The sequence below is a fragment of the Salmo trutta genome, chromosome 22 (genome assembly GCF_901001165.1).
Source record: "Salmo trutta chromosome 22, fSalTru1.1, whole genome shotgun sequence".
NCBI classification, from domain to species: domain Eukaryota; kingdom Metazoa; phylum Chordata; class Actinopteri; order Salmoniformes; family Salmonidae; genus Salmo; species Salmo trutta.
The window spans coordinates 10,110,432-10,398,789 of NC_042978.1; the positions used below are offsets into that span (position 1 = coordinate 10,110,432).

Consider the following 288,358-nt stretch of genomic DNA (forward strand, 5'->3'; position numbering starts at 1 on the left):
ACATCCAATTTACCAATAGTGCAATGTATTGCAGTGGTCTGAAGCATATTCCTCCCTTTTGTCTTTATATTTAGCCAAACAAAAATGTCAAGGAATTAAGTATATCCAGTGGTGGCCCGTCATTCAGGGCAGGTGGGGCAGAGCCCCACACTTTTAGGTAAAAGTTTTTAGCAAAACATTTTTTTTTGGGGGGGGGGGGGGTTTGCCTGTTTTGCATGTGATTTTGGCATTAATACGTGTAAATATCAGTTTGTAAACAATGTAAAAATACAATTTAAAAAAATCATTGAGTTAATAAAGCCGCATACAAACATGGTCTATTTTTTACTTTCTTGAATAAGGCAGCCAGTATTGGCTCAGTGTTTTGTCACTCATGGGGATCCTATGTCACTGCCACATTTTTAGGTTGCAACTGTAACCCCGGTTCTCTGATAGTATGAGTGAGGTATTTCACTTACGGGATACGCCCCCAGCGTATTCGTCAGAAGCCTTTATTACACTACCGCAGCCATGATTGGCTGGACGTCGAGACATGTGCGTCTGGGAAGGGTGTCCCACCTACCCTATAAAAGGCCCAACGCAGCGTCTCGGAGTCATTCAAAAATAAGCCACACCTCTTCCTCGCTCATGCAAGGAGGGTGGTCTGGTGAAATACCTCACTCATACTATCAGAGAACCTGGGTAACAGTCGTAACCTAAAGTTCTCTTTCAAGAATTTGTTTCGGGAATTTCACTTTTGGGATATACTGACTCCCGTATTGCCAGACAAGCTGATCCTGACGACCGACTGCCCTGTGCGATATATATATCACACAAATGGGCTTTTCCACTCAGAAGATCCTACACGTAAAACAATATGCGCCAGGGTTGGTGCAGTGACATTGAGCCTATAAAACTCGCTGCTGAACAAATATTTTGGATAGCTATGCCCTTTCATCAAGCCCAGGACGTAGCCATTCATCTAGTGCAGGTATTCCCAAACTGGAATACGCGCAATGGGGTACGCGCAATGCCGTCGGGGTACGCCAAATAAAAATGTGATTCACAAAACAAAATATACATATAATAAAATAAATGTCTTCACATTTTCAAACAGTGCATTTATATTTTCCAATGGGGCTATACATTTGGGTGAGGTTTGTTCTCGCCTGAGTAGCCTCGTTTCACTGCCAAAAATAATATTAAATCATGTAGTGTTCAACTATATAACAACACAATGTCAAATACAGGAAGCCTAGTCAAATAATTAACATCCAATCACATTAACCGCTACTCTCTTGTGGGAGACCTTCACTCTTGTGCAGACATTTAGAAACGAAACATGACAATTGAAAAATAAGCCACAGGAGTTTTTTGAGCGAGAATAAAGATGACTTTCGAGTAGTAAGACATGTATAAAAGCCACAGATACCATTAATAAGAAGGAGCTAGAAGCGCCTTATATGGTGAGCTACCGAGTGGCTAGGACAGGCAACCCCCATACTATTGTGGAGGATTTAATTATTCCTGCTGCCGCGGATATGGCTGGGACAATGCTGGGGGAAAAGACCAAAAAAACTGTACAGACATCAAACAACACTGTTTCACGACGCATCAGTGACATGGCAGGAGATGTTTTGAAACAATTACTGCTTCGCATACAAGCCAGTGAATTATATGCGTTACAGCTGGATGAGTCAACAGACGTGGCGGGCCTGGCACAGCTCTTGCTATATGTCCGTTACGTTTATGGGGGTCAATTAAGGAAGACATCCTCTTCTGCAAAACACTGGAAACCAGGGCAACATGAGATAATATTTTTAAAGTACTGGACAGCTTTGTGACATCAAATGGACTTTGGTGGTCAAGATGTGTTGGTATCTGTACTAATGGCGCAAAAACCATGACAGGGAGACATAGTGGAGTGGTAACGCGTGTGCAAGCAGTTGCTCCTGACGCCACTTGGGTCCACTGCAACATCCACCGAGAGGCTCTAGCTGCCAAGGGAATGCCTGACAGCTTGAAAGACATTTTGGACACTACAGTGAAAATGATTAACTTTGTTAAAGCAAGGCCCCAAAACTCTTGTGTATTTTCTGCATTATGCAATGATATGGGCAGCGACCATGTAACGCTTTTACAACATACAGAAAGAAGAGCGCTGGTTATCAAGGGGCAAAGTATTGACACGTTTTTTTTTATTGAGACAAGCTTAAACTTTTCTTTACTGACCATAATTTTCACTTCTCTGACCGCTTGCATGATGACGAGTTTCTCACACGACTCGCCTATCTGGATGATGTTTTTTCTCGCCCGAATGATCTGAATCTAGGATTACAGGGACTCTCTACAAATATAGTCAATGTGCTGGACAAAATTGAGGTTATGATTCAGAAGTTGGAGTTCTTCTCTGTCTGCATTAACAAGGACAACCCACAGGTCTTTCCATCGTTGTATGTTTTTTTTTGTGTGCAAATGAACTCAAGCTTACTGACAATGTCAAATGTGATTATAGTGAAGCACCTGAGTGAGCTGGGTGCGCAATTACGCAGATACTTTCCCGAAACGGACGACACAAACAACTGGATTCGTTATTCCTGTAATGCCCTGCCTCCAGTCCACTTACCGATAGATATCTGAACAAGAGAGCCTCATCGAAATTGCAACAAGGGGTTCCGTGAAAATTGAATTTAATCAGAAGCCACTGCCAGATTTCTGCGCAGGGCTGCGCTCAGTTGTTAGGACACTGATGCCCTTTGCAACCACGTACCTATGTGAGAGTGGATTCTCAGCCCTCACTAGCATGACAACTAAATACAGGCACAGACTGTGTGTGGAAAATGATTTAAGACTGAGACTCTCTCCAATACAACCCAACATTGCAGAGTTATTTTTGATGAAAAAATAAGGTTTTATATGTAAGATGGCTAAATAAAGAGCAAAATTATTGATTATTATTATATTATTATCTGTGCCCTGGTCCTATAAGACCTCTTTGCCACTTCCCACGAGCCAGGTTGTGACAACTCACACTCATTCTTATGTTTAATAAATGTATCGTATATAGTGTGTGTGGCAGGCTTGCAATGATGCCAAAAAACAACATTTGAAAGTGCACTGACCCTGGTGCTAGAGGGGGTATGCAGCTGGAGATTGAATGTTTGAAGGGGTACGGGACTATAAAAAGTTTGGGAACCACTGATCTAGTGGAATGGGCCGGTAGGCCTGCAGCAGATGGAAGACCCTTATCTGTGTAGGCCAAAGCAATAACCCCCACTATCCAGTGGGGAAAGACGCTGTTTAGTGAGCGCGTCACCTGTGTGAGGTTTCGCCCAGGAAACAAACAACTGATCACATTTCCTAAATCCCTTAGTCCTGTCCATGTAGATGCGCAGAGCGCATACTGGGCACAACATATGCAACCGTTGATGTTCCGGAGAGGAAAACGGTGGGGGATAAAAAGTTACCAGCTCAAGGAGAAGACGCATCAAAGAAGGGTTAATAATCTTAGGGGTAAAGGAGGGGTTAAGCCGCAATGATACCCTATTGTTACCGGGTGCAAATTGTGCGCATGACGAGTGCACCGAGAGTATGAGAATGTCACTTACACGCTTGGCGGAGGACAATGCTAGTAATAGCGTGGTCTTAAATGAAAGCATCTTCAGCTCCACCTGACCCAGGTGCTCAAAAGGCTATTGGCATAGAGCATCCAAAATGGTTGATTAATCCCATGACGGGGCAAGCTGTTTGGACACCGGACACAAGCGAAGTGCACCCTTCATAAAACGGGCGACAAGGGGGGGTTGCGTGTCGTGCTCCCAAAACCCACATGACAAGCCTAAGTAGCTGCTAGACATACCTTAATAGTAGAAAAAGCCTTTCCTTTTTCTAGTAATTCCTGTAGAAACGACAGGATTCCTGGGACAGAGCACTGGAATGGCAAAGGTCTGTGATTTAGCGCACCATTCCTCAAACACTTTCCATTTACAATTATAAAGTGACCTGGTGGATGAGGCTCTAGCACTGAATAGTCAAAATGACATTTTGGGGAAGCCTGGCAGTGTTCAAGCTGAACCATTCATGGGCCAGGCTCAGAGTGCCAACCGTTCCGGGTTATGATGGAAAATCTCCCTTAGCGCCTGGCATAGTAGGTCCCGACACAGGGGAAAGAGCCACGGATGACCGCATAGTACTTGAGTGATCTCTGCTATCCTGCCAATGTGGCGCTATTAGTATGAGCAATAGCCCCTTCTCCCGCACCCTGGCTAGGGTGGGGGAAATCAGGGCTAGTGGGGGGAATGCATACAGGAGGACGCGTGGCTACTCGTGCGCCAACTCCCATCTGTGCATCCCGATCCCTCAGGGAAAAGAACAGTGGACACTGAATATTCTCCATTGATGCATAAAGATCCACTGCTGGAATGCCGAAGTGCATCCAAACCTGATTGGCTACCTCCAGGTGAAGCTTCCACTCTCCGTATAGTGGATTCCCCCTGGAAAGTAAATCTGCCCCCATATTCAGTACTCCCGGTACATGAGTAGCTCTCAGTGACTGGAGATGCGCTCTGTTCCACACAATCAGTCTGTGTGACAGTGTGTGTAAGTGAGGGGATCTCAGTCCCCCTTGTCTGTCCTGACTATAACATGACGACCCTCCAGAAATGGGAGGAACGACTTTAATGCCAGAACGGAGATGGGGTCCCCACACCCCGTTGACTGTTCTGCCCTCGTGGGTCGCATCCCTTGAATCAGGGCGGGGTGACAGCGAATTGTAGTCTGTACCCCCTGTCTATTGTGCCCTGTACCCAGTTTGACACTGCGCATGCCTGCCAATTCTCTCTCCGCTCCGAGGGCTGACTGGGCTTTCCCCCATAGATGGTTTAGCAGCACCCTCCGTCAGGGGGAGGGTGTATGAAAGTCCGCAATGCACTGTGCATGTCCGGCTGGCTCGTAGCGGGAGCACGCTTATGTGGCCTGTCACGACAAAAAGAGCGGTAGTTCCCTCTGGTGGCATTATAGAGAGGCACCCTGTTTGTTTTGATTTTGTGAGAAACAACATGTCTGACTGCGCCCTTGGCCTGTAGCCTGGTTGCGCTAGTGTGAAATTTTTTATTTATATAAAAAAAATTTTTTTAAATCACCCCTTTTTTCTCCCCAATTTCGTGGTATCCAATTGGTAGTAGTTACAGTCTTGTCTCATCGCTGCAACTCCCGTACGGACTCGGGAGAGGCGAAGGTCGAGAGCCATGCGTCCTCCAAAACACAACCCAACCAAGCCGCACTGCTTCTTGACACAGTGACCATCCAACCCAGAAGCCAGCCGCACCAATGTGTTGGAGGAAACACCGTACACCTGGCGACCGTGTCAGCGTGCACTGCGCCCGGCCCGCCACAGGAGTCACTAGTGCGCAATGAGACAAGGATATCCCTGCCGGCCAAACCCTCCCTAACCCGGACGACGCTGGGCCAATTGTGCGCCGCCCCATGAGCCTCCCGGTCGCGGCCGGCTGCGACAGAGCCTGGGCTCAAACACAGAATCTCTAGTGGCACAGCTAGCACTGCAATGCAGTGCCTTAGACTACTGCGCCACTCTGGAGGCCAGTGTGAACATTTTTAATGTGAACTGACACTGGGTGGGGTTAGGGGCAGGCTGGCCCCTTAGTGCCATGGGTGGGAAGGAACGCTTCTTAGACCAGGGGCCCTTAGGGTCCAAGGTTCTCTGCTGCCCTGGGTTCGCAGCCTGGGGGGATGGGGGTCTGGGGATCTTAAAGTTTGGGGGAGGTCAACCTGCTGCAGCCTGGGTAAAGGTGTGGCGAGGCACAGGCTTGTGTCTTCCTGTGCAGACAGACACTCCCTCTTTTTCTCCTCGCACCGTTACATCTCGACGGTGGGACCGAAAAGGCCTTTAGGATCTACTGGAGCATCCAGGATCTTCAGCTTCTCACTATCAGACACCGTGGATAGGTTGAGACATCGAGCCCTCTCCTGGGATATCATGAGCCCCATTGCTCTTCCTGGCGCCTGGACAGTGGCCTTGAGCAGACACAGGTTGAGTTCTGTGGCAATAAATATCTCATCCCATAAACCCGGCTCCGGTGTGACCGCTAGCTCCTCCTGTAGCTCAGCTTGGTATGCCGAGAGCATCAAGGCGGTACTGAGAGCCCTCACCGCTGTGGTGACCGACCTGTAGACCTTCTCTGTCACAGACAACTGGAAGCGCTCGTACTTGGTTGGTAAGGTGGGGCCAGTGGAGGTCATGGAGGACTTCTGGCTGGGGTGTAGATGGAAAGCCACCAGGGGTTCGATGGGGGGCATGTGGGCAAGCATAATCCCTGTCATGTTAACACAGTTCTACACCGACCCACCCTGGACAGGGTTCATTGAGGAGAAAGGTGTACTTCAGGTACGGCTAAGATGTAGTAATTTCCTGGCTGCCCGTTTAGCTTTGGGTAGCCTCTTACCTTCGTAGTGGGGTGTGGTGGTCTCTCCCTGGCCCAGTAGCAATCACCAGTTTATTTGCAGCGCGTTTAAACATGTCCTGCAGATTCACACAAAGAGAGCTGGTGGGGATAGTACCCCACCTGCGTGACCGGTTTGGGATTCCCCAGCAGGAGGCTTGGTGGCCTGGCTTGAGGGGATGAAGGAGTCTTAGTCTCCCTCCGATGATTCTGAAAGGAGGCTGTCGGAAAACCCTGTGGAGTAGTTGATGTCTCCACTCAGGAAGCCCAGCAAGGGGGTCGCGAGGTCATTGCTGGAGTCTTCCAACAGCGGGGCAATGGTGTCGAGCTGATCGCCCCAGCTAGCGCTAGCCGTCGCCTCAGCTAGCGATATCCATCGCCTCTGGTGAGCCATCGCGGATGCTGGCCCCCATGTCAGGGTCCTGTTGACTCAGGCTAGCTTGGTGTGCTAGCCTGCGACGGAGGCTCTTCACAGTGAAGAAAGCACAGTGTGGACAGGAGCCGGGAGAGTCTAATGCTTCCTGTGTATGTTGCAGCCCAAGGCAAGCGGAGCACACAGAGTGGGTGACCTTGGCAGATATCTTGTTTCCACAGGAGCAGATTCGTGCCGGGAGCTACTCCTCGTTTGGGGTGGCAGATGCTTTTGTCGCCATAGCTTGGATGTTATGTTTTTAGTTGTCAGAAAAAAACTAGCGTGGTAGGTTAGTACGATAGCTAGCGATTAGTGGGTTATCTCCAACGGTGGCTCTCGGTGTGATAGCCGAATACCGTTTCTGAAGGACAGGTTAGAAAAGATAGCTTGGTGTAGCTAGTAAAAACCTTTCTTGCCAAAGCAACAACAACAAAAAGCTAGCTAGCATGGTGACTAGCTTTTCCAGCATCTAGTGACTGTTTGGAAAGAGCTAACTTGGTTGTGAATGACTTAGCTGTGTCACAGCTGTACCAGTTTCTCCCTTGAATAATCCTCCTTTAGCTATGGTGAAGGAAAAGAAAATTGTCACCACTGCACAGTCCCGAGAATAGTGCCCGGTGAGCGAGTTGTATGCTCACGTCTGTGGACAGTTGAGCTATTTCTGGAAAATGCAGTTGTGTCGAGGTAAGCTTTCTGATGAAGTGAGAAGAAGATTTTGAATGACTCAGAGACGCTGCGTTGGGCCTTTTATAGGGTAGGAGGGACACCCTTCCCAGGCATGGCTGGTATAGTGTAATAAAGGCTTCTGACGAATACGCTGGGGGCGTATCCCATAAGTGAAACACCGAAACGAATACCTGAAAGAGAACTAAGGGTACAGCTCGAAAATTCATGCCCCTTGGGTGCTGCCATAGAGTTACATTAGAAGTGCCCATCCAAGAAGGCTCAAGTTCATTGGCCACAGATAAAATTACATCAAATCACATTATATCTTCAGTAGCTTTGATTGGACTGATCATGTCAACATCATACTTTCAAAATCTTAGCTAGCAGTCATCATCATGAATGAAGTCGACAATCTACTGGCAAAGCCTTTTTAATCCTTGTCATATACAGAGAAATAATGAAGATAAATTATAGATAAAACGTATCGGTTCTCATCGGCCATTGGATATAAACATTACACAACAAGTTGGATATCGCAAATTCAACAATGAGTGGTTTGGATGGAATCAGTGGCTAACTGCAAGCATTGCAAAGCAATCACTAGCCTGCTATTCAGTGGAGTGGGTGTGTGTGGTCTCAATTCTGGGTTTAAGGGTCTCTTTTCCAAGCTTAAAATTATAAACATTCTACATTGGCCATGCTATCAATACAGCATGATTTCTGCCGCGCTCAAAACAACCGTTAACTCAGAACTGGGAAATCTGACTTCAATGAGTTCAAGACAACTGGGAACTCTGGGGAAAAAACGAGCTCCGACTGGGACATTACGTTCTGAATGGTCATCTAACTCAAAATTGTAAGTCGGGAACTTGAACCTCTTTCTAGAGCTACGACCTGAAGATCACTGACGTCATCATGATTCCACCTTGTTTTTTTCAGAGTTCCCATTTGTCTTGAAATCACCATAAATCCAGATAATGGCGCACGAAGGACTGCTGCGACACCTTCCTGTTCAAGTGAGCACAGCACAACAAGGTGAGTCCAAAAATGTATTGTACGCTGCTGCATAAATGATGTAATATGCCAGGGAGATATGTATACTGTGGCTAAGAAAGTAATACTAAGTGTATGTTGTGTAGTAAGCTGTTAGTAGCCCATGTGCCTCACCCTAATAATTTTGTCTATTTTCCCATCTTAATTTCGCCTACTTTTCTGACTTGGTGCACATGTAGCCTATAACCTGTTTTAGAGAAATGTAATCATCGAATATTGTAAGAGCTTTCAATATCTGCTTATATGCCCCCTTTATTTATCCAAAGGTTCTGACTTGGTGTACAGGGAGAACACTGTAAGAATGGCCCATGTTCTGAATTATGTCGCTGTACATTTCAAAAGTGCTAAACAAATAGTTATATTGACTACGTCCGTCCTAGCTCGCACATTGTCTTAATCAAAATCGGAGTCAAATCGGAGGGCCTACTGTCTGGACCTCTGGCAGTCTCTATGGGGGTACCACAGGGTTCAATTCTTGGGCCAACTCTTTTCTCTGTATACATAAATGATGTCGCTCTTGCTGCTGGTGAATCTCTGATCCACCTCTACGCAGATGACACCATTCTGTATACTTCTGGCCCTTCTTTGGACACTGTGTTAACAACCCTCCAGACGAGCTTCAATGCCATTCAACTCTCCTTCCGTGGCCTCCAACTGCTCCTAAACACAAGTAAAACTAAATGCATACTCTTCAACCGATCGCTGCCTGCACCTGCCCGCCCATCCAGCATAACTTCTCTGGACGGTTCTAACTTAGAATTTGTGGACAACTACAAATACCTAGGTGTCTGGTTAGACTGTAAACTCTCCTTCCAGACTCACATCAATCATCTCCAATCCAAAGTGAAATCTAGAATTGGCTTCCTATTTCGCAACAAAGCATCCTTCACTCATGCTGCCAAACATACCCTCGTAAAACTGACCATCCTACCAATCCTCGACTTCGGCGATGTCATTTACAAAATAGCCTCCAATACCCTACTCAACAAGCTGGATGCAGTCTATCACAGTGCCATCCGTTTTGTCACCAAAGCCCCATATACAACCCACCACTGCTCTCGTTGGCTGGCCTTCACTTCATAATCGTTGCCAAACACATTGGCTCCAGGTCATCTACAAGACCCTGCTAGGTAAAGTCCCCCCTTATCTCCGCTCACTGGTCACCATAGCAGCACCCACCTGTAGCACGCGCTCCAGCAGGTATATCTCTCTGGTCACCCCTAAAGCCAACTCCTCCTTTGGTCGTCTCTCCTTCCAGTTCTCTGCTGCCAACGACTGGAACGAACTACAAAAATCTCTGAAATTGGAAACACTTATCTCCCTCACTAGCTTTAAGCACCAGCTGTCAGAGCAGCTCACAGATCACTGCACCTGTACATAGCCCATCTATAATTTAGCCCAAACTACTACCTCTTCCCCTACTGTATTTATTTATTTTGCTCCTTTGCACCATATTATTTATATTTGAACTTTGAACTTTCCTCAAACTACAAATCTACCATTCCATTGTTTTTCTTGCTATACTTTATTTATTTTGCCACCATGGCATTTTTTTTTTGCTCTTACCTCCCTTATCTCACATCATTTGCTCACATTGTATATAGTCTTATTTTTTTTTTTCTACTGTATTATTGACTGTATGTTGTTTACTCCATGTGTAACTCTGTGTTGTTGTATGTTGTCGAACTGCTTTGCTTTATCTTGGCCAGGTCGCAATTGTAAATGAGAACTTGTTCTCAACTTGCCTACCTGGTTAAATAAAGGTGAAATAAAAAAATAAAAAAAATAACAGATTGCCTTTGATCCGCTTGTCGTCCCATTATGCCATAGTTTGTACAGCTCAATTGTCAGTAGAAACCACATTTGTTTAAGCAAGTCAGCCATATCAGCTGTTTTTTTTAAAGGCAGTAAATGAGGTTGAATTGACTGTTTTGCTGCCAAACAAGGCTCCGCTGACAGCCAGGTGTAGCTGTGGTAAGGTGTTGGGACTGCTGTTGGGATAGCTTTATGTAGGCCCTAACAGTTTGTCACCGTTATAGTGCAATTAATATATTGTGGTTTTGCTGGCATGCATCCCCAACATTTTTGTTGTTTGCCCCACCAAGATTTACATGCTAAAATCGCCACTGAGTTCATCACACCACCACCTTTGACCATCCGAATGAAAAGGGTGCAATAAAACCAAGACTACGGGCTCGCTCTCGTGCCTTGCGCCTGGAGCAGTGACTGCGCCGTGAACGTGCATGGAACCGGTGGGCTCGCGGAGGAGCTGTACCTCACACCTATGTGAAGCTAGCCACAATAGTGGCATGTACGGTTCGCCCTCAAAATAAAAGTCACCAATTGAAAGTGATTTAAAACTGATACAAATAGTGTAAGTGGAAATGCCATATTTGGACTAGATAATGCTAAACAAGGTCAGAATACTGTTATATAAATTCAACAAAAAACTATAATTTGTTAATTTGGACAACTGCAAATACCTAGGTGTCTGGCTAGACTGTAAACTCTCCTTCCAGACTCACATCAAACATCTCCAATCCAAAGTTAAACCTAGAATTGGCTTCCTATTTCGCAACAAAGCATCCTTCACTCATGCTGCCAAACATACCCTCGTAAAACTGACCATCCTACCGATCCTCGACTTCGGCGATGTCATTTACAAAATAGCCTCCAGTACCCTACTCAAGAAATTGTATGCAGTCTATCACAGTGCCATCCGTTTTGTCACCAAAGCCCCATATACTACCCACCACTGCAACCTGTACACTCTCGTTGGCTGGCCTTTGCTTCATACTCATCGCCAAACCCACTGGCTCCAGGTCATCTACAAGACTCTGCTAGGTAAAGTCCACCCTTATTATCTCAGATCGCTGGTCACCATAGCAGCACCCACCCGTAGCACGTGCTCCAGCACGTATATCTCACTGGTCACCCCCAAAGCCAATTCCTCCTTTGGCCGCCTCTCCTTCCAGTTCTCTGCTGCCAATGACTGGAACGAACTACAAAAATCTCTGAAACTGGAAACACTTATCTCCCTCACTAGTTTTAAGCACCACCTGTCAGAGCAGCTCACAGATTACTGCACCTGTACATAGCCCATCTATAATTATCCCAAACAACTACCTCTTCCCCTACTGTATGTATTTATTTTGCTCCTTTGCACCCCAGTATTTCTACTTTGCACATTCATTCACTGCAAATCTACCATTCCAGTGTTTTACTTGCTATATTGTAATTAATTCGCCACCATGTTAATTTATTTATTTAGCTCCTTTGCACCCCAGTATTTCTACTTTGCACATTCATCCACTACAAATCTACCATTCCAGTGTTTTAATTGCTATATTGTATTTACTTCGCCACCATGGCCTATTTATTGCCTTTACCTCCCTTTTCTCATCTAATTTGCTCACATTATATATAGACTTATTTTTCTACTGTATTATTGACTGTATGTTTGTTTTACTCCACGTGTAACTCTGTGTTGTTGTATGTTGTCGAACTGCTTTGCTTTATCTTGGCCAGGTCGCAGTTGTAAATGAAAACTTGTTCTCAACTTGCCTACCTGGTTAAATAAAGGTGAAATAAAATTAAATGTAACACCAGAAACGTAGAAATCTGTTGAAATTGCACTGTGGATGTATTACACTCCAGAATTGCATTGGGGAATACTTAAATGCACTGCACAGCCTAACTAACCTATGGATGTTGCACCCATGAAATGGAGCATCAACCTACTTAGTGACACTAACAGAACCAATAGACTGACTGGAATTGTGTTCTGTGAGTGTCATTAAGTAGGCTATCTAACATCCATAGGCTAGGCTATACCTAAGCAATAAGGCCTGAGGAGGTGTGGTATATGGCCAATATACCATGGCTAAGGGCTGTTCTTGTTGCGGAGGGCCTGGACACAGCCCTTAGCCGTGGTATATTGGCCATATATCACAAACCCGAGAGGAGCCTTATTGGTATTATAAATTGGTTAGAAACATAATTAGAGCAGTGAAACTAAACGTTTTGTCATACCCGTGGTTACAGTCTGATATACCATGGCTTTCAGCCAAATCAGAAATCAAGGCTCAAACCTCACCGTTTAAACAGTGCAACATGAATGCCTAATACTAATGTGGAAAACAGTAAGCCGGTTTTTCATTTTCAAATAGTCACAGAAGATGAGGTCTTATCTGCACTATCTGCTATAGATTCTAAGAAATCATTAGGCGCTGACAGTCTGGATCCATATTTACTCAAGTGTGCGGAATCTATTATTGCTAGTGCAGTGACGCATATCTTTAATCAAACATCTGTCGTTGGAAAGATTCCTAAATCTTGGAAAACAGCTTTTGTTTCACCACTCCTCGAGGGAGGTGATGGTAGTGAATTGGATAATTATCGGCCCATCTCTAAGCTCTCCTGTTTGTTTAAAATTCTAGAGTCATTGGTGAATAGGCAACTACAATCTTTTTTAACTGTTAACAATACTCTTTCTAGTAATCAATCTGGCTTCAGACCTAAACACAGTACTATTACGGCCACTGTACGTGTTGTAAATGATATTACTAATGCCCTAGATAATAGAAAGTACTGTGCCGCCTTGTTCATAGATTTGTCTAAAGCTTTTGACACTGTAGACCATGCGATACTTTTGTGTACGCTGTCGTCAATAGGACTGGGATTGGATGCCTGTCGTTGGTTTCATGACTCTCTAAAGGATAGAAGTCAGGCTGTTAGAGTCGACGGCATCCAGTCGGAGCCATTGGAGTTGGTTAAAGGGGTCCCACAAGGTTCTATACTTGGTCCATTACTGTTCACTCTCTACATAAACAATATCGGTGATGAGATAAGAAAGTGTCAAATTCATTTATATGCTGATGACACTGTCATGTACTCTATCGCTAAAACGACTGACCAAGCATTATCACTATTGGAGACAGATTTTAAGATATTACAAGGGTCTTTTATACAGCTGAAACTTGTTTTAAATGCAAAGAAAACACATTTCATGATTTTTAATAGGTTCAAAAAGTTGGTTGAAAATACACTTGCACTTACGAGCTTAGATGGTTCTCGAATTAATCAGGTCTCTGCATATAAATACTTAGTTTATTATCCAACCATATCCCTAACTTTTAAAATGCATATTGACGAACTTTGTAAACGGCTAAAAATCAAGCTAGGCTTCCTCTATAGAAACAGGACATGTTTGTCCTTTACAAATAGAAGACAAATTGTGCATGCTACTTTTATGTCTGTTATAGATTATGGGGAAATCATCTACATGCATGCTACAGCATCAACACTTAAATCGCTGGATGCTACTTATCATTGAGCACTTAGGTTTATTACGGGTGCTAGCTACAGAACTCACCACTGTGTTTTATATCAAAATGTGGGTTGGACTTCGTTGTCCATGAGACGAGAACAACATGCTCTCGTGTTTGTCTATAAAGCACTTCTGAATAAACTACCTTCTTATTTATCATCACTCATCAATATTAGAATTCCTAAAACCAGCTCTCAAGCATGGATTACACACTTGAGGCCCATGCGATTTCCACAGAGTTGGGTATGGCTGCCTTTTCCTGTTACACTCCTTGCCCATGGAATAGCCTGCAGACTAAACTTAAGACTCTTGTCCCCCTTGCTGATTTTAAATATTTATTGGAGGATTTTTATTTTTGTATTGCTTGTAACTGTTTTGGGTAATGCAAGTTCTTGTGCTGTTAGGGGAATACCCTATGTGTAAATGTAATAATCTGCTGTTGTATTTTTTGGTGTTATCTGTGATCATTTTGTTTGTCTTGTTTAGTTTTTTAATCATTGTACCTAAACTGTATGTGTAAACATGTATACGCAGGGCCCAGCTGTAAAAGAGACCTTGGTCTCAGTCTGTGTTCCTTGTTGAAATAAAGGTATAATACTTATAATACACCCAATAGACTGACTGGAAAGGTGATTTCCCACAGTCAAAGTCCTGCAATAAAAGCTAAGACGCTAATATGTGTGTAAACTCACAGTTGTGCTATGCGAGTGTCACTGAGTAGGCTGATACACCATTTCATGGGTGCAATAACCATAGGTTAGGCTGTTCAGTGCATATACTATAAGTATGCCCCAATACAATTCTGAAGTCTAATACATCTACTGTGCGATTTCAACTGATTCTTACTTTTGTGTCAAGTGAACTAATTATTGTATTTTGTTGAATTTATATAACATCCGGACGTTGTTTAGCATTATGTAGTCCAAATATGGCATGATTCCACTATTTGTATCCGTTTGAATCACTTTCAAATGTGGACTTTTATTTTTAAGGCAAATCGCTAATCCTTATCGTGGTTAGCGTCACAGTGCTTGTCTTGCTGCTGCAACTTGACAGCTACTCCTCCGGAGGCGGTCACTCTAAACAAGTAAGTTGTTATCTACCTTCTTAAGACATTTATCTTCGACAATTGCGTGTGATGAAAATGGCAATTTGATATTCTTACTGACATTTTAGTTGTGACTTTGTTTTTACTTTATTTCTTGCGCGAGTATTCACCACTTAAATTTGGTGGTGCTGTTTTGAGTCATTCGCAGGCTAGCTAGCGTTAGCCAAACCATTAGCATGGCTAGCTAGTTCTTTATACCTCCTCCGTGGCTAGCACAGATAGCCAGCAGGCGCGTCCTGTTGCCCAGTATGTGTGCTTTTACAAATTACTCTAACGTTAGTTCTGTTGTGACTGCCCTGGTTTTACATTCACGGTGCATTATATCTTAAGTGTTAAACTGTCATTTTCGCTAATACATCAAAATGTAACGTCGCTAGCTTGCAACCTCACAATTGTGGCATGCTTTTCTACGAAGTACTTGCTAGCTAACTGGCCAGTTTATTAGTTTTGAGAGGCAAGCTAGCTAGTTATCTAACTTAGTATAGACGCTAACGTTAGCTTTAGCGCCTATTGATGAAGGTGTCTTACTCCCGGGGGACGTTTGTGTCCCCCACGCTTGCTCTAAACGTTGACATGCATCGCTTAAGGTACGGGTTTGGAAACATAAGCAACGTAGATGGCTATCTTTTAATATCTGCGAGAAATCATAAGAGGTTAATTAAATTACTACACCTTTTATAGGGTTAGTGTTCCCACACGGCAATATCTTCATGTAACAGCCCTTGTTTACAGAAGACCGAGCTGACCACCTGTGTTATCTATGTGTTCGAATAATCATACTAACCGTACTATTTGAGACCTAAATTGAGTATATAGTATGCTTATTGGTCATAGTATGGATATAGTTAGTATGCCGAAAGTTCCCGGATGTCGTACTACATTAGCCAAAATACAAAGTATACAAGCAGTGGACCATATTTCTGTGCTTTTAGGGCCCATAATGCAATTCTTCAAAAAAATAGGCGTGGCTTCACATTGTTTTCAGATTTGAAGAAATTCAGGAAAATATACTGCCGAAGTCCGACAGTGAATAGTAATTCATTGCTTTAACTAATTATGACACATGTTAAGAAAATGTTGTGCAATGTAATGGCTTTTCAAGTAATTTACCTTACACATTATGTTGGCTGACAATGTATTAGTGGCCAAGTAACGTTAGGTAGCTGGCTAACATACCGGTACATAATGCAGTAATGATATACTATGCGGTTCGTAAGGATAGCGTAGCTAACGAACCGCATAGTATATCATTACTGCGTTATGTACCGGTATGTTAGGTAGCTGGCTAACGTTACTTGGCCAGTAATACATCGAACTTGCCAGTATATTAGCTATATGCTCTCTAACTACCCAACGTTTATTGACTTGACTATTCCCGTCATTCTTAGTTGAACTAAGAAGTTGAATTTACGAACACACAGGTGTGTTCTTAAATTCACTCTGGTTATCTACTATGATTTCAGAGCACTCTTGTCTGAGAGTAGGTGTGCCAGAACACAGAATAACTGATGTATTTATGAACACTCAACACCAGTTGAATATGGCTGGTGTCTGTAAAACGGTGTCAAAAAAGCGTAATTAAATTGTTGCCAGTAGCACAGTTACAGTCACCAACACTCTGGATAACATGAAAACAGCCTAACCAGCTCTGCTATGGCGAGTAAAATGGTCAGAGTGAGGTGTTCTCTCATTTGTGTCTGGAAGTAGCTAGCAAGTTAGCCAGTTGGCTTGTGACTGCCTGGCAGTGTGCGCTTTGAACGCTCCGAGACCGAAACGGTCTGAATTTACAAACGAACAATCTGAAAATGTTCTGAATTTAGGAACGCCCAGAGCGCACTCTGGCATTCCAGATTGAATTTAATAACACACCCGAAGTCATAAAATGTCTAGCTAGTAATTTGCTATGCTAACAAGCTAGCAGAGGTTGCATAGCAACAGCATTAACTTCCGGTAGACAGGCGAAGCGCAAGTACGCTCAACTGAAAGGATTGCGTTAATTTACAGTAATAGTATGTAGTATATGCTCATTAGGTATGTAGTATACAGTATGTTAGTATGGGTATTCAAACAGAACTTATATCTTGCTCAGAACACCTGTGTGTAACATTAAGCATATCTGGGGAGGAAGTGTACTTCGTCATCTGGAGGCACACACAGAATATGCATCTGTGTAAATCTGCTACAGTAGCTAGCTAAGTGTATGTTTTTGTATTTGTAAGATTCTTTCTCGCCGATATGAAAGATAAGGGGCTTATGTTTCGAAAACCGTTTCTCAAGCAATGATTGACGTTCCTAAATGTTAAAACGCAGTCGGAATTGTAGTTCACATGCAGCCAACCGTGGGCGAAACAGCCGAAAACCTCTACTGAGAAGGGTTTTCTTGAGCTGGTAGGGTACATTAGTTTGCCAACATCATTGTACTCAAGGTAACTAGCTAGCTAACGTTAGATATGAACTACAGTATATTTCCTCATGTTATAGCTAGCTTGTCCTGCACTATATGTGACACTGTTTGTGAGGGGATTGTAGAGGTGGGGAAAGTGTAAAACCTGACCAACACATAACCATTGACTAACTTAATAGCAAGCTATTTGCAGCAATTTGCTTTTCAACTGCTTCAACTCAAGAGTTGGACCATATCATCCATTCATGTGAAAGTTGACGTATGCCTCAGCTATCAGGCTTATTATAAGTTGGTGTGAAATTGATCCTGGTCTATCAGGCCTAGTGTGAAATGAACAAACTGGACACCCGATGTTGACTACTGGTATGCTAAAAAGTTTGGATTTTGTCCACACCTATACTTAGCTTAGTTTCACTGAAACTTCTAGACATTGATTGTAACGTTCTACATTGTCCGTCTGTCTGTTGGTAGCTAGCTCACGGGAGGAGAGTGGTCATTTGCGTTAACTCTAGTTAGCTACTTAATTCTAACTGCATGCAGAGACATACAAATGGTATAAATGAGTTTGTCTGACTCTGGGGAAGTAGATAAAGGGCTTCATTGCCAACATCTTGAAGCATCCTTTTATGTGTTAAACACATTTGCAAAGTGCCTCTCTCACACACACAGACAAACAACTCAAGTTTAGGCTTAAATAACATCACTTTGGTCAAGGAATATAGTATAAAGTCATGAGCAAAGACTGAACAATGTTGTGCAAACTAGCTTAAAAGTTATTATTAGGGAGGTCTCAACATTATGTAGCCTAACCTAAAACTAAAAATGGTACCCTAATATTCGGCTATTTATACGTTTTTTTTTTTAATTAATTTTTTTATTTCACCTTTATTTAACAAGGTAGGCTAGTTGAGAACAAGTTCTCATTTACAACTGCGACCTGGCCAAGATAAAGCAAAGCAGTGTGACAAAAACAACAACACTGAGTTACACATGGCGTAAACAATAAACAAGCCAATAACACAAACAAGTCAATGACACAGGTGAAAAAAAGAAAGTCTATATACAGTGTGTGCAAAAGGCGTGAGGAGGTAGGCAATAAATAGGCCATAGGAGCGAATAATTACAATTTAGCAGATTAACACTGGAGTGATAAATGAGCATATGATGATGTGCAAGTAGAGATACTGGTGTGCAAAAGAGCAGAAAAGTAAATAAAATAAAAACAGTGAGAATGAGGTAGGTAGATTTGGCGGGCAATTTACAGATGGACTATGTACAGCTGCAGCGATCAGTTAGCAGCTCAGGTAGCTGATGTTTAAAGTTGTTGAGGGAAATAAGTCTCCAATTACATAGGCCTAACAGAAGTAGTTTGATATTCTTTGGAAGCAAAAACGCTGCTTGGAGAAAAGCCTCATGCAGGGCTCAAATGCTTACTCAGTCTGTCTAACCTCTTCCTTTCCTTCTGAGGTTTCTGTTTCTCACCCTGTTTTCTAGCTTGAAGATGCTCTCTTAGTCAACTGGTGTCAGGCAGGCCATGCAGAAGTGACAGGCCTGTGTGTATCCCACTTCACTGCAACTTATTTCCCAGAGGCAGGAAAGTTGCTGTCACCAGTTGCTGTAACCAAGCAGCAAGCCTCGCTCTCCACAGGAACTCAGGATGATGTCATAGCCCCAGGCTGTAGGGCTTTAGACAGACTTTACCCATCCATAGATCAAGCTGATCCTAACTGTTACAAGCCTGTTTCTATTTTGCCCTGTTTATCAACATTGTTGGAAGAAATTGTCAATAATCAAATGACTGGCTTTATTGATGTCTATAGTATTCTCTTGGGTATGCAATCTGGTTTCCGCTCAGGTTATGGATGTGTCACTGCAACCTTAGGTCCTCAATGATGTCACCATTGCCCTTGATTCTAAGCAATATTGTGCTGCTATTTTTATTGACTTGGCTAAAGCTTTTGATATTGTAGACCATTCCATTCTTGTGGGCCAACTAAGGAGTATTGGGGTCTTTGGCCTGGTTTGCTAACTACCTCTCTCAGAGTGCATTGTATAAAGTCAGAACATCTGCTGTCTCAGCTACTGCCTATCACCAAGGGAGTACCCCAAGGCTCGATCCTAGGCCCCACATGCTTCTCAATTTACATCAACATAGCTCAGGCAGCGGGAAGCTGTCATCCATTTATACACATACATGTTATTCAATCATTGCACCCACACTGCTCGCGCACATGTGCGCCAACGAGTGTCTGCGTTGCCAAGCGCTAAAATAGAAGTCAGTTCTATTTTAGTGCAAGTGCAAGTCCTGCCTCTCCCATCTCCTCATTGGTTTATATAAGCAGATACTCATGAACTGAGTTCGGTCGGTCGTCGTGGCAATACTATGAAAATTTGATGCCAATCGCCATATAAAGTCCAAAGAAGAAAAAGCCTGGAAAGAGGAGAGATGACTAGAAACCATTCGGTTGATCTTTTTATGTGTGGATTAATTGTCAGAGTAGAGGACCTTGTGCATTTCAGCTAAAATAATAACTCAACATTTATATCCCAGGACAAATTAGCTAGCAACAGCAAGCTAGCTAAATAGGACAAATTAGCTAGCTAAATTGCCATAAATGTTTAATGCTTTTTGACCTGTCCCCAAATTAATATAATTGGTTCAGAGTTTCCGATATTTCAACGTGCATGTCGTGTGGAGGGGACAAAATCAATTTGCGCACAATGGCGTCCGGTTTGGGTATGGTATTAGTGTTCAATAAGCTTTCTCTACCCTTAACCTTGCTCTGAACACCTCCAAAACAAAGGTCATGTGGTTTGGTAAGACGAATGCCCCTCTTCCCACAGGTATTATTACTACCCCTGAGGGTTTAGAGCTTGAGGTAGTAACCTCGTACAAGTACTTGAGAGCATGGCTAGACGGTGCACTGTCCTTCTCTCAGCGCATATCAAAGCTGCAGGCTAAAGTTTAATCTAGACTTGGTTTCCTCTATCGTAATCGCTCCTCTTTCACCCCAGCTGCCAAACTAACCCTGATTCAGATGCCCATCCTACCCATTCTAGATTACGGAGACATCATTTATAGATCGGCAGGTAAAGGTGCTTTCGAGCGGCTAGATGTTCTGTACCATTCTGACATCATATTTGCCACCAATGTTCCTTATAGGCCACATCACTGCACTCTATACTCCTCTGTAAACTGGTCTTTTCTGTTTACCCGTCACAAGACCCACTGGTTGATGCTTATTTATAAAACCCTCTTCGGCCTCACTCCCTCCTATCTGAGATATCTTCTTCTGCCCTCATCCTCCACATACAACACCCATTTTACCAGTCACATTCTGATAAAGATCCCCAAAGCACACACATCCCTGGGTCGCTCCACTTTTCAGTTCGCTGCAGCTAGCGACTGGAACGAGCTGCAACAAACACTCAAACTGGACAGTTTTATCTCAATCTCTTCATTTAAAGACTCAATCATGGACACTTACTGACAGTTGTAGCTGCTTTGTGTGATGTATTGTTGTCTCCACCTTCTTGCCCTTTGTGCTGTTGTCTGTGCCCAATAATGTTTGTACCATGTTTTGTGCTGTTTTAGGTCTCTCTTTATGTAGTGTTGTCTTTCTTGTTGTGATGAGTGTTTTGTCCTATATTTTATTTACTTATTTTTAATCCCAGGCCCCCGTCCCTGCAGGAGGCCTTTTGCCTTTTGGTAGGCTGTCATTGTAAATAAGAATTTGTTCTTAACTGACTTGCCTTAGATTCCTTTATTTATCTCTCTATCTCTCTATATCTCTCTCTCACAAACAAACAAACAAACAAACAAACGGATGAAGATGCAAGTCCAATGAAAGTTGTTGCCCCACCTAAAATGATTTATACTTGCCTTGAGTAACCTAGATGGATCAGCTCAATCGTTTTAGACGGAAGCCGAATAAAACCACCCAGGGGCCAAATTCCGCCCGCTGGCCGCCAGTTAGGGAACTCTTGGGTATGGTATTATTTTGCTCTGATAACCAAAACCGAGTGAAATGTTTAGGCTAGATGACTAATTTTTGTATAATTTGTCCCTGTACTTGCAACTATGGCTGCCTAGTTTTGTTAGTCATGTGCATTTGAAGCGTGGGCTGTCATTGGATGATCTAGCTTACCTAATGTTCAACACTTAGCCTAATGGGTGTAATGTATGATTAACCGATGAACGTTTTGGGTTTAGAGCTTCTTGTCTTATTGGGGCAGTACAAGGAGGCAGTTTCACCTGTAAGGCAGAAACTAAAGGGAAACCTCTGCCCACACAACCAGTTAGACTAGTTAAATGGCTCAAGTGTTGTCTTATGTGGTAAGGTCTATTGATGTCAATTGTTTTCACCACTCCCTAAGTATAGGCCTAAACTGTAGTGAACGATGTAAGATGGGTAGTTGGCCTACTGTAGCATATGCTAGGTCTGGATTTTACCACTACTGTGTGTGCAGTAATGAATGTGTGGGTGAACATGTGAAGCTGTTAGTTCAGGTAACCACAGACAGACACGTTTAAAACTAGGCCTACAGAGGAAGCCAACTGTCTAAAGACGAGCCTAATATCATCAGGGCACTATGCAGACTTTCTTTACAAGGAGCACCTGTGTACCTAAGTAGAAACATTTTAAGCGCACAAAAATACATTTGGGACCACAATGAAAGATAGTTGAGGTTATAAAGCTAGAACACATCATTTTTCTAGGTGCACTGGTACTCCTAAATTAACATCCCATAACGCGCAGAAAAAATATTAAGGTGTGTAGTATGTGAGTAAAATGGTCACACTGTAGAGCCCTGCACATACAATCCTGTCTTTTTAAAATTGTGTAAGTGAGTAGCCTTGACAGATCATGTACAAGTGAATTGTTTGCTAAAGCTTCCAGGGAAAAATGTAGGACTAGCAGTGCCAAAACCCTTTCACTTTCTATACTTACGCTCAGCATAACAAGGGCAACACAGTCACAGATAAGAGGCAGGCCTACAGGTTCAATTGCTTGCAACTGTTCCTAATGTTCTATAAGAGTAAATCGAGTTGTCCTAACCTGTCACACTGCTGTAACAGTTGAGCACTGAATACCTACAGCATTTTGATATAGGTTAGACCTACTCAAATCTTTTTAAAATCTCGGTACTTTAATTGCGTATAACTGGGAACGTTCGTCCTTCTACCCCTCTGCAGTTTGTAATGGATGTAATTGAATGAGTGTGATGGGAGCACATGACTCAGTGGTGTGTGTGTGTGTGTGTGTGTGTGTGTGCTCGCTCTTTCACCAGTAAGGGTTAAGGACCCACTGTCTTCACATAGGCTAGCCTATTCTACGTGTTACACTTGGGTTGGCCTAGGTGGCTACTGGCTAGCAAACTTGTTAGCAAACCAGCAACCAAGTAGCTTCACTCTACCAGGCTAATAACAACTCCTGGCTGTCGCTGTGTCTGCTGAATTTCAAGGTAAATATGTCTTCAGAAGAAGGTCTTTGTACTAGAACAGCACTGCAACTCGCGCAACACGCACCGTAACAGGTCTTTGAGTTGAACAACCAGCCTAAGGTCACGACTACAGCGTGAGACCATGGCTCGTAGTCTTGATAAGCTTCGTATGAGATAAAACATGTTTTATACATTAGGCTGTGTAAGGTTTCGGTTCAGCATTTCTCTAAAAGCCTATTCCTGCCTGGTCTTTGGGATTACTGTAAAGCAAGTTACAGACTTGAAATAGCATTTTACTCCATCAGTGCACTGTCTCTCGGCAGCTTATTCAGATCATAACTCTTGTGGGCGATACAACTGACGCTCAGCCAAAACCTTGGTCAACCGAAACCGGTTTGATTTGATCAAGATGTGAGTGTCAGGGTAAACAACAAGGCTATCACAAGCTATGTTTATCCTACAGCTCTTGTAAGAGCAGAAAAAAACGATGCAGTCCTCAAACAGGAGTCATCATCCTCTACATCTTCAAAACAAAGTGAAGAGCCAAGGCCTGTTTTTGTTAAACTGATAGGCTTACTTCAGTGAGTTTTGAGGTCAGAAAACGTTAGGACTAATTGTAATTTGTCTGCTGAATCGACGATATCCATTTCAGATATAGGGCTTTGAGGGACTGAAATGTCAGGCCTGGGCACTCTGTCAGCTTAGGCAGGATGCCCTCCTCTCCAGTTTTAAATTAGGCCTTTCCCTAGGTGACTGTTGATTTGTGGGATGACTTGTGAAATTGGCCCGTTCACTTTTAATATGATTCAGTGAGTCTCGTTTGATCTGTATTTCTAGCATCTTGGTTAGTCCTGTAAGGTAATAATTGGCAATTCATTTGATAATGCTTCTTCACTAGATACTGTCATGATGTGACAAACTGGAAGGTTACTTTCTTCTTAAATGTGTAATGTTAGACCTATGTAGGCTAGGCCTAGGCTATATGCTTTCTATACCATAATTACAATCTAACTGTACTGAAATGCATGTGTTGTGTGTTTCATCCAGGGCTGCAGCAGCAGGACGCTGAGCAGAAGGGCACTGTGAGGCGAAGCAGAGGACAGAGGGGCAGAGCGCTGGCCCCTGGGGCTCCTGGCTAACCATGGACGACACCTCCTCTCTGGGCAAAGTGAGCGGCTCCACTGAATCCGTGGCCACCGTCACCAGCGAGGAGTTTGTGCTGGTGCAGCCGTCTGCCGGAGGATCCCCCTCGGGCTCAGAGGGCAAGCCCAGACTCAAGGTGGGCCTCCGCCACAACACTCACACCCTTATCTATTCATTTGATCAGTCACACAGACAAAACATGCACGCACACACATGTAATTATAACAAACTGATTACTTCTATTGATTATTCCTATATAATTAATTGCTCTACTAGAAAGCAACTGTCTCTTCTGAAAGCCAGGCTAGTTCACACACTATTTTTATTTAATTGTTATTTAACCTTTATTTAACTAGGCAAGTCAGTTAAGAACAAATTCCTATCTACAACGACGGCCTACCAAAAGGCCTCCTGCGGGGACGGGGGCCTGGGATTAAAATAAATAAATACAATATATAAATATAGGACCAAACACACATCACAACAAGAGAGACAACACAACACTACATAAAGAGAGACCTAAGACAACAACATAGCATGGCAGCAACATAACAACTACATGGTAGCAACACAACATGGTAGCAGGACAAAACATGGTACAAACATTATTGGGCACAGACAACAGCACAAAGGTCAAGAAGGTAGAGACAACAATACATCACACCAAGCAGCCACAACTGTCAGTAAGAGTGTCCATGATGGAGTCTTTGAATGAAGAGATTGAGATAAAACTGTCCAGTTTGAGTGTTTGTTGCAGCTCGTTCCAGTCGCTAGCTGCAGCGTATTGAAAAGAGGAACGACCCAGGGATGTGTTTGCTTTGGGGACCTTTAACAGAATGTGACTGGCAGAATGTGTGTTGTATGTTGAGGATGAGGGCAGCAGTAGATATCTCAGATAGGAGGGAGTGAGGCCTAAGAGGGTTTTATTAATAAGCATCAACCAGTGGGTCTTGCGACGGGTATACAGAGATGACCAGTTTACAGAGGAGTATAGAGTGCAGTGATGTCCTATAAGGAGCATTGGTGGAAAATCTGATGGCCGAATGGTAAAGAACATCTAGCCGCTCGCGAGCACCCTTACCTGCCGATCTATAAATGATGTCTCCGTAATCTAGAATGGGTAGGATGGGCATCTGAATCAGGGTTAGTTTGGCAGCTGGGGTGAAAGAGGAGCGAATACGAAAGAGGAAACCAAGTCTAGATTTAACTTTAGCCTGCAGCTTTGATATGTACTGAGAGAAGGACAGTGCACTGTCTAGCCATACTCCCAAGTACTTGTACGAGGTGACTACCTCAAGCTCTAAACCCTCAGGGGTAGTAATCACACTTGTGGGGCATTCTTCTTACCAAACCACATGACCTTTGTTTTGGAGGTGTTCAGAACAAGGTTAAGGGTAGAGAAAGCTTGTTGGACACTAAGAAAGCATTGTTGTAGAGCATTTAGCACAACATCCAGAGAGGGGCCAGCTGAGTATAAGACTGTAGCATCTGCATATAAATGGATGAGAGAGCTTCCTACTGCCTGAGCTATGTTGTTGATGTAAATTGAGAAGAGCGTGGGGCCTAGGATTGAGCCTTGGGGTACTCCCTTGGTGACAGGCAGTGGCTGAGACCGCAGATTACACTACACACGGTTTCACCTCTCAATCCCTTACTTTCCTCAGATGTCCTGCAATGGGAACGAACAGCTGGAGAGAGCCATGGAGGAGGTGCTGGATGACGACGTGGTGAAAGAGGAGATTAGTGGAGGAGCAGCAGCAGAGGAGAGAACAGAGACTTTTCAGGAGTCATTGACCTCCACAGCCCCCGGTCCACAGACACGACCCCAGGGCTTTGCGCTGGACCCCACACCTGCAGGTACTGTCGGCACTACACCTCTCACCACTTAGGGCAATGAATCAGTCTGTGATCTATGGAAAGTTAACGCATGAGCATCTCAATGTACAGAATCAGACACACCATATCAAAACATCTATATAGATTGTTAAAAAAACATTTTATATCTCATATATGTTACTCTGGGTCTTCCTTTCCTGTGGCGGTCGTCATGAGAGCTAGTTTCATCATAGCTCTCATTGATGGTTTTTGTGAAGATGGAGCCGGAGGGGATGGCTGCCGTTTTATTAGCTCTTAACCAACTGTGCTATTTTGTTATTTTTTTCGCGTTGTTCGTAACTTGTTTTGTACATAATGTTGCTGCTACCGTCTATTATGACCAAAAAGATTTTCTGAACATCAGAACTGTGATTACTCACCTCAAATTGGACAAAGTGTTTCTTTAATGAGTCGTAATGGAAGGATATACTCCAAACACCCGAACAGGCCCTCATCCCCGTCATTCACTGGAGAAGGAAACAGAGATTTCACAGGAAGAGATCAGGGTTCCTTGTGAGGATCAGGCGATGAGTGGCTAATCTGCCTTTGCCCTCCGTACTGCTAGCTGACGTTCAATCGCTGGAAAATAAATGGGACAAACTGAAACCACGTATATCCTACCAACGGAACATTTAAAAACTGTAATATCTTATGTTTCACCGAGTCGTGGCTGAACAACGACATTAAGAACATACAGCTGGCGGGTTATACACTCTATCGGCAGGATAGAACAGCAGCCTCTGGTAAGACACGGGCGGGGGCCTATGCATATTTATAAACAACAACTGGTGCACGATATCTAAGCAAGTCTCGAGGTTTTGCTCACCTGAGGTCGTGTGGTCTACAGCTTATCATGAGATACTCTATTTACCTAGAGTTTTCATCTGTATTTTTCGTAGCTGTCTACAAACCACCACAGACCGGTGCTGGCACTAAAACCGCACACTAAATGAGCTGTATACCGCCATAAGCAAACAGGAAAATGGTCATCCAGAGGCGGCGCTCCTAGCGGCCGGGGGCTTTAATGCAGGGTAACTTAAATCAGTTTTACCTGATTTCTGTCAGCATGTTAGGAAAATAACTCTAGACCACCTTTACTCCACACACAGAGACGCGTACAAAGCTCTCCCTCGCCCTCCATTTGGCAAATCTGACCATAATTCTATCCTCCTAATTCCTGCTTACAAGCTAAAATTAAAGCAGGAAGCACCACAGACTCGGTCTTTAAAAAAGTGGTCAGATGAAGCAAATGCTAAACTACAGGACTGTTTTGCTAGCACAGCCTGGAATATGTTCCGGGATTCTTCCGATGGCGTTGAGTACATCAGTCACTGGCTTCATTAAGTGCATTGATGACGTCGTCTCCACTTTGATTGTACATACATACTCCAACCAGAAGCCATGGATTACAGTCAACATTCGCGCTGAGCTAAAGGGTAGAGCTGCCGCTTTCAAGGAGCAGGACTCTAACCCGGAAGCTTATAAGAAATCCTGCTATGCCCTCAGACGAACCATCAAACAGGCAAAGCGTCAATACAGGACTAAGATCGAAATGTACTAGACACTACATCCAGTCCCCTCCTGTACACCATCACCATCATTACATTTGCCGATGGCACAACATTGGTAGGCCTGATCACCGACGAAGAAGAGACAGCCTATAGGGAGGAGGTCAGAGACCTGGCTGTGTGGTGCAAGGACAATAACCTCTCCCTCAACGTGATCAAGACAAAGGAGATGATTGTGGACTACAGGAAAGGAGTACCGAGCACACCCCCATTCTCATCGACGGGGCTGTAGTGGAGCAGGTTGAGAGCTTCAAGTTCCTTGGCGTCCACATCACCAACAAACTAACATGGTCCAAGCACACCAAGACAGTTGGGAAGAGGGCTTGACAAAACCTATTCCCCCTCAGGAAACTAAAAAGATTTGGCATGGGTCCTCAGATCCTCAAAAGGTTTTACAGCTGCACCATCGAGAGCATCCTGACGGGTTGCATCACTGCCTGGTATGGCAACTGCTCGGCCTCGACCGCAAGCACTACAGAGGGTAGTGCGTACGGCCCAGTACATCACTGGGGCCAAGCTTCCTGCCATCCAAGACCTCTATACCAGGCAGGGTGTCAGAGGAAGGCCCTAAAAATTGTGAAGGACTCCAGCCACCCTAGTCATAGACTGTTCTCTCTGCTACCGCACGAAAAGCAGTACTGGAGTGCCAACGCTAGGTCCAAGAAGCTCCAAAACAGCTTCTACCCCCAAGCCATAAGACTCCTGAACAGCTAATCAAATGGCTACCCAGACTATTTGCATTGCTCCCCCCCTTCCTCTTCTACGCTGCTACTACTCTGTTATTATCTATGCATTGTCACTTTAATAACTCTACCTACATGTACATATTACCTCGACACCGGTACCCCCACACATTGAGTCTGTACTGGTACCCCCTGTATATAGCCCCGCTTTTGTTATTTACTGCTGCTCTTTAATTATTTGTTTTTCTTATCTTGTATTTTTTTCTTATTTTAATTGGCACACCAGTTAATCGAAATGCATTCCAGGTGACTACCTCATGAAGCTGATTAAGAGAATGCCAAGAGTGTGCAACGCTGTCATCAAGGCAAAGGGTGGCTACTTTGAAGAATCTCAAATATAAAGTATATTTTGATTTGTTTCACACTTATTTGGATACTACACGATTCCATATACGTTATTTCATAGTTTTGTCTTCACTAATATTCTACAACATAGAAAATAGTAAAAGGAAAAAACCTTGAATGAGTAGTTGGTCAAAATTTTGACTGGTGCTGTGTGTGTATATAGGCTTTTGCTGGTTGCTCTGGCGACCTCAATGTAGAATAACATTTTATCATGGCTACATGATTTGAAGAATAGTTTCACATGCTTTATGTGCAGTAGGTGAAATCAGTAGAAAATATACACAATGTCATCCTATCATCAATTGTTACTGAGTAGTATCATAGTGTACTGTACTGGCCAAACAGACAAGTAGAGGTCAACGTGCACTGGTACTGTATGTCACAGGGCTGGCTAACCAAAACACAGCTCATCTACAGCATCAGGCTACAAAATACAGTTGCATTGTCATGATGATGCATGTCATGTATTTATCTATTTGAGAACAAATTCTCTTCTTCAGTCCAACCTGGTGGTGTGCAAGTCAGCAGTGCACTTCCAGGTGCTGCTTTTCTGTCCTCATTGTTTCACATCCTGTTGTTGAGTGAGAAAGCACAGGTTAGACATGACTTCCTCTTTCCGCAAGTGGCTTCCTCAGCTACAGAGGACTTGCATTGCGGTTTGTCCTCTGTACAAAAGTACTTTATTTTAGTTTTCACTGTTATTTTGTTAAATTAACATTTTACATACATGGTACTTTTAAACACAGTATGACATAACATAAATATAGTTTTTTGATATACACATTAAACATTATATTAGATGTGACAGATTGGGGGAGTAGTGGCCATATATGTAAAATCAAATTTCATGGCGTTCAATCTGTAAAGATTTCTGTTCCCAAGAAATTTGAGCTCCTGGTTGTAGATGTGTCCATAAACCAGATAACACATTTATTTGTTGCTGGGATTTACTGCCCCCCTGCTGCCATGGCGGGTGCTATTGGTGTTACAGCTGAGTGTTTTAAAGCCTTTTCTGTCCTCAGATTGTGTCATTTCAGGGGATTTGAATCTGGGATTGGTTATCCCTGGCCTCAGATCAATTTAAGCTCCTTAAATGTAGATTTGCGTGTAAATAGACCTACCCAACAGTAACTGGTATTCATGTGTAATTACATGATTCTGACATGCCAAAACTTGGTATATTTGGAAAGAAGACTTCTGGGAGATTATGAGGAAATAATCAGAAGATGGATAGGAGTTAGTTCACAAGATCAAGCACACACAAAATAACCTTTTTTTATTTATTTTGAAAGTCATCTTTCATTGACCAGATATAAGTGAATTATTGATGACTGGAGTTGGAAACGCATCAGATGGCTTCCACAACATGTGAACAATATCAGGAAAAAAAATTGAATTGATAGACCTAACAACTAGAAATGGGCAGATGTTTTAGTAAGTGATGTCAGGTGTGGTCACGATGTTTCCAAGTGTCCCTAAACCTCTCCAAAGTGGCATATGTCTGCAAATTAGATAATTCCAGTGCTATTACATATTTTCAATCCCTAAATGCTATTAAGTTTAAAAACACAATTTCTACCATATCAACCTTACTAAAACATTGTGGTGGTGTTATGGGGTAGGTAACCCATGGTTAGAGCATTGGGTCTGTAACCAAAAGGTTGCTAGATTGAATCCCGAACTGACAAGGTAAAAATCTGTCGTTCTGCCCCTGAACAAGGCAGTTAACCCACTGTCCTAGGCCGTCGTTGTAAATAAGAATTTGTTCTTAACTGACTTGCCTAGTAAAATAAAAAATCCAGGGTACATTCAAGTGTCGTTTCAACTTCTCCAAAGTGTCAGAATGTGGTAATTGCACTGTTTTTGCAAACTGGATGTGCCTATTGTTCACTATATAAACTACATTTCTACAACACCAACTCCTCTCAAACATTGTGGTGGTGTCGGGGGACATGCAGGGGATATCCAAGTGTTTTTTCAACCTCCAAAGTGCCTGGACGTTTAGCCTAGGCATATCCAATGTATTGGTCCCCTGTTTAAAAGCAACATATTCATACACTACCGTTCAAAAGTTTGGGGGCCACTTAGAAATGTCCTTGTTAAAATAACATCAAATTGATCAGAAGTACACTGTAGACATTGTTAATGTTGTAATTGACTTGTAGCTGGAAACAGAAGATTTTTTTTAATGGAATATCTACATAGGTGTACAGAGGCCCATTATCAGCAACCATCACTCCTGTGTTCCAATGGCACGTTGTGCTAGCTAGTCCAAGTTTATCATTTTAAAAGGCTAATTGATCATTGGAAAATCCTTTTGCAATTATGTTAGCACAGCTGAAAACTGTTGTACTGATTTAAAGAATCAATAAAACTGGCTTTTTAGACTAGTTGAGTATCTGGAGCATCAGCATTTGTGGGTTTGATTACAGGCTCAAAATGGCCAGAAACGTAGGACTTTCTTCTGAAACTCGTCAGTCTATTCTTGAGCTGAGAAATTAAGGCTATTCCATGTGAGAAATTGCCAAGAAACTGAAGATCTCGTACAACGCTGTGTACTCCTCCCTTCACAGAACAGCGCAAACTGTCTCTAACCAGAATAGAAAGAGGAGTGGGAGGCCCCGGTGCACAGCTGAGCAAGAGGACAAGTACATTATAGTTTCTAGTTTGAGAAACAGACACCTCACAAGTCCTCAACTGGCAGCTTCATTAAATAGTACCTGCAAAACACCAGTCTCAATGTCATCAGTGAAGAGGCAATTCCAGATGCTGGCCTTCTAGGCAGAGTTCCTCTGTCCAGTGTCTGTTTTCTTTTGCCCATCTTAATCTTTTTTTATTTTTATTGGCAAGTCTGTGATTTGGCTTTTTCTTTGCAACTCTGCCTAGAAGTCCAGCATCCCGGAGTCGCCTCTTCACTGTTGACTTTGAGACTGGTGTTTTGCACTATATTTCTGATCAATTTGATGTTCTTTTAATGGTCAAAAAAATTTGCTTTTCTTTCAAAGACAAGGACATTTCTAAGTGACCCCAAAAAGTGCGTGGGTGCGTGTGTGTGTGTGTGTGTGTGTATGCTTGTGTGCATGCATACAAAAATGTCTTATCAAACACAAACTTGGTTACACATGTGTCCTTCACTAAAAAAGTTGCAAAAATAGAAACAAGCTGACCTATTTACAAATGGTGTTGGTTTTACATCCCAGGTGTAGATGATTTAGATTTCACTTTCACCTCAGCTTGTGCACCTCGTGATTAGTCTTTGAAGCAGTCCCTCTCTGCCAGGAAACAAAAAGCAAACTGGCATTTCAGACAGAAGTTCTGCCATTCACCCCCCCCTGTGTTTTGTGCAATGCTTGCAGTTCTTCCTTCTGTCTTTTGGCTTGTGTGTTGGATAGTGGCGCTCACCTTGAGTGGGGGGGTCTTGTGACTGTTGTGAGGTTGCTTTGGGCCCCCAATTCAGCCATTTCCAACACCAGCTGCTCTTGGAAGGCCAACTGGGAGAGAGGGGTTTGACCTTTTGCTTTGACCATCTGCTTGTGGGGAATTAAAACAACATTTACTGTAGCAATGTCCACAAAGTGGTGAAAGTCTTATACCACTTCCTGATCTTGTGGAGGACCTGGTAGTAGCCTGGTAGTAGCCTATCTCAAGCATCAGATAGGTCGATTACCCCCCCCCCCCCCCCCCCCCACCCCCATGCAGGCATTGTAGTCCTTCACAGAAACAGGAATTGGGCCATTCTTCCTTTTTCACCCTCCTTGAGACATGGTTGTTATTGAATGCCTCATGATGTGTGGTGAGAATGGTTACTTCCCTAGTGTCCCTACACGTTGTGTAAAATACCATTCTCATATCACTGTTTTATTCAATTCAATCTAATAGGTTCCCCAAATATGGGGACACTACATTTAAGAGTATATGCATTGATTTTAATCTGACTCAATTGAAATCAAAACCCACATGGCGAAATGTGAAAAACCCTGTTACCTCATCATTGTTTGATTTTAATTCTTAATAATAACCCCCATAAATGTTTGTCTAGTGAAGTATTTGCATTTGATCTCAGTGGTTCTCCTCAAGGGTTTTTACATGACATGTGATTTAGCTTCTGTCTCCTGTGTTCCTTACCCTAGCAAAATGATCCTCTGTATTTATTCCTCTGGCAGATAACACACCCCTTTTAAACAATTCAGAGTCCAAGATGGATCTAACCCTTGGTTTTCTTCTGAGTAGTCTGAGCTTATTCAGATGAGAAATAAGCCCTGGGCCAAAGCAAGGAAAACTGACTGTAGTGGACTTGAAATATTTTAGACAATTGAGAAACAGATATCTCGATTTAAGAAAGCTAAATCAAGCTACTTTTGAAGCTCCATCTTTGGTCATCCTTCTAAATGTGAATTAAGTTGCAGCTGGTCCTGCTCTTCATTGTAATCAGAGGGCTAATATTAATACTACCCATGCCAGTCTCTCTTGGTTTAGTGTTGAGGAGACTGACTGCGTCACTTTTTTATAAGAAACGTGTTGGAAATTCAATTGTTTGCGTTGTCATCTTACACATAGCACTAACACACACACACACACACACACACACACTTACCCCACCAGACATGCCACCAGGGGTCTTTTCACAGTCCCCAGGTCCAGAACAAATTCAAGGAAATGTACAGTATTATACAGAGCCATGAGTGCATGGAAGTCCCTTCCATCTTATATAGCGCAAGTGAACAGCAAACCTGGTTTATTAAAAAAATAAACCAACTCCTCACAGTACAACGCCTCTCCCCCATGTGACCTACTTGTTGTGTGTATGTACTGACATGTACAGTGCATTTGGAAATTATTCAGACCCCTTGACTTCTTCCACATTTTGTTACATCATAGCCTTATTCTAAAATAGATTTTTTTTCAGTGATCAATCTGCACACACTACCCCATATTGACAAAGCAAAAAACAGTTTTTTATTTTTACATTTTTGCAAATGTATTAAAAATTGAAATCACAGTCTTCTTGGATATGACGCTACAAGCTTGGCACACCTGTATTTGGGGAGTTTTTCCCATTCTTCCCTGCAGATTCTCTCAAGCTCTGTCAAGTTGGATGGGGAGTGTTGCTGCACAGCTCTTTTTGGGTCTCTCCAGAGATGTTCGATCGGGTTCAAGTCCAGGCTTTTGCTGGGCCTCTCAAGGACATTCAGAGACTTGTCCAAAGCCACTTCTGTGTTGTCTTGACTGTGTGCTTAGTGTTGTTGCCCTGTTGGAAGGTGAACCTTCACCCCAGTCTGATGCCTTGAGCACTCTGGAGTAGGATCTCTCTGTACTTTGCTCCGTTAATCTTTCTATCAATCCTGACTAGTCTTTCAGTCCTTGCCGATGGGGAAAAACATCCCCACAGCATGTTGTTGCTGCCACCACCATGCTTCACCGTAGGGATGATGCCAGGTTGCCTCCAGACGTGACGCTTGGCATTCAGGCCAAAGAGTTCAATCTTGGTTTCATCAGACCACAGATTCTTGTTTCTCATGGCCTGAGAGTCCTTTAGGTGCCTTTTGGCAAGCTCCATGCAGGCTGTCGTGCCTTTTACTGAGGAGTGGCTTCCGTCTGACCACTCTACCATAGATGGTTGTCCTTCTGGAAGGTTCTCCCATCTCCAAAGAGGAACACTGGAGCTCTGTCAGTGACCACTGGGTTCTTTGTTACTTCCCTGACCAAGGACCTTCTCCCCGATTGCTCGGTTTGGCCAGCTCTAGGAAGAGTCTTGGTGGTTCCAAACTTCTTCCATTTAAGAATGATGGAGGCCACTGTGTTCTTGGGGACCTTCAATGCTGCAGAAATGTTTTTGGTACCCTTCCCCAGATCTGTGCCTCAACACAGTTCTGTCTCGGGGCTCTACGGACAATTCCTTTAACCTCATGGCTTGGTTTTTACTCTGCCATGCACTGTCAACTGTGGGACCTTGCGTAGACAGGTGTGTGCCTTTCCAAATCATGTCCAATCAATTGAATTTACCACAGGTGGACTCCAATCAAGGTGTAGAAACATCTGATCAATGGAAACAGGATGCACCTGAGCTCAATTTCGAGTCTCATAGCAAAGTGTCTGAATACTTATGTAAATAAGGTATTTCTGTTTTTAAATATTGTTAAATTGGCAAACATTTCTAAAAACCTATTTTTGCTTTGTCATTGTGGGGTATTGTGTGTAGATTGATGAGGGGAAAAAAATATTTAAAACATTTTTCAATAAGGCTGTAATGTAACAACGTGGACAAAGGGAAGGGGTCTGAATACTTTCCAAATGCACTGTATGTAATTCAGGGCTCATCTGTAAAAGACACCTTGGTCTCAGTATTATCCCTGATAAAATAAAAGTGAAATACGGTATACATGATATGTAGTGTTTTTTATTTTGGTCATAACTGTGACATCATGAGCTTTAATCCCAGGACTCAGCCACACTCAGCCCATCCCACTGATCTTCTGAGACCACCCTCTCTTGATTTCCATTTTCCTCTGTACTAGTTTAGCATTAAACTTTCCATCAAATTACTCTTATCATCAAAGGCTAAATTATAATAGCATCAAATAATCATTTTGTAAATTCAGGTACCATTTTTACACAGGATTAGGCAACCCATTTATTCCACAGAGCTACCCTTGTCTACCCTATCATTCTAAACAATAAGTAACCTTTGACCTATTGTCTGTCTGCCCCCTCAGTGGAGTCAGTGTGTCCTCCCGCAGGGCAGGGCAGTCCTCCAGTCCAGGAGGAGGACAGTGTTCAGTTCAGTAAGCTGTCCTACCTGGGCTGCACGTGGGTGAAGGCCCCTCGCAGCGAGCCCGAGGCCCTGAGAGCCATGACCACGCTGCGGGCAGAGAGTGCCATCCCAATTCCCATCACCCTCCATGTGCCCAATGTACCCGAGGGCTGCGTCAGGTCAGTCATATAGAGACTATACTATGTGAAGTGTGTGTGTGTGTGGTCACTGTGGGTAGAGCGTAGCAACTCTGTCATGTTCCGCCCTTTGTGCTCAACATGTGTCAGATCAGTCATATATGCACCAATATTCTACACCACTGCAGTGTATATATGAATGTGTTCTATTTTTTTTAGCTCTGGGGCATTTTTTTCCTGAAATAACATAGACCTAAACTAAAGCCTTCAAGAACATGTACTTGCAACTAGGCTTGGGTGGTATCCAGATTTTCATATCGTTATACCGTCCTTTCATCCCGGGATTCATGGTATTACCGACATAGCACACAAGGGGTGCTAAAAATGCGAGGAAAGACTATTAGACCCCTTATTACAAGAATGCTAATAAGATTTGAGCAAACTAATAGTGAAACGTTAATGAGCGAAAACAAACACAACTAATTGCAAAGACAGGCAAATCCAAACATGGCTAGTTGCTGCCAAATGTCATTTTCGATGAGTGTGGACATTTACAAGCAGAAGTGAATGAGAGAAATTGTGCAAATAAACAAAGTTGTGATGCATGCTTTTCTGAAGGAAGAGCTTGTGTTCCTGGAACGGAGGGGAGAAGAACAGAAGAGGGGGAAAAAACACTAGTAGGAAGCACAGTTGAAAAAAAGGCAACTGTACAGAACTCTTCCAGAGCTTTTTGACTGCTAGCAGAAAGCCATTTATAAGATATCTGAGGGCAAACATTTAGTAGTGAATTGCAAACAAGTGTAACTTTATCACCTCATGTGCGCTGCACAACAGAGACTCACCGACAGATATTGAACGCTATGGACTTGCCAGCTCCTGCTTTCTCCCGTTGTGCTATTTACAAACAAACGTGACTGGCTCAACTGTTCTGAGGAACTACGGTAAGCTTCATAATGGAAAATAATAAAAAAATGTAACCTTTTTAATAAACTAGGTAAGTCAGTTAAGCACAAACTCTTTCTTACAATGACGGCCAAACCCGGACGACGCTGGGCCAATTGTGCGCCGCCCTATGGGACTCCCAATCATGCAGCCTGGATTTGAACCAGGGACTGCAGTGTTGCCTCTTGCACTGAGATGCAATGCCTTAGACCGCTGCGCCACTCGGGTGCCCCAAAAAGTCTCCTAACGTATTGCACAAGTTGACTGCAGGTATTAACTTAAGTAGCTACAAATATTAAAATATATATTTATTTATTTATTTATTATTATTTTTTTCCCCCTCCACAATTTTGTGATATCCAATTGGTAGTTAGTCTTGTCCCATCGCTGCAACTCCTGTACGGACTCGGGAGAGGCAAAGGTCGAGAGCCATGCGTCCTCTGAAACACGACCCTGCCAAGCCGCACTGCTTCTTGACACACTGCTCGCTTAACCCGGAAGCCAGCCGCACCAATGTTTTGGAGGAAACACTGTACAACTGGAGATCGAAGTCAACTTGCAGGCCCCGGCCGCCACAGGCGTCGCTAGAGCGAGTTGGGACAAGGAAATCCCAGCCGGCCAAACCCTCCCCTAACCCGGACGACGCTGGGACAATTGTGTGCCGCCTCATGGGTCTTCCGGTCACGGCCATCAGTGACACAACCTAGGAACAAACCCGGAGCTGTAGTGACGCCTCAAGTACTGCGCCACTCGGTAGGCCCCAAATAAATAGATTTGACGGTATTGAAAACCCATCCGTGGCTTTTTCCAAATACCCCGGGATACGGTATATACAGTATACTGCCCAAGCCTACTTGCAACATGTACTTGCTATTGTGTGTATAACTCCTGTCCAAGTATATGCAACAAGTAGGCTAAACCTTTACTCATCTGAAATATTGCACCTACAACCAGATTGTCTTAATTGAAGCAAAATACTGAATAGGCGCTTCCTGGCAGTTTCTTTTAGACGTGAGCACCTGCTCTCTGGTTAAAGTATTTTGAGGAATATTTAAACACAGACCCAACCACCACACAAGCCTGTAGTTAACCATGGGAAAAAAGATAGATGACCACATGAACTATGAAAAGAAACTTGAATATGTACAGTAATGGATATTTCTCTATACCTAAGCTTTCAGGTTTACAGAAAGAGGAAATTAAATAATGTGGTTATGAAATCCCTTTCTTATTGCTTTTTTTATTTATTTTACCGTTATTTTACCAGGTAAGTTGACTGAGAACACATTCTCATTTACAGCAACGACCTGGGGAATAGTTTCAGGGGAGAGGAGGGGGATGAATGAGCCAATTGTAAGCTGGGGATGATTAGACAGCCGTGATGGTATGAGTGCCAGATTGGGAATTTAGCCAGGACACCGGGGTTAACACCCCTACTCTTACGATAAGTGCAATGGGATCTTTAATGACCTCAGAGAGTCAGGACACCCGCTTAACGTCCCATCCGAAAGACGGCACCCTACACAGGGCAGTGTCCCCAATCACTGCCCTGGGGCATTGGGATATTTTTTAGACCAGAGGAAAGAGTGCCTCCTACTGGCCCTCCAATACCACTTCCAGCAGCATCTGGTCTCCCATCCAGGGACTGACCAGGACCAACCCTGCTTAGCATCAGAAGCAAGCCAGCAGTTGGATGCAGGGTGGTATGCTGCTGGCCAGATGAGAAGCTGGCACGTCGTTTGTGTGAAATAACATGACTGTTGATAGTTGAAATAAAAACACTAACGTCGGGCCTCCTGAGTGGCGCAGCGGTCTAAGGCATTGCATCGCAATGCTAGAGGCGTCACTACAGACCCGGGTTCGATCCCAGGCTGTGTCGCAGCAGGGCCGAGACCCATAAGGCGGCCCACAATTGGCCCAGCGTCGTCCAGGTTAGGTTAGGGGAGGGTTTGGCCGGCCGGGATTCCCTTGTCCCGGCTCTCGACCTCGGCTTCTCCCGAGTCCTTACAGGAGTTGCAGCCATGGGACAGGACTGTAACTACCAATTGGGGAGAAAAAGGTGTAAAAAGTACACTAACGTCAACTTGTATGAGTCTTAGGGGGCTTAGGCCTAACTAAACAACTTCTAACTCCTACCGTACACACTTATGGAGAGCTCAGAGATTTGGATTGATCAAAAAATGTTTTTATGTGGGGACTATCCCTGATAAAGAAAAGCAGTAGCACTCAGATCATTGTCAAAATGTCAACCCTGTAATGTCACTATATTAAGCACATTCTTTTTCTAAGATCTATAGTTATGATTGTTGTTGCAAGGCACATTTCAATAGGATTTGCCAGGCTTAATGACTTGGAAGTCGTCTCCCCTGCCTCAGGATCGTGGACCAGGCATCGGGCACGGAGATCGCTTCTTTCCCCATCTACAAGGTGCTGTTCTGCTCCCGGGGTCGCGAGGGCTCCATCGAGAGCGACTGCTTCTCCTTCACTGAAAGCTACCGTAGCTCTGAGGATTTTCAGATCCACGTCTTCTCCTGCCATATCAAGGAAGCTGTGAGTCACTATTCTATTTATTGTCTGGATAATCATTATTGGTACAGGGAGCAATATACAGTAATGGTGTAAACATACACTTTATTTGGAGGTAGTCAAGATGACGACTATGAGGTAGTCAGGTAAAGGTGATCCGTTTGGCATTCCCTCTCTTTACTAAAGTATGCCTCTTAATTAGGAAAGTACTCGACTCAAAAGTTAATGAATTAACTGAAACATTATGTATGCAACTGCATGTTATGGCAAATACTAGATCGAGAAGTAAAGACAAACAAACACAGCGATAAACACAGTGAAACAAGGCGACCAAGTAGCTGACGACTCGACTAAAGTAAGTTTGGAGACACTACTAACAGAAATTCACTGGCAATGAGAAACTGTCTAAGCAGATGAAGAAAATATCCAATGATGGGTCATAAATCTATAATGACGATGCAGACTTCTTTGAAAACATTTTATAATAATCAAGTGAGTCTCCCAAGATACAAATAACTCTATTAGAATGTTACAGGACTACAATACAGTTTTAAGTATGTCAGTGGACGGTGAAGGCAATCATACTACCAACTATCACTATCTGGCGTTCAGAGATAACGAATACTATGGACACGTTGGAATTGATTAATATTAGTATTCATAAATAACTGGTAAATATCAATGCCTATAATGCACGTTTGAACAAACGTTAACGCTACTTCACTACAATGTTACCTTTATCAGGCCCGTTACAGCATGTTGCATAACATCGTCATGAACTCCAATTCAACTGTTGTACAAAATGGGCACATAAATAGTCTACTAATAATGAGTTAATTATCATAAAACTCAACAGGATTCAACTTGTCTCTAATTATTCACTGAGGAACACTCCACAGTAGATGTGTTGCCATTTTTATCAGTTAAACCACCTCAAGTGGCAGTTTAGAATTTATCTCCAATCTAAGTTTATATATTTTTTTTATTCATTGAGCAACAGGCTTAAAATTAATCTAGAAAGGAAGTGAAAAATAAAATTAGATTTAGAGGAAGGATTTAATTAAACTAGGTTTAACATTTGGTGCAACAAGATTAATAGATAAACCTTGATTTAACCCAGTTTAAGAGTTAATCCATAAATGTAGATTCATTCTAAACTACCACTTGAGGTGGTTTAACTGATAGAATGGCAGCATATCTACTGTGGAGAGACCAAAACAAGTTCCTCAGAGAATAGAGACCGGTTGAATCCTGTTGAGTTTTAGCATAATTAACTGTTATTAGTAGGCTATTTATGTGCCCATGTTGTACAACAATTGAATTGGAGTTCATAATAGAAAGAGGAGGAAGGGAAGCGCTACTAAGGTACACAATAGTAAATTGTGAAAATTCAACTCCAAGCTAGGCGTATCAGAACGTCTAGAACCTTTCTAGGTGTTCTGATACTTCTAGCTTGAGTTGAATTTTTTGATTACATATCTACAGTATTTCACTATATAATGTGTATAGTATTGCTTACTAGGTGTGTCCAATACATTTTGTAACCACTCCCTCTTCAAATTAGGGCTAATTGGGAAAAGCTGTTCAAAAGAGGACATTGTATTATTTCTTTGTACTCCCTGACGAACGCCATGCAGCCGAAACGCGTCGGATTTTAAAACTTTGTTTCTGTTGAACATGCCATACAAATAAAGGCATTTTAATTAATTATATGAAGAGTGTCTTGGTCCTCCTTTCTTTTTGGACATCATGATATGCCCAGCCTTGGTACGAATGATGTTATGCAACATGCTGTAACAGGCCTGGTAACAGTAACATTGCAGTGAAGTAGCATTAACCTTTGTTTTAACGTGCATTATAGGTATTGATATTTACCAGTTATTTATGTTTACTAAATATTGGTGGGTCAAGTTGTCCGTCGTCTTCATAGGGGTTATGGAGAGAGGCAAACTGCTGGGGAATCATCTCGTATATCTTCTGGGTGATAGGATCAATTCCCTTGGACGGAGGCCCCCCTGTCGGCTCCGGTCTGAAATAGCCCCCGCCTCTCCTCTGCCTCATCCTTTTTGGCTTTCGCTTTAAAAAAATTCCAGCACGCTTTCATCCGATTTGAGTCCCTCTTCTCTTTTAATCCGTGTTGATCCATTGCATTTGTCGCATAAAATGGCCCAGGTGTCTTCCTGCTTTTTGACAGTCGTGTTGTCTGTCTCGTTATCCTCCAGTACATTACTAAATTCCTCCATCAGCTCCGACAATAGTTTTTTTTCATAAGCGGAGAAATGTGAACTTCTTTGACGTGCCATGATCCGGTGGCAAGCGGACAAACAAAAAACGGCTAAATAACGTTAAGTAATGACAATAATAAATAATATTGTACGCTAGCTAGCTTGGTTTATAAACTAGCTAACTAATTCGTTTTCTGTCTAGTACTGGCAAATAATGGATTTTATTTCAAATCAGCCAACCCATGAGAACCTTTCATGATGGAGTTGCAGTAGTTCTAACGTTACATTGTTATTATTTTATCAAGGAACAGCAACTTTGTGGCCTCATTTGTCCAGTAGGCTAGCTACTTCGTTTTCAACTCACGAAATACCTCATGTTGGTGTAACATTTACATTTTAGTCATTTAGCAGACGCTCTTATCCAGAGCGACTTACAGTAGAGTGCATACATTTTATTACATTTTTAAATACTGGTCCCCCGTGGGAATCGAACCCACAACCCTGGCGTTGCAAGCGCCATGCTCTACCAACTGAGCTACAGTGGGATGTAACATGTCACTAATCATAGTTTAAAACCGTTAGTCATAGATTTACTGATCCAGATTTAAAATGAAGTGGTTCAGCACATCTCTAATTATAAACATAGATTTACAAAACATAGATTAGCTCTAATCCTAGATTAATTTAAACCATGTTGGTGCAACCCACCCATACTAAAATGATTGCAAAAGGAAATGGCAAAATGGCATTTATACTGGGAAAGATGGGTTAAACTGTGGACATCGGAGGGTTGGAGTTAAGAGTGAATGGTGCATTGGCCGCTGTGGGTGAAAATCCTGCACTTGAATACAGAGGCAATTAGGAATATGTATAATTATTTAACTACAGGTACCGTAGATGTGAGCGAAATACTATAGATGTAAGTAGAAGTATTGTTGTCGGTTAGTTTACTCCAAGTAGGGTAGGGGGAAAAAGTATAGAAGGAATAAAAAGACAAAACAAAATAAACAAGGGGGATTAGAAATGATGCAAACAATTAAATTGATTGATTGTATGTTCTATCTGCAATATTAAAGCTGATCTACCATACACTTGATTTTATTTGAAATAATCAAGGATCAATCGTCTGTCTTTCTACCAGCCTTTAAAGTACTGGTAGATAGCCAGGGTACGGTGCTATAAGACTAGTGTGAGTGAAGAGCTTCAGTGAAAAGACAACCTTCCATTCTAACTGACTTTAAAGTACAATTCTATTTTCTCTTTTCCCCTCCTCTCCCCCTCTTCCTACAGGTGAGCCGGATCCTGTACAGTTTCTCCACAGCGTTCCGCCGCTCCTCCAAGCCAGCCCCTGACGTGAGGGACTCGGCCCTGCCCCTCTCCCCCGACAGTGACCTCTTCAGCTTCATAGTCTCACTGGAGGTGCGGGAGGACGACAGCAAGGGAAACTATAGGTCAGCATGAAGCCTCTAAACGCGCTTACACACACACTTATGCATGCTATGGGGTGAAAGCACTCACTCGCACTCACTCACTCACTTTTACAGACCTTTAAGCCAACAACTTACTTTTTGTGTCTGTCTTCATCTTCCCCCATTCTCCTCTCCTCAGCCCAGTTCCCAAGGACCGGGACAAGTTCTACTTCAAGCTGCGGCAGGGCGTGCAGAAGAAGGTGGTGGTCACGGTCCAGCAGATGAGCAACCAAGAGCTGGGCATTGAGAGGTGAGGGGCTGCTGCCTACTTGATCCTTCTTTAAGGCCTTCTGAGCTGCATACACTAGACAGCACCACTGTCCTATATTGTAACATGCTGTTCTTGTTATGCACAAGAACACACAACCCCTCTGGGTCATATTGGTAAGCATAAGAGGGAGACCGTGGTAAAGCTTGACGTAAGGAAAGATTATACAATAGACCCCAAAATATTTTTAGTATGATTTTAGTTTGAATGTCTTTTTCAGTCATCGGAAATTAAACAATGAAGTTCAGCTAACACATAGTCATTAGAGAATTGCGCAGCGAAGAACCAGAAGAGCGAGTGTCCTCATTTCACCCTATGCTAGTCTAGGATAAAGTCATTGTGATATATGTTTACAGTTGTAGACTGTGCAGCAGTTTAGCTTCCTTGATTGACATGAAGGAAGCTGTTACTGTTCGGTCTGTTTTGTGTCTTCTGAAAGGCATTTAATGACTTAGTTACAGTTCATTTGGAAAGTATTCAGACCCCTTGACTTTTTCCACATTTTGTTACATAACAGCCTTATTCTGAAATGGATTAAATTGCTTTTTTTCCCTCCTCAATCTACACACAATACCCAATAATGACAAAGCAAAAACAGTTGTTTTTTTCCCACATTTTTGCTAATGTATTACAAATAATAAAAAAACTCACATTCACCTCTCACTGTATTTAGCAGAGGTTCTTATTCAGAGTGACTGACTTACAGTAGTGAGTGCATACATTTTTGTACATTTTCGTACTTGTCCCCCGTGGGATTCTAACCCGCAACCGTGGCGTTGCGTGCTCTACCAACTGAGCCACACGGGACCAGGCAGAAGCATTACATCCTATTTTTAGTTTCAACCGTCTTTTTTATGTTCATATCTCCTTTAAGCAGTGACGGTGTGTCATGCTGCCTACTCGTTTTGCCCAAGTAGCTTACCTTAACATCAACACACAATTTTTGTTAAGTCAGTTGCTATAAATCACATTTTATTTGTCACGTGTCATAAAGAACGTGTAAAACTAACAGTGGAATGCTTACTAATGGGCCCTTCCCAGTAATGCAGAGAGAAAGAGAAATAGTAGAAAAATTGAACAATTGTAACACAAGGAATAAATTAACAATGAGAATTGATAACTTTTGAGAATTGATAACTAAGTCGATGTGCAGGGGTACGAGGTAATATGTTCACTGAACAAAAATGTAAAGGCAATATGTAAATGTTTGTTTCATGAGCTGAAATAAAAGATCCCAGAAATGTTCCATACGCACAAAAAGCTTATTTCTCTCAAATATTGTGCACAAATTTATTTACATCCCTTTTGGTGAGCATTTCTTTGCCAAGATAATCCGTCCACCTGACAGGTGTGGCATATCAAGAGGCTGATTAAACAGCATGATTATTACACAGGTGCACCTTGTGCTAGGGACAATAAAAGGCCACTCTAAAATGTGCAGTTTTGTCACACAACACAATGCCACAGATATCTCAAGTTTTGAAGGAGCGCGCAGTTGGCATGCTGACTGCAGGAATGTCCACCAGAGCTATTGGCATAGAATTTGATGTTAATTTCACTACCATAAGCCGCTTCCAACGTTGTTTTAGAGAATTTGGCAGAATGTCTAACTGGCCTCACAACCGCAGACCACGTGTATGTCATCGTGTGGGAGAGCGGTTTGCTGATGTTAACGTTGTGAACAGAGTTCCCCGTGGTGGTGGGATTATGGTATGGGCAGACATAAGCTATGGACAACAAACACAATTGCATTTTATCGATGGCAATTTGAACGCACAGAAATGCCGTAACTAGATCTTGAGGCCCTTTTTTTGGTTATATATATAATTATATATATTTTTTTTAATTTTTTTTACTGTCTGTGACCAACAGATGCATATCTGTATTCCCAGTCATGTGAAATCCATCAATTAGGGCCTAATGAATTGATTTCAATTGACTGGCTACCTCATATGAACTTGCAAGATCGAATCCCCGAGCTGACGAGGTAAAAATGTGTTGTTCTGCCCCTGAACAAGGCAGTTAATCCACTGTTCCTAGGCCGTCATTGTAAATAAGAATTTGTTCTTAACCGACTTTACTAGTTAAATAAAGGTTAAAAAAAAAATGGTTGCGTGTTTGTTCAGTATACATATAAGTAGGAATTAAGTGACTAGGCAAAATGATAGACAAATAACAGTAACAGCAGTGCATGTAATGAGACAAATGCAGATAGTTAATCAATAGCTACTCACTAACTATTTAGCGGTCTTATGGCTTGGGGGTAGAAGCTGTTCGGGGTCCTGTTGGTTCCAGACTTTAGACTTAGTGCATCGGTATGGCTTGCCATGTAGTAGCTGAGAGAACAGTCTGACTTGGGTGGCTGGAGTCTTTGACAATTTTTAGGGCCTTCCTCTGACACCGCCTGGTCTAGAAGTCCTGGATTGCAGTGATGTACTGGGCCGTACGCACTACCCTCTGTAGTGCCTTGCGTCGGATGCCAAGCAGATGCCTTACCAAGCGGTGGTGCAGCCAGTCAAGATGCTTTCAATGGTGTAGCTGTAGAACTTCTTGAGGATCTGAGGGCCCATGACAAATCTTTTCAGCTTCCTGAGGGGGAAGAGGCGTGGTCGTGCCCTCTTCACATATGTGTTGGTGTGTATGGACCATGATAGGTCCTTAGTGATGTGGACACCGAGTTACTTGAAGGTCTCGACCTGCTCTACTACGGCCCTGTCGACGTGGCTGGAGGCGTGCTCGGACCTCCGTTTCCTGTAGTCCACGATCAGCTCCTTTGTCTTGCTGACGTTGAGGGAGAGGTTCCTGTCCGGGCACCACACTGCCAGGTCTCTGACGACCTCCCTGTAGGCTCATCATCTTCGTGAAACGTAATGATGGTGTTGGAGTCGTGCACGGCCATGCAGTCGTGGGTGAACAGGGAGTACAGGAGGGGACTAGGCACGCTCCCATGAGTGGCCCCCGTGTTGAGGGTAGCGTGGCAGATGTGTCATTGCCTACCCTCACCACCTGGGGGCGACCCGTCAGGAAGTCCAGGATCCAGTTGCAGAGGGAGGTGTTCAATCCCAGGGTCCTGAGTTTAGTGATGAGCTTGGAGGGCACTATGGTGTTGAATGTTGAGCTGAAGTCTATGAACAGCATTCTCACATAGGCTTTCCTTTTGTCCAAGTGGGAAAGGGCAGTGTGGAGTGCAGTAGAGATTGCATCATCTGTGGATTCCGTTATGCGAATTGGTGTGGGTTCAGGGTGTCTGGGATGATGGCGTTGATGTGAGCCATCACCAGTGTTTCAAAGCATTTCATGGCTACATGAGTGCTACGGGCGATAGTCCTTTAGACAGGTTACCATGGCATTCTTGGGCGCTATGGTGGTCTGTTAGACTTGGTCAGGGAGAGGTTGGAAATGTCAGTGAAGGCACTTGCCAGCTGGTCAGCGCATGCTCTGAGTACTTGTCCTGTAATCCGTCTGGCCCTGAAGCCTTGTGAATAATTCTTTGTTTTTGTTTTAATTTAACCTTTATTTAACTAGGCAAGTCAGATAATAACACATTCTTATTTACAATGACGGCCTACACTGGCCAAACCCGGACGACGCTGGGCCAATTTGTGCGCCGCCCTATGAGACTCTCAATCATGGCCGGTTGTGATGGTCTGGATTCGATCCAGGGTGTCTGTAGTGATGCCTCAAGCACTCGGGAGTCCAATAATAGTAGCTTGCATGAGTAAGTCATGCCTTCTTACATCAGTAATGTCATGTGTAGGAAAGTTCTAGGTCAACCTTACGAAGGAGGGGGGGAAATCAAAGCTCTTCAGATGAGTATCTTTGTTCTGTGGAAGCATAATAAATGGTTTATATTCTTATGAAGTAGTGATTCTCAGCGCAACCACTTGATGGCGCACCTATCATAAGAAACAGGCATATAGTGGCCTCTGTTTCCAAGTGATATTGGCACTGCTTTGCTGTAGTTCAATTTGGATTCTTTGAATGTATAAATAGACCCATGCATGTTCACCCACACCAGCATTCGACTAGAGTCTACAGAATTCAGAATTGGGTCACTGTAACAAATATATAGCTGTAGCTTTGCTAATGCCACGCTGATGGAGATTTTTTGTATTATTGGATTTTATTCAATTATGAGTCTCTCAGCAAAAACCATTTGTCTTTTATAATGAATCCAAATTCTGCCAAAACCCAAACTTTGGGTTTTATGAAAGGTGAGTTGCAGTGTCCCCTTGATCCATTGGCCCCGACCTGTGTTCCTCTCCCTCAGGTGTTTTGGGATGTTGCTGAGCCCAGGGCAGAAGGTTCGGAACAGTGACATGCATCTTCTAGACATGGTGAGCAGCAATCACGATGGTTTCCTTTATTCACATAACCAGGTTACAGAACAGCACCTCCCATTTCTATGTACTGACCTATCACTATGAGACTAGTTATTTAGTCTTTTGTTGACTTTAGTGTACTCTTTATTGGACAGGTTAAACAGAGTTGAATTGAAAATCGATTCTTTGGCTTTTGATTAGAATTGCTTTGCCGTTTGAGGCCTGTTGACTGTGATTGTATGTCATTTCCCTGTTTGTGCCTATGTGAAGGAGTCCATGGGAAAGAGCTCGGATGGGAAGTCGTATGTGATCACGGGCACATGGAACCCCAACATGGCTGCCTTCCAGGTGCTGAATGAAGACACACCTAAAGGTGAGAACCATCCCTCAACCCTGTCACCAGCCTATCTTACTTACGCATGCCATTGTCAACCAGCCTGACACACTAGCATACTGAAGCATGTCACTGCCAACCAGCTTAGCTGTCGCATTCATAGCTGGCCAGACAGTTTCTTATGATTTTATGATTCTTTCATCAATTTTAATGGACATCTGCCTAATAAGCAGAAAACAACACAAATTAAAGCTCCTATACGATTATAGTGTTTATCTTACTATTTTCATCTGAGGAGATGGATGGCTGAGATGGAAAATTAAAGCCTCATTTCTGATATTGACAGGGGGAAGGCACTTATTTGCTTCTTTTGTTTTTCCGCTATAGACCCTGCAAACAGTAATGAGTCGTTAGGATGTCCTGGGACGTCACAAAATGGTCGCCTTAAGTCGTCACGATGTTGTAATGGTTCCCTGGAGGTTTTGTGTAGGTCCTGGAGATGTCCCCGAGGACGTTTTTAGGAGTTCCTTCAGATGTTGTCTAATGGTCCCCTGGAGGTTTTGTCTAGTTCTCGTCGCGTGATGGTCCCAAGGGAATGTTCTCTAGGGACCTTTGTGTAGTTCCCTTCAAGTTCCCAGGACATCACTGAGGACCATGTCGGGACCTTTTTTAGAATGTTTTCAGGACCATCATGCCACGTCCTAATGATTAGTAAAATTAACGTCCTGATATGGTCCTCAGTGATGTCCTGGGAACGTACGTGGAACTAGACAAGGGTCCCCTGGAGAACGTTCCCTTGGGACCAACACTCGACTTTCTTAGAATGTTCTCAGAACGTCAGTGGGATAACGTCGCACCGAAACCCTTAAGGAACCTAATGGGAACGTCACAATGTCCTCAGGACGTCCCCTGTTTGCTGGGGAAAGCCTATTAGATTAGCAACATTGTGGTTGTGCTCTAGGATTGGTTTAGAGCGCTAGCAGCGTTCAACCTCAGTGGTTAACAGGGTCAGAGACCGAGGAAAGGGTATGTGGAAGACTTTACCGGTGCTGAGCTTTTCATTTGTGCAAATTGTAGCTAATGGTCCTGTCCATGTGGTCCCAGACTCGACCTATATAGCTAGCACCTTTATTTGTAATTATTCTTTTTTTGTACTCAACCAACACAGGATATTTCTTTGAAAGGCATTTCAAGTGACTTACTTTGAACAGTCACAAAATAGTCAGCGACTCTAACATTTGATACCAGCTATTCCCTACAAGGGCCTGCAAAATAAATGATATATGCCCCAAATCAAATTTGCTGTCTGAAAACATGGGTGGTTTGGACACCTTTTTCATATATCAGGTCCCAGTGTAATGCACAGTAAGACGCTGCCAAGCGCTGCAAGTGCAAGACCTTGCCTCACTGAACTCATTATATCAAACAAATTAGCAGCACTGCAGAGTTGCTGACTCGGAAGTCAGGAAAGTTTGACTTAAACCTATATGGCAGCTTGTCAAAGCAACCTAGCTCAGGGGAGTTAGGTAGTCTAAACTACAAAGCCACGATTCCTCCACCAAGAAAACAGACCATTCATGTAAATGTTTCCACACTAGTAGAAAAGGAAATAGGTATTTGTGATAACTGGCTTGCAGAACATGCATGTAAACATTGGATATTACTGTGTTTGTGTAAATAAAAAACCAGAGCCAGAACATTTAGTAATAATCCGTATAGATTTTAACTGATATATTGTAGCTAATGGTTTTTGAAATATGAAGCTATATGCACTGGGAGACTTCCACAAAACATGAACATAATTTGTTACTTATACAAAACAGCCTTCTACCATAGACTCAAGACTTTGATTCTACACTATTAAACCACACAGCTTACTTCATGTCAAAACTGGGAGAGACAAGACTTCTAAAAACAACGGCCCGAGCGGTCTCAACTAAACGAATCCTTCTTTGTTGTTGTCAGTGATTTGGCACGCAGGGAAAGTAGTCCTGTGGTATCGGAAGCTTGAAGGGATGCCGTTTCCTAAAACATCTTTCTTTCTAAACCAACATGCTATGCTTGACTTTTATCGTAATTGGAATCTATTTTTAGGCCATTCTTTACAAGGCAGTTTTGTAGACCCCCCCCGGTTAATTACAATAATAAAACCTTTTCACTGTGAAATGGGTTATTTTTCCCTCCGTTTCATAGCTCGGCGATCGCTATCTGTGTGTTTTATTTTTCTCCCAATCCGTTTTTTTTCAACCCCAAAAATTGGATGTGGCAAGATCTGTTACCCCGGACGTCACTTTTTCACTTGGATGAAGCTGGTGGTACTAGAGGACAGCTTAGATTTATGCTGCACTACATTGCGATATATCACACACAGCTTGTCTCATGCTGTGACTTGGAATGCAGTTTCCTTAGATTCTAAATAATTCGTAGATATTTAAAGATGCTGAGTTTCTTGGCTGTAGTAATATGATTCTAGTTTTAAATTGGTCCGTTGTCTCTTTCTCTGGGAAGGGTGAGGTAAGAGAATAGGTGTGCTGCTGTTGCTAGTTTGACAGCTGGTGGTAGTGGTGGAATCCAAACCCTCTGAGGAGTACACGTTTGGTCTACCTAATTAAAACAGCAGGCAATATATTTTCTCTGCGTTCTATAAACATACAATTAAATCAAGCTAATAGCCTACCATTTCACTTTATCCACTTAAAGTGTGTCAACCCGCAACGCCCACTTTAACCCAGACTGATACAGTATACATTCTGGAACTGCTGTTGGCACTACAAACACCCCCTCCAGTGTGTGACCTTGTCCTCTCTGTGGTGGTCTCTCTCCAGATAAGCAGGTGTACATGACCGTTGCGGTGGACCTGGTGGTGACTGAGGTGGTGGAGCCGGTGCGCTTTCTGCTGGAGACTCTGGTGCGCGTCTACCCGGCCAATGAGCGCTTCTGGTACTTTAGCCGCAAGGCCTTTAGCGAGACCTTCTACCTCAAACTCAAACAGGTAAATAAATGGCCAGTTAATAAATATCTCAACCTTTACCTCCATCACACACACAATAAATATCCCAACCTTTACCTCCATCGCACACGTAATAAATATCCCTACCTTTACCTCCATCGCACACGTAATAAATATCCCAACCTTTACCTCCATCGCACACGTAATAAATATCCCTACCTTTACCTCCATCGCACACGTAATAAATATCCCTACCTTTACCTCCATCGCACACGTAATAAATATCCCTACCTTTACCTCCATCGCACACGTAATAAATATCCCAACCTTTACCTCCATCGCACACGTAATAAATATCCCAACCTTTACCTCCATCGCACACGTAATAAATATCCCAACCTTTACCTCCATCGCACACGTAATAAATATCCCAACCTTTACCTCCATCGCACACGTAATAAATATCCCAACCTTTACCTCCATCGCACACGTAATAAATATCCCAACCTTTACCTCCATCGCACACGTAATAAATATCCCAACCTTTACCTCCATCGCACACGTAATAAATATCCCTACCTTTACCTCCATCGCACACGTAATAAATATCCCAACCTTTACCTCCATCGCACACGTAATAAATATCCCAACCTTTACCTCCATCGCACACGTAATAAATATCCCAACCTTTACCTCCATCGCACACGTAATAAATATCCCAACCTTTACCTCCATCGCACACGTAATAAATATCCCAACCTTTACCTCCATCGCACACGTAATAAATATCCCAACCTTTACCTCCATCGCACACGTAATAAATATCCCAACCTTTACCTCCATCGCACACGTAATAAATATCCCAACCTTTACCTCCATCGCACACGTAATAAATATCCCAACCTTTACCTCCATCGCACACGTAATAAATATCCCAACCTTTACCTCCATCGCACACGTAATAAATATCCCAACCTTTACCTCCATCGCACACGTAATAAATATCCCAACCTTTACCTCCATCGCACACGTAATAAATATCCCAACCTTTACCTCCATCGCACACGTAATAAATATCCCAACCTTTACCTCCATCGCACACGTAATAAATATCCCAACCTTTACCTCCATCGCACACGTAATAAATATCCCAACCTTTACCTCCATCGCACACGTAATAAATATCATATCCCAACCTTTACCTCCATCGCACACGTAATAAATATCCCAACCTTTACCTCCATCGCACACGTAATAAATATCCCAACCTTTACCTCCATCGCACACGTAATAAATATCCCAACCTTTACCTCATCGCACACGTAATAAATATCCCAACCTTTACCTCCATCGCACACGTAATAAATATCCCAACCTTTACCTCCATCGCACACGTAATAAATATCCCAACCTTTACCTCCATCGCACACGTAATAAATATCCCAACCTTTACCTCCATCGCACACGTAATAATATCCCAACCTTTACCTCCATCGCACACGTAATAAATATCCCAACCTTTACCTCCATCGCACACGTAATAAATATCCCAACCTTTACCTCCATCGCACACGTAATAAATATCCCTACCTTTACCTCCATCGCACACGTAATAAATATCCCTACCTTTACCTCATCAGGACAATACAAAAGAGGATTTTGGTTCTTTATAGGAGGTATGTTGTATGTTCTGCTTACCAGCCCTCTAAATGTTAAAGCAATAGGGCTAACGCTTCCTTACAACCAAAGTGGAGGTATCTGTCCTATTGTTTTCTTCTCTGTAGTCCTCAATGTTAAGTGAGCATTAGGTGACCCTGGGAAGACACAGGAAACAAAGCCACTTAGAAGTAGTGACTAGTGATACCTTTATTAAGTCCATTTATTAAAGTGGCCAGTAATTTGAGTCTGTATGTTGGCAGCAGGCACTCTGTTAGTGGTGGCTGTTTAACAGTCTGATGGACTTGAGATAGAAGCTGTTTTGCAGTCTCTCGGTCCCAGCTTTGATGCACCTGTACTGACCTCGCCTTCTGGATGGTAGCGGGGTGAGCAGGCAGTGGCTCGGGTGGTTGTTGTCCTTGATGATCTTTTTGGCCTTCCTGTGACATCTAGTGGTGTAGGTGTCCTGGAGAGCAGGTAGTTTGCCCCCGGTGATGCGTTGTGCAGACCGCACTGCCCCCTGGAGAGCCTTGTGGTTGAGGGCGGTGCAGTTGTCGTACCAGGCGGTGATACAGCCCGTCAGGATGCTCTCGATTCTGCATCTGTAAAAGTTTGTGCTTTAGGTGACAAGCCAAATTTCTTCAGCCTCCTGAGGTTATTAACCACACTGTCTGTGTGGGTGGACCATTTCAGTTTATCCGTGATGTGTATGCTGAGGAACTTAAAACTTTCCACCTTCTCCACTACTGTCCTGTTGATGTGGCGAAATGTGCTCCCTCAGCTGTTTCCTGAAGTCCACGATCATGTCATTTGTTTCGTTGACGTTGCGTGAGAGGTTATTTTCTTGACACCACACTCCGAGGGCCCTCACCTCCTCCCTGTAGGCTGTCTCGTCGTTGTTGGTAATCAAGTCTACCACTGTTGTGTCATCTGCAAACTTGATGATTGAGTTGGAAGCGTGCATGGCCACGCAGTCATTGGTGGACAGGGAGTACAGGAGAGGGCTGAGAACGCACCCTTGTGGGGCCCCAGTGTTGAGGATGGAGATGTTGTTTCCTAACTTCACCACCTGGGGCAGTCCGTCAGGAAGTCCAGGACCCAGTTGCACATTGCGGGGTCGAGCCCCAGGGTCTCGAGCTTAATGACCAGTTTGGAGGGTACTATGGTATTAAATGCTGAGCTGAAGTCAACGAACAGCATTTTTACATAGGTATTCCTCTTGTTCAGATGGGATAGGGCAGTGTGATGGCGATTGCATCGTCTGTGGACCTATTGGGGCGGTAAGGAAATTGGAGTGGGTCTAGGGTATCAGGTAGGACGGAGGTGATATGATCCTTAACCAGCCTCTCAAAGCACTTCATGATGACAGAAGTGAGTGCAATGGGGTGATAGTCATTTAGTTCAGTTACCTTAGCTTTCTTGGGAACAGGAACAATGGTGGCCATCTTGAAGCATGTGGGGACAACAGACTGGGATAGGGATTGATTGAATATGTCCGTAAACACACCAGCCAGCTGGTCTGCGCATGCTCTGAGGACGTGGCTAGGGATTCCGTCCTTACCGACATGAGGTGCATGAAAATGTAGCCAAACTTTAATGAGACTAATTACATATATACTGTACCTCCGGAAAATATTTTGTTACATTACAGGCTTATTCTAAAATGCTATTTTTTTTTAATCATCAGCAATCTAGACAAAATACACCATAATGACAAAGCGAAAGCAGGTTTTTAGAATTGTTTTCAAATATATTAAAAATAAATTAAAAATCCCTTATTTCCATAAGTATTCAGTCCCTTTGCGATGAGACACGAAATTGAGCTCAGGTGCATCCTGTTTCTATTGATCATCTTTGATGTTTCTACAACTTGATTTCTGTATAGCACTTTGTGACATCGGCTGATGTAAAAAGGGCTTTATAAATGTGATTGATTGGACATGATTTTCATGTCAGAACAAAAACCAAGCCATGAGGTCGAAGGAATTGTCCGTAGAGCTCCAAGACAGAATTGTGTCGAGGCACAGATCTGGGGAAGGGTACCAAAACATTTCTGCAGCATTGAAGGTGTCCCAGGAACACAGTGCCCTCCATTATTCTTAAATGGAAGAAGTTTGGAACCACCAAGACTCTTCCTAGAGCTGGCCGCCCGGCCAAACTGAGCAATCGGGAGAGTAGGGTCTTGGTCAGGGAGGTGACCAAGAACTCGATGGTCACTGACCGAGCTCCAGAGTTCCTCTTTGGAGATAGAGCCATCCAGAAGGACAACCATCTTTGCAGCACTCCACCAATCAGGCCTTTATGGTAGACTGGCCAGATGGAAGCCACCCCTCAGTAAAAGGCACATGACAGCCCACTTGGAGTTTGCCAAAAGGCACCTAAAGACTCTCAGACCATGAGCAACAAGATTCTCTGGTTGATGAAACCAAGATTGAACTATTTGGCCTGAATGCCAAGCGTCACATCTGGAGGAAACCAGGCACAATCCCTACAGTGAAGCATGGCGGTGGCAGCGTCATGCAATGGGGATGTTATTCAGGGACTGGGAGACTAGTCAGGATCGAGGCAAAGATGAACGGAGCAAAGTACAGAGATCCTTGATGAAAACCTGCTCCAGAGCGCTCAGGACTTCAGGCTGGGGCGAAGGTTCACCTTCCAACAGGACAACGACCCTAAGCACACAGCCAAGACGACGCAGGAGTGACTTCGGGACAAGTCTCAGAATGTCCTTGAGTGGCCCAGCCAGAGCCTGGACTTGAACCTGATCGAACATCTCTGGAGAGACCTGAAAATGGCTGTGCAGCGACGCTCCCCATCCAACCTGACAGAGCTTGAGAGAATCTGCGGAGAAGAATGGGAGAAGCTCCCCAAATACAGGTGTGCCAAGATTGTAGCGTCATATCCAAGAAGACTCGGCTGTAATTGCTGCAAAAGGTACTTCAACAAAGTACTGAGTAAAGGGTCTGAGTACTTATGTGAATGTGATAGTTCCGTAAAAAAAACATCTCCAAAAACCTGTTTTTGCTTTGTCGTTATGGGGTATTGTATATAGATTGATAAAAAAATCATCAATGTTAGAATAAGGTTGTAATGTGACAAAGTGGAAGGTCAAAGGGTCTGAATACTTTCCCGAAGGCACTGTGTATATACAGTACCAGTCAACAGTTTGGACACACCTACTCATTCAAGTTTTTTTTTTTTTTACTATTTTCTACATTGTAGAAGGTGAAGACCTCAAAAGTATGAAATGACACATATGGAATCATGTAGTGACCAACAAAGTGTTATACAAATTATATTTTAGATTCTTCAAAGTAGCCACCCTTTTCGTTGATGACAGCTTTGCACACTCTTGGCATTCTCTCAACCAACTTCATGTGGTAGTCACCTGGAATGCATTTCAATGAACAGGTGTGCCTTAACTTAATTTGTGGAATTAATTTCCTTCTTAATGCGTTTGAGCCAATCAGTTGTGTTGTGACCAGGTAGGGGTGGTATACAGAAGAAAGCACTATTTGGTAAAATACCAAGTCCATATTATGTCAAGAACAGACAGCTCAAATGAGCAAAGAGAAATGACAGTACATTATTACTTAAAGACATGAAGGTCAGTCAATGTGAACATTTCAACAACTTTGAAAGTTTCTTCAAGTGCCGTCGCAAATACTTATCAAGCGCTATGATGAAACTGGCTCTCATGAGGACCGCCACTGGAAAGGAAGACCCAGAGTTACCTCTGCTGCAGAGAACAAGTTCATTAGAGTTACCAGCCTCAGAAATTTCAGCCCAAATAAATGCTTCACAGAGTTGAAATAACAGACATCAACTGTTCAGAGGAGACTGTGTGAGTCAGGCCTTCATGGTTGAATTGCTACAAAGAAATCCCTACTAAAGGATACCAATGAGAAGAAGAGACTTGCTTGGGCCAAGAAACACGAGAAATTGACATTTAGACCTGTGGAAATCTGTCAAATTTTGAGATTTTTGGTTCCAACCGCCATGTCTTTGTGAGACGCAGAGTAGGTGAACAGATGATCTCTGCATGTGTGGTTCCCACCGTGAAGCATAGAGGAGGAGGTGTGATGGTGTGGGGGTGCTTTGCTGGTGACTCTGTCTGTGACTTATTTAGAATTCAGGGCACACTTAACCAGCATGACTACCACAGCATTCTGCAGCAATACGCCAGTCCCACTAAGCCCAAACCAGATGGGTTATCATTTGTTTTTCAACAGGACAATGACCCAACACACCTCCAGGCTATTTGGGCTAGTAAGGGCTATTTGACGAAGGAGAGTGATGGAGCCTCCACAATCACCTGACCTCAACCAAATTGAGATGGTTTGGGATGAGTTGGACCCCAGAGTGAAGGAAAAGCAGCCAACAAGTGCTCAGCATATATGGGAACTCCTTCAAGACTGTTGGAAAAGCATTCCAGGTGAAGCTGGTTGAGAGAATGCCAAGAGTGTGCAAAGCTGTCATCAAGGCAAAGGGGGGCTACTTTGAGGAATCTCAAATATAGAATATATTTTGATTTAACTTTTTTTTGTTTACTACATGATTCCATGTGTTATTTCATAGTTTTGATGTCTTCACTATTATTCTACAATGTAGAAAATAGTACAAATAAAGAAAAGCACTTGGATGAGTAGGGGTGTCCGAACTTTTGACTAGCGTTGTATATAGAAGTAGTCACCCTTTTTTTTTAGGGATGCACTACGGCCACACAAGGGGGCATCGATGGCCATGACCGTCAATTCCGTCGGGATATTCGAGGCCTGCACACATCCACACTCAATCCATTTTACCCGTGCCCCCCTCCCCCCTCCAATTAAAATGCATGAGAGCGACGTTATTCTCGACGCATTCAATTACCACGCCCAGCACACAAGTGCATCCCCATCCTGTCCGGTCCTTCCGCAGGTATTTAGAAAACCAAAACAAGCCCCTAAGTCAGTAACATAAGCCCCTTGCCTCCTTGTTTGAAAGGGAATTTTCCTCTCCACTCCAGGCTTTGAATGCATCCCAAATTGCAGCCTAGTCCCTATATAGTGCACTACTTTTGACCAGGGCCTTGGTCGAAAGAAGTGCACTATATAGGGACTAGTTTGTAATTTTGGACATTACCTTTGTATCATTGGGAGCCCTAATACGAGGCAGCCACTCATTATCGCACTGTAGTAATTAGGGCTCTGCCTGTGTGCCTCTCTCTCTATAGTTAGCTCATCAGCAGGCAGCAAAGAATGGCGGCTGCTGTAGTTAAAAGTTAATTAAAAGATAGCCATTCTAGTGTTTACACAAGATTCTAATCCCAGCCACTAGCTCCAGTATTATTTGAGTACGATTTGTATTTGTTCCGGGGGCCTCTCATTAAGGCGTTGAGGAATTAGAGGAGCCATTGTCGTCGCCCTCTCTGAGCATATTTTGCGCCTTGGCTCACGAGGAGATAGAAAGGGTTTGGTGATTTGTTAGTGGAGGATCCTACCCAAGGTCTAAGTGGTATTATTGCGAAGCTTATTGTGACCCCCTTATTTGTACTACCTAAACCTTAGTAAATGCCAATGTTCTCATATGTCATGTATGACTGTTGATAGCACTAGCCAGCTATGGTAATGCATTGCCTAAAAAATGTGTTAGATGTATAGTCTTCAATGATGGCCCTTGTGCTAAAATGTTAGCTTGGATCCAGATGTGCTCACAGAGCAAGGGCTACATATATAGTCCTTATATAGGGCCCTTGCGTTAGTGTTGTCATGGATCCATCTCTCACCACAAGTGCTGAGACCAAACAACCCCAGTAGCAACAACAGTGTTACAAAACCCCCAATGTGCAATGTGACAGAGCCCAACTTTAGAAGTGACCTGCATAGGCGAGTGAGCCCAATCGCTCTGTGCTCTGATTGCAGCAGGCTCCCTGTGAACCCTATTACCAGACACTCTGGCCAAAAGACGTCTGGTACGATCCTTGGCGCTCTCTGCCGCCGCTCAATTTAATTTCCTCCTGTACGTGTAATTATATTTTTCCGTGGTTCCCCTCGGGTGGTGGCAAAAGGTGATGCTGGCTTTAGACAGATTTTGTTTCAAAGGGAGGCACTCTGAAAATATTTGAGGATACCCAAAGAGAGACTTTCGCAACAGCTCTCACTCTGAACAAATTTGTATTTTTTTCAGCGTGTAGAATTGACTCGTCAATGCTGCTGCAGTAGTAATAAGCTATGTTTAACTTTGTTTCTTGGTGCTGTGTCAAAATGAATCCTCCCACTGTATTATATCTGCACTGTGTGTGTGTGTGTGTGTGTGTGTGTGTATAGGGTAGTGAGAAGGGTGGCCAGGGTGATGCCATGTTGGAGGTGGTGAGCCTGCAGAGGGAGACTGAGAGGAGCAACGGGGGACGTGGCCGTCTGGCCTCTCCGGCTGAGGAAGAGGAGCCTGAGGAAGGTATTGAACTCTCCCTCTCGCTCTCTGTTTTCATCCTCATTTCATCATCGTATCTGTCTCTCTCTTACCTCTCGCTCCATCCATATACGTTGCCCTGAAGACTAACTAAGAGTGCATTGTTGTTTTGTTGGCTAGCCTTTCAGTCACCTTCCAAGGTCAACATGAGAACTTGCACACCTCTCCAGGTAAAATGCCTTGGCACATTGAATTCCATCCGCCTCAGTCACACGGACGACATAATTGTATTACCTAATGTCGCTTGATTGAAAAATACACTGTCTACCGCTGTAATGCTGAAAAACTTGCTATGTTCAATTTCAAAGAAAAATGACCTGCGTCTCGGAGCTTACTTAGATTGCTTTTAGAAAGTGTGTACAAGGTGAGAAAAAAAAAAAAAAAATAGATTGCTTTGGCACAAATAGCTTGTTGGAGGAGCATTTGTTTTATTTATATATTTTGGGCAATTGTTTCTCCTCGGTGGCGGGAACACCTCATACAAATGAGATCATCTGTCCAGATACTCCCCCTGAATTGAACGTTATCAACACGTTGGCTCACTTTGCATTTTCCTGAGGCTCGCCCCCCTCCTCGTATCTGGCGGCCATGAATCAACTGTGAAGTTTAATTTAGTGTGTGTGTGTGTGTGTGAACCGCTGTGAGGGGGAGGTGTTGGCAGGCGTGGATGTTTGTGTGGGGGAACGTTTGTGCGTGTTCGCTCTTTTGTGTCTGTGTGTTTTGAGCCGTGTGTGTGTCTGTGTCTCAGACAGTGGGGAGTTATTTATTTTTTTGGGTGTCGAGCGAGGCTGAGGCGAGATAGAATTCCAGAAGCTTTGGATGGGTTCTGGAGGGCTCACTGGTTTCACTGGAGCAGTCCAATCCGGTTAAGGAGGGTTGACTCATCGGTGCCGCCGCACTGCTGCGGTGGCATAAGACCACCTGGTACCCATCTCGCCCTCCCTACCCGGCTTGACTCAACATTGCACAGCTCTGGAGGGAACACACTGCCTGCCTGCCTCCCTGCCTGCCACTGGTTTACTTACCGAAAGGATTTCACTCTTCATTTTAGGAATGCTCATTCTGTTTTCCCATTTCCACCATCCTATTGAAAATATGAATATTGAATAAGTAAGGTTTTTAGTTGGGAAAATTAGGTTCATATTGATGATTGCAGTCAGATGCAAATACATGAGAGGAGTAAGGAAACAAAGGGTTTTACATGGCAAAGATTCAAGACACAAAATGCATCCTCAGACTTCTTTTTAGGGATTTAATGACTAGTGAAAGTAAACAAACATAAACAAACCCTCTTCTTATTACAGCACTCTAAGTACACAAACCAGAGCCGCCAGAAAATGTGTAGCGAGCTGGAATTTCCCCCCAGTACTTTTCAATCTGGTGTGACGCCCGGCACATCACTTTCAAAGCAGCAGCACAGAACACGTTTACCAGACATAGTCATTAGTTCATGACTTAGAGAGAGAAAAAAACTTTTTTCACGCTTATTTTGACAAGTTGACATAGTACCTCCCCCATCTAGCGACTACGACCCTGTCCCGGTGTCACCCCCCACACTCGCTGCGACAGGTGGATTCACTTGTCAGTCACAGTGGTCTCCTAGCTGCAGCCTACAGAGCCTCATCAACCTCGCCTCTCAACAGCTTAGTTGCATCTCGTTTGACAGTCTGCCTTCTGCACTTGGTTTCTTTTTTTCCGCTCACTCTCCTGCCTGAGATGTGCCTGTACCAATCCATCGAGACTCTACTCCCCGCTACGTCAAAAGCAAATGTATGGACCACAGAGGACTTCCAATGTGTGACTGCCCACTATTGCATGGACTTGGGCAGAAACCAGCTTGCTGTTTTACCAGAGCTAAAGAGAGGCAAGGGCGTCAGAACAGTGGATGACATAATGAATGAAATTAAAGGGCCTGGGAATGGTTGGCCGGCTATACTTAGAATTAGCTAAACTCATCTATATTTTGTAGTGATACCAGCGTCAGAATGACTGCCAAAGCACAGAGGCTTAACAGTACGGCTATTCTTCACCCGGACAGGTGGGCAGCGCTTTATCTAAATAAAATAAGGAAATATCTTTGCACTTAAATTAGCAAAATAAAATTCACTTTTGGAATGTTTTAACCTATAAAAATATATTTTAGCGCTTAAATAAAGACAATGTAACCCTGCTTTGCATAAAGCTTAGACGTCCTCCAGTGATTTAAAAAAAGGTTTCCTGTTGAAAAGCGGTATCCCAAGTATAAATACAGTAAAGTACACACACTTCAGAAAGACGCCACGTAGAAATGTTTAACCATTTTTATTAAGCAATGAATTCATGTATAGGCTCTGCTCCTTCAGTGTAGCTCACTGCCCAAGCAAAGCATCAATATAAAATAACCTACAGGCAGTGAGCAGACCCGGTCAGCTTAAATAGACTGCCAATAAGGTAGGCGTGATTGTTACTAGTCTCTAATTGCTGCCATCTCAGCTGATGCGTCAGCCTGAGGCGGGGCACTCGGTTTCCCTTCTGAACTGGTTCCGCTTAATTTCAGAAAGAAAATGCCATGTAGAAATATGTTTTAACCATTTATTAAGCAATGAATAATTCAAGTCTTGGCATATAGGCTCTGCTCCTTCAGGGTAGATCACTGGCCAAGCAAAGCATCAATATAAAATAGTCTACGGGTAGGGAGAGCGGTAAGCTATACCAATCCCCCAAAACAGCAAAACCTTACGCCAGCCGACTGTGTAGCTATGCCAGATATAATCACTTGACCAGCTAAAGTAAACCTACCAGGGCCTCCTGAGCGTGGCGGTCTAAGGCACTGCATCGCAGTGCTGGAGGCATCACTACAGACCCAGGTTCGATCCTGGGCTGTATCACAACCGGCCGTGATCGGGAGTCCCATAGGGCGGCGTCCGAGGGTTTGGCCGAGGGGGCTTTACATGGCCCATCGCGCTCTAGAGACAACTTGTGGCGGGCCGGGCACCTGCAGGCTGACCTCTGTCGTCAGTTGAACGGTGTTTCCCCTGACACATTGGTGCGGCTGGCTTCCCGGTTAAGCGGGCGGGATTTAAGAAGCGCGGTTTGGCGGGTCATGTTTCGGAGGACGAATGACTCGACCTTCGCCTCCCGGGCCCATTGGGGAGTTGCAGCGATGAGACAAGATTGAAATTGGGGAGAAGGGGTTAAAATAAATACATAAATAGTCAACCTACAACCGCAAGAATGAATACTATGTAGGAATGTTAACCATGTGTGGCATAAACTGAACGATGTATGACTCCTATCCCTCGTGACGTACCGCCGGGTACCCTCGATTTAAGGCCAGATGAGCTTCATTTTGGCACGTGTGAACTATCTTGCCAATGTAGCAGTGTGAACCCAGCTGCTCTAGAGACGCACCGCCGGGTGCTCTCACTGATCTATACGAGTAGCCTGATCATCTGTGGCCTACATGAAATATCTATCATCTTGTGGGCTCCCGAGTGGCGCAGCATCTCAGTGCAAGAGGCGTCACTACAGTCCCTGGTTCGAATCCATGCTGCATCACATCCGGCCGTGTTTGGGAGTCCCATAGGGCGGTGCACAATTGTCCCAGCGTCGTCCAGGTTTGGCCAAGGTAGGCAGTCATTGTAAATAAGAATTTGTTCTTAACTGACTTGCCTAGTTAAAGAATGGTTCAAATATTTTTTTCTTTTTTAAAACACACAACCTAAGCAATATGCCCCCAGCCAACCACCTGTGCTAATATGCACAGAACTTTTATTACGATAACAGCCAAAGCAATGCTATTGACTGTGAACCTTTATTTAACTTGGCAAGTCGGTTAAGAACAGATCTCTGAACGCCGACATAGCGATCTATATAAGGCATGGAACTCGCAAATGAACTCATCACTTTTGACATCCAAAATCTCCATGGCGTTTAATCTAATATAGGAAGCAGAGGACCAATGCCCTGTGATCTCCAGTGTGGCTGCAGGGACAGATAGAGAAGCTGTTGATGCGACGCCGATGCAAAACGAATGGGTTTGCGTATAGCTCAGGAGATGGCCCCGCAGGAGGAGTCAGAGCCGTGATGAAAAACCAGTGTCTTGTCATTGGTTTGCCTGCATCAGTGACGAATAATGGATCACCCGGAGTGGCCAGTGGTCGCCATAACATGGAAGAGAGGACAGAAAGGAGAGTTAGTTTGAGTAATGGTACCGTTACCCTTCCTATCAGTTTGGGAATGCTTACCCAACAAGGTGAACGTGTGTCCCTGATTTAAATCAGAAAATCATGAAATGATTAAAGAGAAATGAATACGAACTGTATTTCATTACCGTAAAAACTCATAGAAAGCCGCAAGACAACTGCCTTAAGTACAAATGATTGTACGATCCGAACACCCTTAACATGAATCCATGTATATAGAGTGAGGGTGATAGTGACCTTTGTCGTTGCCTGAAGATCTTTTGAAGCCCATGAGGCTGATGCAAGATAGCTAATGGACCACAGGCCGACAATCATGATCATATACCAATACTGCAAGAAACTCGGGTAGATTTCACAATCCTCAGAAACATTTTAAATTGTAACATGGTAGCAGCAGCGACAATAGCGCAGACGAAGGAACCAGAGCCGCGAGGAGATCCAGTGGCTTCTCACTGGGCGCCAGCATCAATGTTGAACAGAGGTCCGCCAGCTGCTGCCCGTGCTCAGCATGCAGGCTGAGATAAAGCAGTGTTAGTTCCGGTGATGACACGTGTTCCACATGTGAGCATACATAATGCAAACAGAACTTAAGAGATCACGCAGAAATGAAAGGAACATTTTAGTGTATTCAGACTGAAGCACCCCCTGAAGCCATCGTACAGACCGCATCTGGAAAAGCGTATTTTTGAACACCATTGCCTTAACGTGATTTTCAAACCTGCGCTACTGAGAGAGGAGATACTCTTTCGATATGCCTGACTGAATTTGGAATAGAAAAGACATGCGCGGTTATATAACAGAAGACATTGTACAGAGAGAACATACAGTAGACTGCTGTATGGCACAGCTCAGCCGTGACATACCATCACTTAGCAAGAAAAACACAGTATTACTAAAACCCGAAACCGCAGCTATACGTTAGCTACGTATCCACCTGACGTAATGTCATACTGAAATTGCTCAGCAGTAGTTGATGCGTCTGCAGCGTGCACAGTGGGAGTGACCTGATAATCAAAACCTACAAATAGTCTACCTGAGCTGAAGGCTTACCGGAAGATACCATGAGACATAGCCATGAGAGAAGAATACATCACCTGATAACGAGAGAAAGACCCCATGGATTACTAGAATAAGCCTAAAATAAGCTCCAAAAGACCTTCCCAAAAAGAGGCAATGAACGCTTGATCACTAACACTGATCGCCATGTGGGTGTTATGCAATCCCACCACATGCTAGGTAATCCTAGTATAAACAGCCCATCCAACACAGTTGACACTATAGCAGCCTTGATTAGTCATCCTATAGCTATACGGCGTCAGTTTCCCCACTAAGGTCCAGGGTGATAACGTAACATCTGAAGAGGAAAGGTTAGGATTAGGCAGAAGTATTAATTTTATAATGAGGCTGTACTCCTGGGAATATATGTTTGGTGATGAAAAGACCCGTATTGTTTAGCTGACGACAGACTAATGGCATTCGAGTAGCGCAAGATATCACGCTGCTCGACTGTTATAGCTGATATAGCGCGCAGACATTTGGGCCACTGTAAGTTGGTAGATATGAGTCACGCTCAGTGAGCTGCATCAAGGGTATAAGACGCTCTATGCCTTACTACTATCCTAAGAGTATGTGCCATGTGTACTGCAAAGGTCAGCAGATGCTGTGGAAGGGATAGCTAGTGTCGCCCTCTTAAGTCACCACAACCTCACTGTGTGTTCTTGCAATAATTGCACACATGCCATAGCGACTGTGCAGATGATACAGAACGTAACAGCCAATGCGTGAATAAACATAACGTCCTAACCAGCACGTGCTCCCACGATGCAGTATTGGCAGCCATGCCGTTATGCGTGCAGTGTAGAAGACGAATCAAAGAACATCAGCTGACACCTGAATGTGCCGATCGTTCGCCACAGCACTGAGTTCCAGCCTTACCACGTAATAGAACTAATATGGATGACATGGAAATAACAAAATGCAACCAGAAAATAATTTAATAGCAGTGCTGATGCGTGACCAGAATGACGTGTTTGCTACAATAGCATATGATAGAATAAGACCAGTCACTAGAAAAACGACTAGAGGGCAAGAAGGACTGACAGGGAGGGCAACCTATGTAAAATGGATGCCATGTGATGAGACATGCTAACAGTCTAAACCTTCTGCTGCAAATACAAATGAAGTAAATATAACTACGTTGACTGAAATTATACCGTAATTGCAAGCTAATGGTGTGACTCATGTATTAGTATACACTATTGAAAACATATTTTCTGATTGCTCAGAGCAGAAACCAGCAAAAGTGTAGCTATACAAGCGCCCTAATCGAAAGTTGAATGCGTTCTTTCTTAAACTTTTAAGGGAATAGGTTCCAAGATAATACCCATAGTCATTGTACAACATTTGAGGTGTGACTGCCGCCGCAAGTCACTCGATCTAATGTGACTGGGAGGACCTGTAAAATGTAGGCCATCACTGATAGTATGCAGTAATTCAGCGTTCTCATGATCTGCTACTCGCAGTGATAACTAAACGTCTGCATAGAGACCGACATACTATTGAATCACCGTGATAAGCACCATATCCTGCTCAAGATTATAAAACATTGACGCTCACTCGCTGTATATCGATGCATAGCCTGTATGCTAGCCTAGCATAGGCTACTTCCTCCTTGTATGACTTGGGATGATTCCCTGTGATGGGGTGTGTTCACAGACGCGCCAAATCTACCCCAAAGCTTGTATTGGGAACAAACGAGTAGGCTATCTGATAGGCTACTCTCGAGGCTCATTTTATTTGTAGCCGGCTACTGACTGACAACAGTAAAGCAGCAACATGGTTGATCCTCGCCAACAATGACATCCCTGCAGCAGCCAAACATTGCAACATGAGCATATTGATCGAGGTGAGCGAGGCTCAAAGCTAGCAAACATGGCAAAGGAAAATATATCACAACACCGCAGCATAGCGCGCGGCAGCGGGATGAGTGAGCAGACCCGGTCAGTTTAAATAGACCGCCAATAAAGTGGACGTAATATTTACTAACCTCTAATTTGTCCCATCTCAGTTAATGCATCAACCTGGGGCAGGGCACTGGGGTTTCCCTTCTGAACTGGCTCCTCTTAATTTAAGGGAGAAAATACAGTTGAAAGTGGTTGAAAAACGAGTTTTAATGACTGCAACCTAAGTGTATGTAAACTTCTGACTTCAACTTTTAAGCAAAATAGTGTCTTTTTTTGTTGTTGACATCTGCAAAATTCAAGGAGTAGGGCTTTCAAGGAGTTGGTCTGATGGTGACATTATGATGTCATTGGCCTCCACATTGCTTTAGGAACAATAGAGGTGCAATAGAGAAAAGAGGAAAGGCCCCCCCCCCTCCCTTGTGCCATGTCATGAGGATACCTGGATCACCTATTGAGAGGTGTTTAATGAGGTGAAAAGGAGACTGGAGTAGGACTTAAAATAATGAATAATTACAGAAGAACACTAATCAGATGATTAAATAATAGATGCTTAAAGGTCAATTCCACCAATTTTCAACCACATCTCGAGCACAATACCAGTGTCTACATACAGTTGAAGTCAGAAGTTTACATACACTTAGGTTGGAGTCAATGAAACTTGTTTTTCAACCACTCCACAAATTTCTTGTTAACAAACTATAGTTTTCGCAAGTCAGTTAGGGCATCTACTTTGTGCATTACACAAATAATTTTTCCAACAATTGTTTACAGACAGATTATTTCACTTATAATTCACTATCACAATTCCAGTGAGTCAGAAGTTTACATACACAAAGTTGACTGCCTTTAAACAGCTTGGAAAATTCCAGAAAATTATGTAATGGCTTTAGAAGCTTCTGATAGGCTAATTGACATCATTTGAGTCAATTGGAGGTGTACCTGTGGATGTATTTCAAAGCCTACCTTCAAACTCAGTGCCTCTTTGCTTGACATCATTGGAAAATCAAAAGAAATCAGCCAAGACCTCAGAAAAAATTGTAGACCTCCAAGTCTGGTTCATCCTTGGGAGCAATTTCCAAACGCCTGAAGGTACCACGTTCATCTGTACAAACAATAGTACGCAAGTATAAACACCATAGAACCACGCAGCCGTCATACCGCTCAGGAAGGAGACGCGTTCTGTCTCCTAGAGATGAACGTACTTTGGTGCCAAAAGTGCAAATCAATCCCAGAATAACAGCAAAGGACCTTGTGAAGATCCTGGTGGAAACAGTTACAAAAAGATCTATATCCTCAGTAAAACGAGTCCTATATCGACATAACCTGAAAGGCCGCTCAGCAAGGAAGAAGCCACTGCTCCAAAACCGCCATAAAAAGCCAGACTACAGTTTGCAACTGCACATGGGGACAAAGATCGTACTTTTTGGAGAAATGTCCTCTTGTTTGATAAAACAAAAATAGAACTGTTTGGCCATAATGACCATCGTTATGTTTGGAGGAAAAAGGGGGAGGCTTGCAAGCCAAAGAACACCATCCCAACCGTGAAGCACGGGGGTGGCAGCATCATGTTGTGGGGGTGCTTTGCTGCAGGAGGGACTAGTGCACTTCATAATATCGATGGCATTATGAGGAAGGAAAATTATGGTGATATATTGAAGCAACATCTCAAGACATCAGTCAGGAAGTTAAAGCTTTGTCGCAAATGGGTCTTCCAAATGGACAATGACCCCAAGCATACTTCCAAAGTTGTGGCAAAATGGCTTAAGGACAACAAAGTCAAGGTATGGAGTGGCCATCACAAAGCCCTGACCTCAATCCCATAGAAAATTTGTGGGCAGAACTGGAAAAAGCGTGTACGAGCAAGGAGGCTTTCAAACCTGACTCAGTTACACCCGCTCAGTCAGGAGGAATTGGCCAAAATTCACCCAGCTTATTGTGGGAAGCTTGTGGAATGCTACCATAAACGTTTGACCCAAGTTAAACAATTTAAAGGCAATGCTACCAAATACTAATTGAGTGTATGCCAACTTCTGACCCAGTGGGAATGTGATGAAAGAAATAAAAGCTGAAATAAATCATTCTCTCTACTATTATTCTGACATTTCACATTCTTAAAATAAAGTGGTGATCCTAACTGACCAAAGACAGGGAATTTTTACTAGGATTAAATGTCAGGATTTGTGATACACATTTAAACTCAGTTTATGTAAACTTCCGACTTCAACTTTATGTGAAAACGGCACATTTCTAAAATAGAACATTAAGTTCTGGATGATGACGTTGTTCAATTTTTTTTTTAATAAACAGTAGTTTTCAAACTTGGGGAGCAAGAAAATACCCTCTCTCTTGCTAGAAACTCATTGCAGATTTTGAAAATCGGTCTCCCTTACTTTTAATCAGTGGTGGGAACCTACATTTTTCAATTGTTTCGTTCTGAACAGAACCATATATTTTTTTGTTTTGTTCCACTGTTCCGACCAGCAAAATACAATTCTGAACCGGTTCGACCCCCCAAAAGTGTTATGGTTCATATTGTTTCCATTCTGTTCTTTTTTTAAACCTCTGAAATCTATTATTATTATTTTTTTTACCTTTAGCTGGACATTAAATTACTTCACCAATGGATCGAGCAGCTTGCTACGGAGCGGGACAGTTATGTACATGCATTTGACAGACAATTGTAGCGTAGGGTGTGAGATGCGGCTGAAATTTCTCGGGTGAGGAGAGAGCTGGGCATGAAGCACTGGGCATCTTGTTGTTATGGCATGCATTAGCTATCTGAATTAGGCCCACAGAATTATACCTACAGAGGAGCGGCTTCTATGAAGTAACTTTGAATGTTGTTGAACTTCAGAGAGTTGGCGTAACCTGGGGCAGCAGGTGGCCTAGTGGTTAGAGCTTTAGACTAGTAACCGAAAGGTTGCAAGATCGAATCCCTGAGCAGACAAGTTACAAATCTGTTGTTCTGCCCCTGAACAAGGCAGTTACCCCACTGTTCCTAGGCTGTCATTGAAAATAAGAATTTGTTCATAACTGACTTGCCTAGTTAAATAAAGATAAAATATATATATTTTTTAATTGCTAATGTTGGACCAGAGCTAGCCCTTAATCATGACTCTTACTTCCATTACATTACACATAATGCCGCATAGAGTTTGAGTGCTAGACCAGAGCTAGCTAGCTAACAAGCTTGTGTGGGCAGAGCGCCACCAGAATTAAATAAAAACATGTATTTTTGTAGTAAATAAATAAAATGTGAAATGTAACTACTATAGTAGCCTTAACTAGCATTGAAAAAGTTAATCCATTCTTCTCTAATTAAAAATATCTCCCTAATTTCTGAATCATGCTTGTGTTGTCAAATCAAACTTTATTTGTCACGTGCGCCGAATACAACACGTTTAGACGTTACTGTGAAATACTTACTTACAAGCCCTTAACCAACAGTGCAGTTCAGTAGCTAGATTATGCTTTGGAGGGGATGGTAGCCTTCACACACACACTTGTAAATATATGTTGCGTTTTTTTGTGGGACTGGAAAAAAATGGCCGGAACGTAAAATCATGTTATTAACCAGTTCCCTTGCTTTTAAAATAACTGTTCTGTTCCTTGTATTTTTTTTATGGTTTTCGTTTCTGTTCCCTGAACTGGTTCCAACTCCTGCTTCAAATCCTATCCTGTCATGTCACAGATTTAAAAAAAAAAAATATATATGCCCTTGATTCTAATCTTTTAAACCACAGATCATAGCCATTTTTACCTATGGCGCTGGAGATAATTAATATGAGGTTGAAAAGTGGCGGAATTGCCCGTTAACGTTGTGTGTGTGTATAGAGTGAGATTCATATTTAAAGACATTGCAACCATTATGTGCATAAAGCTCAGCCCTGCTATAGCAGTTCACTAAGCTATACATCTCGGTTAGGGCCAAGTCTTGCTTAGGGCCACCAAAAGGCTAGGGCCGGCCTTTTTACAGTCTATTGAAGTTATCTCTGGCTCTTTTGATATCAGATTCAGAATGAATAACAAGGTTTGTGGTAGTTTGGAAGGGTTTGATCCATCATATGAACCGACAATAAAAAAAAAAAACTGTCATATCTTCCCTTTTCGTCTGTGCTATCTATAATAATGATGATGATAATAGTAATAATCATATTTTGTCATAGCCTACGAATAGGACCGAGTTTTACCTAACCAGGTCATGAGATCAGGAAAAACTCCAGGCCCCAGAAATGTATCAAACACCTTTTACCCAAAAAGGCTCGCTGTTGATGGCCAATGTACGTTATTAGTTAGAACCCCATTTAAAAAAAAAATCATAAATTAGGGTTGCTGGATGAGTGCAAAACAGGAGAATTAACATCACCATTTGGACTCCAAGGGTGCCCAGAACACACATTCCAATGATCCAACAATATAAACGGAGGTGGCTTTTCTGGCTTCCCACAAGCACAGCTTTTCCGACACGGCACTTCTCAGTTTTTTCCGGGACAGCGCGCTGATTCTTACTTGATGGGCTCTTGATTGTAAGAGGTTGGAATGCTCTTTGGACAAGTTTTGTTAGCAAGCCTTGTTATCCAGGGAAACCTACAATAAGTACATTTACAGCGCATCATTACAGTCAGTTGCAGCTTGAATGTGCTCTGGGTACATTTTCTGCATTCTGCTGGACCTAACTCTGCTCTTTTGAAGTGGTACCATTCCATTCCAGCTGCAAAAAGAATAATAGTTGCTTCTGAGTAAGATGTCCGCCCACACCTATCTTTTGAACTTCGTCACCTCCTTGGCGTTAGAGGCACTCTCCAAGGCCGGCACTGTGTTAAAAAAAGCCTTGCCAGGGAGGAGAAGCCATTCACAGTAAAATGTACAAGCATTTCTAAAGGTTCTGCTGCGTTCCAGCTGTCGGTGGAGGCGTCGTGAAAAGAAAGCCTTTCAGGGATTTCTAGCTGGAGGTCAGCCGCCATTGTAGACGAGACTGAATGCTTTCCCAGTGTGTGAGGATGCTGCTGCTGCTGCTGCCTGCCTGCACATTTCTTGCCAGTCACACGTGCACATACATTTTCTTGTATTATTGTAAATTACAATGTGTAGCAGTGTGACCCGGGATGTCTCCTTTTTCTCTATTTTTATGTCAGCCCACTGTGATTTATATTTTCAGTGTGCTTTTTTTCATCCACACGAGCAAACACGTGCACGTTCACATGCATTCACACAGCAAACATACAAGCACATGCACACTCATGACCCTACTGAATGGGTGGCAATATACACATCACAGCTGAAACCCTCTGCTCATGTGCTCAGCTCTGTACACAGCCTATGAGATATAGGCTTTGTATACAGCGAAATCTGTGAGAAAGACCATATACTCTGTATATACACTGAGTGTACAAAACATTTGGAACGCCTGCTCTTTCCATGACAGACTGACCCCAGCAATGCTCCCTGTAAGCAGCGCGTTGACGAGCAGTAGCCCACCCGGGACTGCCACGCAGAAGAAATATCAGTCCACAGAGCGAAGCATGAGATTGAACTTCACCTAACTTTCTAGAGTAGTGGCCACCAACCGGATTGACTGGTCGATCTCTAAGGCATTCCTAGTCGATCGCCAAACATTTTTGTAAAAAAAAACAACGATAAAGCCTTGTTCCTATTTTCTTTTTAATTCTCGTGCGGTTGGCAGTAGATGCACCCAATTTTAGCTGCCCTGCGCGCCAGGCAGGTGAATTTCATGTATCTGAAGGTACAAATTCTGCCTTCCCGGTGGTCCCGGAGAGCAAATCAAGTGCAATAGCCCTAACGCTCGCAAATCGTATGGCTCAGATTACCGTGTCTGCAGTAAAGTAGCAGGCATAAAAGAAAGCTACAGCGAAGTTGATACTGTGAGATTTCAAAACGTTTAAAACCATGACTAGAGAGAGACTGTCAACGAATGCAGCAAAGAGCTGCTGTTTTTATGATTGAGTTCATGTTTAAGTTCTTACTCAGCACTGTCAACACTTTGTATTCAACACTTTATAAGCCATAAAATGTGCTTTCTTCCTATTTCCATTCATCTCTACAACAAGCATTGCAGCAGGATAAATGAGTGTATCCATAGGCTTGCGTTGTTATTATTAGCGGCTTGCGTCTTTTTGAATATCAAGGAATATTGCCCTTCTCTGTTCATATGAAAAACGACATGAATTTGTGCATGAGGCAGAAATAATGCGGTGCGACTCGAGTTACGCCATCAGCTGGAAGACTGTGCCCCTTTTTGGTCAGTGTCAGTGGAGGAAAGGGAGAGCGGAGGGACGTTGAGAGGCGGACCCTCAATCTGCTGCTCTCCCTCCGGTGAGACTGACCATCAGATGCAGGCAGCATCAGCCCAGTAAAATGAAAGGTTCACTCCACTGTGCCTCACAAGTAATACAACAACGGATCTATTACCGGGGTGATCATATTGCCTACCTAATGTTTTGAAATTGAATTGGAAAAATATGTCCCGAACAACAATACATTAGCAAGCAATTGAAGCAATGATAATCTATTGGGTCTTTAGCTTACTGCACAAACCTCATTGCTACAGTACTGTTTTTAATTGGTTAATGTTGCATAGGTTTACATTTAAGTCATGTTAAAAAATAATCTGATTGGTAGATCTCGGCTTGCATTTTGACTCCGTGATCTTGACTCAAAAGGTTGGTGACCACTGTTCTAGAGTTTTCCCTGTTAACACTATCAACGTTTACCTTTACTGTGGCAATATTAGCCACATTCAATGCAACATACTGAAACAAAACGAACTATGCAAGAGATTTTGTTGTAGGCAGAACGCATCGGAGTAGGGTTTTATTGCATTGACACGCACGACTCAGCCCGTACTCTGCACAGACCGGTGCGGCATAACCGATCAGAGCTGCAGTAGGCTTATATGAAATTGACCATTGCCATATATGGATCTGTGACATTTACTTTGAACTGGACCGTGTTTACAGCATGAGCGGTCGTGAGTAGATGCGCTTGTTTTGATATTAAAGCGAGAGCTGCATGTAGCCACGTGTGCACATTTTGTTCATATCCTTTGCTAGTTAGTGAGTTATTAGCCCAATTATAGATAATTTGTAGTCAGCAATAGGGGAGTGATTTGCTTTCTACAAGAGCACAAAGCGTATACATTTCTAGACATCTTTGAAAAGAGAGTCAGGTAAAGAGCATTTTTTGTTTAAAGGGGCAGTGTTGTATTTGGAGACAGGCCTTTTTATTTATTTTACCTTTATTTAACTAGGCAAGTCAGGTAAGAACATTCTTATTTTCAATGGCATAGGAACAGTGGGTTAACTGCCTGTTCAGGGGCAGAACGACAGATTTGTACCTTGTCAGCTCGGGGATTTGAACTTGCAACCTTTTGGTTATGGTTACAACACTCTAACCACTAGGTTACCCTGCTGCCCCCGCTTGAATAAACTATGTAGCCAATAGGCAGAGGATAGCATAATTTGTATGATTCTCTGTAATAATGGTATGGGAATAATGCTTTTTATTTTGTAAAGTGGTTTCTTGCATCAAACAACACAACATTTTTAGTCACCTCATCTCAAGGACAAGTAGATATGCAGGGCTTGACCTTAACCAGGTTTGTTTATTTATTTATTATTATTATTATTTTTAAATATCAATGAATGTAGGCCTACATTAAACACCACACATTGGCTGCTACTGTAGGCTGAATGATAGAACAGCTATTTCCATGTTAAAATGTTATGGGATGCATTTTCTCCATTGTTTTTGATGGCAGCCAATCTGGTAGGCCTACATTATAATCAAATAGCCACAGTAGCCTACTTGGCCACTGTTATAACTAACTTAAAGCAGGTACAGCCTCTGTGTTCACAGTAAACGTGCGCTGGAACTTGCACAGAACTTTCACAATGTTCATGTTTGCGCTCAGCAGACCAGAAATGTGCTCAGTGCCGAAAAAATGTATAGGGAACATTGCTGACCAGGTGAATCTAGGTGAAAGCTATGATCCCTTATTGATGTCACCTGTTAAATCCACTTCAATCAGTGTAGATGAAGGGGAGGAGACAAGTTAAAAAATGATTTTTAAGCTTTGAGACAATTGAGACATAGATGTGTGCCATTTAGAGGGTGAATGGGCAAGATACAAATTTGAAGTGCCTTTTGAGTGAGATACGGTAGTAGGTGTCAGGCGTGCCAGTTTGTGCCAAGAACTGCAACGCTGCTGTGTTTTCACGCTCAGCAGTTTCCCGTGTGTATCAAGAATGGTCCACCACCCAAAGGACGTCCAGCCAACTTCACACGACTGCTGGAGGCATTGGAGTCAACATGGGCCATCGTACCTGTGGAACGTTTTCGACACCTTGTGGTCCATGCCCCGACAAACTAAGGCTGTTCTGAGGGCAAAAAGGGGGTGCAACTCAATATTAGGAAGGTGTTCCTCATGTTTTGTGCACTCAGTGTAATTTGTAAGATATAGGCCCTCTATGTAGTCTATGAGATAAAGGCTGTGTATGTAGTCTATGAGATAAAGGCTATGTATGTAGTCTGAGTTATAGGCTCTGTACACAGCCTGTGAGTATACAGGCTTTGTATGCAGCCAAGCCTCTGAGGAAGACTATACTCTGTGTATAGTTTGTGAGATATACACTAGTGCATGTAGTCTGAGATACAGTGCCTATAGAAAGTCACCACCCTTGGATTTCTGAAAATGTTATTGTTACAAAGTGGGATTAAAATGTATTTCATTGTCTTTTTTTTGTCAATCTACACAAAATACTCTGTCAAATGAAAAATAAAACACAAATATACCTTGATTAGTTAAGTATTCATTCCCCGGAGTCAAAACATGTTAGAAACACCTTTGGCAGCAATTACAGCTGTGAGTTTTTGGTGGGGTAAGTCTCTAAGAGCTTTTCTCTGTCAAGGTGTTGGGTATCATGGCTAGATAGCAATTTAAGTCTTGGCATAGATTATCAATCAGATTGATGTCAAAACTGTAACTTGGCCACTCAGTGTCTTCTTGGTAAGCAACTCCAGTGTATATTTTGCTTTGTGTTGTAGGTTATTGTCCTGCTGAAAGGTGAATTCCTCTCCTGCAATCTGGTGTTTGCCTGTGCTTACCCGTCACGTTTTTCATCCTGAAAACGTCCCGGTCTTTGCCGATGTTAAACATACCCATACCACGATGCAGCCGCTAACATGCTTGAAAATGGAGGCAGTTATTCAGTGACGTGTTGTGTTGGATTTGCCCCAAACATAAGGCTTTGCATTTAGGCCATGAAGTGTGTTCCTTTGCAGTATTACTTTAGTGCCTCGTTGCATACATATGCATGTTTTGCGTATTTCTATTCTGTATATTTTAATATTTTTCACTCTGTCATTTAGGTCATCATTGTGGAGTCACTACACTGTTGATGATCCATCCTCAGTTTTTGCTCATCACAGCCATTGAACTCTGTAGCTGTTTTCAAATCACCAATGGTCTCATGGTGACATCCCTAAGCAGTTCCCTTCCTGTCCTGCAGCTCAGTTTAGAAGTACTGCGTCTTTGATGCATCTGGGTGGGTTTAATACATCATCCACAGCACAATGATTAACTTGACCATGCTTAAAAGATTGATTCAATATCTCTTTTGTTATTGTTAACCATCACTGCCCTTTATGAGGCTTTACCTGGTCTGTGTAGTTTAATCTGTGCTTGAAATTCAATACCTGACTGAGGGACCTTAAAGATGTTTTATGTATGGGGCAAAAGAAGGGGGGATAGTCATTTCTTTTCACTTTGACATTGTCTTTTTTGTAGATCAATGACTGAAAATTACAATGAAATATATTTCAATCCCACTTTGTAACGCAACAAAATGTGAAAAAAGTTTAAGGGGGGTGTGGACTTATTATAGGCGCTGTAGCCTCTGCGTGTGGTCTGTAGGATTTGAGATAAAGCCTCTGCGTGTAGTCCTTAGGATCTGAGATAAAGCCTCTGCGTGTAGTCCTTAGGATCTGAGATAAAGCCTCTGCGTGTAGTCCTTAGGATCTGAGATAAAGCCCCTGCGTGTAGTCCTTAGGATCTGAGATAAAGCCTCTGCGTGTAGTCTGTAGGATCTGAGATAAAGCCTCTGCGTGTAGTCTGTAGGATCTGAGATAAAGCCTCTGCGTGTAGTCCGTAGGATCTGAGATAAAGCCTCTGCATGTAGTCCGTAGGATCTGAGATAAAGCCTCTGCGTGTAGTCCTTAGGATCTGAGATAAAGCCTCTGTGTGTAGTCCTTAGGATCTGAGATAAAGCCTCTGTGTGTAGTCCTTAGGATCTGAGATAAAGCCTCTGCGTGTAGTCCTTAGGATCTGAGATAAAGCCTCTGCGTGTAGTCCTTAGGATCTGAGATAAAGCCTCTGCGTGTAGTCTATGAGAGACGGGTAACTGCCGAAATGGAAGGAAACGCCAACATAGTGTTTTAATAGGGTATTCAATATACTTTATCCCTAATTTACTCCAAGTGTTTCCATTATTTTGCCATTTACCTGTATATGCTCTATATGCATCCTATGGAGAAAAAAAAGTGTGAGACAATATGGGCTTCATGACCTGTGTAAACCTAATGCTCTATACACATTCTTCCATTGACTTGAGTCATAACTTGAAGCTTAACACCAGTTGTGTCACACTCTAGACTAGAGCCATACTCAATGTGCCAACAGACCTCTCACTGCTTAGAGGAGATTCAGCGCAACTATGCTGAGGGCTGTTTGACACTACAAACATAATAGTACAGGAAGTCTCTTTGGCCTACTTTCTATAGCGGTTCTAGTGGAAAGTATTCACACCCCTTGACCTTTTCCATGTTTTTTTTTGTTAAGCCTGAATTTGAAAATGATTACGTTTAGATTTTGTGTCACTGATCGACACCCCATAATGTCAGTGTTTTTCGAAATGTTTACAAATGAATTTAAAATGAAAAGCAAACATTTCTTGAGTCAGTAAGTATTCAACCCCTTTGTTATGGCAAGCCTAAAATAAGTTCAGGAGTAAAAATGTGCTTAATAGGTCACAAGGGCCATGGACTCACTCTGGGTGCAATAATGGTGTTTAACCTCTTAAATGTAATAGCAAAATGTAGATTTCCGCCTAAATAGACCTACCCAAAAGTAACTGGTATTCATGTGTAATTACATGATTCTGACATGCAAAACGTTGGTATATTTGGAAAAAAAGACATCTGGGAGATTATGAGGAAATAATCAGAAGATGGATAGGAGTTAGTTCACAAGATCAAGCACACACCAAATAACCTTTTTTATTTATAAAGTCATCTTTCATTGTCCAGCTATAAGTGAAGTATTGATGACTAGAGCTGGAAACGCATCAGATGGCTTCCACAACGTGAACCGTATCAGGGGAAAAAAATTGAATTGATAGACCTAACAACTAGAAATGGGCAGATGTTTTAGTAAGTGATGTCAGGTGTGGTCACGATGTTTCCAAGTGTCCCTAAACCTCTCCAAAGTGGCATATGTCTGTAAATTAGGTAATTCCAGTGCTATTACATATTTTCAATCTCTAAATGCTATTTAAGTTTATAAACACAATTTCTACCATATCAACCTTACTAAAACATTGTGGTGGTGTTATGGGGTATCCAGGGTACATTCAAGTGTTGTTTCAACTTCTCCAAAGTGTCAGAATGTGGTAATTGCACTGTTTTTGCAAACTGGATGTGCCTAAAAGTTATTGTTCACTATAAAAACGACATTTCTACAACACCAACCTCTCTCAAACATTGTGGTGGTGTCGGGGGACATGCAGGGGATATCCAAGTGTTTTTTTCAACCTTTCCAAAGTGCCTGGACGTTTAGCCTAGGAATATCCAATGTATTGGTCCCCTGTTATAAAAAAAAACATATAAAGCAACATAAAATGTCTTATCAAACACAAACTTGGTTACACACGTGTCCTTCACTAAAAAAGGTGCAAAAATAGAAACAAGCTGAACTATTTACAAATGGTGTTGGTTTTACATCCCAGGTGTAGATGATTTAGATTTCACTTTCACCTCAGCTTGTGCATCTCGTGATTAGTCTTTGAAGCAGTCCCTCTCTGCCAGGAAACAAAAAGCAAACTGGCATTTTGGACAAAAGATCTTGCATTTTCCCTATTTTCTTTTTCAAGAGGTTTATGAAAAGCATGGGATTGTCCACAAAGAGCTTGTACCCACTGCCAAGTAAGGGGAAGTCACACCGAATTAGAGTTACTCTAACTTTACAAAACGACATTACCTTAAAGTAAAAACACCAAGCCTTAACTTTATCTGTACAGTGTCTCACATAGGTGTGAAGCGCACACACAATGCAAACAGTAACACTGGAGATAAAGGCAGAGGTGAGAACCACAAACAATGGCCATGAGAGTTTAGTAGCCTCTCCAAAGTTACAAGGATGAAACTTAGAACAGCAAACTGAACTAATATGAAACATAAACAAATATATTTTCTTTTAACTATGCAAGTCAGTTAAGAACAAACCCAGATGACGCTGGGCCAATTGTGCACTGCCTTAGACTGTTGTGTCACTTGGGAGCCCGTAGACAATAACTACTTTGGAATTATATAAAATTGAAATGACAGAGTTTAATGGCTGTGATAGGAGATAACTGAGGATGAATCAACATTGTAGTTACTCCACAATACTAACATAAATGACAGAGTGTAAAGAAGAAAGCCTTTACATAATACAAATATTCAAAAACATAATGTTTGCAATAAGGCGATAAAGTAATACTGCAAAAAATGAGGCAAAAGTGGCAAAAGAGCCGTGTGTCCTTCGATACACAACCCAACCAAGCCGCACTGCTTCTTGACACAATGCTCACTTAACACGGAAGCCAGCGACACCAATGTGTCGGAGGAAACACCGTACACCTGGTGACCATGTCAGCGTGCACTGCGCAGGAGTCGCTAGTACGCAATGGGACAAGGACATCTCTGCCGGCCAAACCCTCCCCTAACCTGGACGACGCTGGGCCAATTGTGCGCCGCCCCATGGGTCTCCCGGTCGCGGCCGGCTGCGACACAGCCTGAACTCAAACCCAGAATCTCTAGTAGCACAGCTAGCACTGAGATGCAGTGCCTTAGACCGCTGCGCCCGTACCGGAAGACAAATCCACCTTTCACCAGAACAATAACCTAAAACTCAAGGCCAAATATACACTGGAGTTGCTTACCAAGACGACATTGAATGTTCCTGACCTAGTTACAGTTTTGACTTGAATCTGCTTGAAAATCAATGGCAACACTTAAATGGCTGTCTAGAGTTGACCAATTTGACAGATTTTGAATATTTCTTTTGAATAATAACGGGCAAATATTGGACAATCCAGGTGTGCAAAGCGCTTTGACTTATCTAGAAAGAATCACAGCTGTATTTGTGCCAAAGGTTATTCATGTGTTTTATTTTCCAATGATAATGCAAAAACATTTTTTTCCCCTCTTTCCACTTTGACATTAGAGTATTCTGTGTAGCTCGTTGACAAGAAAATTACAATGAAATCTATTTTAATCCTACTTTGTAACACAACAAAATGTGGATAAAGTCAAGGGTGTGAATACCTTCGGAAAGGCACCGCATGATGCTTTTTCCTTTGTAGCCAATCACCCTGCTCCATGCGGAGACAGCCAGGTCCGCTTCAGACCTCATCGCGCTCGAGTGTGTGAGCCAGACGAACGTCTGTGTGTGTTTTTTAAAACGCGAATAAGGGTACTTCTCTCAGCTGTTATTGGGAATCAGAGCTCCATTATGAGAGGAGAGCAGTAGGCAGCCCAGTTCACAGCAGCCCAGGGGACTGCAGCTCTGGCTTAACACTGTACTAATGTAGCGGTTTCACATTAGATCATTCTTCTACAAACTGCTTGATGACTTCCATTTCAATTTGGATTTCAAATTAGAAATGGATACATCTAATTGTTAGTTTAACAATAATAGCAGTGTTGAAATGATACATTGACTCTCTTGAAATGTCCAAAGTCTTTAGGGGGTGCCCCACATTGTTATCTTTGACGATTGTGGTTGGGGCTCATTTTGATATTTCACGTTGTTATACAGTGGCCCCAGAACCCCCTATCCCTGCTGTAATTCAAACCCTGATTTAATAGCATATGCATTCAATATTGTTCACAAACCTCTCAATACAAGACTGGTTGTTCCTGATGAGCCAGAGATGACAAACTGGCCTCTGATATTAAACTCCAGTCCTTGTGTCTCCGGCAGATAGTGACAGCGAGATCTCCAGTGGGACCGGTGATGTGTCCAAAGACTGCCCTGAGAAGATTCTGGAGTCCTGGGGTGGAATCCTCAACAGATGGTAAGACTCACAGGGAGTGTGGCAGTCATGATGACCACATGAAAATGTATGGAATCATTGAATTGAGGAGGAGGAGGATGATGATGGATTGCATGCATGCATGGGCACACTTTACCTACAGTAGCGATATGTAGAGTTCATAAAGCCTTCATATGCGTGACAATATAAGTCATACTGTATGTACCATGTGGCTGCTCCTTTCACTGAGATTCATCCGTTGTTGATGTACAACAACACTCTTTATGCGACTGTCATATACACGTCATTTTCTTCTCCCTATGCTTTGTAACTAACCGTAGGTGTATCTCACAAGAGACTAAATGCAAGTCTAACAGAAAGCTGTAGAGAACTGCTTGATTATTTGAACGAAACGCATTCAATGTATACATTTTCTGATAATGTGACTTTGTTTGCATAACCACACATTGCTTTGGTATGTGTGGTCACATTAAAAACGTTATTTCAAGGGGCCTCCATTTCAGTCCTCATAAAAACAGATCCAGGAACGCAACATAGATAATGGATATCCCCGCCCATGCCTGTACTGTCGATGGCCTTACCCTGATAAGAATTGCTGTTTGAATTGCTGTTTTAATAATAAAATAAACTGGAATCTCAGTTATGAACAATACACACCAAAGCAGGCTAGACCAGCTCTGACTGACATGGGTTTGGCCTTGTATACGTTAAAATACACAAGAATCAGTTGGTTGGGAATGGAACTCAGACTGAATCGCCAATCAAAGCATTGTGACCTTGTTTCCAGGTACTACAAGTAGTCCTGCAAACATAAAAGTTTAGCAAAAGGTTTTGACTAACATTAAATAGCTAACAAACAGTATTTCTTCATATATATCAGATTCTTAACTACCTCTGTGTGTGTGTGTGTGTGTGTGTGTGTGTGTGTGTGTGTGTGTGTGTGTGTGTGTGTGTGTGTGTGTGTGTGTGTGTGTGTGTGTGTGTGTGTGTGTGTGTGTGTGTGTGTGTGTGTGTGTGTGTGTGTGTGTGTGTGTGTGTGTGTGCGCGCGCGCGCGTGTGTGTCAGGCATGGGAACCTGTCTGTGCGGCCTAAGGGCCTGACGGCGCTGGTGAAGCCTGGGGTCCCCGAGGCCCTCAGGGCTGAGGTCTGGCAGCTCCTCTCAGGCTGCCAAAGTGACCAAGCCCTGCTGGAGAAATACCGCATCCTCATCACCAAGGTAAGGAGAGAAAGACACACATGCGTGCGCACTGATACACACACACGATGAGACACACACACACGATGAGACACACACAAGCACACACCTATTTATCGACATAATCTCACGCACAAAGATTTTCACCGATACACTAACACCTCACTCACACACACATGCCGTGCTCAATGAATCACATGCTTAAAGACACGCACTCGCACACGATTAGTGATTCCCACATGTATTTGAATGTACTCTCCAGTTCTGTTGTCTGAAGTGTAAAGGTTGAGAAGTTGCCTTCAAAATGGTCGCATGTTGGCTGTAATGAAAATGTAAGTGTTGCAGAAATGAACACAAGTTAGTCAAGTACGTGTACTGTATAACCATCATGCAAATCGTAATTTCGAGTGCAGAGATTGAGACAATCCTTAAAGACGTTGGTGTGAAAAACATGCTCTTCAACTTGGGGTCGTGAAAGTGTAGTAATGATTTGCATCAACGTGCCCTGCAGGGAATCTATCTCATAACTATTACAGTAGGTGCCACCTTGCAGTTGTCCCTCGTTCCCCTGGAGAGACTGAAGGACTGTCACAACTGGCCAGTAAATTAGCTCCGTAAAGAGCCTTGCGTTATAGAATTGGGAAAAACTTCATGGTCCACACAATTTGGAAATGTGTCATTGGCTTCACAATGACATGATTGACATAGAAACAGCATTGAAACATCAGAAGCATCTCATCGTCAAGGTAATTTCAGTTCAACTTGAATTTGCCAGATTGTTTCAGTGCATCTTGAATTATCGTTTAAATTCAACTTGAGTTTGCCAGATCATTTCAGTTCAACTTGAATGTGGATGGTCTGATCCCACAGCGAGCACAGTTGTTGTGCCTTTAGCTAATTCTCTTATGTTGCTCTTGGAGGTATGCTGGCTCTGATGCCAAGTATGGGTGATGGCAGGAATTTTCCCACAGTAAAAAGGCACTATTGTTGACTCTGGCACAATTTAACAATCCTCGTGGTTAAATAATACTTTTGGGGATTTGGTTTGACAAGGGGATAGGGAAGGGCCATTGGGACACTCGGATTTGAGTGTCTGACAACAACCTGTATAGAGCATCAAATCTGGGACTTTAGAAAAGGGTCCAACTCAAATGTAGGACTGTCTGAACGCTAGAATTGAAATACAATTAAGTTGACTATTAGCTTAAGATAAATATAACATTTTCAATCTCTCGCTGCACAAGTACAAAATGTATTTATAGTATGTAGCGGAACAGCAGCGATATTAGTTACACGTTTATTTCTCCGGCCTTCAGAGATGTACAGTAGTGGATCTCTGGCATCCTGACCTTAATATGTGTGCTACTAGGCAGTAGCCCAGTCAGTGGGTGACCTCCTTTTACTACACAGATCACGGTTCTATCACCCAGTGTGGGGTGTGTGGAGACCATGTGTCAGACAGAGAGGCTAATCCTATCAGCCCCACTGTTGTCCTGGCACTAAAATGCCACAACTAATGTGAAGCATCATTCTCTGTAGTCTGTCTGACAGATACACCCACATAACCCCTAACCAGGCTTACCCACAGCCCCAATTCATTCCACCTTGACGGGTCTCTGCCTAGTCTCTTATCCATCGGCTGGTAGATCATGGCACAAAATCTATTTTGGAGCAGCCATGATTTTTACTACCTTAGAGCTAATTCCAAGTGACTAATATATTGGTGTTTTTTTTTGCATGAGGGACGTGTGAGGAGGATAACTAGGCGACAGCCCCTCACTTTTATGTATAAAACAATACTCATTCCTTTCAGGAGAGGGTCTTAAAATACAACGCACTCAGTGATCATTTGCCTGAAATAGAGGGATTGAAGAGAGCGGGAAAATGGATCCATAAACTAAAGGTTACCGCTCGCGCATGGGGCACAATTTATTTTTTTTAAAGCCGAATGAAACGGAACAGGCTTCTCCTTTGACATGTATTTATGCTGGGCTGTCGTCGTCGCTTGCCTGCCGGTGTAAATTTACCCTCGCCTTGCGTCTTTAACCCAGAGTGTTCTGTCTGTCTGTCTGTCTGTCTGTCTGTCTGTCTGTCTGTCTGTCTGTCTGTCTGTCTGTCTGTCCCCAGCCACCTTGCCTCCCATGGAGGCAGAAAATTGCAGCAGTCCAGATGAGCTGCTAAATATACCACAACACTAGCTTACGTAAGGAAGGTTATGTGACAGAGAATATCCTGGTTCTTTGAGTGGGCTCCCTTCCTTATTGGATGTATTGATAGACTGGGTGGCCGGTGCTATTAATAGCCAGCTAAAATCCCCGGGGGGGGAGGCGTAGTGTCGTAGGGCTTGGTGTCTGCGTTATTAATGGGCCGATCTCCCCTCAATGATGATTCTAATGCTGATTGAATCCCAAGTAATTGTGCCGCGGCTGGTTATGGGGGTATAAATCAGGGCACATTTCACTCTGCTTTCTGACGGTGACACTCATAATTGACAGTGACTCATAATTGCACGTGACGCTAGACAAGACGACACTGGGTTGGGTGTGTACTGCAGGAAAAGGGATTTCTTGGGAGGAGACAGGGCTGTTCTCTGCTCTTGTGTATTTTAGAGTCATTTTTTTGAGGCTCAGAGTGAATGTTTTTGGTAGGACGTGTACAGTATAAGAAACGTTATCCGACAAGGTGCCGTTGACTTAATCAAAGCTAATACTCAGGTGTCTGGGGTGCCAAGACAGACAAATCATGCCTTTTGCTCTGCAAGAATTCACGTTTAAATTTTTAACTTTTGTGCTCTTATTTATTTATTTATTTAAAAAAAAATGTACTTGGCTGAATGTCATTTTAAACGAGCGTTTTCTCAGAACATAAAGTATTTTTTGTTTTGTGTGGTTCCCTGGTAGCCTAACTCCTGGATACCAGTTTTGATATGGTTAAGTGTCATACCCTCTTCACTTTTTAACATTACATGTAGTCTGCACGCATTCACACACGCACACACTCTTCCTAGGTGTCGGTCTTCAGATTATTGCTAAATTGCAAATAACTCAGTTCCCAGTCTGTGTGGCACTTTATTGGGAGAAAGTGTGAAACGTAGATTTTTCACAACATTTTGAACCATGGCTTAAAAAAGGTTGAAAGCTATTTGGAGTCTGCTCCTCAGAAAGGCACTTACACTGTAGTGCTGCCAATTCACATTACAGTTAGAGTTCCTCTGTCGGGATCAATCAAAACCAATGACAAAAGTTGGCTGGAGGTTCAAATTGGAAGTCTCGAAAAATGGTGTTGGCCTGTCTCTGAGATTGGAAGTCACTGATGTCTGTGGAAAGAAATGATTGTTTTGCCAGAATGAAGATTGATTTTTCGTCTTTGTGATTGTCAGGTATTTCACGATTCACAAAACTTAAATTGACATCATTATCAATATTTCAATGATTTGCTCACTAGGCCTATTTATATCTCAAATGTACTATGAGAAGAATATTTGATAATTACTCTTTTTACAATTGCAGGGATGCACTATACTGATTTTTTTTATTTTCTCTAAAGAGCCTGTATGAAAAATGTATTCTGCAGCTCAAACCACAGTTGGTACAGACAGACTGTCCCAGTCTCAGGGGTAAAATCGCTCTCTTCAGAGGCTGTGCCGCTGTCAAGTCTCACCTGGATCCCACTAATGCATTCTCTTCCACTCAGGCCCGCAATGAACAACAGTTCAGTCTTTCTGAAGGATGTAATTAAATCTTCGATGAGGGGTCTTTGTCTTTCTCAAGGTGCTTCAGCTCCATTTTTATGTCATATTTGGGCCGCACTCCAGCTTGCTTTGCAGTGGCATTTAGTGAGTCTCTGCAATCAAAGGTAGCATCAGCAGCGTAGAGTTTGGACTAGAATTAATCAGACACCCACGCGTGCTAACCCACAGACAATGCTGTACAAATGTACACTGGGATGAGCTGCCATGGAAACATGCTTGGATTTGAGTTCGTTCTGCTTGTGATGCTCTTCCGTGCCCATATTCTGTTTGTCTGGTTTTGACCCTTCTAATGTGATGCTCCCAGATACTGGCTTGACTTTGCTGCTCTTTGAACTAATTTATCATTTTTTTGTTACTATGGTAATAAGATATTATTCATGATTAACTTTGGCAGGCTGTATTAATTTGTCCCATTTCGACTATCACATTGCCGCAAATTGGTTTGGAGGGTGACAGAGCTAAGCTATTATTGATTGGTCTCAAAAATGCTAATCCTAAAATGCTAAATAAATAAACAGTTCTCAAATTGCCTACTTCGCTGGTCAACAGACTACTTGCTAGATTAGGTGTTAAGATAATTCCATGAAGATGGAATGTTGGTGCCGTATCTATTTAAATGGTTACTGTACTCAATTGCACCAAGAGCAGTGTTCGTACGGTCAGGAAAAGTCATGGAATTTTTAAATGGTGTTTTCCAGGCCTGGAAAGGTTTTGGAAAACTCATGGAAATGAATTTAATAATTTCTGTCAATGTAGTTTATTTAGGAACAGTTTTGAAATATTTTATCAATCAGATAAAAATCAAAATATCGGCCAGGATCGGAATGACACTAGCACATCTGTAGTGCGAGACGAGTGGCCTTTGCTCCAGGAAAGAGAGACAGTCGGACATTGCAGCAGCAGGTATGCCTAGCCTATAACATATGATAGAGATGTATTTCAACCGTATTTCGGTTATACAAAGTTGATTTACTTTTTTAAATGATTCATATGATTCATTTAAACAATTATTTTTGACAAAACTTACGATTCACTTCGGCATTGTATTAGTTGGGATTCGTTTCAATAGCGGTGAATCAAAATAATAATTTGTAAATCGTGAACATACATTTTAGGAATAAAGATTAGATGTAGCCTTTCTTTTGGATTAGGCTATGTGATTTCAAAACTTATTTTGTAGATACACTGCATTTGGAAAGTATTCAGACCCCTTCCCCTTTTCCACTTTTTTTTATTTTTTACTTTACAGCCTTATTCTAAAATGGATTAAATAAAAAAAATCCTCAACAGTCTACACACAATACTCATAATGACAAAGCGAAAAGAGGTTTTTAGATTTTTTTTTTGCTAAATATAAAACAGATACCTTATTTACTGAAATATTCAGACCCTTTGCTATGAGACTCGAAATTGAGCTCAGGTGCATCCTGTTTCCATTGATCATCCTTGAGATGTTTCTACAACTTAATTGGAGTCCACCTCTGGTAAAGTAATTTAGTTGGACATTTTTTGGAAAGACACACACCTGTCTATATAAGGTCAGTACATGTCAGAGTAAAAACCAAGCCATGAGGTCGAAGGAATTGTCCGTAGAGCTCAGAGACGGGATTGTGTCGAGGCACAGATATGGGGAAGGGTACCACAAATTGTCTGCAGTATTGAAAGTCCCCCAAAACAGTGGCCTCCATCATTCTTAAATGGAAGAACTTTGGAACCACCATGACTCTTTCTAGAGCTGGCCGCCTGGCCAAACAGCAATCGGGGGAGAAAGGCCTTGGTCAGGGAGGTGACCAAGAACCCGATGGTCACTCTGACAGAGCTCCAGAGTTCCTCTGTGGCGATGGGAGATCCTTCCAGAAGGACAACCATATCTGCAGCACTCCATCAATCAGGCCTTTATGGTGGCCAGATGGCAGCCAATCCTCCGTAAAAGGCACATGACCAGCCTGCTTGGAGTTTGCCAAAAGGCACTTAAAGACTCTCAGACCATGAGAAATGAGATTCTCTGGTCTGATGAAACCGAGATTTAATTCTTTGGCCTGAATGCGTCTGGAGGAAACCTGGCACCATCCCTACGGTGAAGAATGGTGGTGGCAGCATGCTGTGGGGATGTTTTTAAGAGGCAGGGACTGGGAGATTAGTCAGGATCGACGGAAAGATGAACGGAGCAAAGTATAGAGAGATCCTTGATGAAAACCTGCTCCAGAGTGCTCAGGACCTCAGACTGGGGCACAGGTTCACCTTTCAGCAGGACAACGACCCTAAGCACACAGCCAAGACAACGCAGGAGTGGCTTCAGGACAAGTCTTTGAATGTCCTTGAGTGGCCCAGCCAGAGCCCGGACTTGAATCCAATGGAACATCTCTGGAGAGACCTGAAAATAGCTGTGCCATGACGCTCTCCATCCAACCTGACAGAGCTTGAGAGGATCTGCACAGAGTAATGGGAGAAACTCCCCAAATACAGATGTGCCAAGCTTGTAGCGTCATACCCAAGAAGACTCAAGGCTGTAATCGCTGCCAAACGTGCTTCAACAAAGTACTGAGTAAAGGGTCTGAATACTTATGTAAATCTTTTTTTTTTTTTTCTTTTTTTTTTAATACATTTGCAAAAAATTCTAAAAACCTGTTTTTGCTTTGTCATTATGGGGTATTGTGTGTAGATTGATGAGGGAAAAATAGCAATGTAATCAATTTTAGAATAAGGCTGTAACGTAACAAAATGTGGAAAAAGTTAAAGGGTCTGTGTACTTTCCAAATGCCCTGTACTTCCAGTTGATTTGGACATCCAATGTATGGGACATTGCGACTTAATAGATGCTAGTCAGTCTGCAAAGTAAACACTTCTAAGGTAGCTAAGATCAATATGAGTAAACTAGAAAAACATTTGTGGACTTGCGTCAGCTCAATAAAAATATTTGTTGCCTACGATAGCCATTTGGTCTTTGATATGTTGAATGAGCAAATTATTTTAAAAGGCATAAAACTTATTAGGTTTTGATGTTGCAATGGTTTTTATCCAGGGTGGTCAACCATCCTCTAGGTAGGAGAGCTAATGGGGGTGCAGGCTTTTATTCCAGTCCCCCTCTTAACAAACCACATTTTAGAAATGAGCTGCTCAACTGGGCCTTGATAAACTGGCTCTGACGTGTTTGAGCAGACTTGTTGAAAAGCCTGCACACCCAGTAGTTCTCCAGTCTTGAGGGTTGGCCACATGTGTTTTATATAGTTGCCTAACAGGTATACTACTTTTTTGGGGGGTTAAGTGCCTTGCTCAACGACAGGAGAGGTACATGGGATCAGAGAGCCGCCTCCCAGTGTCGGTACCACATTACGGCAATTTTGCTTAGAGACGCTGCCAATTGTTGGTAATGAAAATTGGGTTCAAAGTCATGAAATTCCATCTGTCAAAATGTGTATGAACCCTGTAAGAGGCAATTCTGAATTGTTGCATGTCTCTTGCATTAGACTCTTTCAGCCTGTGCAGGTGAAATGGTTATGTAAATCTCTTTTTCATTTCACATATTCAAATAGATAATCTACACTTCTTCTTCCATCAAATTCATTTCTGGAATTCCTCTGGGTTTCAGCCCCGTCTTCTCTGTCATTGTTCCAGCCCTAGCCTACCCCTGTGTTCAGTTCCCGAGCTGTCATCCCTTTCTGCATGAGAAGTGCCCTTGGGCTCAGTGAGTATCTGTCACTCACAATACCCCCCTCAGTGTCTCCAGGCCAGCTGCACTACTGGGCCACAGCCCTACCCACCAGCCCCCAACCCCCCCTCCTCACAATGCAGTCCTGTTTACAGCCCCTCAAGCACTACAGGGACTTTAATGCAACCCACCACCTTCATATACTCAACTCCCGTTCTCACAGCCCGGTAGGCTCCATTAACAGTGCACACCATGTTTTGTTTTCACCCCCCCGAAGAATCACTAACCTGAAAAACAAGAGATTTGATTTCTCGTCGGAGAAATTCATGCTTCGTTTTGCCATTTGACACCAAAAAACACAATGGCGAAGAGGGGAAAGGAATGGCCGTAGCAACAATAAACTGTTTTTTTTTTTCACGTGTCATTAATCTGGGATATAGGATGCATGTTTCTGATATAGGATGCATGGTGTGCACTGTTAATGGAGCCTACCGGGCTGTGAGAACGGGAGTTGAGTATATGAAGGTAGTGGGTTGCATTAAAGTCCCTGTATGTAAAACAAATTGCCCCCGCCGAACAGATCTTCTCGCTCTTCATAAGCTGTGCTCAGTGCTGCTGCCCCAGAAATTACAGTTTGTATTAGGGAGACACGCCAAAGCCCAAAACTCCTCTGGTCGCTTTCCCTGACACATAATAATATAAGAGCTTGATGCAGAAAACGTTGTATAAAACGGTAGTAAAAAAGGTAAATATAACTCAAATGTTTCTTGGGAATCGGATTCCACGATTCAGGATTGCTTCAATCACGTGGACTGGGATATGTTCCAGATAGCCTCAGACAACAACATTGATGTATACGCTGACTCGGTGAGCAAGTTTATTAGCAAGTTTATGTACCATCACAGACAGATGCCGGCACTAAGACCACACTCAGACAGCTGTATAAGGAAATAAGCAAACAGGAAACCACTCACCCAGAGGCGGCGCTCCTAGTGGCTGGAGACTTTAATGCAGGGAAACTTAAATCAGTTCTACCAAATCTCTATCAACATGTTAAATGTGCAACCAGAGGGAAAAAAATTCTAGATCACCTGTATTCCACACACAGAGACACGTACAAAGCTCTCCCTCGTCCTCCATTTGGTAAAGCCGACCACAACTCTATCCTCCTGATTCCTGCTTACAAGCAAAAATTAAAGAAGGAAGCACCAGTGACTCGGTCTATAAAAAAATGGTCAGATGAAGCAGATGCTAAACTACAGGACTGTGTTGCTATCACAGACTGGAACATGTTCCGGGATTCTTCCGATGACATTGAGGAATACACCACATCAGTCACTGGCTTTATCAATAAGTGCATTGAGGACGTCGTCCCCACAGTGACTGTACGTACCCCAACCAGAAGCCATGGATTACAGGCAACATTCGCACTGAGCTAAAGGGTAGAGCTGCCGCTTTCAAGGTGCGGGACTCTAACTCGGAAGCTTACAAGAAATCCCGCTATGCCCTGTGACGAACCATCGAACAGGCAAAGCGTCAATACAGGGCTAAGAGAGAATCATACTACACCGGCTACGACGCTCGTCGGATGTGGCAGGGCTTGCAAACTATTACAGACTACAAAGGGAAGCACAGCCGCGAGCTGCCCAGTGACACGAGCCTACCAGACGAGCTAAATGACTTCTATGCTCGCTTCGAGGCAAGCAATACTGAGGCATGCATGAGAGCATCAGATGTTCCGGACGACTGTGTGATCACGTTCTCCGTAGCCGACGTGAGTAAGACCTTTAAACAGGCCAACATTCACAAGGCTGCGGGGCCAGATGGATTACCAGGACGTGTGCTCCGGGCATGTGCTGACCAACTGGCAGGTGTCTTCACTGACATTTTCAACATGTCCCTGATTGAGTCTAATACCAACATGCTTCAAGCAGACCACCATAGTCCCTGTGCCCAAGAACACAAAGGCAACCTGCCTAAATGACTACAGACCCATAGCAGTCACGTCCGTAGCCATGAAGTGCTTTGAAAGGCTGGTAATGGCTGACATCAACACTATTATCCCAGAAACCCTAGACCCACTCCAATTTGCATACCGCCCATACAGATCCACAGATGATGCAATCTCTATTGCACTCCACACTGCCCTTTCCCACCTGGACAAAAGGACAAAAGGACAAAAGGAACACCTATGTGAGAATGCTTATAGCTTTTAGCCGTACCCTCATACTTATTCTTCTCTGCTCCTCTGGGGATGTAGAGGTGAATCCAGGCCCTGCAGTGCCTGGCTCCACTCCTACTCCCCAGGCGCTCTCTTTTGATGACTTCTGTAACCGTAATAGCCTTGGTTTCATGCATGTTAACATTAGAAGCCTCCTCCCTAAGTTTGTTTTATTCACTGCTTTAGCACACTCTGCCAACCCGGATGTCCTAGCTGTGTCTGAATCTTGGCTTAGGAAGTCCACCAAAAACTGTGAAATCATCATCCCTAACTACAACGTTTTCAGACAAGATAGAACGACCAAAGGGGGCGGTGTTGCAATCTACTGCAGAGAGAGCCTGCAGAGTTCTGTCCTGCTATCCAGGTCTGTACCCAAACAATTTGAACTTCTACTTCTAAAAATCCATCTCTCCAAAAACAAGTCTCTCACCGTTGCCGCCTGCTATAGACCCCCCTCGGCCCCTAGCTGTGCTCTGGACACCATATGTGAACTGATTGCCCCCCATCTATCTTCAGAGCTCGTGCTACTAGGCGACCTAAACTGGGACATGCTTAACACCCCAGCCATTCTACAATCCAAGCTTGATGCCCTCAATCTCACACAAATTATTAATGAACCCACCAGGTACAACCCCAAAGCCGCAAACTCTGGCACCCTCATAGATATCATCCTAACCAATGTGCCCTCTAATTACACCTCTGCTGTTTTCAACCAAGATCTCAGCGATCACTGCCTCATTGCCTGCACCCGTAATGGGTCAGCGGTCAAACGACCTCCACTCATCACTGTCAAACGCTCCCTGAAACATTTCAACGAGCAAGCCTTTCTAATCGACCTGGCCCTGGTATGCTGGAAGGATATTGACCTCATCCCGTCAGTAGAGGATGCCTGGTTATATTTTAAAAATGCCTTCCTCTCCATCTTAAATAAGCATGCCCCTTTCAAGAAATTTAGAACCAGGAACAGATATAGCCCTTGGTTCTCCCCAGACCTGACTGCCCTTAACCAACACAAAAATATCCTGTGGCGTTCTGCATTAGCATCGAACTGCCCCCGCGATATGCAACTTTTTAGGGAAGTTAGAAACCAATACACACAGGCAGTTAGAAACGCCAAGGCTAGCTTTTTCAAACAGAAATTTGCTTCGTGCAACTCCAACTCTAAAAAGTTCTGGGACATTGTAAAGTCCATGGAGAATAAGAACACCTCCTCCCAACTGCCCACTGCACTGAGAATAGGAAACTCTGTCACCACCGATAAGCCCACTATAATTGAGAATTTCAATAAGCATTTTTCTACGGCTGGCCATGCTTTCCACCTAACTACCCCTACTGCATTCAACAGCACTGCACCCCCCACAGCTACTCGCCCAAACCTCCCCCATTTCTCCTTCTCCCAAATCCATTCAGCTGATGTTCTGAAAGAGCTGCAAAATCTGGACCCCTACAAATCAGCTGGGCTTGACAATCTGGACCCTTTCTTTCTAAAATTATCTGCCGAAATTATTGCAACCCCTATTACTAGCCTGTTCAACCTCTCTTTCGTGTCGTCTGAGATTCCCATAGATTGGAAAGCAGCTGCTGTCATCCCCCTCTTCAAAGGAGGTGACACTCTTGACCCAAATTGCTACAGACCTATATCCATCCTACCCTGCCTTTCTAAGGTCTTCGAAAGCCAAGTCAACAAACAGATTACCGACTATTTCGAATCCCACCGCACCCTCTCCGCTATGCAATCTGGTTTCAGAGCTGGTCATGGGTGCACCTCAGCCACGCTCAAGGTCCTAAACGACATCGTAACCGCCATCGATAAGAAACAATACTGTGCTGCCGTATTCATTGACCTGGCCAAAGCTTTTGACTCTGTTAATCACCACATCCTCATCGGCAGACTTAGTAGCCTTGGTTTCTCAAACGATTGCGTCGCCTGGTTCACCAACTACTTCTCTGACAGAGTTCAGTGTGTCAAATCGGAGGGCCTACTGTCTGGACCTCTGGCAGTCTCTATGGGGGTACCACAGGGTTCAATTCTTGGGCCAACTCTTTTCTCTGTATACATAAATGATGTCGCTCTTGCTGCTGGTGAATCTCTGATCCACCTCTACGCAGACGACACCATTCTGTATACTTCTGGCCCTTCTTTGGACACTGTGTTAACAACCCTCCAGACGAGCTTCAATGCCATTCAACTCTCCTTCCGTGGCCTCCAACTGCTCCTAAACACAAGTAAAACTAAATGCATGCTCTTCAACCGATCGCTGCCTGCACCTGCCCGCCCATCCAGCATAACTTCTCTGGACGGTTCTAACTTAGAATTTGTGGACAACTACAAATACCTAGGTGTCTGGTTAGACTGTAAACTCTCCTTCCAGACTCACATCAATCATCTCCAATCCAAAGTGAAATCTAGAATTGGCTTCCTATTTCGCAACAAAGCATCCTTCACTCATGCTGCCAAACATACCCTCGTAAAACTGACCATCCTACCAATCCTCGACTTCGGCGATGTCATTTACAAAATAGCCTCCAACACCCTACTCAACAAGCTGGATGCAGTCTATCACAGTGCCATCCGTTTTGTCACCAAAGCCCCATATACAACCCACCACTGCGATCTGTATGCTCTCGTTGGCTGGCCTTCACTTCATAATCGTCGCCAAACACATTGGCTCCAGGTCATCTACAAGACCCTGCTAGGTAAAGTCCCCCCTTATCTCCGCTCACTGGTCACCATAGCAGCACCCACCTGTAGCACGCGCTCCAGCAGGTATATCTCTCTGGTCACCCCTAAAGCCAACTCCTCCTTTGGTCGTCTCTCCTTCCAGTTCTCTGCTGCCAACGACTGGAACGAACTACAAAAATCTCTGAAATTGGAAACACTTATCTCCCTCACTAGCTTTAAGCACCAGCTGTCAGAGCAGCTCACAGATCACTGCACCTGTACATAGCCCATCTATAATTTAGCCCAAACTACTACCTCTTCCCCTACTGTATTTATTTATTTTATTTATTTTGCTCCTTTGCACCATATTATTTATATTTGAACTTTGAACTTTCTTCAAACTACAAATCTACCATTCCAGTGTTTTTCTTGCTATACTTTATTTACTTTGCCACCATGGCATTTTTTTGCTTTTACCTCCCTTATCTCACATCATTTGCTCACATTGTATATAGTCTTATTTTTCTTTCTACTGTATTATTGACTGTATGTTGTTTACTCCATGTGTAACTCTGTGTTGTTGTATGTTGTCGAACTGCTTTGCTTTATCTTGGCCAGGTCGCAATTGTAAATGAGAACTTGTTCTCAACTTGCCTACCTGGTTAAATAAAGGTGAAATAAAAATAAAAATAAAAAAATTCATTGACTACAGCTCAGCGTTCAACACCATAGTACCCTCAAAGCTCATCACTAAGCTAAGGAACCTGGGACTAAACACCTCCCTCTGCAACTGGATCCTGGACTTCCTGACGGGCCGCCCCCAGGTGGCGAGGGTAGGTCACCACACATCTGCCACACTGATCCTCAACACTGGAGCTCCCCAGGGGTGCGTGCTCAGTCCCCTCCTGTACTCCCTGTTTACCTACGACTGCGTGGCCGCGCATAACTCCAATACAACCATTAAGTTTGCCGACGACACAACGGTGGTAGGCTTGATCACCAACGACGATAAGACAGCCTGTAGGGAGGAGGTCAGAGACCTGGCAGTGTGGCGCCAGGACAACAACCTCCTGTCCCTTAATGTGGGCAAGACAAAGGACCTTATCGTGGATTACAGGAAACAGAGGGCCGAACACACCCCCATTCACATCAACGGGGCTGTAGTAGAGCAGGTCCAGAGGTTTCTCTGTGTCCACATCACTAAGGATCTATCATGGCCCACACACACCAACACCGTTGTATAGAGGACACGACAACGCCCCCCCCCCCCAGGAGGCTGAAAAGATTTGTCACGGACCCCCAGATCCTCAAAGTTCTACAGCTGCACCATTTGAGACCATCTTGACTGGCTGTATCACTGTTTGGTATGGCAACTGCTCGGCATCCAAACGCAAGGCTCTAGAGAGGGTAGTGCGTACAGCCCTGTACATCACTGGGGCCATGTACATCACTGGGATCCCAAAAATGGTCAAAGTCTCCAGCCACCCAAGTCATAGACTGTTCTCTTTGCTACCTAGTGGCAAGCGGTACCGGAACACCAAGTCTGTGACCAAAAGACACCTGAACAGCTTCTACCCCAAAGCCATAAGACTGCTGAACAGTTCATCAAATGGCTACCCGGACAATTTACATTGACCCCCTTTATTATTTATCTTAATTGTTTTGCACTGACTCCCTTGAACTGATTATGCACACTCACTAGACTACCTACACACTCACGCACTACATACGCTCACACATGCATATTGACGCCACACACTTACACAGACACACTTTCACTCTTAACATATGCTGCTACTTCTGTGTATTATATATCCTGATTGCCTAGTCACTTTTAACCCTACTCACATGTAAATACTGAATTATCTCCACTACCTGGTACGCCTGCACATTGACTCGGTACTGTTGCTCCTTGTATATAGCCTCGTTATTGTTTTTGGGTTACTATTTCCTTTTTTATTTTGCAAATATTTGTGTTGGTTCTTAACAATGCACGGTTGGGAATGGGCTCATAAGTAAGCATTTCACTGTTAAGTCTACACCTGTTGTATTCGTCACATGTGACCAATAAAATTAGATTTGATTGATTTGAATTAGATATCTGTTCATGTTTAATTACTCAACCTACCTTTTACGTAGTCCTTTTGATTCCTAACATAAGTAAGCATCACTGCTGAGGTCTTTTTGAAGATTTGAGTTCCACAATATAATATAACCAGTTGATAATATGGTTTCAGTTAATGAATCTTAAATGGCACTTGTTTTTTTTATTGACTGAATATACACTGAGTGGACAACACATTAGGAACAGGTTTTTAATGTTGAGTTGCACACCCTTTTGCCCTCGGAACAGCCTCAATTTGTCGGGGCATGTACTCTACAAGGTGTTGATACACACAGGAAACTGTTGAGTGTGAAAAACCCAGCAGCGTTCTTGACACACTCACCAGTGCTCCTGGCACCTACTGTCATACCCCGTTCGAAGTCACTTAAATCTTTTGTCTTGCCAAATCACCCTCTGAATGGTACACATACACAATCCATGTCTCAATTCTCTCGAGGCTTAAAAATCCTTCTTTAACCTGTCTCCTCCCCTTTACCTACACCGATTGAAGTGTATTTATCATGCGACGTCAATAAGGGATCATAGTTTTCACCTGGATTCACCTGGTCAGTCTGTCATGGAAAGAGCAGGTGTTCCTAATGTTTTTACACTCTATATTGGGCAATTTAGCCATTAGGATGTGTTATCTGTAATGGTTGTAGCAAATTAAGCATTGTTGCTCACTGTTGGCATAGATAAGTACACACATTACTTTCCCATTCGAGTACTCAAAGAAAAATAAAGCATGCGAGTACATGAACACTCCAAAATATTCAAATGCCCATCCCTAATTCTCTGCAACCTTTGTAGAGAGCATATGGTAATTTCTCATTCAAATCTCCTTTTCACACAATGCCTATTGTGAAGCATTATCACTGAGATGACCTTGACTTCTTCTCCCGTGTGCCGCACCAGGTTTGTTTTTGTAATGCGTTGATAATTATACTCGTATTGAGCAGCTCGAAACTGATCTCCCCGCTCTCAGGCCCACTTACCTCCGGCTCTCTTTGACTGTTAGTCAGTGTTGGTGTGAGCTACTGTACACTACAATGGTCTGGCCCTTATTTACCCAGCCATAACAAAGACCCCGGACAGGGGCCTGCCTGCTTGTCCCAACACAGTAGCCATAGTGGCTGGGATCAAAAGGCTCAGAGGGGGTGGGACAGGGAAGGGGGTTACTACCGTTGTTTTTACAGCCCTTCCTTTTTTTCTCTCTCTCTCTCTCTCTGCGAAATAATTATTAACGTACAGTAGCCTGGTTGTGACCGTTTTTCACCAGTAGTCCAAAAGGTGAAGGACATCAGGTTATCCACTTCACCATGCCACTTTGTCGTCTGTTCTTATCTTATTGGGAATCTCCGTGTTCAGTTTCTAGAGCTTACGCAAGTAGCTTTAAAAGCGTAGCTTTCTTGTGTATCCTAGTGTTTCATTATTGTAGAGGTTAGTTGAGCCTGAACTCTGCAATGGTATACAGACCATCTACCTCTGAAACTGACCTCCTGCCTCCTCAATTTTCTGCCACTTGTTACACTGTCTGCCAGTGAAGGATGATCCCAACTAACTGAAATGCCTGGCAACTGTAACTAAGGGGCAGGCATGGCTGGGCTTGGTCATTGGTCGGAGCAACGGACTGGGGGCAGAGAGTCAGTGGGAAAGCCATATTGGGGGAGGGAGCTAGTTAATAGAAAATGGACTGATAGATTAGCCTAGTGATTTCAGATTAGGAAACTATCCAAATGTAGCTCTAAAAACAAGAGGAGAGACATTAGAGGAGGGAAAGAGAGTATTGTGGCTGGGTTGAGAAAGGACCTCAGGTGCAGCCCAAATGGGAGGGGGTAGAGAGAGAGAGCGAGAGAGAGAGGGTGTATCAGAGGGAGGGGTAGAGCGCGGTTCAGAGGGAACGGGAGAGAGTGAGAGCGAGCATGTGTGTGCATGCAGGGTAAAGAGAGTGAGCGGGAGAACGAGAACGAGAGCGAAGGGAAAAGGAACTGTAAGCCAGTCACAGCATCTCTTTCCCACTGCACCAGTTGGTGAGGGACAGCTCCTCTCTTCAAAAGGTTCCTATTTATTTATTTTGTACTTCACTCCAGGACTGCTTTGCTGAATGAAATTTTATTTCTGCCTCTTCGGTTATTCGTTTGGCGAAAGCTTAGTTCGGCTGGGGGAATGGAAATAAGAGGAGACGCACACAGAGGACAGCTTTGAAACTGGAACTCTCTGTACTGCTGGAGTCATTTCTCTTTTGCTGTGGCTTGGTTTTTGTAACAAGGAGCAGACGTACTGAGTGGAAGAAAGAGTCAAAAGTCCAGACAGCCGTGCCTCCCCTGAAAAAAAAAAAAAAAAACGTATTTGAATGGAATGGGCATGTATAGGTAATAATATCAATAATGGAAACAAGTGCTTAAGAGGCGAGGCTGACGTAAGAGCTTTCACCCTAGGCTGTAAACAAGCGGAATGCAGATTGATCCCACATCCATCGCAGCCGGCGCCCTGAACAGAATTTCTAAGGAGACACAGTCCGAAGAGCTCTGAGACACCCAGATGGCTTCTACCGGCTCCAGTATCTAATTATCCGATTGTGTGAGACTCCTGACAACTCCTACATTGTTTGCCTGAAAGATCCTCTTTAAAACCAGCTTTTGCCTCTCATAACCTGGAGGACAAAAGTTTCAGGAAAAGTGCGTGGATTGGGATTCCAGAGACCAAAGCCAGATTTGTGGCTACACACATAACAGGATCCAGATTATTCTGCGTCTCCTTTGGCTTCTCTCAGATTGGGGAACATTGTAAACATAATTCCCCCAGCGCTCTGTGGAACGAGAGCTGTGACATTAACCACCGCAGAGAGCCCTGTGTTTGTCTAGCGTGTCTGTGTTTTGATTCGGACAATAGCGGGGCATACATGGGGTCCAGACACTGACCACAGGACCACTCAATACCCCAAAATAAGAGGATGTGCATACTACAAGACTGAGAAACAATTGCTGCTTGTCTAACAGCATTTTGGAACTTTAGAGAGGACTTGAGGTATGAACCAAACACAATGGCTAACGTGGATGTAATTACTCGTATGAATTTGGGGTTTTCCCAGCGGCTCTTTCTCTGTGACAGTAAACAAGCTATCTGAAAGTCAAAATTATACCGATACGCTAAATGTTTTAATACTATTTTCTCTTATCTATAGTCTCAAAATAGGAGTCACATGCTTCCCGTCTTATTTAATCTGCAGTAGGATCTGCACCAGAGCGCCCTGCCTGCCTGCCTCATGTTTCTCCCCCACATGCCGACTACCCTGCACCTCCTGTGCTTTTTGCCCTTGTGAGGACAACACCTGCTCTCCGCCCCCAGTCTCCCAGTGGCAGCCCTCTTATGAATCAGGAGATGTGGCCGCAGACTATCAGGGAGAGCAATGGGGATCCCTGCCGCCGGGATAAATGCCTGGCATAGCACCGGCAGACCTTTTTCTGTTTTTGGAGGGAATATCTTTTTTCTTTCGACAATTACCCCACTGCCTCTAAGCATGACTGATCGAAAAAGTAGACCCGAGTCGGCAGTCCTGCTTTCCTATGGGCTGTATTGATTTTCGTCAGTCAGTGTTCATTTGATTGAGACCCAGCTATGTGAGAGCCGAGGTGAAAGAGCGAGCGAGAGCGGCTAGAACTCCCATTTGCTGAGGGAGGCTACAGGCAGACAGGTCTCCAGTTACAGTCCATCTGCATCGCGGTTGGCACAGCACAAACCTGACCCACCTGGACTGCGCCCAGAACAATGAACCAGTCAGCATTGACGACAGACCTGGTGCCCACTGCCAACAGCAGCCTTGTGGGCCCAGACCCCAACCACTCCTGTCCCCTAGGCTGGGGCCAGAACGAGGGCCTGGAGGCCTGTGTCTTGGAGACTGCGGTCATCGTTCTGCTCACGGTGCTCATCATTGCCGGGAACCTGACGGTGATCTTCGTGTTCCACTGCGCCCCCCTGCTGCACCACTATACCACCAGCTACTTCATCCAGACTATGGCCTATGCCGACCTGCTGGTGGGCCTCAGCTGCCTGGTGCCCACCCTGTCCCTGCTGCACTACCCGGCCAGCGTCCAGGAGCCCATCACCTGCCAGGTCTTCAGCTACGTAATCTCAGTGCTCAAGAGCGTCTCAATGGCCTGTCTGGCCTGCATCAGCGTGGATCGCTACCTGGCCATCACCAAACCCCTGTCCTACAACCAGCTGGTGACGCCGTGCCGGCTCCGCGGTTGCATCGCCCTCATCTGGGTCTACTCCAGCCTGGTCTTTCTGCCCTCTTTCTTTGGCTGGGGTAAGCCGGGTTACCACGGGGACATCTTTGAGTGGTGCGCGCACTCCTGGCCCACCTCGGCACTCTTCACAGGCTTTGTGGTATGCCTACTGTACGCGCCCGCGGCCCTGGTAGTCTGCTTCACCTACTTCCACATCTTCCGCATCTGCCAGCAGCACAACCGGGAGATCAGTGAGAGGCGGGCACGCTTCCCCAGCCAGGAGATGGAGGCCGGGGAGGGTGGTGGCAGTAGCAGCGGCGGGGGGCATCACGCGGGTCAAGGGCCTGACAGGCGCTACGCCATGGTGCTATTCCGCATCACCAGCGTCTTCTACCTGCTTTGGCTGCCCTACATAATCTATTTCCTGTTGGAGAGCTCCCACGTGCTGGACAGTCCCGCCCTGTCCTTTGTAACAACCTGGTTGGCCATCAGCAACAGCTTCTGCAACTGCGTCATCTACAGCCTGTCCAACAGTGTGTTCCGCCTGGGCATGCGCCGCCTCTCGCAGACACTCTGCTCCTTCAGCCACTGTGCAGCCGACGACAGGGACTTTGGAGAACCCAAACCCAGGAAGAGGCCAAAGTCCTGCTCCATCTGAGGCGTTGGAGGCTATTGTTAGGAAAGCCACGAATTTCAAAGGTTACATCTTTACAAAGCTGCTGAACATTTATTTGACAGGGCTGTCCCAATGAGAGAGGATTTAGGCTCTGAAGGTTTGTTTTGAAGGATACCAATGACTTTGCCACAGTCATGCCAAGCCATGATTTACAGGCAAACATTAGATTGCTGAGAGAGGCTACGTTGTTTTAAAGGTTTACTTTCTGAACAACTAAATGGATGAGAGATTGGTACTACATTTTGGCTTTAAACCTGTGTAGTGGAGTTTAGCTGGTAACCTAGTGTATGTGCATCCTTATGTAAAACCTAATTTGACCATGGTTCTCAGGCTTTGATGTTACATTTTTTTGTTTCTCGACAGTCGGGTAAAGTGCTTGTAAAAATACAAAGTTACAGGTTCTCAAAATGGATAAACACTTTCCTCAAACATTGATGGTGACCTCATGATTTAAGCATCTCTGATTTCAAGGTAATGTGGACTAAAGTGTATTGAATTTAAATACCAATATTGGACTGCTACTATAGGTCTGTGTTCTTGGTGGGCACTCAAAGGCTGACTTAGCATAGACAACATCAACATGTAATCCTCATTAGGAGTTGACATGGGGTATGTGTGTGCAAATGGCTGACTATTCACTTACTGTACATGCTCCTTGACAATGGTGTAAATAACAGCAGATGGCTAGTGGCCTTGACCTGTTATGACAAACAAAAGTTTTGCGGCGTTTGCAGAACGTTTGTTAGCAAGCAGTCTGAGTGTTCAAAGACTTTCGGTCAGTCCTAAACAGAGATGGGGTACTCAATTTGACGAGTTACTCAATCTCCTAAAAAAAAAAAAACACCCACTGATGGTTTAGTTTTATTAGATATTTCTATACTTTCCTGTGTACTATTTCTTTAAAAAAATCTTTGTCAATGCTTCCTATACAGTAGCTGTTTAGGAAGCAGAATGAGGGATTGGTTCTGTCCACTAGTGCATACATCTTTATCTTTGGTTGAGTTCAGAAAAATCTGCTTCACTCTACTTAAGGATCAGCGTCATATGTATGACTCTTTCCTCTGCTTTTCCACGCTAAGTGCAGAGACTGTTCCCTTTTTAGGGCCTTATTGTACAAAATACAGTGGGCATGTGCAGTAAATGCACCATGAAGACTGCCTTTAGTTATGTATTATACTGTTTGATACAGCGCAGGTGAAGTCATTCCAAGTTTTTCTTGTACATTCCCAGAATGGTCAGTTTTTTTATAGATAATGATGAAAAATACATAAAGTGCACATTTTCAGTGATACCCAAGACTATTGTGAAATCCCGCTCTATTCTTATGGTGTAGGCCATTTGAAGTTAGACCTGTGTTCCTGTAGTCAGTGTATAGTTGACCGTGTGGAAAAACAAGCAACACAGCTAACTGAACCCTCGATATCATGACTGTTTTTGTTCAACATTATGCTACTTAACCTGTGTAGTCATTCCCCGCTTTCCATTACAGATTGTTCTGTATATGTGCCTAAAGATATCTTTTCCAAAAAATATATCACAAGAGATTTACTTTCTGTTCATTTATACAGTTACAAGGACACTGACACAGTCCTGGCTGCATGCCATTGCGTTTTGTAACGTGACCTTCATTTGACTTGACTTAAGATCCATCATGCTTACATTTGCCGATACAGTAGGACCATCTTGTTTCAGCACCTTTCATGAGCTTATGATGAGGTCAGAAGCTTTTCTATTTGTAGCGCGATTCATTATCATTTTAGGTGGCATATATATATATATATATATAGTCATAGGGGTTCTGAATTCTGCCACAAAAGACTTAAAAAACGTACCCTCCCCAATGGTTGCTTGATGTCTATGAGATGACATCTTCACATTACTGTATTTGATTTATTTTATCTTGTGTGAGGTGCATTCTATTTTCTTATCAAATGGACCATATACAGTGGGGTCTGAAATTATTGCCACCCTTGATAAAGATGTGCAAAAATGACTATAAAATGAATCATTCAAATTCTGAGCTAAATTGGATGCTCAACAAAAATGGGGAAAATATATTATTTTATTTTATAAGACTACGATGTCCATTACAAAATGTTGATTTAGTGGCAAATTATTTATTTTGGGGGATTTTGATGTGTGCTTGGGGTTATTGTGTTGCTGGAAGATCCACTTGCAGCCAAGTTTCAGCCTCCTGGCAGAGGCAACTAGGTTTTTTGCCAAAATGTCCTGGTGCTGGGTAAAGTTCATGATGATGTTGACCTTAACAAGGGCCCCAGGACCAGTGAAAGCAAAATAGACCCATAACATCAAAGATCCACCACCATATTTTACAGTAGGTAGTACTGAGCGATTAGTGCTTTTTGAGGTCGGTTTTGTTTTGATTATTTAAAAAAGTCATCAGTTTTCAAATATTTTTTCTAGACAAATGCGCTATGCATTGTGGGTTAAATGCTGTAACAAAACAGAATAAAACAAAAGTCTCATGATGGTAGTGACTGCCCGTTACTGCTTATCACTTATTAACCATTTATTTAAATTACTTTAATAAAATATTTCAGTTGTTGTGTATATTACATTTGTTTTATTTGTTGACTTTATTATTTCATTCCAAGTCATCATCTCTATAGAGCTGCTGCCTAACAAATCACTATTTTAGTAATAATTCAAATTAAACAAGGCATACTTTTTATGACTGCTGAATACCAACTATCAATCACTTAGATCATGTATTTTCAGGTAGAGATACATACATCTTTCCCTCTTGATCGCACGTTCTGTGTTCACCCCATCTCCGTGTCTGCTCCACATAGACCGGACAAGTAGGCACGCACGAAATTGATTATGGTCATTGTAGTTAATTACCACATTTAAACTATGTAGAATATTTGCCTGTTGGAAACTACAAATCCCTACTACATCGTAGATTTTCGGTCTTAATCTGATTTACCTCTAAAGCAACTGTGCATTGCGCTCACAGACAAAAACGGAACAAAATGGAATTCAAATAATTGAACCGACGTTGGTCAATTAGTTGTTTAAATAAACGAAAAATAATCAACATTTTGGTTAATCGCGCAGCACTAACATTAGTTATGGGGTTATTTTCTGCTTATGCATTCTCATTTTGACACCAAACCCACCTCTGGTGTGCGAGGTCAAAGAGCTATATTTTCATCTGACCAAAGCACTGGTTCCAATCCAACTGCCAATGCCATTTAGCAAACTCCAGGCGTTTTACATTTGTTGGATGACATGAAAATAGAGTTCTTTGGCCACGCACACCAGTGGTGGGTTTGGCATCTGCATAAGCAGAAAATAACCCCATACCTACTGTAAAATATGGGGGTGGATCTTTGATGTTATGGGGCTATTTTGCTTCCAGTGGTCCTGGGGCCCTTGTTAAGGTCAACGATGGGAGCCAGAAATTTGACCGCAAATGGATCTTCCAGCAAGACAATAACCCCAGGCACACATCAAAATCCACAAAGAAATGTTTGATTTGCCTCAAAATCAACATTTTGCAATGGCCATCTGCAATGGCCACTTTTTTGTTTGAAAATGGCAGTCCATAAGTGCAGGCAAAGGATATCAAGGATCTGGAAAGATGGTGTGTGGAGGAATGGGCTAAGAACCCCATCTAATTTCCCCATTAACAAAACAAATTCTATGTATAGTAGCTCAGTCATTTTTGCTCTTTATCAAGGGTGTCAAGCATTTCGCACCCCACTGTATGAACACACTGATACAGTATGAATACAACTGCTTTATCAAAACGTAATCAACAACACCCCCATTATTAGATATTTTAATCACTTAACCCATAAGAGTTTGAGCCCTGTGTCTAAACCATGGGAGGGGGTTCTACTAAGCTATATGGAATTGCTTTAAGGTCATACCAAGGATAATTTTGTTATTTGATTTTGAATTGTAAGACCCCTTGAAGTAGCAAAACAAATATTTACAAATTATTTGATGAAAATGTATACTTGGCCTCACTGTACTTGGCCTCACTGCAAACGCATTGAATAACAGATTACATGGACGTAACGACTACATGGAACAGATACTCCCCCAAGAAAAGTTTGTTCTGAAGTGTCTGTCCTATATCTTATATATATATATGTGTGTGTGTGTGTGTGTGTGTGTGTGTGTGTGTGTGTGTAAAAACATTTTTTTTTTACCTTGTCAGCTCGAGGATTCGATCTAGCAACCTTTTGGTTACTGGCCCAACGCTCTAACCACTAGGCTACCTGCCGCCCCAAAAGATTTAAGAAAGATCAGGAAATGTATTTAACCCCTTTTTTATGTCACTAAACAGTCTCCATATATACTTCCATTAAAAAAAATTCAACGGTACCGGGTGACTTTCAGACAAGTCTTGTGAGGCCTAGAGCAAAACCGACATGTAAGTGTTCGTGAGAGTCTCACCTTTCCACAGTTGTAGCCCAAACTGTTCGGATGCTACAGACAGAAGTTGGCAGATTGGCTGTACCGACTTCAGACGAGTCCCAAAACGCTTGTGGGGGTCGTAAACAGAGAACACCATCGTATTCGTGAGACTCTTATTTCCATAGAGGGGTCATAATAGTTGTTAGGCCAAACCTTTTTGTGAGAAGAATGATTTTCGGGATATCTCATGGTCTGACAAACACTGCTGTTGCTCTGTCACCTTATGGGGATTTTTGTATTATACTAATTAGATTTAGGTGGGGGTGCGGATTTAAGGGGTTAAGAAATCTACCGTCATAGAGCTGGGACGATAAACAGAAAATCACCTGCATTGCCTTCCTCTTACCGAAGCAATTTGCTTACGTTGGTAATTTTCGGTGATTTTTGCTACACATCGTTCCTGTAGATTGTTCTAGAACCATTATTTTTTCAACAGTAATAGCCAATGCATAATGTTGATTCCTGCAATGAAAGTACAGTATCTAGTTATCCCGGTTTTGCTGTCGGCCGCTCTCGTTCCCTCTTCCCGCTGTGTGCACCGAGGAGGCAGAGGTGCATTCTGAGAAGCACAATCATTATGACCGTTGCTCAAAGTGTTGTTCTAGTTGCCGAGAGGAGAGTTGCAGCTTTCTGTGAGTGTATATAATGTATTTCTCACCTCCTAATATCGAGTTCACGGCACCACTTTACAACCGGAGTGGGGTGTAGTCAGTATGATTTGGACGCACCCGCATAGCAGAGCATGCCATTTACAGTGAATAGGCCTACATCAATTAGCCTACGCCTAGCATTGGAAAGTTTGGGTAGGACTTTAGCCTACATTTACTGATAGCCATGTAGGCTAATTGATTCATCTATCTAACAACAATATCATATTTAGAGTTAGCAATCTAGCTAAGTGTTTTGAGTTCCCCCTTCCTCAGGTGGCCAATATGCACAAAGATGCCGGGAAAATCCTCTGAAAAGCAAAAAAAAATACAAATCTCATTGTGGTTCCTATTTTGACAGGTTGACCATCAAAATATCAATCATGCAAGTCATGGATATGTTAGATGACATATCGTACCTTTTGAATCATAGGCTATCATCTCAGTTATCTTACCTGGCCCGCTGCTAATGTAAAGTAACTGGCCATTGGGAAAAAATTATATATCGTTGTATTTGTTATTGAGCAAAATAGTTACATTTATCACAATATTACTTTTCGTCCATATCGCCCAGCTGTAGTACCTCCCCTAAAAATAATTTTATGTAATTTATCGCAGATTTTATTATTATTGCAAAAAAAATGTATATATTTAGCGTGATTATGGATGTTTTTCCATATCGCACAGCTCTACATCATGCCATTTTAAGGAATTAACACCCAAATTGTTATTTTAGTTGACTTAGATTCTCTCTAGAATTACCCCCAGATGACTTTGTCTTTACACTAAAGCAAATCACTTGTGGTCAAGAGAATACAACAAACATTGTGAGATCTTTTGTGATATATGGTAAATTAATATTGTTGACAAGCTAAATTCTATCTAGGTATTGCTTTACAGTAAATCTTGTACTGATGGTTTCATGAGAATTAATTGATTCCACACCACAGTAACACTAGTGGAATGTAGTTTCATTCTAACAAGCAAGTTATTGTACTTATTGATAATGTACCACTTTAACTCGACTTTTTGTATTTAGAAAACAGTTTGTGGTTACTGTTATACAATTATATTGACACTGCAAATGCTGTTTCCCAATTAATTTAGTTTTCATGAAGTAAGTGTTACCCAATTAATTCAGTTTCTTCTCTGCCTGTAGTTTTTTATACCTATGAGCCACTGAATAGGCTTTTCACCTTTCCATGTGTATTGTAATGACCAAACTAGTTTTGAATTTCTTTCTGATGTAAAGGAAATACAAAAAAACTGTCAAAAACAACTGATTTAAAGTGCATTCATTAGGGTGTTGTATCTTAAAGATTTGATTAATACAGTACAAAGTCTATTTATTTTATTATTTCAAAATGGATACACTACTTGTTAAATAGGAGTATGTATAGTGTGTCTGTCGGTTTTACCCTGCTGTACATGTGTGTTCAGGCAACAAAAAAATCCACTAAACAAATCTTATGACAAAATCTCGACCAGTGATGACTCATACCTTTGTGTTAATTCAACTAGGCTGCTGTAGCTATATGAAGTAAGATGTTTTTGATTAGAAGACAAATCGAGAAATTACACAGTATCTATTTTTTTATTTCTGAGATTTTGTCAAAGGCTGTGGTTTTGCTGTTGATGCCAATCCAATAAAACTGAAAAATAATGGGATAAATAAAATCCAGAAATGTTGCCTCTTTGAACACTGCCTTGAGTTCTTGATGTGTCTATTACCATTTTACTGGTGGTGGGTTTGACTGTACTTTTGTAAAGTGATTTAAAAGCAGGCAATGATTGAAAGGCTGATTTGCCTGGCCAGTTTCTGGGATACAGTACCAGTCAAATGTTTGGACATACCTACTCATTCCAGGGTTTTCTTAATACTTTTTTTTTTCTTTCTACATTGTAGAATAATAGTGAAGACATCAACTATGAAATAACACATATGGAATCATGTAGTAACCAAAAAAGTGTTAAACCAATTAAAATATATTTGAGATTCTTCAAAGTAGCCACCCATTGCCTTGATGACAGCTTTGCACACTCTTGGCATCCTCTCAACCAACTTCATGAGGTAGTCACCTGGAATGCATTTCAATTAACAGGTGTGCCTTGTTAATTTGTGGAATTTCCTTCTTAATGCGTTTGAGCCAATCAGTTGTGTTGTGACAAGGCAGGGGTGGTATACAGAAGATATCCCTATTTGGTAAAAGACCAAATCCATATTATGGCAAGAACAGCTCAAATAAGCAAAAAGAAATGACTGTCCATTACTTTAAGACGTGAAGGTCAGTCAATCCTGAACATTTCAAGAAGTGCAGTCGCAGAAACCATCAGTCGCTATGATGAAACTGGCTCTCATGAGGACCGCCACAGGAAAGGAAGACCCAGTGTTACCTCTGCTGCAGAGGATAAGTTCATTAGAGTTAACTGCACCTCAGATTGCAGCCCAAATAAATGCAGACACATCTCAACATCAACTGTTCAGAGGAGACTGCGTGAATCAGGCCTACATGGTCGAATTGCTGCAAAGAAACCACCTCTAAAGGACACCAATAAAAATAAGAGACTTGCTTGGGCCAAGAAACACGAGCAATGGACATTAGACCAGTGGAAATCTGTCCTTTGGTCTGATGAGTCCAAATTTGAGATTTTTGGTTCCAACTGCCGTGTCTTTGTGAAATGCGAGTAAGTGAATGGATGATCTCTGCATGTGTGGTTCCCACCGTGAAGCATGGAGGAGGAGGTGTGATGGTGTGGGGGTGCTTTCAAGGTGACACTGTCTGGTATTTTTTTGAATTCAAGGCGCACTTAACCAGCATGGCAACCACAGCATTCTGCAGCGAAATGCCATCCCATCTGGTTTGGCTTAGTGGGACTATCATTTGTTTTTCAACAGGACAATGACCCAAAACACTCCTCCAGGCTGTGTAAAGGCTACTTGACGAAGGAGAGTGAGTGAGTCCTGCATCAGATGACCTGGCTTCCACAATCACTCGACCTCAACCCAATTGAGATGGTTGGGGATGAGTTGGACCACAGAGTGAAGGAAATGCAGCCAACAAGTGCTCAGCATATGTGGGAACTCCTTCAAGACTGTTGGAAAAGCATTCCAGGTGAAGCTGGTTGAGAGAATGCCAAGAGTGTGTAAAGCTGTCATCAAGGCAAAGGGTGGCTACTTTGAAGAATCTGAAATATAAAATATATTTTGATTTGATTAACACTTTTTGGTTAGTACATGATTCCATATGTGTTATTTCATAGTTTTGATGTCTTCTCTATTATTCTGCAATGTAAAAAATAGTAAAAATAAAGAAAAACCCTTGAATGAGTACGTGTGTCAACTTTTGACTGGTACTGTACAACAGCAAAATAACTTTTAAAGGATCAATTAATTCACATGGTGTATTAAGCATGCTAATGGTGTAGCTATGTACTGTGCATTCGTAAGGTTTTCAGACCCGTTGACTTTTTCCACATTTTGTTACGTTACAGCCTTATTCTAAAATGCATTACATTGTTTTTTCCCCTTATCAATCTACTCACAGTACCCCATAATGACAAAGCAAAAACATGTTTTATTTTTTTGCAAATGTATTAAAAAAATAATAATGAAATTTCACATTTGCGTAAGTATTCAGACCCTTTGCTCAGTACTTTGTTGAAGCGCCATTGGCAGCGATTACGGCCTCAAGTCTTCTTGGATATGACGCTACAAACTTGGCGCACCTGTATTTGGGGAGTTTCTCCCATTCTTCTCTGCAGACCCTCTCAAGCTTTGTCAGGTTTAATGGGGAGTGTCGCTGCACAGCTATTTTCAGGTCTCCAGAGATTTTTGATCGGGTTCAAGTCCGGGCTCTGGCTGGGCCACTCAAGGACTTTCAGAGACTTGTCCTGAAGCCACTCCTGGCTGTGTGCTAAGGGTCATTGTCCTGTTGCAAGGTGAACCTTCGCTCCAGTCTGAGGTCCTGAGCGCTCTGGAGCAGGTTTTCATCAAGGATCTATCTGTACTTTGCACTGTTCATCTTTGCCTCGATCCTGACTAGTCTCCCAGTTCCTGCCACTAAAAAATATCCTCACAAAAATATCCCCACAGCAAGATGCAACAATGCTACACCGTAGGGATGGTGCCAGGATTTCTCCAGACGTAAAGCTTGACATTCAGGCCAAAGAGTTAAATCTTGGTTTCATCAGACCTGAGAGTCCTTTAGGTGCCTTTTGGCAAACTCCAAGTGGGCTGTCATGTGCCTTTTTACTGAGGAGTGGCTTCCATCTGGCCACTCTACCATAAAGGCCTGATTGGTAGAGTGCTGCAGAGATGGTTGTCCTTCTGGAAGGTTCTCCCATTTCCACAGAGGAACATTGGAGCTCTGTCAGAGTGACCATCGGGTTCTTGGTAACCTCCCCGAGCAAGGCTCTTCACCCCCGATTGCTCAGTTTGACCTGGCAGCCATCTCTAGGAAGAGTCTTGGTGGTTCCAAACTTCTTCCATTTAAGAATAATGGAGGCCACTGGGTTCTTGGGGACCTTCAATAATGCAGATTTTATTTGCTACCCTTCCCCAGATCTGTGCCTCGGCACAATCCTGTCTCGGAGCTCTACGGACAATTCCTTCGACCTCATGGCTTGGTTTTTGCTCTGACATGCACTGTCAACTGTTGGACCTTATATAGACAGTTGTGTGCCTTTCCAAATCATGTCCAATAAATTGATTTTACCACAGGTGGACTTCAATCAAGTTGTAGAAACATCTCAAGGATGATCAATGGAAACCGGATGCACCTGAGCTCAATTTCGAGTCTCATAGCGAAGGGTCTGAATTCATATGTAAATCAGCTATTTCTGTTTTTTTTATTTGTAATAGATTTGCAACAATTTCTAAAAACCTGTTTTTGCTTTGTCATTATGGGGTGTTGTGTGTAGTTTGATGAGGAAAACATTTTACTTAATCAATTTTAGAAAAAGGCTGTAACGTAACAAAATATGTTAAGTCTAGTGGTCTGAATACTTTCCGAGTGCACTGTATATCTGGTCTGTAGGGTTGTTTGTTGCCATTCAACTCCAAAGCGAACAGAGTTCATCTCTAGACCGAGGGTTAGCCGGCGTTGTATTGCACACACAGCAAGTCATGCTCTCTATCTGGGGCTGGATTTCAAAAGGTTACTGCCTGCAGCCTCTGAAAGGAAATGAGATATGTGCAGTTAGAGAGGGAAAATAATGTGACCTTTTTACCTTCATCTAATGAGCACATCAAATGTTTGTCTGATCACAGAGGTCTTTGGACTTTCGGCGGTCATGAATAAACGATGAACCAGTTCACCCTTACAACGACTTCTCTACATTTTTCCATTTACTTTTTTGTCATTTAGTGGACGCTCTTATCCAGAGCGACTTAGTTAGTGCATCCATTTTAAGGTAGCTAGGTAAGACTATCACAGTGATGGTAAGTACATGTTTTCATCAAAGGCAGTTCTGGTGAGAAATGAGTGCGTGTGCAAATAAAGAAAACATTTTATGGGAGTTGGGTGCCATTGGATTCTCTATTCTACTTAGTTAGTAGTCAGGGAAAGTGTAGTTGGGCCGTGCGAAAATCATAATAAGAAAGCTTAATTTGAAATGCTTTTGTGGCTCTTTTTTTGGTGTGCATGCACCGGTTAGGTGGTGTGTATAATGCGTAGACAACCGGTTCCCTTCTCATTGAAGACCGCAGGGGGTTGACCGTAAAATACCTTTTTAATGGACAATGCGGGCTGAGGCTATGCAGATACTTTGACCTTTCCTGACATTGGAGCTAATGCACACGTTTCACTGGCGCTCACACCATAGAGAGGCGCTCGTTATTTGGCAGCTCCTTCATTACCGCTTCACCTCCGCTGCTGCCGGCTAATATTTCACTGATGAAAGCTGGAGGCCAGACGCAATTTGTCTGGTGAAATCCATACATTCAACTCTTAAATCTCAGTCAAGTGGCTCACGCTCACTCTTTTCCCCTGGCGTAGGATGTTTTGATTAGCCGGGCATTTGAACAAATTCAGACGGTTTAGGGAAATGGTTTTCTATGGCTACACTGGGTAACACATGTTTTCTTCTTTTAAATCAGTCCCTTCTCAGACTGGTGTTGAGCATGCAGAGAGCTGTGGCAGCCATTTTGACTTGCTCTCAGATGACTGTGTAGTTGTTACTGGTGCCATTTGGCTTTGTCCCTTTCTCTCTTTCTCTCTTTCTGACAGCCCTGCTGTGCTCGACTTTCTGCCATTTAAGAGAAAGCTGAGGAAGGAGTCTGGTGTCTCTAGGGTGCTTGTTCGGTTGATCACCTTCAATGTTCGGTGGCGCTCGCCCTCACCTGGCTCTCGACATGGCTCAGTGGGTGGCGGTTGCTTAGCTGCTGATATAGGCTTCACACACAGCCTTCAGTAAAAAACTACACACCACACACACACAGGGCTAAAGTTAGCAAGGTGCTGACTTGCCGGGTTGAGATGAGGCTAACTGGGAGTGAAAGTTTAACTTGGTTATTATTCCATGGAGGGTATTTTTAGCCTGTTTGTTACAGCACAGAGCACACCTTTTTTAAAGCTTTTTCTTCCAGGAGGTCACATTGTCAACTGCTCCTGTGTTTTCCTCGATATACCCGAGATACATCGATATACCCGGAAGTCTGATCTTATTAGCTCGACCTCTTGCTGTGGTTTATGTTGCTCGGTTGTCTCTTCGACACATGCTGCCCCTCGCTCGCGTCAATTATATTGGAAACCTACCGGCATCCGTCTTTACTGTTGCGTTACGCGGCTGAGGTTTGTTGTGTTAAGTCAACACATTGCCATATATCAGTGTTTCTCTTAAACCATTCTTTGCCCTTTGCCTCATCCCTCCCTCTTCCGGGAAATATAGCTTGCAGCCAGCCTTTCATCCATATGCATGAAGCCCGAACCAAGAGGACCCGCTGAATATTCATGGGCAAACCCTCTCTATGCTGACTGTATTATGAATTCCCTTTATTATTAATCTGTGCAGCTGCACCGCTGCTGCCGAGGAGCGTCGCCTCGCCCTCCCATCAAATGCACTCCTGGTGAGCCGGCAAGGACGGTGTACTTGCGAGGATGAACACCTGCACCCCTCTGAGAGGTGAGGCGAGGCGGAGATGCCCTCGAATAAAAGATGAGCTATTCACACCCCTCGTCAGAGACAATGGGCCTTTTCCATGCCTTCCATACAGCTGTAATGGCTACTCTGCATAAGGGGTTGGGAGCATCACCCCTCACACACTATCACTACCACACCCAGCCCTATGCATTTTACATGGGGCAGCTCTGCCTCTTTTGAAAGGCTTGGAGTGTGTTTAACCAAACAGGTGCTCGACCCCCCCCCCCCCCCCCCCAACTTTGCACGAGTGTCTTGGTGTGTGATGGAAGGAGTATCTAGTGGTTCACATTAGGTGACAACTGTAACGTCGGAGCCACTTCATGCCCACTTGACAAGAAGAGAAAACATCCTAACCCCAGGCACTTGTGTAGACCTGAGAGGATTGGAAAAGTGTGATCCATCTGGAGGGAATTCTACCATACGCTGGCGCTATGCTTTTACCGAATTCCTTATACATATGCAGTCTTTTCACATCAACGCAAAGTGCCTAGGGGTAGGATTCAAGGATTCACTTGGAATTTGGGAACAGTGGTCACTCATCCCAGACCACTATGTTAAAAAAAAACGATTGTTCACATAAAACCGTCACTGCTTCTCCTTGATTGTCTCCGCCACGCCAAACTACTGTAACCCTACGATATCTGCGAAGTTTCGGCACATTCAGAGGATTCTCCCGCGTGTGTCTCTTTGTGTGTGTGTGTGTGTGTGTGTGTGTGTGTGTGTGTGTGTGTGTGTGTGTGTGTGTGTGTGTGTGTGTGTGTGTGTGTGTGTACGCTAGTGTGTGTGTTTGCGTGCCGTCCCTCCCTACTGCTCCAGAGCGCTGCTGACGATGGCAGATGAATGGCCTGCGGTCTGTTGACGCTAACGTACACCGACAGCTGCCCACTCGTTGCTATTAGGCTGGTCGCATGCCCGCCTCGCCAACTAGCGCCATCTGGATGCCCGTGTGGGTTATATCAGAGATATGGGGGGGGGGGGGGGGGGGGTGTTGGCGTGAAAGCCTACCACTATGTATACTACAAGCATGTGAAATGTAGTAGATGACGATAGGTTACTGTTGTACCCAGCTGGGAGGTTTTTGAACAGTGTTTTTCAGTGGTGATACCCTGCGAAGTGGGGATATGACTGTTTGCGTGTCGCTGTCAATGGTACGAGATGGAAGTAGGTTTGAAAACTACCTGGGAAAATGGGAAGAAACAGACCTCACGAGAAAGGAGTGTTCTCATCTTTGGTTGCTGGGTTGGACTTTAACTAGTACCCTCTTTACTGTGTACTACGTAGCTTGCGGAAAGCAACAAAAGGGGATACTATACGGTAGTGGACTACTAAATGCACTATTGTGCACAAAGCATAAGGAAGCTTCCACTCTTAAAAAGTTGGATTCTGGCAAATAATGAATTTGGTCTCAATTGTATCATCTGTTTTTTTCTGTTTTGTCTGTAAGCTCAATTGGAGAAAAATAACTTACAGAATCTCTCCCCTCTAGCACAATGCCATCTTTATGAATATATGGCAACCTCACTTATGAAAACCCATTTAGGCCAATGTTATTATTTGGGCACTATGCTTGCTTAGGGGAGAAGGCCAATGTTACAGATATGGCTCTAATGTCCATATCTTAGAGTTTTCAAACTGACTTTTTGGTGATCGTGTCGGGACATTATGATATTTTTAGCCTGTTGAGATTTGTTTCATGTTGGTGTGCACGTGAGTGTGTGTTTTTTTTAAATATATATATATATATATATATATATATATATATATATATATATATATATATATATATATATATATATATATATATATATAATCTGCCCCACAGTGTGTCAGTTCGGATGCCAACCTCCTTCGGGATCGGCCTTAACTGCCAGGCTTCTGTGCCATGCCCCCCCCCCCCCCCCCCACACACACACACAAACATCGTGCCCACCTCCACAGGGTGGGGGGCCAACCTTTAGAGAGACGGACAGATAGAAAAAATAAAACCAGAGAAATTGAGATATGGGGGAAGAGAGAGAGACATTTTGTTAACAAGGAACGTGGCGATATAGAGAGACCGAAAGAAAGACTAAGAGAGATGCTCAGCAAAAAGAGAGCGAGAGAGATTGGGGACAGAGAGAGCACGTCGTTTGAAGACATCGTGTATTTGTATCGCCATATTATATATTTTTTTAATTTCGCTGTGTTCAAGCACTGCTTCGTGAGGTATAGTGGTGGTTGAGTGATTGATTACATCCGTGATTGATAGATTGTGACAGGAGGAGAAGCTTTTATTTCTTTCTCTCCCTCCTTCGTTCCCTCGCGTTTTTCACGCCAACCCAGCATACTGCTAAACCGCAGGTGGACTAAGCCCGGACAGACCGACTCGCCGATAGACAGGCTCTGTGTCCACCCTCTCCCGAATAAGGGCATCTAGCAGAATTAAATATGAACGTGATTATTGCATGAAATAATCTATTAACAATATTTAAACACCATAAGACCAGAGAGCAACCCTCAGCCAGCCCTCATGTGTCCCCTTCTGTATTCCCAAAGGCAGTGTTTCACATGCTAATACGACCAGCACGCGGTATTATGCAGTTGATTAGCGTCCTCAAGCCGTCGTCAGTATGGCCACAGTCACGGCGGTGGCATTTGCACAGTGAATAGGGAACGTGGGACGTGCTCCCTGGCTGTTTTGTCGCCCAGGTTGGCTTGAGACGAGAATTTTCCCCCAAAAGCGCGGTGTTCTGTCTTTTTGTTCTCACATGAGCGCACGTGCACGCTTAAACACACACACACAGGCCCCCGCACACTTCTCAAACATTTTTCTCTACCACACATCCTGTCCAGGTTAGCACTAGAGGACAACCAGGAAATGGAGTTAGCCATGAGCACGTGCCGAATCCGATTGCCACACCCCTATAATATAATACTCACCACATAGTCAAAACAGCTTCAAAACATACAGGCTTTCTTGCGTATGTATGTGTATATATATATAGTATATTTTGCAGCAGGTAGCGTTGGGCCAGTAACCGATAGGTTGCTGGTTCGAATCCCAGAGCCGGCAATGTGGGAAAAAATTTCTCGTTCTGCCCTTGAGCACCGCAGTTAACCCACAACAACTGCTCCCCGGGCTCCAATTATGCGGGCGTCGATTAAGGCAGCCCCCCCCACCTCTCTGATTCAGAGGGGTTGGGTTCAATGCGGAAGACACATTTCGGTTGAATGCATTCAGTTGTGCAACTGACAATGTACTCCCTTTCCCTATACAGCATAGTCTCACCTCTCCCTCTCTCCACACAAAATGAACAGGGCACAGTGAGTCCACTGTGGTTAGAAACGGAGCAGGGTCACTGAGGTGAAGGAGAGTGTTTATCATTGTGGTCTACTTCTCCTCTCTCAGGTGGCTACGTGTCCACTATAAGACCAGCTGGAGACAGAGGAGCAAAATGAGCTCCAGATGTTCTCTCCTGCTGGAGGGAGTGACGGAAGGGAAGGAAGGAGGGAGGGAGCGTGGGAGGGAGAAATGAGGAGAGGAAGGAGGAGATGTAGGGAAGGAGAGAGGGAGGAATGAGGAGAGGTAGGGAAGGAAAGAGGGGGGAATGAGGTAGGGAAGGATAGCGGGAGGAATGAGGAGAGGTAGGGAAGGAGAGAGGGAGGAATGAGGAGAGGTAGGGAAGGAGAGAGGGAGGAATGAGGAGAGGTAGGGAAGGAAAGAGGGGGGAATGAGGTAGGGAAGGATAGCGGGAGGAATGAGGAGAGGTAGGGAAGGAGAGAGGGAGGAATGAGGAGAGGTAGGGAAGGAGAGAGGGAGGAATGAGGAGAGGTAGGGAAGGAGAGAGGGAGGAATGAGGAGAGGTAGGGAAGGAAAGAGGGGGGAATGAGGTAGGGAAGGATAGCGGGAGGAATGAGGAGAGGTAGGGAAGGAGAGAGGGAGGAATGAGGAGAGGTAGGGAAGGAGAGAGGGAGGAATGAGGAGAGGTAGGGAAGGAGAGAGGGAGGAATGAGGAGAGGTAAGGAAGGAGAGAGCGAGGGATGGACAAATGAAGGGAGGGAGAGAATAAGCGAGTATAGGCTCCTGAGATGGAGAGAAGGGGTGAAGAAAGGTGGGCGTTGCTATTGTGCTCATTCTATCAGAAGCTTTAGAAGTGGGGTCTGAAGAGTTTGGTAGGTGTTTATTGAAATGGAAAGTTCTTTGGGTCATTCCAAAGGACGACACATGGTGTAATTAGTGGTGTTAATGTCTTTCATCTCAATGCCGTTGCATTGTTTTGATGAGGGCCGTTGAGCACGACTGTCAAAGCCTCTGTCTGATTAGTTCGGAGAAAGAATATCTCTTCCCTTTGCATTTTCATGGAAACCAAGAGAGGATCATCAACAACTATGATGATTGTTTTGCAATTAGTTAGGATCATGCAGCAGCTACATGTTCTACTTTGTGTGTGTGTGTGCAAACACATGCTTGTGTGTTTGATTGTATGTGTATCATCCAGTATTTTGAGTATGTACTGGTACATTAACAAAAAATTGGAAACATCAATAATACAAACCATTGAATTCGACCCACCCCATCTGCGGCACTGTTTCCCTCCCGTCTGCGCCGCTGTGTTTCCCTCCCGTCTGCGGCACTGTGTGTCCCTCCCGTCTGCGGCGCTGTGTGTCCCTCCCGTCTGCGGTACTGTGTTTCCCTCCCGTCTGCCGTACTGTTTCCCTCCCGTCTGGGGCCCTGTGTTTCCCTCCCGTCTGCGGCACTGTGTGTCCCTCCCGTCTGCGGCACTGTGTGTCCCTCCCGTCTGCGGCACTGTTTCCCTCCCGTCTGCGGCGCTGTGTTTCCCTCCCGTCTGCGGCACTGTGTCCCTCCCGTCTGCGGTACTGTTTCCCTCCCGTCTGCGGTACTGTTTCCCTCCCGTCTGCGGTACTGTTTCCCTCCCGTCTGCGGCACTGTGTTTCCCTCCCGTCTGCGGCACTGTGTTTCCCTCCCGTCTGCGGCACTGTGTTTCCCTCCCGTCTGCGGCACTGTGTTTCCCTCCCGTCTGCGGTACTGTTTCCCTCCCGTCTGCGGCACTGTGTTTCCCTCCCGTCTGCGGCACTGTGTTTCCCTCCCGTCTGCGGCACTGTGTTTCCCTCCCGTCTGCGGCACTGTGTTTCCCTCCCGTCTGCGGCACTGTGTTTCCCTCCCGTCTGCCGTACTGTTTCCCTCCCGTCTGCGGCACTGTGTTTCCCTCCCGTCTGCGGCACTGTGTTTCCCTCCCGTCTGCGGCACTGTGTTTCCCTCCCGTCTGCGGCACTGTGTTTCCCTCCCGTCTGCCGTACTGTTTCCCTCCCGTCTGCGGTACTGTTTCCCTCCCGTCTGCGGTACTGTTTCCCTCCCGTCTGCGGTACTGTTTCCCTCCCGTCTGCGGTACTGTTTCCCTCCCGTCTGCGGTACTGTTTCCCTCCCGTCTGCGGTACTGTTTCCCTCCCGTCTGCGGCACTGTGTTTCCCTCCCGTCTGCGGTACTGTTTCCCTCCCGTCTGCCGTACTGTTTCCCTCCCGTCTGCGGCACTGTGTTTCCCTCCCGTCTGCAGTACTGTTTCCCTCCCGTCTGCCGTACTGTTTCCCTCCCGTCTGCGGCGCTGTGTTTCCCTCCCGTCTGCTGCGCTGTGTTTCCCTCCCGTCTGCTGCGCTGTGTTTCCCTCCCGTCTGGGGCGCTGTGTTTCCCTCCCGTCTGGGGCGCTGTGTTTCCCTCCCGTCTGGGGCGCTGTGTTTCCCTCCCGTCATCTGCAGTCCCACGTTCCTCTCCCCTAGCAGCCAGCCAGCCTCGCGTCATCCGACTCTCTGGCCATTGTTTCCCTGTGAGAAGCCCAGCCAAGGGGATCATGTGTCCCAGGGCCCGAAATAGCCCCCAGCCATGGAATAACCAACTAATGTCATTAGGAAGCTGAACAAACAGGTTATGAAGGCCTGCAGGAGGGAGAGAGGGATGGAGAAAAAGAGGAAGAGAAAGTGAAAATTCAGTGGCCGCCTCCCTAAGGAGTCGACTTCGAGTTTTAGCGTCGTTTAATCAGCCAACAAGTGGCCACTTTGGAGGAGTGTGGTAACAGCCTCCCCAGGGGGTAGAGCGAGGGAGAGAGTGTGTGTGTGTGTGTGTGTGTGTGTGTGTGTGTGTCTAGTAAAAGAGGGAACATTCACTGCAGCCTTTGAGCACATACAAGGATGGTCTGTGTGGGTTTGTCTGCCAGTGTGTATGAGTAGTACACGTGTACCTGTGTGTGTGGGCAACTGAACATGCATGTGTGTGTAAGTGGTTACGTCAATCATAATGTGACAGCAGTGGCTGCACAGATTGAGTGCGTGCATGTGCGATATTCCCCCTGTTTGAACTTGGCTGGTAGGTTTCACGGCCCGATGCTTGTATAGAGATCATATGAGGCTTGCCAAGTCAATCCTTCGGGCACTGTTTACTACAGTATATTGTGTCTGTGTCCTTTGGTGTTTTAAACATAACACGTCATTTGAGCGCAACGCTTTTGTCTCTGCGCCTGTGTGAAGTTGGGCCCTATGCGTGTTCCCACGCAGGTTAACGCCGTGCTCCACAACATGTGCTCACACGTCCCTGACACAGGGGATACGCGTGGTCGTGTGTCCACCCGCCTTCATGCACAATTCACATGCGTTGTGACTCCATCATTTTAAGGTAGCACCTCTACTCCAGTTTGAGCACATAACCCACTTTCTCACAATTCGCTTGTGTGCCAGCTACTGCTCACATCAGGGCGGAAGACCAAGTCGGCTTCGGTTTGGCCACATCTGGGACTGTGCAATGAGCAAAACAGACGAGTACAGGACAAGATGAACGGAGCCCGCCCTATGTCCCAAGTGGTGCCCTATTCCCTATATTGTGCACTACTTGTCACCAGAGCCCTGACCAAAGGCAGTGCACTCTACAGGGAACAGGGTTCCGTTTGAGACACGGCCCGTGTTTTTCAGGAACTCATTTCGCACCTAATGACACCCAGCACAGAAAGGAGGTCACTGAAGTATAGGGAGAGGCACCAGACCATGATCTCCACTGCTCTATCTCTACAATTATACCAAATGCTTGTGTGTGTGCGTTTGAGAGAGAGAGAGAGAGAGAGAGCGCCTCTGCATCTATCTAGCCACCGAAGCCCACTCCACCTGGAGCTGGACCAGGGCGGTGGATTGTTATTGCAGATTGCCTTTTGAAGTAGGTGTTTGTCATTGAATGTGGTGGTCAGTTTGCATTATGGTCCACTATATTAGCTGGTTGGTGTTTGAATGCGCATTAGGCTGTGATTGAGATCTAGTTTTTTGGGGGGGGGTGCAAACTCTCCCAATTCAGCATCCGGTGTCTTCGATTAAATGTATTAGAATATTTTCAAGTAATCAATTGATTCCCCCCCGAAATGTGTTTGTGACCTACTGTGCTTGCAGGCGTGTGTGTACTGTCTTTTCGTGTGTGTGTGTTTACATGTTTACATTTCTATGTTGGTTTCTGTTCCCATATGCCTACCTACTGTATGTGTGTATAAGGGAGAATTTACATATTTCCGCATTTCGTCTCTAGTGTCTCCCTACCGCAGCCCAAGACTTCATTGAAGTAGCGTAGCTATGGCAACGCGGAGCCACACTCTGCAAGGAAAGAGGTTTCTGAGAGTTTATGTGAAGTTTAAAAATAGGGAGTAATTAATATGGGTATTTGTGCCGCTCAGAAATAGCTGTGTTATTCATTCATGTATGCATATTTGGAGGATGTTTGGCTGCTATGCGCAAATAAATAGAACCCCGACCAAGCTACAGTGGAGTGTAGAGAGTGGTCCACATAATGTCAATTTAAATGACACTATTATGGCAATAAAGAAGAATTGCCACTTGCCATTTTAGAACGCATCTTACGGGTTGTGGATGTTGACTGTCCCATCAGAGCCAGTCTCTTCCTGAACTTTGTCCCCGACACACCCTCTACAGGTTGAGTACACTCACAGGAAATTGTGTTGTACAAACACTTCTATGGAAACAATACCTATCTACACAAACCCTTCTAGAGAAACGATATATATATATATATATATATACAAAAGTATATGGACACCCCTTTAAGTTACTGGATTCAGAGATTTCAGCCACATCCGTTGCTGACGGGTATATAAAATTCGAGCACACAGCCATGCAATCTCCATAGACAAACATTGCCAGAAGAATGGCGTGGCTGAAGAGCTCAGTGACTTTCAACGGGGCACCCACCGTCATAGGGTGCCACCTTTCCAACAAGTCAAGTGGAAACGTCTAGGAGCAACAACGGCTCAACCGTGTAGTTGTAGGCCACACAAGCTCACAGAATGGGACCGCAGAGTGCTGAAGTGCATAAAAATTGTCTGTCCTCGGTTGCAACACTCACTACCGAGTTCCAAACTGCCTCTGGAAGCAACATCAGCACAATAACTGTTCGTCGGGAGCTTCATGGGACTGTTTTTCATGGTTCGGGCTAGGTCCCTTAGTTCCAGTGAAGGGAAATCTTAACGCTACAGCATACAATTACATTCTAGACGATTCTGTGCTTCCAACTTTGTGGCAAAAGTTTGGGGAATGCCCTTTCCTGTTTCAGCATGACTATGCCCCTGTGCACAAAGCGAGGTCCATATAGAAATGGTTTGTCAAGATTGGTGTGGAAGAACTTGACTGGCATGCACAGAGCCCTGAACTCAACCACATCGAACACCTTTTGGATGAATTGGAACGCCAACTGCGGGCCATGCCTAATCGCCCAACATCAGTACCCGACCTCACTAATGCTCTTGTGTCTGAATGGAAGCAAGTCCGCGCAGCAATGTTCCAACATCTAGTGGAAAGCCTTCCCAGAAGAGTGGAGGATGTTATAGCAGCAAAGGGGGACCAACTCCATATTAATGCCCATAAATTTGGAATGAGATGTTAGACGAGCAGGTGTTCACCTACCTTTGGTCATGTAGTGTTTCTCTCATACACTGCTGCTCAGTCTGTTAGGAAGTGAAACAAAATGGCAATGGCTATGGATACAATATTTTTTTTTTGATTTGTCTGGATCTACCGAAGGAGCCGGTAGCTATTCCCTGTGGACACAGCTACTTTATGGGCTGAATTAATGACTTCTGGATTCACGATGATCAGTGGGGTGTCAACTGCTGCCCCCTGTGCAAGAAATGTTTTATCCCAAGGCCTGTACTGAGCAGAAACACTGCTGGCAGAATTAGTGGAGAAATTGAAGACGGGACCCCAAGCTGCTCTTTCTGCTCGCTATTACACTGGACCTGGAGATGTGGAGTGTGATGTCTGCGCTGGGAGAAAACTCAAAGCTGTCAAGTCCTGTCTGGTGTGCCTGGCCTCATACTATAAGACTCGCCTCCAGCCTCACTATGAATCTCCTGCCTTATAAGAAGCACAAGCTGGTCAAAGCCTCCACACGACTACAGGAGAAGATCTGCTGCCATCACAACAAATTCTTTGAGGTTTACTGCCGCACATATCAGCAGTGTATCTGTTAACAGTGTTTGTCAGATTAACATAAAGGCCATGATACAGTCTCTGTTGCAGTGGAATGGACTGAGAAACAGAGGAAATTGGGGGGGAATCCCATCAGAGAATCTCAGAAGAGCCAGGAGGAGATGCAGGAGGTAGGACAGGCTGCGGAGTCACTCGAACTCTGTGCCCAGGCAGTGGTGGATGACTGCGAGAGGATATTTGCTGAGCTGATACGCTCCGTTGAGAGAAGATGCTCTGAGGGGAAGGGGCTGATCAGAGCCAAAGGAAAAATCTGCGTTTTATTCGGGCTGCAGTGCGACTGAAGTAGTAGGTGGTTGAGCTGAGGAGGAGAGATGTTGAGCTGGAACAGCTCTCATACACAGGGGATCACATCGATCTCTTCCAGAATGTCCAGCCTCTCTGTGTCCCTCCTGGATCTGAGGCCTTACCCAGCATCACTGTCATCCAACGAGTCTCCTTTTTGAGATTGTGAAGAAATCAGTGCTGGGAATGAAAGAACAACTGAAGAATGTATTGGAAGGAGGGAATGGCCATGGTAACTTGAAGGGTTCAGCTCAAATTGGAGCCCAACGCAGCAGATGTCCAGTACATTTCCATCTGTTTCTATCTGAGGGGGGGATACAAAGGTGACTGGCAGTTATGGGGACCAGGTGCTCTGTAGATATGGTCTGTATGTAGCCTTTGACTGGGAGGTAGAATGGAGTGGGAAAGGGCCTTGTAAATATTCTGATCAAAAATATAAACACAACAGAAACCATCTCAGGGAAGTTTATCTGCGTGCTCGTCGTCCTCACCAGAGTTGACCTGGCTGTAGTTCGCCATCGTAACCGACTTCAGTGCTCAAATGATGCTAACCTTCGATGGTCACAGGCACACTGGAGAGGTGTGCTCTTCACAGATGAATCCCAGTTTCAACTGTACCGGGCAGATGGCAGACGTTGTGTATGGCGTCATGTGGGTGAGCGGTTTGCTGATGTCATCGTTGTGAACAGAGTGCCTCATGGTGGAGGTGGGGTTATGGTATGGACAGGAACACCATTGCATTTTATCGATGGCAATTTGAACACACTTTCATTCATCCCCCGCCATCACCTGATGTTTCAGCATGATAATGCACAGCCCCATGTCTCAAGGACCTGTACACAATTCCTGGAAGCTGAAAATGTCCCAGTTCTTCCAGGGCCTGCATACTCACCAGACATGTCACCAATTGAGCATGTTTGGGATGCGCTGGATCGGCGTGTACGACAGCATGTTCCAGTTTCCACCAATATCAAGCAACTTCACACAGCCATTGAAGAGGAGTGGGACAACATTCCACAGGCCACAATCAACAGCCTGATCAACTCTATGCGAAGGAGTTGAGTCACGCTGAATGAGGCAAATGGTGGTCACACCAGATACTGACTGGTTTTCTGATCCACGCCCCTACTTTTTAAAAAAGATATCTGTGACCAACAGATGCATATCTGTATTCCCAGTTATGTGAAATACATAGATTAGGCCCAAATGAATATATTTCAATTGACTGATTTCCTTATATGAACTGTAACATAAATTGTTGCATGTTGCATCTATAATTTTGTTCAGTGTAGTTTATTCAGTGCACTTATTGCCTTTCTCGCTCTAGGTAAATATATTTTTGCTTTTGATACTTATGTTGTGTTGTAAGTGCTGTAAATAATGATTTAAGATTATTATACTTTGGCACAGCAGGGTCTCCTTCGGTCTTCCTTGTCGACTGTGCTTTGAAACCTTCACCTTGTGGTGTGTGCCTGTACTGGAGCATGTCGGAGTACACGGTGTTCTCATGTTGGCTTTCACAGCCGGGTCAGAGAGGTGAACTGAGACACTGACACCAGATGCTCTCACACATACACACACCCACACTAATCAACCCATCCAACCTTGCAGCTTTACCCCCAGCTCACCAGAAGTGCTGTCCACCTCGCTCAATTAGCTTGCCCCCCAGACTGTCCCTCGCCAGGGCAAAGCTCAGTCCGAGCCCTGATGGGGAGGAAAGAAAGGACACAATCCATGTCCTCTGGTATAAACACAAATATAGAAATGTCAGGAGCCTGGGGATGCACTTTATCCGGTGCCCTGTACCACCAGTCTGGCCACACTCCTATCCTGCTCCAGCACCCTGCTTCACTCTGCGGAGTTGGCGCAAAGTGCACTCCACTTGGAATAAGCCTACGGTCACGGACAAATTAGAATGCATCGCCACTCATTGGCCATTAAAACCACAATGACAACACCGCGACAGATGAGTTTGCAATCTGTCAAGACGGCCAGCTGTTGTACCCCCTGAGGGACGTCCCCAAAAATTCCTAGCCTCGACAAAAGGACAAAGGTCGCCGAGGGACTTGATTTTTAATTAACGGACTGCCATTGTCTGAATATTAGCGGAATATATTACGGTGGCCTGGGGATGACAAATGAGACATGGTGGCGATCCAGGTGTCAGGAGCGATGTTACGTGTTGGCGCATGGTTTATGGCGGCTGGGGCACTCCAAGCAGTGAAGAAAGCGATCTCTCTCTCTCTCGCGCAATGCTAGTATTGACTAAGTTCGAGGCGGTTGCGTGTGTGAGGTCTGTTGACGCGCGGTGTTTTCTCTCCCCACGACACACTTAATAACAAGCAGTCAGCATGATCACACGCAGCGCCACACATGCATAATGCATAAACAAAATGAATCTGTCTACACTGGCAAGGCTTAAAAGGCACCCGACCCCACCTCTCCTTCCTTCCCTTCCTCCCTTCTTCCTCTTCTCTCACCCACCTCCATCCCCCTCTCTCACCTTTTTTATTTGGTTGCTCTTCCGCAAGGTTGGTCTGTGTGATCAGGCTAAGAATGCAGCTGTTTTTCCATTTCAATTATGGGCTGCTTTGAAGTGCTAGATTTCACCCAGGGGAGAAATGGGCCAGATAATATCCTTTGTCAATCACCTGGCTCTACTCTTCTCTCTCAGCCTCGGTCTCTCTCACCCTGCCTGCCCTGAGCACAGCGGCAGCCTCCCTCAGTCTCTCTACGCTGCAGGTCTCCTCCAGAGGTTTGGCCAGAGGTAAAAGCCTACCATAGTATTCAGTATCACATTGTCCTTGGATATTTTCCATTTGATAGTGTGATTAACCGTAACTGTATTGCCAGCCTTTAAAGCGGGGAAAGAAAATGGGACACCTTTGTTTCACACGTTGACGCACAACCCCTAAAGGGACAGTTGATGAACTGAAAAGAGGGGAGTGAATAAGGGAGAATGAGAGAACATAGATACACGTAACGTGATTGAACGTTTTAACTCATCGTCGTGCCATCTGATTGTGATGGTAATAAGCATGACGGTACCTCATGACTTCTCACAACCAGTTATGGATCAATGTCTGCTTTCAATCCAGCCCCTCCGTCACGACCATAACCGAGAAGGGTCCTCTCCTTGGAGGCGCGCCAAGGTTTAGTCCTCAGAAAGACATGCTCTCTGACACGCCGTGCTGCCTGTTCATCTGAGCCGCTGCACTACACCGCCCTCGCTCTCTCCCCACAGGGGGGGAGATGAGCGCTTTGGCATCTCCAGTGATCTGGGTCAAGCCGCAGCAGGGTGGCCTGCTGGTGACGGCGCTGATCCCCTCAGCCTGGGATGAAGATGGGTGAAGACATGCCCGTCTTTCTGCCTCAGTCACACACGTCGACCAGGCTCCAAGAGACTCCCGGGCAATGTTCCATCTCATGCACTGTTAGGATACAACGCTACTGAGAACTTTCTGGAAAGTTCTAGAGACGAGCTTAGTTAAATGGAACATTGGGCGGGGAAGACCTTACCGCACACATCAGCAGTGTGTCTGGCCATTTCGTTCCAAAGTGTTTACCGATGCGCAGGGCAAGCTAGTCACGCTTGCTCATTGAAACTTGTGCACGGGTCTGATAACCAGACACGCTATTTCTTCATAACCAGGTGACATCCTAGGAACTAATGGATTAATTCTCGCTGCGTCTCATGTGCAATGTATCCACGTCAGCCCAGAGTAGGGGGAGCAGTCTCATATGCACAATGCAGCTAGCTGTCTGGCTTACTGTTGCTCTCTCTCCGAGTCGCTAGGCAGGAGGCTAGCAGCGCTTGTCAGCCGGGATCTCTTGCCACACTGATTGGACTGGCTGTCACGTCGGGCTTAATGGGCTCTGACTGCTTGCTCTCCTATCTGAGCCTCCACACACATCCCAGCAGCCCCGGCTCTGAGGTTTAGAGGCATCGCTGCTTCCCAGCAGTGGATCTCAAACCCTTATTACATAAACCTTGTTTAAGGGGCTGCTCGACCCAGGTTGTTCTGACTGCTCCGTTTGGAAACACGCTTTACTGAACGCGGTCCCGTGTGGCCACATGTAAGGGTGTAAGCATGACCGTGGTTAAGCGATTCTCGTCGCCTTCTCCACTGACGCGAACATGTTTACTCTCTGATGAGTAACCTCTTTTAATAGTTTGACAAATTTGACATATTTGCATAAAACCCATCCCTACCAACTCATATGGGCCTTTCTATGACGTTGATTTCCATTCCCTCGGGAACCCTCAACCGTTGCAATTTTTTGTTGTTGTATTTCAATACTAGTATATCTTTGCTCAGTAGAAGAACATGCTAGAATAGAACGTTATCATGCAACGACTGGAACGGTTATCAAGATAGGGCTTTAAACTAGACAAGAGGATAGCAACACAGACCTCTGTCCCACATGTGGTATAATTATCCCCAACCACAACCAGCCTGTGTGGAACCTTCCAGCAGTGCTCGAAGCGATCCCCCGGTGTGCCACAGAGGTGAGCCGGCCTCAGATCAATGGGCTTGAAGGTCATCGGTTTTATCTTGTGACCGGGGGAAATCTGACAGGGGCCAGCGGTGGCTTGTTAACCGGGTCTCAGCCAGCCAAACAGCAGGGCTTGAGCCATCAACCCATAGAGCAAACTGAGAGGGCTAGCGTCGGATTAGCCTTAGCAATTGCGCCAGGGGGGAAAAAAACAGTGTCTTCTGTTTGCACGAGGCAGGTTTCTTTCACAGATGTTTGTCACTAAATGACCATTTAGAGCCCCCCTGCTCCCTAAGCTTATTTATGAAGCCTATTTGTCAGGAACCATGGAGTTTATGATGCCGCGCACAGATGAGATTCATTTTCATACACACAGAAAGAGAGCAGAGGAGTAATTGAGTAAGCGATGGACTAAAAGAGAGAGCTGGAGAGTTGGTGGGGGGCAGAACAAGGTCTCAGTCGTTGTATAATTAACTAGTGGCTGCGCCAGGATCGCAGCTTCGATTACTGTCCTTCCCAGACACACGACACAACCCAGCCGTCCTCAGGGCAGCATTTGGCTGGTATTTATTTAACGCGTCTTAATCGTGTTTGAGTTGAGCATAATTCCCTGCCTTTATCTTGCGGCGAACACATTGTTCACACACTATAATATCAGCATCGCCTTTTACTGGTGCTGACCTCAATTTACCCTGCTGCTGTAGTACCCAATTCCCCGGCGCATCTGGCCTGAGGCGCTAGCGGCACTTGAGGTTTGCACCCGACTGACTTACCACCGGCTCTGGTTACAGAGTGAGCTTGTCGGGGAATGAGACGATGGGTGTGGAGGTGTTAGCTGCGAGGCAGAGGGCGTTGCTTGACTTGGCAAAATCAGCACTTTTTATTTCGGGGTGGTAAATGGGTTACCTGCCTGTGTTGCTCGGTGAGGCTGAGTAATGCCTTGTCTTGCCAACAGGCCCCCGAGCTGCAATTAGAAGAGCTCTTCCTCTCTCGCTCTCTCTCTCTTTCTCTTTTTTGTTTCTGTCTCCTTTTCTGTCACTGTCTACCCCCCACTCCAGACAGTTACTCCAAAAGGACTAGCAAGACAGCATGAGTCTCTCTCTCTCTCTCTCTCTCTCTCTCTCTCTCTCTCTCTCTCTCTCTCTCTCTCTCTCTCACACTCTCACACTCACAGCACTCTGATCTTATCCTGCCTCAGTTAATGATTTTTAAATTCCTGCATATTTATTATGTCATCTCGCGTAACATGGTTCATTGGGATTCTGACCTTGTGTGAAAATGTTATGACGAGTGGGTGGAAGGGTGTGTTAGTGTGTGTGTGTGTGTGTGTGTGCCTAGAGAAAGACTGAGATTCCTGAATGTTGTCTTTATGTTAAGATTGTGTGGGGGAGGGGTTGTCTTTGAGCCCCTGGTAAATCTAGGTCACCCATAGTGCCACAAAGTGTTCCTACCATAACCATCCAGTACAGTATCCAGTGCGAGTATGACGGTAGCGGATTGGTAGCACCACCACCTGCATTCTACTGTACTTTCAGCCGACCTATGGATCATTTGGACAAAGGCCCGACTCCAAGCCCCTGAATCGACTGATGAAATAAGTTCTGCACTAAGCAGCTTGAGGAAAATGCCCCCCTCTTTTGAAGTGATGAAGAACACACGTGCACACCAATGATGTATATAAAACCTGGATTGCTGATGCTATGTATTAGCCAGAGAGAGGTTTTGAAGCCACCGGTCGGCCATATTGGCACCCCCCAGTAGGAGCTTTCCTCCATTGGAATGAATGGAATCCTACAGTATTTCAATTACATGTTTCAAGGACAAAATGTATTTTTGTATTTTTGTTGTTATAGTGGGGACAGTAATATTAGAACTTTCCAGAAATTGTATTTGAAGGAATTTTCTTCATATATGTTTTCATTTCTTATTTTTATGTTTAGCTCACATAATATCATTTAAAAGTAAGCATTTTTTATTTAACCTTTTATTTAACTAGGCAAGTCAGTTAAGACTTGCCTAGTTCATTCTATTAAGGGGCCTATAATAGAATACATGTGGCTAAAATAAATATATACATTAATAAATGCATATTTATAGCTTCCAAAAAATGTCGACAATGGTGAGGGAGTGCCAAGATGGAGGAGCGCTGCCTTCAAACAGCGCCCCCGGTCATTGATCTAGTGTGCATATATAAATCTTTGGTGCACACACTCGTGCATGCTCTCATGTGAGCATACACATACACAATATATGCCCACACATCTCACATGTATATTATACGCAGACAAACACGCATTGCCAATATCATTTGACCAATGCACAAGTGTGCACGCACCCAAGTCCAACCTCAGACATCCTGTCTTCTCTCCCTTTCAGCGCTCCCTTTCTTCGAGTGCAGTGATGCCAAGCCAGTGGCACGGATTCAGAGACACCAAGGACTTTGTATCGGAGGGGTAGCTCATCTGAAGAGCGAATTAGAGAGAGGAGACCTACTGTAGCCTTATTTACTGCCATTAGTTGACTAATGACGCCTTTAATTAGTAGTGACATGCGCCGTTAATTTAATCAAACTGTTTACAACTGGCCCTGTCAACGAGATTCCTCCAGACCCCGTTTGACGTTGTCATGGTGCTGCACTTTGTTTAATTATTGGACTGCTTAAACAGTGGTGTGGGAGGGTGGGTTGTTGAGCAACACAGTGCATGTATGTTTCATGTGTGTGCGTGCATGCGAGTACATGTGCATGCTAGTATCTACGCTATTATTACGCTCATATTGTTTTCATCTCTTTGGTGATAGCGCTTGTAATGAAAGCATATCAAATGTTTAGTTCCAACCTGCCCATAATGCATTGTCATACCTCCCCCTCCTCGTTTCCAATCTCGTTAAAGCGTTACAGGTTGTTGTGTGCCAGGCTGGCAGCGACAGTCAAGCCCTTCGACTGTCTGTCGTTGTTTGCTTTCTGAAATGAAATGAATCACTTGCCCCCTAAACTGTTCTTAGCATATTGGCTCGATATATGGAGAAAGCTGCTAGCAACACACATCAAATTAACATTAGCTGGGCAGAAACAGCTGAAACACAGCAGTGTCCTAACCCAGTCCTCTTTGAGCAACACTACTTAAAGCCTGCAGGTATCATACAATACTTTAGAACTTGGCATAAACATGTATGAACAGTTATAATGTATTATAAGGCTTCATTAGGCTGTATTCTGATTCTCGGTCTGGGGTTATGGGCAACATCTACCTAATGTGAGCTGAATTTAATTTTAGCCTGTGTTGGTGATGCCAGGCTGTGCCCAGTCCTATTGGGTTGATAGTTTCTCTGTTGTTTTTTCCCATGAAGAGGGTGGCAGAGGGGGGTGAAGACCGAATGTGCCCCTGTGGCACCGCTGCTGACAACCGTTTGACATTTGACCTTTTGGCCTGCTGTGACTCCATTGGCTCTTAAAGGCGCAATATAGCCACTGCAAATCATGGCCCAGAGTCTTGTGAAATCCAACCCTGCTATGACTGGGTCTCTGAGAATTCTCTGATAATTGTCTGAAATATCATTATTTTCCTGCTGGAAGAAGGAATTATTGAATTCATGTACTCATCTGAACACTTAGTGAGACACAAAAGGAAACTCAAGGGTACAGTGGGGGGAAAAAAGTATTTGATCCCCCGCTGATTTTGTACGTTTGACCACTGATAAAGAAATTATCAGTCTACAATTTTAATGGTAGGTTTATTTTAACAGTGAGAGACAGAATAACAACAAAAATATCGAGAAACGCATGTCAAAAATGTTATAAATTGATTTGCATTTTAATGAGGGAAATAAGTATTTGACCCCCTCTCAATCAGAAAGATTTCTGGCTCCCAGGTGTCTTTTATACAGGTAACGAGCTGAGATTAGGAGCACACTCTTAAAGGGAGTGCTCCTAACCGCAGCTTGTTACCTGTAAAAAAGACACCTGTCCACAGAAGTAATCAATCAATCAGATTCCAAACTCTCCACCATGGCCAAGACCAAAGAGCTCTCCAAGGATGTCAGGGACAAGATTGTAGACCTACACAAGGCTGGAATGGGCTACAAGACCATCGCCAAGCAGCTTGATGAGAAGGTGACAACATTTGGTGCGATTATTCGCAAATGGAAGAAACACAAAAGAACTGTCAATCTCCCTCGGCCTGGGGCTCCATGCAAGATCTCACCTCGTGGGGTTGCAATGATCATGAGAACGGTGAGGAATCATCCCAGAACTACATGGGAGGATCTTGTCAATGATCTCAAGGCAGCTGGGACCATAGTCACCAAGAAAACATTTGGTAACACACTACGCCGTGAAGGACTGAAATCCTGCAGTGCCCGCAAGGTCCCCCTGCTCAAGAATACATATACATGCCCATCTGAAGTTTGCCAATGAACATCTGAATGATTGAGGACAACTGGTGAAAGTGTTGTGGTCAGATGAGACCAAAATGGAGCTCTTTGGCATCAACTCAACTCGCCGTGTTTGGAGGAGGAGGAATGCTGCCTACCCCAAGAACACCATCTCCACCGTCAAACATGGAGGTGGAAACATTATGCTTTGAGGGTGTTTTTCTGCTAAGGGGACAGGACAACTTCACCACATCAAAGGGACGATGGACGGGGCCATGTACCGTCAAATCTTGGGTGAGAACATCCTTCCCTCAGCCAGGGCATTGAAAATGGGTCGTGGATGGGTATTCCAGCATGACAATGACCCAAAACACACGGCCAAGGCAACAAAGGAGTGGCTCAAGAAGAAGCACATTAAGGTCCTGGAGTGGCCTAGCCAGTCTCCAGACCTTAATCCCATAGAAAATCTGTGGAAGGGAGCTGAAGGTTCGAGTTGCCAAACGTCAGCCTCGAAACCTTAATGACTTGGAGAAGATCTGCAAAGAGGAGTGGGACAAAATCCCTCCTGAGATGTGTGCAAACCTGGTGGCCAACTACAAGAAACGTCTGACCTCTGTGATTGCCAACAAGGGTTTTGGCACCAAGTACCAAGTCATGTTTTGCAGAGGGGTCAAATACTTATTTCCCTCATTAAAATGCAAATCATTTTATAACATTTTTGACATGCGTTTTTCTGGATTGTTTTGTTGTTATTCTGTCTCTCACTGTTCAAATAAACCTACTATTAAAATTATAGACTGATCATTTCTTTGTAAGTGGGCAAACGTACAAAATCAGCAGGGGATCAAATACTTTTTTCCCCCACTGTATGTTAATATAAAATTGCTCTTTAATCAGATCATTTGGGGAAATTGTACCTCATCTTGGAAATGCTGGAGACCGGCTTTGATTGAAAAAGACCCCCACTTCTAACAAAGAGCTAAAGAGAGAGGGGAGAGGGAGATCAAGCACAAATAAATACGCTTTCTGTTGGAGATGGAGAACGAGGGAACAGACGAAACGCGCAGTCAGCAGTGCCTTCCTCCACTTCACTTTAACTCCATTACACACAATTGAGTGTCATTTACTTCAGTGCGTTTGTTGCAGGTTGGCATTTATTGAGATGACTCATGTACTGGAGGCAGCTCTGCAGAGTAGTCACTAGCTGGCACAGCCACGAAGTCATGAAATCTGATTTTAAACCATAACCATACTTCTAACCTTAAATGAAGACCAAAAAGCTCAACCCCCAAAAATGAATTTGTACGATATTGACTTTGCAGCTGGCCCATCTCGCGGAAACCGCTCCGTTCTACCTCCGGGCAAGACTCATGACAATGAACGTCAATCTGCACATTTGTTTTGACTCGCGCGCCTCTCAAACTTGCAACGGATGGCCTGCCTGGCAGTCTGTCTTCTGTGGTACACAAGTGAGCTACAGAGAGGGCGAATGAGAACGACAGTGTATTTTCCTCGTTCTTTCTCACGCACTCTGTCACACGCACGTGTATAAGCGCACAGTCTCTCTCATTCACACGCTCTCTCTCTCTCACTCACACACACACACACACACACACACACACACACACACACACACACACACACACACACACACACAGCAGTCAGAGCCGTCAGGGTGCCGGGGCCTGTTTTATCTGCAGCTCACAGTGGGTAGTGTGAAAATGCCAGGCCGCCAGTCATCCTAGAGGAAGTGCTGTGCTGCAGATTAGAAGCCCAAGCTGCAGCAGCTGAGTGGAATGGGACACCACCGGGCGACGCTCACACAGCAAACGTTCTGAAAACCAGAAAATATAATTATCTCTCTCTTTCTCCTCCTTGGTCCGCTCTCTCTCTCTCTCTCTCTTGCTCGCTCCGTTGTTCCTCTGAGGATGTTTTCCTTGTGCGTACTGTAGATATTTGAATAACACACGTGATATGGTTGATTAGATAAATTGTGTCCAATAGTCAAAGTTCCTCTCTTTGACTATGATTCTGGTTGTCTCTACTGAATGACTGGAACAGCTCGTTAGTCCGTTGAAGATGATCTGCTTTGACACCAATGGAAGTCGTGCCTTTCTTCGTACATGCGAATGTTTGGTGCACGTGCATCTGTAAAGTGGTTTGTGGGGTCACACAGAATTCTAGTTCTTATGTTGTAGGTGAATGTAGCCTAAAGCGTATAAAGGCATAAAACAGTCTGTGTGTTGTGTGTTGCAGGACTCTGCCCAGGACGGAGTGATCACCAGAGACATCCACCGGACCTTCCCCGCTCACGACTACTTCAAAGACACTGATGGAGACGGGCAGGATTCCCTTTACAAGATCTGTAAGGTATGGATGGATGGCACTCTTTTATTTTTTTTATATTTGTATGTGGATCTTTTCTGTATTTTGTTGTTTTCTTAGGGTTTGGTAGTGAAGAGGAGACAGGAAAGGTAGACGAGAGTATGAGTCAGGCCAGTTGGTGGGATAGCTGATTCGATGTTTCTGTACCACCAAAATAATCCAGGATCACTCGCCGGAGCAGCTAACAGCTTACCTTGTATGTTAAACTTGGATATGAATAAATAAGTACACAGAACCAGACCTGGGTTCAAATACTATTGAAAATCATTGCAAATACTTAATCTGTGCTTGATTGAGCATGACTTTCTTAATGGACCAATAGAAAAGTCCCCAAACTGCAAACCCCGTTCATCCAGCCCTCCAGGCAGGCTATATCTTACTCTCAATGTATTTGAAAGATTTCAAATAGTATTTGAACCCAGGTCTGCGCAGAACTCAAAAATTATAAACTGAAACGTACAAGCAAACACAAACCACACAATACTGTGCACACCAAGTTGCCATAGTAAAACATATTGGGACGCACAGATGCAGTAGCTGACTTTGTGACTTGCTTTTAGAGTTCGGAAACAAGCCACACAAAATCAAATGTATATTTTTACGAGTCCAGAATGAAGCTACGTGTGTCCCACGTCGTTTTTCAGACAACACAGAAGCATGTTGCCGTGGAGCAAATGTTGACTGTCAGAAAGCCTCATCATCCTCTGTTACCATCTAGGCCAGTTGAGTGCCAGGCTCTCATTTGTATGCAAATACATGTAGATTGCCTCTTGATAAGGTTGGCTACATCCTGAAGAGAGACACTTTTTGTCTCCCATTTTCTTCCTAAAGTGTTTTATTTTAGGTAAGTTCAATGTACCTGTGATGTCCTTGTGAAGGAATGGGGTCAGGGCGAGTATGGAAGGGGAAGAAAAAAAAACAGCTGCAGGCTGTTCTAGGAACAGCCCCCCCCCTCCCCCATGTCCCAAAAAAAGTAATTTATTACGATCTAAAAGGCTAAAACTGATTGTAGATCAGCACATTTTTGTGAATACAGGCCCAGAAGTAGAGGAAACAACAGGGCGACAATGTAAACATTAGGTCAAATTCTCCAGCATTCTCCCCGTCACGTGATTGGTTGTACTCCAAACGGTCATCACACACAACAGCCAGTCACAGTTAATCTGACCCTAAGCAAATGAAATGGGGCGGCAGGTAGCCTAGTGGTTAGAGCGTTGGACCAGTATCCGAAAGGTTGCCAGATAGAATCCCCGAGCTGACAAGGTAAAAATCTGTCGTTCTGCCCCTGAACAAGGCAGTTAACCCACTGTTCCTAGGCCGTCATTGTAAATAAGAATTTGTTCTTAACTGACTTGCCTAGTTAAATAAATAAAAAATGGGTCCGACTGACAAATAGGGATGTCGTCTATCACGGACCCTCATCCATCTAGCGCTGTACATCTTTCAAGCCACGGCAAAGCGAGCTGAATGGCCACACTCCATCAAACTTTTCTCAGTCCCAAGACAGCCTGGGGAGGTATAGCTCCGGGGGTGGCGGTTAAGCGTAGCGGTTAAGAGCGCTGGGCCAGTAACCGAAAGGTTACTGGTTTGAATCCTCGAGCTTACAAGGTGAAAAATCTGTTGATGTGCCCTTGAACAAGGCTCTTAGCTCTAATTTCTCCTGTAAGTCGCTCTGGATAAGATGGTCTGCTAATGACTAAAATGTAATTACACTTTCATGTGAATTCTTTGCCAAACAGGAAACCAATTGAATAGGTGAAATGCCCATTTTTCATTTTCATATTAAAAAGCAATGGAGGGCGATTCAAGCTACCCTTGTAAAGCTTGTTACAGCAAGCAAGATGCATGGAAATGTCGATTTCAATCCATTTTGGTAAGGTTAGCCATTAACACCAATAATTATGCCACTAGATGGCATGAACAGTTATGATGACAACTGACGGCAACCCTTTATACACTACGAGTGATATTCTATCTTTAGATAGGTATGCGTGCTTAACTTCAATTTTTTGTGCAAGGCTCCAATTGACATCAATGAATGCTTATCTCAATTCTGAATCGGGCCCTTTGATGGTACGAATCACAAGCCAGGTAGTTACGTAAGCAGCTTATGTATTCCGTTATGTCACGCTTAGGACATGGTTATGTAGACCCCCTAGGACAGAGGGTTTGAGTGAAGTCAAATGTATGCACTAGTAGGGCAGAATGGTCAAATAGTAGTGCACTATTGTGTAGAATAGAGTGTTATGAGATGTAACCTAAGTACATATTATTGTCGTCTTTCCCTACCCGAACTAGATTTTGAGGAAGGTGTTATGCCAACTGCTTACCGACTGCTGTTCTTTTAAGAAGACTTGTGCAGGGAGCCATCTCTCTCTCTCTCTGCCCCCCCCCCCCCCCCCCTCCCTCTGTTGTTAAATCTGCCCTTTGAAAACAGGGCTTTGCGTAGCTTTCCATCTCTTGATTGGCACAGCCAGATTAAAGTCGCTCAGGCAAAGACAGTCCCGAAAGGGTTTCAGCAAGAAACGGGAGGGCCGAGGCCGTCTCCTCAGGAAATATGCTTTCTACGCTGTTCATCTCCTAACTCAACATGTACCATCAGTGTGACGGCTGCTTATACTATATAGTCTAGGCCAGAGTTTTTTTCAAACTGGGTACTGCAGGGGGTCTGATTTTGTATGTAAGAAAGAATGATTTTATATTATTTATTACTATTATTAATATCGCTAGCTGCACCATAATATCATCTTGGATAACATTTTTATGTTTCTTTCTCTGTGTCCAGTAAGTTAGAGGTAGTTTCACGAGCCAATGCTAACTAGTGTTAGTGCAATGACTGAAAGTCTAAAGGAACAGTTGGTATGCTAGCTGTTCCTGTTCATCTGACTGGGGGGGAAAAAAGAGAAGACTTCATTGCCAAAATCTAACTATCCGGTTAATATGGCTGAAATTACAGTCAATGGAGATAATTATAGTTTTGTTCCCCTGTATGTAAAATTCTTAGGCATGCCGTCTAAATGTTAATTTTTGAGATGGAAGAACAGTTTCACTATCAACTTAAATGACCAAAACCAGATAGAAAGCATGCAGAAAATATATATTGAACTATATACAGTGCATTCGGAAAGTATGCAGTCCACCTGTGGTAAATTCAATTGATTGGACATGATTTGGAAAGGCAACACACCTGTCTACATAAGGTCCTACAGTTGACAGTGCATGTCAGAGCAAAAACCAAGCCATGAGGCTGAAGGAATTGTCTGTAGAGCTCGAAGACAGGATTGTGTCAAGGCACAGATCTGGGGAAGGGTACTAAAAAATGTCTGCAGCATTGAAGGTCGCCAAGAACACAGTGCCCTCAATTATTCTCAAATGGAAGAAGTTTGCAACCACCAAGACTCTTTCTAGAGCTGGCTGCCCGGTCAAACTGAGCAATCGGGGGTGAAGGGCCTTGCTCAGGGAGGTGACCAAGAACGTGATGGCCACTCTGACAAAGCTCCAGAGTTCCTCTGTGGAGATGGTTGTCCTTCTGGAAGGTTCTCCCATCTCTGCAGCACGCCACCAATCAGGCCTTTATGGTGGAGTGGCCAGACGGAAGCTACTCCTCAGTAAAAGGCCCATGACAGCCCACTTGGAGTTTCCAAAAGGCACCTTAAGGACCCTCTGACCATGAGAAAAAAGATTCTCTGGTCTGATGAAACCAAGATTGAACATCTGGAGGAAACTTGGCACCATCCCTTTGGTGAAGCATGGTGGTGGCAGCATCATGCTGTGGTGATTTTTCAGCGGATGAGAGACTAATCAGGATCAAGGGAAAGATGAACAGAGCAAAGTACAGAGCGATCCTAGATGAAAACCTGCTCCAGTGTCTTCCGGACCTCGGGCTGGGGGGACGGTTCACCTTCCAACAGGACTACGACCCTAAGCACACAGTCAATACAACGCAGGAGTGGCTTTGGGACACGTTTCTGAATGTCCTTGAGTGGCCCAGCCAGAGCCCGGACTTGAACCCGTTCGAACATCTCTAGAGAGACCTGAAAATAGCTGTCCCCATCCAACCTGACAGAGCTTGAGAGGGTCTGCAGAGAAGAATGGGACTCCCCAGATATAGGTGTGCCCAGGGGCAAAAATCTGATATCAACTTTGGAGGGGACAATTAAATGAAATTTTCTCAAGAGCAATTCCTGAGGGGGACACCAAAAGTAGTGCTGTAACACATAGCCTACATTGTAATATGGTAAATGTATATTGAGGAACCAAAGAAATAAGGTGTTTGCCGTACTCCTAACTACCGGTACCCAAACTACACAACTAATCACAACAGCAATACCATTGCCTTTAACAAATCTTAGTTCAGTCACCAGTTTAAGTTGAGATTTTTTTCCAATTATGTTCCTATTTTACAAGTCAAAAAAATTGAGAACCTTTCATAATGTTGCCAAACAAAGACTCAGCAAACTTACCTGAAACTCCCTGTCTCTGCCAGTCTGTCCCTGCATATCTGTCCCCAACTCTGCTGTCTGTGTGCCATCTGTTGCCTGTTCTGCCTAATGACATCATTGTGAAACATTTCCATTAGAATTTCATTTCTTTCTTATGAACATTTTATCAACTAGTCTTTGAGATATTAGGCTACTAGGGTTCTTACTTTGCGTTTTGGTGTACTGAAAAATACTCTGATGTCCGTCTTTTATTTTTCTGCCATTTTTCTGCCATTTTTCTACCTGGCTGGCTGGCTGGCTACACACACACACACACACAGTGTGTAGGTTATTTACAGTAGGAGATGGGCTTCTATCATCTTATCTTCTATCATTCTATTTGGGCTTCGATCTAAAAGGTAGCTAGCAAATGTGAAACGGATTAAAATGACAAGAGTTGACAGCTGTATGAGTTCACCATTTACACAACATATGCTGCAACCTTTTGTAATTTTAATAGTTTGTTTCATATTGGCTGGCTTCCAACAATAGCTGAATTTGCAAAGCTAGTGAGCACCAATTCCGTTTCAGAATGTGTTTGCTATAATCTTTGCTACCCGGGTTAAATAAAGGTGAAATAAAATAAATAAAAGTTCCCTTGCGACAATTTAGCTTTTGCAACGAGACCATTAAATATATTTAAGACAATGGTAGAAGAGAGTGTAGTTCTGTTCAGTTTGGACTTCAGTTTATCGCTAACCTTATCACAGGGACTTTGAAGCACTAACTTACATCATCTGCATGCTGATCTTGGAATAAATTGACGATAGCAAAGATTCCATCTTTGACGACGCCACATAAATGGAATAGGTACTAGCTAGTTTAATAATTAATATTTGCGCGCTAGCTCTGCATATTCAGCTAGTGTGTGTGCGTGATTGACTGGATTAACCTCACGTCAGTTACGTTCAATGAGTGCCTTTCAGACAGTAGACACGAACCTTCCGTTACCTTGCCAACTAAGTAACTGGCAGTGGATCAAACCATTGTGAGGCGAAGGGTGGGGGGGTCGCAATCTTTTGAAACTTAAAAACGCGCTATTAAGTGTCTATAATCAGCACAATTGCTTTCATTGCGTATTATTAATATTATTTAAATTACATAGTTATGTATCAGTGATATATTGGGGGGGACAAATCATATTTTTCCCAGGATGGGGGGGGTCGTGTCCCCCCCCCCCCCCCCCCCGGGATTTCCGCCTCTGGGTGTGCCAAGCTTGTAGCATCATACCCAAGGCTTGAGGCTGTAATCGCTGCCAAAGGTGCTAAAACAGAGTACTGAGTAAAGGGTCTGAATACTTGTAAATGTGATATTTCAGTTTTCTTTTTTATATACTTGGAAATATTTCAAAAAAACTGTTTTTGCTTTGTCATATTTATTTTATCCATTTTAGAATAAGGGTGTAACGTAACAAAATGTGGAAAAAGTCAACACTTCCCGAATGCACTGTATATATTATTTTAAATAATACCATCTTTGAGAATTAACAATCAAATAAAAGCTAGACAGCCGGGGAAAATCACACAAAAAAACACAAAAAAGTCATTCAGAGCACGTTGATTGTATATTTGAGCAGAGGAACACAACATAAACCATGGCAAAATGCATAGAATTGCAGGAAATTAGCTTTAAAACTGCTAAATTGTCTCTCAGCTCCATGCCAAACTGTGTTGAATTGCTGGAAATGAGTTTCAAAACGGCAACATTTTCTCTCAGCTCAATGGAAAAATGTATATTGCAGAAAAGTAGCTTTACAGCAGCAACATTTTCTCTACGCCGCCAACATACAGTACTATTACCTTTCTAATAGACTACAGTGCCTTCAGAAACTATTCACACCCCTTGACTTGTTTCACATTTGTTGTGTTACAGCCTGAATTTCAAATGTTCAGGCGTAAAAATGTGCTTAAGTCATATAAGTTGCATGAACTCACTCTGTGTGCAATAATAGTGTTTAACATGATTTTTGAATGACTACCTCATCTCTGCACCACACTCATACAATTATCTGTAAGTTCCCTCAGTCGATCAGTGAATTTCAAACACAGATTCAACCACAAAGACCAGGGATGTTTTCCAATGCCTCACAAAGAAGGGCACCAATTGGTAGATGGGTAAAAAAATAAAAGCAGATGTTGAATATCCCTTTGAGCATGGTGATGTTATTAATTACACTTTGGATGGTGTATCAATACACCCAGTCACTACAAAGATACAGGTGTCCTTAATAACTCAGTTGCCGGAGTGGAAGGAAACCACTCAGGGATTTCACCGAGGCCAATGGTTTCTTTAAAACAGTTATTTTAATTTCTGTGATAGGCGATAACTGAGGATCAACAACATTGTAGTTACTCCACAATACTAACCTAATTGACAGAGTGAAAAGAAAGCCTGTACAAAATAAAAGTATTCCAAAACATGCATCCTGTGTCAAATTAAATACAAAGACTTATGTTTGGGGCAAATCCAATACATCACTGAGTACCACTCTTTATATTTTCAAGCATGCTGGTGGCTGCATCATGTTATGAGTATGCTTGTCATCAGCAAGGACTAGGGAGTTTAAGAATAAAAACAAACGGAATAGAGCTAAGCACAGTTAAAGTCCTAGAGGAAAACTTGGCTCAGTCTGCTTTACAACAGACACTGGGAGACACTTTCACCTTTCAGCAGGACAATAACCTAAAACACATGGCCAAATATACACTGGAGTTGCTTACCAAGACTACATTGAATTTCCTGAGTGGCCTAGTTACAGTTTTGACTTAAATTGGCTTGAAAATCAATGGCAAGACTTGAAAATGGCTGTCTAGCAATGAACAACAACCAACTTGACAGAGCTTGAATATCTTTTTAAAGAATAATGTTTCTTGAAATTGTACAATCCAGCTGTGCAAGGCTCTTAGAGACTTACCCAGTAACACAACAAAATGTGGAAAAAGTCAAGGGGTGTGAATACTTTTTGAAGGCACAGTATGTTACTTTACACTTCCTCTTCCAATGAACTGTGGGGAGGTCAAAATAATGGCAATGTCTACCAAATCTATTCATTTGAAAATGTTGATTATTTCTATCAGTGTAGTTGAATGGGAGGAGGCAGGTTAATAAAGAAGGATGTTTAATCATTGAGACAACTGAGATATGGATTGTGTATGTGTGCCATTCAGAGGGTGAATGGGCAAGACAAAAGAGTTAAGTGCCTTTGAACGGGGTATGGTAGTAGGTGCCAGGCGCACCGGTTTGTGTCAAGAACTGCAATGCTGCTGGGTTTTTCACATTTCCCGTGTGTATGAAAAATGGTCCACCACCCAAAGGACAGCCAGCCAACTTGACACAAGAATTGGAGTCAACATGGGCCAGCATCCCTGTGGAACGCTTTCGACACCTTGTAGAGTCCATGCCCCGACAAATTGAGGCTGTTCTGAGGGCAGAAGGAGGGGGGTGCAACTCAATATTATTAAGGCGTTCGTAATGTTTCGTATACTCAGTTTTTGTCTAAAACTGTGAAACTGCAGAGGTTACGCAAGTTGAAAACACAAACAACAAACAGAACACCTTAACATGTCAAAATGACTTTCTCTCTGAAACACTGAAATGCCTGTTGAATGTCAGAGATTTTGGGAATTTAAAGTAAAAATTTAGTGTCACATTTTTACAAATAACTTGTTCAGTAAGTTACATGCATGCTACACACACGCACGCACACACACACCGTTTCTTGTTCATTGTTTGATATGAAGTACCTATTGCCTAACGCTGTCCCCTCTCCGCTCTGTGTTCCAGGCCTATTCAGTCTACGATGAGGAGATTGGCTACTGTCAGGGACAGTCCTTCCTGGCTGCTGTACTACTACTGCATGTATGTGGGGATCAAATGTCAATACAACGTCTATGGAACCACAGAGACGAGTTGAGACTGAAGTCTACCCAAACAAACCAAACAGTTCCAACAAAAATCTACACAGACAATTCAAAAAAAGTGTTGAAATGGCTCTGTGAAAATATTGCACTTATCCTGAGTGCACTTATTTAACAGCCTGTATTAGGACTGATAGTGAGAACAATGGACAGGGAATGAAGGAAAGTTTTGGTTGAGCAGAGGGAGGAGTGAATAAGTAAACAACAGGCCAGTAAATCTGACAGGAGGATGACTGGAAAAAAGAGAGAGGGGTGAAGGAGAGACGACGTGAGAGAGGGAGGGGGAGAGAGAAAGAGATGGATTGAGAAATGTGGAGAGGGACAAGTGCAGAGAGGATGAGTAATAAAGAAGAAATGGAGGGAGAGGGGGGGGAGATCCCCTTTGGGAGGCAGGGGAAGTGTCAGGAATATTAATGGCTGCGCCTGTCTCAGCCCAGGACACACACACTGTCACCCAGATTAAATACCCACTGCTCTGTGTGGGTGGGTGTATTTCTCTCACGCACATTCTCTCTTTTGCTCTCGCTCTCTCACACATTAAAGAAGGGGGTGGACATAATCACACCCCGTGTATTTCACACTGACACTCCCACCTTCTGGCTTTTTTTCAAACCCACCAGATTCTCACCTTGCTTCTCTTACTCACACACCTCATCCTCCTTTCTGTTTAAGTCCCTCTCTCACTCTCCTCTTTTGCTCCAACCGTCTCCCAACTCTTCCCAAGTGGGACAAAGAATGTTTGGAGGAAACGTCCCTCTTAATCCACAGACAGACAACACTTTCAAGTAACAATAAATTGCACCAAGAATTTATCCTACTTATGTTTGTGGCAGTGCATTGTTCATTGAGAAAAGCCTTAGAGATGAAATGTTGACATTTATATATATCTTAACTACAGTACCAGTCAAAAGTTTGGACACACCTACTCATTCCAGGGTTTTTATTTATTTTTTACTATTTTCTACATTGTAGTAACCTAAAAAGTGTTAAACAAATCAAAATATATTTAAAATGTGAGATTCTTCAAAGTAGCCACCCTTTGCCTTGATGACAGCTTTGCACACTCTTGGCATTCTCTCAACCAGCTTCATGAGGTAGTCACCTGGAATGCATTTAAATTAACAGGTGTGCCTTTTTAAAAGTTAATTTGTGGAATTTTGTTCCTTAATGCGTTTGAGCAAATCAGTTGTGTTGTGACATGGTAGGGGTGGTATACAGAAGATAGCCCTATTTGGTAAAAGACCAAGTCCATATTATGGCAAGAACAGCTCAAATAAGCAAAGCGAAACAACAGTCCATCATTACTTTAAGACATGAAGGTCAGTCAATCAGGAACATTTCAAGAACTTTGACATTTCTTCAAGTGCAGTCGCAAAAACCATCAACTGCTATGATGAAACTGGCTCTCATGAGGACCGCCACAGGAAAGGAAGACCCAGATTTACCTCTGTTGCAGAGGATAAGTTCATTAGAGTTACCAGCCTCAGAAATTGCACCCCAAATAAATGCTTCACAGAGTTCAAGTAACAGACACACTGAACATCAACTGTTCAGAGGAGACTGCGTGAATCAGGCCTTCTTGATCGAATTGCTGCAAAGAAACCACTACTAAAGAACATCAATAATAAGAAGAGACTTGCTTGGGCCAAGAAACACGAGCAATGGACATTAGACCGTTGGAAATCTGTCCTTTGTTCTGATGAGTCCAAATTTGCGATTTGGGTTTCCAACCGCCGTGCCTTTGTGAGACGCAGAGTAGGTGAACGGATGATCTCTGCATGTGTGGTTCCCATCGTGAAGCATGGAGGAGGTGGTGTGATGGTGTGGGGGTACTTTGCTGGTGACACTGTCAGTGATTTATGTATAGTTCAAGGCACACTTAACCAGCATGGCTACCACAGCATTCTGCAACGATACGCCATCTCGTCTGGTTTGCGCTTAGTGGTTTGCGCTCATTTGTTTTTCAACAGGACAATGACCCGAAACACACCTCCAGGCTGTGATGGAGTACTGCATCAGATGACCTGGCTTCCACAATCACCCGACCTCAACCCAATTGAGATGGTTTGGGATGAGTTGGACCGCAGAGTGAAGGAAAAGCAGCCAACAAGTACTCAGCATATGTGGGAACTCCTTCAAGACTGTTGGAAAATAATTCTAGGTGAAGCTGGTTGAGAGAATGCCAAGAGTGTGCAAAGCTCAAGGAAAAGGGTGGCTACTTTGAAGAATATAAAATATAACATATTTTGATTTGTTTAACACTTTTTTAGTTACTACATGATTCCATGTGTTATTTCATAGTGTTGATGTCTTCACTATTATTCTACAAAGTTGAAAATAGTAAAAAATTAAGAAATGCCCTTGAATGAGTAGGTGTGTCCAAAGTTTTGACTCGTACTGTATATCCCCTCTTCTTGTTTTACGTTGACATTTCTAAAATCAAATAAGTCAAGGAATAGAAGGAAACAACTTGACCCCCCTTTTCTCACACATCTTCTGTCATCCCTCTGTTCGTATTCTAGCTAACCCTCCTCTGGTTTTGTTTCGTCCTGTGGCTGTAGATGCCTGAGGAGCAGGCGTTCTGTGTGCTGGTGAAGATCATGTATGAGTACGGCCTGAGGGAGCTCTACAAGAAGAACTTTGAGGACCTGCACTGCAAGTTCTACCAGCTAGAACGACTGCTTCAGGTTAGCATTCTTATCTTAGTGTGTGTGTATGTGTGTAATGTAAAGTACTTAAGTAAAAATACTTTAAAGTACTACTTAAGTAGTTTAATGTGGTATCTGTACTTTAAAAACAATGTTGGACTACTTTTGCTTCCCTACATTCCTAAAGAAAATAAAGTACTTTTTACTCCATACATTTTCCCTGACACCCATGTCAGAGAGTAGGAGTGTTCCCCTGGCTATCTGTAAATACATTTAAAAACTGTCCGGTTTGCTTATTATAAGGAATTTGACATTATTTTTTACTTTTTCTACTTAAGTATATTTTAGCAATTACATTTACTTTTGATACTTCAGTATATTTAAAACCAAATACTTTTACTAAAGTACTATTTTACCAGGTGACTTTCACTTTTATTTGAGTAAGGTCCATGCACCTTTTTAGGAACATCGACTGACTATTCTTGTAAGGGCGTTGAATTGGAGTTTAATTTTGTACGGAAATCCATTTTAGCCTCCTAAGTAGGCTTTTTTCAGCACCAAGCTGCACTGGGTTAGTATTGACAAGCACCCAAGGCTAAGGAGTATGAGCATTGATCGCTAAGGGTTGGCATACAGATGGAAGAAAGCCAGTGTTCACAGTTGGATGTAGACACTCTTTGCTATGTAGGGCAGGGGTAGGTAACCCTGTTCCTGGAGTGGCGCATGTACTGCAGGATATTGGTCCAACTAGGCACCACACCTGACTAACTAAGCTAATTGATCAGTTCAGTGATTTGCCTAAATTCAACATACCTGGTCTTCCAGGTCGGTTAAATCAAAACGTCCAGGGTTGCCTACCCCTGATATAGGGAATAGTGTGTCATTTGGGACGTACTCACGGTTTCCTCCAACCTGCTCTTCTTACATTTCCTCATTACATTTCCACCCAAGATTTTCACACTGGGCTGGGTTCTGAAGTGTTATTGGCTTTGTGTTTGAGTTGATGGAGTGTTTGGTACACGAATGTGCACGATTGCACATACACATGCACACACACACAGAAGCTGACAAACACACACTTGGAATGATTAGCATGCTAAATGTTTCTGATCAGTGATAGATAAGTAAACAAATAGAGTTGCACCGCCACTTATTTGCCCAACCAGAGATCAATTAACCAAATTTACAGACAGCGATTCAGTGAAACAAAATCACATTGATTGATTATCTGACAAGTCACAGTCTTGTGGTCGGGGAGCAGGCCTAGACTACTATGCGAGTGAAGGGTAAAATAATCGACTACTACGCTACATAACATCCAGGTCATTCTTTATGGATCCATCCAGGTCATTCTTTATGGATCCATCCAGGTCATTCTTTATGGATCCATCCAGGTCATTCTTTATGGATCCATCCAGGTCATTCTTTATGAATATATCTCACACAAATTCTTTATGGATCCATCCAGGTCATTCTTTATGGATCCATCCAGGTCATTCTTTATGAATATATCTCACACAAAATCTTTATGGATCCATCCAGGTCATTCTTTATGGATCCATCCAGGTCATTCTTTATGGATCCATCCAGGTCATTCTTTATGGATCCATCCAGTTGTGGTTAAGAAAACGTGCATGCATAGTGATGGACCGTGGTCTTTGCGACGTGATGGGAGAAGTGACATGCCTCGCAAAGTGCCACGAGGATGGTAACAGCCTAGTAACTGGCGCTGCCTAGGAACCATCATAATGAAGCATCAAATCTTAAGAACGGGCATTGCTTACGCCGGACATAGCTACAACTGGTCGTATTATTTTGTTGGTGAAACAGGTTTAAAATCTGATCCCAAAGTCGGACGTAGCTACGCTCGGCATGGCATTTAAGACCAACTTTATCTCTCTCACTCTCTTCTCTTTCATTGATTGATTGACTGACATATAGTACTTTTTCCTCTCTATATGTGATATACTCTTACTTATACCCCCCTTTTGCCCTCAGAACAGCCTGAATTTGTCGGGGCATTTACTCTACAAGGTGTCGAACGCGTTCCACAGGGATGCTGGCCCATGCTGACCACAATGCTTCCAACAGTTTTTTGTGTCAAATTGGCTGGATGTCCTTTGGGTGGTGGACCATTCTAGATACACACGGGAAACTGTTGAGTGTGAAAAACCCAGCAGCGTTGCAGTTCTTGACACAAATCGATGTGCCTGGCACCTACTTTCATACCCCGTTCAAAAGCGCTTACCGTAAGTTCCGGACTATAAGCCGCAACTTTTTTCCCACGCTTTAAACTTCGCGGCTTAAACAATGACGCGGCTAATATATGGATTTTTCTCGCTTTCAAATTTGTGGGTCCTGACAGCGTGGTGCATTGTCAAAAAATCCACTATCATCAACGGGTTTCGAAACGCTGGACTGCTGCGTGTTGAAGAGGGCTCAGCGGGGGATTTGCCTCCGGATGAAAGTGACGAGAGCGACAATGAAAACGATCCAATATCGGATGACGCAATTCTGAGGCTATTCAACTCCGACACCAAAGGAGATGGTTTCAGTGCACAGGAGAAGGAAGATAGTGACCAATGAATTTCTTGGTAGGCTACTGTTTACTGCTAATTTTGTATTTTTTGTTACAAGCCGTGTTTCGTTAAAGCCTATTTATTTTTGTTACAAGCCGTGTTTCGTTAAAGCCTATTTATTTTTGTTACAAGCCGTGTTTCGTTAAAGCCTGTGTAAAGTTCATTTGTTTCAATGTACCGGTAGGCACCTGCGGCTTATAGACATGTGCGGCTTATTTATGTTCAAAATAATATATTTTTTAAAATTCAGTGGGTGCGGCTTATATTCAGGTGCGCTTAATAGTCCGGAAATTACGGTAAATCTTTTCTTGCCCATTCACCCTCTGAATGGCACACATACACAATCCATGTCTCAATTGTCTCGAGGCTTTAAAAAATCCTTGAACTAAATCCACTGATTCGAAGTGGATTTAGCAAGTGACAACAATAAGGGATCATAGCATTCACCTGGTCAGTCTGTCATGCTCTTAATGTTTTGTATACTCGGTACTGTGAAATGAACTCTCTCCTTGTCCTCCTATCTCTAGGAGCAGCTCCCAGACCTGTGGTCCCACTTCCAGGAGCTGAACCTGGAGGCCCACATGTATGCATCTCAGTGGTTCCTCACACTCTTCACTGCCAAGTTCCCCCTCTGCATGGTCTTCCACATCACCGACCTGCTACTGTGTGAGGTAAGAAGTTTGACAACGTTGACCCAACACTGAATATCATTTGAGCACTACTCTTAACCCCAATACTGGTCCTACTCCTAGTCCTAACTTCAACACGGGCTCTTACCTTAACCCTACTGTTAACCCCAACACTGGGCCTCACCCTAACCCTACTCCTAACCCAAGCTGCTGTTGGTAAGCACTGAACTTACCCTTATTCTCCCCCTTCCATCGACCACCCTGGGCTTTGAACAACTCTACACAACTCTTCACTATTCACACGCCTTTTTGTACCTCCTTAAATCCAATGTCTCCTTTGGAGCAATAATGACCATGAGAAGTGAGAACACCATTCTAGCACGATAAACCCATCAAAATCCCCGGAGGCCCTTCAAGATAGTAGTATACTCTCTGCCTGCTTCTCTTCTCAGCCCTCCAGTAGGCCTGGTATCACAGTAGAGAAGGGACGCTGTGCCTTTCTCTCTTTCTCTGTGATTGTCTTACTTCTTCTCCTCCTCCCTTTTTCATCACCCTCTCTCTCTGTGATTCTCTCTTTTTCCTGTTCTCCTCCTCTCTCCTTTCATCCTTCTCTCCCACCCTCTCTCGGCCCCCGGGCAGAACAATTAATAGTTTCCTTGGCGTTTCTCAGCCATTGAGCCGTGTGATGAGTATCTGCTTCTCTCTCCTCTCTGCCTCCCTCTAATATTCCTCTCTTTCTCTCCATCTCCATACCTCTGTCTCTCTTTATTTCTATATGTTTTTCTCTAAAGTGGTGTCCCTTTCTTATTGTTTTTGGCTTTACCCATGCCTCGATCTGATTTCTTTGTTGTCATTCACTTTTCACTCCTCTTTCTCTCGCTCTCTCTCTCTCCTCCATTGATTGTGTGCTCCTGTGTTGTCTTCCCTTTCATTTCTCCACACCTCTCTCTCTATGTATCCGTGCCTGTGTGTGGTGCGAGTTGTTTGTTTGTGTGCCTCAAGGTGTGTCTGTGTTGTTTGAGGTGTGTGTGCAAGTGCGCCTGACTGTGTGTGTTTCTTCTCTACATTAAAACCTCTCACACTTGCTGACTCAGTTTGACTCCAGCTCAGTTTGGCACGCTGCATGTGAGAATGTGTTCTCACACACACACACTCATTCACTCACTCACTCCACACACACAATCACCCACTCACTCACACAATCACCCACTCACTCACATACTCACTCCACACACACACTCACTCAGTCCACACACCACACTCCCTCCCTCTTTCTCTATATCTCTCTATCTCTCTCTCTCTGACTCCCTGACACCCCAGCGCCACCTAGAGCCTTTTGAGAAAGAAAGTGAGAGATGGAAGGGGAGGGGAAGAGAGGGAGAAAGAGGCCCTTTCCTCAGTTATTTATAGAGCAGGGGAGATATTTTTAGCCCAGTGTTGCCATGTGAACGGGGTGTCGGAGCGATGGAGACAGGTGTTCCCATGCGGAGCTGACTTCAGCATCCACGCTCTCTCATCCTCTCTCACCCTCTCTCTCTCTCTCTCTCTCTCTCTCTCTCTCTCTCTCTCTCGCTTGCTCTGCCTCACTCCTCTTTTTTGCTAGCTCTCTCCCTCTTTCTCACTCTCTGTCACACTCTTGCTTTCTCCTTCTGTCTTTCTCTATCTGTTAGTCTGTGACTCTTGTCCCTTACTCCTTCTTACAATTTCTCTCTCTCCCCCCTCTCGCTCTGTCTCTCTGTCTCTGTGGGTGTCATTCATTAATTTGTCCATCTGCCTGTCACTCTGTGGCCATGATGCAGCCCCACCTGTCTGTGAGAGGGACTGTCTTGTTTCACTTCAAGACAATTATGTCCCTCTGTACCGGCGGTCGGGGGTGCCTTTGCATTCTCAGCGGCGGGCGTTTCCATGAACATAAGTGTAATGTTACCATAACGTTTCCTCTTTATCGCCGGAGGGCAGTCTATATAATATCACGAATGAATGTACAACGTCAGATAGATGGGTTGATAGCAACACATGCATTCCACTGGCGCAAGTATCATTACGTCATTGTGTTTCAGTGTGATTCTTTTCCCGTAGCTCTTAACACGAAAGCTGCGCGGCAGTTTCATAAGTCTTTATTAGAAGGAGTCTTTCATGTTGAAGATCATTTGAACCTTTATTTAAGTCTATAACAAAGGAAACCTTAACATTTACCACGTGGTTTATTGGCATGACGTTTTAAAGGGTAAAGCCGTTGATATGAAGACGGTTGATGAGATGACCCTTGATCCATGCCTTTTCTATCACCGGTGTGTGACAGATGTGTTTAGGTGACGGCCCGAGCTCTTTCTCTCTCTCTCTCTGTGTGTGTGGGTGTAGAGAATATGTCCTGTGACAATCAACAATATAATCATCATCATCTTCTTCTCTTCCCCAGGGCCTGAACATCATCTTCAACGTGGCGCTGGCTCTTCTCAAGGTGTGATTGACTTCCTTTACTTTGGTTCATTTACTGGGGTTCTGGTCAATTCCTTCGATTTTTAAAATGACAGACAAATCCTGTAATGGTATTATACAAAGCACGCACAACTCAGAGACCTAGACCTGGGCCTGTATTCACAAAGAGTCTCTGGAGTCGGGCTTTTGAGTCAGGGCTGAAAACTGCGACCAAAACACTGGCATTTGCGACCAATGTTCCCAGTAATTTTTTGGGGGGCACTGAGCAAAGTTTAGTTCTTGTGAGCGGAAACTTGAACGTTGTGAGAATTTTGTGCAACTTCCGGCACACGTTTACAGTGAATAGGGAGGCTGTACCCATACAGTTTTAGACAGTAGCCAATAGGCTGTTTGAGCATAAAGTAGGCCTGCCAACAAAACCAATGGAGCAAATCCAATAACATTTTCACATGGAAATAGCTTTTGATTTCTATGAAGTAGCCTGTATGTGGTGTTCAATGCAGGCCTACATTGCATAAGACTTTTAAAAACATTTTTACATTATGAAGGACTTGACATTTAATGATTTTTTTTTTACTTGGCCTGTAACACCATGGGTCAAATAGGTGACTGTAAATTGCATTGTATTCTGTTGAATGATGCAAGAAACCACTTTACAAAATAAAATAATTACCATACAGAGAAGTAGACAGTGTTAACTACCCCTCTGCCTATTGGCTTATTTGCATATTCAAGCCTGTTTCAATATTCAACACTGCCCCTTTAATTAAGACATAAGCTCTTTACCTGACTGGATTTTAAAAGACAGCTTGAAATGTAGCCTACACGTTTTGTGCTCTTGTATGAAGCAGTAACTCTCCATGTATGACCTATAATTATCTAGAACTGGGCTAATAACTCGCTAACTAGCAAAGAATATCAACAAATGTGCACAAGCGTTGCTTTGCGCTCTGATCTGATTGAAAGACCGCACGTGGGCTACCCCCACCAGTAGAATACTACTCCATTACGGTCTGGCTCTGCCTGCAACAAAATCACAGACTCAATCTTGCAAAGTTACATTTGATTTGTTGCATTGAAAAGAGGTTGATATAGTCTTGATTCGTTCACAGAAAAAAACGATCTATGTGGTGCAAACTAATGGGGCGAACTCGGTGAAGTTCAATCTCTTGCGTCTCTGTGCAGCGTGGCATTACTTCTGCGCGGCAGTCCTGTAGGAAGTGCGCGACCGTGAGCAGCTTAGAGGGATCATTGTTTGCGACTCTTTGACTTGGCAGCGCGACACCATTTTTTTATTGGTCGCTAGGTTCCCAGTGAAAATAATAGCTGGTCACATTTGTTTTGTTTCTTTTTTTATATATAATCAAGATGTATTCAAACAGCATTGGGTATGCAGACCAGGTATTCAAAATGTTTAGTCTGAAGTCTTGGTTGAATCTTTGGGATGCACAATTTAGTCATCATGCGCTATTTGAATGAACAGTTCTCAAGGCTTTCCCAAAAAACCTTCACAATTAAATGATGACTGCAAAGTAGGCCTACCTGGCAGAATGAAATCAAGATGATTTCTATCAATTGTGCGCCATTGGTTTTGCCATAACATGTAGCCTACATTGTACAGTACAAAAACACTGCTAGCCAAACAACGGTCTCTTGCTATGCGCACAATTGAATTAAAGGTCAACGACACCCTCCATTTTTTTAAATGTTTATTGTTCCCAGACCTCAAAAGTGGAGTCTTGATTTGGTTTAAGCATTGCCGTGGCCATTTTATATGGCCCTACAACTGGCTGTTTAAAATCGCTAACAAAATACCCTTTTTGAGATTGTGCAAAGGTTCTTCTCCCCTCCAAACAATCAGTAATGATATTGGCAAGTTAAAATGTAATTATTTGTATATGGAGGGTTGGTCATTATAGGCTACTTGCTCAGCCCGTAATTAAAGATAACATTTAAATGATGCATGCATCATCCGCTTTCAAAGGCCACTATTATTTTCATTCGGGCAAGTAGCTTTCAGTTAGCACTGGACCAGTGTGCCACTGGTGTGTGTGCATATATATATATATATATATATATATATATATATATAAAAAATGCTAATTTGAAAGATGCTTAGTCATTATTAGCCTGGTTCTGTATGGAATGTAGATACGTTATGGGACACAGGTCAGGTCATTATCGATGCGGTCAAATGATGTAATACACTGCTGCTACTGTTTATTATCTATCCTGTTGCCTAGTCACTTTATCGCTACCTATATATGTACATGTCTACCTCAATTACCTCGTACCCCTGCACTTTTACACGGTACTGGTACCCCCTGTATATAGCCACGTTATCGTTACTCATTGTGTATTTATTCCTCGTTATTATTCCTCTATTTTTCTCTCTGCATTGTTGGGAAGGACCTGTACGTAAGCATTTCAAAAGGGAATCTACACCTGTTTACCAAGCATGTGACAAATACAATTTTATTGTATATAAGATCAGTTTTGCCTTTTAGATCGCAATGAATAAGATTATATGGACAGGGGGACCTTTTTTTTCTTCTTTTTTTCACCTTTATTTAACCAGGTAGGCTAGTTGAGAAGAAGTTCTCATTTACAACTGCAACCTGGCCAAGATAAAGCAAAGCAGTGCGACAGAATCAACAACACAGAGTTACACATGGAATAAACAAACGTACAGTCAATAACACAATAGGGAAAAAAAGAAAGGCTATATACAGTGTGTGCAAATGGCATGAGGAGGTAAGGCAATAAATAGGCCATAGTAGCAAAGTAATTACAATTTAGCAGATTAACACTGGAGTGATAGATGAGCAGATGATGATGGTGTGTAAGTAGTGATACTAGTGTGCAAAAGAGCCGCAATGTAAATAAAAACAATATGGGGATGAGGTAGGTAGATTGGGTGGGCTATTTACAGATGGACTATGTACAGCTGCAGAGATCGGTTAGCTGCTCAGATAGCTCATGTTTAAAGTTAGTGAGGGAAATGTAAGTCTCCACCTTCAGCGATGTTTGCAATTCGTTCCAGTCACTGGCAGCAGAGAACTGGAAGGAAAGGCGGCCAAAGGAGGTGTTGGCTTTGGGGATGACCAGTGAGATATACCTGCTGGAGTGCGTGCTACGAGTGGGTGTTGTTATCGTGACCAGTGAGCTGAGATAAGGCTGAGCTTTACCTAGCATAGACTTTTAGATGACCTGGAGCCAGTGGGTCTTGGCGACGAATATGTAGCGAGGGCCAGCCGACTGGAGCATACAGGTCGCAGTGGTGGGTGGTATAAGGGGCTTTGGTAACAAAATGGATGGCACTGTGATACTCTACTCAGCAAATTGGATGTAGTCTATTGGAAGCTATTTTGTAGATGACATCGCCAAAGTCGAGGATCGGTAGGATAGTCAGTTTTACTAGGGTAAGTTTGGCGGTGTGAGTGAAGGAGGCTTTGTTGCGAAATAGAAAGCAGATTCTAGATTTGATTTTGGATTGGAGATGTTTGATATGAGTCTGGAAGGAGAGTTTACAGTCTAGCCAGACACCTAGGTATTTGTAGTTGTCCACGTATTCTAGGTCAGAACCGTCCAGAGTAGTGATGCTAGTCGGGCGAGCGGGTGCAGGCAGCAAACGGTTGAAAAGCATGCATTTGGTTTTACTAGCGTTTAAGAGCAGTTGGAGGCCACGGAAGGAGTGTTGTATGGGATTGAAGCTCGTTTGGAGGTTAGTTAACACAGTGTCCAAAGAAGACCTGATCCTACCTCAGATTTTTGACCTCCAAGATTGACACGGTGCTAAGGTTCATATGGGGCAACAGGTAGCCTAGTGGTTAGAGCGTTGGGCCAGTAACCGAAAGGTTTCTGGATCGAATCCCCGAGCTGACAAGGTAAAAATCTGTCGTTCTGCCCCTCAACAAGGCACTTAACCCACTGTTCCTAGGCCGGCATTGTAAATAGGAATTTGTTATGAACTGACTTGCCTAGTTAAACAAAGGTAGAAGTTGCTCTTAACTACATACCTAGGATCAGTTCACCCAGCCCCAAATCCTAACTAATTGGTAGATTAGACTCAAGATACGGATCCCCAACCACTCTCTTATTTAGTAATCTTTTCACTGAAACACTTATCTGCAATGTTGAGTAATACAGAGTAAATGCATGGGAAGAGTGTCTGCTATGTCAGTCAGTATATGATGTAATTGGCTAGAATATGGAGGAATGTGGTGTGAGAAAGTGGAATAGTTTGCATATGTCTCCCTCTGCAGTCCGTAGACTGTACTGCAGGGGGGAGATGTGATGTTTTTCCACATTTTGTTGCCTTATTCTAAAATTGACAAAATAAAATATTTTTCTCATCAATCTACACACAATACCCCATAATGACAAAGCAAAAACTGGTTTTTAGAAATCCCTTGATCATCCTTGATATTTCCACAACTTGATTGGAGTCCACCTGTGGTAAATTCAATTGATTGGACATGATTGGAAAATGCACACACCTGTCTATATAAGGTAAAATATAGTGGTGATCCTAACTGACCTAAGACAGGGAATTCTTACGAGGATTAAATGTCAGGAATTGTGAAAAACGGAGTTTAAATGTGTTTGGCTAAGGTGTATGTAAACGTCCGACTTCAACTGTACGATATACAGTTGAAGGGTCCTATCTAGCTTTTAAACCCAGCTTCTCACAGCCCATCCCACCTATCTCCACCTATTAAATAGTACAATGGCGCCGGAGAGGATGGCTGCCGTTTTATGGGCTCCTAACCAAGTGTGCTATTTTGTGTTTTTTTTAGCATTGTTTGTAACTTATTTTTTACATAATGTTGCTGCTACCGTCTTTTTTGACCGAAAAGAGCTTCTGGATATCAGAACGGCGATTACTCACCTCGAACTGGACGGCTATTTTTTCTTCAATGAGTCCAACGCAAAGGATATACTGCTCTTCCAAGACCAGGCCCAAATCCCCGTCATTTGTTTGAAGATCAGACGGAAATACTGGGGGCGGAGATCGGGGTGCCTTGTGAGAATTTGTCGGCGAGTTGGTAACCCGCCTCTACCATCTGTTCTATTGGTCAACGTGCAATCACTGGAGAATAAACTGAATGATCTCCGTTCAAGACTATCCTACCAATGGGACATTAAAAACTGTGGCTGAACGACGACACAGATAACATACAGTAGGCTGGGTTTTCCGTGCATCGGCAGGACAGAACAGCTACGTCTGGTAAGACGAGGGGTGTGTGTCTATCTGTCAATAACAGCTGGTGCACGATGTCTAATATTAAGGAAGTGTCATGGTATTGCTTGCCTGAGGTAGAGTACCTCATAATAAGCTGTAGACCATACTATCTACCAAGAGAGTTTTCATCTATATTTTTAGTAGCCGTATATTTACCACCAAATCCGATGCTGGTACTAAGATCGCACTCAACGAGCTGTATAAGGACATAAGCAAACAAATAAATGCTCATCCAGAAGCGACACTCCTAGTGGCCGGGAACTTTAACTAATTTACCTAATTTCTACCAGCATAACACATGTGCAACCATAGGAGAAAAAAGACTTGACCACCTTTACTCCACACAGAGACGCATACAAAGCTCTCCCTCGCCCTACATTTGACAAATCTGACCATAATTCTATCCTCCTATTTCCTGCTTACAAGCAAAAACTAAAGCAGGAAGTACCAGTGACTCGCTCAATACGGAAGTGGTCTGATGACATTGATGCTACACTACAGGGCTGTTTTTCTAGCACAGACTGGAATACGTTCCGGGATTCATCCAATGGCGTTGAGGAGTATATCACCTCCGTCACCGGCTTCATCAATAAGTGCATTGACGACGTCGTCCCCACAGTCAACATCCGCACTGAGCTAAATCTAGAGCTGCTGCTTTCAAGGAGGAGGACACCAATCCGGACGCTTATAAGAAATCCTGCTATGCCTCAGACAAGTCTGCCGCTAGTCTGCCCAGTGAGCTAAATCCCTTTTTTATGCTCGCTTCGAGGCAAGCATCACTGAAGCATGCATGAGAGCACCAGCTGTTCCGGGTGACTGTGTGATTACACTCTCCGAGGCCTTTAAACAGACCTTTTAAACAGGTCAACATTCACAAGGCCGCGGGGCCAGACAGATTACCAGGACGTGTACTCAGAGCATGCGCGGACCAACTGGCGGGTGTCTTCACTGACATTTTCAACCTCTCCCTGACCAAGTCTGTAATACCTACATGTTTTAAGCAGACCACCATAGTCCCTGTGCCCAAGAAAGCGAAGGTAACCTGCCTAAATGACTACCGCCCAATGCATTCAGGTTGGTAGCCATGAAGTGCTTTGAAAGGCTGGTTATGGCTCACATCAACACCATCAGCCCGGAAACCCTAGACCCACTCCAATTCGCATACCGCCCCAACAGATCCACCGATGACGCTATCTCAATCGCACTCCACACTGCCCTTTCCCACTTGTACAAAAGGAAAGCCTATGTGAGAATGCTGTTCATTGACTACAGCTCAGCGTTCAACACCATAGTTCCCACAAAGCTCATCACTAAGCTAAGGATCCTGGTACTAAACACCACCCTCTGCAACTGAATCCTGGACTTCCTGATTGGCCACCCCCAGGTGGTAAGGGTAGGCAACAACACATGGGCCCCTCAGGGTTGCGTGCTTAGTCCCCTCCTGTACTCCCTGTTCACCCACGACTGTGTGGCCAAGCACGACTCCAACACCATCATTATGTTTCCTGACGACACAACAGTGGTAGACCTGATCACCGACAACGATGAGACAGCCTATAGTGAGGAGGTCAGAGACCTGGCAGTGTGGTGCCAGGACAACAATCTCTCCCTCAACGTGATCAAGACGAAGGAGCTGATCGTGAACTACTGGAAAAGGGGGGCCGAACACTTCCCTATTCACATCAACGGGGCTGTAGTGGAGCGGGACAAGAATTTCAATTTCCTTGGTGTCCACATCACCAACAAACTGTTGTGGTCCAAGCACACCAAGACCGTCGTGAAGAGGGCACGACAGCACAATGAATCACCCGACTATTTACATTTGACCCCCCCCCATTCATTTTTTACAGTGGTGCTACTTGCTGTTTATTATCTATGCATATTCACTTCACCCCTCAACTAACCTGTACCCCTGCACAGTTTATTTGGTAAATATTTTCTTGACTCGGTCTTGAACTGAACTGTTGGTTAAGAGCTTGTAAGTAAGCATTTCACGGTAAGGTCTACACCTGTTGTATTCGGCGCATGTGACAAATAAAGTTTGGTTTGATTTTGAAACAAGCTACATGGGGTCAATACCAGAATAAGTTACCTAATAATTGTTTCTTTGGAACAACATCTAAATAGCTGAGATGGTTGTATGCCCATATATACAGTATAACATCCTGTTGGTGGCAAGATTTTTGTATAATCATTTTAATAAATCCCCTACTCTCTCCCTTTTTCACTTCACTTTCTGTGGTATTGCTGCAATCAGTTGGTTGTAACTTTGAGTAGAGCAAACCCATACATTTTTGATAGCTGCATGTGTGACAAGTCCACCGTTCCTATTCGTAATGTCATTAATAAAGATAATACCATATTCAACAACAAAAAATATCCCAAAAATATTTGTAGTTTTCCAGTGCAAAACGTTTTAAAACATTTCCTGTCGCATGCTCTGAATAAAAGTGTTTTCTGAAGCTTAGATAATATTATGAATCTAGAATCAATCTCATTACATTTTGTGAACAATTAATTATATTTATTTTTTGGTACGTTTTGTTCACCTTTAACTGTAGTGGCGAAATATGATGAAACAACCAATCAGGATATTGAATGACGCGCAAAATCGTCTAAGTACTATATTGTTAGCAGATCCGTTTATGATGGTATCGCTCTACTTGTTTTGATGCCACCACGAGTGTTGGGATAGGAATGGCATTGCCGAGCTATCCGTATCATGCTGGGATCTTAAGGAGGTCACATTGATTTCAATTCACTGAGATTTAGGCCAAGTTGATGCTGCATAATGTTGTTCTAGAATCAAGGAGCATGTAGGGGTGCATGGTGCTGTGTTTCTCCTTTGATTCAACACCGTAGTGCAAGGGCATCGCAAAGAACGAACTCCCCTGTGTATCAGAATACTGCAAATGCTGTGCTATTTCTGACAAATGCAGGTTGCCTTTATGTTGACAACAAAAAACGACACTCAATTGGTTGGACATTGTTCCGTTTTTTTAAGATGGACTATGTAAATGATTTTTGAATGTACAAAGGTCTCTATTTGAAAACCTTGCAATTAAACCTGCAAATAAAGCTAGAGTGGCTTGTTTGAATTAGATTTTTTTAGCTTGTCGTGATTGCACTGCGAATGTGACTTTCCCATGTGATTCCGTTGAATCACTCAGAGGGGAAATGGGTTTCAGTGAGGATAACAGTCAGGTCCACAGAAACCTACTGTATCCTTCTCTTCACACTACATCACACCCTCGGGTGGAAAGGGAAATTAAGAGAGGGAGTGATGGAGAGGTGGATGTCTTTGCTATTAATGAGAGCAATAAAAGAGAGAGCGAGGGAGAGAGTGATAAAGAGGAAAAGACATCAGAAGAGAGAGGGGAAGATGAAAGGGAAAGTGCTTTGTGGGAAGAAACCATGTGTGACGTGAACTAGCAGCTACTGGGAGGGCTATGGTCATAGCTCCTTCTGTTTGAGCTGATACACTGTCTCTACACAGTCTCTCCTCTGGGATGATACCCCTATTACAGTCTGTTTGATTTTACCAAGCCTCCGGCAACAACAGAGTGGTGCTTTCATGCCAATAACGTGTGTGTGTCTGTGTGTGTGTGAGAGATTGTATATGAAAAAGGGAGATACCATGAGGATGGCGATAAAAGTGTATATTTGACGGCGTGGGTAGAGTAAAGGGGTTCCACTGCCTCTTTTCTATTGGTCAGGTATGACGGCATTCTCCCCCCTGAGGCCCCCTCCCCCCTCTCTCTCCCCCCCTCCCTCTGTGCACTTGCCCTCCCCTGCCTGTCTGCCGTAGTCCATTTGGAGCGCACAGCAGCGGCAGTAGCATCTGTTAGCGGTTAGCCATTAACAGCAGTGCTGAAAAGGGGGGAGGCCCGTTACATTTGTTTTCAGCGATGTCTACCATGAACGCATCAACCCACGGACCCCTCTCTCACTCCCCTTCCCTCCCCCACTCCTCCTGTCCTCCTTCCCTCTCTACTCCCCCTCGTCTTCTAGCACCTCTCCGCCTCAGTGTTTCAGTCACATGCTCCCTGTCTCTCTCCCTCCGTGTTTTGCGCGCATGCTTAGCCGTCCGCCCGCCCAGCCCCAGACCAGACTTCTGCATTGGAGCAGCACGAGCAGCAGGGTTAGCCATTAGCTGTTAGCATTGCAGGCCTTTTAGGTTGTGAGTGCTATAGGAGAGAAGAGGGAGGAGGGAGCACTAGCGTGGTTTGCTTCTCCACCTGCCTTGCCTATCCGTGACCCGACCTGTGACTCCAGGGGTCCCCTGCGCTCCTGTTTGGCAGAGGCTTTGGACCAGCATTGTTAGACACAGCAAATGGACCCTCCTGTTCTGCAAAGGACCTGGAAGAAAACCTGGCGGTGTTTTGTTAGGAAAGTCTACTCTGCTGGAGTTCTTAGGTGAAGGAGTCCCTTTTTTGAAGCCTTGCTGTTTCTGCGAACAGAGGGCAGGGACTGTTTCAGTGCTCCTCTGTGGAAGTGAAGGATTCCCTGAAGAAGAGAGACCCACACAGGCTTGTGTGCACAGTGTCCTGCTTAAGCTCACTGTCAGAGCCATCCTCCCGCCTCTGCCTCTGATCTAATGTGATCTCCAGCACCATGTCTGTTTCCTCTCTGACTCTTGAGTCACCATGAGGACCGTTCAGCTGTGCACAAGCTCGGCTCAAGACGTCACATTCGGGACGGAAGCAGCTTCTGCCTAAGGCTGTGTGACTGATAGAAACACACTTAAACATAACAAGATTTAGTCTCTTCCTCAGCTTCCGAAGTGTTTTACATCAGAAAGGACCGCTCGGGTGTAAAGGGACAACATCATTTGGAAGGGATTTTTAAAGATGGATATTTTTTTTTTCCTGAAGCAAACTCAATCCATCTACTTTGCCTGCTGTGGCCTGTATGTATTTATCGTTACCCCAGGACTGGTGATATAAAAGTACCCTTGCTTTCTTTGATGTCTTTTCTCATTTATGCGAAGTCCTGGGCATAGGGGCTTGGTTGTGAGAGAGGGATTCTCTTCTCTTTGAAGGAGGAGAGTGGAGGAGAATAAGTGGAAGACTCATCACCTGTCGTCTGTTTAAACCGACTAACCGCGTGCCGTCTGTTTTGCTGCTAGGCAACGGCATGCCCATTTTAGAATTTCGGGGGGAAAAGCAGTGTGAAACAGGATCGGTATCTATTCAGAACTGCGACTGTGTAATATTTCTTTGGCTGTATCACAGTGATAGCACCCCATATCTACGCTATGCTTGATGCTCTGGTCAGTTGTGAGGTAGGAACTATAGTGTTATCAGGCCTAGGGGCTGTGTCGGCTCTCTGACAGTGGTGCTTACTGAATGGACACGACGAACCAAACAAACTTACTGATTCTCTATGCTGCTCAAACCCGTCTATTGAGAGAAGCTCCCATCCAACACGTCACTGTGTGTCACTGCCCGGAACTATCGACCTGTTATTTTCCCCTGAAGATCACCGCTGTCATTTGTAAAGTTTGCAATTCTAAACAGCTAAAGAAAAACATCTCTGCTGGACTCTGACCTCAAGTTTTTGCCCGGGTTGACTGACCCTGATACGAACTTGTCCCGGCTACGTCCACGCTTTCGGACTGCACGCTGGAGTCGCCCTGCACCCTGGCCACCCTGGCCCCAGAGCGGGATCCTCCCTCCCCCTCTCGCTCTCCGCCCTCCTCTCCCTCCATTTCCCCCACCACCCCACCATCACCCTCGGTGATGACGCCAGCGGTGCGGAAGGGCAGCTGGGGGGCAGAGGAAGGGGGTTCAGCAGAGGAGAAGGCTGGGGAGACGGACTCTGTATGTAAGGTGATGGGGCTCCTGGGGATGGGCCACCGCCTCTTCGTTCCCCGACTACTGGCGGTGAGACTGGGACAGGGACTGAGACAGGATAGGCGGGCGGTGGGCAATCTTACCCTGAGAGGGCTACTGCAGGCGTTAGCTTTCTCCTCAGTGCAGTTATGTTTCAAAATGCTTTCGTAATGTATTTATATTGTTGAATTGCTTATATTGTTGAATAGCTTGGGCTGTGTGAGTGTAATTTTGGATCATCATTATGACAATGCATCGGAATGCCAACGGGTGGCGCCATTACAGTTTTTGCCATGGTAGTCAACCTGTTCTAACTCTCAGTTGGCATGTGACACTAACAGATATGTTGGATCAAAGTAGTATTATTGCAAAATACTGCTATTACAGACAAAGTTTGACATAGTGTCATGTTTTCAGACTTTCTGGTGTCAAGGGAGCTAAAATGCTACTTCCACGCTTTCTGTAACAGCCTTGAGCACTCTGGTTGAGATTTACTAAGCACTTGTTCTGGGTGTAAAACAAAAAATGCTGCAACATCATACTATACCGTAATATCTTATTCCTTCTTCAAGGCTCCCGAGTGGCGCAGCGGTCTAAGGCACCGCATTTCAGTGCTAGAGGCGTCACTACAGACCTGGTTCGATTCCAGGCTGTATCACAACCGGCCGTGATTGGGAGTCCCATAGGGCGGCGCACAATTGGCCCAGCGTTGTCCGGGTTAGGGTTTGGCCTGGGTAGGCCGTCATTGTAAATAAAGAATTTGTTTTTAACTGACTTGCCTAGTTAAATAAAAAAGAAAGGCCTTTGCTTTACCTTTTCAATACCCTCTATAATAAACGGGTGCTAAGTTTGGGCCAAACACAAAGCAGATTTAAAGTAATGGATACTATATTTTCCCTATTCTATTGGCTGAGCTTCTCATCATCCCCACAGACGTCTAAGGAAGACTTGCTCCAGGCTGACTTCGAGGGAGCACTGAAGTTCTTCAGGGTCCAGCTGCCGAAGCGCTACCGGGCTGCAGAGAACGCTCGCAGGCTCATGGAACAGGCCTGTAACATCAAGGTAGGAACAATTTATTCGGTTTTCTGTTCCCCTGCAATGCACACACTGCACCGACCACTGGTCCAAAATTGAGCTCTGCTCAGAAGCTTATGCCTCCGACTGGGCGAAATCCGGTTTTATTTTCATAGATGTGGAATTGTTCAGCCTAGTTGAATTGGCTAGATGACTACTCAACCGGGTTTGTTATCAGAGCCGAACGGATGATGATCATGATGATTCCTTGTGAACTTTTTTCCTTTATTGGTCTCTCAATATCTTCTATATCACGGGGCACACCACATCTGCAGCCTGTCTGTGTGTGGTTGTAAATGTAAACTATACCTACATCCTCCCACACGGAGAATATAATGAGGTCTGTGGTATTTGGGGAATGTGCTGAGGTCAGGAGGAGGCCCCAGTGGCCCAAGGCTACCTGCCTGCACACAGAGATGACAGGCTCAAGACAACCACACACACAAAACACACATGCATATTGACGCCACACACACACACACACACACACACACACACACACACACACACACACACACACACACACACACACACATTTACATTCCTTCACACTCTTCACATACACTGCTGCTACTCTCTGTTTATTATCTATGCATAGTCACTTTACCCCTACCGGTACCGGTGTACCACCTGTATATAGCCTCGTTATTGTTATTTTGTGTTACTATTTTTTCTTTAGTTTATTTGGCAAATGTTTTACTTTTTTAAACTCTGCATTGTTGCTTAAGGGCTTGTAAGTAAGCATTTCACGGTAAGGTCTACACCCGTCGTATTCGGCGCATGTGACAAGTAAAATGTACATTTTGATTTACGCAGCAGCTCCCGTTAGTGTGTGTGCTCGCTTCGCAACTGTGTATAGGTGGCAAACCAGAAGGCAAGGGTATTTATACTCTCACAGGAAGGAAGAGGAGCGAAATGGAAGAGCTAATTCTCTCCATCTCCACCCATCCTGTATATATATCCTCTCCCACCCCCCCTCTCTCCTGTGTATTTCTAACCACAGGATATCCTGAGTGTAGACACTCTGCGTACGTTATTATGCAATTATTTTGTTGCACAAGCTTATCTCTGAAAGTTCCAGGAAGAAAATTATCTGCTAAATGTTCTGCTTTCAACTAAAATGTTTGAGTGATATTACGTCACCTTCTCACATACTAGACATCATGTAAAACGCACGTACCGCAGGAGGCTGCTGAGAGGAGGACGACTCAAAACGGTGGCTGGAATGGAGTGAATGGTATCAAACACATGGACACCACGTGTTTTGATGAGTTCAGTTACCATTCCATTTATTTCCGTTCCAGCCGCTACTATGAGCCTGTCCTCCGACACCGTCATGCGAGCCCTGAGGATGGTTTGAGGCAGGCAGGCTCTAGGACCATGAGAGAGGGTCTGGGAGAGAGCGAGAGCAAGAAGGCGGGCCTTACAATGACAGATGTGCACAAGGTGAGCTGGACAGGTGAGTCAGCAGGAGAAGAAAATGGAGGACAACTCCTAATCTCTTTCGTTTTGATTCGGGCCAGACAGTCTGTCTCTCTGCTCTTTTTCGACCAGCATCAGTGTTTGATTCTGTGCAACAAGAGAGAGACTTTACCTGGCTCGGCCTACTCCTGTGTTCAGTGACTCTGTCTTTCACACATACACACTGCTGCAAGACTGAAGACACAACGTGAAGCCAGCCGGCACTCTGAGCTTGCAAGGCTGTTTGTTTTGGTTTGGCTTCGACCATTTGAACCAAAGAGGAAGATATCAAATCGACTAGCGGCTAAAAGACATTCTCGACTGTGATTGCGGTGGGCCGTCAAGTCTCTTGGGAGCTAAAACGTGTAATAGGACCCTCTGATTGACTTGCTGTTAGGACTGATCTGGAATCTGTTTTGGAATACAGGGGACTTTCCAAGACTTTTGGGCATGAATGAATTGTCTGATCAAAACGCATCCAGCAAGAGAGAATTAACTTACTGAGTGTGTGTGAGAGAGAAAGAAACGAGCCACAGCAGTAGCCCTCTCATCCTGGGATTTCAATTCCTCTCTTCATTTTCCTCTGAAGTGACATTGTGCCTGAGGTGTTTTGACAGAGAAGAGGCTCCAGAATTATCCACTCTATTTTTGCATCTTGTCCTTTTTGAACATGTTTTTTTCCCAAACCTATTTGTGGAACGAAAAAAGATTCTGTGGAAGGTGTGTGTGTGTGTCTGTCCTGTGCCCGCATGTGTGTTCACCGCTCTCAGGAGACAAGCTCATGGAGTGAGTGAGTGAGAGAGAGAGAAAGATAATTTCATTACAGAATTTGGTGTCATTAGAAGCACAGTGTCTCCCGTCGACCACAACCATCAATGTCAATGGAACTGCACTTCATCAAGCTCTGTGTTGAATCAGCTGATACACCTCATTTATATGTCCACGAGAACCAAAAAAAGGAAAGCTAGCTTGCCTGTTCACTTTACTTTGTCCTTTCATTTTTTTGTTGATGTCTAAAGCGGATCAACTTGACTGCTAAGCAGCTTAGGAGTCAAGTTGATCACCTGCTAGTTGGGGAGTGAAGCATTCTACGGGTAACAACCCCACAGGATTATGGGGTGGAATTTGAATTTCACAGCCCTAAACACTCCAAGGACAACGTTGAGGAACCTTCAGGACAAAAAGAAGACATAAAAAGGCCTTGAAAGGCCTAGCATTAGAAGTCCATAGAAAGTTTTAGGCTCAGTGGTTTCACCAGTGGAAGAAAAAAAGGAAAAAAGTGACAAGAGAGGGGAAGAGAAGGAGCGGTTACTCAGAATGCTACTCTCTTGAGAGAAGGAAGGAGGAAGAGAAGGAAGGAGGAGAACGTGCACAGTGCCTTTCCACACCAGGGAGATCTCCTGAAAGTTAGCTAGGCAAAGCCCCAGGAGGATCTGAAGTGAACAGTTGGGTCCTGAGGAGCCAGGCTGCAGGCAATGTAGCCTCAACTTTGGAAGTTAAAAAAAAAAAATTACAGCCACCAAATGAGCTATGTTTTTTTCCCTTTTTATTCATAATTTCGTTTTTTATTTGTTTTTTTTGGAGGACACAAACTCTGTGTGATGTGTGCAGACTGCAGTGGCACTTAACACGTCGAGTCATTGTGGTCGGACGGACAGTTCCAACACTTTCTCACAGACACATACACTAAAACATACAGTTGAAGTGTGTGTGTGTGTGTGTAGTTGAGTATGAGTGCGACTAAACCAGACTATCTTACCAAGACCGAAGGGAGGTGAAAATAATACCCTGAGCGCAACCTGAGAGGAGCGGATTGCAGGACAAACAAATGGAGGAAAGGAAGAAAGAAGGAAGAGAAATAGCAGCCTGGCGGTTCTGAGGAAGAGGAGGTGAACAAAAGACACACTAGCATCCTCTTAACAGGCTTGAGAACACCAAGCTTCAGAGAGAGGGAGAGGGAAACCGAGAGAGACGTGTGTGTTGTTATGCAGGGATCCTCCCTTACTCTCTCCTACCTCACTCCATCCCGCCCTCCTTTAGGGGTGTGGCTTGTACCCTGAGGGACAGCGAAAGAGGCCAGTCACTCCTCAGGCTCTCTGACTGACCTGTTGCCTCTACTGCTCTCCTCCACCCCTCCACTCCTCGCCTTCTTCCCCCACCTGTGGAGCTGACTACTATCCTGTGTCAAGATGATGGAAGAAATCTCCATCACAGTGGCGTATGATGCCCACGTCATGAACCAGATCTATGAGGAGGATATCCTGGTTAGCCTGGTGGCCCACTCCAAGCCTCGCAAACCTGTGGTAGGTGTAAGTCTAGGTTAAGTCTGAGTCTAAGTCACTCCTCAGTCCTGGCTACTTCTGCCAGCCTCAACCGTCTTCACATCTGACTGCACTTTGACTGCCTAAGAACCGCTGAAGGAAACACTGCTTGTTTGTGCAACAGCGAGAACACTTTGTATCATTTTTCTGCTGGCTTGTAGGATACAGTGTAGATTGTAGTGTGTGTCAGTCAGTCAGTCAATTTGGCGCCGGACAAGTGACCGGGAAGATTTTATTTTATCGGACATTTGAGATATTTCCCGGTCATCCATATGCATTGGGTGCGTAATCCATTAGGGCGTCCGCCATCGCAATTAATAAACGAGGGATATTGGCCAAATGAGACAAATTTATGTGTCCTTAGAAACAGCCTGTAACAAATGACAAAAACACCTTTCCTTGTGTTTCGATGTGTAGAGTATGAAAAACTTTATAGCCTAATGTTTTGTTGGTTTTTAATTTCCTAAAACATAAATTGTGCACCGCATGGTTCAGCTGTCAGGGATTTGAGCACTAAATGTATCAGGGCATTGCATGCATACAGTATAGGCCTATAGGCTTAAGAGTCCACTGTATGATATTAATATTTTAACAAGTGTATATAAAGTAAGAGAAGCTTAGGCCTAGCCCCAGGGAGAGAGTAATAGAAATATGCCTGTGGCATGCTACGACACCAACATACATTTCTTTATCCTTGTAAGATAGGCTACTGTGTCTGCTATAGAGAGATGGGCATACAGGAGGTTAAATAGTTCATTTTCGATCCTTATATTTTTTTGTAAAGCTAAGCGTTATTTCTTGTAGATTATAGGAGGAGATCTGGTAGGCCTAAAACGTTCTTCCTCATCTCAAGTTCAAATGTCGGAGTCAGTTGGAGCGCCAGTGCGCACAGCCTTTATATCTTAGGCCTGCAGAATAATAGGCTTATAGCCACACCACACCACACCAAACATTTCTGAACTTTTGGGTAATATCAAAAGTAAGTCAAGCCATTGGGGAAATGCAAACATGATATTATATTGCGGCAGACACAACATTACAGTTGGAACTTAATTTGGTCAAAGAAAATGGCTCAACAGAATGAAACAAAACACTTGTGAACTGTTTTAAATATTCCAAAAGGTTTTGATTAAGTTATATTGCAGCAATTACCAATCAAGGCTAGTGTCTACCGAATCTAACACATGACAGCGATAGGATGAGGACATTTATTTAACTTAAACTAAATACGGAGCACACAAAGATCAAACTTAATTTAGCCAATGAAAATGACTCAACAGAATTAATCAAACCAGGTTTTGCATATTTAAAGAACTTGTTTAGATTAATAAATAGGCTAACAATGATATATAATAATAAGAATAATGATAAAACAAATGTTTGTAAATATGAAAAAAATCATAACTGAAAGTTCCAAAATTGCATCCTACCTGAATAGCGAGTTAAACAGTAGCCTGCATTTGGCCGCGCCAATGTTCTTCTCATCTTAATCCATTACAATAGTAAGAATAGTCCATACGAAGGACAACCCCCTTTGAGGCTTTTCACTATAGGCATACTTTCTAACTTTTGTTTTACTTGAATTAAAAAGGCCTAAATTTTTGCAATCAACAGTAGCCAAGGCTCCACTCGCTCTCTCTCTCTTGCCTTAGCAGCCGGCGCAAGGAGTGAGAGAATGGTACTGAAGCGCAAAATCGGGGTGTATGATAGGTAGCCTTGGACAATTTGGCCAGCTACAATTTTATTTATCGGCTCTTAATTTATTTTATCGGCCAAAAGCCAGAAATGACCAGCTAATGGAAACCCTGGTATGAGTTGATGCACTGAAATGCAGTTTGAATTTGCATTATAATTGTAGATATACACTGAGTATACAAAACATTATGAATACCTGCTCTTTCCATGACATAGACTGACCAGGTGAATCCAGGTGAAATCGATGATCCCTTACTGACAGGTTAAAAAAAAGATTGCTTAGCCTTGAGACAATTGAGACATGGATTGTGCGTGTGCCATTCAGAGGGTTAACTGGCAAGACAAAATATTTAAGTGCCTTTGAATGGGTTATGGTACTATGTGCCAGGTGCAGCTGGGTTTTTCACACTCAACAGTATCCCGTGTGTATAAAGAATGGTACACTACCGAAAGGACATCCAGCCAACTTCCCACAACTGCTGGAAGCATTGGAGTCAACATGGGCCAGCATCCCAGTGGAACCTTCATGCCTGACAAATTGAGGCTGTCCTGAGGGCAAAAGGGGGAGCAACTCAATATTAGGTGTTCCTAGTGTTTGGGATACTCAGTGTATTTCAGTGGTTCACTGTGTACTGCTGGTAGTCTTGTCCCTCTCTCCAGTCAGCTACATTTCAGGATGCTAACCAAATTACAATTGTCAGATTGTTTCAATTATAGAGTTATTTTCAGACTCAAAGGAGACCTTATTCTTCACCCAGCATGTCAAATCAAATTGTATTGGTCACGTACACATGGTTAGCAGATGTCAATGCGAGTGTAGACGAATGCTTGTGCTTCTAGTTCCAACAGTGCAGTATTATCTAACAAGTAATCTGACAATTCCCCAACAATGACCTAATACACACAAATCTAAAGGGGTGAATGAGAATATGTACATATAAATACATGGATGCACGATGGCCGAGCGGCAAAGGAAAGGTGCAATAGATGGTATAAAATACAGTATATACATATGAGATGAGTAATGTAAGGTATGTGAACATTATTAAAGTGCCGTTATTTAAAGTGCCATTGTTTAAAGTGACTTGTGATCCGTTTATTAAAGTGGCCAGTGATTGGGTCTCAATGTAGGCAGCAGCTTCTCTGAGTTAGTTATTGCTGTTTAGCAGTCTGATGGCCTTGAGATAGAAGCTGTTTTTCAGTCTCTCGGTCCCCGCTTTGATGCACCTGTACTGACCTCGCCTTCTGGATGATAGTGGGGTGAACAGCCAGTGGCTCGGGTGGTTGTTGTCCTTGATGATGATTTTGGCCTTCCAGTGACATCGGGTGCTGTAGGTGTCCTGGAGAGCAGGTAGTTTGCTCCCGGTGATGCGTTGTGCAGACCGCTCAGCCTTGCGGTTGAGGGCGGTGCAGTTGCCTTACCAGGCTGTGATACAGCCCGACAGGATGCTCTCGATTGTGCATCTGTAAATGTTTGTCAGGGTTTTGGGTGACAAGCCAAATTTCTTCAGCCTCCTGCTGTTGCGCCTTATTCACCACACTGCCTGTGTGGGTGGACCATTTCAGTTTGTCTGTGATGTGTACGCTGAGGAACTTAAAACTTTCCACCTTCTCCACTAATGGCCCTTCGATGTGGATAGAGGGGTGCTCCCTCTATTGTTTTCTGAAGTCCACAATCATCTCCTTTGTTTTGTGGATGTTGAGTGAGTGGTTGTTTTCCTGACACCACACTCCTAGTGCCCTCACCTCCTCCCTGTAGGCTGTCTCATCATTGTTGGTAATCAAGCCCACTACTGTAGCGTCGTCTGCAAACTTGATTGAGTTAGAGGCATGCATGGCCACGCAGTCGTGGGTGAACAGGGAGTACAGGAGGAGGCTGAGCACGCACGCTTGTGGGGCCCCAGTGTTAAGGGTCAGCGAAGTGGAGATGTTGTTTCCTACCTTCACCACCTCGGGGCGGCCCGCATTGTCTGTGGACCTGTTGGGGTGGTATGCAAACTGAAGTGGGTCTAGGGTGGCCGGTAAGGTGGAGGTGATATGATCCTTGACTAGTCTCTCAAAGCACTTCATGATGACAGAAGTGAGTGCTACGGGGTGGTAGTCATTTAGTTCAGTTATCTTTGCCTTCTTGGGTACAGGAACAATGGTGGCCATCTTGAAGCATGTGGTGACAGCAGACTGGGATAAGGAGCGATTGAATATGTCCATAAACCTACCAGCCAGCTGGTCTGCGCATGCTCTGAGGACGCGGCTAGGGATGCCGTCTGGGCCAGTAGCCTTGCGAAGGTTAACACGTTTAAATGTTTTACTCACGTCGGCCACGGAGAAGGAGGGAGGGGCGCAGTCCTTGTTAGCGGGCCGCGACGGTGGCCCTGAATTGTCCTCAAAGCTGGCAAAGCAGGTGTTTAGTTTGTCTGGAAGCGTGACGCCGGTGTCCGTGACGTGGCTGGTTTTCTTTTTGTACTCCCTGATTTCCTGTAGACCCTGCCACATGCGTCTTGTGTCTGAGCCGTTGAATTGCGATGAACACATGTATGAACACGTGCATGTGTTCGTGTTTGTCTGGTCATCGAATGACCCAGTTTTCCTGAATTGGCCGTTTTGGAATCCTAAGATAGTGCAGTGACAGTCATTTTGATATTAAAATGTTTTCAGCCAGGAAAGGCACCATTGAGCAACAGTTAGCCTATTTTCCCCAGTGCACACAGTCTGTCAGGCCTATAGCAGAGAATACTGTGCTCGGCTCAGATAAAGAGCATGTGTTTCACATCGGCTCGGGTCAGTTCATCAACTAAAATCCAAAGCGACGGTGATTTTTACAATTGTCTGAATTGCATTTGAAATGGTCGGATTTGGAATATACCCCAACTCTGGCGTGTCAATGAATGTGCATGCCGTGTCTTGGTGTACATATGAGCGATTAGTGTGCCCTGAAACATGCAAACTGTGTATACTGTGAGGGTATAGTATTGGAGAGGAAAATAACATTACTCTGTAATCTCTAACTGTTGTGTGCCTACAGGTTCCAGCTCTGTCCTGGTAAGGAGTGGCTCTAGAACAATGCTTGTACCTAGGTTAGGCTATCTCTGGAGAGCTGAGCCTCTCATGAACTCCTATTCCGTCAGTGGGTCAAGGTTAGCTTACACTTAGGTTGTGTCCCTATGGGCCCTTGTCAAAAGTAGTGCACTACGTAAGGAATATGGTGCCATTGACCCAGCCCTAGTTAATTTTGATTCTCATTGCGCTACATACCCCAGCTGCCACCAGTAGGGTCTGGTTCCAGCAGATACTTTCTCACACCACAGAAGCTGTGAGACATACGAGATAAGACAGGATGTCAAATGGTGCAAGAGAGGATGGTGCGTTACCACCACCAACCGCATGGGTGGTGAAATTGCATTTAGAATTAGAAGTTATTAGTTAGCGGCTAGCTAGTAGCACAGACAAAAGAGGTTAGTTATCAGTGTCTTTGCTAGTAGTACTAGCCACTAGCTGCTACCTACAGTGCCTTCAGAAAGTATTCACACCCCTTGACTTTTTCCATATTTTGTTGTTACAGACAGAATTTTAAATGGATTCAATCAAGATTTTGTGTCGCTGATCTACACACACTACCCCATAATGTCAAAGTGGAATTATGTTTTTAGGAATGTTTAGAAATTAAAAAATGAAAAGCTGAAATGTCTTGAGTCAATAAGTATTCAACTATTTTGTATTGGCAAGCCTAAATAATTGAAAATGTGCTTAACAAGTCACATAAATTGCATGTACTCACTCTGTGTGCAATAATAGTATTTAACATGATTTTTAGATGACTTCCCCGTCGATGTACCGCACACATAAAATTATTTGTAATGTCGAGCCGTGAATTTCAAGCACAGATTCAACCACAAAGACAAAGGTTATCCAATTCCTTGCAAAGAAAGGCACCTATTTGTAGATGGGTAAAAAAAAACATTGAATATCCCTTTTGAGCATGGTGCAGTTATTAATTACACTTTGGATGGTGTACAAATATGCCCAGTCACTACAAAGATACAGGAACCCTTCCTAACCGCTCAGGGATTTCACCATGATGCCAATGGTGACTTTAAAACAGTTTAAGTTATGTGATCGGAGATAACTGTGGATGGATCAACAACATTGTACTCCACAATACTAACATAAATGACAGAGTGAAAAGATGGAAGCCTGTACAGAATACAAAAATTCCAAAGCATGCATCCTGTTTGCAATAAGGCACTAAAGTAATACTGCAAAAAAGTGGCAATTAAGTGAACTTTTTGTCCTCAATACAAAGCATTATGTTTGGGGCAAATCCAACACATCACTGAGTACCACTCTTTGTATTTTCAAGCATTGTGGGGGCTGCATCATGTTATGGGTATGCTTATCATCGGCAAGGAGCAGGCAGTTTTGTAGGATAAATGAAACCAAATAGAGCTAAGCACAGGCAAAATCCCAGAGGAAAACTTGGCTCAGTCTGCTTTCCAACACCTTTCAGCAGGACAATAACCTAAAACACAGGGCCAAATATGCGATGGAGTTGCTTACCAAGACGACATTAAATGTTCCTGAGTGGCCTAGTTACAGTTTTGACTTAAATCGTATTGAAAATATATGATCAACAACCAACTCGACAGAGCTTTACTTTTTTTTAAAAAGAATATTGGGAAGATATTGTACAATCCAGGTGTGCAGAGCTCTTAGAGGCTTACCCAGAAAGGCTGTAATCACTGCCAAAGGTCATTCATAACATGTATTGAATATTGAATATTTATCTAATTAAGATACATTTGTTTTATTTGCCATACATTTAAAAGAAATTTGAATTATTCTTCCACTTTGACATTAGAGTATTGTAATGAAACAGCAGGGAGCAGGTTTCGTACCCTCGACCTTCAAGCCCGAAGTCCAGCGCGCTATCGACTGTGCCGCAAAAGCATGCTCGTCCGGCAGAGTCGATTTCCGCGCTTATAAACCCAGGGTCGTTACACTATTTTGTGTATGACAAACATGACAAATCTAGTTAAATTTGTCTTTGTAACACAACAAAATGTGGAAAAAAGTTAAGTGGTAGGAATACTTTGAAGTCACTAGCTAGCACTATTAGCTAGCTGCTAGATTGCTTGCTAGCGTTACTAGCTAGCCGAGTGCTTGCTAGCGTTACTAGCTAGCCGCTTGCTTGCGTTACTAGCTAGCCGCTAGGCTACTATTGGCTCTGCTAGCAGATGACAGCTAAAGCACAAGCAACAGTGGTTGTTTGGTTGTAGGGATTTTTGGCATCAACATTATATAAAAAAAATTATCAAAACCTAAATTCATCCAGAATAAATAGCTAGCTAGCTTATTTTTCCAATGTATTATTTTTTTCTCCCCAGTTTCGTGGTATCCAATTGGTAGTTACAGTCTTGTCCCATCGCTGCAACTCCCGTTCAGACTCGGGAGAGGCGAAGGTTGAGAGCCGTGCATCCTCCGAAACACAACCCAGCCAAGCCGCACTGCCCGCTTAACCCGGAAGCCAGTCGCACCAATGTGTCAGAGGAAACACAGTACACCTGGCGACCGTGTGCATTGCACCCGGCCCGCCACAGAAGTCGCTAGTGCACGACGGGACAAGAACATCCCTGCCGGTCAAACCCTCCCCTAAACCGGACGACGCTGGGTCAATTGTGCGCCCCCCATGGGTCTCCTGGTCGCGGCCGGCTGTGACAGAGCCTGGACTCAAACCAGGATCTCTAGCGGCACAGCTTAGCACTGCGATGCTGTGCCTTAGACCACTGCGCCACTTGGGAGGCCCTACTTTTCCAACTTCGACCACTATGATACTAACACACTAACATAACGCCCTGGACCAGAGCCAATGCGTCGACTGGTATGTGCGTAGCACACTGACGCCCTGTAACACATCGAAAGATCAGGTTGATCACGCACATTCCAACTGAGATGCAAAAATCCAATTTGAGACACACGTGCATGTGCTTTGCAATTCGCAGACCAGGGCTACGTCAACTAATCTGCAGTTGGATGGTTCTTGCTGTCAGTGCCTCCAATATATTTAGCTTGGCATCATTTTGAATTGGAAATATTTTATATATTTAATGTATAGGATATTATAGCCTTGGGAATATATTTTGTATGGCATATTTTAACATTAGGAGTATATTTTATCATTGGGAATATAATTATGCATTGTAAATACGTTTTGTATGGCTCATAGAAAGCTACTTCAGAGATGGCGAAATTAGTCTGGGTGATGTTTGAATTATTAGAGGGTTATTAGAGGGTTATTAGCTGTATTTTGTGAGTCTGAAGTTGTCATCATGGAAAAAGTGAGGGTGAAATAGTGTTGTCTTCTGCCACTTTCAAGGCTGTCTGGTCAGATATGACTGATCAAGAGAGGAGAGAGAAAATGGCGGGCGAGAGAGGTTTTTGTTGTTGTTGAGAATGTTCCATATGTTGGTATGTGTCGTCTAAAAATCCCATGGCAAATATGTAACGGGGGACGGAAGCTTTTACTATCGTTTTGTTTTTTGGCTAGTACTCTTCAAGTAATTTCTGCAAGGAACTTCACACACCCCCCTCAAGAGACAGTTGGGCTACTCATAGTCAGATAAGCTCTAATGCCATGAATGACGAGGCCACTGTTGCTATAGCGAAGTGAGATAACGCCATCAACAATAACAGTAAAACATTTCTAGAAATCAAATAAATAGCTAAATATTAATGTGATAATCTAAAAAGCGTTTTGCCTCTGTAGAACATCCGGACAAGCCTCTGTGTGGCATATTCTTTTTTTTTTTTTGATTTAAGCACAGTCCTTTCATCAGTAGCTGGCTCTACATTTCTTTATTTCTCTGTCTTTCTCTCGCTCTTTCTCCTTCGTATTGTTTTCAGATAATGTCTCCCTTTTCTCTCCTCTCTCTCCGTGCTGGTCTCTGTCTTATCTTTGCAGGGCGTCACACCTGAACATCGCTGATGTGCTGTCTTATCAACCACACACATTCAGTACCCATTTTAAGCTACTAAATACAGCATAGAACCGGTTTTCCTGCTTAGATCTTTCTGTAGATTCCTTTCTTGTTTCTTACCCGTCTGTCACGTAATGTGTCATAATATATTATATGATAACTGGTGTGTGAGTTAATCACTGGGCCTAACATTCTATCAGGCTAAGAACAAACACAGGACGATAACAATGTCTGTAATAGGGAATAGGATAGCAATAGGGTGTAATGTCATATTGTGTAACTGAGAGCACTTGAGAACCGCTTGACAACTCCAGTCACTGAGTAACTATGGTAAACTCATGCAAACCCTACTCTCGCTTTATCCGTCTCTCAAATGTTCTCTTGCCCCCTCCATCACTCTCTCTCTGGCTACTGTACTTGCCATTTCTCTTTTGCTCATCCTTTCTTTTTGTCTTCGCTCTTTCTCAGCCAGAGAGCTCCTATCTCTTCCTCTCGTCTGTCTCTCTGCTCTTTATCTCAGACAGAGAGCTCCCATTTCTCCCTCCCTCCCTCTCTCGCTCTTTCTTTTCTCCTTTCCTTTTCTCCTATCTTTGGCAGTCTCAGCCGGTGAGCTGTGCCCCCCCCCCCCCCTTCTGTAGGGGCATCTGGTGACCGTATCCATGAACAAAGTCCCTCCCCTCTGTGACTCCTTACGCCCCAGACCTGTAATCCACATCCTAGCAGCAGCTACCATGGAAACGCCAAGGGCTGAGCAACCCTAGTCCCTGCACTCCACACAGCGGAATAATACCATTTCCTTAGACACGGGCCTAGCTGGCAGAGACCAAATGTGTCGCCATGTTCTCTTGTGTATACTGTGCAGGTGTATAATGTATCCTACCTTAAAAAACAGTGTTCAGGTGTTACAGTTAAGATGAGGGCAGTTACTGCTTTCTGCTTTTTGAAGTATTGTGTTTATGATACTTCTGTTACTGTGTTGTTCATCTCCTTTGTTGCGTGTGCTTCTGCTGGGAAGTAGAGGCTGAAGTGCTGCACAGAGTAGTAGGGTCATTAGGTATCCCTCAAATGAACAGGTGTACACAAAGTAAATGTGCGCTGCACGGAGTAGGAGGGTCATTAGGTATGCCTCAGAGGGTAACCGCACTAATGAGACGCAGACGGCAGCCATTTTGTGCCAAGGCTAAAGGCGCCTTACAGTTGATAAAATTCCCTACAAAAAAGCAGCGGATAGGGGTGCATTGATTCCGTTCAAAGAAGAATGTTTCAACTGGGGCCCACTGTTCTGTTCCATGTTGAAACGAAAAAAAGAATACAAATGAAGCAAATCTAGTTTGGTGTTCTGTTGGTCCCTGGATCAGTAGATCACCCTGCTCACTGTAACCACAGCTCTGCGTTGTATCCATTCGGAGACAGAACCGTACCCAGTTTGAATTCCTTTAAAATACACCCTTGCTTCCTTTGTCCCTTGAAGGAATTGGACGGCAGAAAGTCATTTAATGCGAACTAATCCTTTATATATGCCGTCACTTACAGATCAGTGATTTAGCCTACCTCGGGTAAGGGAGAAAAGGATGAATTATTATTGTAAGTTATTGTTACAGATCCCAGGCCCTACACCTTATTCTGTAGTCTTGTTAGTGTCACCATCTTGTGGTCGAAGACATTACACTTTAAACACAATAATAAAGTTTCTTCAATTCAACTATTCGTTTGAGTTCATAACAACCCCATCCACAAACACTACTTTTCCCTCTCCGCCTCTCCTGTCACCCCTCCAGGTGCCCACCAAGAAGCTGAAGAAGTTTGAGAAGGAGTACCAGACCCTGAGAGAGAGCCAGCTGCAGCAGGAGGACCCCATCGACCGCTACCAGGTAAGAAACAGACTGCTCCGTTATCTTAACTACTGCTCCAGGATCAGTTTACGCTTACCTCCCATTCTGACATCACCTGTTAGGCAGATATCTGACCCTGTAGGAGTGGTTAGGGGCCTCACTTCTAGTTCCTCCCTATTCAGCCACTACAATTACCCCAGTGTTTCCCATAGCTAGTGTTATTAGTGTTACTTCAGAGCCCCCCTTACTGTTACTGTATACCTCCTAAAGAATTGGACCTCAGAAAACGGTTTGTTTGTAGGTATAGATGACGCTTCGGGAAGTCTTTGGTATCCTACCTAAAGAAACAACATCTAGGGGAAACGCTGATATCCTTCCCTGTAGACCCCAGTCCCACCCACTTTCTCTCCCCCCCCCCCCTCTCTCCCTCCAGTCTCGGCTCAGGTCTGTGTAGAACACTGCGCTGATCGTGGCAGACTACGCGAGGCGTACACAGACTCAGTGGAGAGAGACTTTTGTTATGAGTGGAGGCCATAGACTTGTGCCGGTCAAAGATGAGGAAAAGAAAATACATGTCTCAGGGCTTTCCTCTATTCATAAGGACGATTCTGAGTAACGAAACCGAATCGCCTGCAAACCTGGTCCAGTTGTAAAGTGAAACCGACTGTGATGTGTGAATGAAACTGACGTCTCATTGTTTGTCAGGGACACCTGTGGAGTTGTTTCCGTGTGGGATTGGTTTTAGTGTTACTGTTCATGTGAGAGAGAGAAAATAACGGACATTGAAGTTATAATTAGGCCGTGGCTGTTACAACCGGGCTTGGATGTATTTTTGACCAGGCTAATGTTTTGTTCATGTGCTGTGCAAAACCCGTACCCCTAATGGCCTGCTGCCCTGGACTATTCGAATGGGCCAACGTCACAAAGTTTGTCACAAGGCAGTATCAAGGGCTGAATGTGACAGATACATGACAATTATAGGCATATCTGTTTCGTTTGTGTGATTTTTTTTCTTTTCGTTTTCATTTTCGGTAATGCTTTGAATATTATTTCACGTTTTTATTACTTCCATGTGTGCTTTTTGAGTGTTATTCTTCACCATTTAAAAATGTATTTATTGAATCTTTATTTATACAGGTTTGTCTAATTGACATAAGAATCTATTTTGGAAGAGAGACCTGTTCATATATTTTGAGTGCGTGAACCGATGGGCCTGCCCTTAGTTATGTCTCTGTCATGTAGGCTAGATTCCTGTTTCACCTCTCCTTCAGCCCATTATTCATCTTTTTCACCAACTCTGCGACGTTCACCCGTACGAAAGGACAGCAGGGCATTTCGGCAAGGGGTTTGTGTAGCACACATGCAGAAAGTTACGCCGCCATTACAATTATTACTGACAAACGTTTGAAACGTTTTCAAGTTCATTGTTGTTTGGGACCATGTTCCTAAGTGCATTTATTTTTCAGTACATTTTTCAGAAGTTTTTATTTTGTATTTTTTTTAATGATACCTTACAGTTGAATTTTGTTGTACCTACTGCAAGACTCACGTTGTGTTTACGTTCATGCTATTCTGATTTGAAAAATGTTCTGCCTAAAGCACAGAATTTTTATTTGTTCTTACCCGACACAAAATACAATAAAGTTTATTTTGTCAAGAAACATGTTGGATGAGATTCTAAGCCGTCTTTCCAGAGAACCTGAGTCACATGAGTTTGAGCATCCTCATTCTTCATAACGAAACACATGTAATGAAATCAATTAGGATCCGTTTGAAGCCTGCCGCTGTGTTAGATGAAATGAGGCCGCTGATCCTTTTGAAAATGTATCCTTTCCTTCCCTCCCTGAAGACAACCAATTCAACCATGTCAGATCAGAGAGAACCTCAAAGAAAGAATAAGTAGGGAATGCTTTTGAAAAGTATTTGGACAGGCCCCAACTGTTCACTTCAGTGTTAACTTAGTGGAGGTCTCATAACGTTTCCTTGTGTCCCTCGTCCCCTTCTCCCACCCCTAAACACATCAGCCTCTGTGAAACACAGTGACCGGATACAGGGAAGGGTGTGATGGGGGGAAGTGAGAGGAGGAGACAGAGACCAGTGGGAGGGGTGTTTTGCAGGATGGTGTGGAATGAACTAACTGACCTGTGAGTGTGTGAGAGAGAGAACTGACCCGTGAGTGTGAGTGTGTGTGTGTCTGTGTTGCTGTAGTATTTGTTCCCAGCTTCGTCATTGTTGTGACTCTGGATAGACCACAGTAAGAGGAAAAAGGTAAGCAGACTCCCAAGTCTGAGTTTATGCAGCTTAGCTCAGTCTCTTGTCTGCTTACTGCCTGTTGTCGGGTTTCCTGTGCGCAAACAGTGCAGCGTTCTTGTTTCAGCATAGATGCATCAAATCGTGAAGGGCGTGAACAGGATGGGGTTGGGTCAGGTGACTCAGCTTGGTCTCCATGACAACTGAAACATCTCCATCATTGTCATGTGAGACCACTTACAGGCTGACAATCAAACACGATGGTCCTGGTCATAAGACCCTTTTTCATGGGCAACAATTACTTTCTGTGCCTGCCTGCCTGCCTGCGTGTGAGCCTGCCTGTTATATTTGAAATGGCGTTGAATGTATGCCAGTTTGTTGCATCGGATAACTGGTTATACGGTTTGCTTGGTTATTGTATATCGATGTTGTTGGTCCTTCTCAGTTCTATTTGAGGGACCTTTTGAACAAGCCTTCGTTCAAATACTGACGCGTCGGGGGAAATGGCACTAAACCTAGTCAAACAGTACAACGGGGATGTGGTTGTTGTTGTGCAATAAGAGGCAGGGAGTTCAAATGAAGGTCATAACGTTAGCTGTGTACTGTGTGTGTTTGTGTGCCTGCTTGCTGTGTGTGTAGCAAATGAACTGTCGCTACGTTTGCAGAAAGAACATGTTGTGTAAGTGTTTCTCCACATACTGTGCATAGTCTTAGTGTGTGTGTGTGTGTGTGTGTGTGTGTGTGTGTGTGTGTGTGTGTGTGTTGCCCACAGAGAGAGAACCGTCGTCTACAGGAGGCCAGCATGCGTCTGGAGCAGGAGAACGATGACCTGGCCCACGAGCTGGTCACCAGTAAGATCGCCCTGCGCACCGACCTGGACCAGGTGGAGGACAAGGCAGACGTGCTGAACAAGGAGCTGCTCTGCACCAAACAGCGCCTGGTGGAGACGGAGGAGGAGAAGAGGAGGCAGGCGGAGGAAACCGCACAGGTAATATAGCTCACGTTCACACGTTTAACCAGTGTGCCAGATCTGTCTCTGTTTAAGCCAGCGGTATCACAACAATCATATTTTCATGATGACAATGGGGAAAATAACTTGGCTGTAGCAGAAACAGATCCGGCAACCAGGCTAAACCAAGATATAGAATTGAATACAATTAAATTGCTACGGTTCCCGGACATTTTGCAACCCTTGATAAGCCACCAAGTGTACAGACTGTTGTTCCAGCTTCAGCGCTGCTCATCCGGACAACCGTTTTGGCTGTATCTGGTGTGTTTAAAAACCCTGCAGCTCCCCAGCGCCATCGCTCGGTGACCACTGCTGGAGAGCTGCGGAGGCTTCCTGTGAAACCTGCAGGCCTTCTTTTTTGTTCTTTCTCCCAGGTCTTAATTGTGGTGATAAGGATGATCAATGTTACGGTTGATTTTCTTTCTTCTTCTACAGATATAAACCGACATGCTCTTTCGCGTAGACATTAAATCAGTATGATACCGTCGTTACCATTTTCCTGAGGTATAAACGATAAGAGGCACTTCACACAAAGGTTACTCTCGTTTATCTTGGTTTATGTCACATTGTCTCCCAATATCAGTTTCCGGTGTCTGCAGAACGTAAAGTAGTAAAGTGCCTTCTTGCCCTGTCTGTCCAGATCAAAGAGGTGTTCAGGAGAGAGCTGGAGAAAGCTGAGTCGGAGATCAAGAAGACCACGGTCATCATCGCTGAATACAAACAGGTAGGATCCGGAGTCACGCAGGAGAGGCGAGCATCTCATCGTTCTAGCCGCGTCGCCTTCGCTTTTTTCCCCGACCCAGATAAACCCATAAGACTAGTTTATAGTCACTTGTATGATTTCCTGCTTTGACATTTTGTCGTTACCGTTAGCGCATGTAATGCGTTGACTCAGCTTGTGGAACTGACCACCAAGCCGCAGCCTTGCCATGACCTAACCGACGGCGTGTGGGTGTGCAGGCGGTTGCTTGTATGTTGTGTGGCGATGTATGTTTAACCTGTGATATTCTATGTGGAAGCAGCAGCACTTTTTAATGTCCAAGACAAATTTCCCCCTTTGGGGACAATACAATGAATCCTAATCCTACAGTGTCCCAAAAGTCCCATTCAATCTTAATTGAGATAAATCTTCTGTATTTGATGGTGTTCAGGTGTATCGCAAAGATCAATGAAGCTGCCCCGTTAATGTGTATTTGTTTAATAAGCAACAAGTAAAGCCCTCAAAGTCAACTCTGGACCTCAAAGCCAGTTAGTTCCACAGTTAAAGAAAAAAATCAAGTGTTCCCCTCTAATCAAGGACTGTTCATTATCAGGTAGAACAGAAAAGCAGCCGGCTCCAGACCTTGTAGGGTAAGAGTTGAATAACCCTGCAGTAAAGGTTGTCCTCCTGCGTGTGTCCCCAGATCTGTTCTCAGCTCAGCACCCGGCTGGAGAAGCAGCACGCTGCCACCAAGGAGGAGCTGGACATCATCAAGGTAGTACAGGGCAATGATGCTCACAGTGTGGTGTGTGCTATCTGACACCGTATCATTTCTAATGTTTTAGTTGTGTGTCTCGTGTGTTTTTGTTGTACCTTGTTATTTTTTAGAATGACGTTGTTATTGATTACTGCGTTGTTGGGGTTAGAGCTGTCAAGAAAGGCATTTCACTGTGCTCGTGCACGCGACGTTAACTTGAAGCTATGTCATTATTTGTGTTATTGGTGTGCTGTGCTTTTGTGATCGGTGTTTTTATTGAGCTGCTGCCTTGGTCATGTCTCTGACCTTAACAATGGACTTCCTGGGGGTGGGGGGGGGAAATAAAATAAAAAGTTTAAATAAAAATAAATGATTGTGATATGACAAACAGCGGGAGGCATTATGACCACAATGCGTAACTGACTGTACGTGTTGCTTCCGGTACGTGCATGTTCCTCCTCTCTCCCTACAGAGCAAGGTGATGGCGTGTGAGCGCTGCAGGGAGGTGTTCAGTAAAGAAGGTCCTCTGCAGATACCCCCTCCCAGCAGAGACAACAGGGACAGTGAGCTGGATGAGGAGAAGGACTCTCTGAAGGCCCAGCTCAGAGAACTGGAGCTAGAGCTGGCCCAGACCAAACTACAGCTGGTGGAGGCCAAGTGCAAGATGCAGGTCAGATTCTATGCAGGCAGCGGCACTGCGGTATCTCACTCAATGTTGGGTCATTCCGTGTCCTTCCAGCAAGTCATGACACCCACCACTTCTCAGATTGTTCTGAAATCGTTTCTGTAGTTAGAAACCGATGAGATAAGCATTCCTGAAGCGTTATTTTGTTGCAAAATAATTTGATCTGAGAAATTAAGCTAATTGATTGCACCCAAATTGGCAATTTTTTTATTTATTTGTAGGATTCATATAATCTTCTCTGTCTGACAGAGATCAGATTATATTTCAACAGAATAACGTTTCAGGAATGCTAATCATCTGTTTCTAACTAGAGAAACGATTTCAGAACAATCTGAGACGTGGTGGGTGTCGAAGTCCTCTTTCTTGTGCTTTTTTGAGGTGGAACGACTCTGTAGTACCATAAATGAGTGTGTATATATACACGCCTTCTGACAGTTGGTTCGAAGCCATTGGATGTGCGTGCTCTATTTTCTATCCCTTTTGACTATTCGTGCTTACGAAGATGACTATTCATGATGTATTATGGTGGCTGACTCATGCTTGCTGTGATGACTAATATTCAGGCTTGCTATAATGACTATTCATGAGTAATATGCTGACCGTTTTATTCCTTTATTCTGTCCATCCTCAGGAGTTGGAGCACCAAAGGGGCATCCTGATGAACGAGATCCAAGCGGCCAAAAACTCCTGGTTCAGCAAGACCCTGGGCTCCCTGAAAAGCTCCGGGGGCAGTGCCTCCCAGTCCCAGCCCCCCTCCTCCCCCAAAGAGGGGCCCCCGTAAGCCCCTACAGAGACCAACCTGTCTGGGGGGGGGGGGTCTACTACAGTATGCACAGGAGAGCTTATGAACACTTGCTAAATAACAGCTGAGACAATGCAGTATTTTGTTTCCGGGGAGGGGGAGGGATAGCCACAGAACAAAGTTGGTCCTCTACACATCTTCCTATCTCTCAAGCCACTCCACTGGACCAGCCACCCTCAGTCACTTCTTCAATTCAGCTTTGATGAGACTTGACTGTGTCACGTGTCATCCTTCGTGGTGTATGAAACCAAGATGGAGAATGACTGATAAATCTAGTGGGTTGTCATTTACACTGTAGGCCGGGGCTTAGAATTCTCTTCAGCAAAATGGGGTCTTTGCAGTGAGAGGATAGCAGAGTACTATAGGAACTCTGTAGGTCCTTAGCAGCGCCATAGTGGACATTCACTACAGCAACGCCACCTAGTGGTTATGTATTGCTACTGCTGAGTATAGCTTATCAGCAGGATATGTGGCTAACTGATATGCTGAGAACTTTAACAAACCTAAATGCTTTGGCAGTCTTGGCCCCGACTTGCAAGGATTGCGCAGCAGTTACCGGCAGTAGTTTACCGTCTTCATTTTAGGAATATATATTCGCTGCTTAAAAAAAGGAAACTACTTAAACTACTCTTCTGCATAACATATCTTTACCGCATTCCAAAAGGGGATACTACATTCAGAATCTAAAAACAAAATCTTGTTTGTTCTTTATAGTAATATTACATAAACTATGTTGTCCTATAAATATGTATAACTAATTATTGGTCATTTTTAATCTTGTACAGTTCTAAAACAAAAAAGGAAGAAGTGCTATGTACATTTTTTTTTTTTTTTTTTTACTGTTTAGAATTTGAATGTCGTCTTTGTAGATGTTGACATAATTAAGCACAGTGTGTAAGGTCTGAGTCAAGTTCATCTCTGTTAACCCAGAAGTAAAATCGTAGGTAAACTGCGTGACTAACGTCTGTGTCCGTGCGTTTTGGAAATGGAGCGTTCCCGGCAAGAACGAGGTCTCCGTCCTCGCTTAAGGAAACTCTCGGGCCAAAGAGTTTTATCTGAAAGACCGGAGGTAACGTGATGGTTACAGTACGTTTTAGGATTGACTCCCCCCCCATCTCTTCTTTTGGCAGCAGTAATCTGACTCTACTTTGCTGCTTTAACTGGACCCAACAGCTACTTTACAAAGCCGGACACTCACCTAACCATGTCCTGTGAATTGGGGCAGTATAATGTACTACAGACACGGTTTCCTATTGCATATGAAACGTCATGACGATCCAATTAAATCGCACAATAGTATTTCATACCTCTGATGATCATTTTTATGATAAAGCACTCACACCATGATGAGCTGAACAACATTCCAAAACGCCTATCCAAGCCAAGGTGCCCATGTGGTTAACTAATATGTTGGAAACTCTCTCAATAGCAATGCCCATGTGGTTTAGCATATGTTGGAAAGACTTTCTCAATAGCAATGCCCAGTCATTACACTCCGTTTCTAGAGCCATATAAATGGACGTTTTTTTGCTCTCTCATACCACTGCTTTGTGTATACCTGTATGAATTCACAAAGTGTATACCTGTATGTGTGTCCAGCACTGACTAGTTCAGGTTGAAATGGTTTCCTTCCTTTTTTTCGACTAAGCAGTGACTATTTTTATTTTTTCTCTCTAAAGCCCAGATCCATGTAAACGAAAGAATCGGAAGAAAGCCATCTCAATAAGAGCGTCTGCTAAATGACTTAAATGTAAATGTAAATATATTCTACTCTGAAAGGATCGTCACCTGTGCCATGATGACATACCTGCCCGCCATTTTAAGAGCAGGATGCTACTACAGAGGGATCCGGGTCACGTCCCATTTGGCTTAACCCGCATCCTTTCCTCACCTCCATTCCATTGTGAACACTGATCTGAAAAAACTTGACGGTTGATTGAAAGTAATATGATGCTGTCCAGCCGTTTCACCTATTAGTGGTTACAATGGAAAGGTAAATACATAAGGAAGCCAGTTAAAAGTAGGACACAGCCATGTTTTTCGGTGTGTTACGTGGACAGTCAGTGTGTCTTTTGTATGTGTCACGTGACGGATTTCAAGGCGCTTTAGCCAGTGTCATATCAAGTTTAACGAGGTCCAGGCCTCAGTGTATGTTATGTGCACTAACATTAATATCTTAAACACTATTTGAAATGTTCATTTTGTTATTCAGAGAACAAATCTACTTTCTTTTGTTATAATTCCTATTTTTTCTGTTGTTGAGAAGACAGTGGGCAAATTATAATCCAACTACAACGATGCAAAAAAATTACTTCAGATTCACAGTATTGTACAGTAAACTATACTTCAACAGTTGTTCTGCTTTAGTTTCCAACATGGTGGAGTTGTCCCTCCATTTTCCTCGTCATTCCCACGTGAATCAGTGACATGCTCGAACTCTAATGGTATTTTCTGTACTGTAATCGTCTGACGTACATCAATAAAATTCCGTTCTCTGTCCACCAATTTTGATTATTCTTTCATTGTTTCGTTTCATAGTTTTTCTTTTATCTCCAGTTCAAACAAAAAACAGCTAAACAGCTGAGGTAGTTTTAACCATATTTTGAGGAAATAGTATAATTTTTTTATTACATTGTTCACAAAGAATGGAGTAAAACGTGCATATTTTGGGCTCTGATTGGGTACGACCGATGAACTATGCTCATGAGCTATTTCTATATATTCTTCATGAATCAATGTGTATAGACTGAGTGTACAAAACATTAAGAACACCTGCTCTTTTCATGACATAGACTGACCAGATGAAAGCTATGATCCCTTATTGATGTCACTTGTTAAATCCACTTCAATCAGTGTAGATGAAGGGGAGGAGACAGGTTAAGCCTTGAGACAATTGAGACATGGATTGTATGTGTGCTATTCAGAGGGTGAATGGGCAATAATACAGAAGATGCCTTTGAATGGGATATGGTAGTACAGTAGGTGCCAGGTGCACCGATTTGTGTCAAGAACTGCAACGCTGCTGGGTTATTCACGCTCAACAGTTTCCTGTCTGTATCAAGAATGGGCTGCAACTCGATATTAGGAAGGTATTCTTAATGTTTTGTACACTCAGTGTATATCATTCATGTTTAAGTCCAAAAATCTATGAGCCAACGGCAGATTGCCTCTTTAATCAAATCAAACGTGTGGAGGAGATTCTCATATCAGCAGCTTGTTATAAAACTGATGTAACGCTCCCAAGCCAATATTGGACTTGAAAATCAACGTTTTATTCCTTTTATATCAGCACACAGCAACTACCATCTTTAAAATATATTTCTGTAGAATGCAATAATCAAATCCAATCATTTAGATTATTTAGATATGATGAAACACAAAAAAGGTATAGAAGTGTACACCTCCAGTACACTCCCCCTCTGACTGATGTTAAATCATCTCATGTTTTCTTATGTCATCTTCACCAAAAATATTCAAAGGTAGGGTACATCTATTTTTACAAATGAAAAATGGGAAACTGAGAAACTACAAAACAAACACAACTGTTAACCACATCCCCACCAATCCCCAAATAAAGCATTTGTAAGCAATAATAATTATCAGTAAAATATCCATACTTTATACATCATTCCATAGGTGTAAATGTATGGTTTATACATGTGTTAACATGTCAGCAATATAATCCAATTTGGCAATGAAAGCGAGTGAGAATACGTGTTAGCAGGTGAAGGTTGGCCCTTAAATTAGAAATGTACTATTTTAATGACACACTTTCATTTACTGTAATTTCCGGACTATAAGCCGCAACTTTTTTCCCACGCTTTGAACATCGCGGCTTAAACAATGACGCGGCTAATATATGGATTTTTCCCGCTTTCACATTTTTTTTTTCTAAAAAAAAACACATTCTGTGACGTGCTCAGTTTTTTGGCGGCATGAAGCTTTCGTTAGACCAATGAAATTGCCGAACGGGTTAAGGTCAAACAACGTTTTTGTTTACTGTTTAGATTAAATCGAGCGCGCTCAAACTTCCCATCATTCTGATTATGGTAGTCATTTTGTCACCCTGATTCCTGGGGCACAACAAAGTATTTGCAGCCACTCGACATCAGTGTAAATCGTGCATTTAAGGTGGCGCTCCGTGTTCAGCGGGAGGCTTAGATGACAAGTGGGGAGAAATCCTTCACTAAAACGGGCCGCATGCGAAGAGCAACTTATGGTCAAGTCTGCCAGTGGGTCCTGACAGCGTGGAGCATTGTCAAAATCCACTATCATCAACGGGTTTCGAAAGGCTGGACTGCTGCGTGTTGAAGAGGGCTCAGCGGGGGATTTGCCTCCGGATGAAAGTGACGAGAGCGACAATGAAAACGATCCAATATCGGATGTAGCAATTCTGAGGCTATTCAACTCCGAGTGGTTTCAGTGGTTTCAGTGCACAGGAGGAGGAAGATAGTGACCAATGAATTTCTTGGTAGGCTACTGTTTACTGCTAATTTTTTATTTTTTGTTACAAGCCGTGTTTCGTTAAAGCCTATTTTTTTTTGTTACAAGCCGTGTTTCGTTAAAGCCTATTTATTTTTGTTACAAGCCGTGTTTCGTTAAAGCCTATGTATTTTTGTTACAAGCCGTGTTTCGTTAAAGCCTATTTATTTTGGTTACAAGCCGTGCTTCGTTAAAGCCTATTTATTTTTGTTACAAGCCGTGTTTCGTTAAAGCCTATTTATTTTTGTTACAAGCCGTGTTTCGCTAAAGCCTGTGTAAAGTTCATTTGTTTCAATGTACCGGTAGGCACCTGCAGCTTATGTGCGGCTTATTTATGTTCAAAATAATATTTTTTTTTTAATTCAGTGGGTGCGGCTTATATTCAGGTGCGCTTAATAGTCCGGAAATTACGGTAATCAGATATTTGAGTTCCATCGAGAAAACATTCACCTTGCAGGTTTTTACCTGCCACTGACTATCATTCTAATGTTGCAGAAAGACTCTGCTTCGACTCATACAGTACCTCACCTCATCCAATCATTTCTTTACAGATTTTGCCTTTACTGGGTTGGAAGCCCCTGTACAAAAAGGAGGTAGAGAGAGTGGTAGCTCCAGTGAGGTTGATGAGATGATTATGACGTATGTTCCTTCATCAGATAACTACCACAGAATGAGGTTTTACAACCACTTTTTGGGTAAACAACTGAATGAGAAAATTGGTTTCAGCCTCAAATTAAGCTTCACTATTCAGCCATATATATTTCCAAGGGAATAAAAGTGCAATTTGACTTAGATAGTAAACGACTAGCAGTGTGAATGCTTTTTTGCGATCTATATAGATTAATCTGATAATATACAGTGCAAACATTAGATCATTACAATTAATGCAAAATACACCGTAACTATATTCATAAGCTCACAAATACAATATCTTTACTACCTGAATGTTATGCAAGAAGGAGAGGGTTATGTACAGTATATATATCCACGTATTTGCATATGAAGTCAGTAGATTCCAACATTGAATAGTAGAAAGGTGTAGAGTATACAAAGTATGAAATCAAGTTGTCTTTTCAAGTGGCATTTGAAGAACAATTAATTAGTCCCGTTCAGAGAGGCCTTAAAGTAGAGAAGTTACAGCAAGTCGGCAACAGTTGAAACCAAAGTTAAAAGCTCATTTGCAAATTCGTTATGAGTCTCCAAACTCGTTGCGCACAGAAGGGAAAAAAAGATATCAAGTTATGTATAGTACTAGTCTTTTGTCCCAGATCAAAACGGATATGAGGCGAGATCTGAACAAAGACATCCGTTCCTCCATCCTTCCTCCACCATGTTGTCATCTACCATCTCACACTACAGCAACAACGGCATCAGCCATCTTAGGACAACAGTCGGAGCTCCTAGGTGAGTGTCTCCACCCTCTTTCTCTTTGGTACCTGCCACTCACTAACACTGGGTCGTTTTACTGCCAGACTCCACCCCCATGGCGAATCCATTGCCAAGGCTCTTGGGGCTTGGGGGACTGGTCTGGACTGGGGAGGACGTCTCCCTCTTGGTGGAGGCGGAATCCACCGAGGAGCAGCTCTTCTTAGGCACCCTGGGCCGTACCACGGCCGTCTTGGGGATGACCGACATCTGTCTCTGTCCATCAATTCCCCTTAGTGGGGGCCTGGTGGGCAGACAGGTGGGGGAGGAAGCCCCAGCCAGTAGAGGAGGGATGGGTCTGGGATTGCGGGGCGGCAGGGGCGGAGGGCACTGGTCCTCCTCATCCTGGGTCAGGGTGGTGTCTGTGCCCTGGTTGGCCTGGCCCTCCTGGGGGTCCTGATCCGGGGGAGGGTCCTGCTGCATGCTGCTCTGCCTGGAGGTGGTCTTGTCGGATCCGGGAATATCGCAGCTGTCCGTGCGCCGCCGGGAGCCCTCGTGCATACGGCTGGTGGCCACCACGGCCTTCATGATAGCCTGCAATCAGAGAAACATGGCACACCACTGTCAGTCACCAAGCCTGCCACAAGAACCATCTTTTGCAATGTAATATTGGCAATAGAGAAGACAATTCCTTGAGGCATAGATCCCAATCAAGACGGTGGTAGTGACACAAGCTTACATTTCCAGAGACGATCAGAGCAACATCCAACCATTCAAACTGCGATGTTTGTTGTTGCCTATTGTCGTCTGACATGGTAAATTACTTTCTTTATTAAAAATATTTTCCCCTTCAAATTAATGGAACAGCTGGGACGGGATCTACATGAGCTTTTATGCTAATTGATACGTTGTAATATTTTTAGCATAGGTTTGTCAATGATGATTCTAGCAGTGCTTTCGCTTCCATTAAAAAAAAGAATGCGCATTTACTTGATTCTACATTTCCCTATTTGGGACCCAACATTAATCCCATTGCTCACCTTGAGTTTGCGCCGGGCGTTGAACTCCTGTAGCTTCCTTTGAGTGGTGTCCATGTGGGAGAAGCGGGCAGCCTTGCCCAGTACCCATGGGTGCTCCAGGGCCTCCTTCACCGTCAGCCTCTTGTGATGGTCCTGCACTATCAGCTTACTGACCTAAGGGGGACAGGAAATGGGACAGGTTGTTATTAAACATTATTCAAAACCAGGGGTACATGAATATGCATAACCATGCTAATAGAGTATAACCAGATTTGCTTGAATCTGGCCCTGAGCAAGTTTTTTTTACAGAGAAACGGAAGATTATTTTTAATTGGGAGTTTATGATTTTTTTAATTCATCGAAGTGAAATAGTTGTGAAATATTCAACTGAATATAGTGCAGGGGTCGGCAAACACGCGACCCGCGGGACGTTTTTTTGGTGAGAAATTATTCTTTTCAAATAAAATATTTTTGGGGGCTTAGTTGTTGTCAATTTGCACTGTACAAATGATTAGAATTATGTTTCGGCCCCCAACCATCCGCTCTGACCAAAATTGTCCCTCGGCTGAATCTAGTTGCCTACCCCTGAGAATGGGTGTAAGGCAACATATGCTCAGCAGTAATGCATTTTCTGCCATATGGGTTTTCCCCTGGCCCTGATGAAACCCGAGACAAATTGCATTCTCCTAAAATAAAGGGTAACATACATTTTCCTAAATTTAACAAACCAATATATTGTATTAGTCAAACCAGTTGTGTAAAACATGTATTAAGGGCCTGCAATCAAATAAAAATAACAGACGTTGTGCATATACAGTATTTACATAATTCAAACATTAACAAAGAAAAAAAGAAAGTTAATTAGCAATTTATGTGAACACCTTCAAACACTGCACACTGTTATTCATAATAAAAGCCTCTGGAGTGCAATGCTTAGGTGCGAAACTCACCAAGTCCTTAGCATTGAGGGAGACCTCATCCCACCAGGGGGAGACAAACTCATAGTCGCAGTTGAGGATGCGGCTATACATATACTGGTCTCCCCTCGGATCGAAGAAGGGTTCAAACCCACACAGCCTGAGGGGAAAGGCAACATTTCCCTCTGATTATTTGTTTCGCCAGTTTCACTACTTGTTTTAAAGACATACGGGATCTTTTCAGATCAGACCCCCCCCTCTAATAGACTTGCAACGGCTTACTAAATCGGAAATCCATATGACACGAGGAAAGGGCGAGATTAGCTGCGATACCGTCATGAGAGGGCTTCAAATTGCCAGCTACCCACTCTGTGTACATGCAGATCTTGGGACAGATTTTAAAGTATTTTGTTTTTATTATTTTTACTCACAAGATGTACAGGATGACTCCCACAGACCACATGTCAACTTCAGGACCATAGGCATTGCCTCGGAGGATCTCTGGAGCTACAGGGGAGAGAGTGAGTTATGGAGAGAGGGAGGGATGAAGGGCCAGCTGTCAGCTCCCACACAGGACACTTCATTTTGACTCATATCAGTCCCTCGAAAACACTATGTACTATCAACGTCATTTCTGTTAATGCTGTACTCTATAATCTCCATTAAAGCATGCACTACAGTATATCTGTCAATAAAACTTAAACACACTAATATACACATATATATATAATTTTTTATTTATTTATTTGTTTTGTGGTTGAGGATTTATTTGACTGATAGCGATCCCACAATGTATGTAATATATCTACAGTGCTTTCAGGAAATATTCATACCCCTTGAATTCCACATTTTGTTGTGTTACAACCTGAATTCAAAATGGATTAAATATATTTTTCTCACACACCTATTTGTACACAATACCCCATAATGACAAAGTGAAAACATGTTTTTAGACATTTTTGCAAATTTATTGAAAATGAAATACATAAATATCTAATTTACGTAAGTATTCACACCCCTGAGCCAATACTTTGTAGTAGCACCTTTGGCAGTGATTACAGCTGTGAGTCTTTCTGGTTAAGTCTCTAAGAGCTTTGCACACCTGGATTTTTTTTACCCATCTACCAATAGGTGCTTTTCTGATTTTAGCATTAAGGCCTGCAGTTTGAACAAGACTTTAGAGACTTACCCAGAAAGACTCACAGCTGTAATCGCTGCCAAAGGTGATTCTAACATGTATTCACTCAGGGGTTGAATACTTATTTAAACAACAAAAAATTACTATTAAATCAACTTTAATCTTTAACTTTAATTTAATTGTAAGACAACAAAATGTGGAAAAAGCCGAGGGGTGTGAATACTTTAAGGCACTGTATATAATATTGTAATGAAACAGGCAGGGAGTGTAGCGCAAACCCTCAACCTTCTGGCCCGAAGCCCTGTGCCATTGACTTGTGCCACGAAGGTATGCCTAAATTTGCCTAAAATGACTACCGCCCCGTAGCACTCACGTCTGTAGCCATGAAATGCTTTGAAAGGCTGGTCATGGCTTGTATCAACACCATAATCCCATAATCCCTGTACCCACTCCAATTCACATACCGCCCCAACATATCCACAGATGACGGAATTTCTATTGCACTCAACACTACCCTTGCCCACCTTGACAAAAGGAATACTTACATGAGAATGCTGTTCATTGACTACAGCTCAGCTTTCAACACCATAGTTCCCTCCAAGCTCATCACTAAGCGAAGGACCCTGGGACTAAACACCTCCTTCTGCAACTGGATCCTAGACTTCCTGACGGGCCGCTCCCAGGTGGTGAGGATATATCCACCACGTTGACCCCCACACGGGGCCCCTCAGGGGTGCATGCTTAGTCCCCTCTTGTACTCCCTGTTCACCCACGACTGCGTGGCCACGCACAACTTCAACCCCATCATTAAGTTTGCCAACGACACGACGGTGGTAGGCCTGATCACCAACAACAGTGAAGGAGAAGGTCCGAGACCTGGCAGTGTGATGCAAGGACAACAACCTCTCCCTCAACATGAGTAAAACAAAGGAGCTGATCGTGGACTAGAGTAAAAGGAGGGCTGTGCATGCCCCCATTCACGTGGACTGTGGTGGAGCGGGTTGAGAGCTTCAAGTTCCTTGGTGTCCACATCACTAAGGACCTATCATGGTCCAAACACACCAACATAGTCGTGGAGAGGGCCCAACAACGCCAATTCCCCCTCAGGAGGCTGAAAAGATTTGGCATGGGACCTCAGATCTTCAGATTTGTCATGGGACCTCTGCACCATTGAGAGCATCCTGACTGGTTGCATCACCGCTTGGTATGGCAACTGCTCGGCATCCGACTGCAAGGCACTACAGAGGGTAGTGCGTACTGCCCAGTACATCACTTGGGCTAAGCTTCTTGCCATCCAGGACCTCTATACCAGACGGTGTCAGAGGAAGGCCCTAAAAATTGTCAAATACTCCATCCACCCAAGTCATAGACTGTTTTTTCTGCTACTGCATGGCAAGCGGTACCGGAGTGCCAAGTCACGGGCCAAAAGGCTCCTTAACAGCTTCTACCCCCAAGCCATTAGACTGCTGAACAGTCTACCAGGAGTATTTACATTGCCCCCCTTATTTTATTCTTATTTATCTATTATTATTTTTTGTACTGACTCTCTTGCACTGGCTCGATGTACACTCACTGGACTAACTACACACTTACAAATACTACACTGACACTCCACCATAGACACACACACGATCACAGACAAAACTCACACATGCATATTGATGCCACAAATTCACACATACACGTTCACATTCCTTCACCCTCTTTACATACGTTACTGCTACTCTCTGTGTATTATCTATTCATAGTCACTTAACCCCTACCTACATGTACATATTATCTCAATTATCTTGACTAAACCGTACCCCCGCACATTGACTCGGTACCGGTACCACATGTATATAGCCTCGTTATTGTTATTTTGTGTTACTATTTTTCCTTTCGTTTTTTTTTTTTTAACTCTATTGTTGGTTAAGGGCTCGTAAGTAAGCATTTCACCTGCTCTATTCGGCGCATGTGACAAATAAAATTTGATTCGAAGTGGTCGATATCCGTACTTGTAAACCAGGGTCGCTACAATATATATAATGTTTCCTAGCCAAACCCGGATTTCCCCTTTTAAAGTCACACTCTGTAGTTTCCATTTCCTTTCATTAGTGTCACCTTACAATTTGTTTTGGTATGGCTCAATGGTAAGCACCGAACAATAACCAGTATGCTAGTGTGACTCATCTCTAGCACACGACACAGTACACAACAACAGACTAGGACGAGCCTGATCCTTCAATTGTATTCTCATTAGGATAACTGTTAATCCATAACTCACCGCAGTATCCAGGTGTGCCACACACCGTCTTCATGGTCACTTGTTCATCTATTATCTTCGAGAGGCCAAAGTCAGCTGTGAAGATCAGATAATGGTTTAGTCTCATTGGCCTTATCGTCTTTTATTGTGTATCATTCATGTACTGTATGCCACAGAGGTAAAATGGATCTATACAAGACCACTACTGTGAATTATGGGCAGGAGTTACAAAAGAAAACAAAGTAACACGTGCCATATCACAGTAATGTCTGGTCCCGTTTGGCCCAGTTGGTAGAGCATTGTGCTTGCAACGTCAGGATTTAGGGTTCGATTCCCGCTGTGGCCACCCATACAAAACAATGTATGCATGCACTACCGGAAGTCACTTTGGATAAAAGTGTCTGCTAAATGTCATATACACTGTATTTTTATTATTATATTAAAGTCCAGATCCCAGACGAGGCCATATTCCTGCAAGAACTCCTACCAGTAATATTTTCTCATCTAAATATGAGAATAATTCAATAAATAAAACATTTGGCATTTTCATATTTGACCAAACGGTGGCAGTGCCACCACCTATTTAGCTAGGAAATTGTCTGTTTATCAAGGAAGGTGTCAGTTCTGTAGTCTTAGTCTACAGGTACATGTGGTTACCTATCTTAAGCCGGGCGTCCAAGGAGAGGTCAGCGTAGAGAAGGTTTTCCGGTTTCAGGTCACGATGCACCACCCCATTCTCATGTAAATACTGTGACACAAACACAAAAGAACAAAACAGTTGCAACCTTAACTGAATCCACTGATTGTTAATCGCCCTGAATAAGAGCGTCTGTTAAATGACCAAAATGTAAAATGAAGTGCGTCGCTGGAGCATGTGTCGATACCGAAAGGATCGAAAGAAAGGGAGCGCTGCGCTCAGATCAGCTTTCTCCATTCAAATCTTTCCTTAACATTATAATTATTTCACAATACTGATGAAGGATCAGCTCCCAGCGAGATATTACCACCTACGGCTGCAAATATTGAAGCGACTTATTGACTCTTTCCTGAACCAGTGTTTGTACATTAGAGATCTCTCTGACGGCCAGAAAGCTCAGATTCAAACTCCCATTCACCCAGAGGTGGCACCACAGAACACAGTGGCTTGGTGGAAAAAAACTATTCTGGGGCCCGTAGATTTTCCTGATCGTGTAACCTAACCTGGTAAAACTCTAGACCTTATACAGTATGATGTGATTAATCAAAAAGGATGCAGAGAGAAAAATAATATAAAAATAAGAACACAGGAAAAAATACACAATGAGTAACAATAACGTGGCTATATACAGGGGGTACCAGTACCAAGCTGAAGTGCAGGGGTACGAGGTAATTGAGGTAGAAATGTATAAAGTGACTAAACAACAGGATAGATAATAAACAGTAGCGTACAACTACAGACCAGTATCCCTTCTTTCTTTTCTCTCCAAAACTCTTGAACGTGCCGTCCTTGGCCAGCTCTCCTGCTATCTCTCTCAGAATGACCTTCTTGATCCAAATCAGTCAGGTTTCAAGACTAGTCATTCAACTGAGACTGCTCTTCTCTGTGTCACGGAGGCGCTCCACACTGCTAAAGCTAACTCTCTCTCCTCTGCTCTCATCCTTCTAGACCTATCGGCTGCCTTTGATACTGTGAACCATCAGATCCTCCTCTCCACCCTCTCCGAGTTGGGCATCTCCGGCGCGGCCCACGCTTGGATTGCGTCCTACCTGACAGGTCGCTTTTACCAGGTGGCGTGGCGAGAATCTGTCTCCGCACCACGTGCTCTCACCACTCGTGTCCCCCAGGGCTCTGTTCTAGGCCCTCTCCTATTCTCGCTATACACCAAGTCACTTGGCTCTGTCATATCCTCACATGGTCTCTCCTATCATTGCTATGCAGACGACACACAATTAATCTTCTCCTTTCCCCCTTCTGATAACCAGGTGGCGAATGGCATCTCTGCATGTCTGGCAGACATATCAGTGTGGATGACGGATCACCACCTCAACCTGAACCTCGGCAAGACGGAGCTGCTCTTCCTCCCGGGGAAGGACTGCCCGTTCCATGATCTCGCCATCACGGTTGACAACTCCATTGTGTCCTCCTCCCAGAGTGCTAAGAACCTTGGCGTGATCCTGGACAACACCCTGTCGTTCTCAACTAACATCAAGGCGGTGACCCGTTCCTGTAGGTTCATGCTCTACAACATTCGCAGAGTACGACCCTGCCTCACACAGGAAGCGGCGCAGGTCCTAATCCAGGCACTTGTCATCTCCCGTCTGGATTACTGCAACTCGCTGTTGGCTGGGCTCCCTGCCTGTGCCATTAAACCCCTACAACTCATCCAGAACGCCGCAGCCCGTCTGGTGTTCAACCTTCCCAAGTTCTCTCACGTCACCCCGCTCCTCCGCTCTCTCCACTGGCTTCCAGTTGAAGCTCGCATCCGCTACAAGACCATGGTGCTTGCCTACGGAGCTGTGAGGGGAACGGCACCTCCGTACCTTCAGGCTCTGATCAGGCCCTACACCCAAACAAGGGCACTGCGTTCATCCACCTCTGGCCTGCTCACCTCCCTACCTCTGAGGAAGTACAGTTCCCGCTCAGCCCAGTCAAAACTGTTCGCTGCTCTGGCACCCCAATGGTGGAACAAACTCCCTCACGACGCCAGGACAGCGGAGTCAATCACCATCTTCCGGAGACACCTGAAACCCCACCTCTTTAAGGAATACCTAGGATAGGATAAAGTAATCCTTCTAACCTCCCCCCCCCCCCTTAAAAGATTTCGATGCACTATTGTAAAGTGGTTGTTCCACTGGATATCATAAGGTGAATGCACCAATTTGTAAGTCGCTCTGGATTAGAGCGTCTGCTAAATGACTTAAATGTAAATATATGTGATGGGTGAAAAGAGCTGGTGCAAGAAAAGGGTTTACGCAGATAGTCTGGGTAGCTATTTGGTTAACACTTGAACTAACTATGTATCAGTATTATGGCTTGGGGATAGAAGGTGCTCAGGGTCCTGTTGGTTCCAGACTTGGTGCATCGGTACCGCTTGCTGTGCAGCAGAAGAGAGAACAGTCTGTGACTTGACTGGCTGGAGTCTGACAATTTGTAAGGCCTTCCTCTGACACCGCCTGGTATAGAAGTCCTCTAGCTACACAGGTGACATGCTGGTAATGAGGTAAGATGCATTTCACTTTCCCTGCAGTAAAATCATGGGGCACTAGGAGTGCCACCTCTGGATGTGCATTTTCTTGTTTGCTTATGGCCCTATGCAACTCTCTTGGTAAATAGCATGGTCTGCAGCTTATCATGATGTATTCTAACTCAGGGTAGCAAAAGCTCAAGACTTTCTTAACATTACAGATCGCGCACCAGCTGTTGTTAACAAAGAGGCACACACCTCCCCCCTTAACATTACCCTAAGTTGCCGTTCGGTCTTGCCGATGCATAGAAAAACCAGCTAGATGTATATTTTCCATGTCCTTGTTCAGCCACGACTCCGAGAAACGTAGGATATTAAAGTTCTTCGGGTCCCGTTGATAGGATAGTCTCGAACGGAGCTCATCCAGTTTGTTCTCTAGTGACTGTACTGTATGTTCAGCAATAGAACGGAGGGTAGAGGTGGTTTATTTACCCACCGACGTAGTCTCGTCAGGGTGCCCTCCGTTTTGCCTATTTTTCGCCATTTCTTCCTCTTTCGAGTCCCGGGGATTAGGGCCTGTTCCGCAATGAGCAGTACGTCCCGAGCTGTCGACTCGTTTTAGTGGAAATCGAGTTTAGTGATCGCTGTTCTGATGTCCAGAAGCTCCGTTCTGTCATAGGAAATTATGGCGGAAATATGATGTACAAGCTAAGAGCGGCGTTAAAAAAAAAATACACACAAAACAGCAGAATTGGTAAGATGGCAGCTATCCACTGCAGCGCCGTCGTCATAAAAACCACAGATACTTCTTCAATAAACTAAATCACCAATTTGGCACATCACTGTGCACATGTTAGGCTATACACATCATGAAATGTATTGAGACAAATTACAGACAGAAGCCTACAAGTAGCAAAATAGAAGTAAATTGATTGAAAGTGAAATATATTTCAATATGATTGAAATAGGCCTATAGCGGGCCTCCCGAGTGTCGCAGCAGTCTAAGGCACTGCATCGCAGTGCTAGAGGCGTCACTACAGACCTGGGTTCGATCCCAGGCTGTATCACAACCTGCCGTGCTTGGGAGTCCAATAGGGCGTCGCGCAATTGGCCCAGCATTGTCCGGGTTAGGGAAGGGTTTGGCCGGGGGGGCTTCACTTGGCTCATCACGCTCTAGCGACTCCTTGTGGCGGGTCGGGCGCCTGCAGTCTGATCTCGGTTGTCAGTTGAACAGTGTTTCTATATTGGTGCGGGTGGGTATTAAGAAGCGCAGGTTTGGTGGTTCATGTTTTGGAGGACGGATGACTCGACCTTCACCTCCCGAGCCCTTTGGGGAGTTGCTGCAAAGAGATCGAAATTGGAAGGAATAAATAAATAAAAATAGGCCTATAGCCTACTGTTTATATTTGAATTCAACTCGGTTTTTATTTAAAGCACATTTTTAAATGTCGTTTGTATCAATTGCAAAGACATTAGCAACTTTGTATTCATAGTCATATTTTGTTCTGAAGTTATCAGCGTCACAGAACGATTGATAAACCATGTGAATATATTTAGCGGAGATCTTCTGTGTGTGAAGTTACGTGGGAGGGCATAAAAAAGCATCTAACGACACACTTAGCTGTTCAATATGTGGTCTGAGGCAGGCGTTAGATTACGAGCGTTTTCAAGTGCAGCGTTAATAACGATGGTTTTGGGAAACCGCTCTAAGATTTAACGATGCTCCTACGAAGGTTCTAACAATGAACGTAGCCTTAAGATGCTTTTGGGAAACCGGGCCCTGTACTGTTGTCAAACCTGACCTGGGCACCGTTTCCCAAAAGCATCTCAAGGCTAAGTATTTTGCTGTTGTAATTATCTCTTTATTCAAATGTCCTTTTTTTTCTTTGATCGGGGTTTACACCGACAACAAAAGAAGCTCACCACACAGACAGAGTACAGGGAGTTAAGTAAAAATACAGTAAAAAAAAAAACGATCATAAAATTCAAAGACGGCAGTATCGTTTATATTGGCCATTTATGGGCGGTGTTCTACATAATGGAGACCATGTTTTCCAGAACTTTTCAGTCCGCAGGTCAAAAGTGAGTTTTTCTAGGGGAAGAATAGCAGAAGCCTGGAGAGAGCCACATCCTCGCAGACGGTATTTCTGGTGTGGAACTCAACAGCAAAATTAATTTGGGGGCTAAATAGACAAGAGTATTAAACAGAAGTTCAGATTCAGGCTCAAATACAATGTCACAGTCAAAATAAAGTAGGTATAGGTTCGGTGAAAGAGCAAATGATCTAACATCTTCTGAATGAACCTCATTCCAATAAGACTGGATTCTATTACAGTCCCAAAATACGTGCATATAGGTGCCAGTTGCTTGTTGACAGTTGAAACATAAATGTGACGCATTGGGCAGCATTCTGTGAAAGTCGAACATGTCTAAGTTCATCGTTTAGTGCATTTCTATTGGATAAGTATTAGAATAAGCCGCCTCGATATTTGCAGCCGCGGGTGGTCATTTCTTTCTAGGAGCTGATCCATCGTCAGTATTGTGAAATCATTTGAATGTTAAGGTACGGTTTAAATGGAGAAAGCTGATCCGACAGCAGTGCTCCCTTTCTTTCCATCCTGTCAATATCAACACATGCTCCAACAATGCCCTCTGCGACTGTTCTCTCTGCGTGGTGTTTTGGGAAACGCATGCTACATCTTCTGCTGTTATAGGAAAGATGCATCGTTAAAACACTTGTAAGCCTAAATTCCATCTCTATCAGGAAACCGGGCCCTGATCAGTTCAAATGCAAGCCGGTGTGGCACTTGTTTCAAAATGAGTTTGAAATGACGTTATGAAATTCCAAATCAACAATTTAAAAAAATGGTATTTTTTCATTAGCATTTTAGTTTATATATATTTTTGTCTTTCAAAATGGGGTCCTTCCCACCTTTTCGGTCATGTATTACAATATGTGAGATCCTAAGCGTTCACCATCTCTGACCCTCCCCCACGGTACAGGCCAGCAGAGCTCAGGGACATTGATTACTGTTTGACTGAGCCAAGCCTGGACTGATTGTAAATCAATATTAATCATCTGACAGAAATATGATACTGGATCAATACTCAAGGATACAACATGATTTATCTCTGAATGAGTCACGATTCAATAGTGTTTAGGTTGGAGCCAAAGCCTGCCCCCACACCGGTCCTTTACAAATAAGATTGGACAGCCTTGCTGTAGATGTTATAAATGTATTGCTATAGCCCTACCCAGCAGCATGCTACCCTGCATCCCACTGCTGGCTTGTCTCTGAAGCTACACAGGGTCGATCCTGGTCAGTCCCTGGATGGGAGATCAGATGCTGCTGGAAGTGGTGTTGGATGTCCAGTAGGCATTCTCCCCTCTGGTCTAAGGAGATCCCAGGGCAGTGAAGGGGATATTGCCCTGCATAGGTTTTTTTTTCTTTCGGATGGGATGTTACAACTGGTATCCTGACTCACTAAAGATCCCACGACACTTATCGTAAGAGTAGGGGTGTTAACCCCGATGTCCTGGATAAATTCCCAATCTGGACTTCTTACCATCATGGCCACCTAATCATGCCCAGCTTCCAATTGGCTTATTCCTCGCCCCTGTAACTCTTCCCCAGGTCGTTGCTGTAAAATATAATATGTTCTCAGTTATCTTACCTGGTAAAGTAAAGGTCAGTAAATAAATAATACAATACTTGCCTATGTATTGTCATAGCCCTAGTAACCAAGGGCGCCCCAACCCAGAAGCTGCCACAGTTATGTAGCTGGAAATTGAGTTCTGTCACCTTTAGATACGCAGTCAGTGGTAGTTAAGTACAAAAAAAGCTCAACGTCCCATGACAGTTTGTCCATTTTAAGCACGCTTTTACCACAAGAACAAATCCGTTAATGTTAAAGCCAATGATCACAACTGTGTGGACTAGATGACAGATCTGTACAGGCGTTGACACTTGAAGAACAGAGAGAATGTCAGAGGCAGCAGAGCAGCCTAAAAAGAATTTGTGATTTTGGCAGTGAAGCCCTTTAAAGTATATACAGTACTTCCCCAGAGTCAGATGAACTCATGGATACCATTTTTATCACTGTGAGACCTGAGGGATACAGCCCAATCAGGGCTTCACTTGGCAGGATTAATTGAAACTCTAAATGAGCAGCCCCTGATCTAAAATTGACTTAACAGATGGGGCCCATTGCTGCAGTAGCTCAGAGGCTCTATGACTGCTCTCACCATCCTATTACTCAAGAGTCAAGAGAGTTCCGACTCTGACTACCGGATCGGTTGCCGTGTTGTAACGTTACCATGAAAGCATCAAGTGAAAATAAAAGGAAACATTGCCCTTAAATGGTGTAACTATGAAAATAATTTGTTCAAGAGCAATTGAAGGGGCGGCAGGTAGCCTAGTGGTTAGAGCATTGGGCCTGTAACCAAAAGGTTGTAAGATCGAATCCCCGAGCTGACGAGGCACAAATCTGTCGTTCTGCCCCTGAACAAGGCAGCTAACCCGTCATTGAGAATTTGTTCTTAACTGACTTTCCTAGTTAAACAAAGGTTAAATAAAGAGCAACTGAAGGCAATAAACAACTTATCTGGTTGAAAACGGCCTATTTCACTTCCTCAAAATCCCCATAACAAGAAATCTGTCATTCATTTTGTCCAAGGACGTTTAATTTTACACATCACTAAGGTGTTTGGGGCAGTATTTCTCAAGTTCCAAAAATTGTGACGCGGTGTATTACATTACGTAAACAGTCAGAGCTGCTGGGCAGGTTTGTCTCACTGTCTCTGCTATTGGATAGAGAGCAATCACCGCAGCTGACTAACCCATGTTATTGGGCAAATGGTCAAATCAAAACCCAACCTTCATTTACCCGGTGCAACGCACTGATGTTCCAAACTCAGTTTTAGACGAGACTGACTTTATGACCCAAATGATCCTATTTACACTTTGTAGTCTATTTTGACACTAGAATAACAGTTTCTGACTCATGTCGATGCCACATAGTCCGTTTTCAAAGGGAATCGTTGCCTTTTAAAGGCAGTTGCTCTTCAAGGCAGCAGGTATGGGTGTAGTTGGAAACGTGTCACGGGTGCCATCTTGAATTAGGCTGCAGGCCCATTGGCGGGGATTCCATTATTAATATCTCAGTCCTGATTACACTTGTTTTGGAACTGGGCTGTCTCCCGGGTGTGAGCCAGTTGCCCCGTTATAGCCGACGGCGAAGTCAGCTCAAAACAAAAGTGTCGTAGGTTAAGCACGTGGAGTAATGAGTAGGATTCTGTGATTTCAAATGCAAAAGTAATTGTGTGTGATAAAATAGGTTTTATCTATCTTCCCAATGAAAACTAGTTTGAAAATTTGAACGTACAGTATATTTTATGGAAAAGAGATGTTGTATGTTTCCGAAAGATGCATCACGCTGCCTTATTGTCGACGTGACCGAGCGGCGCAGATTACTGTTTGATTTGAGAAGGGCGCTCCTCCCTCACCGTTTTTGCCCGTGCACGCCGCGGGCCTTAGCCCGGTGCACTTAATCAAACTCCCTCATTGTTTGGAGAAAGCCTAGCATTGTTTTATCCCATACTCCACACTGCTTTGGTGGAAACGTTCATAGAGCCAATTCAACGGCTCAGACACGAGAGGTATGTGGCAGGGTCTACAGTCAATCACGGACTACAAAAGGAAAACCAGCCCCGTCGCGGACCACGATGTCTTGCTCCCAGACAAACTAAACAACTTCTTTGCTCACTCTGAGGACAATACAGTGCCACTGACACGGCCCACTACCAAAACCTGCGGGCTCTCCTTCACTGCAGCCAATGTGAGTAAAACATTTAAACGTGTTAACCCTCGCAAGGCTGCCAGCCCAGACGGCATCCCTAGCCGCGTCCTCAGAGCATGCGCAGACCAGCTGGCTGGTGTGTTTACGGACATATTCAATCAATCCTTATTCCAGTCTGTTCTCCCCACATGCTTCAATTGTTCCTGTTCCCAAGAAAGATAAGGTAACTGAGCTAAATGACTATCGCCCCGTAGCACTCACTTCCGTCATCATGAAGTGCTTTGAGAGACTAGTCAAGGACCATATCACCTCCGTCCTACCTGACATCCTAGACCCACTCCAATTTGCTTACCGCCCCAATAGGTCCACAGACAACGCAATCACACTGCCCTAACCCATCTGGACAAGAGGAATACCTATGTAAGAATGCTGTTCATCAACTACAGCTCAGCATTTAACACCATAGTACCCTCCAAACTTGTCATTAAGCTCGAGACCCTTGGTCTCGACCCCGCCCTGTGCAACTGGGTCCTGGACTTCCTGACGGGCCGCCCCCAGGTGGTGAGGGTAGGAAACAACATCTCCACCCTGCTGATCCTCAACACTGGGGCCCGACAAGGGTGCGTTCTCAGCCCTCTCCTGCACTCCCTGTTCACCCATGACTGCGTGGCCATGTACGCCTCCAACTCAATCATCAAGTTTGCAGACGACACTACAGTGGTAGGGTTGATTACCAACAACGACGAGACGGCCTACAGGGAGGAGGTGAGGGCCCTCGGAGTGTGGTATCAGGAAAATAACCTCACACTCAATGTCAACAAAACAAAGGAGATGATCGTGGACTTCAGGAAACAGCAGAGGGAGCAGCCCCCTATCTACATCGACGGGACAGTAGTGGAGAAGGTGGAAAGTTTTAAGTACCTCGGCGTACACATCACGGACAAACTGAAATGGTCCACCCACACAGACAGCGTGGTGAAGGCGGCGCAGCAGTGCCTCTTCAACCTCAGGAGGCTGAAGAAATTCGGCTTGTCACCAAGAACACTCAAACTTTTACAGATGCACAATCGAGAGCATCCTGTCGGGCTTTATCACCGCCTGGTACGGCAACTACTCCGCCCACAACCATAAGGCTCTCCAGAGGGTAGTGAGGTCTGCACAACGCATCACCGGGGGCAAACTACCTGCCCTCCAGGACACCTACACCACCTGATGTCACAGGAAGGCCAAAAAGATCATCAAGGAGAACAACCACCCAAGACACTGCCTGTTCACATCGCTATCATCCAGAAGGCGAGGTCAGTACAGGTGCATCAAAGCAGGAACCGAGAGACTGAAACAGTTTCTATCTCAAGGCCATCAGACTGTTAAACAGCCATCACTAACATTGAGTGACTGCTGCCAACATACTGACTCATCTCTAGCCACTTTAATAATAAAAAATTGGATGTAATAAATGTATCACTAGCCACTTTAAACAATGCCACTTTATATAATGTTTACATATCCTACATTACTCATCTCATATGTATATACTGTACGCTGTACCATCTACTGCATCTCGCCTATGCCGTTCGGCCATCGCTCATCCATATAAATGTACATATTCTTATTCATTCCTTTACACTTGTGTGTATAAGATAGTTGTTGTGAAATTGTTAGATTACTTGTTAGATACAGTGAGGGAAAAAAGTATTTGATCCCCTGCTGATTTTGTACGTTTGCCCATTGACAAAGAAATGATCAGTCTATAATTTTAATGGTAGGTTTATTTGAACAGTGAGAGACAGAATAACAACAAAAAAATCCAGAAAAACGCATGTCAAAAATGATGTAAATTGATTTGCATTTTAATGAGGGAAATAAGTATTTGACCCCCTCTCAATCAGAAAGATTTCTGGCTCCCAGGTGTCTTTTACACAGGTAACGAGCTGAGATTAGGAGCACACTCTTAAAGGGAGTGCTCCTAATCTCAGCTTGTTACCTGTATAAAAGACACCTGTTCACAGAAGCAATCAATCAATCAGATTCCATACTCTTCACCATGGCCAAGACAAAAGAGCTCTCCAAGGATGTCAGGGACAAGATTGTAGACCTACACAAGGCTGGAATGGGCTACAAGACCATCGCCAAACAGCTTGGTGAGAAGGTGACAACAGTTGGTGCGATTATTCGCAAATGGAAGAAACACAAAAGAACTGTCAATCTCCCTCGGCCTGGGGCTCCATGCAAGATCTCACCTCGTGGAGTTGCAATGATCATGAGAACGGTGAGGAATCAGCCCAGAACTACACGGGAGGATCTTTCCAATGATCTCAAGGCAGCTGGGACCATAGTCACCAAGAAAACATTTGGTAGCACACTACGCTGTGAAGGACTGAAATCCTGCAAGGTTCCCCTGCTCAAGAAAGCACATATACATGCCCGTCTGAAGTTTGCCAATGAACATCTGAATGATTCAGAGAACAACTGTGTGAAAGTGTTGTGGTCAGATGAGACCAAAATGGAGCTCTTGGCATCAACTCAACTCGCAGTGTTTGGAGGAGGAGGAATGCTGCCTATGACCCCAAGAACACCATCCCACCGTCAAACATGGAGGGGGAAACATTATGCTTTGGGGGTGTTTTTCTGCTAAGGGGACAGGACAACTTCACCACATCAAAGGGACGATGTATGGGGCCATGTACCGTCAAATCTTGGGTGAGAACCTCCTTCCCTCAGCCAGGGCATTGAAAATGGGTCGTGGATGGGTATTCCAGCATGACAATGACCCAAAACACACGGCCAAGGCAACAAAGGAGTGGTTCAAGAAGAAGCACATTAAGGTCCTGGAGTGGCCTTGCCAGTCTCCAGACCTTAATCCCATAGAAAATCTGTGGAGGGAGCTGAATGTTCGAGTTGCCAAACGTCAGCGTCGAAACCTTAATGACTTGGAGAAGATCTGCAAAGAAGAGTGGGACAAAATCCCTCCTGAGATGTGTGCAAACCTGGTGGCCAACTACAAGAAACGTCTGACCTCTGTGATTGCCAACAAGGGTTTTGCCACCAAGTACTAAATCATGTTTTGCAGAGGGGTCAAATACTTATTCCCTCATTAAAATGCAAATCAATTTATAACATTTTTGACATGCGTTTTTCTGGATTTTTTTGTTGTTATTCTGTCTCTCACTGTTCAAATAAACCTACCATTAAAATTATAGACTGATCATTTCTTTGTCAGTGTGCAAACGAACAAAATCAGCAGGGGATCAAATACTTTTTTCCCTCACTGTATTACTGCATGGTTGTAACTAGAAGCACAAGCATTTCGCTACACTCGCATTAACATCTGCTAACCATGTGTATGTGACAAAATTTGATTTGATTTGTTTCCATTGGACCTTCAGTATTTTTGTTGGATTATTAACAGGGTTGGGTAGGTTACTTTCTAAATGTAATCCGTTGCTGTTACCTGTCCAAAATTGTAATCAGTAATGTAATTTTTGGATTACCTAAACTCAGTAACATAATCTGATTACATTCAGTTAATTTTTGATTACTTTTCGATTACTTTCCCCTTAAAAGGCATTAGATTTATTAGCAGCAGTTGCAAGAGTGCATTTTTCACTGGCTGTCCACTGGTTTCAAAAACAATGATTAATAGAATACAACCATTATTGGGTTGAAATACACATTTAGATTTGTGAACAGCCATCCACAACAACCACAATCCGTAAGGCACAAATAGCTAAATGAGAGAGCAGCAGTGTGATTTACATCAATGCACTATGTAGATATATCAATAATAAGCGATATCCGTATCACCGTAGACTACACCACTGCTGTCATCCTTACCTCCAAGCATTTATTCAAGATGGATAATCTTTGGATGCCGACAGCAGTCGTACCATTGGAAGACATAGTTTGGACTATAGCGTAAAAAAGCCGATTTAGCAAACCTCCTTTCTGAATTTGAAGTAATCATCTAGTTTTTCAAAAGTATCTGTAATCTGATTACAATATTTTTGCTGGTAACGTAACGGATTACAGTTACCATTTTACTTTGTAATCCCTTACACGTATTGGATTACATGTAATCCGCTACTCCCCAACCCTGATTCTTATTAATGAATTTATTAACTTGAATTATTTTCCATTGGATTACACATTTCCTTGGACTTGCACTTAAGGTTGTCCGTTATTTAGATGTAGCTCTCTGCAGTGTTGACCCTGACAGGTCTCTTCATTTGTTGATGATTGAATTAGGCTTTAGTTCCTTATGTTGAACCCCCATGACAGAGGCGTACCTCTGTCACACTTGTGTGTAAAGAGAAGACGGACAGCTCCAACTTTAAAGTACTAATTATGCCATTTTTGGGGTATCTTTACTTTACTATTTATATTTTTGACAACTTTTACTTCTACTTTACTACATTCCTAAATAAAATCATGTCTTTTTTACTCCACACATTTTCCCTGACACCCAAAAGTACTAAAAAGTACTAAAATGTTGAATGCTTAGCAGGACAGGAAAATATTCCATTCACTCACTTATCAAGAGAATATCCCTGGTCATCCCTACTGCCTCTGATCTGGCGGACTCACTAATCATAGATGCTTAGTTTGTAAATTATGTCTGATTGTTGTAGTGTGCCCCTGGCTATCTGTGAATTAAAAAAAACAAGAAAATTGTGTCGTCTGGTTTGCTTAATATAAGGAATTTGAAATGGTTTATACTTTTACTTTTGATACTTAACTATATTTGAGCAATTACATGTACTTTTAAAACCAAATACTTTCAGACTTTTACTCAAGTAGTATTTTACTGAGTGGCTTTCATTTTCTATTAAGGTATCTTTATTCTTACTCAAGTATGACAACTGGGTACTTTTTCTACCACTGGTCTCAACATGATTGTAATAAGGTCAGGACCTCTCTAGTAACCTATGCCACTGGGCCTCATCAGCCACACACAGAGGCCCTGGGAGGACACATATAATGACCTAGTCAAAATATAGCCCGGTTTCCACCGTGAGTCCCCGCTGAGGCCTACCGGGGCGGCTAACAACACCCACACGGCGCCACGCTCTCGTCATTACTGCACACTTCCCTTCCCGGCTGTGAACGCCCAGACTCATTCCGGCAAATTAACCAGCGACGTCTCCAAGAAAGCCTGTGGTTAAGCCTCAAGTCTGACATCAGCTACTGTAGCTGGAATGGGCAGTAAGTGCCCAGCCTGACTGCTATTAGTTCTAATGGAAAACTCTTCACTCCCCTGTCAGGCTGGCTTTTGATGGGACTCCATGCAGAACCTTTTGAACCCATCTCCCCTGAGATGTTCTGGCTCTCTGTCTGCCTGGGAGAAAGGTTGTAAATTTGACAATCTGCGCCGCTGTGCGCTAGCCGGGCTGGGATGGCTGGGGAGGGCCCAAAGTGTGCGAATGAGTCATGGCGGTGTCGATGGTTTATTAAGTTTGTGTACCGGGGCTTTTGACAGATGTCGTTTTTTAAATGAGATGACAAAAAAAATGACTGTGAGCAAGCTGCTAGATACAGCATGCACAGAAAGATGGGGGGGGGGGGTTTCACCTCTCTATGGTGATTAGTTTCACACAGACTCAAGGATAAATTATGTTGAGAAATTTGTTGGCTCATTTTGAAAGATGTGAGGGGAAAATGCCATGGTTAGTCAGGGCCGGCTCTACTCCCCCACCGCACGGGCAAAACATTTTAGTGCCCCCCCCTTGACGTAGGAGAGAAAAATTGACGTTTTAAAGTGCATTTCCTGCAATTCTACCCATTTTGTCATGGTGGAAATACATTTTTCAGTTTTAAAGCTAATTTTCTGCAATTCTACACATTTTGCCATGACTTATGCCATGATATCTGAGTGAGAGTGACTAACAAAATCAATGGGGGCCCCCTGGAGGTCAGGGCCCCTGGGCACGTGTACTGTGTGACCAGTCTGTATTTGCTCATGATTACTACAAGTTTAGATAGCTGGCTAGTCTATTTGCCAATCTAAAAATTGTTAGCTGACATGGCTAATTGAATGATTGTCAGTGACTGACATTAGAGAAAAATAGCTGATGCACAAACAAAATTCGAACTTGCACCTTCTACAGGTATTCTATTATTCTAACTCTCAACAGTAAGTTGAGACCCCAACTGAGTTCTCACTTATGTCACTTATGCCTGCATGGTTTCATGGAGTATTAATTAAATTGGCCTATTTCATCTACAGAAAAACATGTATGAAATGAAAATTGATTTATAGGCGGTAATTAAAAAGTGCTGGGCCTCTATCGCTGCTTGCTGTCATTAAAAATGCCCCTGCATAGGTGTTTATGACTCAAAACCTATTAACTCTGCTCTATAACCCCACAGAATGCCCCATGCACAAAGGCTAAACGCTAAATAAAGAAATCATGTCATTACACAATATGAAGCAATAAACTGTATTGGTTCTGTGCAGCTTCATCATAAGATTGTTTCATGGCAGGTATGATGTATACATGCGGTAGCATATACACTCAGCAATCATAAATGTCAACATTCTGAACTATGAGATTGGAGCACTGAAGGGAAAACAATCTGAAGGACAGTATGAGTGGTGTTGCTTGTCCACTCACACATAAACAAAACCTCCAAACTCTTCACCCCCCCCCCTTATCTCTGTCACACACACACACTATCTTAAACACCTGATGCACCAACACTCACTCCCTCCAGATCCAAAGCCTGGAGCGAGCACACATGGATGAAATGTATCCCACCACACAGCCACCAGTGTTTAGCATGCTTTAGAAATAGGGTTGTGAACGTTTAAACGTTAAAACTTCTTAAACGGAATTGGGATTGTTAATGTTAAGAAAAAATCCCTAACCCAAAAACGATGTTATTCACAGAGAGTTGTTCTTTAGGAGGTCCTTCACATGTGAGAAAAGTCAGATGTGTGAAAAAAATCTATTCACGATGAGAAACAATGTGTAAACGCCTTTGAACTGGGTGCTACAATGTTCTATCTGCAATCCAATCACACAATGCTGGGTTGTCAATCAAAATGCTGGGTTGTCAATCAAAATGCTGGGTTGTCAATCAAAATGCTGGGTTGTCAATAAAATATTTTTGATGTAAGGTGATGTACTTTTTGAATCATGAAAGCGGAAGACATCACAAAGCAGTTCTGAGATCTGAGACTTGAATAATACTCTCTCAAAACCATACATTTGCAGATAGAACCAGGGGCGTTTCTAGAATTTGAAAACATTGGGGGGCTTAGTCCAAAGCCAGCATGGGGGGTAAAAGTAAACAATTGTTTTTAATAGTAATTTCACAGGATTTTTCACCTCACCTGCAAATGATTTGTAAACCATGTTTTAATTTTCTCTTTCTGTATTTCAGCTCTTATATTTTGTGCAAATAAAACTGAATTAAAACCTATAGAGAAGCATGAAGTGTGACAGTCTTCTGTGTGCTCAATCCACTTCTGTTCTCTTTCCATCTGCCCTCAATGGTCACTTTCTCTGTGTCTTGTCTGTTGTTGTCTCAGGTTCTTGTTTGTTACTGTCTCCTTTGTCTATCCTTTTCTGTTATGGCCTGTTCTGTTCTTCTGGTGTCTCTCTCCATCATATCCTATTCTTCCGTTGCTGTCTATGTGTCTTGTCTGGTTTCCCTCTCCATCATTTACTCATCTTTTGCTGTGTCGTGTCTAGTGTGCGTCTAGTTTTTCAATCCAAAACGGTCGAGGGGATACCGGGGTAGCTTAACTTGTTTTGGACCTGTGTCTGGGTCACCTAAATCATCCTTTTCCCTACCATTTGCCCCTGGCTGCTGCTGTTGTAAGTGCTCCACTGGACTGCTGTTCTCATCTGTCCTCCTTTGCTCATCTGAAAGCTAGCAAGGTAGGGGTGCAACATGTCATTAGTTAGTTTTAAAGGGCGACTACACGTCCTGATCTGGCCTCGTTTCAGATTTGGTTCATTAAGAAAAGCTAGCGGCCATGATTGAAATTAAAAGCAAGTTGGTTTCGGGGTTGTGATTTAATGTGTGTGTGTGTGTGTGTGTGTGTGTGTGTGTGTGTGTGTGTGTGTGTGTGTGTGTGTGTGTGTGTGTGTGTGTGTGTGCGTGTGTTCGCAGGTGGGAAGAGTTATCCAAATTATTTCACCAATTAGCTTCAGCTGGCTGGTGTGCGACCTGACTTTGACATCGGATAGCCTGTCTCTGGGGCAAGTTAGGGACCGTCAATAAATTACACAATGTAAATTAGACAATATTTTCATGTTGCACATCTTTTAGTTGTCTCATTAAATGCTTTCAATATTTGTATACGAATTTCTACAATTTATAGTTGGTTTCAGGTTTTTCATTTCATTTGGTCAGTTCTACCATGTAATTTCAGATGTTTAGATTACATAACATTTGAGGATAACTTAAGGGCCTATGTATTTTTCACTGTTTTGTTCACCTTCAGTCTAACCACAAAGCTGGCCTTATTTTCCCCTCTCTTTATGGCTGCCCTTCCCTTCTAAGTTCAAGTCTGTTTCTTCGTCATATACACATTATATACAGTGCAATGAAATGCATACCTGCAGGTTCACCTTTCGACAATGCAACAACAGAAAAAGTAATTAGCTAAGTGAATAAAAAGAGTAATAAAAATAAAAGCTCAATTAAATAATTTCCCAAAGTGAATAAAATGCTGTTTTTTTTTACAAATAGTTACATAGCCTATATAGAAATAACAGACATGAGCTATGCATGTTTACCTGTAGAATGGAATAGGTTATACGACCTATATAATTATTTTAATTTTGTCAGTTCTACCACCTCAACATTGCTAACTTTAAACGGGGTTAAATATAACGTTGTAGTAAAGTTCAGCTGCAGTCCACACTATCAAAAGTCCCAAAAGATATCTTCGGTCTCAGCTAGACAAGCTAGCTACAGACACGAAACCCATCAAATACACTTGCTGGAAATAAACACTTGTCCTAATATCATGACTTGTATCAACATTCTTTGCTTGCCCATTCACTATATACTATTAAATAACTGACACCCAATAGCTTAAGAATGCTGAGCGCTAGTGCTAGCTTATTAGCATTAGCCAACCTTTATGTTGGGAGAGACTAGCTAGTTAGCTACAAACCTGTGGCTAACTCTACTTCTGCTGCATTTGGACTTTCTGGCTATTCTGCCCTCCACCTCATTCATTGCTGCCTCAACTTGCTCAACCTGCTAGCTTTTTTGCCACTCTTAGAAATACAAATGTATTGTAATCCCAGAATACAAGCAGCTAAGGGCTGCTTGTAAGTTCTGAATATCTATATTTGCTCTGTTCTATGCTGCAGACTCTGACTGAGTGAAAGGCGTTATGCTGAGTGATGACATTGACGTATAACCGGTGCTGTAGGGGTCAAGTCCAATGCAGTCCAATGCATTCTTGCAGTGTGTGCTCCTGCCTAGCGCAGTGCGTGCTCCTGCCTAGCGCAGTATTGTTTATTTTAGTTATTCAAATTTGTCAGTAAAACATGTTTTTTAATACTGCATATAGCGCAAGTGATGTGTGGTCACGGAAACTCATATCAGACCTTTTTACCTCCGAAAGGTTCGGGGCTGGATCAAAAACCTCTGAAGCCCAGGTCTAATGATGACACCGGATAAACCGTATAGTCCCAAGTCCTTGATTATTCATATCATAGGTTCTGGTCCTCTTTTGCAATGACTTCGATTTTTTTCCCAGCAATTTTTCAGAAAGCTCTTTATGGTATAAACAAATAAATACAGGTGCCTTAAAGCATGTTTAGGGTCCCATTGGAGAAGCATTGCTGTCTTTGTCTTGTTCTATATCAATACGAAAACCTCCATAGAAGGAGTATTTCACTACAATGACAAACATACCACATTTTATTGATAACTAGTAAGTAGTTTACTGACTTTGGGTGTCTACATTCATCTGGATGCTACCATGATTACGGATAATGACTGGGAATAATGGTGAGTCTGCTAACCTTCCCTGTTATTGTAATGATGAGAGGTTAGCATGTCTTGGGGGTATGATATTTGTGCATCTGTAACTCTCTTATTGATGATATTGTGTCTAACTTTCTCACTTATCATTATTCACCTGTTGCATACCGTTTTTTTGAACAATAGTAGGAGAAAAGACCACCAAATGAAGTTTCATTAACTGCCTAAGGACCAGGCTAAACGAACATCATGATTTCAGACTATACGCCGCGTTAATGATGAAAAGCTGTGGGCTCCGTGTATTGTCTGTGTAAACCTGGAAATTCCACCAAGTAGGTGTAGATATCGCCATAGGCTACTTTGGGCCATTTGGAAGGGTTATCTCCCCAGCTGGTCTACGGCAAGTTGAAAGCACATACGGTGGCTTTGGAAAGTATTCAGACCCCTTGACTTTTTTCACATCTGAATAATAAAATGGGGAAACTGGTATTCAATCAAACATGGCCTTATTTTAAAATGTATTAAATTGTTTTTTTCCCCTCATCAATCTACACAAATACCCCATAAAAAATGAAATATCACATTGACATATACGTATTCAGAACCTTTACTCAGTACTTTGTTGAAGCACCTTTGACAGCGATTACAGCCTCAAGTCTTCTTGGGTATGTTGCTACAAGCTTGGCACACGTGTATTTGGGGAGTTTCTCCCATTCTTCTCTGCAGATCCTCTCAAGCTCTGTCAGGTTGGATGGGGAGCGTTGCTGCACAGTTATTTTCAGGTTTCTCTAGAGATGTTCGATCGGGTTCAATTCCGGGCTCTGGCTGGGCCACTGAAGGAGATTTAGAGACTTGTCCGGAAGCCACTCCTGCGTTGTCTTGGCTGTGTGCTTAGGGTCATTGTCCTGTTAGAAGGTGAACCTTCGCCCCAGTCTGAGGTCCTGAGCACTCTGGAACAAGTTTTCATCAAGGATCTCACTGTACTTTGCTCCGTTCATCTTTGCCTCGATCCTGACTAGTCTCCCAGTCCCTGCCACTGAAAAACATCACCACAGCATTATTCTGCTACCACCGTGTTTCACAGTAGGGATGGTGCCAGGTTTCCTCCAGACTTAACGCCTGGCATTCAGGCCAAAGAGTTCAATCTTGGTTTCATCAGACCAGAGAATCTTGTTTCTCATGGTCTGAGAGTCTTTAGGTGCTTTTGGCAAACTCCAAGTGGGCTGTCATGTGCCTTTTACTGAGAAGTGGCTTCACTCTACCATAAAGGCCTGATTGGTGGAGTGCTGCAGAGATGGTTGTCCTTCTGGAAGATTCTCCCATCTCCATAGAGGAACTCTAGAGCTCTGTCAGAGTAACCATCTGGTTCTTGGTCACCTCCCTGACCAAGACCCTTTTCCCCTGATTGCTCAGTTTGGCCATGCGGCCAGCTCTAGGAAGAGTCTTGGGGGTTCCAAACTTCTTCCATTTAAGAATAATGGAGGCCACTGTGTCTCGGAGCTCTACGGACAATTCCTTCGACCTCATGGCTTGGTTTTTCCTCTGAAATGCACTGTCAATTGTGGGACCTTATATAGACAGGTGTGTGCCTTTCCAAATCATGTCCAATCAATTGAATTTACCACAGGTAGACTCCAAGTTGTAGAAACATCTCAAGGATGATCAATGGAAACAGGATGCACCTGAGCTCATAGCAAAGGGTCTGAATACTTATGTAAATGTGGTATTTTTGTTTTTTGAAAAAATGTATAAAAACATATTTTCGCTTTGTCATTAAGAGGTATTGTGTATAGATTGATGAGGCATTTTTTTTATTTAATCAATTTTAGAATAAGGCTGTAACATAACAAAATGTGGAAAAAGTCAAGGAGTCTAAATACGTTCCGAAGGCATTGTATAGGCAAGCCAACAAGATTAAACGTTTCTAAGTACCTAGACCGTTCAAAGGGCAGGCGAAGAAGAGAAGTAGTTACGCGACATATCTAAGACTAGCGAATTAGATCGAGATGAACTTCTCTCGCTAGCCAGCCAGCTAACGCCAGCTAACCGGCGAAAACGCTAATGGTAAACAAACAGTGACATAAGTATAATGCGGCAGCTTTACTGTCAGTGTTAGCAGGTCGGGTAACAAATTACAGTGGCAGAATAAGTATCATGCAAATCATTTGTTGTTGTGACTGCCAAGTGTGTTAATAACGACACATGAGGCTGCTGAAAACGTTTCTTGAAACGGCAAAAAAAGCGTCACTAGTTATTTTAGGATGACACCAAAGTTAGGCTAATTACATGGGAGTAACGGGAGTACCCTACGGCCGTACCCTACTCGGCGTGGCCACGTTAAGCCACGCCTCGCTGTGTGTATCAACAAGGTGAGCTCTGTTGTCGAGTAGAAAGAACGCCATTGCTCCCTAGTGGTCATATGCAATAGGACGCAGTAGGACCATATTTTGCATTGTGAATTCACATAGAACGATAAGAAAAATGCATACAATTCCAACGTGAAAACCGATAAATAAATGCTGTTTAAATTAAAAAAAATCTCCACTTGTCACATCCTTATTTAGAAAACAAAAGCAGTGACCATATGGGCCGTACAGCAGCGGCTTGGTTCATTGTCACACAGGCACACACTCGCTAGCACTGTTACATAACAGGCAGCCCACATCCCTGCTCCCTGCTCCCTGCTGCCTCTCTTGTGCAGAAGATTAAGAGTGCTGTGAAAAAAAATGCTATGGCTCTCTGAGAGGATTATTTCACACTTGCAGCTCACCAAACGCACATACGCACGGATACACACACACACACACAGTCACTCAAACACAAGTACGTTCACACACACATCCGTCATTCCTCTAGCTGAGACCGATGCCACATCTGACCCACATCTACCACCTTGTGTGTGTGTGTGTCCAGCCAAGCCCTTAGCTGCATGTATTCTGGGATTACAATACATTTGTATTTCTAAATAAAGGCTCACACTAATCTTCTGGTTAACATTCATTGGTGCCATTGCCAAGTCCCAAAACAATGTTTAGTGACATTTTCCACTGACTAAATAATCATCCTCTATTTTTGGGAGATATCATTCTGCCTGAAACAGGGCTCGGCGCTGACTGCAACAGAGTGCAGTGACTGACTGCACTTACTAGCTCCCTGGAAATATGAAATCTGAAGCGTATTGAACTTTATGCTAAAAATGTGATTATGACTTTAGAAGTATGTGCAGTGACTGGACACAGATAAGACCAAACCTGAAACAAATTGAATATTAAGCCTAAAAGTATGTGCATTTCCCTATGCAAAGTACGGATAAGAGACCTGTCTCAACTTAACAAGCTTTATCAAAATGACAACACTCCATGTTGACCTGTTTCCTATTGAAGCTACTGTAGATCAAATTGTATTTGTCACATGCGCCGAATACAACAGCTGTAGACCTCACAGTGAAATGCTTACTTACGAGCCCTTATTTACCAACAATGCAGTGTTAAGACAAATAAGTGTTAAGATGATGCAACCATAGTGAAAGACAAAACACATAGCAGCAACAGCATCTCTACTCTCTCTTCTCTGCATAGAGGGGTGCTGTGCATCTCAGAATTCTTTGCAACTTCCAAAGCATTTGGTGAAATAAGGCACATTTCTACTCAATAGCCCATCAGTGGCCATTCAATCACATATCTTACCGCCACCGCCTCCAGAATCTGCTTGATGACATGGGCAGCATCTCTCTCACTGTAGTACCCTCTCTCCACGATCCTAAAAGGGCAGAAAGAGACTAACGGTCAAACACAGTCAAAACGTTACACAGAGTTGAAATACCCCACTTTGGGAGAGAGTGGTCCCTCAACTGTAGTGAGGGAAAATAATAGGGCAAGGACGATACCAGTATCGCGATACTCGTTAGTATTGTGGCAAGGAAACAAAACACGAAACGAGTTGAATTTATTTAGGAAAACAGCCCTAATGTTGGGAACAAACATCATTATGTTGTCATTCAGAGTCACATTTATTAAAGGACCAAATAGTGTTCTTTGTGTTTTCATTTTTGCCATGGAAGAAATATTGCGGTACTGGTATCGTCACAGACCTAATTGTAGGTACTTGTTACTGTCAAACATTCCTAAACCTATAAGGTGATAGGAGGATAACGAGATTAACAGACAATTTAATTAGGCTATTATACCAAAACAATTAAACAATAGAGAAACACTGACTCATATTGAATATTCATGATGAGTTTTACAGATGGGTGGGGGATTTGCTCCAACCACAGTCTTCTAATCGGTTTCCTGGTAACAGTGTTGGTGAGGGCCATTACAAATGTAATTTTCTATTCCTTTTATGCTCTACATCTCAATAACGCCTGTGTCATAAATTGCTGCTAATGACAAAGCAGGCAAATGGAACGGGGGGACTGAGTGAGGCCACTGATTCCACCTCTGGCCTCGCCGAAGTGAAACCAATTTCAGCAGGGATATGGGGTTGAGACGGGGTCGTAAGGGTGGTATATTTTGGCCGTAGGCACCTGTCAAAGAGTTCCCCTCCAGTCACCAGCTCCAAGATGAGGGCGATGTCTGTCTCTGTCTCAAAGATCTCCTTCAGGCGGATCTGAGGTCCAAAACCACAGGTAGAGGGGAAGATGAGATTGAGAACTCCCCAAAATGTTGACAAAGACATAATAAAAAACATTAATGTTACTAAAGAGGTCACCATTAATGTTAATTTAATTCCCATTCTTAGAAATGTTTTTTTTGTTGTTGTAACAATACAACACATCAAAAACATTCAAGTTGCTAGTATCCTACAAGTCACCACTATTGTTCATGTCCATCATGGTCTGAGAAAAGATAACATTTGAATGTTTATAAGTGGTGTCTTGGATAAAATAAAGTGAACTCTTACAATATTCGGGTGGGAAAGTCGCAGCAGAACACCAATTTCAGTCCGCACTATTTTCTTATCGATCTGAAATGGAAAGAATGAGAATGAGAGCCCCATTATGATGCTGTCAGTATAACTATAAAATGGCCGATGGACTCACAGTCTTCTTGAGGACCTTTGCAGCATAGGGCTTCTGTGTCTTCTTCTCCTCAGTGCGAAACACCACTGACGTGGCCCCCCTTGGAAGAAGATAAATCAGTCAACGTCAACGACTATGATTATATGGTTCTCTCCATAGTGCAATGATTCAGCATTTTATCTCCAGTTCGACTCATGAACTGCTTATGAATCATTATTTGATTGTAAGTATAATGCAATTTGCTCATCAATGTGACAATCAAAAGCTGACATCCATCTCAACCATTACAATAACAACTCCACTGTGAACCATTAGAGACAGAATCCGTCTACGTGCTTATTGCTAACAGTGCTAAATAAAACCCGTTGTAGAGGAAAACATGCAGGAAAAGAAAGCATTTCAAAGCCATGACACGATTACATGAGAGGGCAGAGGGGTAGCACTAAGTACGAGCTGAAACCGTGGGTAATCTGTTAATACGTGATTGGGCTGTCTCGTGTTGTCTGTTGCTTTTCAATCTACTTGGAAATCTAGAGATAATGCCCTGGCCCAATGTATATCTTTATTATTTCGAACTAAGGAAAGCAGTTGCAGCAGCAGACACAGCAGCAGCTGAGCTGTGGGTTGCCTAGGACAACTGGAGCACCACCTGTATCTTGCTTCACTTGAACAGTCTATATGACCTCACACATACAGATGGTTATGTGTTTTGGTGCTCTGTCTATCTCAACATTGAAAGATGTATTTTTTATCAATGTGTGTTCAAATTCAATTGAGCCGTTGAAGAAATAGTATTTCTCGGGATTTACTAATCCCTTCGACGCCGGTATACCATCATCAAGTGAGCTATCAATATGTACATGTGTACAATCATTACTATTCAGTACCGTCAGCAAAACTGGTATTTTGGTCAATTAGAATCGGATGTGGATTGTGTAAAACTGAACTAGGTCGTTATTAAGAGGGCGGTCAGAATAAAACCACACAGTGGAATAAGGAGGGGGTACTGGCAGCAGCCAGCAGCTATCTAATCTGGGACTTCCCCTCAGTAGTGTCCCTATGGGGGCACTCAGCGTTTGCCCTGCTTAGGAAATGATTCCCTGTTTTTCCAGCAGTCCTGCTAGTGCTAATACAATCCAGGCATAATCATCCCCCAGCCCTCTCGACACCACTCTCATAGCTGTAGGGTCTCCTTGGCAACCAGGACAACTCTCCTCAAAAAGTAGACCCCTAACAACTGTGCACACCCTTATATGGGGAGGCTGGGGGACGCTGAGAGTAAATTGTGTATGTTTACGTGCATGAAGCAGGTACCAGTGGCTGAACTGGCCTATTGTTTACGATCGATCTACCAACTGTAGATAGATCCTCAAATGTCGATCACAGATGATTAATTCAGTAAACGTCCGTATCTGACTCAATATGCGCTGCTGGTGTTCAATTGTTACTGCTAATTCTAGCAAACAGTGGCCTACTTTAAGTAATGACCATATCATTTGATTTAGATCTCGTGTTATGCGTTTGAGTCCTATAAAGGGACGTACGGACAGCTTTTTGAAAGCTTGATATACAGTTTGTTACACCACTGACAGTGAGACCTCTCCCTTCAGTCTCACACAGAACACCCGAAGTGACAAAATGGGTCCCTGTTCATTATACACGCAGTTGCAGGTGAGGAGAAGAGAAATGAGGTTTAATATAAAAGGCACAGGCGCATTGGTGCTGCATTCTGGGGCATTCACCTGTTCCATGGTATATCCAACGGAAATACTACACCTGATTCACATTATATGGCCAACCCTAACTGCACTGTGCTGTTTCAGCTATTCTCTCACACACTGTCCCAGCAACTACGGCGGATGTGTAACCAGGCCAGCCCAGTACAGATCTGCTTGGCATGGATCATTTTTTCCCCTATAGTGTGAATTAGCAATTACAGTGAGCCGGTGTTTTGAGTCAGGACCATGGACATGGTGGGATATCGTTGTTTACGCCTGCTGACAAATATCTTCATCAAACGCATGAATACCCAGAAGGGCTCCAATTGCCACTCCATCTGTCAGTCAGACCCCCAAACTTCAACAGACCACTGACACCCACTCCAAGTGACAAATATTGACATGTTGACATTGTCGATCTGGATGTGATGTAAGAGTGTACTTAAGCCAGACTCATGTGGATGGAGGGGAGGGGAGTGGAGGGGTTAGAGGTAGTGGGAGATTCCATATAAAGCCTCTGAAAATGGTCCGTAACACCTGTTTCCTCCATACTTGCACTAATCCCTTCACGTTTTACTGTTGTCCAGTGCTAAGCCATGTGTTGCCCCCATTACAATGAGAGGCCATATCCATAGCAAACACAGTGGGCCGTTTACTCCTCTGACTGAGTGAAGATCATGTTGATTGTGTCTTGGCATCATATTAGCAGGCTACTTATGAGGGGAGATGAAGTGGAGAGAAATTGTCACTTGTTAACAGGAGGAGCTGTCCATGGTGCTGAACTATGCATGCAATTGATTCCTTTTACTGAACTGGTCTAAAATATGTGTTCTGTCTGTCCTGTCAGAGTATCAAACCTAATCCATGTGATATACACAGTAGATAAATACTGAAATTGTAAACATGGTAATTCAAAATATACACTTTAGCTACAGCCATAATGTAATGAAATACTACATCCCATTGGATGAAATTCCACTGATATGTTTTTCTACAGTACATGACCAGAAACAACCCCTTATGAAGGTCATGATGCTGGTGGTATTTACTGTATGCATTGGAGTCAATAAAGGCACAGACTAGAGTACTCTACCTTCCCAGTTCTGGGCCCATGGTGTAAAATTCATCCATGGAGACATCTCGGCGCGAGCCATCGACCCAGTATTCCACCGGGGTGGCACCGGAGCGTGAGGTTGGCATGTTGATGTTGGCCAATCACACAACACACAGGATTCCTGAGGAGCGCAAAACCCAAACTCACACTACTTGCCCTCTTTTTAAGATTAAAACGTAATTCTCAGTTTAAGTTGAAGGAAGAGAAGGCATTAGTCCTGTGTTGTTGAATTCCCCCACGCCAAAAGCATAAGAGCGATAACTAGTCTTTGGTTAACTACTCTCACCGTTATATTAAGTCAAAGATCAAAGATAATCCGGATGTTTACGTTTCCAGTAAAGCATCGAAATATATAGTCAGCTCCGATATCAAAATCCTGCAGGCTTCGCTTTACATCTCAAGCTTAGTCACTATGCTATGTACCACATTACAAAAAACATCCATTATTATTCTATTATTGCAATATATCGACACATTTTAATTCGCGCATTCATAACTATCCTTTACTCGAAGTTTACTGTGCCATATCCAAATGTGTCGCAGCTTCCATCAGGCCTCCCTGTGTGAGTGCCCGAATCCAGAAACCTAGTATCCTACGCTTTGATCTCCTGCAGCACAATCCCACCCACGACAGCTCACTCATTAAAACATTACTATATCATGCAACGAAGCACCTCAATTGTCCATGATATCAGCAATCGCGTCTGAGGTTCGTGTCAAAGAATATTCCATGGTCCGAGGTAGAAAGCTTTATGGCACTAATTAAATCATGATCCGTCAATATGTTTATGTTGTTGCTGTCCCACAATTTGGCAAATATAGATTTCGTCTCGCGGCTGATGCAGGCTGCACTATTGGTCTTTATGAACGCCCATCCAATGATCTGCTCGCTATAGAATATTTGGTCTTTCTTTCATCCTCGGGTTGGGATGGGTAGGTGGTGGCGGTTAGGCTGGTGTTGGGGGGCTAGAGGGAATCTGTAATCTCAGCTCCACGCCCTCCACAGATTTCCTTCCAATCAGTTGCATTCACAGCAACCACAATCTGCGCTGCAATTGGAAGTCAAACAGTCAATCAAAACCATAATATTACGCTTGTATCCCACCTGTAAAGCCTTGGTCCACATATGGCATTGTATAGGGTATATGCAACCTACATTTCAACGAGCAGACCATTCTGAAAATACCCGACTGATTTTGGATGTCAACAATGCTGGCCATGTCTTTTAATTAACTGATGTGTGGAGGAACCCAATGTCTAATATTTGTATTCATGATCTTTACTAGAAAGGGGTGAAATGATAGAATAATAGTCTGATTGTTTCATGTGATAATCATGTTCCGCTGTGTACTGTATGCATGCTGAGTTCAGCAATATGGACACTTCCCCTCATCAACTCGGGGGTTATTATAGATCGTTATCAATATGGTGTAGAGCGTTCGATGTGACTGCTGGGGGGGGGCAAGGATAACTCCAGCTCCGCTAAAACCATTGGCAACTACTTGCTGTTTTCAAGGGGATTGTTAAATACATTTTAGAACTATTTGGTTTTAATATCATCACCTCTTGAAGTGCATAGTCAGAAAAACACAGTCACGATTATTCCACATTTAGCTCTATCATCAGAGTTATACAGCAAGTAGCTGCATGCTTTTCCCGATCAATAAACATACTAGAAATAAGCAATAACGCACGACGGGTATGCAGGGTTGGAGAGTAACGATTACATCCGTTACATGTAAGGGATTACAAAAAACGGTAACAGTAATCCGTTACATTACCAGCAAAAATATTGTAACCAAATACAGATACTTTTGAAAAACTAGATGATTACTTAGAGGATTACTTTTAAATTCAGAAAGGAGGTTGCGAAAAAAATCTTTGACGCTTCTCTTTTTTCTCGATGACATTCAAATCAACATTGAAAAAGGGCGCAAATGTAAGTTTGTTCCACCTGAGCGAGTCTGACCAGAAATCATAAACAACTATGATGAGACACCAAATGGGTTTGATGGATCGCGGGAAAAGAGTAGGAAGATGCTTTTGTAGGCTACAGTCCAAGCTATGTCTTTGAATTGTACGACTGCTGTTGGTATCCAAAGATTATCCAACTTCAATAAATGCTTGGCGGTAAGAAGGACAGCGATGGTGTAGTCTACGGCAATACGGATATCACTTATTATTGATATATCTACATAGCGCATTGATGCGAATCACACTGCTGCTCTCTCATTTAGCTATTTGCGCCTTACGGATTGTGGTTGTTGTGGATGGCTTTTCACACATCTAAAATGTGTATTTGAACCCAATAATTGTTGAATTCAAGAAGTTTAAACTGCCTATCAATCTAGAAAAAAAGAAACGCACACCTATAAAGGCGAGGTGCTGGCTAGCGGAGTAGAAAACTAGAAAACAAGGGAAAGCCGCACACTCTAAGAGCTCAGATGCAAACATTTAATAACCAACGTTTCGACAGCAAAGCTGTCTTCATCAGGGTATCATTACAAACACTGCGAGATGAGTCATTTATATAGTGTCAAGAGACACAGGTGTTTGTAATCATGGCCAAGTGTGGCCTAATATCATTGGTTAACTCAAATATTTAAAAAATGGCATACAAAGAACATACAAAAAGACAAACAAATGGATAGCATACAATCATAGCATTTGTAGTCTAAAATGTATCTAACAAACAATTACAATGGCAAAATCACAATAATCACAAGAATGGCTTCAGATCAAAGTCTATTGTAATTGTTTGTCGAAACGTTGGTTATTACATTTTTGCATCTGAGCTCTTAGAGTGTGCGGCTTTCCCTTATTTTCTAGTAAACTGCCTATCAATCATTGTTTTTGAAACCAGTGGACAGTCAGCCAGTGAAAAATGCTCTCTTGCAACAGCTGCACAGTGCGGATGTAAGGGGTGCTGAACTGGTGGCAGGGAAGTCAGATGCAGGAGAGCAGAGCTGGGTAATAACCGGAGCAGTTTAATTATCAAAACCAACGGCATCCAGAATTACAAAATATGGGTACAAAACCTGTCGCACACCAGTCAAAATGTGCACAAGCACTTACAACAAACAATTTCACACACAGACATGGGGGGACCAGAGGGTTAAATACATGACAAGTAATGAGGGAAATGTAAACCAGGTGTGTTGGAAAAAAATACAAAACAAATGGAAAATGAAAGGTGGATCGGCGATGGCTAGAAGACCGGTGACGTCGACCGCCGAATGCCGCCCGAACAAGGAGAGGAACCGACTTCGGCGGAAGTCGTGACAGCGGATCCCAGCCTATGGAATAGAAGTGGGGCTTTTATTGCTACATTTTTATTGCAAACTTTTTATAGACTTAAAGGGGCAATCTGTAGTTGCTACATCCATTTTTGGACTTATTTTTGGAATTATATATACACTACCATTCAAAAGTTTGGGGTCACTTAGAAATGTTCTTGTTTTTGAAAGAAAAGCAATTTTTTTTGTCCATTAAAATAACAACAAATTGATCAGAAATACAGTGTAGATATTGTTAATGTTGTAAATGACTATTGTAGCTGGAAACTGATGATTTTTTAAATGGATTATCTACATAGGTGTACAGAGGCCCATTATCAGCAACCATCACTCCTGTGTTCCAATGGCACATTGTGTTAGCTAATCCAAGTTTGTCATTTTAAAAGGTTAATTGATCATTAGAAAACCCTTTTGCAATTATGTTAGCACAGCTTAAAACTGTTGTCCTAATTAAAGAATCAATAAAACTGGCCTTCTTTAGACTTGTTGAGTATCTGGAGCATCAGCTTTGTGGGTTCGATTACAGGCTCAAAATGGCCAGAAACGTAGGACTTTCTTCTGAAACTCGTCAGTCTATTCTTGTTCTGAGAAAGGAAGGCTATTCCATGTGAGAAATTGCCAAGAAACTGAAGATCTCGTACAACACTGTGTACTACTTGCTCACAGAACAGCGCAAACTGTCTCTAACCAGAATAGAAAGAGGAGTGGTAGGCCCCGGGCAGTGCATAACTGAGCAAGAGGACAAGTACATTAGTGTCTAGTTTGAAAAACAGACGCCTCACAAGTCGTCAACTGGCAGCTTCATTAAATAGTACCCGCAAAACACCAGTCTCAACATCAACAGTTAAGAGGCGACTCTGGGATGGTGGCCTTCTAGAATAGACTGACGAGTTTCTGCCCCTACTCGGATGGTATTGCGCCGTCCCAACCTTCGCTCTCTCTCTCCTGCTACTCTCTCCTCTTCCATCCTATCATCTCTTCCCTCTGCTCAAACCTTCTCCAACCTATCTCCTGATTTTGCCTCCTCAACCCTCCTCTCCTCCCTCTCTGCATCCTTTGATTTTCTCTGTCCCCTATCCTCCAGGCCGGCTCGGTCCTCCCCTCCTGCTCCGTGGCTCGACGACTCACTGCGAGCTCACAGAACAGGGCTCCGGGCAGCCGAGCGGAAATGGAGGAAAACTCGCCTCCCTGCGGACCTCGCATCCTTTCACTCCCTCCTCTCTACATTTTCCTGTTCTGTCTCTGCTGCTAAAGCCACTTTCTACCACTCTAAATTCCAAGCATCTGCCTCTAACCCTAGGAAGCTTTTTGCTACCTTCTCCTCCCTCCTGAATCCTCCTCCCCCTCCCCCCCCCCTCCTCCCTCACTGCGGATGACTTCGTCAACCATTTTGAAAAGAAGGTTGACGACATCCGATCCTCGTTTGCTAAGTCAAGCGACACCGCCGGTCCTCCTCACACTGCCCTACCCTGTGCTTTGACCTCTTTCTCCCCTCTCTCTCCAGATGAAATCTCGCGTCTTGTGACGGCCGGCCGCCCGACAACCTGCCCACTTGACCCTATCCCCTCCTCTCTTCTCCAGACCATTTCCGGAGACCTTCTCCCCTACCTCACCTCGCTCATCAACTCATCCTTGACCGCTGGCTACGTCCCTTCCGTCTTCAAGAGAGCGAGAGTTGCACCCCTTCTGAAAAAACCTACACTCGATCCCTCCGATGTCAACAACTACAGACCAGTATCCCTTCTTTCTTTTCTCTCCAAAACTCTTGAACGTGCCGTCCTTGGCCAGCTCTCCTGCTATCTCTCTCAGAACGACCTTCTTGATCCTAATCAGTCAGGTTTCAAGACTGGGCATTCAACTGAGACTGCTTTTCTCTGTGTCACGGAGGCTCTCCGCACTGCTAAAGCTAACTCTCTCTCCTCTGCTCTCATCCTTCTAGACCTATCGGCTGCCTTTGATACTGTGAACCATCAGATCCTCCTCTCCACCCTCTCCGAGCTGGGCATCTCCGGCGCGGCCCACGCTTGGATTGCGTCCTACCTGACAGGTCGCTCCTACCAGGTGGCGTGGCGAGAATCTGTCTCCGCACCATGTGCTCTCACCACTGGTGTCCCCCAGGGCTCTGTTCTAGGCCCTCTCCTATTCTCGCTATACACCAAGTCACTTGGCTCTGTCATATCCTCACACGGTCTCTCCTATCATTGCTATGCAGACGACACACAATTAATCTTCTCCTTTCCCCCTTCTGACAACCAGGTGGCGAATCGCATCTCTGCATGTCTGGCAGACATATCAGTGTGGATGACGGATCACCACCTCAAGCTGAACCTCGGCAAGACGGAGCTGCTCTTCCTCCCGGGGAAGGACTGCCCGTTCCATGATCTCGCCATCACGGTTGACAACTCCCTTGTGTCCTCCTCCCAGAGTGCTAAGAACCTTGGCGTGATCCTGGACAACACCCTGTCGTTCTCCACTAACATCAAGGCGGTGACCCGATCCTGTAGGTTCATGCTCTACAACATTCGCAGAGTACGACCCTGCCTCACACAGGAAGCGGCGCAGGTCCTAATCCAGGCACTTGTCATCTCCCGTCTGGATTACTGCAACTCGCTGTTGGCTGGGCTCCCTGCCTGTGCCATCAAACCCCTACAACTCATCCAGAACGCCGCAGCCTGTCTGGTGTTCAACCTTCCCAAGTTCTCTCACGTCACCCCGCTCCTCCGCTCTCTCCACTGGCTTCCAGTTGAAGCTCGCATCCGCTACAAGACCATGGTGCTTGCCTACGGAGCTGTGAGGGGAACGGCACCTCCGTACCTTCAGGCTCTGATCAGGCCCTACACCCAAACAAGGGCACTGCGTTCATCCACCTCTGGCCTGCTCGCCTCCCTACCTCTGAGGAAGCACAGTTCCCGCTCAGCCCAGTCAAAACTGTTCGCCGCTCTGGCACCCCAATGGTGGAACAATCTCCCTCACGATGCCAGGACAGCGGAGTCAATCACCACCTTCCGGAGACACCTGAAACCCCACCTCTTTAAGGAATACCTGGGATAGGATAAAGTAATCCTTCTAACCCCCCCCCTTTAAAATGATTTAGATGCACTATTGTAAAGTGGTTGTTCTACTGGATATTATAGGTGAATGCACCAATTTGTAAGTCGCTCTGGATAAGAGCGTCTGCTAAATGACTTAAATGTAATGTAAATGTTTCAGAAGAAAGTGATTTGTTTCTGGCCATTTTCAGCTTGTAATCGAACCCACAAATGTTGATGCTTCAGATACTCAACTAGTCTAAAGAAGGTCAGTTTTATTGCTTCTTTAATGTGCTAACATAACTGCAAAAGGGTTTTCTAATAATCAATTAGCCTTTTAAAACGATAAACTTGGATAAGCTAACACTACATACCATTGGAACACAGGAGTGATGGTTGCTGATAATGGGCCTCTGTACGCCTATGTAGATATTCCATAAATAATCAACCATTTCCAGCTACAATAGTCATTTACAACATTAACAATATCTACACTATATTTCTGATCAATTTGATGTTATTTTAAAGGACAAAAAAATGGGCTTTTCTTTCAAAAACAAGGACATTTCTAAGTGACCCCAAACTTTTGAACGGTAGTGTATACCTAACCAAAATATAAACGCAACATGCAACAATTTCACTGACTTTACTGTTACAGTTCATATAAGGAAATAAGTCCATTCAAATGAATTCATTAGTCCCTAATCTATGGATTTCACATGACTGGGCAGGGGCACAGCCATGGGTGGGCCTTGGAGGGCATAGGCTCACCCATTTGGGAGCAAGGCCCAGCCAATCAGAATGAGTTTTTCTCCCAGAAAATGGATTTATTACAGACAGAAATACTCGTGGCGAAGGGAAGAGGGAATGGGGTAGATTGGGCAGATTGTCAGGCGGCTAGACATCACTAGTTGCAGGATTTCATCTAGAGAGAGAGGGGAGAAAGAGGTCAAAGCGTAGGGTAGTGCTGTGTGAGTGGGACCAGTGGACTCAGTAGACTGAGTGAATGAGGAGCAGATGTCGCCCCAGCATTTTTTTTAAGTGCTTGACAAAGTTGTCTGCTGAGAGGGAGGGGGAGGAGGTGGAGGATTAAGGACAGAGCAGAAGGTGGAATAGAGACTTAAGAGACTTGGAATTTGGCAGCAGACACAGAAGAAGAGAAGGTATTGAGGACGAAGTGGCAGGATGATGGGTCCTCCAGAAGTTTAGTTTTCCTCCATTTTCACTCTGAACATGCAGTGAGCCACTGGCCGTGTCCGAAATCTGGCTACATACTTAAACTGCATACTGTGTACTAATCATACTACAAAGTATTTAGAATGTACTATTTAGTAAACACATTTGCAGTAAGCAACAAATATCAACATACTACTCATCCATACTAAGAAGGTGTCATGGAATGTGCAATCATGCTTGCTCCCCGCTATTCATGTATTCTTGTAGAGCGCATCCCCTATTCTGATTATCAGCTGTTGTCAAACACATGTGGGTGTGAAAAACTATTATCTTCCTCAATAGTGTGCAGGGAATTCTACTAGATGAAAAGCTGAAATGAGTATGAGATACTGGCAGTTAAAGTATACTAGATTTTCAAAATTTCACATACTATAAGACTTTCTTTTTTTGCATACTCAAAACGACCTACTATTTAGGACGCAAGTATGGGTATTTGGACACGGCCACTCATCCACGGTGCAGGAATGGAGGGTACGGCGGGCCAGGAGGAAAGGGGACAGTGGGAGTCAAATGAGGAAGAAAGGGAAGAGAGTAGGGTCGAAGAGGCAGAGTTGGGAGACAGGAGTGAGAAGGATTTAGCAGAAGGACGAGATGATAGGATAGAAGAGGAGAAGTAGTGGGAGAGAGAGAGCGAGGATTGCGATGGCACATGACCATCTGGGTAGGGGCAGAGTGGGTAGGGTTGCTGGACAGTTGCTATCAGCTGTTCAGATGTTTCTTTGCCAGCACACATCTCCAAGCCCGGGGGCTTCCGGTTGTTTGAAGCAGCAGAAACAGGTGCACAGTGCACAGATGCTACCACATTAAGACTAGTCCCGTGTAGCTCAGTTGGTAGAGCATGTTGTTTGCAATGCCAGGGTTGTGGGTTCGATTCCCACGGGGGACCAGTACGGAGAAAAAATATATGAAATGTATGCATTCGCTACTGTAAGTCGCTCTGGATAAGAGCGTCTGCTAAATGACTAAAAATGTTTTAAAAAAATGTAAATGTAAAGACTCTTCGGGACTAAAATGTAGCATTAAATCCTCTGAGCATCTTGAGGGGAGACAGAAGGGAATAAAGGGCTCATTTGTGATCAGAGATGAAAAAATTATAATTAAAAAGGATTTTGTGAGGTCATCTAATCAGGAGTACTATAACTGTACTCTCTTTATAAAGTTTTTCTTTAGATATTATAATATGATGCCAAATACTTTGTATAACGACTTTGTCAGTGGGTTTTGGGCCTCAATCAAAGACCAAAGAAATGTGACTCAACAAGGGCAATGAGGCTCAACTTCAGATTTGTTGATTATCTATTTATTTGCAATTAATAACAGTACAGATTCAGAGCTTCATAATCACGTATCACACTCTGCAATTGGCGTAATTTCCAGGAAGTAATGCTGACCTCCCTTTTGAAAGTTGAACTGACTTTTGATAAAATGGCCTTCAAAGATTTAGTGATTGTTTTCACACTTGCCCATCAGAATCCTATAGCAACCATGTATTTAGAAAAAGGGTTTTTTGAGTTGTAGATTCTGTGATAGGGGAGGTTGCATTCAATCTAATTAATCAGATCAATGTATTTACTGCACACGAGGGTGGGGTGCTGCTATACAGTACCTTCAGAAAGTATTCACAGCCTTTTACTTTTTTTAAACATTTTGTTGTGTTACAAAGTGGGATTAAAATGGATTTAATTGTCATTTTTTTGTCAATGGTCTACACAAAATGTTGAAGTGGAAGAAGTATTCCAACATTTGTAAAAAATGAATGAAAAGTAAAACACTAATATATCTTGATTCGATAAGTATTGAAGCCCCTGAGTCAATACATGTTAGATTCACCTTTGGCAGCAATTAGTCTTTCTGGGTAAGTCTCTAAGAGCTTTACACACATGGATTGTGCAACATTTGCCCATTATTCATTTCAAAATTCTTCAAGCCCTGTCATATTGGTTGTTGATCATTGCTAGACAACCATTTTCAGGTCTTGCCACAGAGTTTCAAGCAGATTAAAGTCAAAACTGTAACTCGGACACTCAGGAACATTTACTGTCTTCCTGGTAAGCAACTCCAGTGTAGATTTTTCCTTGTGTTTTAGGTTATTGTCCTGCTGAAAAGTGAATTCATCTCCAAGTGTCTGGTGGAAACTGGACACTCAAACATCAAGGGAACTGTAACGGCTTGTCTGTGGTGTGGCGGAAAGAAGCGCAGGAAGCAGCGAACACGGTGTGGTAATTTTAATCAACCACAACGTACAAAATTAAAGGGCTCCCAACAACAGGGAAAATTACAGCAAAACAAGCACAGTCGAACAAACTATAGTCGACACACAGAAAGACAATCCCGCACAATAGGAAGCGGGCCAGCTGAACTAAATAGCCCTCCTAATGACTAACTCAGGGCAGGTGAGAAAACATAAAAAAAAGGGAAAAACAAAAAGGGAATCGGTGGCAGCTAATAGGCCGGTGACGACGACCGCCGAGCGCCACCCGAGCAGGAGGGGGCGCCACCGTCGGTAGGACTCGTGACAGTACCCCCCCCCTGACGCGCGGCTCCTGCAGCGCGCCGACACCGGCCTCGAGGCCGACCCGGAGGACGAGGCGCAGGGCGATCCGGACGGAGGCGGTGGAACTCCCTCAACATGGATGGACGTCTTGGACGTCTTGGACGTCCTCCGTCGGTACCCAGCACCTCTCCTCCGGACCGTACCCCTCCCAGTCCACGAGGTACTGCAGGCCCCCCGCCCGGCGTCTCGAGTCCAGAATGGCCCTTACGCTGTACGCCGGGGACCCCCCGATGTCCAGGGGGGGTGGAGGGACCTCCGGCACCTCATCTTCTTGTAGGGGACCAGCTACCACCGGCCTGAGGAGAGACACATGAAACGAGGGGTTAATACGGTAATAGGAAGGGAGTTGCAACCGATAACACACCTCGTTTATCCTCCTCAGGACTTTGAAGGGCCCCACACACTGCGGCCCCAGCTTCCGGCAGGGCACGCGGAGGGACAGGTTCCGGGTCGAGAGCCAGACCCTGTCACCCGGTGCGAACACCGGCGCCTCACTGCGGTGGCGGTCAGCACTCCTCTTCTGCCTGGCACTGGCCTCCTTCAGTGAGTCCTGTACTGCTCTCCAGGTCTCCTTGGAGTGCTGAACCCAGTCCTCCACCGCAGGAGCCTCGGTCTGGCTCTGGTGCCATGGGGCCAGGACCGGCTGGTACCCTAACACACACTGGAAGGGTGACATGTTAGTAGAGGAGTGGCGAAGTGAGTTCTGGGCTAACTCTGCCCAGGGAATATACCTCGCCCACTCCCCTGGCCGGTCCCGGCAATACGACCTCAGGAACCTGCCCACCTCCTGGTTCACCCTCTCCGCCTGCCCATTGCTCTCGGGGTGATAACCGGAGGTTAAACTGACCGAGACCCCCAGCCGCTCCATAAACGCCTTCCAGACCCTGGATGTGAACTGGGAACCCCGATCAGAGACAATATCCTCCGGCACCCCGTAGTGCCGGAAGACGTGGGTAAATAGGGCCTCCGCAGTCTGCAGGGCCGTAGGGAGACCGGGCAAAGGGAGGAGACGGCAGGACTTAGAAAACCGATCCACAACCACCAGGATCGCAGTGTTCCCCTGAGAGGAGGGAAGATCTGTCAGGAAGTCGATAGACAGGTGCGACCATGGTCGTTGCGGAACGGGGAGGGGCTGTAACTTCCCTCTCGGTAAATGCCTAGGAGCCTTACTCTGGGCACACACCGAACAGGAAGAGACATATGACCTCACGTCCTTAGCCAAGGTGGGCCACCAATACTTCCCCCTTAGGCTCCGCACTGTCCTCTCTACACCAGGATGACCTGCCGCAGGTAGCGTGTGCGCCCACCGAATCAACCGATCGCGAACATCGAGCGGCACATACATGCGCCCCTCGGGCACCTGCGTCGGCGCAGGTTCCAACACCAGTGCCCGCTCGATGTCCGCGTCCACCTCCCACACCACTGGTGCCACCAGCCTTGACGCTGGAATGATGGGAGTTGGATCGATGGGTCGGTCATCTGTGTCATACAGACGGGACAGCGCGTCGGCTGTCCCGTCAGTATTTAGGGAACCCGGTCTATATGAGATGGTAAACCTAAACCGGGCGAAGAACATGGCCCACCTTGCCTGACGTGGATTCAGTCTCCTCGCTGCCCGGATGTATTCCAGGTTTCGGTGGTCGGTCCAGATGAGAAAGGGGTGCTTAGCCCCCTCAAGCCAGTGTCGCCACACCCTCAAGGCTTTGACTACCGCTAGCAACTCCCTGTCCCCCACATCGTAATTACGCTCCGCCGAACTGAGCTTCCCTGAGAAGAAAGCACAGGGGCGAAGTTTCGGTGGCGCACCCGAGCGCTGTGATAGCACGGCACCCACCCCAGCCTCGGATGCGTCCACCTCTACCACGAACGCTAAAGACGGGTCCGGGTGCGCCAACACGGGCGCGTCGGTGAACAGTGTCTTCAACTTCTTGAAGGCTCTGTCCGCCTCCGTCGACCACCTCAAACGCGCCGGCCCCCCCTTCAGCAGTGAGGTAATGGGAGCCGCTACCTGGCCAAAACCCCGGATAAACCTCCGGTAGTAGTTGGCAAAGCCCAAGAACCGCTGCACTTCCTTCACCGTGGTTGGAGTCGGCCAATTACGCACGGCCTTAACGCGGTCACACTCCATCACCACCCGTGGTGGAAATGCGATAACCCAGAAAGGAGACGGCTCGTTTGAAAAACTCACACTTCTCAGCCTTAACGTATAGGTCATGCTCCAGCAGTCTACCAAGCACCTTGCGCACCAGGGACACATGCGCGGAGCGGGTGGCGGAATATATCAGAATGTCATCGATATAAACAATCACGCCCTGCCCGTGCAGGTCCCTGAGAATCTCGTCAACAAAGGATTGAAAGACGGCTGGAGCATTTTTCAACCCATACGGCATGACGAGGTACTCATAATGGCCTGATGTGGTACTAAAGGCGGTTTTCCACTCATCTCCCTTCTTGATACGCACCAGGTTATACGCGCTCCTGAGATCCAATTTTGTGAAGAGCTGTGCTCCGTGAAATGATTCCACCGCCGTAGCGATAAGAGGTAGTGGGTAACTAAACCCCACCGTGATCGCGTTTAGACCTCTATAATCAATACACGGACGCAGACCTCCCTCCTTTTTCTTCACAAAAAAGAAACTCGAGGAAGCGGGTGAGATGGAGGGCCGAATGTACCCCTGTCCCAAGGATTCCGTGACGTATGTTTCCATAGCCACCGTCTCCTCTTGTGACAAGGGGTACACGTGACTCCTGGGAAGCGTAGCGTTAACCTGGAGATCTATCGCACAATCCCCTTGTCGATGAGGTGGTAATTTAGTCGCTCTCTTTTTACAAAAAGCGATCGCCAAATCGGCGTATTCAGGGGGAATGCGCACGGTGGACACCTGGTCTGGACTCTCCACCGACGTGGCACCTATGGAAACTCCTAGACACCTCCCTGAACACTCCTCCGACCACCCCTGGAGAACGCCCTGTTTCCATGAAATGAGGGGATTGTGACCAGCCAGCCAGGGGACCCCCAGCACCACCGGAAACGCAGGTGAATCAATAAGGAAAAAGTTAATGCTTTCCTTATGACTCCCCAGCGTTACCATGTCCAGCGGCACCGTAGACTCCCTGACTAGCCCTGACCCTAATGGTCGGCTATCTAAGGAGTGCACGGGGAAGGGGGAATCTATCGGCACCCGTGGAATGCCCAGCTTAATGGCAAGTCCACGGTCCATAAAGTTCCCAGCTGCGCCCGAATCGACTAGCGCCCTATGCTGGGAAGAGGGAAAAAAGTTAGAAAATAAAACAGGCAAAAACACATGACCAACAGGGGGTTCTGGGCGAGTCTGGTGCTGACTCACCTGAGGTGACCGAGAAGTGTTCTGCCTGCCTTCTCGACTCCCAGACTGGCTCCTCCAGCACCGGTCGGCCGTGTGTCCTCTCCGACCACAGCTGGTGCAGGAGAAGCCACCTCCTCCGGTGCCCCTTGACACGGCCCCCCCCACCTCCATAGGGGTAGGGGCGGGGGTGCCCGGGGGTGGAACGGGCAGGACCCTCTCCGAACGCCCGCGGGCAGCCAGCAAATTGTCCAACCGTATGGACATATCAATCAGTTCGTCCAGGGACAGATTGGTGTCCCTACAGGCCAGCTCCCTGCGGACGTCCGCCCGGAGACTACACCTGTAGTGGTCTATGAGGGCCCTGTCATTCCACCCCGCTCCAGCAGCCAAGGTCCTAAACTCCAGCGCGAAGTCTTGAGCGCTCCTCGTCTCCTGCCTGAGGTGGAACAGCCGTTCACCCGCCGCTCTACCTTCGGGGGGTGGTCGAAAACAGCCCGAAAGCGGCGGGTGAACTCTGGGTAGTGGTCCCTCGCCGAGTCCGGAGCGTTCCAGACCGCATTAGCCCACTCCAGAGCTCGGCCCGTCAGGCAGGAAACGAGGGCACTCACGCTCTCCTCTCCTGTAGGAGCAGGCCTGACGGTGGCCAGGTACAACTCTAACTGGAGAAGAAACCCCTTGCACCCAGCCGCCGTCCCATCGTACTCCCTCGGGAGTGCCAGGCGAAGCGCGCCAGAGCCAGACGTCGTAGGAGGAGGAGATGGTTGTATCGGGGGGGGGGTGTAGGTGGAGAGAGGATACCACTCCTCTCCCATCGGTCCATCCTCTCCATCACCTGGTCCATGGCGGATCCGATGCGATGCAGGACCGATGTATTATGAAGGACACGTTCCTCCATCGAGGGTAGTGGAGTGCCCGCTGCTCCCGCTGATTCCATGCTCTTAGAGGTGCGGGATTCTGTAACGGCTTGTCTGTGGTGTGGCGGAAAGAAGCGCAGGAAGCAGCGAACACGGTGTGGTAAGTTTAATCAACCACAACGTACAAAATTAAAGGGCTCCCAACAACAGGGAAAATTACAGCAAAACAAGCACAGTCGAACAAACTATAGTCGACACACAGAAAGACAATCCCGCACAATAGGAAGCGGGCCAGCTGAACTAAATAGCCCTCCTAATGACTAACTCAGGGCAGGTGAGAAAACATAAAAAAAGGGAAAAACAAAAAGGGAATCGGTGGCAGCTAATAGGCCGGTGACGACGACCGCCGAGCGCCACCCGAGCAGGAGGGGGCGCCACCGTCGGTAGGACTCGTGACAGGAACATTACGGGTAACATTGCAAAAACATTCTCTCTCCCTAGAATTGTTGTAACTCGCATTATTATCCTGTTTGAAATGCAGTCTTACCTTTTATGCCATGAGCACCCTCATTGCCAAAACTTTGCAGCATCATTTCAACTGAATCCAGACCATTTTCATTCCATTTTATATGTTGTTCAGACTGTATTATCGCCTCTCTGAGGTTCCTGGCTGAAATGTGATGGATTAAACATTGAGTTGTCACTCTTCATTCACAGGCTGGGTGTAGGTGACTATGCTCTGTTTTTCTTTCTGACTCTGGAGAGAAAATCATGTGACTTTTGTTTTGCAAATGGTAATTTCCAAAGTAAAAGGACAGGACTCAGGAGCACCAACATATGAAGTTCATAGAAGCATATCAAATTGGGTGTCAAATGAAAGCTGAGTATATTTTGGGGAAATTAAGGCATAGATACATTTTTCAACCATTTTCCATCATAAAAATGAGGCATAAGTAATGGCTTTGATTTCTGGTCAAACAAATGGAAAAGGGGTCTTAAAAAACATCTACTAGAAAGTCTTAAAAGGTATTGGTCATTTTTATCTTAAAGTACCCATGAGCACCAACATAACATCCGTTAAACGTGTGTATGTGACCAATACGATTTGATATGAAGTTCATAGTAGCATGTCAAATTAGGTGTCAAATCAAAGCCATATTTTTGCTAAATTAAGCACAGTGCTGTTGTTTCCGGGAAGTACCAGGAAGCAACAGCAAAATAAGACGACAACAACAAGGTAGGAACTTGGTAATTACCCATTGATAGTTGGTTTGTAGTAGTGATATAAAGAGTGATGAATTATCCTGGTTGTTATGTAGGAACAACTATTTGTTACTGAAGAACTATCAATAATACTATAATTATTAGGAATGTACTTGGAACCTTCACATGCTGAATGTAGGCCATCCTACCTTTTGGGTCTTTGCTTGTAGCTGGGTAGTTGCCTCTTGTTTACTTTCCTGTCGTTACCCAGTTACTGTATTTCAGCACTGTATTTAAGTAAACAAAAATATGTACCTTACCTGTTACTTCATGAGTAGTTTCACCATATGTTCAGTGTACCTATGGGGCCTAGATCATAGCCGCGGGAAGTAGGGGTGCTGAGAAAAATCTGATTTTTTTTAAATCACAAAAGTAGAAAGTGGGCCTTTTAATAGTGCCGTATTAGCGGGCCTACAGTGCGTTCGGAAAGTATTCAGACCCCTTGACTTTTTACACATTTTGTTACATTACAGCCTTCTTCTAAAATTGATTAAATTGGGGGTTTTTTCTTCATCAATCTACAGACAATACCCCATAATGACAAAGCAAAAACATTTTTTTTGGGCAACTGTATAAAAAAAGAAGGAAATATTACATTTACACAAGTATTCAGACCCTTTACTGAAGCACCGTTTGCAGCGATTACAGCCTTGAGTCTTGGGTATGACGCTACAAGCTTGGCACACCTGTATTTGGGGAGTTTCTCCCATTCTTCTCTGCAGATCCTCTCAAGCTCTGTCAGGTTGAACGGGGAGTGTCGCTGCACAGCTATTTTGAAGTCTCTTCAGAGATGTTCAATAGTGTTCAAGTCCGGGCTCTGGCTGGGCCACTCAAGGACATTCAGAGACTCGTCCCAAAGCCACTCCTGTATTGTCTTGGCTGTGTGCATAGGATCGTTGTCCAGTCTGATGTCCTGAGCGCTCTGGAGCAGGTTTTCATCAAGGATCTCTTGGTACTTTGCTCCATTCATCTTTCCCTTGATCATGGAAAGTCTACCAATCCCTGCCGCTGAAAAACATCCCCACAGCATGATGCTGCCACCACCATGCTTCACAGTAGGAATGGTGCCAGATTTCCTCCAGATGTGACACTTGGCATTCAGGCCAAAGAGTTCAATCTTGGTTTTATCAGACCAGAGCATCTTGTTTCTCATGGTCTGAGAGTCTTTTAGGTGCCTTTTTGCAAACTCCTTGTGAGCTCTCATATCCCTTTTACTGAATTGTGGCTTCCGTCTGGCCACTCTACCATAAAGGCCTGATTGGTGGAGTGATGCAGAGATGGTTGTCCTTCTGGAAGTTTCTCCCATCTCCACAGAGGAACTCTAGAGCTCTGTCGGGTTCTTGGTCACCTCCCTGACCAAGGCCTTTCTCCCACGATTGCTCAGTTTGGCCGGGTGTCCAGCAAAACACAAACTGGGGAGAGACACCGGGACAGAGAGAGAGAGAGAGAGAGAGAGAGAGAGCGAGAGAGAGAGTCAGTCACGTAAGAGCTCTCAGTGATAAATATGAGATCAGTACAAGTGATGAGGTAGTATATGTCTATCGGTGTAAGGTTAGTTTAGTGTAGAGATTGTACTGTACCTTCACATAGGACCTGAGATGGTGTTCCAGTCCCTCCTCATGGGCTACGATATGAACCATCACTCTGGAACAGGAGGAACAGCCAGTATTACTCCTAGCTAACAACATCGTTAAAATATTGTTGTAGTTGTGTTATTATAATATTTTGCCTATGCCACCGTTGGCAGATCGCTTACTGGCATTTGAATATTGCGCGGGAAGGAATACGGACACAATGTGAACACGGTAGACACATTTAAATGTCGGTGTTTGAAATTCCATGATCAAAATACAAAAACGGCATTAATGTCAAGTCTAGACACAGCCTTGATCATTTGGTGAGTAGTACAGACCTGTGTGTGGACACTCACTAAAGACCAGGTGAGTTGACACTTTGAACAACAGCTTCCCTCTGTCCATCCATTTATTCTCCGGACCAGAATGCTTAAAACAATACATAGTATCTAAGGCACTAGAAAACAGCTAATTCTTTATTGAGACTGAGTAGAGACTCATTACTGGCCAGTGGCAGTGGGCTACATGGATTACATTTAAATGTTCATCACTCAGAATTCTATTATATTCCCATCCCAGCCCTGTGTCCCCCCCCCCCCTGAATGAGGTGTCATAGTTGACACCCCATTCAGCAGACATCTTTGAATTTTAATTTGGAGCAGATATTTAAGAGTTTTAGTAAAACATGGTCACATAAAAAAAGGGAGATTTTACTGTAATTCTGTTAACAAACTTTGCATCTGCACAGTTCTTCCATTAAATGTGTTTTTGTGAAATGTGTGAAAATTGTTGAAAGTAATCCGTATGCATATAGTTTAGTTCCTTGTGCATAGAGTTATATGGTATGTTAAACTTTGAAATCAACAGTTCCCTTTCAGTCTGTCAACTTCGGCACAACATACTATGGGGAGTCGCACTCTCGCGACTTTGGTTGAAGGATCTACAATCACGCCTGACAAGGCCAATGAAATCCGTGCCTCGCTGAAAGCCCCACCTTCCACAGTTGAATCTGGATTCATTCCTTCAATTATTCCGCTCTTCAACTCAGTGTGAACAGGAATAATTTGGAACACAAGACTGTCTTGCGTTGCGCCAACTAAACTGTCCCATAGTGGTAGAGTGTGCTCACCCCCTGGACGTTGTGTGCTGAAGTATGTATGGTTCTCATAAGTTTCCTAATCACAAACAATTAGTTATTCTTGTAATTGATTGGCCTGGCTATATAAATAAGTACGATGGCTAACGCAATAGAAGTGACGAAGGCTAACAAGTTGGGTTCAGGTTCGCGACCATGCCCCAATGAATTAAAAGATACTCATGTTTGTTGTCTTGTATGTCTCTGTCCGGAGACTAGGGGACGGCTGGCACTGTTCCTTAATAGTCTGCAGCACTGGTTTTCTTGACAATCGCGTAGCATTCTTTAGTGGGCCTCGCGTTTCTGATAGTGACTTCCTCTCCCGGGTGCCCGTACCTCGGCTGAGTCTGAGTTTCAGGACGCAGAGATGGTTTGGGTCGTTGGTCGGGTCGAATGTCTTCTGGCCCCAGTGCGCTCTGTTGCCAGTTATGGGAGGCTACTCAAAGAAAGAGGGCAACCAGGTTCTGTGGGTATCCCCCCACCACCTGTGTCTGCCTTGGTTTAGCACCGCTTGCCCTCTGTGATTTGGTCCTACATAGACTTTCAAGACCAGGCTAGCTAACAAGCGCTGCATAGCATGCTAGCCAGATTAGCTAACTCACGAAGGCAAGCTAGCTACTAGTAGCTATTCCTGCCTTCCAACGGTGGAGTTGCTTGAGTAGCTCTCTTGCTTAGAATGCGTAGCGTTAGATTGCTTGGTTATTGTAAACGGACCGTGCTAAGCTAGCTAGCCTAGCTTAGACTAAAGAGCCTCCTGGCCAACGTCGGCTAGAATGCATAACTTCAGGTGAATTAAGCTTTTTAGCGTTCCCACAGCGCTATGGCAACCCCATTCCCATTTTCAATACCTGGAGTTGAAGGGAGTAGACAAAGCGGGGCTTGCGTGGTCCTCCGATGAGGAAGTAGCCCACGAGCAGCTGTGTCGCTCCACTGTGGCGACAGTGACCACATGTTTTGTTACAGCAAACGGGGTACAACGTCTAGCCATTGCCGGAGCCGTCTGTGCTCATAAGTTGGCTGGGTCTCATGCAGGCTGTACAGTCTCACGGATGCACAACGTGTCCATGTTTACTGCCCCTCTGGTACCCCGCGTTCCATGGTGTTAACGGGGTTCAAGGGGTATATCAATCTCCCCATGTTGGGAGTAATAAATTGGATGATTCGCTGTCTGTCCAAAAGGGGGCACCCTTCCCACATACTGGGATTCATCGCTGATTTCTGCCTGTAGCTCACTAGTCCTTATGAGGTGTCTAGTGATACAGGTAATGGGCCCTGTAGGTGATTTGTGGTAGGTAGCGGAGTCGAGGGAACAAGCAGGGTTGGACACGACCATGCCATTATCCCACACACAGTCTCTGTGGTTCATCTGAACCCCGAAATGAGCTCTCTTTCTCCAGCTCAGCAATTTTCCTTCCTGGAATTAGATTCGATTACGAATTGCCCCGGTCTGTTAACATAGAATGGGTCAGTTTTTCAGAGAGCTGTCTGTCCCATCCCCAGCTAAGTTACAAGGCGCTTTGTCGCCTGTAGGCTACGTATGACTGGTCGGTAGGGTAACCTCCATGATAACGTTTTTTCCCCTTGGTCTATTTTTTATGTGTGCGGTCCAGCGGTTACCGGAATGCATCTTATTGCCTAAACCGAGTGAAGCTCGTTGTTACAACAGTACACCCAGGTGGCACTGCCAATCGGGGTATGTCACTGATCGCCAAAGCCCTTGTACCCAGAGTGGGTCGGGCTTTAGGTAAACCTTGGCACATAAACACAGTTTTTTCAACCCAAGTCCCACAGTTTTCACGGTGTCAAAGTGTTGTGTCTCCCGCTTGTGAGTTTGGTGAAAAGTTTCCCTTCTCCACATTCAGACACGGTTTTCAAGAGTGGTGGAAATGGGAAAAAGAAGCAATCTCTCCCAGTCCACAATCTCTCTTCAGATGACACTTCACCGGAGGCTCGCTGTTTACGTCGACCAATGGCATGCATACGCATTGCCGCCCTGGATCATGCGAACAGTGATGTCAGGGCACAGGCTACAAATTGTTGTGCGTCCCCCACGCTTCTGCAGCGCCATCACGCTGACTGTTCCCGGACCCTCAGCAGCCGTTTTGAGGGAGGAAATATCCTCTCATCTCCAGAAGAAGGCAATCTGAGTGGATCCTATGTCGAAGATCCAGGACGACCGGAACAAGCTTGTATTTCCTGGTTCCAAAAAGGTACGAGACGTTGTGTCCCATTCTAGACCTACGTGCCCTCAGCAAGCACCTTAGAATCTAAAAACTCAATGTCTACGAGCCGCCGGCTATTACAGCCGATTGGCTGATGGCGGCAAAGCCAAGGGGGCAAGCAGTGTTACACACATCCATGCTACTGTCCCGTATAGAGTCTGTAGGCTTCCTAAGAAACCAGAAAAAGTGCTGTCTGACTCCATCTCAGCACATTCCGATTCTGGGTCTCGAGCTAGATTCACTCGCGTATCGTGCTTTTCTATCCCCACGGATAGTGTCCAAGTTCTTTTTTCGCCAGTGCCTACACCTACTGGGGATGATGTCTTCTGTGACGGAAGTTATTCCCCTGGGGCTATTGTTGATGTGGCCCTTCCAGTGTTGTGTGCTAGCCACTCACCTGGACAAATCTCACAGCGTAAGTTGGTCGCTTCGGGTGTCCCCGTCAGGCCTACGGGCCATGACCCAGTGTTGGGACCCTCTGCTATTGTTAGGTGGCTCCCATGGCCTGAGTTGTATCCCGCACAGTGATCACCACAGACGCATCCCCCCGAGGGTGGGTGCGTTGCACAAAGGCCAATTGATTCGGGGGATATGGACACTGGTGCAGAGAGCACTGCATATTAATCACCCAGAGCTCCTAACGGTGTACATGGTGCTAAAGCACTTCCCCCTGCTTTTGTTGGGCCAGTTTGTGCTGGTCAGAACCGACAACATGTCAGTGGTGGCGTGCATCAACAGATGACTGTCTCTTTCCTGCCTAACTTTTGCTCGCTCCCTATTGCCGGGGAGCACTGCGCACATGCTCTTACTTTGGGCAACTCATGTCCTCGGTTGCCTCAACTCGGGTGCAGGTCTTTTATCTAGGTGGGACCCTCTCTCTCAGAAGTGGAGGCTACACCCCTGGGTTGTCTCCCAGGTATGGGACATTTTCGGCAGGGCTAACATAGATCTTTACACATCGTGAGAAAACACGCATTGTAGTCTATTTTTCTTGATGAGGGACCCGAGTGCCCCATTGGGAATGGACACTCTGGCGCCCCCAGTGGACTCTCGTTTATGATTTATGGTTCTGATTCAGCCCATATTGGAAAGGGTGCGCCGGGAGGGCTTAACCTTGATTCTTAAGGCTCCCCTGTTATCCCAGGCAGGTTCAGAGATAATTTTGCCTTTTAGGTGGGATCTGTTGTCCCAGGTGCACGGGCAGGTTTGGCAAGAGAGGCCAGAGATTTGGTTCCTATGGACCTGGCCCCCTGAATGTTATTGCTATAATTGTCTGTATGCGTGTAAGTGGCAAGCATTTGAGCTCTGGTGCCAAGATGGACTTATTCCTTTTCAGTGCTCTGTGAGGGACATCCTTATGATCCTACAGAAGCTTTTCTAGCAGGAGCGGGCATTCTCCACTTTAAAAGTGTACATGGGTGCTATCCTAGCATGTCATGTGGGAATTGTCAGATCCTCTTCTACGAAACCTACCTGCTCATGGCTTTGGCCTCAGCTAAACGTGTTAGGGACCTCCACTCGTTATCCGTACACCCTTCCTCTACTCAGTTCACCCCGGGCGACTCTAAGGTAACATTGCATCCAAATGCAGCCTTCTCCCCGAAAGTCATGGCTATGTCCTACAGGTCCTTTAGCTTCTGGGCTATTTGCCTTTTTGCCTCCTCCTTTTGCTTTTGAAAAGCAACAGAGGTTAGATGCCATGTGTCCGGTGAGAGCTTTATGCACGTCCATTGAACGGAGGGATATCTGGTTATGTGACCACCTTTTTGTCTGTTTTGCTAAGCCAGCTTGCCACAGGGCGTGCATTAAGCATATGACTTTAGTTTTGAAAATAGTCAGATCTTTCTGTTGCAACCATTACTTATAACCTCTTACTGCAGCCTGAACTCATACTACCTTTCATGCCTTTGCTCATCTCTCAGTGGTTCCTGGCTGAAATTAGGTGGGTTAAACATTGTGTTGTCACTATTCATTGATAACAGGCTAGCTGTAGGTGACTGCTCCCTTTCTCTTTCTGACTCTGGAGAGAAAAACATGGTACACGTCTTCTGAGGAGTAAGAAATATCGGACCAATACGCAGCGTGGTAAGTGTCCATACTGATATATTTATTTAAACGTGAACACTGAAACAAAACGAACGACAGTCCTGTAAGTTAACTTGACTATACATGGAACAACCTCCCACAAAACACAAGACAAAAACCCCTACTTAAATATGGCCTCTAATCAGAGGCAACGAGATATAGCTGCCTCCAATTAGAGACCAATCCCAAACAATACCACATAGAAATACTAGAAAATCAAACATAGAAATACATAACATAGAACTAACCCAAAATCCCAACAACACAAAACAAACACACCCCTGCCACGCCCTGACCAAACTACAATAACAAATAACCCATTTTACTGGTCAGGACGTGACAGTACATGTGACTTTAGCTTTGAAAATATAGACAGATCTTTATGTTACAACCATTGCTCATCTTCTTACTGCAGCCTGAGTGTATATCTTTCACACCTTTTCATATCTCTGAGTATCCTCGCTGAAATTAGGTGGATTATGCATTGACTTCTCACTCTTCGATGATAGCAGGCTGGATGTAGGTGTCTCTGCTCTGAGCTTCAGGACACTGAAGAAAACAAGGAGACAGATCTCGTTATAATTTCAAGAAATATACAACCATTAACTAAGCTTGTGGACTCAAATGCACTGATTGCCCATACAATAAGTGTATCACTTTTCAAGCTGCGATGTAATTTGGCAACTCGAATTATCATTGTATAATTGTACAATCTTTAATTATTATTTCAGCCAAATGGCAGCCCTACCATTTTTTAGACGCTGTGGTCCCTTCCCCTCTCTCCCCTGTGAGATTGTTTTAGAGGCAGTGCTCCCCTCCTCTCTCTACCCAGAATGACTTGTTTTAGAGACAGTCGTCACTTTTAACAAGAACCAGGAACAAAGATAAGACTTTCAATGTCTACGGTCAGAGTCAATTACGAAGTAGATACAAGATTATGTTGAACATTTATAATAACATCTTATAATAATGACATCAATAACTGTCTTATAAGAAGTACATTTCAATTTATTTGTGTGTCCATGCCTTTAGAAGGGGTACAGTGGCGGAGCTTCCGTTTTTCTGAAAACTGAATCCCAGATTATAGTTTTAAACCTGACATCTACAATGTACAAATTCCCTCGATTATAAAAACTTTAAAAACCTACCGCTCGACACTATTTTGGATCTTTTCCCAGTCTCCCTACATAATTATGAGTAATGAGAGGGTTTCAGACATAATTATGCAGTATAGCTGTATTTTAACATTTTCAAGCTGGGAGAGTTCAACCAATGATGTCATTGATTAACTGAGCCTGTTGTCTGATCTACAAATGAATGTTTTGTAGCAATTATTGTGGCCTTTGTGTTTTGCCGATTGCACGATCACACAAGTAGATATGGTTGTCCTTGTTCAATAGAACCATTGGACTTGTCTCAACGATGTTCTTATCTGCCAGGACATTGCAGGATATCTTGGTTGACAAATTTTCCCTGGCTTTGTAAAGACGGGAGCCATAGTGACAGGAGCCATACTTCCTTGTTCCCACCCTCGAAGTCAGGCTTTTCAAAATGGGGGCGGTACAAGTTTACAGGTACACTGTCTATCCGAGACTGCTAAATAATTAGCTACAATGGCTGCTTCTGATGTTTCCTCTTTTTAGATGTTCTTTTACATAGGAACATCCAGCCCTATTTATTTGAGCTGGAATACACTGAAGAGGAGTTGAGACAAAGAGAAAAATAATTGCGAGACCAGCAAGCAGCAGTGGCAGCCTGGGCCAGCTGGACCAAGACTCAGGATGGTAAATGACAAACGAGTAAATTGTTTTCCTGTCGGTAGCTAGCTAGTAATATAATCTCTCTTTTACCCAAGGCAGTGTTGTTCAGTACAGTACAATTTGGTGATGAATTCAGCCATAACGGGGCTTGCTAGAACCACTACAAGCCAAGTTTTGTGTTGTTTGCTATACCTAAAATGTACTGTCGTCTAACTTTATTGCTAGCTGCTGTAGCTGACGTTGAGCCCAGCTAGCCTCAGTGCCTCTCATTATGAGCAAAACTGGATAAATATTTTGATGATGATGGCAGAGAGAAAAGGAATGCCTTTTGCTTGAGTAACTATACCTGTGTGTTGTAGCTAGCTAACATGTGTCTGTGAGATGTCTCATATTCTACATCATGCTGCTAGAGTAGGAATACAGACAGTACGCAACGATTTCCCATGAATGTGTAATAGCATTTTCGTCTTTCTCTCACAGACAATACCGCTTGGATAGAAAGAAGTTGATGACTCTCAAGAGGAGATGTGAAAGGTCCCATAACAACAAATTCCCCTTGAATCAATGTGACTCCGAAACACCTCACTGCACCACCCAAACACACCATATGCAAGTATTCCCTTTGTAGAACTGTAGTAGTTATTAATAGCATTAGTAATATATTTTTATTCTACTGTATATGTCATACATTTCCATAACTGTTCCTGCATACTGCTGTGTAAACTCACCTCGGTCTCCAGAGCAAATAAACTTTGTCTTGAATACAAGCCATGTCTATATTGACAGACTAATCTACAGTTTTATTATAACATGTTTACTTGCCAACAAATGTGTTAAATGATACACCAACTCCCTGCCTCATTTATTTTAACAGTAAGACTGAAGCTAGTTTATCCAAATACATTTCGTGAATATCACAATAAATTGATCAAGACGGTGACGCCAACACTTGATTGGTTTCTGATGCAAATGGAATCATTTAGTCACTTGTCAGTACATTTGAAAAAATGATATAAAACACCATTATACATATCTACAACAGCTAGCAATATCTATACCACAATGCAGTTGTGAGCGTACTAGGCATTCTATATTATACTACAACATCAGTCTAACTGAATATGAATGTTGGGTTGATTGAATGTTTCAAGCAATCTGAGGGCATAGTGGGATTTCTCATAAGCATCCGGATTAGTGTCCCGCTCCTTGAAAGCGGCAGCTCTAGCCTTTAGCTCGGTGCGGATGTTGCCTTGTAATTCAAGGCTTCTGGTTGGGATATGTACGAAAGGTCACTGTGGGGACGAGGTCGTTGATTCATTTATTGATGAAGCCGATGACTGACTTGGTGTACTCCTCAATGCCATTGGAAGAATCCCGGAACATATTCCAGTCTGTGCTAGCAAAACAGTCCTGTAGCGTAGCATCTGCATTATCTGACCACTTCCGTATTGAGCGAGTCACTGGTACTTCCTGTATTAGTTTTAGCTTGTAAGCAATAATGTTGTATTCCACACATGTGACACATAACATTTGATTTGATTGTAGTTTAAGCTTGAGCTGCTGTCCTGTAGCTACTGTAGGTCTACCCATCAATTCAAGATGGTACTTTGTATCATTCACTGATATTGTTAATATAGGCCTACTGCAAAATTCACCTAAGCTCTGTCTTCCCTGGCTGTCTGACCCTGCTGGGACCCCCGTGACCATCTGATGCCGCTAAGACATGATGAGCATTGCGTTGTGTTCTGACTGCACTAGAGGGCTGCATTCCTGCTAGATGCCTGCAGGACCTGCGGTTCGCAACGGAAATCATTGTGGCCCGTTCTGAGTTTTTCATGCTGCGGGCGGGAGTAGGCGGTCAGACGGACTACTTTGGGCTGAAAATATTTTGTTGTGCCACAGATTATTTGGAAACGTCCTCTTTCTGCTTTGTATGCATTAGCCTACCTATTGGATTAAACGTACATATTTTTCACATTATACACACATTCAGAATTCGCTGCTTCAACTTCAGTAGCCTACCTCTCCTAGTTGGGTGTGAGAGTTCAAGTTCGCCTAGTATGTGTGGTCTCATTGAAATAGAGTAGACTGCCTACATGGTTGGAGAATCAAGTGGCAGTTAACTTGAATATGAAATGTACTTAAATGATTAGACTGTAGTTTACCACAGTGTCTGTAAATAAATATTGATAATGAAAAGAAGTGTACGTGCTTAACCAAATAAATAAAGGTTAAAAAACAAACAAATCAAACCAACGTGAGTCGAAGTGCAATCAAAAAAAAGTTACTATCATTGAAAAAGAATAGGTTGGACTACTATGTTGAACAAGCGTTGTGCCTTTTCATTGTCAATAAATATTGATTACCCATTTATTTGCATCTGCCTGCAAATCATCCTCCTAAAAGGTAGGATATATCCTATAGGCCTAAGAAAAACATATCAAGTGTCGCTGTCATAATTCTTACTGCTTCCAGTTCAGTAGCCATACCTGTGAGATCAGGTGCTTGTGTGGTCTCAATTAAATAGAGTAGGCTATTGCCTATGTTTGGGCGGGAGAAGCACGGGGCAGTTAATCTTTCCAAGGAAATGTACTTCCTAAATAGGCCTATGATTAGGCTACAGTTCACTACATTGCCTAGATATAGGCCTAAATATTGATCATCTATATTTCTCAGTCTGAAAAACTTCCCACTCCTAAAAGGTAGGCTATAAAAATAGCTCAAGAGAAAATACAAGTCTCTCCAACTCTGCTCTCTTCAATCTACATCTAACATTTGGCTGATAGATCTGTCACGCCCTGATCTGTTTCACCTGTCCTTGTGCATGTCTCCACCCCCTCCAGGTGTCGCCCATCTTCCCCCGTGTATTTATACCTGTGTTTTCTGTCTGTCTGTTGCCAGTTCGTCTTGTTTGTTCAAGCCTCCCAGCTCCTGTTTGTCCCTAGTCCCTCTTTTTCCTGGCCTTCCTGTTTTTTTTTTTACCTTTGCATGTCCTGACCCTGTACCTACCTGTCTCTTACCCTGAGCCTGCTGTCCTGAAACTTTGCTCCACCTCTGGATTACCGACCTCTGCCTGACCTGAGCCTGCCTGCCGTCCTGTACCTTGGCCTGTGCTCTGGATTATCGACCCCTGCCTACCTTGACCTGTCGTTTGCATGCCCCTGTTACAATAAGCATTGTTACTTCACACACTCTGCACTTGGGTCTTACATTGACTCCTGATAATATCACACTAATACAATTTTATTTTATTTGTCACGTGCTGAATACAACAGGTGCTCTAGACCAGTGAAATGCTTGCCTACAAGCCCTTAACCAACAATGCCGTTTTAAGAAAAAATACAACAACAAAATAGAATAAGAAATAAAGTTACAAATAATTGAAGAGCAGCAGTAAAATAACAATAGCGAGGCTATATACAGGGGGTACCAGTACAGAGTCAATGTGCGGGGGCGCCGGTTAGTTGAGGTAATATGTACATGTAGGTAGAGTTATTAAAGTAACTATGCATAGATAATAAACAGAGCGTAGCAGCAGTGTAAAAGAGGGGGGGGGGGGCAATGCAAATAGTCTGGGTAGCTATTGGATTAGATGTTCAGGAGTCTTATGGCTTGGGGGTAGAAGCTGTTTAGAAGCCTCTTGGACCTAGACTTGGTGCTCCGGTAGTGCTTGCTGTGTGGTAGCAGAGAGAACAGTCTATGACTAGGGTATCTGGAGTCCTTGACAATTTTTAGGGCCTTCCTCTGACACCGCCTGGTATAGAGGTCCTGGATGGCAGGAAGCTTGGCCCCTGTGATGTACTGGGGCATACGCACTACCCTCTGTAGTGCCTTGCAGTCGGAGGCCGAGCAGTTGCCATACCAGGCAGTGATGCAACCAGTCAGGATGCTCTCAATGGTGCAGCTGTAGAACTTTTTGAGGATCTGAGGACCCATGCCAAATCTTTTTAGTCTCCTGAGGGGGAATAGGTTTTGTCATGCCCTCTGCACGACTGTCTTGGTGTGCTTGGACCATGTTAGTTTGTTGGTAATGTGGACACCAAGGTACCTGTTGCTCTCGACCTGCTCCACTACAGCACCATCGATGAGAATGGGGCGTGCTCGGTCCTCTTTTTCCTGTAGTCCACAATCATCTCTTTTGTCTTGATCACGTAGAGGGAGAGGTTGTTGTCCTGGCACCACACGGCCAGGTCTCTGACCTCCTCTCTATAGACTGTCTCGTTGTTGTCGGTGATCAGGAGCCGTATTTATAAAAAAAGTATTATATTTATACTTGAACTTAGTCGTAAGATAATTTCCGACGGTGTGCTTACGTTCGATTCATAAAAGATACTGAGCATAAAAAACCTAGCTTACGCAGGTTCTAAGAAGCCCATTTGTAACTTACGCACCTGTGATCTATAAATCTCAAATTAATTTAAAATTGACGGCACCTGAATGTGCCTTACAATCAGCGATTTCCCCTTATAGAATGTTAGCACAAATGAGGGTTTAGTCAGGAATAGCCATGGACCAAAAGAGAAAAGCAAACTTTTTGGAAGATCAGATCACTTGTGGCAGGATGCGGCTGAATGATGACTGTGATATACCCGATCTGTCACTCATTTCCCTCTGGAATGTCCCAGTAGCGAGGAATCCCAGAGTGGACAGTACTTGGACATATATCATCATGAATGGTGTGATGGGAGATACATTTGCGGTTGTGCCAGGCAGTGTACCCCTCACTTAAAATTGTATTAGACTTTCTTCTTTATTTTTTATTTTATGGCATGAATACAGCATGTCTTCCTTTCCAGATTAGGGGCTAAATCCGCGCACAAATCTAACAGAACATTTATTGGGAGACGATAGCGATTTATAAGCCATGGATCATCATCCGCAAAAAGTAATTTGAAAAAAGTCTCTGAAAAGTCTCTCCCTTCTAAAGCACTGTTTTCAATGTCTTCCTTTAATTTATAATTCCAAACAAATTGTTCATAAAGCTAATGCAAAGTTCACCACAGGCTTGGAGGCGTATGTGTCCCAAACTGGAAAACCCCTACATAACCAGCAGGAAAATCACTTACGGCAAGTCTAGACTTTGCGTAGAGATAAGATAATTTCCACGTCAAAGTAAGGTTCTATAAATAACTACTTATACAGGGTTGTCTGCGTAAGTCATACTTAAGATCAAAATTGATAGTAAATACATTTTATAATGCTGATGACACTCTTGTGTCATCAGCAAACTTAATGATGGTGTTGGAGTCATGCCTGGCCATGCAGTCGTGAGTGAACAGGGAGTACAGGAGGGGACTGAGCACGCACCCCTGAGGGGCCCCCGTGTTGAGGATCAGCGTGGCGGATGTGTTGTTACCTACCCTTACCACCTCGGGGTGGCCCGTCAGGAAGTCCAGGATCCAGTTGCAGAGGGAGGTGTTTAGTCCCAGGGTCCTTAGCTTAGTGGTGAGTTTTGAAGGCACTATGGTGTTGAACACTGAGCTGTAGTCAATGAATAGCATTCTCACAAAGGTGTTCCTTTTGTCCAGGTGTGAAAGGGCAGTGTGGAGTGCAATAGAGATTGCATCATCTGTGGATCTGTTGGGGCGGTATGCAAATTGGAGTGGGTCTAGGATTTCTGGGATAATGGTCTCCTGAGGGGGAATAGGTTTTGTCATGCCCTCTGCACGACTGTCTTGGTGTGCTTGGACCATGTTAGTTTGTTGGTAATGTGGACACCAAGGTACCTGTTGCTCTCGACCTGCTCCACTACAGCACCATCGATGAGAATGGGGCGTGCTCGGTCCTCTTTTTCCTGTAGTCCACAATCATCTCTTTTGTCTTGATCACGTAGAGGGAGAGGTTGTTGTCCTGGCACCACACGGCCAGGTCTCTGACCTCCTCTCTATAGACTGTCTCGTTGTTGTCGGTGATCAGGAGCCGTATTTATAAAAAAAGTATTATATTTATACTTGAACTTAGTCGTAAGATAATTTCCGACGGTGTGCTTACGTTCGATTCATAAAAGATACTGAGCATAAAAAACCTAGCTTACGCAGGTTCTAAGAAGCCCATTTGTAACTTACGCACCTGTGATCTATAAATCTCAAATTAATTTAAAATTGACGGCACCTGAATGTGCCTTACAATCAGCGATTTCCCCTTATAGAATGTTAGCACAAATGAGGGTTTAGTCAGGAATAGCCATGGACCAAAAGAGAAAAGCAAACTTTTTGGAAGATCAGATCACTTGTGGCAGGATGCGGCTGAATGATGACTGTGATATACCCGATCTGTCACTCATTTCCCTCTGGAATGTCCCAGTAGCGAGGAATCCCAGAGTGGACAGTACTTGGACATATATCATCATGAATGGTGTGATGGGAGATACATTTGCGGTTGTGCCAGGCAGTGTACCCCTCACTTAAAATTGTATTAGACTTTCTTCTTTATTTTTTATTTTATGGCATGAATACAGCATGTCTTCCTTTCCAGATTAGGGGCTAAATCCGCGCACAAATCTAACAGAACATTTATTGGGAGACGATAGCGATTTATAAGCCATGGATCATCATCCGCAAAAAGTAATTTGAAAAAAGTCTCTGAAAAGTCTCTCCCTTCTAAAGCACTGTTTTCAATGTCTTCCTTTAATTTATAATTCCAAACAAATTGTTCATAAAGCTAATGCAAAGTTCACCACAGGCTTGGAGGCGTATGTGTCCCAAACTGGAAAACCCCTACATAACCAGCAGGAAAATCACTTACGGCAAGTCTAGACTTTGCGTAGAGATAAGATAATTTCCACGTCAAAGTAAGGTTCTATAAATAACTACTTATACAGGGTTGTCTGCGTAAGTCATACTTAAGATCAAAATTGATAGTAAATACATTTTATAATGCTGATGACACTCTTGTGTCATCAGCAAACTTAATGATGGTGTTGGAGTCATGCCTGGCCATGCAGTCGTGAGTGAACAGGGAGTACAGGAGGGGACTGAGCACGCACCCCTGAGGGGCCCCCGTGTTGAGGATCAGCGTGGCGGATGTGTTGTTACCTACCCTTACCACCTCGGGGTGGCCCGTCAGGAAGTCCAGGATCCAGTTGCAGAGGGAGGTGTTTAGTCCCAGGGTCCTTAGCTTAGTGGTGAGTTTTGAAGGCACTATGGTGTTGAACACTGAGCTGTAGTCAATGAATAGCATTCTCACAAAGGTGTTCCTTTTGTCCAGGTGTGAAAGGGCAGTGTGGAGTGCAATAGAGATTGCATCATCTGTGGATCTGTTGGGGCGGTATGCAAATTGGAGTGGGTCTAGGATTTCTGGGATAATGGTGTTGATGTGAGCCATGACCAGCCTTCCAAAGCACTTCATGGCTACAGACGTGAGTGCTACGGGTTGGTAGTCATTTAGGCAGGTTACCTTAGTGTTTTTGGGCACAGGGTCTATGGTGGTCTGCGTGAAACATGTTGGTATTACAGACTTAGACAGGGAGAGGTTGAAAATGTCAGTGAAGACACTTGCCAGTTGGTCAGCGCATGCTCGGAATACACGTCCTGGTAATTCGTCTGGTCCTGATTGCTCCTTGAAAGCGGCAGCTCTACCCTTTAGCTCAGTGCGGATGTTGCCTGTAATCCATGGCTTCTGGTTGAGGTATGTACGTAAGGTCACTGTGGGGACGACGTCATCAATGCACTTATTGATGAAGCCAGTGACTGGCGTGTACTCCTCAATGCCATCGGAAGAATCCCGGAACATATTCCAGTCTGTGCTAGAAAAACAGTCCTGTAGCTTAGCATCTGCTTCATCTGACCACTTTCTTATTGACCGAGTCACTGGTGCTTCCTGCTTTAGTTTTTGTTTATCAACAGGAATCAGGATAGAGTTATGGTCAGATTTGCCAAATGGAGGGCGAGGGAGAGCTTTGTACGCGTCTCTGTGTGTTGAGTAAAGGTGGTCTAGAATTTTTTTCCCTCTGGTTGGACATTTAACATGCTGATAGAAATTAGGTAAACTGATTTAAGTTTCTCTGCATTAAAGTCCCCGGCCACGAGGAGCGCCGCCTCTGGATGAGCGTTTTCCTGTTTGCTTATGGCGGAATACAGCTCATTGAGTGCTGTTTTAGTGCCAGCCTCGGTCTGTGGTGGTATGTAGACAGCTACGAAAAATATAGATGAAAACTCTTGGTAGATAGTGTGGTCTACAGCTTATCATGAGATACTCTACCTCAGGCGAGCAAAACCCTGAGACTTCCTTAGATATTGTGCACCAGCTATTTTTTACAAATATGCATAGGCTGCTGTTCTGTCCTGCCGATAGAGTGTATAACCCGCCAGCTGAATGTTCTTAATGTCGTTGTTCATCCACGACTCAGTGAAACATAAGATATTACAGTTTTTAATGTCCCATCGGTAAGATATACATGCTTTCAGTTCGTCCCATTTATTTTCCAGCGATTGAACGTTAGCTAGCAGAACGGAAGGCAAGGGCAGATTTGCCACTCGTCATCTGATCCTCACAAGGCATGCTGATCTCTTTCCGCGAAACCTACGTTTGGGCCTGGTCTGGTGTTTGAGGTGAGTAATCACAGTTCTGATGTCCAGAAGCTCTTTTGGGTCATAAGAGACAGTAGCAGCAACATTATGTACAAAACAAGTTACGAACAACGCGAAAAAACAAACAAAATAGCACAGTTGGTTAAGAGCCGATAAGACAGCAGCCCTACGCTCCGACACCACCTTCCTGCTTACTACTTTTTAGCTACTTTGTAATTCAGCTACTTTGTAAGTGGAATTCATAACATATAATTTGTTTGGCAAATTCATAACATATTGCTGGAATTACAATTCATAACATATCATACAAATTGTAATTTGCAACATATCATACGAAATGGATGATGGACATCCACAAATGAATACATACCATACGAAACGTAACATATCATACTAATTGGAGTGTTTGCGGATCTACGTTTAGTATGTTACGTCTACCCCTGAGTCCAGGTTGACACCTCAGAGTAAACATCTTCAGCTGTAGTTGCACCTGACTGTGCCTCTGCTGCCTTGCACTTCAAAACAAACAGTTTCCTTTCAATTTCAAGACCTTGCTGCTCCAGCTTCAAGAGGTGGGGCTGTTCAAGGAACAAGGTTACAGTTTAAGACTGTGCATGTCACTCACTGCTTGCGTTTGTAAAGAAATTAACAAAATGGTGTAATGTATTTTAACAGTAAATTGATGTCAATGGTAAACATTCAACAGTCAACTTGTTGTGGAACTGATATTGCGTATCTGTTATATTCCCATTTTGAATAAAAGTTGACCGTGTTTTGAAATGTGAAGTAAGCTTGAGAAATTCCTCTCTTCAGAATCAATTCACATAACTTTAGAAACTGAGAAATACCTGTAGAATCAAAATCAACCATGGCCACTAGATGCCAGCAAATACTAAGAGAATGGTTCATTGCTGAAAAGGTACCTAGAATGTGTACCTTTTAAAAGAAAGAAACAGTCTTAATTTGTTGATATTACAGCAGTCCCAAGACATACAATGAATTTATTTAATTGCCAACACTATTGTTTAAAAATGTTAAACCCTGTCCCCTTTGTTGATGGACAGGCCATTCCACCACTTAAGGTTACAGTTATGTCCTGTAGTAATGTTATTTATAAATGTGGATTCCTTCAAATCCCTTCTCTCTGACCTGTGCATCAAAACACCTCTTCCTCAACATCAACTTAAAACAGGGCAAATATACTCATTCCATTCTGAAAAAGGGAAAATGAACTGAAATACATGTGTATGGTATGAATCAGACATCCAGAACATCCAAATGGACTACCAAACACATGTGTTCCTGAACATTTCTCCCCCCACGGTTTGACAGCTGATTTCGATTTAGTAGGCTACGGTGAGCCTTAAAAGTGTTCCACAAGGAGAGAGGAGGAGTACCGGGCATGTTCCCCATTATCTCCCCACCACACTCTCCTTCTCTCACTTACCAATATGTTATACTTAACAGGATTTTACTGCTTCATAAAGCCGGGCCTGAAAAATATTGATACCTCTAATTGACTCCAATGTATTAGAGAGGCGCACTCCCGATTCGACTCTCACAGGCTTACTGGAACTATCTAGTGCAATTATCCATCTGGTCCGGATTCTGTGAATCAAATGACTGCATTTTTCAGACCACTGTAAGCCCCTGAAATTGCGCCAGCTAATTTGACATAATAAGGGGCAGGCCTATTAAGCGCACAGCCAGTCTGCTAACATGGGGTCATCATGGCTATACAGAGCTATTTTCTGGCCCCAGACAATAGTGTCATGGCTATTTTCTCCTATTTTTGCTTGTGACAGCAAAATGTCTCTCTGTACCTGTCTGTGTGGGTTAGGGACAGTGAGGCTTTTTTATGAATTCCTACATTTGGTATCTTGGAATTTTTTACATTTACTTGCACTTTCGAGGACTCAATTGTATATTTTTATCCAAATGATCATATGATTCCTTCCATTGATCGACCTTGGGATATGCTCTTTTCCCAAAGGCATATTAAAGCCTTTTGAAGCATACCTGGCAAGAGCGATTTGAATAATATTCAGATTTAAAGTACACGCAAAAAATGTAAAAAAAAAAAAAAACTCAAATCAGCTAGTTTTATAAAGTGTAAATTCCAAGTTCCTTGATAATAATTACATTGACCTCTAGCCTGTGTTACACAAACCCACCATGAGATAATTTAGGGGAGACTATCTTTTATATTTATTCATAAGATGTCACAGCTATAGAATTCTACACAAGGAATAAATCATATATTTATACGCGAATCCCACCCCTCTCATAAGCACTGCATACAAATAGCTAATGTCAGTTTATCACATGTTTACATGCAATATGTTGTGACTTACAAAACTTTTTTTCCCCCCCGACTTATGCATAAATGCCCTACTTAGGCAAATTGTATTCTTGTATAGTTATTGTGTACATTTTGTTGTGGGAGAGCAGTTACTCCTAAATTTCAGGAACAGATTATGGTTTTCTTCCAAGATGAGCCATCCAGCAAAACAGAATGGACAAGCAACAACAAAAAAATGATGAGGTCCATTATGATCTCTGTGTGTGTGTGTGTGTGTGTGTGTGTGTGTGTGTGTGTGTGTGTGTGTGTGTGTGTGTGTGTGTGTGTGTGTGTGTGTGTGTGTGTGTGTGTGTGTGTGTGTGTGTGTGTGTGTGTGTGTGTGTGTGTGTGCATGGGCTAGCATACCTCTCTTCTCCTACAGATGATTAAGGCTAAACTAAAGGAAATGCTTGGCTGTGGACATATTTTGATTCATTGTTGATTTTACAGTGACTGCCCCAAAAATAAACAGGTAATAACACCCAACACTACACCAGCGGATCCTGTGTGCCAACCAGAGGGCACATTCTTCCCCCATTTGACACTAATGGTTGACTGAACGAGTAACTGGAGGAAAATGAGCTTGTATTTGTTTTCTGTGCAACACACAATAGGGCAATTATCTAATGAATTATCGAAACATTTAGAAGACAAGTAATTCTACTGTGTAGAGGTTAAGTGGCGTGGCAGACAAAATATTGCATCGAGGCTTCCAGGCCTCTTGGGGCATTGAACCCAGACTGAAGCTCTTCCTTGATTGGTGCTTTTTACATTAGGAGCAAGGCATATGATGCACTTAACTTGGGGACAAGCATATACAGTTGAAGTTGGAAGATGACATACACCTTAGCCAAATACATTTAATCTCAGTTTTTCACAATTCCTGACATTTAATCCTAGTAATAATGCCCTGTCTTAGGACAGTTAGGATCACCCCTTTATTTTAAGAATGTTTAATGTCAGAATAATAGTAGAGAGAATGATTTATTTCAGCTTTTATTTATTTCATCACATTCCCAGTTGGTCAGAAGTTTACATACACTCAATTAGTATTTGGTGGCATTGCCTTTGTTTAACTTGGGTCAAACGTTTCGGGTAGCCTTCAACAAGCTTCCCACAATAAGTTGGGGGAATTTTGGCCGATTCCTCCTGACAGAGCTGGTGTAACTGAGTCAGGTTTGTAGGCCTCCTTGCTCGTACACGCTTTTTCAGTTCTGCCAACAAATTTTCTATAGGATTGAGGTCAGGGCTTTGTGATGGCCCTCCAATATCTTGACTTTGTTGTCCTTAAGCCATTTTGCCACAACTTTGGAAGTATGCTTGAGGTCATTGTCCATTTGGAAGACCCATTTGTGACCAAGCTTTAACTTCCTGGCTGATGTCTTGAGATGTTGCTTCAATATATTCACAAAATTTCCTTCCTTATGATGCCATCTATTTTGTGAAGTGCACCAGTCCCTCCTGCAGCAAAGCACCCCCACAACATGATACTGCCACCCCCGTGCTTCAAGGTTGGGATGGTGTTCTTCGGCTTGCAAGCCTCTCCCTTTTTCCTCCAAACATAATGATGGTCAAAGTGGGCAAACAGTTCTATTTTTGTTTCATCAGACCAGAGGACATTTCTCCAAAAAGTACGATCTTTGTCCCCATGTGCAGTTGCAAACCGTAGTCTGGCTTTTTTATGGCGGTTATGGAGAAGTGGCTTCTTCCTTGCGGCCTTTCAGGTTATGTCGATATAGGACTCATTTTACTGTGGATAACGATACTTTTGTACCTGCTTTCTCCAGCATCTTCACAGGGTTGATTTGCACTTTTCGCACCAAAGTACGTTCATCTCTAGGAGACAGAACGTGTCTCCTTCCTGAGCGGTATGACGGCTGCGTGGTCTCATGGTGTTAATACTTGCGTACTATTTTTTGTACAGATGAACGTGATACCTTCAGGCATTCGGAAATTGCTCCCAAGGATGAACCAGACTTGTAAAGGTCTACAATAATTTTTTTCTGAGTTCTTGGCTGATTTCTTTTGATTTTCCCATGATGTCAAGCAAAGAGACACTGAGTTTGAAGGTAGGCCTTGAAATACATCCACAGGTACTCCTCCAACTGACTCAAATGATGTCAATTAGCCTATCAGAAGCTTCTAAAGCCATGACATCACTTTCTGGAATTTTCCAAGCTGTTTAAAGGCTCAGTTAACTTAGTGTATGTAAACTTCTGACCCACTGGAATTGTGATACAGTGAATTATATGGACAATGGACAATGACCCATACTACCGTACCTAGTTCAAAGGCACAATAATCTGTCTTGCTCATTCACCCTCTGAATGGCACTCAAAATCCTTAAAAAAAATCCTTCTTTAACCTGTCTCCTCCCCTTTGTCTACACTGATTGAAGTATATTTAACAAGTGTCATCCATAAGCATAGTGGTGGCTGCATCATGTTATGGGTATATTGTAATCGTTAAGGGGACTGTGGAGTTTTTCAGGATAAAAATAAACGTAATGGAGCTAAGCACAGGCAAAATCCTAGAGGAAAACCTGGTTCAGTCTGCTTTCCACCTAGAAAAAAGAAACGCACACCTATAGAGGCGAGGTGCTGGCTAGCGGAGCAGAACACTAGAAAATAAAGGAAAGCCGCACACTCTAAGAGCTCAGATGCAAAAATTTTAATAACCAACGTTTCGACAGCTAAGCTGTCTTCATCAGGGTATCAGTCTGCTTTCCAACAGACACTGGGAGAGGAATTCAACTTTCAGCAGGACAATAACCTAAAACACAAGGCCAAATCTACACTGGAGTTGCTTACCAAGAAGACAGCGAATGTTCCATAGTTGCCGAGTTACAATTTTGACTTAACTCTACTTCAAAATATGGCAATACCTGAAAATGGTTGTCTAGCAATAATCAACAACAATTTGACAGAGCTTGAAGAATTATGAAAAGAATAACGGATAAATGTACAATCCAAGTGTGGAAAGCACTTAGAGACTTACCCAGAATGACTCACAGCTGTAATCACAGCCAAAGATGCTTCTACACATAATGGACTCAGGGGTGTGTTTGTAAAAACATGTTTTCACTTTGTCATTATGGGGTATTGTGTGTAGATGGGTGAGGAAAAAAAATCTTTTTAATAAATGTTTATTTCAGGCTGTAACACAACAAAATGTCAAAAAGTCAAGGGTATGAATACTTTCTAAAGGCACTGTACATATACAAAATATACATTATTATATATAATATACAGTACCAATCAAAGGTTTGGACACACCTACTAATTCAAGGGTTTTTATTTATTTGTACTCTTTTCTACATTGTAGAATAATAATGAAGACATCAAACTATGAAATAACACATATGGAATCATGTAGTAACCAAAAAAAGTGTTAAACAAATCTAAATATATGTTATATTTGAGATTCTTCAAAGTAACCACCCTTTGCCTTGATGACAGCTTTGCACACTCTTGGCATTCTCTCAACCAGCTTCATGAGCTTGTCCCCTGGAATACATTTCAATTAACAGGTGTGCCTTGTTAATTTGTGGAATTTATTTCCCTCTTAATACGTTTGAGCCAATCAGTTGTGTTGTGACAAGGTAGGGTTGGTAAAATACCAAGTTCATATCATGGCAAGAACAGCTCAAATAAGCAAAGAGAAACAACAGTCCATCATTACTTTAACACATGAAGGTCAGTCAATCCGGAACATTTTAAAAACCATCAAGCGCTATGATGAAACTGGCTCTCACGAGGACCGCCACAGGAAAGGAAGAACCAGAGTTACCTCTGTTGCAGAGGATAAGTTCATTAGAGTTACCAGCCTCAGAAATTGCAGCCCAACTAAATGCTTCAGAGTTCAAGTAACAGACACATCTCAACATCAACTGTTCAGAGGAGACTGCGTGAAATCAGGCCTTCATGGTCGAATTACTGCAAAGAAACCACTACTAAAGGACACCAATAATAAGAAGAGACTTGCTTGGGCCAAAAAACACAAGCAATGGACATTAGACCGGTGGAAATTTGTCCTTTGGTCTGATAAGTCCAAATTGGAGATTTTTGGTTCCAACCTCTGTGTCTTTGAGAGACGCAGAGTAGGTGATGTGATGTGCGGTTCCCACCGTGAAGTATGGAGGAGGAGGTGTTATGGTGTGGGGGTGCTTTGCTAGTGACACTGTCAGTGATTTATTTAGAATTCAAGGCACACTTAACCTGCATGGCTACCACAGCATTCTGCAGCGATACGCCATCCCATGGTTTGGGCTTAGTGGGATTATCATTTTGTTTTTCAACAGGACAATGACCCAACATACATCCAGGCAGTGTAAAGGCTATTTGACCAAGAAGGAGAGTGATGGAGTGTTGCATCAGATGACCTGGCCTCCACAATCATCTGACCTCAAACCAATTGAGATGGTTTGGGATGAGTTGGACCGCAGAGTGAAGGAAAAGCAGCCAACAAGTGCTCAGCATATGTGAGAACTCTTTCAAGACTGTTGTAAAAGCATTCCAGGTGAAGCTGGATGAGAGAATGCCAAGAGTGTTCAAAGCAGTCATCAAGGTAAAGTGTGGCTACTTTGAAGAATCTCAAATATAACATATATTTGATTAGTTTAACACTTTTTTTGGTTACTACATGATTCCATATGTGTTATTTCATAGTTTTGATGTCTTCACTAGTTTTGATGTCTTCACTATTATTCCACAAAGAAAAAGCCTTGAATGAGTAGGTGTCCAAACTTTTGACTGGTACTGTATATATCATTTGAATAAGTAAACAATCATATGTGAAGAAGATATGTACTTCTACTACAGTGAGTAAGGGGCAGCTCATATGCGTACTGTAGCATACAGTATTTAAATTTAGAGGTCCCATGAAAGATCAAGGCTTCCACTGTGACCGTGTTAAAAAATGAAAGGGCAAAGTGGGTTTGTTTAGAAACGCAGTGACAATGACCCTGAAAGTCAGAGCGCCACAGCATGCTTTGCTGATAAGCTCCTTTGAATCATACAACGCCATTGTACCAGGCTTTATGAATTATATATAGGCTTCTATCTACTGATTCATGGAGAGCCCCCCCCCCCCCAGTTTGTGTGCGGAAGCGAATTTAGCGAAAGCTAATTAAAGCCCACAAGTGTTTCATGTTTTATTTCCATGCATTTAGGCTCGTTGGCTGGTGAATAATGAGCAACGCAAAGCGAGGAAATCAATTTTCCAGTTACAGAAGCAGAATAAATAGAGCCGGTGTGGTAAACAAAATGAAACACACTCACACCTGAGACCCGCTGGATAATAAGGAGTGCAGGCCCCATTAGGAATGAACTGTGAGTACTTGCTGCCACCAAAGGAGTCGGCGAGTGTGCCACAGACCTGGGTTCAAATACTATTTTAAATCATTTCAAATACTTGATCTGTACTTGATTGAGCTTGCCTGGCTTAATAGACCCCAAAACGTCCAAACCCCCACCTACCTGCCACTCCAGGCAGGCTAGAGCAAACACTCAAAGTTTTTGAAAGATTTTGAACAGTATTTTAACCCAGGTCTGGTGTGCCACTACTACCTCACTCACAGCTCATAACATGCTTTTTCATCTTCATTCCATTACACATGACACCCACCTCAGTATGTAAGGTGAACATGAAGTCTTGCATAGGCCTAGAGGCATCAAATGGAGAGGGGGAATGTATTGTACTCATTCAATGTCCGGTACATGAAGCGTGGTTGTATATGGTTGGAAAAGGGTTGATAAATGACCTTTTTTCAACCATGGTTCATGTACCCCCTGACATCAACTGAGTTGGAGCCTTTCAGGATCACAATCAATCAACAATATAAATGTTACCAACAGTGCTAAAAAAAAAAATTGGCACTCAATTACACTGACTGTTGAAGGCCAGGAAAAGCATGTTTTGACATCCCTGACTCATTTGAGGACCTACACTTGATGATTATGAAATATTGTTGTATCCAGATCAAGCCTCTCATCATTCTAAGAAAATAAAAAGGAGATGTGTTATATATTCATGATGGCACAGTGCCTAGAGTGCATACTCACATTTGAGTCTGCCATTAGTATGGTGCTCCTACGAGTCTGCATTCTACTGTCCTTATAAAAACATTGCCTGTTTCGCCAAATACAAATCTGAAAGCGATTCTTCTAGTCTTTCAGCCTATTGTTATTACAACAACTAAATACTTCTAGTGTCAGTCTATCTCGATGGTATCCGAAGGTAAACGCTGATATTACAAACATGAACTTCCTATCTGGAGTATCCTTCTTAACCATCGGTGTCTAGTGTAATACAGTTAAATCATTCGAAAAAAAGAAAAAGGAAAGAGGGGGAAAAAATCTATTTGGTCCTTTAAATAGTTTACAAATCTCCTAGTGACAGGCAGCCCTTACTAAAACTGCCCGTTTAGGAAGAGAGAGAGAGAGCGGGGCAAAACAGTCCCTGGGTACATTTGCATTTATATAGTTTCCGCATAAAAATCACACAACACATTTTTATCTTAATTAGGACCTAATAAAGACTGGCTATCAATGCCAATCCGGAATATTAATGACGTCCCGGCACGGCAGTGCAAGCTGCCGCAGCACCACACACACGCACACAGTATTTTATGCTTCAGCACGCTGTAGAGCCAAGGCAGTACAGTACACCCACACACACTGAACGCTCTCGGCTCTCCTCTCTTTGTCCTTTCGCTTTCTTTCCTTCCCCCTTTTCCAGACCACCGGTGCCACTCCTTCCATCCGACATGTCGGGGGAAGATGACAGATATTTTGTTACGCTATCATCGGTTCTCTTTCCCTCCATGTATCTTATTTATGTGCATCGCACTCTCTCGCTGGCATGGGAAAGAGCTTACTTCAGTTGGAGAGAATCGAAGTCACGCAAGACGCCTGGGCCCAACTGTTCGAAGCAGTCAATCATGTTGGGTCGAGCCTGACAGGCTGCCCTTTCTCCTTATGGTCCTGGTAATGTTCATAAGTTCCCAATCATGTTGTCAGGGGCTGAGCGGACAGATGCACACATGTGCCACTGGACTGGATTTTTCTCTCTACGAATATCAGATATATGGCGCAGGCAATCACTCTGAAGTCAGTCATTTTCCTTTTTATTAGCTAGCTAGCATCCATTACTTTTCATTTCTATCGGCAAAAGTGACACTTGTTGTGTGGGAATCGATAGTCGGATATGAGTGGGTGACGAATATTGTGTTTATAGAACTCCAAAAGCCCCATAGCTTCAACGGCGGAGTAAAGAAACCTGTTTCTGTCATGCTGCCAGCTGTTCAACAGGTACTAACCAGAGGCCAGGGATTTGCTCTGGCACTGCAGGGTTATATTATATGATGGATTTGTCTTTATGAGGAGAATTACTCAGACTCGTTGTCTTGCTTTGCAGGTAACAGATGGAGCTAGCGTCGTTCTCTCTATAAACTGTATTCCATTTCTACAAGTGTTTGAAATGGATGCTTTTAAAAGCCCGAAATGGTGGCGTGCTATAGATGTTTTGGTTTGAAGCTATAAAGTTCATATTTCAAAGATATAGTAACTCAACTCTCGGGGGGAATTTTACAAGATCCCCAAGTAGCCCAACACTGACAAATGTGCCATACTTAAGACCTGTAAAGATACACTAACATTTAAGAAAATTAACTTAGGGTACATAAAATCTGAATTAAAAGTCTGCTTGCACCTCTGCTGGTATAATATGGTCAATTAGCAGGCACTTTTATCCAAAGCAACTTACAGTTACCACATACTGTATCTACAGCATACTGAATGGCCCATTCTGGAATCAAACTCATAACCCTGTTGTTGTGAGCACTGCACTTTAACCAACCGAACCATCAGTAGGCCACCTCTCATTGCTAACGAGGGAGAAAGACCATAAGGGGCATGTAATGCAACAACATTTGTTTTGTCAGACATATCCTCAGCCTTGTTGTCTGGGCTCCAGGGGGTTGCGTAAAGGTGGAGACAACATGATCAGCCTAGCAAGACAATGGACTGTGTAACACTGCCTGTTGTCTGGGATAATGAACGCCCCACCCAGGGGAACCAACCACTGAGCTGTAGCAGAGGTCACCACCTCCCCACAGATTACAACACTAATGACGCTTCCCTGACAAGGCATTTTTTTCTAGACATCATATGTCAACATGGTGTGGGTTGGATATTTGTGTTTGTGTTCTAGACTTTCTAATGTGTCTGATGCTAAAATTAATACACTGGTATAGAATTTAGAAAGCTGTCAATATGAAGATGTCCTCTACAGATGTAGGATCTTAATTTGAGCCAGTTTGCTACAGCAGGAAAATAATCCCGGAAGCAACAGGAAATGTGAATTATTGTGTAGATTATAGTTAATGGACATTTTTGTAGGAGTTGATACATTTTTTCGTTAGGGCAAATCAAGCCAGACATTTTAGAGTGGAAATGACAAGCTTTGGATGCATTTTAAAAACTCAAATACACTACAAGTTAGCATTTCCTGCAAATTCTCAGCAACAAAAAATGTATCAAATTAAGATCCTGTATGTAATTACTTTGTTTGGGTGGGTGGCCATGGCAATCCCTGTCAATATTAATAATCTCCAACTCACATATTGATATCGTCCTCGTCCTTTTGTTCTTCTTCCTTGTCATTATCGTCATCTCCATTGCTGAGTCACTTGCTATTTGGCCATTTTGTTTTTTCAGCTATAGGTTCTAATAAATAGGCACATCATGTTTTTATTTAATGTTTTTTTTGTTCTGAACCTCCAGACAGACAAAACAGACACGTGACCAGACATAATAGACAGGATGTGCGAGACGCTCCTCTGCCGTCTTTTCAAACAGTCCTCCGTCCAGACAGTTAATTTCTCTGTCGATTTATAATTTATTTAATGTAAGTGCAGTCTCGTCTAGCACTTCGAGGGGCAGACAGACAGACAGGCTGGTGAGGAAAGGGTGCTCCGAGGTCTCCTTCGAGGCCTTTGGTTTTTCAGCTCGTTTAAACAAATTAAGCTGACAGGACAAAGAAGGAAAGCTGTTGAAAATGCAATTCTTGCTGGGTTACGAGACCATTTGCAGGGTGAAAATAACATTGATTGGACTGATGGTGGATGAAAAGTACCTCAGAAAAAGTACCTCAGAGAGATATTACCAAGCCTAAACGAGAGATGGGAAACTCGGATAGCTGCAGGAGGCAGGTTGTTGTCATCCTATACCCCGGTCACAATTTCGGAATTTACGATTCTAACTTTCTAATTTCTGTGGATGGTGAGAATGCTAGTTCTTCCTCACTCTGAACTAATGCTCTGCACAGCACAGGGTCTCCCAAAAGCCATTGCAGCAGCAAAATCCTTCCATGTCTTTTGTCCATATTAAGTAGGGCTCTGAACTTTTTTATGACCATCCCTTTGTAGTACAATGGGGGGAAACATCATATGATCACCCCTACTTTGCATCGGGTGCTCCAGGGTAAATGGTGTTCAAATGGAGCGCCCCTCCATAAAACAGTTAGGTCACGTCCCCCGTCTCTTCTCTCAGTCCTCTGGCACTTTCCCCTCCAGGATTGTACAGCTTTTGTATTGATTGGCACATTTGGTGGAGTTCTTAGGATGGCAGAAGGCAGAATCCCATTGGCATACACTCCACATCCCTAATACACTAACAATGGTATTGATTATTCCGGATGCACACATAGCAAAGGGAAGGTTTTACATCAGACAAACTCATTTCCAATTTAGCTGATTATTCAGGGAGGGAGGAAGCACAGGGCCCGCTTAGACAAGTTTACGATAGATATAGATAGATAGATAGAAAGAAAATGACTATATTGTTTCTTCTCCCCCAGTAAGTTCTCAAGGCATTCAGGTATTAATGAAATTGCAGTGAAGCCTGCAAACGCAACAAACTTTGTAGATAATGAATAGAATTTCACTTGTGAGGCACAGTGGGATGCTTTAGAAGAAATGTGGAAAAAAAGCTTTGACAGTTTTTTGTTAGCGCTGAGCAGAGGCAATATGCATTCAATATGAGGTATAAAGTACAGCAAATTTTCTGCGACCAACAAACATCAACCAGAGCTGATGGCAAATCTTCTCAATATGGGAAAAGTAGATCAGCGGGACAGCACATATCCTGTTGTCATTGTTTTCTGACATTATTTTGTGAAATTAGGTAAACGTTTTTTCACAGAAAAGAAAAGATGGGAAAGAGTCTTCATTTGTGTCATTTAAGAGTAATATTTCCCACCTGTTTTCTTAAGTATCCGATGAATCTAATGTATGACTCTCCTGATACCTGCCTCCCCCTTTTTCTTGCATCATTGGTAATTATTTCCACTGTGGCCAAAAGATTATCATCACCCCATTTAAGATAAATGTGAGGAAAGAGAAGAACAGGGAAAAAAATGTGGCCTCAAATACAGTTACCGCAGGAAAATAACCTCTTGGAACAACTCCAAATCTGATTGCTTGGCAGTGGGTTTTATTGGCAAAGCGTTACAAAGACGCGTTTCCTCGTGGGGTCTTCGAAGAGGCCTTATTCACTCACCACAGAGAGTAAAATTGTAAGGCACTTGAGTGTTCCAGGTTGGACCAAACAAAAGAGCAGGAGGGAGACAAAAGACGATTACGGGATTGTGGGAGAAGGTCTGTGGAGCACTGATGACGAGATGGTCTGTTTCCTGTCAGGAGTGTGTGTGTGTGTGTGTGTCTCAGAACTCCACTAGGACGTGTAGGCTATGTCTGATTTAAAGTTGAGATAGAGCCAGGGGAAACTGTTTACCACACTCATTATGCACCTAACAGCAGGCAATTAGCCATCAGGTCAAGGTAGTTAGGGATGTATTTGAAGCAACTCCACCGATATTGCATTACAGTAGTTTGCCCAGTAGTTATTACCAATACCACAGAATTCTGCAGCCCTTGATTGCATGGATAGAGGAAATCTAAGGGGTGAGATCAGGGCACCCTGACCCCTGCCAAAGGGCAGGAGGTTGAAGCATGTATTGTACTTCTCCCGTGAACACAAGCCCCCCCTCATCTCTCTTTCTCCCACTCTCTCTCTCTTTCTTCCTCTTCTCCCTCTCTCCTCCTAGAGCACTTTGTTTTTTGTGGGCTTCCTCCTGTGTGGCTTTCACATGCAAAAGAGGCCGAGAGCACGCCAGGATGTAAAGCGGAGAGAGACTGGTGGCTCCAACTGCAACCGTGGAAGAGAGCGCACCGTTCCCACACTGTGGAGGGACTAACCCCCTCCTCCTCCCCCGACCCCCCCCCCACCCGCCACCACCCCTTCCATCCCCTCTCCCCTAGAAAAAAGACATCCTTGAACCCAGAAGGCCTTCTTAAAGTTATGCTTTTGTTTATGTAACTCGTTCAACTCGCTCCTCGCCTTAATACGGCCCAGCTCGGAGCCTGGCTAAAACAACAACAAGTCCGATTAGAGGGGAGGACATGGACGGATTCAAACAGCATATTTTGTTACCTCTCCTCAGAGGATCCCGTGTTTTTCTGTCCTCTGCTGGTGCGCCTAGGAGTCATAACATGATGGATATTCAATTCAGCAAGAGGATCCTTTTACCAAGACAAAGGATACACATATCAGTAGACGTGACTGTGATGTTAAGCCCACCTGCAAAGTCCCGGAAGGAAGTACGTGGGCTGGTGCGTGGGTGACAACATGTGTGTGTATGTGTGTGTGTTTGTACATGCGTGTGATTGTGTGTGTCGTGTGTGTGCATGCATGGGCGTGTGTTTGTATGTGGCTGGGAGAAGGTACTGTACATGTCTCCACAGAACTTTCTTGAGTGGGGGATTGGTTGCTTTATCACCTCCATAGGCATCGTTGGTTCCTCTCCATACTTCTAGAAAATGTCTTCGGGGGGATTGTCCTCTCGCAAGGTCTCCCGAGGCCCAAATTGTATTCCATTGTAATGCGTTCTGTCAACCAAAACGGGGCACTCTCCGAGATATATCGACCGCACGGGCCTGTTTTCCCCTGTAGACATCATCTTTTTTATTACATTTGTCCCAAATGGGAGTGGGGCTCAACGCTGTTGTGTACAGTCGCTGTCTCATGAACCAATATGGCTGTGCGGTTGCATGAGGTAATTGTTCTGGAGGCCTCTGGGAGACTATGTGGAGACAGGGTTGGAGAATTGGAATCATTTTTCTTCATCTTTTTTAGCTTGAGACCCCTTTCCCCTGACACGGGGGCAGGATTCTGTTCTCTGTTTCTTCTTTTTTGTGGAGAAAGGGAGGGGTAAGCGTATTAACAGTGTACAAGTGTCTCTGTCTGTGTTTTCTCTTGAGGAACCATCATAAATTCCAAAACTTGTAATGGCATGGATTCACAATTTCACACAAGCACAAGCATGGCCCATCAAGCGTTATAGGCAGAGTGAGAAAAGCTTTCTTGCGTTGACATTTTAGTCATTTAGCAGACGCTTTTATTCAGAGAGACTTACAGGAGCAATTAGGGTTAAGGGCCTTGCTCAAGAGCACATTGACTGATTTTTCACCTAGTGGGCTCTGGGATTTGAACCAGTGACCTTTCGGTTACTGGTAGTGCTGAGCGTTGCACCGACATTTAGTTTTTTTCCGCTTATTAAACAACTCAATCAATCAATCAATCAATCAAATGTATTTATAAAGCCCTTTTTACATCAGCCAATGTCACAAGTGCTATACATAAACCCAGCCTAAAACCCCTAACAGCAAACAGTACAGATGTAGAAGCAATTGACTTTGGTTCAATTGCTTGAATTCTATTTAAATGTAGTTCGTTTCTCTAGAGAGAAATCAAATAATTCACGAGAGAAGACATGTCAAGAACTATGTGGGAAGCTGGGCTGAAGGGAGTTGTAGTTTTAATTAAGCAAATATTCAAACTAGTTCAGCAGCAATTAACTACAATGACCATAATTCATTGCACCGTTTTTTTTTCTGCCTCGACCCAGATGTATACACTTTTATGCCTGCTGTGTTAGGCTAGATACACACAGACCACATAGACAACATGAGAGAGGAATGTACACAACACAACGATGAGAGGGATAGAGACAGTTCACTAAAGTATGTCTTATCTACTTTAAAGAACTAGTAAAATGATTTTGTCAGACAGCTCTGCAGCGTGCTTAGGGAGGCTAGCCTAGCTAAATAATATTACTAAAGACAGTACATTATGGGGAGCACAGAGAACGTTGTCTGGCTGTTTGGCTGCTACTGTCTGAGCAGAGATGAGATGATGTCAGAGACAATGGAATATTTTCAATGTTTTGGCAATTGAATGTTCACTATTTTTGGCTTTGGAATTTCAATTAAAAAGCTCCAAAAGAATTTTTGTGATTATTTCATAATGCATTTAATATATATATATATATATATATATATATATATATATATATATATATATATATATATATATATATATATATATATATATATATATATATATATATATATACAGTATATAAAAAAATGTGATCAAACCAAAACGGGACCCACCTCAAAAAGCACTAATCTCTCTACACTAGTTAACGCTACTGGCCCAACGTTCCGCTAGGCTACCTGCATCGATCTCCTTTTCCTTCATCCTTTTTGATGATTTCTTTTTGTTTGAAGGTAGATGTCTGCAGTGGGCATGAGTGATATTATATGACCCTCTTTGAGCAAAGACAATTGACCTACCTTTTAAAAAAAGGGAGAGGGCGACGTTTATAAAGAAGAAAAATAACCTGTGCCATCTCTAACCTGCGCTTTGTGGCGGCAGTTTTTTTTCTTCAGACAACAGGGAAACTGTAAGTGACTCAAGGCTATACTAGCAAAGAGTTGAGGGGCTGAGAGCAAGCAAAAGCGGGAGAGGGTGGGGGTGGGGTGGGGTTGTTCTCTTTTCAGTTGGATTTGTATATGCTCTGAGGTAGGGTCACCCGAAGTTCAGAGACAGTTTTCAAGTGGAAATAATATGTATGCCTGTGTGTGTGTTTCTATGTGAGAAACTATCTGGCTCGCACTGGTGACCTCGATCCCTTGTCCTTTTGGAATGATTTTGTTAACACACGTGGTAGACTATGACAACAATAGACTCTCCTACATTATAAAAGGTTACTTGCCCCTTTCATTTATGTAATATGTCTGCATGTGTACATGCACAATAAATTCAACAATTGTTCACTCGCCAGAATAAGAAAAAAACATTTTCTTTGGGGTTATTTGTTTCCTATTAGAAAAATAGACTATTTTTGTCTGAGGGTTAAAACTGCATAATGTATTTCCTAGCTATAGGAGTGTGTCAAGGTTAAATTGGTTCATGACAGGTCATGGATTAAAAGTAGGAATACGCTTATCAATTGATGAAATCACTACACACAGCCAGCAAGCAGCCACAGCATCTAGTGAGAGGCAAAACACAGGAACCAGCCAGGCCTGTGGAGGTGATAAAGCATCCAATCCCCCACTTAAGAAACTTACCCACAGTAACCTGCTTGCCTCCCTCCCTCCTCCCTGCCTGCCTACTTCCTGCCTGCCTGCCTGCCTGGCCGAGCGTCGCCCCAGGCCTCCCCAGCCCAGCGATCTTGCATAATGCATTGTCTACATTGCATTAATAATGCAGAAGGTACATCCAGATTTGCTGGGGCCCACGGGAGCCCCAGACCCTGTTCCTTTAGTTGAGTGAACATTCAGAGCAGAGCCTTGATCACACCTTTTCTTGGGTGTGTGTGTCGGGGGAGGGGGGATACAGAATATTTTTCTGCAGTTGGAGACTTATTAACATTTGTTTGTACTTGATTTGTGTGCAATTACGCATACAATCACAGACTCTATTTCATTCATGGTTTTGTCCCGTTCATTTAGTGTTTTGTTCATCTTTTTTTTATTTTTATATATTTGACATTTTCTTGCTAAAACAAGTTTATTTGAGGGCAAACCTTTAAGCTTCTGAGCAGGCCTGTCATGCCAAATAATGTCCCCCAGTCACAATGGGATTCAATAAACTATTAGCGCCCATTGTTATATCAACAGTGTGATGACCTAATGATTTGAATTATGGAGATCATTACAGCCTAAATTACGTTCTTTTCATCCCCCCTATGCAAGCAAGGCTGATATTTGCATCATTGTCGTCGAGTTCGGCTCCTTTCCCTCCCTCTGGATCTGGCGAGGCACAGCCTGCTGTGGGAGGTCTGGACCCATCGCCAGGAGCTGCGGGCGTATGCTATCCTGCTTCTCGTGGGCCTATGAAAGGTTCCATGAAATTGTGTGAGGGGTAGGAATGTATGGATTTCTCCATTCCCTTCTCTGTCCGTTGTATTGGGCAGTGCAGTAGTGAAGAAGACCATTGAAGGCCGAAACGTAAATCTTTTAAACGTGTCTAATAAAACTACATATTTTTAATGGTGAGCGAGCGTTGTGTCTTTTCCTGTCCAATGCAGTTCAATGGTGAGAAATGTCTCAGTCCGAGTGCAGGACATCAATAAGCTGCTACCAAACAATTTAAACCTGCATCAGGAAATTGAGTCTATCATAGTTCATGTGGGGTTATTATTATCTCTGCTTGACACCAACAAATGCCCCATAATATCTGGCCCTGTGCCCGCCCTAAATCATGGCATTTAATGTTTCAGCAGCCCTCCATAACTGGCTACATGACTATTGCAGCTCTGTGGGTGTAACATTTATTGACAATTTTGATACTTTCTGGAAACAAAGCTTGTTTTACAAGGTGGATTGGATCCACCAAATCATTTGGGTTCCTGGATCCTTTCACAGCATTATAAGGCTGCGTTGAGACAATGACTTATCAATGACCCAAGCCCAGCTCATTTAATGCCCACCATTGTGTCGCTGAGTTGTAATAATGCTTCAGAAAATGTACACTATCCCAAGGGCATTGGAAGACACAATGTAAGTAGCCTAATTTATGTCCCTCACCCTGCACTGACATAAATAACATGAGCATGTCTACTTCTGCTAAGCTTCCCAGTAAAACAATGAAAACATTCAAGCATCCCAGAAAAGTTCTAAGAAATAACCCACGTTAACATATGTAGCTTAAGAAACAAGGTAATAATTTGCTAGTAACAGATGACATTCATATTCTGACAATGTCTGAAACTCACTTAGATAATACCTTTGATGATACAGTGGTAGCAATACATGGTTATTATATCTACAGTAAAGACAAATGACAGTGGTGTAGGTGTTGCCGTTTATATTCAGAACCACATTCCTGTAAAGCTTAGAGACGATCTCATGTTAAATACTGTTGAAGTAATAACTATTGAAGTAATATAGCTACAGGTTCATCTGCCTTACCTAAAGCCCATTCTCATGGGAAGCTGCTATAGACCACTAAGTGCTAACAGTCAGTATCTGGATGTGACGTGTGAAACGTGTGAAATGCTTGATAATGTATGTGATATCAACAGAGGTATATTTTCTGGGTGATTTAAATATTGACTGGCTTTCGTCAAGTTGCCCACTAAATAAAAAGCTTCAAACTGTAACTAGTGCCTGTAACCTGGTTCAGGTTATCAGTCAACCTACCAGAGTAGTTACAAACAGCATAGGAATTAAATAATCAACATGTGTTGATCACATCTTTACCAATGCTGCAGAAATGTGCTTTAAAGCAGTATCCAAATCCATCGGATGTAGTGATCACAATATAGTAGCCATATCTAGGAAAACCAAAGGCTCGGTCATACAATACATTTTGTAGTGTTGTTGATGTAAAGAATACTTGTTGGTCTGTGCTATGTAATGAGGAGCAACCATTATTCCAGTTACTAATAAGCATGCACCCATTAAGAAAATGACTGTAAAAACAGTTTAATCCCCGTGGATTGATGAGGAATTTAAGAATTGTATGGTCGAGAGGGATGAGACAAAAGGAATGGCAAATAAGTCTGGCTGCACAACCGATTGGCAAACGTACTGCAAATTGAGAAATCATGTGACTAAACTGAATATAAAGAAGAAACTATACTATGAAACAAAGATAAATGATATTAAGAATGACAGTAAAAAGCTTTGGAGCACTTTAAATTACATTTTGGGCAAAAAGGCAAACTCAGCTCCATCATTCATTGAATCAGATGGCTCATTCATCACAAAACCCACTGATATTGCCAAATCTATAATGATTTTTTTATTGGCAAGATTAGCAAATTTAGGCATGACATGTCAGCAACAAACGCTGACACTACACATCCAAGTATAACTGATCAAATTATGAGAGCCACGCATTGTAATTTTGAATTCCGTAAAAGTGAGTGTGGAAGAGGTGAAAAAAATAATTGTTGTCAATCAACAATGACAAGCCACCGGGGTCTGACAACTTGAATGGAAAATTACTGAGGATAATAGCAGACGATTGCTCCTATTTGCCATATCTTCAATCTAAGCCTACTAGAAAGTGTGTGCCCTCAGGCCTGGAGGGAAGCAAAAGTAATTCCACTACCCAAGAATAGTAAAGCCCTCTTTACCAGCTCAAATAGCAGACCAGTCAGCCTGTTACCAACCCTAAGTAAACATTTGGAGAAAATTGTTTTGGGGCCAGGTACAATGCTATTTTACTGTAAACAAATTGACAACAGACTTTTAGCACGCTTATAGGGAAGGTCATTCAACAAAAACGAAACTTACACAAATGACTGATGATTGGCTGAGAGAAATTGATAATAAAAAGATTGTGGGAGCTGTTTTGTTAGGCTTCAGTGAGGCTTTTGACATTATCGATCATAGTCTGCTGATGGAAAAACTTTGGTTTTATGACTTTACACCCCCTGCTATATTGTGGATAAAGAGATACCTGTCTAACAGAACCCAGAGGGTGTTCTTTAATGGAAGCCTCTCCAACATAATCCAGGTAGAATCAGGAATTCTCCAGGGCAGCTGTCTAGGCCACTTACTATTTTTCAATCTTTACTAATGACTGGCCTTAAGTTAAGCCAATGTGTCTATGTATGAGGATGACTCAACACTATACACGTCAGCTACTACAGCGAATGAAATCCTTGCAACACTTAACGAAGAGCTGCATTTAGTTTCAGAATGGGTGGCAAGGAATAAGTTAGTCATAAATATTTCAATAAATAAAAGCATTGTATTTGGTACAAATCATTCACTAAACCCTAAACCTCAACCAAACCTTGTAATAAATAATGTGGAAATTGAGCACGTTGAGGTGACTAATCTGTTTGGAGTAACCCTGGATTGTAAACTGTCATGGTCAAAACATGTTGATACAACAGTAGCTATGATGGGGAGAAGTCTGTCCATAATAAAGCTTTGCTCTGCCTTTAGTTTTAGCTCTAGTGTTGTCGCACTTGGACTACTGTTCAGTCGTGTAGTCAGGTGCCACAAAGAGGGTCCTCCGAAAATTACAATTGGCTCAGAACAGAGCAGCAAGGCTGGCTCTTAAATGTACACATTAATAATATGCATGTTCATCTCTCATGGGTCAAAGTGGAGGAGAGATTGACTTCATCACTACTTGTTTTTGTAAGAAGTGTTGACATGCTGAATGCACCAAGGTGTCTGTTTAAACTACTAGCACGCAGCTCGGACACCCATGCATACCCCACAAGACATTCCACCAAGGTCTCTTCACAATCCCTTGGCAGCAGCCAATGGGGATCCTTAATAAATACAAATACAAATCTACACCGAAATAATATTATTTCAGTAGTCCTCTATTACAGTGGTGTAAAAAGTACCCAATTGTCATACTTGAGTAAAAGTAAAGATACCTTAATAGAAAATGACCCAAGTAAAAGTAAAAGTCACCCAGTAAAATACTACTTGCGTAAAAGTCTAAAAGTATTTGGTTCTAAATATACTTAAGTATCAAAAGTAAATGTAATTGCTAAAATATACTTAAGTATCAAAATAAAAATAATTTATAATTCCTTCTATTAAGCAAAGCAGGCAGCACCATTTTCTTGTTTTAAAAATGTATGGGTAGCCAGAGGCACACTCCAACACTCAGACATAATTTACAAAATATGTATTTGTGTTTAGTGAGTCCACCAGATCAGAGGCAGAAGGGATGACCATGTGCTTTCTTGATTAAGTGTGTGAATTGGTCCATTTTCCTGTTGTGCTAAGTATTCAAAATTGAACGAGTACTTTTGGGTGTCAGGTAAAATGTATGGATTAAAAAGTACATTATTTTCTTTAGGAATGTAGTGAAGTAAAAGGAAAAGTTGTCAACAATATAAATAGTAAAGTACAGATACCTAAAAAAAAAGACTTAAGTAGTACTTTAAAGTATTTTTAACTAAGTACTTTACACAACTGCTCTATTATGATAAATGTTTGTTCTATCTTGCATAGCTCATTAGTACACCCTTGCGGTTGAATATCTATTTATCTATTGTAGGTCCTAGGAAACAACAATGAATAATATGTAACTAACAAATACCATCAAGGGATCTTACAATTTACAATAATGAAAACCTTGTGAAACAGCTGTGAAAACCAACCAGGCAATATTTAAGATTTTAAAGTAAACTTAGATTTTTGGGGGGTATAGTTGTGTCTTTCATTTATTTTCACAGATTTTTTTGTACACTCACATGGCAGTAATCGACTAAAATACTGAATTCTGGTGTGTGGAATATAGAGGAGGTGGGTGCTGTCTGGATGGGATGTTCTGCCTGTCACTTCGGGAGGGGGAATTGAAGAGGGAGACAGCAAATTCCTAGCACTGCTGCTCTCTTTGTTCTGAGTGTTTGCAGTGCTAGTGTTTTTAGTTCATCTGTGTATATCACATATTATGGCCCAAATATGACAGAGCAAGAAAAATGTCTTAGCAGATAATGACAACATGACAATAACAGTAGATGATGTTGTGAAAAGTTGGAGGGTGTTTGCTAATGGAGGACATCAGGTGGATCCACATGTGGGTGTTAGGCAGAACCCCTAGGTCCTGGAGAACAGGAGCAGAGTCAAACGGAACAGGGTAGGACACAGAGACGTAAACAAGCAAACACACAGCTTACACTTTACTGTGAGAAAATTGTATGGATTAGTGCAGTGTTATAAATGGGAGATACAGTTGAAGTCAGAAGTTTACATACACTTGGACAAATACATCTAAACTCAGTTTTTCACAATTCCTGACATTTAATCCTAGTAAAAATTCCCTGTTTTAGGTCAGTTAGGATCACCACTTTATTTTAAGAATGTGAAATATCCGAATAGTTGAGAGAATGATTTATTTCAGCTTTTATTTATTTCATCACATTCCCAGTGGGTCAGAAGTTTACATACACTCAATTAGTATTTGGTAGCATTGCCTTTAAATCGTTTAACTTGGGTAAAACGTTTCTGGTAGCCTTCCACAAGCGTCCCATAATAAATTGGGTGATTTTTGGCCCATTCCTCCTGACAGAGCTGGTGTAACCGAGTCAGGTTTGTAGGCCTCTTTGCTCGCACATGCTTTTTCAGTTCTGCCAACAAATTTTCTATAGGATTGAGGTCAGGGCTTTGTGATGGCCACTCCATACCTTGACTTTGTTGTCCTTAAGCCATTTTGCCACAACTTTGGAAGTATGCTTTTGGAAGACCCATTTGCGAACAAGTTTTAACTTCCTGACTGATGTCTTGAGATGTTGCTTCAAGATATCCACATCATTTTCTTTCCTCATGATCTATTGATCTATTTTGTGAAGTGCACCAGTCACTCCTGCAGAAAAGCACCCCCACAACATGATGCTGCCACACTGTGCTTCACGGTTGGGATGGTGTTCTTCTTTCTCCAAAAAGTATGATCTTTGTCCCCATGCGCAGTTGCAAACCGTAGTCTGGCTTTTTTTATGGCGGTTATCGAGCAGTGGCTTCTTCCTTGCTGAGCGGCCTTTCAGGTTATGTCGATATAGGACTCATTTTACTGTGGATATAGATACTTTTGTACCTGTTTCCTCCAGCATCTTCACAAGGTCTTTTGCTGTTGTTCTGGGATTGATTTGCCCTTTTCACGCCAAAGTACGTTAATCTCTAGGAGACGGAACGCGTCTCCTTCCTGAGCGGTATGACGGCCGATTGGTCCCATGGTGTTTATACTTGCGTACTATTGTTTGTACAGAGGCTTATCAGAAGTCTCTAAAGCCATGACATCATTCTCTGGAATGATGATTGACATCATTTGAGTCAATTGGAGGTGTACCTGTGGATGTATTTCAAGGCCTACCTTCAAACTCAGTGCCTCTTTGCTTGATAGGCTTATCAGAAGCTTCTAAAGCCATGACATCATTTTCTGGAATTTTTCAAGCTGTTTAAAGGCACAGTCAACTTAGTGTATGTAAATTTCTGACCCACTGAAATAATCTGTCTGTAAACAATTGTTGGAAAAATGACTTGTGTCATGCACAAAGTAGATGTCCTAACTGACTTGCCAAAACCTTAGTTTGTTAACAAGAAATTTGTGGAGTGGTCGAAAAACAAGTTTTAATGACTGCAACCTAAGTGTATGTAAACTTCCGACTTCAACTGTATGTGCTTTTTAACAGTTTTGGAAGGTATAGCTGGTCCCCCTCCGACTCAGAGCATAGAGAATCCGACTGATCCGAACTCACTGGCTCTAGTGGATGGGATACTTCCTGGGGGGCTTGGACAACCGATGGTCCTAAAGCTTAACATACTTTGTCTATTGGTCTTCACCGAGGTGTAGGGTGTCGGGGCTTTCAGTGGTCGACCATCCAGCTGCTCCAACTGGAGAAGATTGTCTGCTTCCACCGAGGTAACTCTAGGAAGACAGAGAAAAATATCAGTGTTAAGGAAACTAAAACTAGCTTCAGGTTATTTTGTGTGCAAATGCAAATAGTTATCTGAGGTTTGTATTTTCACCTTAATGGATGGTGACCACAGCTAGAAGCGAAAGAGCAGTGGGGTTTCCCAGGTCTCGCCTTCCTTTCGTCCTTCTTCCAAACTAAGTAATTCACCTGGATGTCGAAGCACTTGGTCCCTTTGTCACATCCTGACCAGCAGAGGGAGCAATTGGATTAGTTTTGGTCAGGATGTGGCAGGGTTTTTGTGTGTGTGAATGGTTGTGTTGGTGATTAGGACTCCCAATTGAAGGCAGGTGTGTTGAGTTGCCTTTGATTGGGAGTCCTATATAGGAGTGTGTGTTTTTCTTTGGGGTTGTGGGTAATTGTTTCTTGTTTAGTGTGGTTGCACCTGACAGGACTGTTGGCTGTCAGTTTTCTCAGTTTGTTTTTGTTATAGTGTTCTTTCTATTAAATTCAAGATGACGAACACTAACTCTGCTGCATTTTGGTCCTTTCCTGAAGACAGCTGTGACAACCTTTCTTTATTCTCCTCCGGTAGCTCTCCTTCTGTTTCTCCTGCGCCTTGTCAATGTTCAGTCAGCTTGATTGATAACAGGAATAAATGCAATTATATTTCATATCACAAATACATATCTCTTGGAGGGCCAGAAAATAAATTAAGAGCGGACAATCATTTTTACCAGGTCAAAAACCTCCACATCCTTCTCAGTCCGTATCTGAAGGTGGTCCTAGAAGGCGTTCTGATCTGGATCAACAACTTCCACCACATCAAGTGGGGTTTCATTGATCTGAAAGCACGTTATACAAAAATAGCAATAGACAAACAACAACAACACTAACTCAATCAAACATTTTGAAGACTACAGTATATGCAATAATTGTATATGTACAATTGCATTGTTTACCTCAGTCAACAGCTGTGGCTCCCGTCCGTACAGCAAGCGATATGGAGAGTACTCGGTGGAGGCCTGGACACTACTGTTGTGTGCAAAGAGAATTACCTTCAGGTTCTCCTTCCACCGTTCCTGGTACCTGTCAAACATGTTCATGTCTGTAAGGATACTGACACACACACACATTCTATAATATTGAACTCTGCTGTGGTCAAATAAAGCAACCATTACAACAACAACTTATCAGGGCAAAATTTGAATTTGACACTTACCGATCATGTGCCATGGTGAATCAACTTAGATGGGCTTCAACTCCGGCGCCACAGTCTTCACCCTCTCAAACTTCTGGCAGGCTAGACAGGGTACTAACCTTTAAGCACAAAGTGACAAATTGAAACATTGTGTGCTCTCTGATATTGAATTCATAATAATTTCAGATATAATAGAATGTGATTGATAAACAAAAGGTTATTTCACTTGCCCAGCTGTCCACCTCTTTGACAATTCCACGGCAGAAGAAGTGTAGGTTGATATTGGCAATCATGCGCTTCACTCTGAAATGGCCAGCATGCATCTCGGTCAGCATGGGCTCCTTCTCCTCCGTAGTAAAAATCACCCTCCTGTGTGGCTGGCCATCCTCCCCCCGTAGGTACATATGATTGCCTAACAAGTTGGAAGAGAAGAGTTGTTGAAATACTCAAGTCTAAGTACATTTACACTGCTGTCTTTCTCTCTTGTTTCTCTCTCTGTTTCTCTTTGTATTCCACTCTCTTCCCACCTCTCTCTCTCCCTCCCTCTCTCACTTTCATCCTTTCCTTCTCACCTTCTTCCTCTCCCCCCTCTCTGTCTCTGTTTGTCTGTGTCTGTCTAGCAAAGACACCTAGTTAAGGGCATTTGGAATTACCATAATTGCTTACACGTATCCATTTGATTGATCAGGTTTAACTTATAGTTAGATACCTCAATATGACAGACATATAACTAGCTATATGTATAACTAGCAACATGTAGATGACCAACTAGCTAAATGGAAAATGGTTGTTGAAAAATGGTTGTACAAAGCTAAATCCGTCCAGGTATCTGATAGAAGTTAATTGCTTAATGTTACCCTGAATTGGGAATTTCTCTGCCCCCTACGAATGTTGCACCTCTCGTCGACATCAGTGCTGCCTTCATAGTACTTTGCCTGGTTGGAAAGATAAAAGAAAGTCTCCTCAAGGGATGCCATTGAAGTGCAAGCTATATACAAACAGAAAGCTACAATAACAGTTAGCTAGCTAGCTAACGTTAGCTAAATAAAACTGTCTAGCTAGCTAGGCTGAGGTAAATAAGTACAGTAGCTAGCAACGTCAATCTAAAAACAGCTTAAATTATGTATTCTTATTTAACAATGTGTCTTATATAAAGACACATATATGGTAAAGAAAGAGTGTTCTCTTTCCAATCTTTTCGGTCCTTTGAAGCAGCAGGTAGTCAGCAGGTCGTCACAATCAAAAGCACCGTCCTTGCAGATCAATTCTGAGGTAATAATTTTGTGCGGACTGAGCGGGAGCTTATGAGGTGAAATGGAACGGGAACTGATCGCATCCTCTGTCCTATGTGACTGGTACGAGGTAAATTAAAACCAAGCAACCAGCATAGCAACGAATGCTTTGGTTCATTAGGTAGGCCGGTCAAAATGTTGCAAGTTCTAGTAACAGCACTAGCAACAGAAGATAGAACTCATCAAATCCCATTGTGACACGGGGGGGACACTATTTGGCATGACAGGCCCACTGGTATCTGTATGAGTGAATGTGTGCTCATGCATGAATGTGTGTGTGTGTGTGTGTGTGTGTGCGCGCGTGTATATGCATGAGTGAGTATGTCCATGCGTGTGCACGAATGTGTGTGTCCGTGTGTGTAACAGGCCTTTTTGAGATGCATTACCGCGGAGGTGAGAGGGGGGGAACCTGACACGAGTGCAGCCAGCCATGTTGGAGGGATTAGTGATGCAGGGAAAGACGCAGGCAGCCTGTACTGTTTGACCGCTGGCCTGCCGATGAGACCTGATTATCAATGAGTACAGAAGAACCCACCCACCTCTCTATCTCTTTGCTCCAACCCCCTCTCCATCCTCTTCCCCCCATCTGAGTGCCCTCTCCCGAGAGAAACACTCCAAGCTTGTTAGAGCAGACAAAGGGAAGGAGACGAGAGAGAGAAGGAGGAGGAGAAGGACCATGTCCAGTGCGGAGAAGAGAGACAGAAAGAGAGAGAGAGAGCAATATAGAGAGAGAGAGAGAGAAAGCACCAGGAGGGGGTCTCAATCACCGTCAGGCTCCCCAGAGAGAGAGAGAGAAAGAAAGAGAGAGGAGAGTGGGAGAGTTCATGGACCAGTCACTCTACATGATGCCCCAAAAGACTGTGCCCCCCCCATGCTTCTTCCCCGCTACTCCCAGTTGAACTCTAATTGACAGGTTAATGGGTAGGAAAGGCGTGCTGGCGCAGGGGGCAAGCACATCGTTAGGACTACTGCCTTGTAATTGTGCACTGCGCCGATGCTTGACAGTTGACACCTGGGTAGCAAGTCAGAGTTATTCTTTACAATACACAGCGCCACAGGCTGACAAGAGTTATATATTATCAGAGTTTGTTGTGTACTGACTCGGTAAGGGAGGAAAGTCAAGCCAACGCACGCACGCACGCCCACATGCAGGTAGACACACACACACACACACACTGACGCACTGAGAACGTAACGTTATGACTTTAGCTATTGTTCCATGAAGGGAGGAAACGAGGTACAAGACAACTATGGGGAGTCGCACTCTCGTGACTTCGAACCGAAGAACTCGTGACTCGCTGGAAGCGCCACCTTCCACAGGTGATAACCCTAAGGCTGGGATTCATTCCTTCAATTCAGTACCGCTCTTCAAACAGGTGTTGTACCTCGTTTCCCGCCTTCAGGGAACAGTAGTTATTGGCATAACGTTACGTTCCCTTTCAGTCGGTACAACACAACTATGGGGAAACGAAATCCCGCCCTGAGCCCGCCCCAACAGATACAAATGAAATGGCCAATGTCAGACCACCCAGACCTCCATCCCGCCAGATGTGTGTAGTCTGGGTATTGCGCACACTGTGCGCTGCCTAATGACCCTCTCGTGTCCCAACTGTGGGCTACACTAGGAGCAGTGACATCCAAGTGATACAACTTGAAAGGTTTGTGGTGATGCCCAACTCGTGGCAGGACAAATAGTGTAAAGCTTAAATGAATAGCCCAGGCATTTATTTGTTCATTCACAACCTGTGCTTATTAGTGACAGGCTTCTATTTGAGCCAGGAGTCTATTTCCTTAATGCACACAGCTTTTGCTCACATTTTGAAAAGACTACCGCACTGTTTACTGTGATGAGTATGACTAGTATAAACATTATAATAACAAATCTATTGCAGATCAGACTTGTAAAGACTAGGCTGCTTATCATACACCCCCGATTTCGCGCTTCAGCACCATTCTCTCACTGGTTGCACCTATCTGAGCCTTATATCAGTGTAGTTGCAGTGAGATCACAGCAGATAGACTTCAGTATTCAACGTTTGTCCCGGTCAGCAGGAAGTCGGGAGATGCCTTCATTACCATCCACGAGGGGCAATGTGAGCGTGTATTACTTTATTCTTAACCGTCAAGTTTTCTTTTACACTCGTACCAGTATACGGGTTGAAAATTGCAGATTTGGCAATTGTCATACTTGAGTAAAAGTAAAGATACCATAATAGAAAATGACTGGTTCTAAATATACTTAAGTATCAAAGTAAATGTAATTGCTAAAATATGCTTAAGTACCAAAAGTAAAAGTATAAATAATTGTATTTATTGATAGCCAGGGGGACACTGACACCAACACTCAGACATAATTTACAAACCAAGCATTTGTGTTTAGGGAGTCTGCCAGATCAGAGGCAGTAGGGATGACCAGGGTTGGTCTCTTGATAAGTGCGTGAATTGGACCATTTTCCTGTCCTGCTAAGCATTCAAAATATAACGACTACTTTTGGGTGTCAGGTAAAATGTATGGAGTAAAAAGTACACTATTTTCTTAATAACCTCTTAAGGATTAGCCCCTTTTTAAATATGTTTGCCTAAAATGACATACCCAAATATAACTGCCTGTAGCTCAGGCCCTGAAGCAAGGATATGCATATTCTTGGTACCATTTTAAAGGAAACACTTTGAAGTTTATTGAAATATGAAAGGAATGTAGTAGAATATAACACAATAGATCTGGAAAAAGATAATACAAAGAAAAAAACTGTTATTTTGTATTTGTTTTGTACCATCATCTTTGAAATGCAAGAGAAAGGTCATAGTGTGCAATTTATATTTTGGCCACTAGATGGTATCAGTGTATGAGCACAGTTTTGTGACTGATCCAATGAACCATTGTATTTCTGTTCAAAATGTTGATTCAAGACTGCCAAAATGTGCCTAATTTGTTTATTAAAGAATGCAGTGAAGTAAAATAAAAAGTTGTCAAAAATATAAATAGTACTTAAGTAGTACTTTAAAGTATTTTTACTTAAGTACTTTACACCACTGAGATTTGGGCACTGATAGGTTTTGACTGACAGCCGTTCTGAACTTGAGCACTGCACGCAAAAAGAAGTTGCTCCCATCCCTCCCACTAATTGGGCATCTTTTATACATGTTTTGGTTATCTGAGTGAGGGAAATGCTGTACTTTAAGGGGACTCTATGTATTTTGAAAGATAGACGTTAAGGATTATAATAAATACCGCTTTGATGTCATACAAGCAAGCCAAACCCCCAAATGGGTCCAAATGTGCACTTCACATTTCCATATCATAAAACTCATGTGTCAATGTTTATGATCACGATGTTTTTTGAGCAGTTACAAGATGACATGACGTCATACCCTGGGTTGTTCTGAATAGGATGAGCCTATGTTTGTCTATTTGGAAGAAAATTCCCAGCGGAACACACACCTGAATGCACGCATCACTTCTTTCTATGCGCACCAAAATGCTGATCTGTTTCTCTGCATTGCCCTGTGAAAGCCGAACACGCTAAGATTATATTTTTGTTCAGTGTATAAAATACAAACGCAACATGCAACAATTTCAACATTTTTACTGAGTTACAGTTCATTTAAGGAAATCAGTCAATTTAAATAAATTAATTAGGCCCTAATCTATGAATTTCACATATTTTAAGGTCACAGATACCTTAAAAAATGTAGGGGCATGGATCAGAAAACCAGTCAGTATGTGGTGTGACCACCATTTGCCTCATGCAGCGCAGCACATCTCCTTCGCATAGAGTTGATCAGGCTGTTGATTGTGGCCTGTGGAATGTTGTCCCACTTCTCTTCAATGGCTTTATTAAAGAATAACGGATTAACTTTTTCAATGCTAGTTAAGGATTTTATCTTATTTATTTAACCTTTATTCAACTAGGCACGTCAATTAAGAACAAATTCTTATTGACAATGATGGCCTAGGAACAGTGGATTAACTGCCTAACCACTAGGCTACCTACTATAATTTAAAAAAGTTAAGACGTGTTTTAATTTTAATTCTGGTGCTGCTCTGCTCTGTTAACTAGCTCCAACGTTAAGTCAACTCTCGGAAGTTCAAAGTCATTAAAAGTTCCTTCATAGAACCCGCTCCTCCCTAGATATTATTCTGTGGACCTAATTCAGATAATTCATGTCATACGCTCTCCCCCCACTCGCAACATTTCAGTCACATCTCATGCCCTACACCTGTCTGATGTCTGTCCAATGCATGTGTAAACATAAACAACTACCGCTTGCCCGCTGCATAGCAAGCTGCTCTATCCGCACTGACTGGCAAAGTAATTTAATGTTGAGCTAAATGTAAAAAAAAAACTCTAAAAACTGAACCAGCTCCAAACTTTATTTTGCTGGTCGGAGCAGTGGAACGGAACGAAAAAAATGATGGTTTTTGTTCCAACCCCTGATCAGAGCACAGGGTTGGGGAGTAAAGGATGGCATGTAACTTATTACAAAAGAACTGTAACTGTAGTCCGTTACATTACCAGCAAAAAAATATTGCAATCCAATTAAAGATACCACAGTAAAACGAGTCCTATATCGACATAACCTGAAAGGCAGACTGCGGTTTGCCACTGCACATGGGGACAAAGATCGTACTTTTTGGAGAAATGTCCTCTGGTCTGATGAAACAGAAATAGAACTGTTTGGCCATAAGGACCATTGTTATGTTTTGAGGAGAAAGGGGGAGGCTTGCAAGCCGAAGAACACCATCCCAACCGTGAAGCACGGGAGTGGCAGCATCATGTTGTGGGGGTGCTTTGCTGCAGGAGGGACTGGTGCACTTCACAAAATAGATGACATCATGATGAAGTAAAATTATGTGGATATATTGAAGCAAGACATCAGTCAGGAAGTTAAAACTTGGTCGCAAATGGGTCTTCCAAATGGACAATGACCCCAAGCATACTTCAAAGTTGTGGCAATGGCTTAAGGATAACGAAGTCAAGGTATTGGAGTGGCCATCACAAAGCCCTGACCTCAATCCTATAGAAAATGTGTTGACAGAACTGAAAAAGCGTGTGCGAGCAAGGAGGCTTACAAACCTGACTCAGTTACATCAGCTCTGTTAGGAGGAATGGGCAAAAATTCCCCAAACTTATTGTGGGAAGCTTGTGGAAGGCTACCGAAAACGTTTGACCCAAGTTAAACAATTTAAAGGCAATGCTACCAAATACTAATTGAGTGTATTTACTTCTGACCCACTGGGAATGTGATGAAAGAAATAAAAGCTGAAATAAATCATTCTCTCTACTATTATTCTGACATTTCACATTCTTATAATAAAGTGGTGATCCTAACTGACCTAAGACAGGGAATTCTTACTAGGATTAAATGTCAGGAATTGTGAAAAACTGAGTTTAAATGTATTTGGCTAATGTGTATGTAAACTTCCGACTTCAACTGTACATAGCGCATGATGTGAATAACACTGCTGCTCTCTCATTTAGATATTTGTGCCTTATGGATTGTGGTTGTTGTGGATGGCTGTTCCCACATGTATTATGTTGTCACGCCCTGACCAGGTGAACTCTTCTATTTTGGTCAGGGTGTGGCATTTCTATAGTTTATTTTCTATGTTTTTGGTATAGCCTTGCTTTGGGGCGTATTTCTATGTTGGGTTCTGTCGATTCCCAATCAGAGACAGCTGTCGCTAGTTGCCTCTGATTGGGGAATCATATTTAAGTTCCTTTTCCCCCCACGATGTTTGTGGGTTGTTGTCTCTTTTTGTTTGAGCTGTTAATGATCAGGCATTTTCTTGGTTTTGTGTACGTGTTTAATTCAGTGTAAGAATAAACATGTGTTCGCTCCCAGCTGCGTTTTGGTCCGCTTCCTCATCACCCGACGCCAATCGTTACATATGTTTATTTTAACCCAATAATAGTTGATTTGGGGAAGTTTAAGCTGCCTATCAATCATTGTTTTGCGACCAGTGGACAGCCAGTGAAAAATGCACTCTTGCAACAGCTGCAGTATGGATACCAGCCTATGGAATACACGTTTGAGGGAGTTCCCCCGTTGTTAACTTCTCTGTGGTATTGTTCTCCACATACTGTCAAAAACAAGTTTAATTTAAGATGACCACAAGGGGGATTTTATTGCTCAATCGAATTCGTGCCTATGGCCCAAAAAAAATCCATAGGCCTAATGGGCACATGATCAAACTTGCGCACTATTGATAGACTTAAACAACTGCAAATTATTGAGACGTCAAAGTGTCACCAAAAAAACTTAAACAATAGGCCTATTGCAAATGCAGCATATGGCATTCATTTTTCACATGCAAATAGCACTTTTCGGTACAGCTCAAAGCATGCCATTCCATGAGAGCAGCATTTCATTTTGAACTCGAAGCAATGAGCACAATCGGACTTCCACTCATTGTTTGGTTTTGCTCGGGTAAAACAATTTAGCCAATCTATGTTAACATATTTCCAAGTCCTATTGTGGAAGATCAAAGGGCATTAAATGAAATGGAATGACTGGAAAACCGAACAGACTTTGGTTTTTAATGTAAAGATATAGCCTAATCGTATTATTATCTGGAAGCCTACATAACGTTGGGTCACGGATGTAACGTTGGTTCTCTTAGTAGAGAGCACTAAATTACCTATAGGAACTCTTTCCCCTTCACACGATTTGATAGAGATGCTTAATATCAAAGATGTTTACAGTCACACCCTTTATGTACCCACGTGACCTGTCACTATAAAAGGCGGTGTGGCGTGACCTACAGTCTGTTGCTTCACTCGAACCCTACGGAGGAACCCAACGTTCTCTTTCGTTTTCATAACGGGTCAACAAACAACCAATGGGAGAGGCTGTACCAAAGAGGTCGTACGGACAACAGAGTGGGAACTCACCATTTAACTTAGTCCAGATGAGTCCCTGGGACGTCCTTGTATCCACCACAGGATGCAACAGAATATAATTACCCAACAAGGTAACATAGAATTTCAATTGTGGTATACAACCATATTCACAAGCAAGCTGAAAGTTAGAACTTACAACATGAGGCTTCAATTGTGTGCAACAACACCAAGAGTGGAAGGACTCTGTATAGAACATCCATCTCAGTGATGGTTGATAAGTAAGTATGTTCAGCACAAGGTTCATGGTACTTTCACTTATCTGGGTTGAGATCATGCCGTGTCCAGCACCACAGACTCCACTGATGGTGTGGACATAACATTGAGTCTGGGTGTTGCTCAACTTGCAGCAGCACAGATAGAGTCCAGGGAAGCCCTTCTGAACAGGGCCCATGAAGTGGTCATACCCCTGGTGAAGTGTGCTACCACGCCATCTGGAATTAGTCTACCTGAATGATTTTGACACTGCATTGGTAATCCAATGTGTATGTAACTCACGACTCTCCTGTGAGGAGGCAGGTGAAATGCTGTTATGATTTAGGGCTGGTTAGCATGTGATGATGAAAGCACCTTAGGTAAGAATACTGGATTTGGCCGAAGCACAGCCTTAGATCCATCTTCTGCTAAAGTGAGGCATGACGGATGGGTAGAAAGCACATGTAACTCTCCAACAGCGCTAGAGAGCCTCTGACTCTGTAACGATGTCACCTGTTTTCTTAGTCTGGAGCAAGGGGCGAGCGAAAGGTAGAACGTGAAACTGAAAACTGTTTTTCGAAGGTAAAATTCAGGTATTTTCTGTGTGTTGGTAGAATGGGGATATTAAAGTATGCATCTTTCAGGTCCACTGTGGAGACCCAATCACCTGGTTGTACTGACTGAAGGAGGGTTTTAATTGTCAGCATTCTGAAGGGAAGTGCTGAAAGATGACCAT

The 288,358-nt window shown here is 43.6% G+C and overlaps 3 protein-coding genes and 1 long non-coding RNA gene across 8 annotated transcripts; 3 read left to right on the forward strand and 1 right to left on the reverse strand.

The window, feature by feature from the left end:
- The first annotated feature begins 14,918 nt into the window (after positions 1-14,918).
- Positions 14,919-185,655, forward strand: LOC115158043 (rab GTPase-activating protein 1-like). 4 transcript variants are annotated; one of them, XM_029706521.1, is made up of 25 exons: positions 14,919-14,984; positions 23,902-24,133; positions 25,662-25,854; positions 35,242-35,458; positions 38,734-38,908; positions 42,400-42,560; positions 42,718-42,828; positions 47,117-47,183; positions 47,439-47,541; positions 50,328-50,494; positions 58,417-58,543; positions 79,963-80,056; positions 81,101-81,251; positions 133,693-133,806; positions 142,086-142,160; positions 144,781-144,906; positions 147,974-148,117; positions 150,495-150,536; positions 162,527-162,655; positions 176,894-176,986; positions 179,970-180,185; positions 180,847-180,930; positions 181,610-181,681; positions 182,136-182,333; positions 182,980-185,655. In XM_029706521.1, exons 2-25 carry the CDS (start codon positions 23,996-23,998, stop codon positions 183,127-183,129), a joined length of 3,147 nt encoding a protein of 1,048 aa, XP_029562381.1. In that variant the 5' UTR covers positions 14,919-14,984; positions 23,902-23,995; the 3' UTR covers positions 183,130-185,655. The 4 variants fall into 4 exon arrangements, with proteins under 4 accessions (XP_029562381.1, XP_029562382.1, XP_029562383.1 ...); XM_029706522.1 differs by lacking the exons at positions 179,970-180,185; positions 180,847-180,930; positions 181,610-181,681; positions 182,136-182,333; positions 182,980-185,655 and adding an exon at positions 177,381-179,205; XM_029706523.1 differs by lacking the exons at positions 14,919-14,984; positions 23,902-24,133; positions 25,662-25,854; ... (13 more) ...; positions 147,974-148,117; positions 150,495-150,536 and adding an exon at positions 159,731-161,644.
- Positions 96,925-101,363, forward strand: LOC115158045 (G-protein coupled receptor 52-like). Its single transcript, XM_029706525.1, has one exon. The coding sequence runs from the start codon at positions 99,386-99,388 to the stop codon at positions 100,502-100,504; it is 1,119 nt and encodes a 372-aa protein (XP_029562385.1). The 5' UTR covers positions 96,925-99,385; the 3' UTR covers positions 100,505-101,363.
- Positions 185,656-187,979: 2,324 nt separating the features above from the next.
- Positions 187,980-222,041, reverse strand: LOC115158046 (calcium/calmodulin-dependent protein kinase type IV). Of its 2 annotated transcripts, XM_029706527.1 has the most exons (12): positions 221,760-222,041; positions 221,065-221,206; positions 218,275-218,353; positions 218,136-218,198; positions 217,759-217,841; positions 216,917-216,989; positions 194,974-195,064; positions 194,338-194,412; positions 191,365-191,440; positions 190,967-191,093; positions 190,038-190,190; positions 187,980-189,591 (listed from the first exon to the last, which is right to left on the reverse strand). In XM_029706527.1, the coding sequence occupies exons 2-12, from the start codon at positions 221,169-221,171 to the stop codon at positions 189,079-189,081; spliced, it is 1,440 nt and encodes a 479-aa protein (XP_029562387.1). In that variant the 5' UTR covers positions 221,172-221,206; positions 221,760-222,041; the 3' UTR covers positions 187,980-189,078. The 2 variants fall into 2 exon arrangements, with proteins under 2 accessions (XP_029562387.1, XP_029562386.1); XM_029706526.1 differs by having other exon boundaries at positions 221,065-222,041.
- Positions 222,042-245,218: 23,177 nt separating this feature from the next.
- Positions 245,219-246,196, forward strand: LOC115158984 (uncharacterized). The gene is made up of 2 exons (XR_003868794.1): positions 245,219-245,443; positions 245,900-246,196. It is a non-coding gene; the product is annotated as an uncharacterized LOC115158984 (long non-coding RNA).
- Positions 246,197-288,358: the final 42,162 nt, after the last annotated feature.

Coding starts and splice junctions, on each gene's coding strand:
- LOC115158043 (XM_029706521.1), top strand. CDS start 23,996: ATGGACGACACCTCCTCTCTGGGCAAAGTGAGCGGCTCCACTGAATCC. Junction 81,252..133,692: donor ACCGCATCCTCATCACCAAG/GTAAGGAGAGAA, acceptor TGTGTGTTGCAG/GACTCTGCCCAGGACGGAGT. Junction 182,334..182,979: donor AGGCCAAGTGCAAGATGCAG/GTCAGATTCTAT, acceptor GTCCATCCTCAG/GAGTTGGAGCACCAAAGGGG.
- LOC115158045 (XM_029706525.1), top strand. CDS start 99,386: ATGAACCAGTCAGCATTGACGACAGACCTGGTGCCCACTGCCAACAGC.
- LOC115158046 (XM_029706527.1), bottom strand. CDS start 221,171: ATGCCAACCTCACGCTCCGGTGCCACCCCGGTGGAATACTGGGTCGAT. Junction 217,842..218,135: donor GACTTTCCCACCCGAATATT/GTAAGAGTTCAC, acceptor TTTGGACCTCAG/ATCCGCCTGAAGGAGATCTT. Junction 189,592..190,037: donor ACGCCCGGCGCAAACTCAAG/GTGAGCAATGGG, acceptor CTCTGATTGCAG/GCTATCATGAAGGCCGTGGT.